Below are 247015 nucleotides of genomic sequence, written 5' to 3' on the forward strand. Positions count from 1 at the left end.
CAGTGAATTTTTGCATGAAGGTTGACTAAGAGGACAAGCACAGTCAACAGTGAACAAGATCTGTAAACAAAACACTCCCTAGTGGTATTCGTTGCAGAGTGCTGGGCACAGTTCCTCTGCCTGTACTAATCCATGCTTGCCATGCAGTGTAAAGAGTGAAGAAGCAGCACAGAACAAATTCGGAGTACACACGTTAACCTCCATCTGGGTCTCTCAGTGATGTGCACCTTGAGCTGTTCCCTCCTTCTTGTCCTTCTCTCTTCTGCTCCACAAGTGTAACTGTTCCTCAAGGCAGCAATGCTTGGCACGAAGTTCAAAATCCTTCCTGTTAAATGGGAAGAGTAAGATCGGTGTGGGCTGAACTGCCCAGGAGACAGATGGTACCTGGGGATCAAGGGCCACAGAACTGTGTCAATCTTCCACTCTCTCTCCACTCCCCACTAAAAATAGTCTCTTCTTCTGGTTTCGTCACTAATGAAGGATGGATTGTATTGTCCAGGGTAGATGCATGAATGTCGAGATCCAGGCAAACCAGTGTAAGGAGGATAAAGTCCGTTTCTTTCCAGTTCAGGATTTCTCAGTCCAGTTGGCTGTATTAGCAAAAAAAAATAAATAAAAAGGGTCTTATTCTCACACTCAAATCCTCCTTTAGGCACAGCCATACCACCTATCCCAGCAGTTCTTTCAGTAGCTAGAAGGAACAACGTGATCACTAATGATCTGTATAACCTGGAATGATTTTTACTGTGGGAGTTATGCATTGCCTGAAGGGATTATTCTGATATAGTCTAGTTTCGACATCTTGCCAATTAGCAGACTTGACATTTACCTGACTCCACCAAGTGCAGCCTAAGTGCACAGGTAATTTGTAATCCAAGAGAACTGTGCTGATGAGCTCAGGCATTGAAACAACTCTCACAAAAAGGATAGTGTCCCAGAGCCATCCTTGAAGGAAATGCTTCTAGAAAATCAAAGTTAGTCTCCTGCTCTGAGTATTACCTGGGAGCACTTCTCTCCCCATTAACCATAGGCACCTACTCTCCCAACACAGGCACTTGAATATACATATATCAAATACAAAGCGATCTGACTTTCCTTTCTCTTCGCTTCTCTTACTTCAGTAAATCTCCTGGGGACACTTGGTTGAGGAACTTTTATGTCTAAGACAAAGACTGTACAATCCTTTCACCCAGTAAATAACATCAAGCCACCTTGTTTGATCTGTTACAGAGTAGATCCATACAAGGCCCTCATCACCTACTCCTTGCTAAAAAGCTTGCCTTTCTAGTCGCCAGCATAATAAAAGTCTTAAAAAATGTTAAGGAAATGCATTTTCATTTCCTAATCTCTCATTCTTACTGGAAGCAAGAAGGAGGATTATTTCACATCATGCTGTGCAACCCAGTAAACTTGCTTACTGGAAAACTTAAACTACTAGCAAGAAAGAAGGTATTGCTCACTGCTCTCTGCTCTGGAAAGCAGGAGTCCAGAATGTGTGATTTGGGTGAAATTCTACAACCTTCACTCACATGAGTAACCCCCACACACCTTAAGTACACCCAGTATGCTGCTGTAGATTAGTGATGGATGATACACCAGCATCACAGCACCGGATACAGACATTAGCAGATGGTGCCAAACATGACAGCAGTTCTTGTGCTTGTGTCTTTCTCTGCCCTACACAGCTCATTACTCCTCCAATACTTTTTCCCTGCCAGTTGTTCCCCCAGAGCTGAAGGGATGCTCCTCATACAGCCTTCCTGCTGTACTGCAGAGGGGAGAAATGGAAGAAAAGAGAGGTCCTCAGTGACCAGCATCTTCCATCTTGGGGTCAAGTCCCTCAGGCAGAGGTCTCAACCTTCCAGCATCATCAGTTAGGGTGGAAGGGAGAAAAATACTCACAGGGCAGCCTGTCCAAAAAAAACCTACTAGCAGCCTGTCCAAATCTTTTAACTCTCTCTCTCTACTCTAGGATCAGGCTTTTTGGGCATCTACCAAACTGTTCCTAGACATTTCCCTAGCACTCTTCCTAATGACACCTCTTTTACATCACATGTAATAATTACTCCAGTAATAGCTGGAGTCCACAGAACTACCAATGCCTTGCTGTCTATGGAAGCCATTTGCTTTGCTCTTTTATTTTGCAGGAATGAGTTCTGTCCTTCCAAAAAGAAAGGAACGTATCTCTGCTGTATTGGACACAAAGGGTTAATAGTTAAGCTATGGATAGATACCGAATAATATACATCTGTCATCTGCAACAGGTTCTTGGTGCTGCCATTCTCCTGCATCTCAATGGTCTCTCTGCCCCACTCTTGTGCCCGGGGGTTCTTCGGATATTCAGCATACGGTGACATCTGGAAATCCCCACTCTTGAAAATGAGTTTACTTATGTCATTTTTATTCTTCCTGTTTAGAAAAGAATGAAGGAAAGTTAAAACATACAACTTATCCTGCTACATTGTATACATTTCTGATGTGATCTCAGGAGATATACTTCATGTTACGAACCTTGACTGGGAACAAACATCACCTCAGAAAGGCTATAGTCTGATCTTCTGCTCCAAGGCAAAATCAGATATGAGGTCAGATCATGGTGAGGTTTGAAATCTCCAAGGATGGAAATGGCATAACTTCTCTGAGCAACCCATTCCACTGCCTTACCGTCCTCTTGGTGAAAGAGTTTTTCCCTACACTCAGTTTGAACCTCTCCTGTTCCAACTTATGCCCGTTGCCTCTTAAAAAACATCTAAGTCAAATAAAAAGTCCCAGAAATCTAGGAAGAAAGAAAAAGGTATGGAGCCCTCATGCTATTACAGTTTCCAAGTGCTCAACTATAGCACTTCTAGGCACTATGTTAATTCCTAAGAAGGAAGACTGGCAAGGGGCCAGCCTGAATGACACCAAATGCCCATATATGACTACCACGTTGTATAACTGGACTTTGGCGATGCTTCCAGTTCAAAGCAGAGTACCCTCCAGGAAGTCACATAGCCGGCCAAAGGCCAGGACTCATGAGATCAGTCCATCCCTGCAGAGATCTGTGCTCTGAGGGCTGGAGGTGTACTGGCCATCACACCTCCTGACAGGGGCTTGCTGACATGCCCCTGGCTCAAAACTTTAATCAGAGAGCTTTGAAATCCTAGATTTGGGGGCTGGAATGGGGCAGAGAGGGGATTACTGCAAGCCCTTGATTTATAAATCAAGGAGCAGAACAACATCAGCAGCACATCTTGTCTCTAGTGTGTATCTACCTGCTGTTACGGAAACTACGTGTGTCCGTGCCTGTGTGTTCATCCATAAAGGAAAATGAGAAGAGCCTAAAATACATTCAAACACCTCTTGAGCAACAGCCAGCAACCCTCCTGTTGCCTAAACTTCTCCTTTCTACTTAGCTTGTATTTCTGGAGACTGCTCCCTGACTGCCTGACAGCTCTGAGTCAGAAGGACTCCTTTTCCTCTCCATCCTTAGAGGACATGATTGCTAGGTGCATCCTTAAGAGACACTGAGTTGAATTTTTTAGCCTGGTTGCTGGAAAAAAGAAGATATGCCCCAAATGAAAGCCCAATGTAGTACTTCAGTATGCCTCATTAACCTACTTTCTTAGCTATCCTGTGTTTTCACCTCTGTTTTGATCCTTCAGGGTTCACGTGTGGAGCACTAAGCGTAGTGCAACCCACTGAGAGGACGTCACGTCAGCCGGGGCTGGCAGCGGTACCTACCGGCAGCAGGTGACAATCAGTGCTATGCCCATGATAAGCAGAAGTCCCCCTCCGGCAGCTGCGATCACCACAGTGATGAGCTGATATGCTACAGACGGGAAAGAAGGAGACTCACTTAGAAACAGCAACATGGTTGTAAACACTAACGTAAACATATCCACAAAGGGATTAACTGTTAATTTCCCATCTTCTCTCCCTCTGTAAGCAGTATTGCCTTAAATTTTCACACGAAATGGATGGAGTTGGGGATCTCCTCCTGAAGGAAGAACAAGTTCTTCTTTCCCTAGGGGATGGAGTCCCTTCACTGAGAGGTCACAATAATTCAAACAATATTTTATGGATTCACTTTCGAGTATCTCGCTTCAGGAGTGCCCACTGTGTGTGCTGTCATGACAGAGTACCCAGAGGAAGGAGATCTCCTTTCCTTAGGAGATAATATTAAGAAGTCATCTTTGTTAAAGAAGGTCAACAAAGTAATTTTCAACAGAAAATGAAGAAACAAAAACCACTGACAAGACTATTGTGTACCTACTGTATTTTAGATATAGTCGTTTGCAATTACTTGTTTCCAATTTCTCATTTCTGACGCTGTGGAAATGAAAAGAAACAAAACTCGGTACTTACGGTTTCCGCAGTTGAATCCACCCAAGCCAAACGGGCAGCTGGTAAGAGAAAACAACAGGGAGTTTCAGCGGCTTCATTGTGCCGACGGGTCACCAAAGCAGTATTAAGGACGGTGGGGTAGGAGAAGGGCAGAACAGTCACCGTACCTCACACAGGTCTCGTTTTCCAGCTTATATCCATCTTCACAGGCTAAAAACAGAAGAGAGAAGGGCCATGAGCACCGCGTAGTGGTGCAGGACAGGCATTTCCCACCGCCGCTTCCCACCGCACCCTCACCCCAATCGACCTCGGGGCCTGACGAGCCGCCCTGTGCTGCTGGCACGGCAGGAACGCGATGGGCTCTGATGAGATGCAACATCTCCTCTGGTTCAGGCAAAACACTTTGCACTTAAATTCACCTCCCACTGGCTTTGTCGGGACAGTTTCAGGGCTTCCCGGCAGAGCGAGCTCGGAACCTGGCACAGGGTGGGCAGTTGGTAGTGTAATTCCCAGCCCTCTTCTTGCCCAAACGGAAACTCACTGTACACTTGTACCACTTCCCACAAAGCAGTGGTGTAAAAAATCTGCAAGTGTCTCCAGCTTTTGTTTCGCAGCCTCAGTTGAACAGTGCTACTTTAGCATGGATGCACATTACTAATTACTTTTAAGTGTTAGTATTGCAACAAAATGTTATGAAAACACAGTCAGGGTAACCCAAGTGGTATGTTATGTTTTGCCTCATCACCTTTTTTTCTTGTCTTTCAAATTTGGAGCTAAATCAGATTTGAAATATCATATTTTACTATAGAACAGAAATTAAATTAACTAGGTCTAAATAACCCAGAAAACTGCTACATACAAAATGCTGGTGAAAACCTGAAACCATCACTTCAAAATAAAATAATTTCTGTGCTTATGGACAGCTATCTCATCACCTGAATTATCTGAGAAAATTATATTACCGTTCTGATGAACTGCAAAGGTGATGATGCACTGGACATGCAATTATAAGCTTCAAATTACTGCTAAGATCACTGCTTTTCTCAGCGCTAGTCCTACCAGATCTCCTGCAGATCTGTTGCCTTTCACAGAGTCGGTGAAGGTGGTCGCTCCAAGACCAGAGTAGGAGTGACACGGATGGAGTCGCTTTGAGCAGAGGGACAAGCCAGGGCCAGCACATGCAGCAGCCCTTGGGGGTCTACAAGACATCAGCCAGGGCTCTGGGAAACCCCTGCAGCACATTCCACAGGGAATAAAACTAGACTGGTTTTGTGAAAACAAAAGTGCTCATGAATCTTTTTATCCCCCCTCAAACATCATATGCTTAAAAACGGTGAGGCAGCAGTTGTCAAGCTCTCTTCCCTCTGCATTGCTCTCTTAACCATAGGGAAAATCTGCAGACGAAAGCTCACGTGCTCCCTAACCTCAGCTAAACACAAGGAAATCTGTAGGGAGAGGAGGGGGCTTCCAGCAAAGGTCCCAGCTAAGCCGCAGCAAAGCCCTCGCCTCCTCCTCTGCTGCTCCCAGCACAGCCAGTGTCTCTATTTTCAGAAACATTTTGCACAGGAGAGGAGGAAGGAAGAAGAAAGACTAGCGTGTAACATTGTCCATCAGGACGGGCTGGCACTATCATAGAAAACCAAGAGAGAGCACTAGTATTCCAGCTCAATTCTGAAGTTTATCGCTCTTCCAGCACCAATAACAACTGATATTGATGCCAGCACTGAGCAATGGGACTGTGACCTCCCCCTCATAATACAGGTCACAGAACTTTCCTAAATCTAATTCCAGTTTCAAATCAAATAGTTGAACTGGAGTTACATTTCAGAGAACCACCCAAGATTGATCTTAATATTTTCAGTGACAGACAATCAACCACAACCCTGGGTCAGAGGCTCATAAAGTTAGTTTCCCCAGCCATTAAAAACATTCACCTTCTTTCTGGTCTGAATTATCTCAGTGTCAAATTCCAGCCTTTGGATGTTTACTTGCTAGATTGGAAAAGGTTATATATTCACATTTCTCCTCCTCACCATCAAATCACTCCTTCGCCTTTAACAAAGCCAAGTGCATTGAGATCTTTGAGTCTCCCTGGTTATTGCAGCTTTTCTCCGAACACTCACAGGTTCTCTTTGACACTTTTGATTTCCGGTTCCCAGAAATAGATGTTGCAAGCCCAAGGATAACAAAACTTCTCCTCTTCTGCCTGCCTGTACCCTTAAATGCACCCAGGGACCATATTAGCCTTACAAGCCAGAGCTGGGGACCTCTTCTTTACTAACCAGGCCCCCTTCGCAGCTCTGCCCAGGAGACACAACCTACAGCGTGCCTGGCACTCTGCTCTTGGATGCCTGGCCTTGCTTGTGGTCATATTGAAATACCATTTGCCTACACACCATTTACTAAGTGTCTCACGTCACTCAGCACGCCATTTTCCCTGAGGGGCATGAGGACACAGATGAGCAACGCAATGACATCATGAATGTTGCAGCTCTAGGCACAGACTTGCCTTTGCAACTGGCACCAACGATGATGAGGGGGCTAATGTCCATCATAGCTGGTCTTGCACCCCTTTCTCTGTCCTATATAGCCCCACTGCTCCTCCCCTACCTCTTTCACTTCATTTATTCCCCCACAGCTGTGGATGGGGAAGGTGAAGCTCTTTACGTAGTTCTCCTGCTGCAGTTCATCATGATGCTTTTTGCACTGGATTTACTTTTCTCTCTCTAAGATGGTTTCTTGGAAGTCAAGGAAGAGACCAGAGGTAACTGGACGAGAGTTAAGAGCCTCAGTCAACAGACAGCCAGGGCAAGGGTAGTAAATCCCAAAGGATCTTTGCCTGGCTCATTCATAACACTGAGGCATTAGCAAAATGAGACTGGACGGGTTGCTCCTTTCACTCGCTAACAAAAGTGGACTGAAAACATTAGAATCATAGAATCATAGAATGGTTAGGGTTGGAAGGGACCTCAAAGATCATCTAGTTCCAACACCCCTGCCATGGGCAGGGAAACCCTTCACTACACCAGCTTGCCCAAAGCCTCATCCAACCTGGCCTTGAACACTGCCAGGGATGGGGCAGCTACAGCTTCTCTGGGCAACCTGTTCCAGTGCCTCACCACTCTCAGAGGGAAAAATTTCTTCCTTAGATCTAATCTAAATCTACCCTCTTTCAGTTTAAAGCCATTGTCCCTTGTCTTATCACCATATATCCTTGTAAAAAGTTCCTCTCCAGCTTTCTTGTAGGCCCCCTTTAAGTATGGGAATGCTGCAGTAAGATCACCTCGGAGCCTTCTCTTCTCCAGGCTGAACAGCCCCAACTCTCTCAGCCTGTCTTCATAGCAGAGGTGCTCCAGCCCTTGGATCATCTTCGTGGCCCTCCTCTGGACCCGCTCCAGCAGCTCCACGTCCTTCTTGTGTTGGAGACTCCAGAGCTGAACACAGTATTCCACGTGGGGTTTCACAAGAGCAGAGTAGAGGCGCAGAATCCTCTCCCTCGATCTACTGGCCACGCTTCTTTGGATGCAGCCCAGGATACGGTTGGCTTTCTGGGCTGCCAGTGCACATTGCCGGCTCATGTTGAGCTTCTCATCCACCAGCACTCCCAAGTCCTTTTCCTCAGGGATGGTCTGCTCTGCTTATGGAGCATTATGGAGCACTCCCTTGTGAGTAGTGATAGGACAAGGGCCAATGGCCCCACAGAGCTCTCAGGCCAGGAGGCTACAGGGGCAGTAAAGAGGAAAAGCAAGATCCCGAACATGCATCTCTGTCTTAAATGCTCGGTGCTTACGTCTTTTCCTCTCTTCACCCTGCCTTTTCCTGCCACTTTGCTTTCTCCGCTAGCATCTGTCCTGCTCCTTTGAACACACTTCCAGGAGAGCTCATGCTGTCACACTCGCTTGACAAGCTTTCGAACATGAGCAGGGAGCAGCGGAAAGGCTTAAGCATCAGGGGCCAAGCAAAGCTACCGAGCTGTGCTTTTCTACTCGGGATTCCTTTGCCTTTGTCTTCCTGAAAAAGACTCAAGGTTCTCTTTGGAAACCTGGTTTGCGCCTCCTTACTTTGCTCCAGAAACACTCTGTACTATTAAAAATAACACGCCCTTGAAAAGCTAGCACATTGGGTTTGTCGTCCTGTTTCTAAAACAGTCCTGAAGATACCAGGAAGGCTGAAAACCAGCAACAACCCAGGGACAACCGAACGGCACACCGAGAGGTACCACAGCCAACATGTCAAAACTCCTGTGGCTTAGAGACCCATCCCTTCCTTGGTCCAGGGGATGCTTTTTCAAGCATGCCCCAGGGAACAGACACCGCAAGGCAGGACAGAACAATCCCGGGGGGCTGGGGTGGCCAATCTCCCGTGCCCCAGCAGCTCACCCAGCCACACCCGTCTTCCCACGGGGGAGACCGGACAGGGCAGCACAATAGTCGTTTCCCTCTTTGCAAATACTATAATTGGAGTTACTGCGCCACATTTTCATGACCCACAATGAGGGTCAGATGCTCAGGAGACCTCAGTTCCTGTTTAGTTACTAATAGGGCAGAGATTTTCAAAGAGGTTGGCATATTGTATGCTATATTTATCAGAAAATAGCCCTAGATACCAAATGAGGGCCATAGCTTGGCTTTTGAAAAAGTCTTTCAAAATCCCAACCACCTGCCTTACCCAGATGGGAACAAAGACGTGCCGAAAATCTGGTATCTTGCTGGAGCACGGCACCAGGCAGTCGGTCCTACCTTCATGCTGCTGCACTGCAGCCTAAATCCCGCAACAATACCGTCCCTCAAACACTCTCAAGCTAGTCAATAAGATGTTTCCTACTGGCAGCAGCGAGCTGAAGGTGGAACTGAGGCCTCACTGTGTGCAGGTAGGGGGTTTAATATTTTGCACAGCAAACAAGACCCGTAAGTAGGGAGTAAACCCATGTACAAGATGTTAGATCTCTTAGCCCTCTGTAATCATCGCATCTGAGCGCCTCACAGCCTTTCAGGTATTTGTCTTCACAACACTGCTTGGCAAGAGACATGGACAAGAAAAATGGGAATAACTCTCCCTGGGCTCCCACCATTGGTGGTGGAGCAAGAATTGGACAAAAGTCTCCCAGGTTTCAGCTCAGCTCCCCACCCACTACATAAGCTCTTCTCTGCCTCTCAAGGGTCGGTGAAGATGGTTAATATTTCCTAATAGAAATCCTTTCCTCAGCATACAAGATGAAGGAAGGGAAGAAAAACACAAAGGAGAAAGGTTTTGCCTGGAGCCACAGAGCAGAGGAGAGGTAGGACCATGACCTGGGACCCAGAGATGCCCATCTCTGAGATGTCCATCCCAGAGCCTGCAGCACATGAGTTATTTCTAGGCACATTTTTCTCACTCTCTGATCAGATTTGGAATCAATAAAGCATCTCCTCCTATTTCAGACACTGCCAGAAGCAATATATAACCACTACTGCAATTCTTATTGATAGGTCATCAGAAAACTGCATTTCTTAAGAAGCCCTACAACAACCGCTGGAACCAGAGAATGGACACCCTGATCCTACAGCAGTCATTTTGACACTGGCACGTAGACAAAGACCTTGTTTAAAATGTAGCAAAATACATTTCATGATCCAAGGAGTAGCTAAAAAAATAATACAACTTTTAAGCTTAAAATTTCTATTAGGAACCCAGCTGAAAAATAAATTCATAATCACCTTCAGATACTTATTTCAAAAATATTGATGATGTATTAATATACGCTTGTGAATTGAAAGCACTTCTCCTAAGTTCGCTCAGAGTTCAGACAAAATCAAAACAGGCAGAGCCGCACGTCATCTCTGCTCTGTGCCACTGAACTGGAGCCCAAAGCAGTCGGGCCCTTTTATCCCTCTTCTCAATCACTGTGACTCACAGCGTGCTCCAGAAAGAGATAATATTATTCCGAGAGAGAGACTGTATCTTCAGCGTCTGCTGAAAAGTCCCCTAACTAAATAAAAGAAACTTGAGCTGCTAATATTTATTCACAATATGGAGCTTCTCGCACGCACGGCGATACACACACACACTCATTTCCACTGGAACAAAAAGTTGAAGCAAAATTCAGCCAAAATACGCCCCGCAAAGAGCAATACCTCTGCAGGAGTGGTCCATCTTGTTGTATTTGAAGTACCCACTTTTGCACTGGCAGAGCGCGACACCATCAAAGTCGGTGCATTCCGAAGTTTCCTTGTCGCATTCGGGGTCTTTTTGCTTGCACAAGCTGCCAACTGTCGGGAAAAGGAGGCCAACATCAGCGCGGTTCAGTCTGAACCCACCGCTACGCACATTTGCTTTCCCCAGGCAGCACATTCAGCTCATGTGTTGCTTTAATCTCTTTCATTTTAAATAATATTTGTTCCATTAGGAGACAATCAACATTACACTTTGTCACCATTTCTTGTGTATCTACTGTCATCTGTACAGGCCAATAGAGGGGGTGAACAATAAACGTTTCACCTTGAAGGCAGAAGCAGAAATGAAAAAGAAAAATTTGGTTTGGCTCAAGTGGAAACACATTCGCCCCCTGAGACAGGTCAACAAATCAATTTTTAAGTTTCTATCAAGCAAAACATTTTTCTCAGCCCAAACCAATTTTCTTCCATTTCAATATTAAGCACTGGATTTTTTAATGTTTCAAAGAATTTGTCCTTTCACATACATTACTTCGAAGCAGTGTTTTACTTTCCAAAGCCAGATTTGTTGCAATGAGCAATCAGCAAAACTGTGGGTAAATGATGGAAATTGTGTCACCAAATTTACATTTTTTACTGGGAGGTCAGACTAAATGGAATGAACAAATGAAAAAATATCCATGAAAAATAGGATTTTATGGAAAACGTGTCACTCATTTGGTACTCACCTTTTATAAACCTCTCCCTGCTAGATCCATCAGCTTTTTTCTTTTTCTGATCTGACATCTTTTCTTTTAAGTACTTACACAAGAACATAATTTATTTCTTATTCTGCTTATTTCAAGTTAGAAGTAGACTTTACCAGGAGACGCACTGTATCAGAAGTAATGGCTAGGTACAATCTGAGCGGGTCTACCAAAATAATTTAATTCAATCCATGGTGGAGTGTGGCTTTAAAATACAGCACATTAAAATAAAACGCACGCTAAATTTCTCATCTTTTTGTTTACGTTGCCAAAACAATGGAGAGGTTTACCACTGTGCCCAGGTTAAGCGCTGTCATCCTTCATCCTCAAAGTCAAACCTCAAAGCCTCGAATCCCAACATCACAGAGCTCCATGTGCAGAAGTTTCCTTGCAGGAGCCCATCTTTCAGGGGTGCTCACCTCCTGCATCCTGCCACTACCTCTCACGGCTACATCTCCTCTATGGCTCCCTCGGAAAGCAAGGACCGGGAGGTGCAGGGCACAGGGCCACCGCCACCAATGGGGGCCACCGCCACCAATTGGGGCCACCGCCACCAATGGGGTCCACCTGGAGAAGGTCCTGCACAATGCTGATGCGCATCTCCAGGTCTCTCTGTGCCACACCCACGTTTCCCTTTGGCAAGTTGAGCACTGGGTACAGAAATCAAAAGCTCTTAATTGTGAACCACTTTTACACCCTGCAACACTGAACTTGGGTAGGCAGGAGAGCGCAGCACCCCGTGTAGCCTTCAGCAGTTCTAATCGACTTCACCACGGGGTTTTATCTCTCGGTTTTCACGCCGTTTCCCCAGCTCCCGGCCGCACGGGTGGAAGTAAGACTTACAGGGTTTTGATCTGGCTGAGGGCCCATTGCCACATCCCAGAGATGAAAGGCTGCCCTACAACACCTCTAATCCCGTGCTGCACAATGATTTCACAGAAAGGCAGATTTCTCACACACGCGACAAAGATAAGGCTCGATATCTGCAGCCCTTTTGTACTGCCAGGTTCTTAAGACGAATCCCACTCAAATAAGATGAAAAAGATTTAGAAGGCCAAACCACCACAGGAAAAAACCCTCTAAAGATTTTGGCCAAAATCTTTCTCCCTCTGTTATAAAAGAAGCCAAATAAAACATCCCCTTCCCATCCCATCACAGTGTCTCCAGATGCTCTTTACCTCTGTGGAGCGGTTTCAGGCTGGAGATGAACTGACAAGCTTCAGTGGGGGATGTGCAAGCTCGAATGTAGCTTTTCACGCTGCTGATAACATCGTAGAAAGTCACATTGGATGTTAAAGCGAACGTGGATTGCACTGAAACATGCACAAAATTTGCCTCCCTAACAGAAAACAAAACAAAACAGCCCTGAGTATCACGGGTCAGTCTGACGTCATCGTTAGCACCTTATACATAAGACTCTTATTAACACACATGATGCATAGGACTCTTATTAATGCAAGCGATGCTTACCACAGACACAATATTGCATACATACGGAAACAGCTGTGCATTGTCACAGACCTTAAAAACAGGACAAACTTACAGACAGAGAAGTAAATTTGGGGCTGGAAAGGGTGCTGGTAGCTCACTTTGAAACCAGCCATAAATCCCTCCTGGGCAGCCCACGAGCCTGTCCCCAAGCTGCTCAGGCCAGGAGGAGGGTACTGGGAGAGCCAGGCAAGGCATTCCCCATGCCCTATGCTACCGCCGGGCTGGATTGCATCAAGCCCAGCACCAACTCAAAATGGAGAATGTGGATCTCAAGTTGAACACCCCGAGCACTCGAGTTTCTTATCCTTCCCCTGGTAGCCTTAGCCTTACCTGGTTGCCTTAACCGTGGAGTGGTGGTACCCTGGCAAGCCCGACAGCGATCCATCAAGCTGCGAGGAAGGAGAAAGCAGCTGTTAGTTTCCCTGGGGGACGATGGAAAGAGGCAGGCCAGCAGGACTGTCCTGGTTTAACCTGGCCAGCAACTAAACACCAGGCAGCCACTTGCTCACCCTCTCCCATCTCTGGGGAACAGGGAAGAGAATTAACAGGTAAAAGGGAAGGAGACTTGCAGGTTGAGATAGGAACAATGTAATAATGATGATAATATAAAATTAACAGTAATAATGATAAAATAATAATATATGAATACACATATGTAATGATAATAATATACACAAACAAGCGATGCACAGTAGAATTGCACACCACCTGGTGACAAACGCCCATCCCATCCCAGCAAGTGATCCCGAAACAGATAAGTCCTGACACCGCAATCCCAGATGAACAAGATGCCCAAAAAGAGAGCAAGAAAGAGAGAGAACTCTGAGAGACTGAGAGAGTCCCCCAGAAGAGAAGGAGAATTCTCAACTTCCTGGTCAACCCACATCTATAAAACAGACATGACATTGCATGACACGGAATTTTCCATTGGCCAATTTGGCCCTCAATCCTAAATCTAAGTTCAAATCATAAGCTAGGAGTTGCGAGTCTTCTGTCCCAGCCATGCTCCTCCTCATCCTGTTGCTAGCAAGGGATGGCTGAAGTCACCACCATGCAGCCTTGGACAAGAATGAAGACCTGGGTGTTTTGACATAAGTACCTGCCTGGGGCCCCAGTATATAATGATTGCAAAGGACAAGCCAGAAGGCAGCAGGGAGAGAGCCCCACACAAGGTCAAGCTCAAAGCAGCGTCCTCAGAGACTGCACATTTTCCAAGGAGCCTCCCTTCCCCTGGATCTGCATGGTTGTTTGTGTTCACTTCCCAGCATAAGCTGTGCAGGCAGCATCAAGGAGACTCATCCTAGCTCCCACCTCCTTTGGTGGCACCTCCAAATCACCTACTCCAGAAAGAGTTGGGATTAACTGCAGTCATCCCAGGAACTGCTAACAGGATGAACTCATGCATGCAATGATCTGGCTAAAAAATGTACAGAGATGTACCTATCCCCATCCCAGGGGTCTTTTTGCAGCAGCTACTGGCACAGCATATGGGGAAGCCACCAGCTCACTCAGTGCTTGCTCTCAACTGACCAAGAGCCACATGGTTGCGACAGCATGGCTGGGAAACTCCACCAAGAGGAAGGTATGTTTGGGCAGGTGCTGCTGCTCTGCTTCAGCCCATGGGGTTTGGCAAAGATCAAGGTGGCACCAGATGCAGCCCAACCCACCCCAGCCCCTGTGAGATTTACTGATGAACAATGAAGCCCAGAGCTACTGTTTTAATGTTTGACCTTGGAGGAGCACTAATGCCCTTCTGAGATCTGGAAAAGGCAATGCAGCCAGGAGACACTGGGAAAGGATGGAGGCTAAAGAAGCGTGAATTCAGCCACACACTGCATGAAAAAGGCTTCAGGATTTTCTGGGCAGATAGATGCTGCCTTAACCCTCACAGGAGCTGGATCTCTCCTCTGCTGGCCAGCCAGCCTGCACAGGGCAGGGGAGAGAAGCATGTTGGGATTTAAAAGCGTGTATCTCACCAGTCCTCCTTACACCAGACCAGGATGGTTCAATGATTAAAAAGGCTAAATCCGCACTACAGAGCCTTGTGGCTCCCCATGCCAACCATAAGAGGAACGAAGCGGACCTATCCCATCAGCATGGCCGAAGTCCCAGTAATGACACTCACCATTGCCAGGATTTCACCCTCGACGTGGAGGAGCTCCGCGTACTTCCCATGGGTAGTATTAAGTTTCAGGGGGACCTGGCCAATAAATATTCTTACTAAAAAGGAGAATAAGACAAGTTAGAATGTATGTCTCCGTGCCACGTACAGCTGCGGTTTCATCTGCCGTACACAAGAGACTGTCTGTGTGGAAAAACTCCTTCAAGCAGTGGACAGAAAACTCACGTCTGAGAGTCACTGCCCCAATACAGCAAAGTCTCAGCCTTGGGATTTTTCCCAAGGGTTGCTGTGATGTTCCCACAGCCCCAGTCAAATTCCAGAGCTCAATGCTGCCCAACAGCCAGCATTTCACTGCAGTGGTCACACATTTCATAGAGAAACACAGACTAATTTAAAAGGACCCTGAACACAGAGAGAGCTGGGTAAATTTAGTAACATGCCAGTTTCAGGTACCAAAGCTATTTATAATAATTTGCGATAAATGCGTCAAATCTCTTACCCCTCCCTGCAATGGAAGGAAAACAAATCAGCAAGTCAAAATAAAGCACTGTGGAAAGGACATTTTCATTTTTCAAACTGTTAGACAAAACGAGCAATGACATTTGAAAAGAGGTCCAAAAGATGCATTTTTCTCTGCTTAGATTCATATTTGATTCATGGCAGCAGAATGCAATAATCCGAGTCATCCAGACTTGGAGAGATAATATCCCTAAATCTTGTATTAAGTGTCATGAGATACTCGGTGGAAATGAGAACTCAGAGCTCCAGTATTATGTTCCACCAGAAAAACAAATATGGTTGCAGATAACATTGTAAAGCCTCCAATCCTTTCCCATTTTTTCCCATCCACTGAGCCTATCTTCGCCACAAATTTTATAGCGGACAGCTCTAATGTAACAACTCCGGGTATAAATAAGATGAGAATCACCTTCACAGTATTTATATAATCTGCCTGTATCCCAGTTCAAGGCATAATCAAAACAACTCTCTAAATTAGAAGCTGACACATTCCAATTTGAAGAAATGTTTCAAAACACCCTTCAGGGACACCTCACTCCTGTTTCCTTAGCAAAATTTCCATGCCTCTAATCCTCGCTGATTAAGGCTCAGAAGAAACTCTAGCAAAACAAATCCCCCTTCACAATGGGACATTGTAAATCCTTGAGATGGAGAGTCCTCTAACAGAAAGGAAGGGGTCAGAACCTGAGTTCCAACTAATAAATGTGCTGCATGAAAAATCCTAAAGGTATGAAAAAAGACCTTGATCTTGCAAAGACTTTCACGGCTGCTTAATTTTCCGCACATGGCCGATCCCACCGAAGCCGGGTTACACAATAGCCCCGCTCTCCTCTCCCAGGCCGAGCACCGTCACCCAGGTTTGCAGGGCTGGGAGCTACGATCAGCTGCTGAACACTTTTTGCTTGTAAAACACATTAGGAACAGAAGGGGCACATCTGTCCTTACTAACAAGCCCCAGCCCACTGCTCCGTTGCTGTGTTTTTAAGAGATCCTCAGCTGTCACTGCTCCTGCTCCCTGGGGCACCCCAACATGACCAGCATTAGACGCTGCACTTGTATAAACACTAAGAGGCTCTTGTTAAAAGTGGTGGCTGGGAGGAACAGGAAGCTCCTGAACTAGTCTGAGTCTAGGTTAATTTATTTTAGAAGATTATTTCCATCTTTTTCTCCCCTGGTTTTTCACTTTTGTTTTCTTACCTAAATTGCACTTTCCTTTTTCCAGCTCATATCCAAGAGGACACTGACAGATGTAGGAGCCACGGGTGCTGTTGCAGGTGGCCAGCGCAGGACAAGGGTTGGAAAGACATTTATCCACATCTACAAAAGCAGAAAAAAACTCAACCTGTAGTTAAAGAATTACAAAAATCATCAACCGTTGGGCTAAAACAGATCAACTTGGCTCCTCTGCCGTAACATCCCGAGCATTATCAGATGCTTCATTCCATCATTTGTATTTACTATTTATCTGGTTCTTAATTATTGTGTTGGAGTTGAAAGAATAAACACAAACCACTTTCTCCTGAATATACATTCAAAAGCTCTTGGGATCCAGTGTTGATTCATGTTAAGAATTAACACCCAGCTTGTCTACAGCACTGCTCATCTGCAGATCTCAGAGTGCTTTCCAAAGACGAACAATCCTACAGTCACGGATGGAGAGACCAAAAAAGGGACCTTGTAATGCATTTCCCACTGGGTGAGCAAGGGCTTTGGGAGCAGACACCAACTGCAAAATATGGTGTTTTGGGGAATTAATGACAGTAGAATCAGATGCTTCATAAATTAGAAAACTCAAACTGCAAGTTCTGGAGAAGATATCCAATACCTCCCTTTGGAAAAAAAAAAACATGTCCTGGTCAAAAATGCTCCTCTTGCTGTGCATATAACCCACATGAGCACAAACACACGTCACACACGTGTGCAAGGGCAGAATGGGAGCAGGGCTGCGGACTTCTTAGTGACAAGGTGCTACAAGATGAGCAAGACATCTTACACGCCACCCGTACCTATTTTGCGGCTGCTGCCAAGCGCTGCAGCAGGGGCAGGACGGGTGGGCTTCGCGGCTAAAGCACAAAGCGCGAGAGCCAGAGTCGTGTGTGTATTTCCGACAGCGGCACCACGCAGTCCCAAGCCGATCTCTGCGTCAGGACACATCATTTGACGCGGTCTCCATGTCTCGACCAGCCTGGCACGGCTACCACAGCATTGTCGAGGAGGAGATTGGGTGTCTCTGATCTAAGCAGCCAGCAGCGGGTGGGTATTTTAAAACACTGGTTTTCACTTTGCTGTCCTTCAGCTTGCGCTTTGTACGGGGGGACCCGGGCAGCTGCTTCTCTCCCGGCAGTAAGTGCACACACACAAAGCACCGTGTCTCGGGCAGCAGAAGGATCTTTTTCATTCTGGTAAATGGCAAAACTCGGTATTTAAAGGAAAGAGTTACTTGGCAAAAGAGTGAATCAGTTGGTAAAAAGGAGATGTTACATTGGTTTTTGATTAAAAAAAAAAAAAATTCATTCCCTTACAGTGATTTTTTTTTGCATGAAGCCATAGCTATAGCTAAAACCAATCAACCCAAGAAATAACCCTGAAATACTTAATTATTGGATGGAATATATACTCTTGCCAGTATTTCACTGAGACTAATGCAATTCGCACGCACAATATCCTACAGTGGCATGAGGGCCAGGCTCCTGAACTTTAAACACAGAACTGATTTCCATTCATATAAAACTTCGCCCAATGTATTTACTTGGGAAGACAAGGAGCCTGGCAGTCGTTATAAACGATTGTAACAACGCACTCAGCAGGACTACGGGAGGTGGCCCTTGAGTAGGAGATTGTTTAGTGAGGTGGGGAGAAAACGACCATAGGTCATAACAGAGGAAGTTCCAACACAAATACCAAGTGCTGGTCAACCACCTTTTCTCATTAATAAGATAGATATTGATTGATATTGATAGATATCGTTGACCGATCAACACATATAAAATGCTTCCTATGCTTACCTGGAAGGCCAGTCAGCTTTATTTTCTTGAAAATCTCAAATTTCAGCTTAACATTTCTATCAGAAATGTTCACCAAAATGCTCATCCTCTTCCAGCAGCTGAGCTTGATTGCTAAACCCTTAGCTTAAACATGGAGACTGAGTTCTTATCCTCAAACCCTGCTGACAACAGATCTGTCATACCTGCATACATAACCCTCAGAAGACCCTTAAAGTGGGACCCAGGTGTTCCTGGCCCTCTTGTCCCTGGCCCCACCACTGATTAAGTGTCATTAGACACGTTACCTGTTGCTGGAGATGATGTCCTCAGCCTGGTTGTGCTGCTTGATGGTGGAACAGTGGTTAGTTTGGTAGCAGCCACAGTAGTTGCAATGCTCACAGCGGTCTTGCTGGTTGGAGGGGCTTCAGAAGGACTTGTAACAGGGATGTTTTCCTCAGTGACTTTACCAGGTCTTGCAGTGGTGGGATCCACAGCTTCTGTGCTTTCACCAGTAGTATACACATGCTTAGTGGCAGCAGGTGTCTGAGTACTGTGGGCTTTCGTGGTGCTAGCATCACCTGGGGTCGGCCGGTGACTGGCCAGTGTTGTCAACACAGGAGGTTTCACCGTGGTTAGTGCCACTGCAGGGACAATGACACTGTGGTTTGTTGAACTTGGTGAGGGACTAAGAGGTGCATCGGTCGGCCCAGCCCGTAGGGCATCACTGGTCATGGTGAGCAGCGACGTTGCCTTCTCAAAGGTGCCTCCCTGGATGGTGGTGGCTTTTGGTGAGGCAGTCTCCGTTACCATCACAGGAGTGGACATGGACACGGACACAATGCGTCCACCAAGCTGTTCCATGGGTGCTGTGGGGAGAGGAGGAGACCTGGTGGAAGTGAAGGCGCTGCTGTTTTGGGGCTGGTGTGTAACATTGTTCTTGTAGGTCCCTCTGGGTGAGCTCCTGGCTACGGCGGTTGTGGAGGGCACCTGCCTGACCACAGTTGCAGCTACGGAGGTGCTTGTTTGACCACTATCGTTGGACTGTGAGATGGATGATGGGGACGAAAACAGAGGCAATAAAGATGCTAAGGAATAAGATGGGGAAAGCAATGAGGAAGTGGGCAAGGAGGACGACAAAGCCTGCATAGGAGGTGAAGATGCCATCACAGAGGGTGACAGTGGCTCAGATGACTCTGATGATGTAAGCAAATAAGTTGGTGCTGGTGTTGATGGCAGTAAGTGATGGAGCGATGACACTGAGGAAGAGGTTGGAAATTCTGATGAAGATGATCTGCCCGTGGTCAACAACTCAGAGTCAGTGTTGAAGAGAGTTGTATTTTGTACGCTGCCTGCAGAAGTAGAAGTCAAGAGTTTGGAAGAGTGCACCAGCAACGGCTCTGTAGATGGTTCAACAAAACTGCCATCACTGGATATGTTGTTCCTCCTGTCCTGTGCCACAGAAGACTTCAATGAATCAGAAGGGTTGGAAATTTCAGAAAAAAAGGTGGAACTTTCTGAGGAGTCAGTAGAAGTGCTGCTATTCGAGATAGATAGCAGGGTCCTTTCTCCTCCTCTGGTATAGATGGTTGAAATGTATGTGCCGTCCGTATGAGAAACCGAGCTCCGTTTCTCAGCATCGATGCTACTGACTGGCTGATGGCTACTTGAAAAGCCTGGAGTAAAAGCACAAAATATATTAGAAAGACTCACTAATATGAAAGTATTTTGATGTTATATTAAAATAACTTGCTAAACACATAAAATGTTCTTGTTTGTGAACTGGCCTGTGCTCTTCTAACAATTTACAGCACCGTGCAAGCATGGCTATTGAATCAGGAGTCTTCTGCACTTCTTAATTCATTCTAAAATGGTGAACTCAGACAGATGCAAGTTCCCATGATACGCGTAGGTTTCTAAACCAGTATTCTTCCAGTATTGCTTTTCTAACAGGATTGAGCAGTTAGCTTTATGGCAAGCTAAGCAGGAAAATCCATCTGTTCTCTTTATCACTCATAATTTATAAAACTTATACCACCTCCCTCTTATCTTCCATTCCTAACTAAAGAATATCCATCTTCTTCAGTCAGTTGATTTTTAGACACAGCAAACTTCATCACTCTGCAGGATGAAATTACTACATTATGTTAATTTGCAGCTTATCACGAACTCATTGATTGAAAGCTTTGCAGTCAGGAAATCCTAAATGAGAAGCACATCAGCCTGCAAAAAATTTAGGTTGGTCAATCTGCAAAAAATACAGATTGTTTAGCATAAAAGGTGCAAGTCAATTTTATAATACAAATTTCAGGATGTACACTTAAGTTCAGCAATCCCTAAAAATTAAAAATAGGGTATTGAAAATCGGGTTTAATTCTATAATTGACTTAGGTTATCATGAAACACTTCTGAAAGCATCACCCAAAAGAAACCAGTTCGGCTGCAAAATATAACGTGGCCTTCAAAACTGGAGTGTTTCCCTGCTTGGGTTCATGGCTTCACTTCTGCAATGATTACCCAGCCAGGTGGGGTCTGGCTTTGAGTCCTTTGATGAAAACATCCCTCTGAGTGCACCTGCAGGTGGCATTGCATGTACTAATGAATAAGAACTTTGTATACAACATAGAAAAATGCAAGACAATGTGAACTTCCCCCCCTCCAAATGTACACCAGGAGACACTAACTTGTGAGATCGTTTTGGAAAGAAGTGGGTATCTTGGAAGAACGTGTGAAGAGCGTTTCTGTTGCAAAGCCTGCGAAGGCCCCACTGCTGGTGGAGGCATTGGCCGTCCCACGCTGCTCCACCGACGCCAGCTCAGCCGGCCCTGGAGAGCTGGCGGTTTTGGTATAGGACGTGGAGCTCTCCGTGCCACCGGCCACCGTGCTGTCCGTCACCGAGTGCAGCGACCTCTCTCCACCACCAGCAGGTGTAGGTGAACTGTACGCAGGATCAGTGGTGGGGCTGGACATCCTTTCCTCGGCACTCGAGCTGCTTAGGGAGTGATGGCTGCTGCCCATGGCTGAAATAGGATCGAAAAGCAGGAATCTGATTTTATCACCTCAGAGCAGAGAGCATTTACGAGTTCTACAATAATTCTGTTTGGAAATACGGATTAATAAAATTGCACAGATAAACACAGATTAAACACAGATGAAGTAGATCTCGCATATCTGTCACCTTAAATGTGGATTTAATGCACAAAGCCTACTCCAAAGAAACAGGACAGTCCAAATACAGAGGGACAATTGGTACCGTTAGAGTCACAACAGCGTATTTGTGTTATTTATAGTTATTACCCCAACCCAAGCAGGTAGTAGATGTCTCCTAGAGAAAAAAGCTACACATCTCATTCCTGAGACTTTTTCGTTAAGTGCCAACAGCTGTAGATATACAACACCAAGGAGCAGAATCACCATCATTTATAGATCCTGCCCAAGACACCGCAACAGCTCTGACACATGTTGGTGGTCATATCAATGCCATGGAAGAGGGGGAGGGAGAGGGAGTGGGTTTTTTCTTAATTTAAACATCATCCCAGAGTTCAGAAAAACTCACTAGAAGGTTCACTGGCAGCCAAGAAGTAAGTGGAGACCCTGGACGAAAGGGTGATCTTGGGCTCTGGGTACCCTGCACGGCTGGACGAGACATGTACTGCTCCAGGCCATGTTGTGGAGGACAGGAGGGGGCTGGTGTGGGGCTCCCCAGATGTGTCCTGCTGAGATGTGGGGCTTGCCGCCACTGTGCTCCACGTGCCGCGGTCAGGAGCAGCCTGAGATGTCCCCTCCTCATGGCTGGGGAGCGCGGTTGAGGCGTATGTGTTCTCAGAAGGAGCACCAGAACCTCTTTTTCCTCTTTCTGGAATTGCAAAACAGAGATATACATACATACATATATTAAAATACATGTATTTTATATATTAACAATACCTCTGAGGCCTCTACAGGGACTAAAATCTGAACATTTAAATTCCCACAGCAGAGGTGGCGTTTGGTGACCAATATCACTTATTTGCTAAGTGGGGTTTTCAGGTAATCTGTACTTTTCCCCTTTACACCAGAAAAATAAACCAGATTGAGGCGCACAGCATTTCTGAAGGAGAACAGCGGCCAGGAGGTAGGACCTGGTCTTGGATGTCCTGCAGAAAATTCCATTGGGAGGACCAGAGGGTTTCAGACCAGCTCTGGTGGGACCCTGGAAGCAGAGCCAAAGCTGAAACTTTAACTGGGATATAAGGAAGGGCAAAAGGTCTACTGATACCCTCGCCACATCTCATGCCAGGCTCCCCTGGTTTGAGGGCTGAGGTCAAGGCTCCATGGCAGCCTTCAGGTGTGGCCCAGAAGAGCTGCCTGGCCATCTAGTTCCTGACACGAGAAACGCTGCCCCAAGTAACTTGCCAGCCGTGCTGTGCTCAGATGCCCTTCACTATAAACCAGCTAAAAAGGCAAATCTAGTTTAAAGCCAGAAAAAGGAAGGTGGGAGTTCAGGAGGGGGGTGAGGAGGAGAGATGCCTTCCATGGCAAACTAGGAAACCACAAGACCCACCTGAAGCACTTGGTGAAGGCGAAGGCACTGAAACGCTGGGGGGAAATGCAGGCAGTGGTTTTGTTGCAAGCTCAGCGAGCACAGCACCGCTCTGTGAAACATTACTTTGCCTGCCCGGCTCTGCTGATGATGACGGCAGAAGGACCACATCCAAGGACCTTGTGTGGGGTGAAGTGGGAGCAGAGCTCTCTGTCGCACTGGATGCTGCACGGGTGTCTGACACAGGCATCACGGTCCTCTCCCCACTGCTGGTGGCCATCACCAAGCTGGGCATACTGGTGAGAGAAGCATCAGGCAGGTGTCCTTCTGTAGCTGAGGTCCCTTCTGCCAAACAAAGGACAAATGCACACTAAGCTATAAATTGGTAGGTGCGCACTCTTCCGTCACCAACCTTAGGCTCAGGGCACAGATAGAACATTGTCAGAAGATCTCAACTTAGGAGAAAACCATGAAGACACAACCCTGTCTTGTGCAAGGAAGCGCGGCTCACAGGAGGACACCCCGAAGAGGGCATCAGGAACAAGTCGTGGGAGCACTGCTGGGTTCGCTTCCCTTCGGCGCTGCTCCTGGTGCTGCACCCCAGCCACCGGCACCGCGGTGAGGGAGGTGAGGATGCAGCAGCACCTAAATCCCCGATACTCAAAATAAAGCTGGGCAGGGCTGTACTGGGTCAGTAGATGCAGCATTTGCACCCCAGGGCAGATGCCAGGAACGACTGGTGTCGCTTCATGCTTGTATACGCACAGCAAACAGGGTGCTCCTGAAATTGTGCTATCTCACAAAAAAACCCACACCAAACCTCGGGGCTGGACTACTCTTGCAGTAAGTAAGGCTGTTTTTTTCTGGTGACTAAATGCACAAAACAGCTAATGCATGAAATTTTCCTCCATAATGCCCCATGCCATTGTCCAGCACCTTCTAGCGCATCCTCACTCCATACAGAGAGGACATTTGTGGTTCACAGAAAGAAGTCCTACAGGGATGGTCAGAGCTCACCTGAGGAAGCACTTTCCAAAGCAGATGGTGAGCCTGTGAGCAACGAGTCTGTAGACAGCGATGTGGCACCTCTGCCACCACGAGTCTGGGTTCCCAAAGAGGACCAAGTATGGTCTGGAGAGCTGATGGTTTCCGTACCAGCAGTGGAAACCTCTGTCGTTTGGGCCAGCCTGGTGCTGGCTGGCAGAGACCTTAGTGTCCTCCCTCCACCCTTGGTGGCTGTAGTGGATATGGAGGTACTGGTGGTGGGCAAATTGGTTCTTCTCTCTGTTGACAGGATGCTGAATGACACACGGCTGCTTCCAGTAGCTGAGTTGTGATGAAAAAAACAATTAATATTTTTACACATGTGAAACTGTAAATAAACAGAGGAGCTCTCTTCCAGTAACACCCACAGGCAGCAAGTACAAGCACAAGTAGAAAATACAAGAAGATGTCAATCCAGAGAAAATAGGAAATTTCCAAAGACGTGAAACCCCCTTACAGAAATTTGTCTTCTAAAAAATGTGGTTTGAAGCTGAGAAAAGCGCTATTGTATGAAAACTGTTGAACTGGTACGTCATGCACTTGATTTCACCATTACGTGCCTGAGTGCACTCTATGCTGCTAGAATAAACAAATATCATAACAACCCAGAAAAGGCTGGAAATCAGTTCAGACCAGGCGCAATGCTGAGGAGTGTGAAGGTCTTAGAGGAGAAGTCTGAAGAAATGAGGTCAGGGGGATCAGACCCCTTCAGCACCACAGTGGGGTCGAGGACCAAACAGCCACATGAAGGACCTCAGAGACCACATTCAAAGCTGCCTTAAATTTGTTGAACTGGCTCGATTTCTGGGAAGCAGCATGGTCCAAGGCATAGGACAGAGAGCAGAAACTGGGACCACAGGGACATGATCTAATTCTCCTTTACTTAGTTCTCTTGCATATGAAATAGAGATAGCAACTGGAGATAGTAAAAAAAAAAATAATTTGATTTGAAAGTTAATTCTTTTTCTTGGCATAACAAAACTTTCCATCCATGCATCCTTTCTGTAGAAAACCCAAACTACATTTTTTGGTCAAGCAAGAGCTGCAATATTTCAGACACAAAAATCACACAGCATCCTTCCAAATGATATATTCTGCATAGCTGTCACGTCTTTCAACAGCAGAAAAAAGTTAGGCAAGTGTAAGATACAGTAACAGTCCTCCTCCTACTTACAAGAAAAATGGTATTTCACTTCTAACTTGAGCTCACCTGGGGAAGGGCCTTCCGAAGGAGAGTGCGAGTGTGTCAGCGAAGGGTCTGCCACCTGCTCCGTGAAATCTGTGGTTTCTCTGGACCCATGAACTCCGTAGGTCTCTCTCACAGAAGATGAGGACAAGGACTGGATTGTACCCAAGGTCCTGGAGGTGCCCCTACTGGACGTGGAGATTTCTGCTGCCCATCGGCTCCCGCGTGTGGCAGACCTCGGGGACCTCCCGCCACTGCTGGTGGCCGTGGCTGAAATGAAAGCACTGGTGGGAGAGGAGGCAAGTGGGTTCTTCTCTGTTGTTGAGCTGTTAACTGGTTGGTGGCTGCTTCTGACACCTAAGATACAGCAAAACCTGGTTTGACTTATGCATATATTCATTTGAGGGATCATTTGTACACTGTTTGTCGAGATATTGGATAGACCAAGGTCTCAACCGGGAAAAGGTGCTGCTCTGGAAAGAGGCGAATCTCCTACGTTCAGGCACATGTGGCTTACAAAAAGCCACAAAAATCACAACCTAAACCCACACTTTTTAACTGCAGGCTGTGTACAACACCCGATTTATGCATTTAAGGTGCCTTTGAGCCTGTTTAAATCAGGAGTATATACCTCTAACTTCAAAGCAAATCTCAAGGATGAGCCAAAAAAGGTCTAGTTGAGGTTTTCTAGTGACAGTCCAGAGAGTCAAGCTGCTGTCTCGGAGCTGAGCCCCCGCACCACCGGGTGTGCACACCAGCCTGCACAGCAGACGTGGCGCCGGACGCTGGGTGCAATTTCCCAGCAAAAGCATTTCCGACAGGGAAAAAGCGCACGCACCTATTTCTAATCGACGGCTGATTTTTCCCAGCATGGAGCTTCATCAGCAATGAGGACATTGATATTTTTCACTTTTTCACCCAAAAGCTGAGATCCACTCCCACCCTTCCGCCCAACCCCGCTGCCAGCCCGAGGCAGACAGGAAGAAAAATACCCACATATCCAATAGCGACTGATGGCCATATCTAAAGAAAAACAGCGTGGGGATGTGAAGTTCCATCCGAGGCCAAAGCAGCCAACTTTCAGACTAACAAATTTACCTCTGAAAGTACTTTCGGAGGCAGAGAGGGAGCTTGTGAGCAAAGGCTCCCTGGGAAGTGCTGGGAGGTCGGTGGCTTCCCGTGAGCCATTAGGATGGCGCGTCCCAGCCCTTGAGGAGGAGAAGGTCCCTCCTAAAGAGCTGGTGGGGTCGGTGCTGGTAGCAGAGTCTCTTGTCACCCTGGCTGTGTCGCCATTTGGGGAGGAGCCCAGTGCCCCCGCTGCCACGCTGGGCATGTCAGCACTGTGGGTGTCCAAGTGCAGCGTCGCCTCTTCTGCAGCTGGGATGCTCTCGGGTTCGTAATTGCGGCTAAAGGCTAAAAAAAGGGGAAGAGAAACATAAAACTGCATACGCGTAAATGAAAACAGCTGGGTTGGTTTCATCCCGCTATCAGTGGATGCAGACGATGTATGTGTGAATACTCAATACGGAAATATTTAATACTGGGAAATCATTAAGACGGGGGGGAAAAATGGGTTTTATATAGGAACTCCTGAAGTTATTGCTTGCAAAATTCAACTAAAAGTTTTCAAGGAAAATCTATCCTCCTCTTCCAACAAGAATAATATTTATCCATACTTTCATTTCTGTGAAATGTTTTTAAATGTACAGAATGTGCCAAATACAATATTATTCCTCTTTTCTTTAAAATAAAAAGGATGTATTCTGTTTATAAAGAGTCTTTAAATAATGTTCTGAGTTATATAGCTAGCTATCAAAACTCACTCGTGGAAGCGCTTTCCAAAGCAGACAGCGAGCCCGTCGGCAACGGGCTTGTGGCACCACTGCCACCACCACCCTGGGCTCCCAAAGACATCCCAGGAGACCAGGTCTGGTCCGAAGAGCTGGTGATTTCAATACCAGCGGTTGAAATCTCTGCTGTGTCAGCCAGTCTGGTGCTGGCTGGCAGAGACCTCAACGTCCTCCCTCCATCCTTGGTGACAGTTGTGGAAGCAGAGGGACTGGTAGGGGAGAAATCCGAAACTCTCCTCTCCGTGGTCGAGACGTTGGATGGCTGGTAGCTGCTTCCAATGGCTACGGCACAATAAAAAAGCCTGGATTTGTATGTATGAAATTATAAACAGATGGACCCATTTTCTTCCCAGATGCTCACAGCGCACATACGGATATTAAGCATAGGAAGTTTTCAATCTGGACAAAGTGCTTTTTTGGAAAGGCATGAATCCCCTCGCTGCAGGAAGACCTTGTACAAAACCTGGGGCTCGCCGCCAGCACAGCACAGCTTCGTGAGAGCCGGGGCGGCTCGGCCAGCGGGAAACCCCACAGGACAAGGACTGCGGGGACTTGCCTTTAAATCCCACCTCTGCTCTAAGACTGGTGGAAATCGGCCGAGGCTCTTTTAGCATTTTTTTGAAGCCTGAACATGGCATTGAACAGCAAAGGGAGGAAACCTGAGCACAGCCACATTCCCGTATGAGCCTACAGCTCACTACACATCCCCAGGCTTAACAACACTTAGGGAAAAATGCTTAAGGAAGTACAAAATAGGGTAAACCAACAAATCATAGAATAACCGAGCTCACCCGCAGTAGTGCTTTCTGAAGTTAGGTGAGAAGGGACGAGCGGGCGCTCCGTGGAGGGCCCGGGGAAACGTCCTCGCACCGGGGCCACCGAGGAGGATGCCGAGGCCAGGGGCTGAGCCACGGTCACTATCCTGTCGATACCGGACCTTGGGTCTTCTGCAGCCCCGCTGCTGCTCCCGGCAGCTGTGGCAGAGGGAAGGGACATGTCAATGTGAGAGCCCTGGAGATGCGTTTGCTCCTGGCAAGCCTTGGGCACAGGACAAGGACCCAGCAATGCCGAGGTTTTTGATATGTTCATGTGGAGTGGGGGAAAGCCTCTGTTTTTGAGAGCTCTAGAAATAGCTGCTTGCAAAGTAAATGAGAAGACATGGAGCCCAGAGATCTTGGGTTTGTTGTCCCATACGGGTTCATAGAATCACAGAATCATAGAATGGTTTGGGTTGGAAGGGACCTTAAAGATCATCTAGTTCCACCTTCCACCAGACCAGGTTGCTCAAAGCCTCATCCAATCTGGCCTTGAACACTGCCAGGCATGGGGCATCCACAACTTCTCTGGGCAACCTGTTACAGCATTTCGCCACCCTCATTGTAAAAAATTTCTTCCTTAGATCTAATCAAAAACTACTTCCTTTCAGTTTAAATCCATTTCCCTTGTGCTATCACTACACGCCCTTGTAAAAAGTCCCTCTCCAGCTTTCTTTCGCCCCCCTTTAAGTACTGGGAAGCTGCTAGAAGGTCTCCCTGGAGCCTTCTCTTCTCCAGGCTGAACAACCTTAACTCTCTCAGCCTGTCTTCATAGCAGAGGTGCTCCAGCCCTCGGATCATCTTTGTGGCCCTCTGGACTCCCTCCAACAGCTCCATGTCTTTGTTGTATTGGGGACCCCAGAGCTGAAGGCAGTACTGCAGGTGGGGTCTCACAAGGGCAGAGTAGAGGGGCAGAATTGTCTCCCTGGATCTGCTGGCCACGCTGCTTTGGATGCAGCCCAGGATATGGTTGGCTTTCTGGCCTGCAAGCACACGTTGCCAGCTCACATTGAGCTTTCCATCAACCAGCACCTCCAAGTCCTTCTCCTCAGGGCTGCTCTCAATTCATTCTCCTCCCAGTCTGTACTCGTGCTTGGTATTCCCCAAACTCACGTGCGGGACCTTGCACTTGGCCTTGTTGAACAGCATGAGGTTCGCACAGGCCCACCTCTCAAGACTGTCAAGGTCCCTCTCAGTGGCATCCCTTCCCTCCAGCATGTCAACCACACTACACAGCTTGGTGTTATCACAGCTTGGGTTGTTGGAGCCCAGGCATCTCACTCCATCTAGCCGCGAGCAAACCCACCCAGTGCGGCTGTGAGCATGGGTTACCGATCCCACTCCTCACTACCGCACCACTCGGGTGGGACACACAGCTCAGGTGGGGCTGGGACCTCACCTTCGCTCTGCAGCTGGCACTAAACCAGACAAGGCATTTTGCAGGTGTAGATCCCCACCCTGCAGGAAACATGGTGATAAGGTCCGAAGATTCTACCCTTTTTTTTTCAAATGGAAAATGTTGAGGGTTTTTGGACCAAATGATTTTTTCCATTGCTTTATCCTGCTTTCAACAGGGAATTTCAGCTAACTATCCATCCAAATAATAACAAACACAAAGCATGCGCAAAACACAGCATCTTCCCTGTTTTAAGAGACCAAAAGCTACATAAAGGCTTTTTAAAGCCCTAAAACAAACCCATGGGCCAGCAAAGCTCACCTCTGGCAGCATTGTCCGTGGCAGGCGACGCTGTGAGCAAAGAGCTCATGGAGTCCCCTGTGACATCCCTGGGGTGTAGTGCCATGGGGTTTGCACCGCTCAGGGTACTGGAAGCTGGAGGGGAGGACTGGGGCTGTCCCGGTGCCTCGGGGAGAGGGGTGCTGGGGAGGGGCTGCAGCATCCCCCTGCCGCTGCCTGAGGGTGAAGTGGCTGCGGTGCCCGCGGGAGCGCTGCCAGGTGGCTCCGTGCCCACCCAGCCACTCGCTGGTTGAGAGGAGCCATCGATGCCTGCAAGGCAATGGGGGAAAGCAAATGAGAGCACAGAGACGGGCTGAGCTGCCCACCCAACACCCTTTGCTGTCACCCTCCGCCTGTCCCAGCAGCCCGCAGTCCCCTTTCCCGTACTCTGCCTACAGCTGCCTCGTGTTTGGGAGCTGCACCAAGTAATTCCTAATTTTCAAGGCCAGGAAAAACCACATGGACCCTCCTCTTCACCTTCGTGCATGAAGCACAAGCCAGAAAACTGCCCTGAACACCTGGTGAGGAGGGAGGGCCAGATCCAGCATACAAAGCTCTAGCGATGCAGGGAAGCCAGGCTTCACCAATGCCCAGCTTTTCCAGGGAACAGCATCCGCCTTGTTCCCAGGCAGAACTGGGATGGCTCACCGGGATGACGAGTCTCCGTGGACGCAGGCAGCAGCACCGACCTCGTCGCGTGGTCAGATCCCACCACGTCCCAGTTCCTGTGGCGCCCGCCCGGCGTCCTCTCAGCTAAATCGGTGCTGACGGCTGCCAAAACCCACGGCGTCCTCTCAGCAGCTGCAGGGGTGCCATGAGAAGCCAGAGCCCTCTTGCCTCTGTCCCAGCTGCCCGCAGTGTGGTGACGGCTTCCAGCAGCTGCAAAGCAACGCAGAGAGTCGTGTCCCCCCAGACAAATAGACTTGGCTGTGGTGGCAGCAGCATCCCCCGCAGTGGTACCCAGCCCTGTGATACACAATAGCATCCACCGTGTTCCCTCTATTTATCATAAAGCACACTGCAAGAGAGACTGCTGGGAACAGAGAGTTTCTGTCACCAAAAATTATCGGTATTTCAAAATTTGTCTTCAGTTGTGCACGACAAAAGAAACAGAGATTATTTTTTTTTAATATTAAAAATGCACAAGGCCGTAAATAGCTTATGCCAGGAGAGCCAGCAGCTGGCAGCCTGGGCATGCCAGCTCCATGCTCACGTCCCTAAGCAGGAAAAAAAATGAGGAATTAAAAAATTAAAGACAACTTCTATGCTCATATCTCAGCAAGTCACTTATTTCATCCACTTATTTTCAAGAGAAAAACTGCAACAGGGACAGGGCAAGCAGTCTAGCCTTGTCCTGCTGAAGTGGGGAACAGGCTTTGGTTTCACGCATGCTTAAAAAAGTACATTAGTCCACTCATGACCATAGTCTCACCAAAAGTGGTGAAGATTACGACCAAGCCAAGAAGTAGGCGTTTACATGCATGACTTCCATGTGAGGACCTCAGCTACAAATCCTGACGCAGCTGGTCAGATATTTTTAACTCAGGCACTGATAACCTAAGTTGGGTTCATAATGGGGTTCAGCTCCTCCCGGGAGGAGGCGTGGGGATGCCGGGGGTCTCAGCTCTGGGGTGCTACTGGGTGGTGAATAATGGCAGTGGCAGCTCCTGAGAATCACCTTCATTGTAATGATAAAAAAACCCCAGCTTTCCTGGGATTGAGTTTCTTCCAAAAATCTGAGTTTCCAGCAGCGGGGCAGGAACCCTTCCTACCCCACCAGCTACGCTCAGCCTGTGGGCTGGGTATGGCAAATGGAGAGTCTCACGTAGCTAAAACTCACCAGGAGGATGGCTGGGTATGGGCAGGCAGGTCGCTGTCCCGGCACATGGGCTGTCCGAGGGCCCTGCTCCTGGCTGGGTGACATCCCCACCACTGGCAGGGACACCGATGTGCCCTGGGACCTCGCTCACCACTGGCACTGCACTGTTCGTGGCAGGCAGCAATGCCCACTCCCTGCTCCCTGCCAGCATCATCACCGGCTCCGTGCTGTCCACGGGAGCACCAGAAGTCCTTATCTCCATGTCCGAACTTCTCACCTGGTGGTTGCTTTCAGTGACTGAAAGGGAAAACAAGAAAAAAATTAAAATCCCAGCAGTGCTGGACGTGCAGGCTCGTCTCGTTGCAGTAACACTGAGGCCAAGCTCTGATCTCATCTACACTAGAGAAAAATTCGCATAAGGAAAACACAGACATGATTTATTTTTGGATTCCCACCAGTGTAAATTAGATCGGTCTGGGGGGCCAAATGCCAAAACCCACCTTTGTGCACAAGATGAATTCAGTTCAGCACCCCTGCGCTTTTTGTGTGTGTTAGGAGAAATAATTCTTTAAAGGAGCGAAAATACAGTCTTAAAAAAATAACCAATGGAGATATATGCAGTATGGAACCTATGGGACGAGTGTGCAGGTCTCCAGAGTTGATGGCCAGCTGGAGCCCAGCACAGCCCGTGTGCCCCATCCCGAGGGCGCGACGGGAGCAGGGAGGGCCCTGCAACTCTTGCCCTCTCTCTGCTCAGTTGGTGCTTGCTGGACGCCTGACCCCAAACCCCACCACCTCCAGAGAGCTGGCATGAAGCTGCCTGAGAACTGCAGGGCAAACAAGAGGGTTGGCAGAACCCAACCAGCCACCACGAGGCACCAGGACAGGAGACTGATGGCTGGTGTGGATGACACTGGCGAGCCAGGTGCTGAAGCACCCCAAGGTGATGGACATTTTGGAGTATCTGATGCTAACATCCACCAGAACATGATGTCATGGTTTAACTCAGCCAGCAACTAAACACCAGGCAGCCACTCACTCACCTTCTCCCATCCCTGGGAGATGGGGAAGAGAATTAAAGGGGAAAAGGGAAGGAGGCTCGTGGGTTGAGATAAGAACAATTTAATAATTGAAATAAAATAAAACTAAAAGCAATGATGATAAAAACCAATAATATATGATAATGTATTAAAATGATAATAACATATATAAACAAGTGATGCACAGTGTAACTGCTCACCACCGGTGACCAATGCCCATCCCAGCTAGCTATCTTGAAACAGAGAAGTCCTGAAACCACAATCCCAGAAGAGCGAGAGGTCTGAAGAGAGATCCGGGCAGGTGGGGAGAGAGAGAAAGTCAATTTCCTAGCCAACCCTCACCTATATACTGGGTATGCCGTTGCATGATATGGAATACTCCATTGGCCCATTTGACCCTCAATCCTAAGTCTAAGTTCAAATCATAATGGGGGTTGTGGATCCCTTGTCCTGGTCATGCTCCCCCTCAGCCTGTTGTGCTCCTGCACACTGGCAAGACATGGAAAGCTGAAAGGTCCTTGATGTCTCAGCATCAACTATAAATGCACATTCTTTTCACAACAAATCCCATACTAAATCCAAAGCACAGCGCTGTTCTAGCTACTAAAAAGAAAACTAACTCTGTTCCAGCTGAAACCAGGACACATGAGAAACAAGATGGAGAAGAAGTCTGTGCATCCGCAGGTCCATTTTCTGTGAACGAACGTGGCTGAGCCCCTGCCCAGTCCTGAAAGTGTTTGGGTCTGCTCTCTTCCTCCTGCTGGAAGGCTGCTCCAAACTCTCACCTCTTCCATCATTCAGAAAAATTTTCTCATTTCATTAGAAAATGAATAAACATATATATGGAATAAATGTTGGTTCCCAAGCCAGCACTACCCTTTACCTTAGCTAGCTCTTTCCCTCCCTCTGCTTGCTCCCCACTGTGCCAATGTGTAAGAGTAGCAATCTCATCCCCTCTTCCGATCTGCTGCATTTCATGGAACCAAAAAGGACTTCTCCCAGGGAGGTCAACAGGCATTACACACTTTACAGGATCTCCAAAAGCACACAGACGGCTGTGTGCATCTCTAGAACATATAATCATGTTCCCAAATCGAGCCCTAAGCAAGGACTGAAGATGTTACTCAGTAGCCAACATCTCGGGTCAATCATTAACGCTGACCATGGGCAGCAGCAGCAGGACCTGGTGCAGTAGCTGTAGCTTCAGCCTTGGATCTGCCATCCAGCCTGATACTGTCTGGAGCAGAGCATCTACTGACAGCTGCCATGAGCAGTTCCAGTGAGATGTTCCGGGGCAATCAAGGTTTCCAGCTGTGGTACCAGCCACGGCTGCGAAAGGATCTCCCTGCACATCGCTCATGTGAAAATTAGCAGTGCCTGTCCCTGCCCTACTTTACAGCCCTGAGGCTTGGCTGGCACTGCAGCCTCAGTTGCTCTTCCAAGTCCACAATACGTTAAAGCAACTCCAAATCACAGCTGTGTCATCTGAAACAGCCAGACTCCAGTTCTGCCCATGTTCCTTACAACCAAAACTCAATCTCTGGGCTGGAATAGCCCATAGCTTGCTCCAGTTGTTTAGCTGGCAGAGTGGGAGCCTGGCTAAAGAAACTGCAATTTAGGGTGGCAGGGTCTGAAGCTTCTCAAGAAACTGAGAAAAGTCATATAGGAAGAGGAACTCTCCCTACTTTGCAGCTCAAAGATCCACCAGGCTACGGGACATGCCCAGCCTGTGACACACACAGCATCTCAAAACAGGGCTGGAACGATACACAGGCAGCAGCTAAAGGCATGATCCAGCCTCTGCCCAGAAGCTCTGAAGTTGAAGGTTAAGCTTTGCACATCTGTCCTTGGCCTCTAAGCACTTTCTGTAAGAAAGCTGAGCCTCAGAGAAAAGCCCCATGGGACACCTACTCCTCCTTGCCTTGCCTGTCTCCTTCAGGGTTGCTGGACCTGCCACGCCAGAGGTGGCAATTTTGGGAGCCATCTCTTCTCTCCATCTACAATAGCTTCAGTGGGAACTCACCAAGAAAAAAAAAAAAGAGAGACGTAGGTAGTACAGTCTGCATTTCATCCCGGGGCTCTGAACACCACAAGACCCAAGGAGCCAAGAGCTGAGTCCCTCAGGTGCCGTTACCAACAGCCTTTGCCGTGGCCGTGATGCCCACCTTGCCTGGCATGCCGAGCAGCCGCTGCCGTTCGGAGTCAACTCTGGTCCCATGTAATGAGCTGCTCATTGTCACCCCTTGGATGGAGGGACATGAAGTCGCAGAGGATGCTCACGATGCTCATTTGCAAGCCAACACCCAGCCTGTAATTGTAGCCCATGGATCCATTTATAGCAGCCCTGATGCTGAAAAATTTGGGTGTGCTGGAGGGCGGCATTTCCCTCCGCTCCCCCCGCACTAAAAGCTTGCAGCTGTGCTCACCCTGCCCAGCAGCCGGCTTTGCTGTGCAGGAGAGGCAAAACAGCAGTTGCTTAAAGAAACCCTTAGGGGCTGAGAAGAGACAGAGGGAAATTCGCTTTCCCAGGTTGCCAAGTCATTTGTCAACAAGCCCTCCAGCCAGGCACGCTGAAATATATAGTGGGTGATATATATATATAGATGGCACAGGCCATCAATTGCCACTTCTTAAAAATAACCCTGGAAATGCCAGCAGGCAGCACCTTCAGCTATGACCCTCGAGTGAACGGCAACCAGTTTGAAAGTAAAATGCTGCTGGTTGCTTGTCTGGTTGTTGTTCACCCTAAGGATCCACCCCAGAGTTCTCTCCGTCATCTTTTGGCTCTGCAGAGCTGCTGGGGATAAATCGAAGCAAAACCCTTCCCCTTATCATGGGTGCCGGCAAAGCTGGCTTTGAGCACAGCCAGGGAGAGGATGGGCTGAATAAGAAGGTATTATTTACACGAGTGTCTTAGAGTTATCTGGCATCTTTAATTCTGCCCTGCAAGGAACACCAGGCCCCGGTGCAGGGAGGAAAACCTTGTGCCAGCATAGGCTCAGCCTCCCAGTTTTGTCTGTGCAGAGCATGAGCCGCGCTGGAAAATCCAACCCATGGAACGTAGTAAGGAAACGCAAAAAAATCAGGCTCCTCAACAAAACAGGTGTGAAATCTCAGCTCATCACAGAACCATCAAGCCTGCCAGAAGTGCGAGACAACCGCAATCTCTTCTTTGACTTGCCTGCAGATATCAGCCTTCAAAGATGACCCATCGCTGGAGCAGACGGGCCAGATGCAAACTTCTTCAAAAAAATACATGCGGGACCATCTGGCCTCCCCTGATGCATTAAAGGCTTAAAACAGAGCGGCCCTTTAGCTCAGGTACCAATTTGTCACTAACAATTTCATCACATCCTAAGCTGCCAACTGCTTTCCATGGCTTAACTCCGTGCGTCCGCAGCCACCAAGAGAATTATTTGACTTCCAGCACAAAACCCTCCTGCCACCTGCCGAAACGGTGTTTTCCTTCCCAGTTAAAACTTGCAGTGATGTTCACCAGACAGGTCGACCCTCGGAGTTACTTTTTCTTCACAAGCATAACAAGTCCGTGGCTTGCTGGGAGCGGAGTTAGAACGCGGCCAGGACAAACAGATCGAGTTCCAGCTGATTTCTCAAGGCTTTGGGTTTGCCCCTGGCAGCCTGGCTGGATGTCTACCTTGTGAGACTTCTGAAAAACCCCCTTCGGATCGGTGATTTTCCGTCTCCATCCCCAGGTGCAGCATGGGCATCACTCCGGCCAGGGGGTGGCTGCTGGCAGGGCAACGTCATGGTGATGCTCGAGCCTCAACCATGGGACAGCACAACACCAAAAACCACAATACTGTAAGTTTTCAGATGTGGTTGCAATCTCTCATGGACATTTTAGGGCAGGGAGTGAGGAGGGATGTATCCTGCTAACGCCATGGGAGCAGGATCCCCGCCGACAACATTCAGCAGGAGCATCGCAGCCAGCCAAGGCCCACTGTGAGCTATCCCAGCCCCGCTGCTTTCCTGCAGGAAGGGATTTTTCTTCTCAAAGGGCTGAAAAATACTCCCTGGAGTGGGGAGCGCAAATTGAATCTGTATTTGTACCCGAGGAAAGCAAGAGCGGTTGCTGGGCTGTCCAGAGCAGTCCCACCTTGGGAGGGTGGCGATTCCTGGGGGACTCTTCCCAGTACGGCCGCCCATGCAGTGGCTGTTTTGCCAGGGCTAGGGCCACCCTGGAGCATCCCATGCAGAGCTGAATGCGCAAGAAGCTAAAGCAGGCTCCTCCCGAGGACAGGCAGCTATAATTATAAAGCCCACATCTGTTAACGTTGCATAATCTTAACATCATCCGAGGCTCACAGAGGGGAAAAAAAAAAAAACCACCAAAAACTCATCTCAACTTAGAAAACTCCTCGCCGACTGTAGGAAAAGTTTAGGAAGAAAGGCAGGCTGAAGGGAGAAGAAGCAGGGAGCAAAGCTGGGGCTGCCGGCCCCGTAGCTGGTGGCACGGGTGGCTGCCGGTCGCCGCCGGGGCCGGGCTCTGCGCTGTGTTTTGAACGGCTGCTGCGGATGTCGGGATCATGGGTGGAGGCCAGTTAGGAGCCAAGTGAGTTTGTGTGAACAAAAGCTACAGCCCTAAATCTGGACCGTCCAGGGCTCGCTGGGATTTTCAATTTCCTTCCTTGTTCTTGTCCTGAAAGAAGCAGTTCGAGGTGGGGGGAGGACGGGGAGGGGAGGACGGGGGGGGGCGAAATGGAGCTTAAAAAAAAAAAATTTCATACTTGAGACAGGCCAGTTCAGCGTAAACATGCTGATAATATTGCTGGGGGAAGGTCCCTCGTGTGCGCTAAGCACGGGAAAAACGCGAGAGGTTTTTAACCACATGCAGTTGCTCCTTTTTGCTAATTCTTTTGACATTAACAAAAGGAATTATTCAGGCTGGATAAAGAAAGGTGGTGAGGGAGGGCGGGTGGGGAAGAGAAGAGGTGCAGGAGCCCTGCCGGTGCCTACCACCCTGCACAGGGCTCAGTTTGGATGGGGGCCCTATAGACGCATTCCCGGGCAGTGCCTTGCTCCGGTCCTCGTGCTCCTCATCCTCTCCCCAGCGGGTGCCCAGTGGAGCAGGACAGCAATTCACAGGACGTTAAATCATTTTAGCCATAATACAAAGGATTTATGCAGCCACCAAAGGTGGCTGGAGCTTTAACATGTCAGCTCGAGAAAGGTGATGGGGGCTTCATGCCAGCAGCAGACCCTGCAAGCTCTGAGCACCAAGGTCTGTGTGGCCAATGCCTACCCAGCCGCTACGGGTGATGGAAACCCACGGGGCTGGGGACATCAGCATCGTCCTCAGTCCCTCCTGTGCTGGGCCGTGGCACTTTGCTTGCAGTGCTGCTTTACAAGACAAAAACAGACTGCACTTCCACATCGCTTCCCCTCCGGGACCCGTCAAACCACGGAGGATGCTAAAGGCCATTTTTGCTTCCTACTCTTTTTCATTTGCGGCGCGTTCGTGATCCCAGAGCCTGATGTTCGGAGATGCCATAAGAAAAAAAAGGACCCAATTATTGCTCTTAAGAGCAGTACTCTAAAGCAGAGAAACAGGTTCTCCAAAATAAAGAGCACACAGAAACCTGTGGTCATTTCCAAAAGCATGGGATGCCTGCGTACGGCCCACCTGCAACCAGGGATGAAACCTGTGCCGTGCAGGGACAGGCTATTGTCCCACTTATCCAGTGGTTTCCAGCCTCTTAATTTTGGTGTCCTAAACATTTCCCTAGGGAGGTGCAGGCTCCCGGATCCCCAGCTCAAGCCTATGAAATCCTGAGCTTCTTACTCATCTTTCTTGGACAGTTTGGGTTCAATCCACAGACCCCTGGGACCGCACAGATCCATGCTGCCTGAAAACCACCAGCCCAGGGCTCAGAGCAGCACCTTAAACCTATGTCCCTAAGCTTTAGTTTTTAACTTTTGGCAACTGAACTAAAAAAAATAAAAAAAATTCTATTTTATTGTCAAGTCTTTGGAAAACACATTCAAATACAAGTCCACTTCCAACAGGGATAAGCTGGCCCATGACTACCTATACTCCTAAAAAAACCCCATAACCATGCCAAGGCTCCAGTGAAATCCCAATCCAGCCAGCCAGCCAGTGAAGAGGGGACCGAGCCTCCAGCCCCAGAGGCACCCCACAGGGCCCTGGCACCCATGTCCCTGCTGCCTTTCCCAAGCAGAAAGCCCGAATGAGCCATATTTGCTTGCTTGCCAGCTCATTTATTTTCTATTTCAGAAACGTCCCCTCTGGCATTGTCTCCCAGTCTTAAGGTGGGAAAAGCCCCCACAGCCCCAGGGATGCCAAGGCAGCTCTGCCCCAGCACCAGCTGCCGAGCCCCGGGACCGCTTACCAAAGGGATTTCTTTCTCCCGATTTTCAATTCATATTAATAAAAATAAGCCGAAAGAAATCTCCCGAGTGGCACAGCTCTCTGAGAACTTGCACGTCCTCTCCGTCCCCTCTCTCTCTGCCCTGTGATGCTGAAATGCCTCCAACCACCCTGCCCGCTCACGGATCCTGAGTGCTAAATCCCAGCACCACCTAATTCACCTCTAAAACCCTCCAGGCTTTTCTGTAACATCCTGCAGAAACGTTACAGAAAATATCACCCTTGCAGCGCTTCTCCTTCCTCTTTCCAGGGTTTTTGAAGTCCCCTGGAGGCTTTGCTTAGCAGGAAGGCAGCAGTACCCTCGCCAGCACTGGCCAGGGCAGAGCGAAAGCCGTGCAGGGATCCAGCCCGGTGTCATTTAACTTGTGCTCCCATCCGAGGGCAGTGCTGCTGGAGACTGTCAGACGGCTCAGGGAGGAAGTCTCCTGGCAGGGCTCCACCAAAGTAGAGTTGCTAGGTCACTGGAACAATAAAAAGGCAAGAAAAAACATCCTGGCTGCAAAAAAGAAAGGGGAAAAAAAAAAAAAAAAGGAGAAAAGCCATGGCAGTGTGTACAGTGCTGGTTAGGTGGAAAGAAACAGGGCTGGAGAGAGCAGGACGATGCCGCTGCTGGCTTTTGTAAGCATGCGACTCTCTTTCTAACACGGACCTTTCTCCAGAGTTCTCACACGAGTAATTCCAGAAACCTGGAATTTATCTGCAAGGTTCACAATTGGCAAAAATCTCACATGGGGAGATATTTCCAGGGAAGTTACAGAATCATAGAATGGTTTGGGTTGGAAGGGACCTTAAAGATCATCTAGTTCCAACCCCTCAAGTCAGCCCGCTGCTGCTATGGAGAGATCCATTACCCTCTGCACGCTAACCAGGGCGTCACAACCCATCGCGTGACTTTCTCGCATCATTGCACGCTCCCAGCAGCTGCCCGCGCTCATTTACACTGGTGATATGAGAGAACTGCCCCCAGGCAGGGCTGTATTTGGGCGCGAAGGGGTGAGGAGCCTCAGAAGACGCAGGCGCTGCGCGGCCCCGGGGCTCAGGTCCTGCCTAAGGAAAGGTGCTCGTAGCTGAGAAGCTGCAGGACGAAATTTTGCTTTCTGAAAAGTTTAATTTCAAGGCCAGAAGGGAGCATTAGCTCATTCTGTCTGACCTCATGTATAACCAAAGTCATTCTGTGGAGCTCATTTACTCCCAATATAAGCTCTGTGACTAGTATTTGACTTAAATGGATTTTGCAGGGAAAAAGAAAACAACCTATTGGTATTTGTGATTATTTAGGATTGTGCTTAAAACGACAAGAACTACAAGCTGATGCACAGGTTTTCCTGCACAAAACCTCAACGCACATCAAAAAGCGATGCCTGGCGGTGTGAAGCATACCAGTGGTAGGAGCCGTCCACTCCAGCAGCCGAGGACTCCGGCCCTTTGCAGACCCAGGGGAAAATAAGGCAGTATTTTCATGTCAGACTCTAGAAACAAAACCCCAAGTCTCTGCTCCAAACTGGTCTGAGCCCAGGAGCTGCTTGCCACAGCCAGGAGGGGACAATAAATACCAGGAAGATGGAGGAAAGAGTAAGAAAAAGGGTGCTGCCACGCTGAGAGGCCATGCCAGGAGCAGTCGAGAGCCTCCACGGGTCCCTGAGGGCTGAGTGATGCTGCCCACTGCCGTAGGGTGGGCTTTAGTCCGGGTATCTTGACCAGAGCCTCACTCCAGCAACACACTTAAGAAGAGCTCCCCAGGGAACTATTCTCCGTGCTTAAAGCACATGCCGAAGAGCTGTGCTGGCCAGTGGCCACATCACAGATGATGACCAACCTGGGAACTGAGCAACTTCTCAAGGATGTGGTGGGGACAAGAGGGATGAAGGACCCTTTCAGATGCAGGAGGATCACAAGGGCCACCAAGGGGTGGATGCAGTTTGGTGACACACAGATACAAGGCTCACTGGATTCTTCCCTCCATGTAGATTAGCAAAATACAGTCCTATCCCATGGGAAAACTGACAGCAACCCAAACTGTACACCCAGCTCTTGCCTTCCAGCTGAAGGTAGGATGCAGGCCACGGTGTCGTGGCAGTGGGAACCACAGATGCTCTCGTGGCTCCTACTCTTCCCACAAGGGACGGTGAGACTTGGGAGGGGATGGAGAAAAAAAAAGCAAACAGGCAAAAAAAAAATAAAGTAGCTTAAAGAGAAATTAATCCCCAGAAGAGATAAGGGCCCCCACCTCCCTTCCCCCATCTGCTGCGAAAGGATGATGATCTAAATCGCATTTCCTAGATGACATTGCACCGATCTGCAGCCGGAAGCGGCGGTGGCAGGGCTCAGGATGGCGTCGGACCTTCTTCTTCCAGAGGATGAGCCAGGTCCCTCCTGGCCGGCACCCATCAACCGGTCACCCCTACCGTGGAGAAGCAGCGTGCCCTGGGATGGCTGGAGCAAGCAGCCCTCCCGCTGCTGCCCACTGCTTTCCCACTGCCTCCGCAGTCACGTGTTTCCGTTCTGAGAACTGGAAGGGAAGGGATTTACCCATTTCCAGCACCTTTCTGCACGTGTTTCGGGGAGACTGAAAACAAGGTGCCTTCGTCAGGCTGCATGCAGGTCTCTGCTCTGCGGCCAGCAGTGGAAACGGGTGATGGAGAAGGGCAGGATTGGGTCTTGCCCTCCAAGCTGTCACTGAGGACTCACGGGACTCGTGGTCAGGTCACAGCCTACCTTGGTGCCTACAGGCACTGTGTGCTGAGCCAGACAGCACAGAGGATCAAAAGGTCAGAAATCTGCACCCAAACCCACACAGTGACCCACAGCACCCTGCAGTGCTGTGTTCAGCTCTGGGGTCCCAAACACAAGAAGGACATGGAGCTGTTGGAGGGGGTCCAGAGGGCCACAAAGATGATCCGAGGGCTGAAGCACCTCTCCTATGAAGACAGGCTGAGAGAGTTGGGGTTGTTCAGCCTGGAGAAAAGAAGGCTCCGGGCAGACCTTCTAGCAGCCTTCCAGTACTTAAAGGGGGTCTACAAGAAAGCTGGAGAGGGACTTTTTACAAGCGTGTGTAGTGATAGGACAAGGGGAAATGGCTTTAAACTGAAAGAGGGGAGATTTTGATTAGATCTACGGAAGAAATTCTTTCCTCTGAGGGTGGTGAAGCACTAGAACAGGTTGCCCAGAGGAGCGGTGGATGCCCCATCCCTGGAAGTGTTCAAGGCCAGGTTGGATGAGGCTTTGAGTAACCTGGTCTATTGGAAGGTGTCCTTGTCCATGGCAGTGGGGTTGGGACTAGATGATCTTTGAGGTCCCTTCCAACCCAAACCATTCTATGATTCTATGATATTACCCAGAACAAAGCCACCTCACATCAACGGCCTTGCCATCAAGTGACCATCAACTTTGGTCTTAACCCAGCAGATGACATGGCTTACCCAGCACTGTACAATCTCGAAGCATACCAGCAATTTGCAAGAAAGGATTATGAGGATTCCTGTCAGCATGGTATGGACCATTCTCAGAGGCCATGAAATTGCTGGTACTCCGTTCCCCAGGTCAGAAGCCTCCTGGTCCTCATTTGGCTTTCTTCATGCTTCATATTTGCTCCACGTCCCTCAGAAAAGACCGTCTTCATGATTATTCTGCACTCTCTGATCAAGTTTCCCTCCTAAGAAACATCCTTTCAAAGGGCTTTTATCTGCAGGGTTGGCTGCCAGTCTCACACTGCAGCCCCATTCTGTATTTGCTGAAAGAGCTGATAATGTCCTAAAAAGAATTAACATTTAGATGTTAGTCCTGTAACCGAATCCGAATCAAACAATGATGACTGTTCAAATGCCTAAAGCCACTCAGGGGTATTTTCCTTTGAGCTCTTCCAGGCTTGTACCAGGGGTAAGGAGCTTTCTAAAGATGTCTTTGTGAGCACCAGCTACTGAAACCCTTCTCCTTGTCCCTCCAGACACAGACACAATTATACCCAGCTCCAGCACAAAGATAAAGGCTGAATTACAAGAGCAGTATTATGCTCCACAATCAGGGTCCTTGATTCCAATTGACAAGGAAAGCAAATCATGTGCGGTTGGTTCGCTGACGTTTCTACTCCTGGAAATTCATTCCCATCACAGGAGAAGAGATTAGTTCAATACACGGGGTTACCTTTTGCATTACCTCCCCAGATTGCTAAATTACCTTCACTCATCAGTTCATGAGATCTTACAAGTTATGCAGGGTCAAACATGGACACCACTGGTATGGAACATCTTTCTTTGCCAGTTTTAACTACCAGCTGCTACAGTTTCCCTGATAAAGAAGTGTTTTCTTACCTGTACTGGCACAGATATAGCGGACAGCTATTCAGAGAAGCTGTGAAACCTTTCTCTGTGGTAAATTTTTAAAAATGTGTTAGATAAACACACCTTCTGGGGTGATCCTGCAAGGGGAGATGTCTTGAGATCCCTTGGGATGTATCTTGAGACCCCTTCCATACCTGCCTTTTGCTTTTATAGAGCAGTCAAAAAACAAAACCAAGCCAAAACCCCCTCGAATGTCCAAACTCCAACCTCCACCTCTCAACTTACGCATACTCCTCCCCTCAAGAGAGGTCCTGCCACCCTGGGTGGGTTGCAGTACCCCACTACTAGGCTACCACAGAAGGTATCTTTCCGATAATATATTGAAGCCAAATCTTTAACTTTGTGTGATTCATCCCTGCTTCAGTGAAGTTCAACAGAGCGTGATGTTTCACACCAGTCCTCAGGGCTTAAGAGATTTTCCACAAGAGGAAGGGTGTTAACGTCAGCATCCTAACACACAGTGACGTGGGTAATTGTGCTCTATAGATCCAAATTCCTCTTGTCACTGCAGATGCAGAAGTGCCATTGAGCATGCTCTTCAGGAGAAAAAGAGCCCTCCTTCGCTACTGTCAACCCAAAGGAGCCTGTCCATCAGCCCAAAACTCCAGCACAGTTTTTTCTACAGTCTGGAGATCACCGAGGGTGGTTCTGGTAGCAGAAACGACAACGATGTCTGCTCTGTTATAGAGGCGAGAGGTCAGACTGATTCCTGTAACGGCCTTTAAAACCTCTGCCATCACAGCAGGCTGAAAAACGCTGAGAAAAACACCTTGAATGTATGTGCAAGACGACAGCCTCTGGGAGATGCAGCCTGGTCTGCACCCCCGGGACAACCATCAACCAAGCCCAGTTAACCATCTATCAGACTATTTAAGACTCCTCCTCAGTCCTTTCCCAGCTGATTTCATCCCAATGCTAAATTAGCTCAGAGTTAAAAAGAAAAGGGCATTTTCTCCCAAACTTCAGCTGCAAGATCCTCATTGCCATCTAAACACCGTGCAAAAGGTCTCTCAAACATCTCCGCGTTTGCCTTGGTGAAAGAACCACAAAGGTCACGGCGATTTTTGCAAGTACTGATTTGGTAGCCCAAGACGGGTGCTCAAGCAAAGGGCCAGAGGAAGGACCTGCAGCATCTGGATACATTGCAAGTGACACGGTCACCTCCAAACAGCTTCAACTGTCCAGATTACAGCTGCGATGCTGCGAAGGCAGTTTTAAATGTCCTCCTAGCTTCACGTCCCTGCAAAGAATGAAAAGGCAGATGGAGCTTGCTTCTCCCAGTGGAGATTCAATTTGCCAAGGTCCAGGAGCTTGCACAAGGTATTTGGAGAGCTGGACAGAAAACCACCGGGTTTGCACCCGACTTTCCTGACGGATTGCCCAGCACCTCTCTTTTCCTAGCAGAGCAGGATGATTAAGATGGTTGAGCTTCATCTGCACTTCTCCTGCAGACATGCAGGCAGAGTCCTGCCAAGCAGGAGTGTCTGAAAGCCCCTCCGTCCAGACTCAAAAGCCTCTGGAGATCAGCTTTGAAGGACTGATATTTTTAAATACAGCCAACCTGGACTTCTTGCGTGTCTCCTGGATTTGCAGCTCATGTTTTCAGGGTTTTTTTTATCTACCACTTCAATAGCCAGAAGCTCTTTTTCTCCCCCTCTAAGCGATTCTCCTGTAACGACAACTCCAGGAGTTGGGGTTTTAAGGAGAACCAGCCAAATCTTGGGAGGCTCTCAACACAGATCCTGACTTTTGGCAGCAGTGCTCCCTCGCCCACAGCTGAGATGCTGACTGCAGCCCGGGAGATGCTTAAGTAACCAACTGCACAACTATTTCTCAAACAGTGGACAGTGAAAGGCACAGTGGATGCAGAAGCAGATAAAACCCTCCGCAACAGCCCTGCCTGCGCGGAGGATTGACAACAGGGAATACCTTCATCCAAAGCCACAGGAGAGACTGGGGCAGCAGCACAGGAGCAGCAACAGCTTGTAGGATATTTCCTATAAGTGCCTTGCTTAGAGGAAAGAGGTGTGGGTTTTTTTTTTTTTGCATTTCAGGCACTTTTGAAAAGATATTTTTTATCTATCTCGTACATTTTATACTGGTTTCTGAAGAGATGAAGCTCCTGAGACTACACAGGCTTCTCCTCCCATCTATCTCCCCCAGTACTTTGAAACAAATGAGCCTGGGAGGCAGAGACCTCCAGGACAGTGAATTCCTACAGATTTCATGAAGATGGGTGCTTTGCTCGAGAAGACTCCAGTGAGTGTCTGGCTTGGAGAACTGCTCCACCCAGCCCAAGGAGGGTCCCTGCAGTTCAGTTCATGTCCTGGCCGTGGGACTCATACACACTCGCCACCCATGGAGCCCAGAACAAACCATGGCAGCCGCTAACACCACCCACCCCGCGGTGAGCAGAAGAGAGCAAACCACAGGTTCTGCTCACAGAGCAACTTTATCACGTGTCTTTCCCTCGCGTGGGTTTGCCCAAACCCTGGCAGCTCTACAAATGAGCCTCTTTCTCCCCGCATTTTGCACAATCAGACTTTTGACCCCTGCACTCCAATCAGTGGAAACCTGGCAGCAGTTTCATCTTCCTCCAGCTGATCCCTCTGCTCACCCTGGCTCTGCCTGCCCCTTCTCCAGGCTCTTCAAGACCAGAGGTGACCATCAACCCCATCCAGCACCCAGCTGAGACAAAAAGCAAAGTAACAACAAAGAAAGGATGTGACCCACAATCCTAAAATCTGCGTTATAAACCTCACAGCATTCAGATTCTACAAGAGGTCCTCATTTTAAGCAGGAACTGGTTCTTACTCCCTTTTTCCCCTGTTCTCCCCTGGGCACGTCAGTAGACTGGGTTTGACAGCAGCATTACCATAATGCAGGCAACAGCTACACTAACAGCTCGGAGGAGCTGAAGTTTACAGAGCTTCCTTTACTCGAGGGAACTGCATTTTTCTAAGATTATATTATTTCTTGGGCTGGTCGCTCAGTAATGCAACATCATTTCCCTTTTGGGTGGGAAAGTTCTCTCCTTGTCCTCAGACACGGATGATTTCAGCCTGAAAGGATGAACGCGACCTCTCTGCATAATTAAAGAGCCATAAGGAGAACCATGCCCCTTGCTGAAGCAGCAGGATGTTATGGTATAACGCCTGGGCATTAAAAATATATAGCGATGGGTGTACACACATCAGCTCTACGCATGCAGAAAAGGGTGAGAGGGAAGGGTGGCCAGATGTGACAAAACCATTTTTTCCTGATAGGCATCCACAGACTTCATTCTTTCACTGAGCCTGTGCTCGTAGCCCACTTGCATCTGCTCTAGACGAATATCCCTGCAAAGGAACCTCTAATATTTATGGAAACAGCGAATTACAATGCAAATGTTGCAAAACTGCTCAGAGAAATAAAAATTTGAATTTGTAATCAGGTCTACTGCCACTGAAAATTGGATTCTGCCTTTTATGCTCAGTCAATCAGGAAAGAGAAAAAACATATCGTATGACCTACATCTTCAATCAAATGTAAATAACAGGGCCTGTGGTTGGGGTGTTAAGGCCTTGTGACAAGCTTGCTCATAAGTTACAGACTATGAATTTTGCATCGGACATTATCAGGGGAATATTACGAACGACCAACCTTTAATTCACTTGGAGCACCTTCTGACCCTTCGGCTGGTCCAGCTGCCCTAAAAGCTCCTTTGCACCATTGCAACAGCAGAAAGACACCACAACGGGTGCCAGGATCTGGCCATGCCTCTTTCCAGAGGAGCTTTGTGCATGTCCGACTAGAACAGCCCAAGCGTGAACAGTGCTGGTCATCTGCACAGAGACACACAGACTCACCCAGACCCTCTTCACTCCCCATATCCCAGGAACTCTCTTGAAACTACGTGGGGAAGCAAAGCCGGAGAGGAGGGTTTACACTGGCTATCTATGGTCCATCCAGCTTCGGATCGTTTCCCTGGTTTATTTAGGAGGCTGCAATAAGGCAGCAGGCTCAGCTATAGCTGAGTCTTACTGCTCCGTACCTATCCTTAGTTTGGGAATGGCACACAGCTGCCATCGATGGGGAACCGACAGCACCGGCCAACAAGTCATTCCAGCAGCGACTCCAGAAGAGCCACAGGCTTCGGTGGTGCCTTAGTCTCTACAGCACAGCACTGAAACACTATTGCTACACTGACAGGTTTTACTGGCTTGATTAACTTGTTAATTGAAACAGTTCCTTATTCTGTGCTTTTTTTTTTATCAGCTTGGATGAACGCTTCATAAATAAAACCTTCAGAGAATCATAGCATAGGTTGGGTTGGAAGGGATCTTTTAAAGGTCATCTAGTCCAACCCCTCTGGCATGACCAGACTGATGCTACCGAGGTCTCAGTCCGCTTCTGCACAGCGTGGTCCGAGCAGCGAGCAGGGCCAGCAGCAGCTTCCACAGCAGCCGTGCCCAGCCTCGGAGCCCAGGCCGGTACCACACAGCGTCCACGCCACTTGCAACAACACCAAGATCAGCTGCCTTTCCAGCCTGGTACTACACAGTGTCCTCTCTGGGCCTCACACCCCCTCTGCTAAATGACCACAATCCTCTGCCATCTCCTGGAGATGCGACGGTGATGGAGCCATTGGCCTCTGCACGGGCTCAGCTGCTGTGACACGCACCCCACAGGTGAACGGGATGGGGAGGATGAAGGCAGCGTGCAGAACAGCTTGGGAGCTCAATCATGGAGGATTTCTGACTGCCAGCCCGAAAATTGGGATCTGTAACAGCAGGTCAAGGTAGTGAGATGTCCCACAGAGCGACCACGATGAGTAGAAACCCCACGCTCCTCTAAACTCATCATTATCTTCAACTTTTGATACTGAAAATAATAATCCCTGAGGCATACTATTCCCAGAATAATAATAATAATATAATATATAATAATATTCCTGGAAGGCACCCCCCGCACCAGCAAGGCTGGCATCAGCCCCCGCAGACACGGCAGCAACCACCTGTCTCCCTCATCTTCCCAGCCACAAGAGACAATTAAAGCAAATTAAATCATCCCTCTGAAGTGGCGACGGCTGCCGGAGCAGAGCGCGCCGCAAACGCCCGCTGAGCGGGCACGGGCTGGCTCGGACGGTTCGCTACGGGGAAACGAAACTCTGTGGAGAGCCCAATAACGAGCTCTGTGGGCAGCAGCGGTCCCCCTCCCCGCTGCGCCCCGGTCACAGCTCAGCACTCGCCCTCCCTGCACACGGAGGTGTAAATCAATACGCACCACTAAGTGCTCCCTGTCAGTCGGGTGACACGATTATCTCGTGGATCATATTCATTTACTACCAAAATACCATGCAAACTGCTTTTACAGACTGACGTGAACCCAGTTGGTCAGTGCGTGACTCTCATTACCTTCAGGGGATGGGGAATGTGCAGGGAAGCAGATCTCTCATCTCCCTCCTTTCCTGAAACACTCCTTTTTTTCTCTCCTTTTCTCTTTTTTGTTTTTACTTATACACCCCAAAGGAGCAGAGCTGAATCTATACAACTCCAGGGACTCCACGCTCACAGCACACTTACAGCAGCGAAGATGCCCGAGACAGGAAAACCCTGCAGCCTACAGGTCTTTTGATAGCAACACGGAGGGGCAGGAGGTGACCTTTCCTTGTTCCCATGCCAATTCTTCCCGCACCACCCACCGTCACCTGAAATCCTATCAAAGCTAAACAGCAGCACCTTACATCTTTCTGCACGGAGAGCCAGGCTTTTGCCCCCGGCAGCCACAAAAAACCCACTGTGAAATTTGAGGCAGGTCTGGAGGCAACACCATACTTTTGCGCAAATGGACATCCTCCTCCTCGTCTTCTTCCCTTGCTCCTAAATTTGATTCTGCCTCACACGGAAAGTTTCAAACACAGAAAGTTAAAAAAACAAACAAACAAACAAATGAATAAACACAGATTGTTCTGCCCCTCTAAGAGGGTTGGGAAGTTTCTCCTAGCAGCCAGCCTCAATCTGTACTGCAAGCTAAGCTGATTCCTTCTCGGGTGATTTCACACCTTATTTCCAGGGCTCCCACCGGGGAAGCTGCAAAGAAAGGCGGCAGCTGGCACGGGAGAGAGGGAGAAAGGACGGAAGGCCGGACACAGATGGCAGAAAAGCGGATCAACTTCCCAGGGCAAGCGTGTTGCCGGCAGCCCCGCGCTGTGCCGGGTGGCGTGGCAGGACAGAAATAAAGGGAAAAGGGATATTGCAGCACCAGGGGGAGATCCCAACCATAGTGGCTTTGTCAGGGGCTCAGAGCCGCCTCTGCTGTCCCTGTGGCATCGCTGGAATTATTCCCATTCTACAGATGGGAAACTTGAAATAAGGAGACCTGCAGGAGGACAGAGCTTGTAACCGAACCCCCGCCTGACCCGGGCTGGCGGATGATGGTGCCCTTTGACTTGTTGGGCACCAAACAGCTGCCAGGAGGAATTTCACAAAGGGTTTTGATGATGCTTCAACTCCACTGTCACCAGCTTTCTTGTACCTATTTTTTTCCCTACGTTCCTCTCCCCGGATTCAGCCTGTACTTGAAACAACCTGCGAAAGCCATCTGTCCTTATTTCTTCAGCAGACAAGGGCCCAGTGGGTTTGGCAGGGAGGGGCGGCAGACGCGGTCCAAGGCGCGGGCAGGCCAGGGAGGGCGGTGAGGCTCCACAGGGCAGCCTGACTCCCACCCGTTCCCTCGCCCCACGCTTTGTGAGAGACTCAGCAGCCCCGTTTCTGCACCCACCACCTTACCATCTGCTCGCTAAGCCCTGCCCGACAACGGGCCTTTGCCGCCCAACCTCAGGCTCATTTCGCACGCAGATGTAATCTTCGTTTCCCCATAGTGCTGGGGCGACGAGTTCACAAGAAACACCCCCCTCCCCACATCAAATGAGTGCTTTTGAAGGTGGAAAACACCTCGGAGGGGCAGGAACGGCGGTGAGACAGTCGAGGGATTTCTCAAGCGCCTACAGCTCAACCTGGGAGCGATGCAGGAGATGCCATCAGCCCGCTCTCCTACCACCAAACAATCCCCTTGACTGACAAGCATGGAGCTGTAGCTAACAGCGAGTGAATCGCGGCTGTCAGGACCCAGCGTAATTCATGATGCCGTTTGGTGGGGAGCGAGCTACTGCCAGGCTATTTATCACTCCTTCACGATGCGTCCCATTCCTTCTGGATGGGGTTGACATGATTCACGAGCACCTGTAGCTGCCGAGCACGGGCTGCACAGAGCAAAGCCTCCACTGCGGAGCTGGGCGGCCAGAGGCTGGTAGCCAGACAAATGGCTTTTCTAGCATGGGGACAGATAGTTTGAGCTTTTCAGACTCTTAACAAAGGAAACGCATTCCTCTGCTGACTCTCAGGAGTCATCAAGGTCACAGGAAAAGATGCCAGATCGAAAGGCAAGATGAAATTAAAGAGTTTTTTCTGTCCACCAGGAATTTGTGCAGCTCCCATCAAATAATAAGTGAGTACTTTGCTGGCAAGTTGCAGATTTTATCTTCACGAGGTTGATGGCAGGTAAGGGAGCGTTCTTCACTCCCAGTGTGGAGCACAAAGTGACGCTTGAAGTGGCACAAAGAGCTGGCTGAACCGGGAACGGACCCAAACTTCCTCAATTTCAGTGCAGTATCCTAGTCACCAGGCTGCTCTCACACAAACACTGTTAGGAGCTTTCTGATCCACCGAAGGATGCATTCCAGACGATATCCCCAGCTATACATTTTGTTTAGCATGGATACCTCTTACAACGCATGCTCTTTGTGAAGGAAACTAAAATGTTATAAATGTAGTTTTGTCACATTTCCTGAAATTGTACAGCTCTGTGAAAGTAACCTTAACCCTGAGTACTAAAGCATGATATTGTCTCCATAGCAGAAACTAAAAGATAAAGTTTGATGGTCCAGCTCAGGCAGGCGATCAATCTTCAAACCTATTTGGACTCATCTGACAGATTGTATCTCCTTATACCACCCGCAGACACCGAGCACTTTCTAAACTCATGGAGAATTAGTCATCCTTAGAGCTATGTGTCGTCTTCAGCAAGTCAGTGAACCAGTTTACTGGGTGACACTTGAAACGAGCTCTGCTTGTTCTGGGAAAAATATGGTTTATTCTGTGCTGAAACCAAACTCAGCGTCATTTGTAAAGCACCAAACTAGTCATTGCTCCTGATAACGACCCCATACATGCGGCACGCAAGGAAAAATGTGACTTGCTACATGACTAATCCGACAGTCAGTAGGTGACACAGAGAGAGAAGGTATTTATAGAGAGCTGATGGCATCTGTCCCCACACCTGGACGTGGGTCAGCACTTCAGGTAAGGAGAGGGCACAACTGGAGATGAGCAGTAGGTAACTGAAACCCTGAAGACTACCTACGGGAGCCACTGATTTCCCACCCGGCCAGCATTTTGGTGTGCAGACACACATTGGCTCTGCCCCTTGGTACCCACCAGAGCCTTCCTTAAATTCCTCCGTCAAGTTTCAACTCGGACCACACAACTACGATGCAGTTATGGTTTCCCACCCGCGATTCCCAGCCCAAACCTTCACCCGTGGAAGCGCTTGGATCACGACGGGCTGGGCAAGGTTAAAAAGGGAGAGGGATTTGGCGGGGGGAGGGCGGTTGCATTTCGAAGCAGAAGCAGCTCTGGGTGATGCCGGGATGCTCAGCAACCCTCCCCGCCACCCCGTGATCGCTGCCACGACCGAATCCCGTCCCCACGGCAAAGCGGGGAAACTCACCCGGGTTGCCGGCGTGTCCCGCGGCGGGAGGCGAGGAAAGGCGGCCGAGACGGCTTCGGGACGGAGAAAGAGGAGGAAGAAAACGCCGTGGGGAAGCGAGGGGCAGCGACCCGGTCGCCGGGATCAGCCCCAGCAGCAGTAGCAGGGTGCAGGGTGCCGGCATGGCGCTGGGGGTGGCTGGGGAGGGGGTGGGGGGGGTGGCTGGGGAGGGGGGGTGGTTGTTCACATGCCCGGAGCGGGGCAATGAATAACCACGTAAATAGCGATTTTTTTTTTTTTAATTAATTCACCGTGCCCCCCCCCCCACCCCGGGGCGGTGCAAAGGGCGGCCGCCCCGGGCTTAAAAGTGCGGGGTGCCCATAGCGGAGTGGGGGGGGGTGGGGGGGGGCTGGCCAGCAGCGGCAGCAGCCTGCGGCCAAGTGCCGGAGCCCGAAAGTAAAAGGGCAGGCGGCGGAGGCTCCTCCTCGAGCCTGACATCACCCAGCCGCGGCTCGGCTCGGCACGGCCCGGCTCCCCATGGCCACCTCCCCCCCCACCCCCCTCCCCGCCCCGGCCCGGCCCGGCCCCGAGCGGCCGCCCCCTGCCGCCCCGCGCAGCCGTCGGGCCGCCCGCTCCCTCACCCGGCTACATGCAGCATTATTATTGTTGTTATTAGTGTTATTATTATTAATTTTTTTTAATGGTTTTCACTTTTACGTTATTTTCCCTCATGCATCTCCCAGCCTCGCCAGGCGAGCAGGAAACTCACTCACCCACCACCCCCAGCCGCAAGCCCCCGAGGAGCTGCTCTGATACCCGTTATCGCTACCGCGCTTAAAATGCAGAGACAGCGCGCAAGTCCCGCGCCCCGCGCAGCGGCCCCGCTCCCGGCATGGCCACCCCCCCCCGCCCCGCTCCCGGCAGTGCCGCCCCCCGGGCATCGCCCCGCGGCACCAGCTGCCGCACGAAGGCGCTTTGCTTTGGGGGGCAGCGCTGCCCTGTTTCAATTTCCAGGCCCCAGGCGCGGTGGGGGTCGGGGGGAGCGGGCCGAAAGCAATCCCCCCAAGCCGCAGTAAGGGCGTCCCGCACGCCGCCTCGCCCTGCCCTGCCCGGGTCCCGCACAGAGCGACGGGGAAGGCAGCTCCGGTAACGCTCCTGCACTCCGTTTCGAGGCACGGGGAAACCGAGCCAGCGATCGATCGATCGAGTCCGGTATCACGCCTCTGGCCACAGCCCCTACAGCTTCTGAAGGGGATGAACACCCGGCCGGTTGTGGGCTGCTCCGCAAGATTGGAAAGTTTCTTTCCAGATGAGCGTGGTGAGCATTATGACATCCCCAAACTTAATTCCCATCGAAATCAAGTCCTTGCCGAAAACGTCAAATTTTTTGTTGGTTATGAAGCTAACTTGCTCTCTTTTAAAAACGCCAGCAGCAGCATTTGAGGCTGCAGCTTCTTGCAGCGGTGAATTTCCCAGGCTGGGTCGTACGGGAGGCGAAGGATTTCCCTTTATTGTTCTGACATTCCCTTTCGTAACTTCATGCTCCTGGTTGTGTGAGAGGGCACGCCACGGAGCAGCAGGTTGAGCTTCGCTGAGGCCGCGGGCATCCCAACACACGGGTTTAGCGTCCCCGCTGCGCTCTCCCTCCCTGGGGAACACAAACCCACCCCGGGCAGCCTCTCCCCTCTGAGCCACTCCTGGACCCCTTGCTTTTCCCCCAAAGTATTTCAGAATCAGGCTTAATTTCCACAAGCCGAGCAGAATCCAGTGTTTCAAAGGAGGGTGACAAGTGACAATACACCATATCTTGGTACCTGCAGCCTCGGGCAAAACCCAGATCTGGCCCACAGCCCCCCACTGCCCATTTCTCCCTTCACCAAAAGCAGAAGCCAGTAACGGGTGGCTGATGAACACAAACTCTCCTGAAAGCCTCGTTCCACCCAAGAGGTGGCACTGACGAGCCCACACCAGCCTCTTCATGGCCTTGGCTTTAGCCAGGCACCGGACTCGGCCTCCCCTGTTCCTGGGCTTTTCTCTCAACATGCAGGTGCTTTCTGCACCTTCCCACGCACCTCAGCTAACCCCCATGGCCTTGGCGATGGAGCACACTTGGAAATCTCCACTCTGATGCTTGTATGATCATAGATGAAACCACTGGAAGAGGCGTCCCTCTGAGGCACTCCTCTATCAACCCATTCTCTAGTCTATTCCTTACAATTTTTGGCATCTTCTTGCATCAAATTGTCTTAAACTCAAGGAACAAGTCAAGCTAGTGTAGGTTTGGGAAGTGCTACATATTAGGAAACGAAGCACCAACAAATCACGACAACGCTTTAATTATACAAGTAAATATCCCAGTCCTGGCAAAGGGGGATATCTGAGTGACCTAGAAACCACAGGCAGTCACCACCAAGGTCCATGATCCACACGGGACATCTTAAGCTCCTTCAGCTTCTGTCAATGCACTTATATGTTCTTTACGGCATAGGTTGTGTAAAAAAAGCTTCCTCATCAATAAGATGGGGAGACCAATACACAACTAAGTCACATGCCCTCATGGGACTGAGTTAAAGCTCAGGTGAAGAGCTGTGATACTTTGGGAGATGGTGCAGGGAGGGTAGAGCAGCAGCTCAAATACTTGGAGATGTCTTTAGACATGAAATGCAGGACTTGACATTACCGATTCCTAAGATAATAAGCAATATGAGAAATAATTCTGATTCTTCAGAAAGTTCTGTTAGTCTCTGGAATTAAAGTCTTGCCAAAAAGCAAATCTGACGCTTTCCTACATGCTTTAACTGTGCGATACAGGTGAGGTAGCAAGGGCAGAGAAACCTCTCCAAGGCCAGCAATACACCATCGGGGCTGCATGGGGCAAATCAAAGCCAAACCCAGCCCCGACATGAAATGGATGCTCTTGTGTCTGCTGACACAACACTGAGCCTAGAGCTCTCGTCCGTTTCCCTTCACCTTTCCCAAGAGACTCCCCCAATGTCTAAGCCACATAGCAGCTCCCCACTCTCACTGCATCCTCCCAAGCTGTAAATCCAACCAGCAGGAAGCATGGTATCAAATGCTTTTCCAAAAGAACTCAATAAATTCTCCCTACTGTTTTACTCAACAGGCACCATCAAGAGCAATCGCAGAAGCAGGCAAATGCAAAATAAACGTTGCTGAAAGAACAACCAGTGTCCATATCGAACAGCTCCATCTCCCTGTATCCTGCAGTGCATCCCTAGCGTGACCCATGGAGCTGTGAGCAGCAAAGACCCAGATTAACCCCCTCGGGGGGTGCAGGGAGCAGCTAACACCCTCTCCCAAATTGCCATTAAAGCTGTCTGAGCCGTCGCAATGCTGCATTTCCGAACCAAACAGGGAATTTGTGCCCGTGAGGGGAGTGACCACGAGGATCATACGCATGGCCAGGAAATGCTGGCCGAAGGGCCTTGCGCTGCCCTTGAACCGGCTGCATCCCGGCAGAGCTTAATATAGGTGGGAAAACATACTGCTGGGCCGGCCGGCAAAAACCCTGCGGTGTGAACCCGTGAGTTTAAACCAGTATTTACCGTCACAAAATCACCTCTCTCCTCTCTCCATCTCAGTTCCAGTCATGAGCAGCACATTATTCACAAGCACCTGGAAAGGAAACACCAATATTCAGGCAGTTTCGGACTTCCCAAATGCAATCCCTTACCCCCCTCCCGTGTGCTTAATTTGCCAAGGTTTAGTGGCTGTAAATTTAAAACTACTGTGTTTTCCTGCCATGTTGTTTTATTCCTACCTTCACAGCTTCATAAGGAATATCCCTGCACCGAAGAAGTTAATTTTGACTGATATTTTTGAGCTCTGACTCCAACAGCCACACGAAAACATGGAGGGGAAAAAAATTCACTTTTTTTTAATAAAAAAAGTGGGATTTTTTTTATCCATTGGGGCTGCTAAGCATAGTGTGGGGCCACCACCCCTGCCACCCATGTGCCATGTCGGCCACCCTCCTGGGAGGCCAGGGAAGAAGCAGTGGTGGTGGGAGGAAGACGCGCTGCAGCAGGATGAAGGTGGCTGTGTGGAGCACGCGCGCTCAGTGAGGGCCACCGGCGCTTGGCTTTTCCCTGCCTGGTCCTGGAGTTGTTTATCCCTGTGGCACGACTTCACGCTCAGCTGCTGCATCCTGCTAATAATGGTTACGGGGCAGCTCCGGGCTGAGGGCTGCTGCCCTCCCCTTCTTGAGAGCACAAAACTAATAGGAGATTTAAATGCATGAAATCGTGCCTGAGGAGTCGGATGGGCCAGGCAAAGCCTGGTGTAAAATAATGCCAATGCATCCACCTGAAAGAGGCTGTGACCTCAAACGTCTCCCCAAGTTATGTATGAAATGCATTTAATGCTTCCATCTGAAAGCAATCAGCATGTTCAACACACAAAGGAGTTAAATAAACAACAACAAAAAAAACCATCTTATAGACACAGGAAGCCTTTAACATAACTGTATAGAAAGTGATTAATATTATATGCTGATTAATTGAATCCCACCCATCACCTTGTTTTGGGGGAGAAAAAACACAATGTGTTTTTATTTCACCTTGATTTACACTCTCCAGAGTGAGGGGCTGGAGACGTGACAAATTTGCCCAGTTCTGCATTGTTTTGGCCTGAAATCATCAAAAACCATGGGAGTCTCTACAAAAGAGGCACCTCTGTAGCACTTTGTCCGCTTTACATCGACCGGTCCCTTCTCCCCTGTTCCATAGGAGCCTTTCACAGCCCCGGCCAATGTCATGAAACTCCTGCAGCTCCCTTGAAACTCAGCCCAGATCTGTCCAAAACTTGGATCAGGCTCATAAACCTCAGACAAATTTTAAGCTGATGATGAATTAAGGTACAAAGTGAATATTTTCTACTCCTGGAATTTGTTATTAAAAGTCCTGTGTTTCCGAAGTGGACAGATAGTTCCTAACTGCGTAATTAATTATCTTCCCCATCTCCTCTCGATGCCATACGCCATCCATTAATGGATCCCAATCATCCAAAAGGCACTTTGTACCTGACCACTTTTCTCTAAATTTTGGGGGTGGTATTTTATTGATTTATTTTTACAAGAACTGCTTGCCTTGTACCTCCGTTGGAAGCAGCTTGTTCCAGAGACTTGACATTTGGAGGTCAGGATGGATACGAGTCTTGTGATCTTTTCTCATCCCTCACAGAAAAATGCACAACAAATTAAAATGACGTTGCGTTTTGAATCCTGTCACTGGAAATAAATCTCGTATTTTCTTGGGGGAAAAAAATAAATCAGCCATTTAAATCTAGCTGGGAAGAAACAATCCTAAATTTCTGATTTATTTCTTTTAGGACCCTTTTCAGCCAGTTCTGGTTTGGAGCGCAACAAGAAAAAACCCGGCCATTTCAGAGCTGAACAAAACACTGCACAGCAGCACCCTTAAAATCCAGAAAGAAGTCCCTGCCAAAGTTTATGAGCAACATTTGGATCCGATAAATTTACAGGTGCACTCCTTGACCGCTGCATTTCTGGGAGTGTGCTCATGCTTCCATTCACTCTCTCACGAGGGGGACATATCCCAGGTATTGGGGGGTATGTGCGGGAAAATCACATGAAAAAAGCCGCAAGGAGCAGAAGGTGGAAAGGGAGGGAGCCTATTTTGTGCCGTATGCGCTTTAAAGCTCTTTATTTCCAGCCTGAAGTTTGCTGCTAGAGCCTCTCGTCCATAGATTCCAAGGCTGTTACTGCTGATGTCTCACCTCGTCTCAGGTTGAAGTGATGCTACGCCAAATCTGGGTCTCAGCTACACACCGCTGCAGAATATAAGCAAGTCCTTTGTAAACCTCTTTTATACGGAGCAACAAATTTATAGATTGTCTACAAAATTTTCTCTCTTTTATCCCAGTAATTGCCTTTTCTGAAATTCACCAGGCCATGCCAATAATTCAAATAACCTCGGTTTCCCACTAAATGTTTAATCCTAGGCTGGTTCCTGTGATTCAGCAAATCCCTTCCAACCTTGCAGGTGTAAGCGCAACGCTGTCTAAGAAACTCTGCCTGTCCAAACCAGAGGTACATAGGCGAGAGCACACCAACTCACAGGGCACAGAGAGCCCCCCCCCCCCATGCCTAAATTTGGCCAAGCACAGAAGCATGATTTCATATTTTGCCATCATTCTTTGACACTTCAACACTGTGGTCATGACTGTCTGCTACGAATAAGGGACCATGGCAGGTGTGTGATTTTTTTGGCCACTGTACATAGCAAAGACCATCCAAGGAAACTCAAAGCTGATCAAGAGAAAGCCAAGAGGGCAGAAGAAAAAAAAAAACAACAAAAACAACAACAAGAAACAGGTTTGAACAAAGCTATGGATTTAAAGAGGTTAATCCCCATGTGGATTCCAGAGGAGGGCCATTAAGATGATCTGGGGGCTGGAGCGCCTCTCCTGTGAAGACGGGCTGAGAGAGTTGGGCTTGTTCAGACTGGAAAAGAGAAGGCTCTGGGGAGACCTTCTAGCAGCCTTCCAGTACCTAAAGGGGATCTACAAGAAAGCTGGAGAGGGACTTTTTACAAGGGCATGTAGTGATAGGACAACGGGCAATGGATTTAAACTGAAAGAGGGCAGATTTCAATTAGATCTAAGGAAGAAATTTTTTACATTGAGTGTGGTGAAGCACTGAAACAGGTTGCCCAGAGAAGTTGTGGATGCCCCATCCCTGGAAGTGTTCAAGGCCAGGCTGGATGAGGCTTTGAGCAACTTGATGTAGTGGAAGGTTTCCCTGCCCATGGCAGGGGGGTTGGAACTAAATGATCTTTAAGGTCCCTTCCAACCCAAACCATTCTATGATTCTAATGGAACACACAGACAGATCTGGGGGGATGATGACAATTTATACCAACTGAAGAGCTGTCTCTTAATGCCAATTTCACAATAAAACTTTACTTTTCTCCTGCCCATTCTTAGTCCTGACTATTTGTGCTGCAAATTTTTTGAGGCAGAAGATTCTGATTTCCGAACCTGTTTAGTGTTGTGGGATCACAAAAGCAGCATGAGCTTCCAGGCAATACTGCAAGGCAAGTAATAAAATCTTTATCCTTCGCTGCCTTTCTTGCTTGTATGGTCTGCAAAGGAAGCCATCAAAACTAGAGCCACCAATTTACAGCTGGAGTCTTCAAAAAGAAACAAACCCGAATGTTTACATCCACAGGTCTCTCAAAAACAAATGTTTTGACATCCTGACCCATTGCAAAACATTCTCATTTCTCAGCTAGTAATAAAGTAAAATTTCCAGCTGAAAATAAAATAATTATAGATACTAACAAAGTTAGGTGGCTTAGAAGATAGGAGGGCCCTTTCATAATGGCATTAACCAAGCTGCAACCTAGACAGGACACAAGATGCTCAGAGCTGGGTCCCAAACACACCTCCACGGAACCTGAATATTCACGAAAGCCACAGGATCTGGAGTCACAGCCTGGCTCCTGGGGGGGTGAAAGCAGCACATTCCCACTCGCTGTGGCAATCCCCACCTGTGTTTCTTCCCTTCAACCACTAAACGTGAAGCTGATAAATTCCTAACTCTATTTTCTCCCATTTTTGTGGGTTTTTTTAGAGTGCTACAGAAGCTACAAACATTTTTGAGATGACAGCTCAGTCTTTAGCAATGCCACTGCTCGCTCTTTCTCGATGGAAAAGCTTCCTTGACGTGCAGAGCCCTGCATACCTGTATGGCCTGAGGTCATCGAGTCTCCAATGCTACCAAGTCCATGGGGTCATCAGTGCCAAAACAAGGCTTCCCTCCACTCTTACTGTGCCAGAGCTAATGCTCCAGCTAAGATCAGCACGTCCCTTTTCAAGCAATAACCAGGAAAGTTGCTCTACTCATAACCTCTAACAGCAGCAAGGAAGCCAGCCCTATGCGACACGTTCCTCTCTTGCAGATACGAGGGGAGGAAAGGACCCTGTGTCCATACTTACCAGGTGGCAAAGGGAGCTGGTTTCTGCTGTGATGGTGGTGCCAGTGGAGGAGGTGGCAGATTCTCCAGCAGCAGCACGCGGAGCCCAAAAAGTAGAACCCCCCAGCACAATGTGCTCTACAGAGCATCTCCTTGGCTGCCAGGTCCAGATAGCAGCTATTGCCATCCGGTGCTGATGTCAGCCCTGTTGCTGCCTTTTTCCAGAAATACCAAGGCACAACCCATCCCTGCATCCCAGAGCCCTCCAGATGTCCTCTCACCGAGGCCCTGCACAGCGTGGTGCCTTCCTCCGGCAGCCGGCGGAGGCTTCACCAGTGGGCAAACACAGCCTAAACTGTTCCGGAGGACGTTTGGATGCAAAGGGCTGCTGGAGCTCAAGGGGCAGATGGTGGTGGCAGCGGAAGGGGACAGCTGCTGCAGACTTAGTTGGTTGAAAGCAAACCTGTAAGAGGGCACCTGCCCAGTACTGCTAGACCAGGGGAGCAGTTGCTTGTATTTCTGGCTCATCACATCCCGGTTTTGGGGACGAGCAGGGACCACAGTGTCAGAGAGGCAAGCTCTCCCCACCACCCAGGTTCAACCAGCACGGCTCCATTTTCCGGAGTGGGAGAGCTGTGTGGAGTTTAGTTGCCAGATCAGCCTAACCCACGACAGCTCCTCAGCAAGGTACATGGCCAAGGGACCTTTCCCATCCTTCTCTCGATCTCCTGATTGCTGCCTTATTTTAAGAACGGAACTAAACTGTTTCAGAGCTAACAAGGAAGTTAACCCAGGAATTTCTGCCCATTAGCCACTTCATGTTGTGCTCTGAGGTTTTCTTTTGCTGAAGCTACAGCGAAACGTGGGGCTGGGCAACCCCCATCTTGTGAGGGAAGACACCCAGCAATGTTTTGATGCATCAGGATTTTATGAAATACAAGATCTTGGAGTAATGGCATCATAGTTGTGTATCAAACTGTAACGGGATAACAGCACCAGGCGGCTTGCCAGCAGTGGGTCAGCACCAAGGAGTGTTTGAAGTTTGCACAACAGCGGTAGCTGCCAAGGTCAAGGATGCTTCAAGCACAGGGATGGATCTCTGGAGTCACTGGTCCCAGGGAACCCAGGGGAAACTTCAGCATGGAGCCACATCTGCACAACAGATCCAGACTCTTTGGAAATTAAAGGCAATGAAAGAACAGAACCCTGGAAAGAGCATTTCCAACACAAAATGGCAAACTTGAGGTGGCTCAGAGCTGGCCACACAAGCATAACTTCCCTCTTGCCTCGACTGAGATAATTAAGGTTAAAAACACTTAGTAAAAGACCTGCGACCTTGAAAAATGAATACACTTTCTGCAGTGTGCCAAGATTGCTCTCTCTTCGTCTCAGTAGAAAGCCTCCTTTGCTTCCCTCTGGAAGAAAACTGGAAGAGCCAAAGCTGCAGCTGGTCAGACCATGAGATGGCGCAGGGGTTTCCCCACAGCTGGTCACATTGGGGCATCAGGCACAGGTGAGCAGAACGGTCCTCAAAGGCATTGAGTGCACCCACAGCAATCAGGGACAGGAGGTCTTGGTGTCTCAAGCTTTTATTGCACAGAAGAAGAAATAAATAATCTACAGGCTGAAACGATCAGAGGTGAAAGGCAGTGATTTCCCCCTCCTTTCCACATCAGAACAGTCTGTGCTGGTGGGGCTTGCCTCAACCAGAGCCCTCCCTCGCACCTCCTGGGGTCTCTGCGGGCACAACAGTGCTCAGTGGAGGGTCTTTCCCTGGGGAGCAGAAGCGACGGTGATAGGGGTGTCCACGCAAGACCTCACCCCACCCCACAGCCGCTACCCACCAACGCAAAGGTCTGCCTGGGAAATCCTACAGCATTCCCTGGCTGAAGCTCCTGCATTCCAAATCATGGCAGCAGGAGAAACGGCTCTTTGTGGGAGCTCACTATGGGATGTGCTTTAAGCAAAATTAGCAAAGACGAGGTGAAATGTATTTTGTTAAGGCACTTCTGACTCATCTGTCCCTTCAGCCAGGAGATGCTCTGTTTGGACCCGGCCATGTTGCCAGGTCCCAGGTATCACATCAGAAAGGATGTGGGAAATCACAATGAACAGCTTCTAAGACATCATTTCACAGTTTCTCAGTAGAGGTCATTACACTGCACTAGTGCATTCAAATGTGCAGGTTTGATTCTAGTTGTGAATATATTTCATAATCTTCTTGCACTTGCCACTGATTCTGGCCTATTGTCTAATGCCTTAAAGTACTTTCTAGGACCTTGGTAACTGAAATGCTGAGGTAGAAAATTACTGTATTACAAGCAGGCAAATTCATGCCGAGAGGAGGAGTGAATTGACCTGGAAGGTTGCATCCGTCCGTGGCACAGCTGGGAGTGGGGCGCTGGCTCCTGTTGCTGAGGTCACGGCTCCCAGGCACGAAGCGTCCCTCATCACCCGGAGGACATCTGAAATGGGGTGTTGTAAGCTTTTATAGCGGCGACAGTCTTTGGAGCTCAATAGCGCTTATAATTGAATTCTTTAAAAGGATTATATTGTCCTCAGTAACTCATCACTTCCCTGGACTGGCCTTTTCATTTGCATTTTTTCCCCTCATTTTGGATAAGATTTGAAACCCAGCAATGTTGTAGTTTGCATAAACAAACAAGCCTCGAATATATAATAACTATTCACATCCTTTTTGTCTATGTTCAAGTATTTCACAAGGCACCGTGGCAGCCATTAGCATTTCTAAATGCTTCTTTTTGAAGTAATGGCTTGATTTTTTTTGTGTCCTTTACTAGAACTGATTCCCAAACTCCTCTGTGCTGATAAGTGAGGACTGGTGATAGCGGTCCCGCGAGGCGAAGTCAGCGTTCTCCTCGGTGAGCTGCGTGGTCTCCATGCCAACTGTTGCAAAGGACGGTGTCACCACGATCTGCTCCTGTGGAGATGGCCTTCTCCTGCAAACACAGAAGCAGAGGCACCTGTATCACCCCTTGTTTGCCTTCCATTAGCGGCTGAGCAAACAAAACCAGCCGAACTGCTGCTGTGAAGAGGCTAAATGCCTCTCAGTGCCCTTGGGAGGCACAGAACTCATCTGAAAATACTTTTCCTAGACGGCACAAAAAAAAATACGCTCCCTTCCCCCAGTAAACACTGGAAAATATACATTTTTCTCAACGAATGAGTTTCTTCTTTGGACGTTGGCTATGGCAAACACTTTCCACACTGTGCAGGAAAACAAGGAGCTTGATCCATTTCTAATGAAAAATATTCTTCTTATCATTTCCTAAGCTTTAATGTACATTTCAATTATTTTTGTAACTCTTTTAAATGAAAGAGGAGATTTACCTGCAATCCCTCTATCTCAGAGGCTGATTTTAAGAAAACCTTATTGCACATCTGCAAATCAAAATGGCAGGAGCTTACAGCACCAACTCAGACCTTGAGGTCTTAGAGGTGTCAAAGATCCTTGGTTGCCTCCAACTCTCTTGCACTCTAATAGGATTTCTGCTTTACCTCCGATTCATTAAAATATCTTGCCTGGATTTCAAGGAAACAAAGCTTGGGCAAAAACTGCAAATCACTTCAACACAATTTCTCGCAGCATAGCTAACGTGGGCTTCAAAATGACCCACTCGACCCCCAAGCAGAGCCGAAATTGTCTTTGTGTCAGCATGAGCAGGAGCCCTGGCATTAGGATAAGGTGACCAAGCCAATGGCTGACCCAGAGATTGTACTCTGAGGAGAGAGAAATAGTATGTGTCTTTGCCTTGGGCAGTGGCCAGCTCCCTGCTCAACCCTTCTCAGCAGGGAGGTCTTTGCTTATCGATTGCACTGATCAGAGCGGTAAGGACTGGGTCAGTCTGGTAACCTGCAGAAGACAACCCCCTTCGACAACAGCACCTCTACCCACAAGAAGTGGAGCTGCCTTTCCAGGAGGGATAGTTTCTCCTTTCTGCACATGGTAACATAGGGGGCCTACAGGAAAGCTGGAGAGGGACATTTTACAAGGCCATGTAGTGACAGGACAAGGGGTAATGGCTTTAAACTGAAAGAGGGGAGATTTCGATTAGACATAAGGAAGAAACAGACCTAACAGAGGTCCCATCACCTCTGGCTTCTCTCCCAAGTCATCTCTGGTACCAAAGGCATGTGTCCATGTTATAGGCACTGTGGGTAGATGCAGGAGCTGGCAAGACAGGCATGGGCATGTGCCCATGTGCTTTAACGCCTGGACTTTCATTTATTTTAAAGAACACACTAAATTTGCACATATAACACAAGCTCACATTGTGCAGTCCTTACTACAATGTTCACGCACCGCAACTAAAAAGCAACCCAACAGACTGAGAACCTCAAATCTCATCGTATTGCACAGAGGCAGAGATGGTCATGACCTGCTATGAGAAACCCAAACATGATGGAATTAATAATTAATAGAATCAAAACAGATTAACAAAACTAGTTAACAACTAACCAATCAAAACCCTTCAGGTCTTCTGGGAAGGAAAATCCCAAGACAATCCTACTGCAGTCCTATGCAAACTCAATACTGAAAGGTTCCTTCACTGAAAACCTTTTTTATTGTATTTACCCCGCAGCTACTACAGCTTCCCCCCAAATTTCCTCTCTCAAACTTGAGCACAGCTGCCACCTGTGCTTGTTCCACCACTACCGAAGTAATTTGCTTTCAATTGATGGTGAGTGGAAGAGACGGAGTCTTCCATTTCTCATTTCCTACCAGATTTTCCAGTTCAACCTGAGCCATAAAGGTTTGGGGTAGGATAAAGCTTCAGGCACTAAGGTATGGTTATCAGCTGATGTGTCCGCGCACAAGGCAGAGGAGACTTCTGCTCCCCCACTTACATGGCCAGCCATATGCCAGGCTAACGGGAGCAAGCTGCTATTTTTTACCATTAATTAAAAATAACTGAGTAGGCAAGAAGTGCCAGACAGACTACTTAAGGTAATAAGCAAGTCAATTCTTCCACCCCTCTCTGTGCACATTAGTGGGTCACGGGAACAATGAGCACTGCCTCGGTCACTGCCAAGTGACTCGTACCAACCTGCACAAGGTGATCACAACCGACTTAATCCAGCCGAAGAAACTGAAATTTGCTGCTGCTCCTGCAAAGAAAAGGCACGAGAAGTCAGTAGGCAGCTAATTCTCTCATAATTGCATTACGCCATTGAATTTTTGCATAAATCTCAAGCCTACATGCCTGTTATTAGCCTTCAGTACCCAAAGGTTCGCAATGGTGAGAACGCTCCCGCAGTCTTCCCACATGCTGCGGCTTTTAAACGATTGTCAAGAAATGAACCCAAATTTGCCATGGAGAACAGCTACCCGCTTCCCAAACCAACAGCTTGTTAAAGCCCAGTAAAGCTATGAGCAAAGCACAGACACTTGCAGCAAAGATCCTCCCTGGGCTGCAAACTTCATTCCCACTGCAGGGACGGGAAGACAGGAGGAACCATTCAGCCAACCTAAGCCGGGGTGGCTGTGGTCTCACAACTCATTCCCTCTTGTCTGACTCCATGGAGAGCTGGGCTTAGCTTATTACACCAACACTATTTTTTTCTGATATGTCTGTAGAGTTAGTTTCCTGCACTGGCTCACTGCATGGGCAGGGATGTGTCGGAGCCAGCAGCAAAAGCAGAACTTTGTGGTGAGGGACAGGGAGGAGGACAGAGATCTGGCAGCACTTGCTGGGTTTGGGGAGGAAGACAGAGGAGAAGGGACATATCAAAATCCCAGAGCATTTCTTCTCCCAAGGTCTTCATCTACTCCTTAATCTGCAGCATCTCTCGAGCCAGTGTCTCCCAACCTTTCTAGAGAGAAGGGCCATTCAGTCCTTTGCAGAACAAACTCACGGATCACTGGATGCCGTGTGGCTCACAATAACGTTCACTCACAGTCAAATAAAAATCACTCTGAACACTGAGTGTTCATTTCTAACTTTTTCTTTGCTGTGAGTTGTTTTAATGCATGCATGTTGATGCATGTGCAAAGGAAACCAAGAAAAAAAAAGTCTAATTACGCTGTCATTCCTCAGATCGCCTTCCAAACTGTGTGACTGAGGAATTCTTTTTAAGTCATTTTTGGTAAATATTTCAAAAGCAGGTAAAAGAGATCTAATATAGTGAATATACACAGGCAAAGAAAACTCCAAAGCGTGAAAAACTTATTTATGTTTTGTTTAAGATATGTTTAATATATACAAAACTTTGTTAAAACTTAGATATATTTCAAAATATAAAAATTAGCATGTACTATCCCCAATCTCAGCTCTTTTTCTACTATCCCATACAGACAAATAGAAAAGAAATCAGAGTAGAAAGAGAGGCATTGGTGAGCGATGTTTTGATCATTATCGAGTGACAATTATTTTTTGGTTTCTTGTTGTTTGGGTTTCTGAAATCTAGTACCTACTTACCTAGTGTCTGATAACCTTTCATCTCAATAAACCCGGGCACCTATTTCTGCATTGCTTAGAAGACACGAACTCAGGTTCTTTTGACTTTTCTCATCTTGGATTCTCATCTTGGACAAAAAAATCGCACGTACACACGTGCAGGTACTTACGCGTGTGTGCACCTACCTATGTATTTATGCAGAAATATGTGAGTACACGCACCATGCCTGCTCCTCCAGAGACACAGACCGATGCAAACCCCTCCTGCGGCCGTGCCAAGGAGCCGTGAGCTCTCGTGAGCTGCTTTCTCAACATGTTTCACTGTTTAATTTTGAACTTGTTTGAGCCGATCACATGTGCAGACCTTCCTAATGCCCTCCGCCTAAGAGTATTTTCCCAGATTACGTTCCCAACATATTCAACCTGTTTAGTTGTGGAATCAAAAGGCTCTCTTGTTCTGCAGTTATGAATGCTGAGATTTAATGAGATACTTGTCATAATTCCCATTTTCATTAAAGCTTTCTCAGGCGGGTTCAGATTGATTAAATAAGTTTATTAAAACGTATTTACGGCAGATTTTTCTCATTGCTGTGATACATTTACAATCTGCCATCCCTGTTAAGTCTTAGTATTAGTATCTGGTTTTGCCATTTAAAGTACAATATAATAAAGCAATAAGCAGAACATTCAAACTAGCAAACCAATGCTAGCTACGGTTAGAATTAAATACAAAATTAAAGAGTCAGAGAGAAAATGTATTAAAACTAGCAACGAAACAAAGCCTCATCATTCACTGTGTCACCTGCATATTAAACACAAGAGTCTCAATTCCTAATTAAGTTAAATTAAAGCTTAATGAATTTTTAAGCAGATCTAATAATGCAGAAAAAAACCCTACTCACCAAGGGGGAGTCCTGGGCTCACTTGGCCGATGTAGAAATACAGAACAACCGCTGCACCCAGGCTGACAAGGGTGTAGATCCACTGAATGACAAACATTATGATGAGGGACACGATCGCCTGTTGGAAAGACACAGTTTGGGTTACCCCAGAGTCCGTAAGACAATATGATGATGACAATATGACAGTCCTTTTTCTTCAAAGCCCAGCAGCTCCACTGACCTCCTGCCCTGACCCCATAGGAGCTGGCAGTGCCCGAAGAGGACGGCTCACCTTCAGACACAGCCTGACACCGGGTCAGCAGTTTGTTCCTCAACCTCGCCAGATGAGCACGCATTGCAACTCTAATGGAAACTCTTTAATAACTGAGGCAGCGCTGGGGCTTTCAAGTAGTTATGAGAGCACCAGCAAATGCTCTTTTTCTTGGCCAGAAATGCTGCACCTTGGTTTTAAATGCATGCAAACCCAATGCTTTGATGGCATCTCTGCACCTCCGTCTTTCTCAGGGTCTTGGGACCGTTGTGTGAGAGACATGCACGGTCTGGACCCAGGATGCAGACCACTCAGCATTATCCTGATGAGTGTTTCCTTTTAGGTGTCTCCCTCTTGATGATGTCCCAGGATGGGGACACAACAAGCGTTCTCCTTGAACAAGACCTGCTGCACAGCCTGGGTGGGTCCTGCCCATGGGAGGAATGATGCCAGCTGCAGCCACGTGGGTGGATGGATGCTCTTGGGCAACAGTGGCTAAGGCCAGTGGTGCAGCAGGACCCCTGGGGAACCACATCGTCTCCTGCCTGCAAAACACTCCACAGTTTGTGGCTTTTGGCCATACGTAGAGCATTTCCACTCAGTGCTATCTGAAAAGATTTGGGGAGGGCATGGCTGAAGTTTCTCAGTAACGAGGTTCCCGTGTTATAGAGAGCCTCATTTGGTCTCACTGTTATAAGGAGAGACAGCACAGATTTATAGTGTCATCTTCAGCAGCATGGAGGTAGCTTTCAGTGAGCTACGTTGAGTCCTAGAGGCAGCGTGGACCTTCAATCTCTGCTTGGGCTACTCCAAGAAGAGTATCTAGAGGCTCAGTAGCTCAGGAGATAGATTTGGCTCAACAGGCATATGAATGGGGACAGGGGTAGCATCTTCATGGATCGGGCTAGGAGCAGCAAGGGGCAGCATGCAAAGAAAGAATTAAATGAGTCCAGACTGACATGATTGGCGAAGCTCGAAGAAAGAGGGCAGAGGGGAAAGGAGTCAGGATGAATAAATGCATCCGATTTTTGCTTCTGTGATTTTATTTCGCACTGTTGATCCTTTCTCAGCTCTGCTGCAACCTCCTCCCAAGTCTGACTATTGACAGGAAACCACATCTGCTTTAATTAACATGTCAATCATCTCTGTAAGCAAATTCCCCCGTGAAGGCAGGGAGCTGACCGCTCCACAATGACACATGCTTGGGAGCCACTTTAATTACCAAGTCCAGAGACAGCATTAGGGCACAACCTCCTAACGATGTTACTGCTAGAGAGGAGCCTCCAAGTCCATCCCACCCCTGGCACCATAATCCAGCGGCACCCCTTGCCAGGAGCTGGCTGCTGGCAGCAGCAGCAGAGAATTTGAAAAGCAGGTGTCAAACTCCATCTGAGGATTAGACTAAAAGGGTTCGGTGTCTTGTTCCAGTGGGTTTGTTACATTTTACACACAGCTATGAAATCCCTATCCCTGCAGCAAAGCCATATGGGTCATTCATTATGCATATCTGACCCTTTCCCTGTCATCTGCCCATTAACCAATCTTCCCAAGATGAATTTAAATGTCCTAAACTCTTCAGCAGCTGGAGACAGAAGCTATGGAAAACTTATTTATTCTTTAAAGTAACATGCTGGAGGAATGCTCCACTTTCCTCCCTCAAAAGGTAGAATTTCACAGCAGGGCTGCTGGTATCAGGAGGTCAGCACTCATGAAAACCCACCCTGAACTTGCAGAAACTGGCTCATAAATAAAAGTAACACAGCTTTGGAGCTGATGTCTCACTCCATCCCAGGACAAGAAAAAGCAGGCTGGCACACAGCGAAAAGGACACTGATTTTTTTCCAGCCAGCCATGTGTCTCTAAAGTCCTAGGATGCCAGACTTTGAATTTGTATCTTTTAGTTTGAGTTGGGTTTGTTGGGGTTTTTTGCTGCTGTTGTTGTTTTAATTAATATGCCATCTGGCTTTCTCTCAATTCAAACTGCTGGATGCATGGTACCTCGAGTACTTAATTCAGGTGACCTGGAATACTAGAAACAAAAGCCATTTTAAAGTATTTGAATCTATTTACACTGCAGTAAGTGAAGAATTTCCTTCTGTTTTCTGCAATCACAAACCAGTGCTCAAAATAAAAGAAAATCACTTACACCAGCAAAGGAAACCCAGTGGTTGCAGAATTTGGAGTAGAAGGACTCTGGTACTTGCTGAATTCCCAGCTCCAAATTTTGTTGCTTTATATGTGATTCTACAGAAAAAAAAAAATTAAAAAAGAAAGAAGAGACATTAGACAACGTGGTTAGATATAATGTGTTGAGGTTTTTTTCTACTATTTTACATTATCAGATTCCAGAAAACCAAAGCAGAAATTCTAGCTGACAGCTGAGTATGGCAGAGTTAAACCAAAACCTCTAAAATGAAAACAGAAAAGAAGTGTAAGAAAAAAAGTTGCCAACTCTGGTACTCAGTCCATTTGAAGGCCAGATGTGCCTATCTCTGCCTCAGTTTCCCTATCTGTGAAAAAAAGAGAAATAATATTTTCTCCCTCAGAGGGGTTTATGAAGCTTAATTGACTAATGCTGATAAAATACTACAGCACTGAGACAACAAACTCCAAGCAAACACACGGTATCAAACACCCCCATCACCAACAAAACAAATTTAGGGTCTTAGCTGTGGATGTTGAATTACAGGCTCCACCTGTGGCACGGGAACGACTGCATTTTGATACGCCGAGTTTTAGACTTGCATGGCTCCATCCTTCCAGGATGACGTAAACCCTAAGATACACTCAAACCCTTTTTAATGCACCCCATTAAGCGTGCACATGTAGAATAATGAGCATATAGTAAACAACTCTATACTAAATATAGTCCTGCCTGCTTTCCTGTAATTAATCTTCCATAGGAAATTGCATTGGAACTTCTCCTGCTGATGAACTCTACCCTCACCTGGAATAAATTATATTATTGCTATGAATCACCAAACGACAGCGCCATATAAAGCTAGTTTCATGCCTGCCTTCAGGAAAGCACCAATGTTACAAACCAACTCCCATGAGCATGGAGATGTCCATCTCCTACAGCCCTTACCTTCTCCCCTCTGGCCAGGGAGCGCTGGCACTGCGCTGCAAAGCTGCTCCCCCTGCACCAGCAGCTCAGGTGTCTGCTTGGCATCCACTGCAGGTGATGAGCATGGACCTGTATCATGCTGATGGATCTGCTCAGACAAGTTCTGCCAGCTCTCGTTGCAGGGCTCCATGGTCTCATCCCAGCTGTACTGTGCTGGGGGAACATCATGATGCAGATCCAGGAGAAAGCTGTCTTGTAACGTCTGCTTGGCTGGCCTCTTTGTCTTCTTCTGTTTGACTTTTTGGGTTAAATTCTCAGCTCCTCCTTTTTTGCAAGTACCTGGCTCACTACGAAATGGTTTAAAAATCTGGTCCATGTCTTTTGTGAATTCCAGCAAGGTGCCGTTTGACCTGCTTTGAATTATTCCATCTGCTGCACGACTGGAGGGCTTGTTGAAAATTAAAGGCTGGGAAGAGCGAGCAGGCCTAGCGTTTTCCATCTGGGTTTCATCAGGTTTCTGCTGAACATTGTAGCTCAAGGAGACTGAGAAATAGGAATAGTCCACAGCAATATATGTCAACATGAAGTTGATGGTGACTATGGGAGCGAGAACGTTCACTTGCCCAATGAAGACAAAAGCCATAGTGATGACACTTGTTAAGCAAATCGCAGCCACTGGAGTCTTGTTGGGTCCTTTCTAGTTCATAAATAAAACAAACTTACATTTGAATTAATAACTATGGGCCTCACCGGGAGAACTCCCCTCTTGCTCAGCTGCCTGGAAGCCAAAAGCTGCTGAGCTCCCACCTCACCTCTGCACCTTACTCAAGCTTTGTCTTTGGAAAACTCATCTGGTGTCACTCCATATCCCTGCGGTAAAACAATGTCATTAAAGCAGCAGTAAACCTTCAGAGAGATTTGTGGGGCTTATGGGCAGTCTGGCAATAAAACACGTTAATTAGAGTTAACTGTTCATCTCTAATTTCTCTACAGGACTCTTCACCACTGCCTACCCAAAAGGCTCCCGCACGCTGCCGTTGGAGAGGCTTCCACCGCCAGACACAGTCGAGGAAGCTCTGCCCGCGCGTAGCAGAGTCACCTTCACAGTGACAGCTTCTAGCCCTGCCCTGACACAAAGCTGAGCTAAATCCATGCTCTGCTGAGCCTCTGCACTCAGGGTTTCCCTCCTTTCATCCACTCAAGCTGTGTCTGCCCAGCAGCAGGAGGAAAGCAGCAGAGAGGCTGGGCAGCCAAGGATGCTGGAGGGAGGATGCGCATTGGGGAAGGCAGACAGCCAGGAGAAACACCTCCTGCTCTTCTCCTTTGGGGTGGGGTCAGGCAGGGAAAGGAGGAGAAAAAGAGAGACAAAGCAAAGGGCATCGGAGATGGAAAGACTTGAGCCATCAACTCATGAGCTTTAATCCCAGGTCTAACGTGCCCTTCCTTGGACCAGGCACCCTCTCGCCATTTGAGTACTGAAGAAGCCTGCACAGGCTGCATAAGGACCTCACTGGAAAATATCTTACAAGATATCTTACAAAATATCTTAGGTTTTCCCTTACTGCATGTGCTGCTTTAATAAACACACAGCTCAAATGGAAACTATTTCTATTTCCTCCACTCTTATTTATTAACAGAGAAGGGGATCAGTTCTGGCCTTACGCCTTTTCACAATGACATGAGAAACATGTCTTGGGGATAACGGAACACAGTTCTCAGAAAGCATCTTCAGTATCAGAAAGACGTACTGAGATGGGGAACAGATGGGACAATCTCAGGATGCCTCTGGCTTGGGTTTAGCTCTACAGAAAACACTCGTGTCCTTCCCGTCAGCTGGGGTTACAGTGACTACAACACTTCTTTCAACCGCGGAAAAGAACTGATGTGGAACAGATTGTTAAGGGCAAACTAAATTTATTAACTCTCCATAAACCAAATCTGGACAAGTTTCAAGGTGGTAGAGAGAAGGAGGGGAGAAAAGTGATCTGCCTTTGACTCCTCACCTCTTTTTGAGCCCTGCTCATTGTCGCACTCTGCCTGGACAGAGTTCAGAGCAGAAAATGTGACAGAAAGACAGAAAACTATGAGAAAAGAGAGAGGAATCAACTTTGCAGTCAACTTCGCTAAATCGCTGAGAATTTCACAAGGGTTGCCAAGTGGAGAACAGCTTGTTCTGGAATCGCCTGACAACTGCCTTCAGGAGCTGGAAGTTTTTGCTGTCGTTATTGTTCTTGCTTTCCCTATAGTTATTACTATTTGTTATTATTATTATTGCTATTATTATTACTTTGATTTTAGAAAATTACTTTGAGAAACACAAAGCAAATCGAGGAAATTATTATACTTATAAAACATTTAAATATTTTAAAGCATTCATAAATACCAATCTTGTAAAATATTTTTTCTGTATTTATAAGCTGCTCTGAAGGAGCAAAACATCACAAGGTTTTTCCAGTCGCTTGGTACAGATAGTCAAGTGCTGCAGGTTATTGAGAGTGAGGGAATTATTTTCTCCCTGTTTAGAGGGAGGGAAAACCATAAAAAATAGTTTGCTCTGAACATATAGCCCAAGACTACAGAGTCCTTAGTGACTGGTACTTTGACTGATCTCAGTAGAACGACTCATGGGAATGAGGATTATACGTGAGGACAAGGAAAAAGCCTCTTGTCATATTCAAAGCATGGCTTTGTTTCAAAGCATATCTAAAGCTTAGCAGCCCCCTAACTTAACCTTTCAAATCTATTCTTTGTTTTTATTTTATAGTATCCGAAAGGCACTTTATATTACAAACAAGTGTCCCCTTCTCCAGTGCATGCAGACTGAATCCACTGCACCACGACTAGTCACGTACTCAGCTACGAGGTTACCAGAGAGGATAGGAAGAGCTCAAAGAAAAAGTGCAGGAAAGGAGGAAAAAAAAAAAGAAAAAGAAAAAAAAGATAAAGAGGTAGTTACCATCCATTTCACCAAGGTGCCTGGACAAAAGTTTCAGGTCTCTACCCTGAACGAGAGGGCAGAGAAGACTTAGGTACCTCCCTTGGTCAGGGTTAGGATCAGCACCAGCTTAGATTATGTGTTTGCAAAAGAAATTGCAAGTTAAGTTGTATCATAAGCAGCTGCTTTACTGGGGGCATCTCCAAAGAGGTGGGTCCGCAGGCGGGAGGGGACCCGTGGGCTGGGGCTGGGGCACAAAGGTGGGCGAGCAAGATGCTGGGGCGAAGCCAGGCTGCTCCTGTGCGGTGCTGAGCCCCGTGGGAGGGCTCAGGGCAGAGGCAGGGAAAGGACCAGGGCAGCTGGGCTCTTGTTTTTTTTTTAATAAAACCACCCATTTCCTGGCCTTTCTGCCTACTCTAGGGTACCAGATCCTGAGCCTTCCCCTCGGTGCACTGCATACGTTCCCCACCTCACCCTATAGACACACAGAAACCCTGGCTTCTCAGATCACCAGATTTCCTTCAGCTGAAGGTTTCAGAGCAATTTCAGAGAGAGGATGACTAACCCCACGTCCGAGGAAGGCGAGCATGGGGATCACGTTCTCCTGGGCAATGCACTGCAGGATTCTGGGTGCTCCGTACAGCCCTCCCATGCAGGAGGCCAGGGACGAGATGTAGAGCCCTAGTAAAAACAAAAAACCCACCAAGGATACCTGGAGGAAGAGGAGAGAACGCAAAGTTCATTATATATTGTTCTATAAAGACTCCTGAGCAGTTTTAAATATGTATTTTAAGAGACGACATATATTTTGTAACATGGCAAAATGAGAGCGAGCCCTGCGAAAGTGGCAATTTAGCTGGTCTGTGGTATAAAGTGCAAGCAATTGATACGGGAAAATTATGCCATAAAAGTAATTTAATACTGAACATCCTGTACCGACAGAGCCCTTTGACAAGCTCATATCCAAGAAATTCTTTGTCACTCGGAGCAATTGCAGCAAAGCAGCAGCTATTAGATTCCCCTTAAGTAACTGGAAGTGAGTTTATTTCAGGAGGGATCACTTATATACAGAGTACATCATACAGGAAAAGCTGCCCAGGCCTCCAACCATCCAAAACAGGAAGACAAACCCCTGCATCCCAGAGGGGAAAACCGATCCTGACAGAAAATCCACAGTAAAGCCAAATCAAAATTGCCACTTGAACAAAACGGCATCTCAAAAAATACGCTCCGAAGGATATAATACAATGACCTTATTTTCCTGTCTTCAATGAGAAAAGAATTTCCTTTGGCCAACATGAAACTTGAAAAAAAAAAAAAACTTTAAAGCCGCAGCGCTAACAAGGCTGGGTTTATTACGGGTTTCTAGTGAACATCCTTTCAAATGGAGCATCTCCTGCAGGTGTGGAGGGAAAGGAGGGCAGCTCCCGCTCTATCACACAGAAGGGAAGACTGGGGTCCCCCTGCTCAGGTCCCCACTGTCAAGAGCTGCAAGCACAGGCAGCACCTCTGAAAAAAAAACAAAAACAAACACCCAAATACACAAAATCCCACAATATGAATGCTGTGCAAGAAAGCTTTGAGATGGGAGCGCTCCTGATACCATGGTGTAAGGACGTGGGCAGACACAGCCAAGGAGACTAAGACCCGAGACATCCCCAAGTCCTGCAAGACCACACGAGTCTGGTGGCCAGCAGCCAGCTGCGGAGATACACAAGGCATGGGGGTAACACCAGCTCAAAGGCTAGGCAGAGATTGAATCCCCAAATTTTGGTCCAGATCTGTCCTGCCCATTCTCCACCAAAGTGAGCTGCTGGAGGTGCAGAGAAACATCCGTGGCAGAGGATGTCACTGAATGCAGGTCCCCCATGTCCCATGTGTCCTTCGGTCTCACCCCTCCTCTCATGGAGAAATGGAAAAGTTGGTCTAAATGAACATGGGTCCTCCTAGCTTCTGCCTCTGTTCAAGCCAGGTGGCACATGCTTTATTAGAATGAATTACGAAAATTTACATGGCTAAGGATGACTCAAGCTACATCTGCCTTTTCCTCATCTATGAAATCCTCATGCAGCAAAGAGGAGATTGGGTAAAAAGCCATAAAACGCTCGCTGTTTGGGGAAAGAATGTAAAACTAACCTCGCGGTCCAGAACCGCACAAACTTCCTACCACAACGTTTCTTTTCCCTGTGAAAATCCACTTGGCCTTGTGAAGTTTATTGTGTGGGACAGAAGAAAGATGAGCAGATCTCAGCTTCCATTAGACCAATGGGCAGATGCTGGATGGGGAATCTTCCCTTCCCTCTCCTCTAATCCTGCCCTGCTCTGAGAAACACTTGGAAGAAACAATCACTTGTGCCAGACATCGTATATTATTTTAGCTGCCAAAAACGCTTGCATTTAAATGTACTACTTGACATTCAAATCAGGGTTGGAGGGGAAGAGTCCCTTTCACCGCGGCTGACGAAAGGGTTTGCTGGAGGTTCTGAGCACGGAGAGTGCAAATACTTTGTAAGAAATTGGCACTTTGAGCTCGTCAGAAGTGAAATTCCTGAATCTCATTTTTATGTTTAAGAAGCCAAACAAGTATCGTAAGGGAGAAAAGCAGCCAAGGACTCGCTCACCTGTGAGTGACAGAAAGGGCCAGTTTGCATGTTGGATGTGGAATGATCTCTCCTCCTCTCCCTCTCAAACAAAGTCATTAAAATTTAAAGCAGCTTGTAATACCTCAAAGATGCAACAAGAAAATTGGGATTGCACCGTTGTTTTGTTCCATACTAAGGAAAAGAAAACTGAATTTGCTTTTTTGAGTTTGATGGTTGGTTGGTTGGTTGTGTTATTTTTTTTAGTTAAATATCTTCCCATTCTTTACTGGGAAATTTTTCATTTTTCCCCCTCAGAGGGTTTTGAAGTTAAAACACAGCTTTTACAATCTCTTTCTCTTCACTTGACTCATTTAAAATTGATTCTTTTAGTTACTGTATTTTTCACCCACTAAGTCTGTCATACTGACATACAAAGATGTGGCCTCAGAGAAGGTAGGCTCATTCTTTTTTCCCCTGAATCAGAGATGATTTTTTACCTTAGCAGGAACTGGCAGGCACCCCGCCAATAATCTGGAGTTTATTTTGGGGGCTGGAGGAAGTTTAGAGCTACAATTACTTGAAAGAAAACAAAGCCAGAGTTTCAAACTGATATTTTAGATTAAAAGCGTGTTACGAATCAAAGAAATGGCAAACATCTCAATTTTAAATCAACCACAAGAAACAGTGCCACATATGGTGAACTCGTGATTTTGGATAATACCGAGTAACAGAAAATTAGCCCTTCCGTATCCCATTTAAAGTAAGACAACGGCACTTTTGCTCGCTTTTTAAAGGCCTGCAGTGATAAGGTTCATTGCCTGTAACACTACAAACTTCCCTACGTATATACACCCACGTGGAATGTCTCGAGTTTAACAATCCTATTGCTCGCCCGGCAATTACAGCCCGCTAGATATGGAAATGTAAGCTTCGCTTGACTTAGTAAAGATAAGCAGTGGGGTTCTTTAGAGATTTCAATTTGGTCTAAGCTTTCACCAATGAGAAAGGATACATTGAACAAAATACAGCATTTATCATTAGACCACATTAGCATATTTTAGCTCTTAAAGCTATTCCCGGGTGATTATGCCAAGATTCAGCATTACTGGATACGCTGGTGAATGCAAAGCTATTCAAATCGGTTGTACACTCGTGATTTGCAATAGGGAAATCCCCCTGAATTTCCACAAGGGATGGGTACCCAAATTCCTTAGGCTTTTGGAAAAGTCAAGCATTGAGTAAGGCAGATGGCAACCCGAAAGCACCATTACCTAAACTCACGCTGGGTTATTCAAACAAGTTACCTTCTCTGCTATCATGAAGTCATAGCGGAGTGACTGACGGGTACAAATGGCTCCCAGCAAAAAAACAAAGACCATGTACAGAAACCACCTGCAAACAATAACAATAAACTATTTTTTTCCAGCAAGACAAGACCATTGAGAATTCTGCCCATTGGCAGAGCCAGGAGACAGTCAAGTATCCACAAGTTTGGTCTTCAATCACTCTGCACGGGCTGTTCCTGCGTGATTTAGCCTCAGGGTTGAATTTAACACCGGTCCATGTTACTGACCGCCTGCAATGTACCAGGGACAGCTGCTGCATGACCATATGGCACCCCTGAGGGGAAGCTACCTGCACTCTTAATGTATGCATGGAGGAATAACTCAGTCCTGGGGACAGACTTTTCAGCAGTGTCTGTTGCAACAGGACAAGGGGTAATGGTTTTAAACTAAAAGATGGTAGATTTTGACTAGATATAAGGAAGAAATTTTTTATGACGAGGGTGGTGAAACAGTGGAACAGGCTGCCCAGAGAGGTGATAGATGCCCCAGTGCAGGTTGGATGGGGCTCTGAGCAACCTGATGTAGTTGAAGATGTCCCTGCTCATTGCAGGGGGGGTTGGACAAGGTGACCTTTAAAGGTCCCTCCCAACCCAAACCACTCTACAATTCTATGATTCTGCAGGTACACAGGTCCCCTCATCGGGAAGTAATGTTAAACACTGCAGCCAGTCTGCTCTACAACCTTCGTCATGATCTTCCTCTGGTGCCTCTGGCCTTTCCAGTACTCAGATGGAGAGATGAGCTAGTCTGTCTGCAAAGCCCAGACAGCAGAGATGTGAGTGACCACAGTGATTCTTCTGCGGCCCGTGGAGTCCCCTCACTTGAAACAAGCACCAATTTCAGCAAGAATCCCTCTAAATTCTGAAGATCCTTCCTTTCTGTCTGAACCTTGGTACACAATTAAAAGTAATAATTTCAAAAGCAATTTAGGTGGCAATGAAAGCAGGCAGGAAAAACTATTGAGTGTTTTTTAATACGTAACAGTGTTTTAGTCCTGGAAAGCAGCATTTCTTGGGGTGGAGTGTTGCTCAGGGGTGCAGGACTTCTGCGTACCCCTGGCCTTGCAGGTGGGTAGGTAATCTCACCTGTCTTGGTCCCATTTTCCCAATAATAAAAATTATATTGAATTTTTCATATGTTTTTTATATTTTCTATTTATATAGAAAAAGAAAAAACTTTGAAATCAACAGCATTAAGGGACAAAATCATGCACTCCAAGCCTTCCAGAACTTTATCCTGCTCTGGGACAGCCAGGCTGCAGCAGCACAACCGCTCCAGCACCAACACACATCCCACCCAGCAGAGGAAGGATTGATTATATCCGCGTTAACAAACCTCTTCTCTAACCCACCCAGAGTAGGTGGTGGTAATGAATGATAATTTGAATGAGAGCCAGACTTTAATTTTCCAGATGGCTGAGTAATAAAAGGTCGACGGGAATATGAAATGCATTGGTCACATCCAGGGCAGTCTCCAAAGAGCAAATTTTCCCCAATCCATGACTTACGAGGTGCCAATAGCGGCCAGAGACCCCAGGGGGATGTTGGTAGCAGGCTTCTGGAGATCTCCGCTCATATTGAACCCAGCCATCACACCTGTATTTTGTAGACATAAATGCAATTTAGAGTTAATGTAAGTTATAGCGCATATAATACATATTATAATATGTAATTTAATTTAGTCAGTCAGTTAATTGATGGCTTCAGAACAGTAACTCTATCATCTCATTGCACTGCTACATGCACAAATACTGGCTCCCATTGATTGCTTGGTAAGAAGCTGTTCATGTCTTTAACAGAAGCAAACCACGACAAACATGTCTACAAAGAACCCTTTGTCCACTTTGAACAATGCTGGGGGGCAATGAAAAAAAAAAGAAAAAAAGAAAAAAAGCAGAAATCTGAACAAACCCCATCTTATCGTAACGCAAACCTCACAGAAGACAATGCTGTCCCACTGTTGAAAAGAAAAATGCTACTGTTCATCACAGCAGCACATTCAGCAGGTGGTACTACCCCCCCGGACCAGATCCATTACAGGTCCCTGCATTCATGGGGGACAACCGCTGTTACAAAACCGCCTGTCCTGTCCGTGTTTAATGACGATTGTTTGCGCATTTAGCAGCAGGAATAACAGTGCTCAGCACGAAGGCAGCACCTTCCAGCCAAGGGATCTGCTTTGGAAGTTGGCATTATCTCTACTTTGCAGATGGGAAAACAGAAGCGCTGAGAGGGCAAGCGATTGTCCCAGCATCACGTAGAAAACATGTGGTAGGACTAAGAATAAGTACTGAACTCTTATTTTATGCCAGAGCACAGGGTATTGTACAATCAGGACAGTCTTTAGCCTAAAAAATTACCATCTAAAGACGCAAGAAAGGGAAACAGGATGGAGCAAAGGATTACAGTCTCCACGTTGAGGCTAGGAACCCAAGGTACAAATTGTTTAAGAGGCTTTGCCCATAGCTGAAGCAGGAGTCATAGCGGACTTGGCAAGAAAACAAAACTTCTCGTCACATTATCTCAAAATTTTTCCTAGAAGACTTCAGATATCTGCTATAAATAAATAAAAAAATAATAAAAATCTGTGAGTTAGAATCTTGATGAGAAATTGGACAATTTGAACGCAAGACAGAAGAGCCCCTTTTAAGACACTACCTTCTGCCCATCACTATCCCACCCCCTGGATGTCAGACTAACGTCTTCATAAGGAGGTGTGGGCCAGGTGCCAGCCAGCACCGCTCACAGGATGGTCCCTGGGAGCCGGGCTGACATCACCACAGAACAACAATGGGAAGGAGGACGTCAACAGCACAGCGCTCACAGCATCTGCCAGCCCTGGCAGCAGGGGACCGACCACGCGTCCATCTGCCGCTTGGCTGCCAAGTCCAGCAGTCATTCCTCATTCTCAGAGGACACAAGAATGACGAAGTCAGTCTCTGAGGCTGCGAATCTGAGTGACTACAGCTCTAAATCAGCGACAACCCATTGCGTTTTAAAGCTCAACATTGATTGCTGCCTGGGAGGGTTTTCTCCCAGGACAATGGGTAGACAGGAGCTGAGGGACAAATCTCACAGTAAAGGGGACAAGGCAGCTCAGCCAGAGGGATGCCTCCTCTACAGACCTCGCATGGCCACCGATGGTCTGCCAACAGGGAGCGACGGTTGGGTTGCTAACTGGGGAACAGGGGCTGATCTCCCTGCTCCATCCCAGGCTTTGCTGTGCATCTTCACAGCTCCGTGTCCCCATCTGCTAGATGGGAATTGTAACATTTCCTCTCCTCGCTGTGCTGCCGTGAGGATAGTGCGTTAACGAGCACAAGACACTCACACGTTGCCAAACACATCGGCTAAGCATCCAGAGTCTTATTTATTTATTATTAGTATTTCTGCCTTGATCATTTTTTTTTTTCCCTCCTTGATCATCCCACCCAGCAGTCATCTCTTTCTGTCATCCTCTCCACAACAGAGCCAGAGCCCCATCAGTCCCTATGGGCTCCTGGCATTCCTCATCTCCTGGAAAAGCTATCTTCCAGTTCCAGAACAGATTTGAATCCTTGACACCATAGCGAAAAACATTACGAATCAAAACAAGCTCTTAATTTTCTCCTGGAAGACTATTCCGTGGATACACTTCTGAACAGTGCTGCTAAAAGCCCATCAACCAGTGTACTTTTCCCTGGATAAAGCTTCCAAGCGTTGTTCAAGCACTGCTCCTTTTAAACATCCACATAATAGGTTTAGCTGGAGGTGAAAAAAGTTAGGAAGACATAAGTCCATGGAAATGGTCACAAACATCATGCTAAATGAAGCCTCTATGAAGTGCTCTTCAGTGACATACTACTTTGCAATTCAGGGGCAAAGCAGAAAGCTGAGAATACTCTGAATTTTTCTTCCAAAGGGAGCAAATTATTGTCAGAAGGACAGCTGTTAATCTCATGTGCCTCTTGGCGGAGTTTCCCAAGCATTTGGCACCACCTCTAAATCTTCCAGCTTGGACTTGACTCACCTCTTCCTCATTCAAACTCCCACCTCAGCAAAGCACTGGGGAAACACCAAAATGGCGTTTTCTGGACTGAATATGAAAAAAGTTGAAGACATGAATCATCTGCACAGCAATGACTGCACAGCCCAGGCCACCTCACTGACACAGACCCACGCATATTTGGGAGCAGTCAGGAGATGACCTGCCAGAGACCACACAAAGAGGATCTTGAGATCGATGACTGACCTCCTGCCCTGCAGCAACCAGGGGTCAGACCCAGGCCAGTGCACACCATTAGTTTTTGTCAGGACTCTCAGGAAGTCACCAGAGTCTCATGGATTCCACTGCCGAAGGCCAAGGCCACCACGGAGGGAATGAACATGAATATTCTCAGACACTCAGGCCAAAGCCATCGCCTCTGTGCTGTAACTACGCCTCAGACCTGACTAGTACAGAAGGATGGACAATCTGGGAGTACAGACATATGGACAATGCTAAAGCCACCTACCCATCACCACCCAAAAAGTAATTTTCCAGACAGGACGACAGCTGCCAAAGAGCAGTACTGAGAAGGTCTTTTGCAAGCAGCAGACTAACCATCCCACTTTTTGATGAGAGGACAACTGAATTAATTTTGAAAAAAAAACCCTAAACAATCTCCACTATCCATAGCCTCAGTCACCTCCTGCCAGAGAACTGGTCTGACTTGCAAGTAGCCAAAAACAGCCTTTCCAGAGACTCCAGCTACTCAACAGAAGAAAAACCCGTACACTTCCATATAAAACTCAACGATAGAGAAGTTTGGATGTTCCTTCCTCCAGACACAGACCTGTCCTTAGGGAAACGGCCAATCCCTTCTGAACTCAAGCAATCATATCTGCAGATTGTACATGGAGAAAATTATCCACACCTCTGTTTCAACGAGATAGCAGGCTGGATTTTCCACACTGGCTATTATCTCAGAGAGCAGCAGATAATGACAAAGCTTCTGGACAAGGAAGCATGAAAACACGGTTAACTCAGCCAGGAAATTATGGCTGAGACAGTCTGTACATTGCTGCTATTCCCAGCGTAATCCTGTCCTGGGCATCATCCAGACAGTGTAAACGTGCATGAGGGGACCACCTACATTATACGTTAGGCACAACCATCAGCTCCACCAGCTCTGGCTTCTAACTCCACCAGCTATGGTTTATAACTATAGATATGACTGCTTGCAAATGTCCATTGCATTTTCCAGTGAATCTACTATAAAATATAAAAGAAGTTTTTTTTCCCTTCATCCAAGAGATGAAGAATGGAAAATCTTAGATAAGAATTGTAGCTAATTTTTTAAAAGGGCCAAATTCTCCACTGATGTAAGCTGGCACCTCTCCATAGACTTCAATGGAGTTGTGCCAGTCTACATCATCTGATAACTTCGCCCAAAACTTCTAAATCTATTTGCTGTCATTTTGCAACTGCCAAATACAGTTTATTTCAGAACTGGTTTTGGTATGATGATATTTTCCACTAACACTGCTTCAAGCGCCGTCTTGCCTTCTTGTATCGCACGACAACACGCTCCTTTCATTAGACAGAAAACCTCGGGGATTTAGTAGAAAAACATTCTCTGCGCAACAGAACCGATGTTTAACCTCGTTTTAAAGCTGCACTGAAGGTTGCATGGCTGCTGCTGCTGTCGCTGAGCAGTTTGAGGCGCTGAAGGTGGGCAGGCAGCTCCCAAGACTCCTTCCCTGTGCAAAGCCCTGGTCAGACGGGTACCCGAGTGTTTGCGTAACACAGCACAGCAGGAAAACATGTGCATTGAGAAGGTATATACAAACATAGAATCATAGAACTGTTCGAGTTGGAAGGGACCTCAAAGATCATCTAGTTCCAACTCCCCTGCCATGGACAGGGAAACCCTCCACTACACCAGCTTGCCCAAAGCCTCATCCAACCTGGCCTTGAACACTTCCAGGGATGGGGCATCCACAACTTCTCTGGGCAACCTGTTCCAGTGCCTCACCACCCTCTGAGTGAAAAATTTCTTCCTTATATCTAATCTAAATCTGCCCTCTTTCAGTTTAAATCCATTGCCCCTTGTCCTATCACTACACGCCCTTGTAAAAAGTCCCTCCCCAGCTTTCCTGTAGGCCCCCTTTAAGTGCTGGAAGGTGCTATAAGATCACCCCGGAGTCTTCTCCAGGCTGAACAGCCCCAACTCTCTCAGCCTGTCTTCATAGGAGAGATGCTCCAGCCCTCGGATCATCTTTGTGGCCCTCCTCTGGACCCGCTCCAGCAGCTCCATGTCCTTCTTGTGCTGGGGCCTCGAGAGCTGAACACAGTATTCCAGGTGCAGTCTCACGAGAGCATGCAGAAAAACATCTGGTTAATGCGCAAAGTCTCTATAGGAGTGCGTTCACACCTTCCATAGCGACTACGTTAGTCTTTTTGATCAAAGTCAGCAAATCTGAGTCTTCCATGCCCATGCACTCCCGTTTAGGCCAGCTCTGGATGTATGTTTTGGATCACTCAGCTGCTTCGCAATTATTAAATTACAAACTTGGGGGAATAAAGCCAGCTGCACTGCACGTCCAGCTGAAATGGTTTAAAAAGCTGTTACCCAGGAAGCAAATGGACTTGCCTCTGCTTTCCACCACTCAGCTGTAAAACCCAGATAACTTCACTCGCATTGCTGGAGTTGCACCAATAAAATACAGAGGAACAGAGAAAACAACTGGACTTGGAGCAAAACAATGCAAGGAGGATGCTTGTAGGAGGCAGCATGTTGCTACCAGTCTACAAAAGCCTGGGATGACAATCCTTGGCCACAGTGCCCTGGCCAAGGGCCGCTTCTCCTGCCCACTCAGTCCTGACAAGGGTCTCCTCGCAGGTCCTGCTCCCCTTTCCCAAAGCAGCTGTCCCTTTGCTTTTACAGCTTTTACAGCTACCAGCCTGTATTTCTGAAGTTTCCATTTCACTGATATTTCTGGTGGAAACAGGCAACTTAAAAACCACTTTTCCGTACATCCTAGCGACCAAACTTAAACCAGTTGAATTCAGATAACCATTTCAGAGGGCGAATAAAGACCTTATCCTGAAGAGATCAAAATAGTTTCACTTCAAAGAGGAACATTTCGTCTCAGAAAGGCCCAAACATCTCGTTTCACAATTTCCTAAATATTTTTTTAAAAAAACTTTGTTATCAAAACAGCATCATAGATTCTAAACTAGCATATGATAAAAATTAAAAAGAGTAAACATGAGATTTAATAATAAAACATAAACAGAACATTGCTTTGGGTCAAAGAAAACGTTTCAAAGTGGCTTGAAGTAACCCCTCAAAACTAAACAACATACTGTTTCCCTGAAACTCCCCCTGAATTTCTGTTACATCTAACTTAACACAAAGGATTTTGCTTCCAATGCTTTGGCGAGGTCACTGCAGGGTCCCAGCAGAGGCGGGTACCACTTGGGGATGGTGCAGGGCAGGAGCAGGAGCACAGACTAGAGGTGACAGCCTTGGAATGACATCGGCATGTTCCTGCCACTCCTTTTCACACGGAGGTGCTGGGGCCTGATGTTGAAGTTTGCTCGTAATCTGCATCAGGCTGCCCTGCATCAGCAGCGCTGGCAACCCCACCACACCGCTCCAGCCCACTGCTAACGCCGCTGCCAAACCCATCCCTGAGACATCATCTCCAATCTCGTGGACCACCTGTCCTGCTGGTGGGCTCGGGCTGTGTCCAGGCAGCACAGTGGGAAGCAGCTCTGCTCCAGCACGTGGGACCCCAAAAAACCTGGGGTCCCCTCTGCAGCCCTGGCATTGCACCCCCATGGTGGGGAGGGGGGGAGGTGAGCTAAGCGAGCCTGGGTCACGTGGGACGGGGGAGGACCGCAGTCCTCACTCATTGCCCCAGCCCTAGGAGATGGGAGCTTTATTCCCAGCACTTCTGAAGTTGTCCTGGGGTCCCCATTTGTGACCTGGAGCAGAAAAGTCTCGACTTCCACCTTCTTGAAAAGATCTTAATCAGATCACAAGTTCTCCCACACAGAGCGCCAGACACAACCCTACATTTTATGAGGCTCCTCCTGAGCTCCACCGTGCTACAAACAGCAATAACAGGAGCAATAGTGGTGTTATATGGTACTGCTGGCCCTGTGACTCCAAAGGAATACTTTAAATGCTGTAAATAACCAAGCGATTAAAAAGAACACATGAAAAAGCTGTGCAGCAACTAAGGTAATTATACATCAGCCCAAACCTTATTTTCGGAGAATGTTTAACATTACTACTGGTATTACTACTGCTAACTAACAAAGCAACAGGCTGCCAGGGCTTTAAATAAATTATATCTATTAGCTTTGGCCTTCTTCCTAGCAGCTGAGCATTAGCAGTGATGAAGAACCATTTAATATGGCTAATTGTGGTAATTTTCTGCACAGCTTTGTCATAACTATTCCTTCTTCTATAATCAGAGAGCTGGGAAAATGTTGCTTTCCTGCATCAGAGGCAGGGCTCGTGGGGAAGGTCTCTTTCTTTGGCTGGGGGACTCACTTGGGCCAGGCAGAATGACAAAAAAGAGGGCAGAAGACAACTTTTGGTGCTTCTTCATGGTGCCAATAGTTTAGAAAGATGAGTTTTCCAGGAGGAACTCTACACAGAGGCAATACCCAGCCTGATAAGCTGAGAGAGTGGATTTCAAAGGAAAATTTGAAGTCCTGCACTAGGTGCATCTCACAAAGTGACGACTTCTGCTACCAGACCATTCCTGCAGTCTGTCTCACAAAACCCTTTAGTTTATCTCCCCGTACCGCAGCAATTCTGTGAACAACTTCCAGCGAGTTGCTTAGAGCTAATCCTCTGAAAATTCATTCTGTAATCCAAGGATTCATCGCTATGGAAACTGCTTATAATCGGTACTTTTTATAGCTTAAAAACACCCTGCATCAACAAAAGGTATTGTAACTCCAGTTGACAGTCATCTCATTCCCTCTGGAGATTGCCAGCTTCGGAAAGGGGACATGGATCTTCCTGGTAATTTAAGGGAATGAATAATATGAAAGCATCCAGTTAAGCTCATAAGCATGAGCTCTGCTGACACACAAAGATGCATCTGTGATGCTGTGCAGAGAGTGGTGGGTCAGCACCATGAGCAATGGCATCATACCGGCTTGGCCACCTGCCCACGGTAAGGCTGGTGGGAAAGCTCTCCTGTGCACCTCCCACCCTCCCAGCATTTCTCTAAAAAGATAAATCATGATCAGCCCTTTTAAAAAAGCGTGATACCTTGTGGCCTGACAGCACTGGCCAAGATTGGTGCCTGAGCTTTGTCCTTGGCAGGGAGGGATTTACACCACCATATCAACCCATAGAGTTGACCAGCAGTTTCTGACCACAGAGAGACAGAAGAACACATCGGTGGGCAGGAATGTGCAAAATTTGAGATGCTGGAGGAAAGCCTGAACATTTTGAATCGACAGCATGAGTCTGTTACAGCCAAATATGGTCCCGCTTGCCCCGTCGAGCCACCCAGAGGAACTCTCCTTGCTTCTGCTCATCTCCAAGATGTGACCGTGCTGGAAGGAGAGGAGGATAAAACCTACAGTACCTGTGGCAGCCGGAAAAAATACTCCAAAAACGGTGAAGAAGGACTCCCCCTGGCTGTAGTCTGGCAGCGTGTTGTTGAACATAAGCTCTTCGGAGTAGCCGACGAAGCCGTGCTCTGCAAAGACATGGAGAACCTCAGAAACCACACCGACTGCTGGAGACTCTCTAGCCTGCTCTCAGTGACCAGCCATCCTCTAAACATGTGCAACGGCAGCTGCTGTTTCCCGGGACAGTTTGAAAGGATGACTGTGAACTTATGTGGTGGGGGGAGAAGGCAGGGAAGAGGTCAGTGTGGTTACAAGGGTGCCGATGCCAGGGAAAGGCATAGCTGACGGTGGGCGCAGTGGTGGAGGCCAGCACGTTGAGTGGCACCACCGGGCTGAGAGGCTCTCACCAAGCCAGAACACGGATCATATAGAGTCCCATCTGTGAGAAAGCAGGACATCTTCCTGTAAAACGTGTCCATGGAAGAAAACTGGCTGCAGGGATCAGCTAATATTTATACTTTATATTATACTATTATATATATTATATAAATATATAATATTTATCCACGCCACTTTAATCCTCTTTCCTAATAGAGCAAAATTATGCGTCCCTGAGCAAGCCCTCACACCGTACTCCAGTTCTGTGTTTCTGCCAGTCGAGCCCCTGCACAGACAAGACCCAAGATGTGCCCATGCTGTCAAGCTGCTACCAGCACACCCCGTTTATATGCTGGTTGCCAGTGAGCCTAAAGCCAACAAAGCCAGTTGGTTGCAGGGTTGGCTCTGCCCTAGAAGATGGGTTTTCCCAGTGGAGAAGGAATAAGATGCTCTAAAACCACCCATTGCCACATTGTGCACTTACCCTCCTGATGCCGTTGCTCTCTTGTTGCTGTGTTATCACCTCCAAACCAGGCCTAAACACAGGGCTGGGCACCATGACCAGCCACCCCCCTCCCAAACCTTCTGCGGATGTTTATCGTGGCACAACAAGGAGGAAACGCCGAGCCCTTGGGATGTGCCCCACTCCCCGCACCCGTTTCTGCCAAGTCTTTCCAAGGTCATACACAAACAAGTTCTACTTTCCAAACAAAAAAGTTTTAGAGAAGATGGGAGAGAGGGGGAAGCAATGGGTAGGGTATCAACGTCATGCAACTGGTTGACTGGATATGTAATGGAAGATCCTGCTTCCTCACTTCACATTGGAAGGACAGGCCAAATTCTTCCACAAACTCGGATTTGTTAGAAATAGTTGGGCCTGACAGCTGACGTGCCAGTAGGGCATTAATTAGGAAAGGTTTTAGATAATTATAGATAGAAAAGATAACTCCTGAAAGCGGGTTAAGGAATTAATGACGCATCTATGAAATTAATAATTTCACTTTCAACAGGCAACACTGCTTTTTAATGGAGCATCTTAATCTGTGGAAACTTCTCCTCCCTATCAGTGATCGAAATGCTCATGCCAGCTGAGGTGGGAGCTGAGGAAAGGAGGAAAGTCGGTTCCTTTTTTTTCTCCCGCCACTACAATCTCTTTCCACAAGACATGTGACTGCAATAACTTAAATTTTCTCATTTGCAGGCAGGATGTTGTTTATGGCTGTACAGGGTGATGGCCAGAAATGAAAAAATGCCTCTATCAAAGCTGTCCCGTGCCTCAAAGACAACAGTAATGAGGTTTGGACAATAGATTAAACCGGAAAATTAAATCAGAGCTCTGAACACAAGACATATCCATTTAAAGTCTCAGAATATAACTAACCACAGAGCTTTGAAGTCGCCACAGAAAAAATCCTATAGATAATCAAAAGTTTCCTACCACATCTGCATTCATTGTGTTGCCCAAACATGGATGGAAACACACTGATAGAAGAGGTCTCCTGCTGCTAGGCTTTTTAAAAGCACCAGCTATCTTCACTAGGAACAAGTCCCAGACGGGATTTAAAGGGAATAAGCTCAGCACAACACACTGACCTCTGGACCTCACAGATGTGTGCAGAAAGTGCAGCTTCTGGAGAAATAAAGTGGGGATCTATGTAGGCTATACGATCCCTCAAGACCAGACCTGAGCTCCTGCAACTGGAATTCATGCCCACGATGGCACAGCACGTGAGCTGGCTGCAAAGCTCCCACCAAGCTGCTCGAGGAAAATTTGGGTGCCTGGCCAAGGGATTTTTCCCAAAGTCTGTGCTCCTTATAAAAATGTTAACATCTCATTAGTAAAACAAAAGGAGTGGGCAAAATACTCATCTCTTGCCCCAAGGAGATCTGCAGACTTTCTCCAACCTGTGCTTCACAGCAGCAGCAGCAAATGTATCTGCGTCACTTGACAGAAGTTTGCCCCACCGATTCTTAAGTATCTCCTGTGAAGCGGACTCAGCCTCTCTTGAGGGTTTACTCCCATCTTTTCGTGTCTTTATCATTTAGGTTTCCCCTACTGTCTAATCAAAACCACCCTGTTTGAAGCTCATGATGCTATTTCTTGCCTGATTCATAAGTTCTTTGCATTTATTTAAAAGCATACTTTCACCTCCTGGAAGCTTTCCCCATCCTGCACAGCACGGCCGATGGTTTCTGCTAGGGTGTAAAACTTCACATTTTTCTTCATCAAACCACAAATCGTCCTTTTCACACCGTTTCCCCAGCTTGTGTAAGGTCATCTGGAAGTCTGACCCTCTCAGCCAGGCTACTGAGAGTCCTTCCCAGCTGGGGGTCATCTCCAAATTGAATCTGCATATTCTCTTTTCCATCATCCATGCAGTTAGGGAAAATACCAAGTAACACCGAACCAAAACCAGACTCTTGCAGAAACTCATCAGACACAGCCTCCTGCTTTGTGAGTGAACCATCTCCAACCAGAGTCTCCCAACTGGGTTTTGGGGTTATAGGATTCGATGATGGGCTGATCCAGGCACTTTGGGTGCCTTATGTCTCCTTTCTCATACAAAAGGCCAAGTACACAATCAGACTACGTTTTCTGTGATATCGTTTTGACCATACCACAGCCAAAGAGAGACCATGAGACCCATGATTCCAACATTTGACTTGCCCCTGTGTACATCTGAGCCCCATCAACCTTAAGAAGCCAAACGATCCCTCGTGCTCCATCCATTCATCTCCTGTTCCCTTTCCTACTTTATTCTCCTAAGCATAAATCCTGGATGGAAGAGACAAAGCCTGAAACCATGGCAGATGTTACTGGAACCACAGAAAACGACAGCCGTGGATCTGTTGAAGGAATCACCGGATGCACCTACACCTCTACCCCACTTCTGCTTCCTCTCCTGACAGCTCTGGCAGGCAAGAGGAAGTCCAGCCATTCCATGTTTGCCTTTTACAGAGAACCAGGAGCTTTCTTGTCTAATTAAAGTTCATCCAAACATTACGTGTTATTGCAACCTCATTTCGCAGTCAATCACCCTCCCGTGAAGCAAATCTCATGTCCCTTTTGATCAGTTTTACACCAAGATTTGCAGTCGCCATCAATTTAAGCAAGCGATAGTCACACGACCGCGGAGCTGACAACAACTCGCTGTGCGCACCTCCTGGCTGCCCCCGTGCCTGCGACTGGAGCGAGTCATCTGTGACCTTTCGACTGTCATATTAATGGGACTAATTGTAGCTGACGGGGCAATTGGGCTGAAAATCATCCAAAACAAAACGGGAATCAGCAACTGAGACCAATCGGTCAAACCAACAGAGCACTCGGTCGGTTGTTCATGGAGTCAATTACCCACATCCCATTGAAAGTGCACTTCAAAAGGACAAGCTTCGGAAGGAGGAGGGAAGGAAACGCGATAGGGTCTATATTTGGCACTCTGATCTCCAAACAAGGTGAGATTTTTTTTTATTTTTTTTTTTTGTCAGAGGATCTTTTCCTCCAGCTAACTGCTGGGTACATGAGATCCAAGCCAGATTCCTCCCTCCTCACTCATTACAAAATGTTTGTCTGGCAAATTTTGCTCTCAATTAATTTATGCAACCCCACAGCCTCTAAATCCTGCCTTTAACGATCCTGCTCTCGGCTGGCTTGCAGAGGGCTGGAGCTGAAACGCTATAAACAATCTTCCCAGTGTCATGTTAGAAGGAAAAGAACCCGGTTCCTTCTCTGTGTCGTGTCAGCCTTATGGGAAATGCACAATAAAGAGCGGTAACAATTTATTTTCATCATTAGATACTCAATAAGAAGCAGGCAGATAATGGATTTCTCAAGTGGCTGAGCTGAAGTAAATAAACAACAGGGGGGGAAAATTGACTTAGAGCAACATCTGAATCATTCCTGTGATGTTTGACAAATTAAGTCCTTCCAGTTGCCCTTATTAAAATGATGTTAACAAACAATAAAAAATAACTAGCAAGCTTCAAATGGAAGAGCTTCCAGGATAAGCATCCTCCATTCACAAGTGCAGGGAGAGCACAGAGGGCTGCACATCAGCCTGATGCAGGTGGAGGAAGAGGAGGAAGGTGACCAGGATTCTCATGTTCCCCTGGCCACCACAGATGCCTGGGAGGGGGCACCAGCCTTCACCTGGCTGCCGTCACTGCATTCCCCTTCTGTCTCCGCTAGTTTCCACATTTGAGCTTTTCTTGCCACTTTCTCCCACCTCTCGCCCTGTGGAAGAGGATGAAAGCAGCCGAGGTGGGTTTTGGCACTCGGGACCCACCTTAGGAGGGTGGTCCCTCCACAAAGCCCAAGGTTTCAGAGCAGGAATTGAGGAGGTTGGAGAAAGGACATGAGGCAAAGCGGTGGTTACACGGGGTCAGGCCATTATGCAACGGCACAGAAGACAACAGCGCTGCCAAGTTCCAGGCAACCTGGAGCTCATTACAGATTAGTCAAGTCTTGGCCAAATTCAATAAGCCTGTTCACAAGCTTAAGGTTAAGTAAACTCTGGCACCAAGGCAGGGGCGAAATAATGCAAAAATGGAAAACCACCTTAAGATACAGCTCCCAGCAGACGGTCACGTATTGTGCTCTGCTTGTGATTAGAGATTTTAATTATGAAGGTGGATGCTGAAGGCTTGAAGTGGTAAGATTTTTTTTCTTTTCCTAAATAAGTAAGCCCACATATTCCCACCTGGAAGGTACTTGCTAAGATTTGCTTTCAGAGGAATAGCTGGAAATGTCTGTCTTGCAGCACGTTTCCCAGGTCTGATCCCAGCACTTTCAGGATCCTGTGTGATATAAGAGGTGAAGAGCCAAGGAGTAATTATATATCCTCAGCATAATTATCTCCTCTTTCTCTGTCTTTCCCTCTTCTTCTTCCATCTCTAAACCCTTCTGGCATAAGATCCGAAATCCAGTCGTTCCGCTTGGACACCAGTCCAAGTGCACACCCAGAGTAAGGTGCCAGTGCAGGTGCTGGAGGTACCCAGGCACACCAGCATGGAGGAAACAGGAATGGTCCCCACAGCCTGGTCCCACAGCTACCGTCCTCACCTGAACACACACCTTCACGAAAGATGAAGTTTCACTCCTCATCAGCCATACACTGGCATTTTCTTCCTCCCAACTTTTAACCAAAGGCAAGGTACAAGCCCAGGACTTCTGAGCTGCTAACTCCCTGATGGGTGAGTCAAGCCCTGTCCGGTTGGCCACTCTCAGAAGTTGTGGTCTATCAGATGACTGTTGGGTGGCCTAAACCAAATTAATTCCCACATAGGTCAAAGTGCTCTACAGCAGGGAAGGACTGAAATTCTCCCTCCAAAAGCCCTTGCAATACTAATTCTGCCCCTGCCTGGAGAAGTTGTTCATCCGTGGATGGTGGTGGTACTCATTAAGATGCACTTAACTACTGACAGCCTTTCACACAAGAACAGCATATTCACTCACCAAGGGAATGTCAGGCATGCCTGGCTTTAACAAAGCAACATTTTGATGCCAAACCACAACCACCAATAGGTGTTTCAGCATCTCAGTGTGCAATTGTAGATACACAGGGTTAACCATCCACATAGAAACTGTGGATGGGAAGAGATTTATGCAAAGCCACGAATGTCATCCAAACCTCACTGTCTTTTTATCTTTGTGTTCTCCCACACTATGCAAACACTGAAATTTAATTTGAGGCAAGAAGCAGCACTGGATCTTCTGACATGACACAGCCGTGCTCCGAACGGCTCTGGGCTTCCCAGCAAAGGGAGTACTTGCATGTGCCAGAGAATGATGTGGGTCCAGCTGAGTGCAACCAGTCCAGCAATGTCACGCCGCACACCTGAGGAAGTTCACTGAAAACGGTGCACCTCTCCAGCGGATTGGCATCATCACAGGGGCACAAAGAGGGCAGTGGGGTCACAAATAACACTTCTATCACCTTCCGCAACAGAATAAAAAAATAAATCAAAGTGGGGCAGTCACAAACCCCACCCCTGTGCATCCCTCCATGCACATACTTGGCTCCCTGTGTTTGGGCTTGTTCAACACCGACATTAACAATCACGTTTCCAATGGTCTTCCAAGACTGGGCCACTTCTGCAGCCGTGCCTTTGCAACCACTCAGCTCCAGCTCCTTGGGTCCTCCCAGTGTTTTTGTCCTAGGAAAGTCCCACCCTACCAGAGTGAGTTGTGGATGCCCCATCCCTGGAGATGTTCAAGGCCAGGTTGGATGAGGCTCTGAGCAACCTGATGTAGTGGAAGGTGTCCCTGCACATGGCAGGGGGGCTGGAAATAGATGATTTTTCAGGTGCCTTCCAATTTAAACCATTCTATGATTCTACCACCTCTTCTCCCAGGCATTGACCTGCTGCTGCCAGCCCGGTACAGGGCAGGCGGAGGCAGAGACGTACAAGAAAAATGTGGAAAGGCTGGGAAAGGAAAAATTGAGAAGGAAGCAGCATTGGAGGTGGATAGAGAACAATATGGTCATTTTTCCATGCCACCAGTTCGCTGTTCAACCTGCTGTGGTCTGACAGTCTATGAGATGCACAAACGGATTTTTACCAGAATATCCCAGTCCTCTAAGAGATGGGGAACTGGTGAGTCATGAAAGCAAAGCACATTGAGAGGCAGAGCTGCACTGGTAGGTACAGAGAATAAACATAACCTTCGCTGAACTCGTACAGGGATACAAAAACGTTTTAACATCTTCTAGGACATCTCTTGCTTCACCTTTGGATATTCAAGTTCTGGCTGGAAGACTGGGAAGAAACAGAAGAAAAAGAGAAGAGCTGCAGGGGAGCAGAGCTCGAGGAGGATGAGATGGACTGAAGAGATCGATGCCCCTGTCTCCTGACAGCTACTGCTGGACTCTTCTACCCAGAGGACCACATTCCCCAAACCCGAGTTGTCCTTTTCTGGAGCCCCAGTGCAACGCATGTGTCACGTGAGCCAGCATCTCCCATGGGCCATGTCTGCCCTTCCCACAGCACACCAGCCCTCTGTACCTCGCACCCCAGACTTCGGGGATTCAGGAGACACCCTCAGCCCAGCCGCAGGCTGCCATGGACTAGCTGGTCAGTGCACATTTCCTACAAGCCAGGAGCACATCTGCTCCATGCAGGACTTGTGGACAGCAGCACAGCTCCGTAGCTGGAGACGCTGCATGTGGAGCCCAGCCCAGACAGAGAAGAGCAAACACAAGGTTCTGATACCTCTCCCTGCAGATTCAACCTCCATATGTCACAAATGACATCATGCCTTGGGTTTGCCTCAGTCCTCAGGGCCTCGTCCTACCTGCTGACAGCTCCCACAGCCTCAGTATTTCTGCTTTGGGAGTCTTAAACTAGGCAGGGGAAAAAATAGAGAGGAATTTTTGTTTGGAATACAGGCAGGTCAATGATTATGCAGTGATAAAAATGCAGCTATTACGCAATTAACGCAATGGCACATGGCCATGCTGATGGATCAGTGCAGAAAGACTGCAGAGCATCTGCTCGAGCTGCCAGGGCACTGAAACAGGGGATGCGGGAGCTCCCCAGCTCCTGCTCTACCCCATCCCAACCCATGCAGCTGCTGGCAGCCCTAAGCCCTTCTACTGGGAAGAAAAGAAGATAAGAACAGGAAGGAACTAAATTCCCTCCATGATTTCATCCCTAAATCCCAGTTAAACACATTTACTATCAAAAGAGCTCAGGGTGACTGCAGATCCTGAGCTGACGGTGCCAGCTGAAAATTAAGCACTGGGTGCCGTAACCGGCATCTTCTCACACCTTGGTGGCCACAGCAAGTGGTGTCCTCAAAAATGCCACACCAAAACTGAGCAGCAAGAGGCAGCCCGAGGTGGGGAGAGGAGTCTATCGCTGTTTTTCCACTCATGGTGAAAAAATAAGCTCCTATTTTATCATGAGCACTAGGGAGATGGCTTCATAAATTAGGACAAATGGCACGCTTACGTCTCAAATTCGTCAGAGCTGCAAGCAGCAAAAACCAGACAGGTTTCAGTGAAAAAAAAGAATTTGGCAAGAGGGTGGTGGGGGAAGAAGGATCAGAGCAATTTTAAAGAAAGAAGGAAAGGAGTTCCCTTGCCCAAGACTTTCTCTGCACCCATAATAAGCCCGGCAAACCCAAAATGAGAGATTATGTAAAGTCTGTAATTGAAGGAGCGAAAGCCACAGCTAAAACAATCTAAAAAGGCCAAGCCCTGAGAAAGGCAACTCGAATCCCTTATCTTTTGATGGAAAAGAATGTGCTCCCTGAGATTAATGACGTGTTTACCCGAAAGGAAATCGCCACCCTTCTGAAGCAGCGAGTGTTTGTTCCTCCCAAGCCCCTGTTTTCTGCTCCAGAGCTGATCTCCCAAACCTCCTGTTTAAAGTCAACACACAATACAGCTTCCTGCTGCAATGTGCTCCGAGGGATCTCACCATTAACCCCCACTCCGAAAACCCCCCTCCACTACACCTGTCTGTCCTGACCACCACCGGTGTGGATGAAAACAGAGTATTTAAAACACATTTTGAGCACTGGCACAGAGACAGGCATGAGCGATGAATCACCCTCGTGCATAAATATTTCTCAGTTGAGGAGACGAATTGGCAAGTGTGGAGAGTGACAGCACCGTCAAGGGGAAGCACCCACTTGTCTTGCTCTTCTCAGCAGTCTCTGGGTGCAGCAGGTGGCCTCTTCTCAAGTTGCTTGGGGTTTGGGCAGCATGTCCTGCAGCCCACCCTGCTGCAGGACACTCTTGGGGAAGAGGTTTAATGCTGTCTGGTGCAATGGTCTGCTGTGTCACAGGAGGCATGGAGGAGCACAGGATCTGTGCGCTGAAAACCCTTGAGTGAGCAAGGACGCCTAGGGAAGAAGCCCCACAGGGTGATGTGTTTGAGGAAACCTGCAGAAAACCCACTCGGGGACCATCGGCCCTTTGCATACGTGACAAACACAAGTATTCACATCCTCACCCTCTGCCCAGCTCATCAGGCTTGGAGACCCCGAGAAGGGGACTCAGGCCCTGGGGGTGGCTGACCCCCAGTGAACGCACTCACACTCCATCCCAAATCTCCTCAAGGAGCAACCTGGCCATGACAGTCATCGAGTCATGAGCATCTTCCTTTCCCTAAAGCCAACAGACCTGCAGTAAGGAGTGACGGCCAACAGCTGAAAATAGCAAAAAAGGCAGAATAAACAAAAGCAGCTGCTTAAATCAGTCTCCAATGTTCGTATTTAGCTAATGGGGCAATTTTGATCTGCAGGATGCTGCCACCTCTCTCAAGCCACACAGGAGCCAACGCTGTCCCCGAGCTCTCCCCAGCCACGTCATGGCTCCTGTGGGACCAGGCTGTGTGGGAGGAAACAAGAATTTCTGCCCAACTCCCTGTGCATCTGCTTTATCTTCATGTAGGCTTCTCAGGAAGATGGAGAAGCGGAAAACCACTGGTGTACGCAAAACACACACAGAGCCCGAAAGTGCCTGCATGGGCAGCTGCTCATCATGAAAGCCCATCACCTTGGCACCACTTAAATAAAGGAAAACTAAGAAATGTGGAAGTAGCTAGTAAAGCCCTCTGGCACTTATTCTGTCTGTACAGGTTAGTGGGTTTTCATTATTTTTTGAAAAAAAGCCAAAACCCGGGTATTTTCTGCAGGTGGAAAATCTGAAATTTTGGTTAGCAGAAAATGGACAAGATTTTAAAATGGTATTTCGACTTTATGAAGTCCATTTATGTTTTATATTATTTAATGCTAAGCACCAGAGTTGCTGTAATACATAAAATCCTTCCATTACTATTTTATTTTTTGATGTGGTATCCACTACCTGGCTTGTTCAGCGGTATTCAAACCAGCCTGCGGAAATGGGTTTATTCATTACAAAGAGGACGAGAAGTAAAACGCCCCTTGCTTCACCCTTTTTTCTAGGAAAATAGTTTGCATCAATGGGATATTATTATTAATTATAGAGTGGTATTTCTTGGAAGTCATGCCCAGAGTCCCTGGTTGTGGGAGGCTCTGCAGAAGTTCTCTGACAAAAAAAAACTCGGCCTTGAGAAATCAGAATCTAGGCTGAGTCAAGGCACAATAACTGGAAGAAAACGAACAGCATTTGAGCAGCAGCGGCAATGACACACATCCTTTGGGCTCGTTGGAGTGACCTCCTTTCTAACTTGGAGCTATTCCCTGTATTGCCTGGGACAAAGCCCAATCCCTGTCGATCAAATCCCCATTTTTCAAAAGAAAGCAGTTAACCAAAATGTAACATAATCCACCAGATCCTGTCATGGTCTAGAGTCTTCTGCCGTACTCATGACTAGATCATCCTGTACTTCCAAGTTATGGATATATTACCCAGATGACAATGGTATTTCAAAAGAAAACTACTCTGTTGATTTTCTGATTCTATGTCCAAAATGAGAGTTTGATTTTATTTTGGGAAGGTTTTCATTATCCTCTATACAACACACACAGCTACTGTTTCAACTTTAGTTTCAGACTGCAAATCAAACCGGAAATCAAATAACTGATTTTTTTGAAAGGTTGAGCAAGATGTTGTCACCTAAAAGGATTTTTTTGTTTGTTTCTTTGAAACCATTAATTGAATTCAGTTTAAATCAGAGAATACGTTTTCCCTACCAAAATCACATTTTTCAATGAATCCATTTCCCCTTTGAGTAGAACAGAAAATCAGCAAGAACAACCAGGCCACCATCCAGGCCAGTGAAGGTACAACCAGGCTAAAATCTCTTACCTACAGCTACAAAAAGGCCAAAAATCATTAACATAAGCCATCAGAGAAGACGATGAGCAGTAGATAAGGACCCATGTCCCACGCAAAGTTTTCTCTTTAGCCTAGGGGAAGAATGCAAACTAGAAGTGAAGCAGCTGGAGAAAGAATGTAATATCAAGAAATTAGCTTCCCAAATTAAATCCCTAAATAAGGAAAGTTGATTCAGGGCACAGCTGAAGTGTGACTGGAATTAAACATCAGGGGAATGAAAAAAGAGCAGGTAAAATATCTCCATCGTTTGAAAACAATTATGTAGCAGCACCAAAAAAAAAAAAAAAAGAAAAAAAAAAGTCAATGCAATTAAATAAAGCTGTCCAGATTAAACAAAGCAACAGGGAGAGATGGAGAGATTACGGGATGATATATATCTTCCTCGAGCCAGTCGGTTTTATTAGGTCTCTAGCATTCAACAAGCTGCTGCTAAATGGAGAGGCTGCACGGGAGGTTTTTATGCAGGGAGCGGGTGGGGAAAGCCCACGTGAAGGCAGCAGGGGACAAAGCCAACCGGGGTATTTCAGGGTTTGTTTACAAGCTCTAGGGAGACGAGCTGAGCATCACCTCGCAGGGAAACAGCGAAGAAATTACAGGTTAAACCGAGCGCGTACAAAATCCCCTGTGTAAACGAGGAGCAGTATTACTGACGGGGCAAGTTCAAACCTGTGACAGCCTCAGCAAACCCTCTCCTGCTCCAGGGGTGGACCTGGGCCAGCCCTGCCCTGACGGCGCCCTGCAGTGGCACGTTTTAGGGCACTGAATGAGGCCGGGACCCTCCTCCTCCTCGGCAGCCCGTGGCAGAAGGCTGCTTGCTCCCAAGCACCACGTGGCCACTTGGATGGCACAGCCTGGAGAAGGGAAGATCAAAGGGGAGAACAAGAGGCCTTCCAAGCAAAGTGGTTTAACGCAGAACAGAGGGACATCATCTGGTCCCCAAGTCCTCAAGAGACCCAAAGCAGTGGGTTTTGGCTGCAGGAAGGAGAAGTTAGCTCAGGGTAGCTGCGACTGGAGCGAGGTCCCCAGGGATGCAGTGGAGGATCCATTGCTGGAAACACTTTAAGAGCAGGTTAGATGCACATGGCATCCCCAGAGGCTGCAGGAGGGCAGGGACCCACAGGCCCTGAGCTCTCCTCCCTACCTGCCTCCTGGAAGATGCTTCAGGGCTGTGGGCTCAGAAATCCCGCCTGGCCTCGGTGGAGCAGGGGCACAGGGACACCAGCTCCGGCCTCCGGCGAGCAGCAGCTGTACCAACACCCCGAGCATCCGCCGGCAGGCGAGATCGCTGCTCCTCAACAAAGTCCTACTGCCGGCTGTCCTCCAGCCAGGAAACACCATGAAAACCTACCTATGAAAGGGGCGGCAGAGTGGAACCATGCAGCAAAAGTTACGTCTCAACTGATTTTTTTTTTTTTTTTTTTTTCTTTTAAATAAACTGCTTTAAATACCTACTTCAGAGAGCCTGGACAGAGTGGTGGAGCTTTCCTCTCGCTATCTAAACAAGGCCCCTAACAATGTTATCACTTTTCAAAACACATCTGTCCCGCAGCTCCTAGCCCAGACAATTGGCAGGTAACCAGTTAATAAATGTCTTCGCCAGACCATTGAATAGGCTGGCCCGGGCTCAAGAGTGATGTCAGGGCCATTCAATGCGCTATAATTGGAAAAACCTGGGGAAAGCAATCTCATGTTTTTTAATAAATAAAGAGCGTATTAGCAGCCTCCTGCTTTTATTCACCACGGTGTCTACCTTGTTCGGTAGCAAAGTGGGATTTTTTTTTTTTTCTCCTGCCGCTCGCTCGGTGATCTCTACTTGGAATTTGATGCCAGTTTCCAGATGTGTCTCAGGCCAGGAAGTCAGCAATCAGCCTGGATAAAGCCTCTGGGATTAGCTGCAGATCATCTTCTGACACACACATCCTTCCTGCACCCTCTCTTATGAAATTGGGGCACACCCCTCATGCCCAAAAATAAAATAAAACAACCCAGAGCTGAGCAAAAGTCCCTCAATTAGGACACTTTGATCACTTTCATACTAAATATGTGGGAATATATTTAATTTATTCAATCCATCAAAGCCCCTGAGGCACTCTTGAAGGGATCTTTACAACACCGGAGTGTTTACATCCATAAATCACTGAAACAAACGCAGGTTCCCCTTCTGCTGGAGCAGCCCCAGGCGAGGCTCCTCACCAGCGGTACCCACCGGGGAGTATCCACTCCCCAGTTCGGCCTCAGGATGCCTGACGGGGATGAATCCTCCAAAGGACTCATCGTGGGAGGAAGAAGTGAGAATAATAAATAGGTTTTCTGGGCTGTATGAGAGCAGCTCCAGGAAGCTAAAACCCAAGCGGGTGACACGAAGGATGCAGTTTGCATGGAAAATAATCCCAAGCAGAAGCACCCCGACAGCAACGCGCCTTCCAAGCCCTCCTGTGTCCCTGGGAAATGAACTACGCATGTTCCTGTAGCACCGACTGCTGCAGGATGCGGGGTCCCAGCCGTGAGGGTCCCCAGGGGTCAGACCCCCATGCTCCAATTATTGAACTCCCAACAAAATCATTATTGTATTTTTTTTTTCCCCCAGGCATTTCAGAGGCTGTTGCTGGGCCCTTTTGGCTGGTGTTGCGATTCCTTTCATCTCCCCAGCAAAGCGCAGCCAAATTAACACCAGCCCTCCCCAATAACCGCCCCCCTCCTCGACGCGCTCCCGCAGCCGCTCTGCTTCAACGGGGCACCTGAGAGCCGCTGCCAAAACAGGAAAGCAGGCGCCTAATTGAAAGGGAGTATTTGGGAGTCACCCTACACAAAAATTAGAGATATGCTAGGAAAATAAAAGTGGGGGCATTAACAGTGAGCTTATCTTCTTTTTCCATGACTCTAACGTTCAAGACGCAAAGAGGCCAAAAAGTTTCACGTACTGTTCTGAGGAGCTGGTCACGGAGAGGAGCATCCTCTGCTTTACATCCATCGCTGCCCCCAGAACAACTCAGGCCGATTTTGAGGTGTGGCCCTCCAGAATTCAAACGCAAGTCAAGAAAACCTGGCGCTGCCACCGCGCAGTTGTGCAGCAAGCGCCGGGGCTTGGTTATGAGCTGAGGAGTTGAGCATTGCCCGATTTCAATTCACCTGTGTTAGGTTTGGTAAAAACAGTAAGCTGTGCCTGGGGAGAAAAGGAATACGGATGTTTTCCATCCTGACAAAGGAGCACGGAGGTTTCTGTTTCTGGAGGTGGGACTGAATTGTAAGGAGAGTGGCCGGAGGCAGCTCAACAAGGCTGGTTTTCAGACAGTGCAGGGAGCTCCTCTCCTCGCCACCCACCCCTGGCCAAGATCCCAGCCTGGGACCGTGACCCTTTCCCAGGGGAAGCACCAGCTGGAGTCAAGAGGAGGAATTAGGATTAACTCCAAAAAAACAGCCAGTCTCACCCCACCCTGCGGGAAGGAGCCAAAGCCCTCGGGGCCAGGCAGAGGGATGCTGCAGCCTGGCAGGGAGCAGGCAGGGAGACCTGGACAAGTGACCCAGAGCACTCCCTGTCTGCTGGAGCCACTCAGCTCCTCCAGCCCCAGCTCTGGGCTGCAGGAACGTGGCCGGCTCTGGGAGCAGGAGTGAGCCACGGCAATAGGGAGGGGAAAAAAATAAATAAATAAAATGAGAAAAAGCAGCAGGAAGCCGTGCTGAGAAGCCCCCTTTTGTGTAAACACACTCCGTCCTCAGACTAAAAATAAAGGCAAACCACAGGAAGGGAGTGAGTGCTTGGACAATGTCCGATGTGGTGTGTGCCTGGGTGTGAGCTGAGGGAACGAGAGAAGAGCAGGACTCCACCCAGCCCAGCCACACACAGGCCTTTGAGATGGACAGGCATTCCTGGAGATTATTCACATCCAAATAACTGCTGCTTGGCAGATGCGTGGTCCTTTGGTATGTGCATAGCACTCGGAAAAGTGAAGTGAGGGAGAAGGCGGCCGTGGCAGGAGCGGAAAAGGCAGGATGGCTGCGCGATGCCCATTTTACAGGTTCGGAGACCGACACCTGAGGCTCTGAACTGAAACCCCATAAGCCTGTCAGAAAACAAGGAAGCAACCCAGAGGAGATGGCAGCTGAAATCCTTCCAGCTCACAGGTCCATCCTCAAAACTCCCCTCTCCCCGCACGCTGCCCTTCGCGTCCCCGCCAAAAACCAAGCCCAGAACAACCCCACGCATGCGAAGGCTGCAGAGAGCTCACTAGTTGACTGCCCACCCCAAAGGGGTCTCAAATGCTTCCCCAGGTGCTGGGCTCGGGTGCACCGCACCCCACCACTGCCATCAGCCAACTCCCGAGGACGGAGCTTCACCGACACCCGCGCGTCCCACGCGCAGCCTCCTCGCAGGAGGGATGCTTTGCTGTCTGGTGCGATCACACCCAAGAGACACGCATCCATCATCCATGCTGAGCAGAAAGCGTGCAAGACAGAGTGGAGAGGCTCCTTGAAGCCCGGTGCTCACCATTGGTGCTGACACACCACTCAGAGGCCTTGTGGGGAAATGCAGGACTTGGGAGGAATCAACCGTTCAGCCTGGCTCCAAACAGTTCTCTCTCACAGTAGCGGTGTGTCAAAGCAGAGAAACCCACAGCTCTCCTCAACCATCCTTATGGCCACAGGTCCCACCATACGGGCAGTGCTGCTCCAGGGTACTGGTGTCTGGGGCTCGGATCAGGACACCATCAGCCCGATGTTCTTCCATGCACTGGAAACCTTCCTCTCCTTAGCCAGCCATGGCTCAACTACAGCACCTGGGATGCTCAGCTGCCTCATCCCTATCCTTCCTCTATTTTCTGTCAGAAGAAAATGACATAGTGCTCGGCAGTGGAGGAAATCAAAGATGACTATGTTGACCTCAACTTGGGCATGTTTCCTGCTGATGTTTGTATTCCTCTAATTCTCTCCTCCTGGTTCCATGTTCACTTTCCTACCATCAGCTGTCAGCCCAAGCATTCATTTTCTCTCTACTGTTAGACAGGTCTCTCGGTCCACATTAAAGTTCTCCTCTGAGCACAAACGAAACGCAAACCCCTCCTCGCCCCCATTTCCTTTAGAAAACAACTTCCTATGGAATGCAGCTGTTTGGAGCAGGTCAGTTGCTTTCTCTGCAAAACATGCCACACTGAGCACAGCTATCCTCGCTCCGCTCTCATTCACAAGTGTCTGCTGAGACTTTTACCAGCTTCCATTTGGGGCATTTCTTACATGCTAAATATAAAAGGCAAATGCCTTTCCACAAGGTTGTCTCCATGAGGTCTCTGCTCCCACCCCACTGACCTTGCACACTGTACCAGCAGCACAAAATAACCCAGCAGTGTGAAAACTCAGCCGTGTATGAACACCTACACAACTGACCTCCTGCTTCCTAATTTGGCAGCTGAATCCTAACTATGTCAAAACTGAGGATCTTTCCTTTAAACCAACTTTAGCAGGATGCTTCCAACCTCCTAAGGTGCTGCTGGCCACAGAGGAAGCCAAGAAAAAGGTGACACCTTCTGTTTACTCAGCTAATTACACTTCGTTATTGCTGGGGTGGGTGCTGTGGCACTCACGGACCCCTTCCACCACAGCTCCCCACATCTCGAGATGTGTTTCCCTGCAAACACTTCTCGGGGATGAGGATGGAGGTAGGGGACGGGGGCTCGAGATGCAAGCAGGGCTGCATGCGGGAGCCCTGAACCTCCTCCTTGCCCAAGCTGGAGTGGCCGCTGCAGGCTCACGTCAGGCTGGGGAAGGTTAATGGGGGAGAATTGCGCCCACAGCTCTTTAAAACTCCAGCAGTCACCTGCCCCAGCCCACTCAGCTCCCTCCTCAGCTCCCCAACACGGCTCTGGGCAGCAAATCCAGCAGTGTGCAGCCCGGGGCCAGTGCTGGTGGCACAGCTCATCACAGCCAGGTCTAAGTGACCTCAGGAGTCTCAGGGGAGAAGATCTCCTTAACATAAAGTCACAATCCCTAGTTTTCATGGGAACAATGCATAACACAGAGTTAGAAAGCAGAAGACTACAAAGAGTGCTGGCAAACATAGCCGCTCTCTTGTTAGAAAACCCCCGAGTGCAATTCAAGTGTAACAAGCACACACTGAGAGCTCAATTCCTGAGGTTAAACACCTTAATTACTAACGGCATCTTCAGTCACTCTCTGGAAATACTTACTCCTTGTGAAATTAAGGGTTGCCTCTAAAAGATCGGTAACGAAGGACAGAGAACACATCTGGAAGCGCTGAACTCTACCTCTGCCCAGATGTCCAACTTCACAAAGACACTCAAGGAGAAAACCCCGGGGGGGATTAGCACCTCCTGACCCCAACGTGATGAACCCATGATTTTACCTGGATCAAGGTGTGTAAAGGACCCGATGACAAAGTCCAGCGTCGAGACAGCCAGTAGGAAGAGCAGCAGGAGCTGGAGCCTGATGATCCACTTCACCCCGGCCAGGTTGATGCCCAGCAGGCCCAGCAGCACAGCCAGGGAGATGCCACGCACTGCCCAGATGTTGCTGAGGCTCAGGACGTCTGCAATGGACTCCGCAAAGCCAGTGATGTACATGGCACCTGCAACGCACTGAAGGACAGAGCTCCGTGAGCGCCCTGCAAGAGAACAAGGGATCCCATCCACCTGCCAAGCTGGGAGGTCTCCGTTCAGACAGATGTTTGCTGTCACAACACAATCTTTAATGCCTACAGGGACTGAATCGTATTGCTGTAAGACAGCACACTGCCAGGGCAGCGTACCTACAGCCTGGCAAACGGAGAGGGCTTTAAACTTTCCACTGACTTTAAAATTTACCCTCCATTAATGCTCCAGGAGAAACCACACTGGCTCCTCCCATGGAGAAAAGGATGAGTCAACATTCAAACTCCTTCCCTTCTCCTGTTTCTCTGAAGGGAAGGGTCTCAGTTCAACACCTGCCTGAAGAACGGCAGTTTGCTTCCCCCTTCATTGCCTCCCAGGGGTTTATTTTTAACTCGGTGTTTAGCTTGGATGTGAGTTCTGATGTTTCCCCGGCTCCCCATCTCGTTGCTGGAATGGAGCCTGCACTTTTGAGGAGAGCGCATTGCACAAGCCATGTCCCCTGAGCTCCCAGCAAAGCTGCTTGTTTGCCTTGCTGCAGGGCAGGACAGGCGCTTTGCCCTGGGGGGCTGAGAGCCTGCAGGATGAGACATCTGCAGCACAGGTTCAGGCCCCAAACCCCGCTGTGGGGTAGAGATCCTGAATACCAGGACACTTCCCTCCAGACGTTCCCACTAGCTGACATTTCAGCAACAACCCTTTGCAGCACATGGCATCCATGGACGAGGGATGTGCAGCACAGCTCCCCCACGACTGGAAAGGAGAAAACTCCCACCCAAGCCAGCAAGAGACAGAGCAGACCTCTCCTTTGCTGCAGATCCCCCTTGGACTGACCTAGCACCACTCCACTGAGGGTGTCCAGGACGACCTGATCCACATCCAGGAGTCTGGAGCAAGCAAGGTGCGTGGGATTCACCCATTCAGACTCGGACACCTACAACTTGGAGGTCCTGGAGAAGGATTCACTTCCATCATAGGTACACACCTAGCACAGATCGGGTGAACTACACCCTGGAAGTCTCCTCCTCACTGGTATCCCCACCATGAATGTCTCCACCAGAGAATTCTCAGACTCTGCAGGGTAGTCCCCAAATAAGTGGATGTATTCTTCTTTACTTGTGTTTAGCATGGCCTACACCACCACTAAGTGGACCACATATGTCCTATACGGTGGTCTCTCCGGAAAACAGGTCCCTCATGACCAAGCAGGGGACAACACCCCACACCGGCACAGCTCTGCTTGGGGCACCTATAAAAAGCGCACTTGAGACCTGAAGACAAAAAAAAACCCCAAACAGATTCTAACTCCAATAAACACATTAAAACCAGGTGCAGTTCTTGCCACTCACATGAGGAAAAGCCCAGTAGACAGAAAGCAGCATCACCCAACCTCAACTCCCTGTACCTGACCAACATCAGTGTAAGTTCTCTTTCCTTTCAGGCCAAGGACAGCAACGTGCAAGGACACTTTGAAGGGAGTAGAGCAGAGCCTCTGCCACTCTCAGCACCACGAGCCTCCCTGAAGCCTCTCCTCTGATGAATCACGAGCAACACCAGCAGATCGCAGCAGCTGGTGCCCACATACACCCCGCTGCCCCACACACAGCACCGGCCAGGGCCCCAGCGGCGCCGTGACACGGGCTAGTTTCTCATGAACTACCTGTCTTGAAATCAGATCTGAGTTCTAGGCTGAAAGTTGCAGAAAACAGCCTGTTACGAGCCTTTGTAAACCACACACTTCGCTAGGCGAGATAAATGCTGCCACTATCTTTGCTTTGGGGATTTTAAGGATGGACCCTAGAAGGTCTCTGCTTGCACCAACAGGTCTTACTGCAAACCACTCCAGGAAAGGAGACCGCAGAGAAAAGCACCAAACCCTGGCTTCATGGTTGGAGCTGTAGTGACCAAACACACGTCGGTCTCTGTAGGACCGAGCAGACACGTGCTGCATCGTTTAGAGCAATCTGATTACATCTCTCCTCTGGAGCATCCCAGGAGGACAGCAAAGCCCAGCCAGGTCTCCGCTCACCTTGGCTGACGTAGCAGGAGCCCATCTCTGCAGCAGCCCCAGGGCGCTGAGCCACCTCTCATCTCCCAGGGCACCAGCAGCACATGGCCACTCATTCCCCACTTGCCCCAGTCAGACCAGGGAATGGGAATAGCCCCATTTCTGGCCGGACTCGCCTCATGACGGAGGTTACAGAACAACGTGAGCATCTTGCAGCTGGTGCAGAGCACGCTGGGCAGAAAGCACGGCCACAGAGAAGGGAAAGGCATCAGTTTTTGGGAGCAGGCGCAGTGTTCCTGAGCGAGCCGCCGGCTCCCACCCCGCAGCCCGCCATGCACACGGGATGCCCAGGCAAGGCCGGGGCTGCCGCAGCTCAGCTTTTATGACCCTCAGGACAGGCTGCAGCCTGATTGCTTTCCCAGACGGGGTCCGCTTGGAGAGCAGGAGTGGAAAATATGACAGGAAGGATTCTCATGTGTGGCCCATTTCCATATCTTGGCTCATAACTGTGTTCAGTTCGCATTTTATGGACACTTGCTTTTAATCTGGAGTGAAAGGAGAAGAGGGGATTAGTTTTGATTTGGGGGTTTTTAAGGGTTTTTGGAGATTGCTCCAAGCCAGTCAGTTAAAAACAAATCTCAATAAAAACACTTCTCTGCTCACCACATTTTACACTGTTCATAACATCTTTATGGGGGAGGTGGTTAAGTTTCTGCATGTTTAAGAGACGACTTTCCATTCCTTATGTTTACTACTTGTGTATTTCAGTGCTTCACCATCACGATGGCTCCTTGGGGCTCTTCAGAAAACTCAGAACTGTGACTTTAGGATCTCTAGAAGTCAATTAGCTGTGACCCTTACTGCTGCCCAGCACTCCTCCCATACCAGCTCCACTTCTGCTGGCTCCCACAGAGAAGTATCCAAGGCTTGCTTGGTCCCTAAGGGCATGGGGAGCACGCCAAGGTCAACCTGCCATGCCACAGCTGCTCGCAGTCCTTTAGGTGGCCACCCTGGCCTCTCCCACTTCGGTTTCACTCAAGTTTCTTGACAGCAAGGGCATGTCCTGGTAATGGGGGTAACTTGGGATGGGAGGGCATGTCCTGCACGGTTCTCTTGTTCAGACACCCAGTTCCTCCACCGTTGTGACCCACGCCAGGTGGTCTACTGCCATTCACAGGCTTGCTCTTGGGGAGCAGAGCGGGGCTGAATGCTCCCCGTGGTGCTCTCCCATGCTGTCCAGCATACTGGAGCATTACTCAGATTTTACCTGGAGCATTAACTCCTGCAGCAGGAAAGCAGAAAATTAACATCTGCATTGCAAAGTTTCTAAACTTTCTTTAAATAACTTTTTTTTAATTACCTGGCCAAAAATATAAAGGAGGCCAATGGTCCCCCCTACTTGACCTCCGAGGACAGTAGAAATCATGGAGTAGACTCCTCCACTTCCGATGCTGCACTTCTCACACACTCCAATTCCAGATAAGACTGTCACCAGGGCAACCAGGATGACAAAGGACACCAGAAACATGCCCATTACAATGCCAGTGTTTCCCTGGAATTAAAAAAAAAATAAAAAATCAAATAAAGATCAACTCACACCAACTCTGTTGAGACAGAAAAAGGACCTATCTGCTTCTTGTCACTAGTGATCAATGAATCTGGAGTCATTATGGATTAAAAGAAAAACACACACACACACCCCGTACTTATCTAATTGACATAATTATAATTGATTGCCAAATTTACAGTTCCTATTAGCATCTGTTTGAAGAAGACCTGCCTTGTCCTGGGGCTGGACAGATCTTTGCATGAGCAGGTTCTGCTCAGTCACCAGACTCCTGCAGGAATCGCTGATTTTGTCCTCTGTTTTAAAAGGAATGAGGTCAAACAATGATTCAACACCATGGGCAGGGAATCCCCATCTATTTGCATGTTTTAGAATGACATACTTCAAAAAACAAAACAAAACAAAACAAAAACCCTACTTTCATAACAAAAAGTCATTTCAACATGGAACATCTGAGATTTGCAACAGCTGATTTGTTAAGAGCATCAAGCTCGCACTTTAATTTTTCAGAACATTTACCTTTAAAAGCTTTGATCCTCCCAAATAATGAGATATCAGAGAAGAAAACCCCAAAGGCATCACGGGGTGGAAGATAACTAACACCCTCATGCCGCAGCGTGCTCCGGCCCATATCCACAGGCCCAGGGGCAGGTGGCTCCCACTCTCCCTGTACCCGGGGAGGTTCAGTTTAGGTCGTATTATCAGAAAGAGAAGGCGCTCAGTACCTCCACAAGCATTCAAGCACCTCTTCCAAGCTCTGGACCTTCCAACTCTTTCACACACAACTGTAATTTATTTTCCAGGGTCAAAAGTTTTCCCTCAGGCTCCAGCCCACCTTCCCCTGCTGACCAATCGCTCAGCCCAGTGCACACCATCAGAAGTCTTCTCCGGTGCCCAGTGCCTCGTTAACGCCTGCCTTCCCTTCCCCTGCCTTCACCCATATACAGGCCATGTCCACATCGCCCCTTTCCAACCTTGCTCCTTCTCCTCCTGCTCCCACACTGCTCATTTCTGAGATCACCAGCCTTGACGGCGTTTATCACCAGCACTGAAAGCTTTGGGGTTGGTTGAAATCCCGTATTATTTTTTTTTCCCCCTTTTCTCTTTTTTTTTTTTTTTGTAAAACAACAGAAACAGATCCAGGATGTTGCTATCATCACAAAATCCTATTTTGGTTCAGCATCCCGCTGCCTTTGACAGGGGCTTTATCTGGTCAGTGGGGAATGGAGCCAAGCTCTGCTATAAACACAGTGGCTGGCTGGGTCAGCACCGTAGCCCACTACAGCCCAATACTCCTTTTTTAAAAGGACAACTGTTCTTTATCTTCAACGGCTTACCATCAGGCTAAAAGGGTTAATGAATACGACACACTTCAGTTAAAAAAAAAAAAAAAAGAAAAAAGCTTGCACACCTAACATATAGGTAGCCTCGGGTTTTCCCAGGATCTGCTGGTTGCACCAGGCTATGGCAGCAGCTAGTGAAAGGGTGATCCAATGGTTCCCACAGAAGAAAGGGTTAACGCAAAGACCAGGGAGAAAAGTTGGACTCACAGCAACAATAGCAAGCAGAGAAAGTGGGAAGAAAAAGCCCCCATTAAACACAGACGCTTATTTTTGCACCTGTGCTGGAAGGGGTTATGCAGCGTTACAACAGTCGTGAACATTTCGGCAAGATCAGGGTCCCGTGGAATTCAGCTTTACCGGCCCCGGCTCTGGAAATCTATAGCAAAAGCCTGACTCTGCGAACGGCTCGACGTATGACTGTTCTCTGCCAGGGGAGCTCTCTGCCAACCCTGACTCCTCCTCCCTTCCCTTTCATGCTAGCTTCCAGCTGCTTAGGTTTTTCTTTTATTTACTGGCTTTATTTTTATTTGTGTTCGCTCCAGCAGTAACTCACTTTCAAAGGACATGTGGAGGAAATAAGCTCAGGAGGAAAAGGGAGCTGAGGAAGTCATCCCGACTTATCCACCACCACGAGTGCAGCTCCCCTCAAAGCCTTCAGTGGAGCCATTTTCAATACAATGTTAGAGTGTCTTCCTGCTCCTTTTGGAAGATGTCCACCGTGTCTGTGACATGGACTCGTGCCTGTGACACGGACTCTGCCTGAAGCTCAAATTCCACCCGTCCCTAGGGGAGCTTTCCTTCTTCTAAGGGGAAATTTTAAGGTACAGGACAACATTTTGCATCAGGAGGGAAGCAGAGACACTCTTCCAGGCTTTGAACCTCAGCGAGGTACTATTCAGGATCTACAAGCGGAATCCCCTTTTGGCAGTGATGACAGTTTCACCTGACTGACCATCACCATTCAAGACATCAGGGACTCCAACACTGACAGTTTGGAAGAGACCTGCTTCATATCCTTGTCAGTGACATGGACAGTGGGATTGAGTGCACCCTCAGCAAGTTTGCTGACGACACCAAGCTGTGTGGTGTGGTCAACAGGCTGGAGGGAAGCGATGCCATCCAGAGGGACCTTGACAGACTGGAGAGGTGGGCCTGTGAGAACCTCACGAAGTTCAACAAGGCCCAGTGCAAGGCCCTGCACGTGGGTCGGGGGAATCCCAAGCACAAGTACAGGCTGGGCGGAGAATGGATTGAGAGCAGCCCTGAGGAAAAGGACTTGGGAGTGCTGGTGGATGAGAAGCTCAACATGAGCCGGCAATGTGCACTGGCAGCCCAGAAAGCCAACCGTATCCTGGGCTGTATCAAAAGAAGCATGGCCAGCAGGTCGAGGGAGGGGATTCTGCCCCTACTCTGCTCTCGTGAGACCCCACTTGCAGTACTGCATTCAGCTCTGGTGTCCCCAACATAAGAAGGACATAAAGCTGTTGGAGTGGGTCCAGAGGAGGGCCACAAAGATAATCCAGGGGCTGGAGCATCTCTCTATGAAGACAGGCTGAGAGAGTTGGAGTTGTTCAGCCTGGAGAAGAGAAGGCTCCGAGGTGATCTTATTGCAGCCTTCCAGTACCTAAAGGGAGCCTACAGGAAAGCTGGAGAGGGACTTTTTACAAGGGCATGTAGTGATAGGACAAGGGGTAATGGATTTAAACTGAAAGAGGGAAGATTTTGGTTAGATCTAAGGAAGAAATTCTTTCCTCTGAGGGTGGTGAAGCACTGGAACAGGTTGCCCAGAGAAGTTGTGGATGCCCCATCCCTGGAAGTGTTCAAGGCCAGGTTGGTTGGATGAAGCTTTTAGCAACCTGATGTAGTGGAAGGTGTCCCTGACCATGGCAGAGGGGTTGGAACTGAATGACCTTTAAGGTCCCTTCCAACCCGAACCATCCTATGACTCTGTGATTCAGTGGTGTTGGGAAGATGGCTGAGTAGCTGTAACTACAGCATTACGCTTTACCTGAAAAGCCGTTATTTCATCTCAACAGTACAACGCAAGGGTGTCCCTGTTCATTGTCAATGTTGATTGTTGTGTTTTCCTTTTTCTTTCCTAAAGCTAAAATAGGAAACTGCTTACAAAGACCACTGCAGTTTTCCCTTTTAGTAGAACTTTTTGAAATGCTACAAAATACCAGAGGATGTAAGCAAAGCCTACAACAAACAGCACAGAAGCCAAAACTCCTGGTTGGTGAAGGAGACACAAGGTAAGGAGGTGAGCAGGAAAACACCTATTCACACGTTCAACCAAGTCAGCACTCACTTACCACGAGCCATCCTGTCCTCAAGAAAAGAACCACTCCAAAAATGTTGATCATGCAGGAGGTGAAAACGCCATCCCACGTTCCAAAAAGCACCGGCTCCCACACAAACAGCTGGATCTTCCACCAGGGCTTTGTCTGCGTTTGAGATACCTAGAGGAAAGCAAAGCCTTTGGTTTTACCTCTCATGCTTTACAGGTAGCCTGCAGAAGTGGTGCAACAGCCAGCCACCTACAGTGGGATGGCCACCAACAGCTGCTAAGACGTCACTTTGCTGCAAGCTGTCTCTAGGACAAAGGGGCAATGGAGCTGTTGGGACACTGGGCCCTCGAAGAGAGAGTTCCCTGTAATATCCCATTTATATTCTCATAGGATAAGCAGCAATAGAATCCTACTCAGCCGCAGCAAATTAGCCCCACTGATGATGCTACATGAACCAAAACCAACATTTAAGGGGTCCTTCACAGAGCCTGCAGCTATACGTTGTGCTTCTCCTTCTGTCTCTGCCAAGCACCCCACCAAGACAAGCAGGGTCCTCAGTGCACTGGAGAAGTCTTGTAGATGAGACAACAAACTCATAGATGAGATGACAAACTGGGCTGGACAGACTGAGACTGCCAGGGTAGGCTAAGATGGCTTACTCATCACATACAGCCATCTCCAACAGACCTGGGGATCAGGGCACTACGTTTCTAGAGGAGACACAGGATTCTGGTACTCAGGACACCAGTGAATTTCAGAGCTGCTGGAATCAAGAGCTGAAACTCCAAGGAAACTACAGCTTCCCCTTTGCAACTCTGGAAACCAAGTCACAGAATCACCATAGAATGGGTTGGTTTGGAAGGGACCTTAAAGATCATTTAGTTCCAACCCCCCTGCCATGGGCAGGGACACCTTCCACTACATCAGGTTGTCCAAAGCCTCATCCAACCAACCTGGCCTTGAACACTTCCAGGGATGGGGCATCCACAACTTCTCTGGGCAACCTGTTCCAGTGCTTCACCACCCTCAGAGGAAAGAATTTCTTCCTTAGATCTAACCAAAATCTTCCCTCTTTCAGTTTAAATCCATTACCCCTTGTCCTATCACTACATGCCCTTGTAAAAAGTCCCTCTCCAGCTTTCTTGTAGGTCCCCTTTAGGTACTGGAAGGCTGCTAGAAGGTCTCCCCAGAGCCTTCTCTTCTCCAGGCTGAACGACGCCAACTCTCTCAGCCTGTCTTCACAGGAGCAGTGCTCCAGCCCCTGGATTATCTTTGTGGCCCTCCTCTGGACCCACTCCAACAGCTTTATGTCCTCCTTATGTTGAGGGCCCCAGAGCTGAAGGCAGTACTGCAAGTGGGGTCTCACAAGGGCAGACTAGTGAGGGAGAATCACCTCCCTAAAGTCTCGTCTTTCCCTTTCTAAATAAAGCCCCTCAGGTTTACGTAGCAGAAGGAAGGGGAGTTTTGTTACTTCAGTATTGTTTACCTGCCACAGAGGTGACCAGGAGGAGGTGCAGAGACCACAGAGATAGAAACTAGGGCTATGAAGGGGAAGAGCTCTCTGACATACCTGCTGTGCTTCCTCGTGGAACAGCTCTTGGACATATCCCTCACTTCTGGCACTCTTTAGGCTTAACATCGTACCCTTTGCGTTGCCTCCACCTGCCCAACGCACTGCTCTAACGCTACAACAGGTGAGGCTGATCCGAGCACAAGGTCAGCTGTTCTCCTCGGTCAAATTCCTGCGGTGCTTGATCCTCCGTTGTAGAAGATTCATGGTTTTATTGCACTTTACTGTGAAAGCAGGAAAGACAGAAGACACGACTTGTTGCTTTCTTAGTCTGCAGAAGCACAAGGTTACCCAGACAGAGACAAGAGCACATCGTAGCAGATGCCGAACCTCAGAGTGACACCACAGCAAGAAGAAGCAATGCTCCCCCAGCACCGTCCCCAGGCCTGCCCGCAGCGCAGACTCTATCATCAGCCCTACACTTAACGGCCCTTGGTGCCCTTCTCTGAAACACCCCTGGCGTCCCCAGCATCCTGCAGCACTAGCTCCACAGCTTCCCCCTGTGCTGTCTGCCAAAAGTATTTCCTTTCATTGGTTTTAAACTTAGTGCCTGGTAATTTCATTGCACATCCCCGTGCTCTGGTGACAGGGGACACATGGACTATTTACTTCCCAGCACCACTAAGCACTTCACAGCCTTGATCGCATCCCCTTCAGCAGTATCTTTTGCAGACTAGAGTCCTGACGATGTAACTTCTCCTCTGAAAAGCGATCTCATTACCCTGCTCTGTCCTTCTTCCAGTACCAGGCAGAGATGGAACTGGAGCAGCTGAAGGTGTCCACCACCACAGACCCACAAACTGCATTCCTGATGCTCTCAGCCACATCTCCTGCACCGATGTGCAGGAGCCTTTCTTCATGGTCATACCTACCCGTGGAGGTACAGTCATCTTGTCTGCAGTGGCTCAACTTCAGATTTGTACCTGCCACAGGCAGACTCTGGCAGTGGTCTTAACTGGAGTCAGGCTTCAACACCACATATGTACCAAGAGAATAGCGTCAGGCTTCATTTCAAGCATAACTTAACACATCTTTACGGAAGGGGAAAGCTAGCACAAGCATTCCTCTGCCTCAGAATTGCTGGCTCCTCTCCTCCTTGGGCTGGTTTTCACAGGAAGATCTCCCTCTAACTGTGGAGAGCTGCTTTTACACACCTCCTCCAGCTGGCCGCGAGTCTTAACTTCCCTTAAATGATCTTGTGATGACCATCAACCAGTTACTCACAGTCTCCCACACCATGTGCCAACAGAGCCTTTCTGGCCATTCCTCAGCACAGCTACACCATGCCTGGTAAGACAAAGGGCTGTAGCTAGAGGGGAGTAAGACACGCTCCACAAATGTAGAGAGGGCAGTTTTATGCAATAAAAAAAGGAAGAAAATACACGACGTGAAACAAGATTACAATTGAATAGCCATATTTTCCTAAGATTCCCCAAGGCAGCCCTTCCTCACCAGAGATTTCACTCAGTAAAGGATTCATCATGGTTATCCAAACTCCCATCTTTCACAGCAGCTCCAGCTGGACACAGGAAGAGGCTAGGGCCTGGCAGCCCTCGGCTCTCCTAAACCACCCCACCGAGGCAGCCCAGGAGCCTGGCAGCAGCTCAGGGTGGCTGAAGCCGCTGGTTCAGTGTGCCTGCTGTGAGATCACGGGTGGGTTTGATGCACCTGTATTATCAACCTGAAGCTTGTAAAATACAGAGCGAAAGGCTCCATGCACGGATTTCACACCTTGCAGGAAATGTTGCCCTCCTAGATACCTAAACCCCCTTACCTCACAATTTCCTTACTTTTTCTCAGCGTTAAATCCCCTCTCCCGCCCTGTGCTCCGTACCCTTTCCACTCAGCCCCGCTCCTCCCGCTGTAAGAGCTCTCTCCTCCACAGTCGCAGGAAATAACCCCTCCACTATCGCTCCTCTGCGGGGTTTCCAACCGCCTAATACCTTATTACTCGATTCTGCAATTGTTTACATCCCTCCTCAACGTATGGATCCACTGAGCCCTACCAGGTAACCGAAGCAAACACGGGCGCACAGAAGCGCGAGCTGAATGAACACGCCAGGGTGGCATTGTCCTGCCCCGTCCCGATCCACACCCCAGGCACGTATTTTTGCAATTTAGGGTGTGAAAGTGGGAAGCCCTTGGGGCAGGAGCCTTCCTCCCGTCCCGTGCAGCGCGTTACCAGCGCAGCACAGTCTCTAAGTTACTGCAAAACACAGAAGTGTTTCATGGCAGTATTATCTATGTAAGTCACCAACCCAGCGGAAGCTTTTTCTGCTACACACACCAGCCTGCCAAAAAAACCCAAACAGGCACGATTTCCCTCTAATATAAGCAAGCTTCTAACTTGAAAGTTAATTGATATTATTTTCCCTAAAGTTTCTGCCAAAGCCACTAACCAGTCTATAAACTAAAGAACGGTCGTTTTAACCTTTCCATACCATTTAGCACTCGAGAGAGCAGAAGAGCATTAGCAAACTTCCTCACAGAAACATTACACAGGATCGTCTCCTTTTCCTGAGACACTTCTATATTTAATTGGAAAACCAGATTCCTACAGATGAAATTTCCGTGCTCTCTGCATCCTTTCAAAGCAGTAACATTTTATTAATCGTCACATTAAAGCCGCTTCTGAGCTCAGCGTCGCTGCTCAGTGCTACTCAGCAGCTGGCTGATTTTAAAGAGGAGAGGTTAACGCCTTCCCAAGCACAACTGCGTGTGGTCCCACGACCTCCGAAGCCTCCACTCCTGCCAGAGGAGGAACTTCCAAGCCTCCCTCCCTCAAGGGACTCAGCAGCCAACAGCACTTTAAATAAATCCCCTCAACTCCTCTCCAGGTTGAGTTCTTAAAAACACCTAATCTAGGGGACCCTGAGGAAGGAAGGAAGGAATTACAGGGAAATAAAGCAGCCACCAGTGCAACAAAGGTAATGCCACGCACAGGAGCGCTTGGTTATTCCCAGTTACTCATTTACCGCAGCAGCCGGGACAACTACCCACCTCTTTTCGGTTTTACGTATCTCCGCGCTGTAACTAACGCTGCGGAACGCGGGAGGTGGGGAACAGCCAGGCTCCCCCCAGCAGCTTCGATCTCCCGCTGCGATCTGACGCCGTGACTTTGGCGGAGGCCGCGGCTGCGCCAACACCTTCGTGCCGGCGCCGCTCGCTCGGGGCTGCCGGCCCGGCCCAGCGCCGGACCGGGGCTGCCCCCCCCCCTTCCCGGAAAGCGCTGCGAGTACCTGCTCGCTCTTCCCTTTTTTTTTTAGCCTTTTTTTTTTTTTGGCTTACCCTTTGTCTTTTTTTTCCCTTTCCCTTTTCTTTCCTTTTTTTTTTATTTTCGTCTTTTTTTTTTTTTCTGCTTTTTTCTTTTTTGTCACTTTATAAGCTTTTTTTCTTTTTTTTATTTGCCTTTCTTTTTTCTTTTGCCTCTTTTTTTATTTTTTTTTGGCTTCTTCTCCCTCACCTCATTTTTATTTCTTCGCTTTTCTTTCCCTCGTTTTCTTACCCCCTCCCCGCCGCGAGCCACCTACTGCAACGCCCCAGCCGGAGGGAGCATCCGGCAAAGCAAAGCAAAGCAAAGCAAAACACGGTGCCACCTGCGCGGTCCCCGGGCTGTCCCCGCCGCTGGGGTTTACCCCCCCGGCTCGGTCCCGTTGGGGTTGGGGGTCGTGGGTACCCCCGCCGCCCCGGCCCCACTCACCTGCGGCTCCCGGGCCCTCCCTCCTTCCCCGCCGGCCGCCGCCCCCGGCCCGCTCCCCCGCGGCGCCGCCTCCCGCGCGGGGCCGGCCCCGGGCGGCTGCCACGTCTGCCCGGGCAGCGCTGCCGCCGCCCCCCACCGCCCCGTCGGGCCGCGCCGCGGCGGGGCACGGAGCTGGAGCTCGGTCGGGAAGAGCCCTGTGTCCCCCCCGCGCACTTTTATCTCTTATTTTGGCCAGTTTGCGCCGGCGCTCGGGGAACGCGCCGGTTATTTCGTCCGGGCGGGAGCGAGCCGCTGAGTGCCGAAGCCACGGGCAGCTGCACGCGTATCGCTGACTGCGCGACATCGAACTAATTACGGTTTCGGGGCGGACTTCCACTAAATCTGGAATTCTCAGGAGCCTGACCAAAAAAAAAATCAATAATAAAGTTCATAGCTGCTCGGTTTCAGCAGGAGGGAAAGCAGCCAGCCACAGGGAAACGGGACTCCGATTCTGCATAGGAGCGGTTGCAACCTGGTTTCAATATGAACTCACTTCAGCGTAACTTCCCTGCGCAGGGCAGCCAAGAAACCCTGGGACCCTGCGTAGCCAAAGCTCCAGCTGAAATAAAGGCCGAAGTTTGGATAGTGTCGATGTAAATAGGATCAAATCTAAAGCTAGGCACTCTTCCTTAGAGCTTGAATAGCATTCACTGACGTCATTTACTTCCAAAATGAAGAAAACCAAAAGTTAAGGCCATTTTCAATAAAGTATTCATACAAGACATCCATGTAATCTGGCGAACCTGCTTTGATTTTCCAGAGTGTCCAGCAGAGCCAAGCACAAACAAGCCTTTACTCCTTGATAAACAGCAAGGATGAGCGAGTGGCAGAAAAGAAAAACAAGAGTTCAGAGAAGGCAGGCTGCTCTTCTCAAAGGAGGATGAAGCCTAACTGAGGAAGTCGGCAGATTTCTCTCTGAGATATCCCATTCCTGGTATGTTTTATAAGCTCTCCTCCGGCTCCCTTCTCTTTACACTCTTGACAACTACCAGGAAACAGGTTCAACCAGATTCTCTCATCTTAAGGGCCAGTGCAAAATCTGAAATAAGCATCTTTGATTTGTTGCAGAACTGGTGAAGAGTCAGTAATTCACTAAGGACCGAGTCCTGTGGCTTGCCTGTACCTCTGCCCCCCCCACACACACACGTAGGCCAAGCAAAAGCTGAAGAAGTTTCTTTGGGCAGTTCCCACTGCCGCCCCCCACTGCTGAACACCCCTTCAGGAAATCCTGCCTCCCCACTGGAAATAACAACTGCAGAAATCCAGCGGAAGGGATTTTCAAACACCACACTGACATGATAAAATCACCAAGCGCTACTGTTAAAAAGCACTTTCAGGAGCGCTCAGGGTTGGTCTCCGTCTGCTCCTATTTAAGTCATGGCAATAGTCAACATTTTCCTTCTTGGCAAGAGAATCCAACGGGCAGCACTCCTGCAGCAGGGCTGCGTGCGTCCCCGATGAGCATGCTGCTTTTCCATCCTCAGCACATGGCCAAACCGCAGACTGACATACACTGTCACTTCTCCAAGGGCAATCAACCAGCTGCACTCATGTGCAAAGAGGTTTGCCTTCTTCAAAGAACCAGCTTTGTCAATAAAGAGGTAACCCGAAAGCAAGAGAAGCGGCTCTAATTTAGATTACTCATAACAAACATGTGATGATGTGGAATGGTATAAACTCCCCCAGCGCACGCTTGGAATGGCTGCGTGACTCACAGCTGGCTCAGCCACCACCGTGTTCATGCAAGCCTTCCTCTGCACCGCTCCAAGGTCTACACCACATTCCAGGAAAACCATCACAAACCATTTGAGAAAGTTATTTTAAAAGGCCTAATTAAAAATTCTCTGTTTACACTGAGTACCTTAGCTCTACTGGGAGGAAAAGGGAAGGAAAATGCAACTGAAAGCTAAAATTGTTTTATCAAAGTCCAATTCCTGGGTGCCTACAGGGATAGCAATGAATGCCGTGAGTTCCAGAGCCCAGCAGGAATCCTTCCCCTCATTATGTAGGTCCTCAGGACTGTCAGATAAAGCATCAGAAGCCTGGCAGACCTGAACATCAGGCATCCTGAACTGTGATTTGAGAAGATTTTTGATAGTCCATATGGTGTCACTTGCTAGAAACTGCTCCAGGGGATGGAGTCTGGAGATGGATTTAAGAGAGTGAGGGAGGTGACAAAGGGATTAAACAGATAAAGAGAAAAATACAGGGTGTCAAAAGATACAAATGTGGCCCCCAGAAACAGAGAAAGTAGCAGCCCAAAGGTCGGTCAGCAAGAGATGGGAATTTGAAACATCCACAGATCTGAGCAATCCCCCAAAACGTGGAAAGGATTGAGCCTCAGTAGAAAAGATGTTAATTGCCACATACCTCATTGTGGTGGTCTTCAGTTGCCAGACACGCCTGTCTTTCCTAACAGTAACACGCAAGCCGATTTCCACGTACGCACACAGCACGAACTGTGAATAAACTACACAATTTAGCTACTCACATCCCTTAAGGACCTACACATAAACCCTATATGAACAGTAAAACGCACTGTAACACGTCAAGAGTACGTTCCTAGACGAAACGAAGAGCCAGCCTTTTTCAAGTTCACTCACAGTTGTAAACTGTAAAATACTTTGCTTTTAAAATGCATTTTACCCAATTTTGTTCAGTGTGTAATATTGGCAGTTATCGATATAGTACCTGAGCATCGCTACAAACAAAGTTCTTGTTTCAATTCCTTAAAATGGAGTTTCAGGCAACAAAAAGCCTGTAAGTTGTGAGAGCCAACACTGCCAAAGCACATTTCCATACCCGACAGGGGCACTCGCGCTGTCCTCGGGGCTCGTTTGCAAGTAACTGCAGCACCCACCACTCCCTATGTGTTCGACTCGGGGACTGATTACCCTGTTTACTTTGATATTTTCCTTTAAGCTAACAAATACCATCTTAAAGAAAATCCTCCTTTCGGACTCTGTTTTGGAGGAAAAGATCACTTTGGCAGACTGGTATCATATCGCACTTGCTTATCCATCTTTCTGAGCTGTAACTTCCTTAGGCTGTTCCCATCTGTCTAAAATCAGCTTTATAACCAAGATGATTTCAGGAACTGGCAAGACAAATGGAAGAAAATAACAGGACTTGAGAGAAAACAAACAAGTCACCCTTAGAGCTTCTGATTACATCCTCTGCTTTGCCCTTACACATTACTGCATGGTCGAGATTACTCTGCAATTACCCCGAAACATATTCCCAGCACTCGTAGTCATTGCTTTATCGTCTCTCGTGACTCAGGGTATTTTGTGACAAGACAGACTGATTAAGGAAGTGCTGCTCCTGAAGAGCCTTCAGAGTGTGAAAACAGTCATTACTCATGTTAAAACACAGAAATATATTTTTATAAATTACACTGCTAAAATAATGGAATCCTGAAATATTGGATGGATCCTAATGGGTCCTAAAATAATGGTTTCACTTAGGCTAGACCAGTGCTTTTGATCTGACAGCAGTTACAAAAGCTCTGTTAACTTCTGCCTCTCTGAAATGGCCAAAAAAGAAAATGTATATACAAATAAAAGTGGAAATTACTATCTGTTCAGTGGCACAGCACTTCCATACCTGGTCCAGCTTACCTGTCTGAGGCTGTGCAGCTGAGAGGGTATTACCTCCTCTGAATGAAGGCACCTATGTACAAGCAACTGCCAAGGCACTGACCCATGCCAAAAGATACGGGCACAGTTTGGTTTGGGAGCAGGCACCCACCTTTCCAGCTGAGAGGTCTGAAAGGTGCAGCCACTGGCCCAACAAAAGCCAAGCTGCTTTGCTACCTGAAGGCAGCAGCACACAATTATCACGCAGAAACGTGCCTTGGCTCTCCTGTGTAAGGCAGGTAGAGCTGTTCAGGGAGATGGACTCCAAGTGGAAAAAACAATGGTTACTCACTCATACACCCAGCAAACATCCAGAAGTACAAATACTGGAGGGACGAACTGGATGCCATGACTTCTCGCATGACGTGCATGGCTGCTGACACAGGCAAAACCAACGTAGTTTGCCAGACTGCAGAAGATACGCACACACCCCTCCATTTTAAGATGAAACCTCACCAAATCATCATATATAATTTCTGCCTGTAACTTGTACATATGTGCATTTGACTGCTTTTGAAATTCCAAGTCTGAAATTCCAGCAGGGATGTTATGAACCTGAAGATGAGCCCTGATGTGAAAGGGGAAAGACGCTGTGGAGGAGACAACTTACCTGAGCGACCAGGGCAGGGCTGCTGGCTTCTGAAAGGACGACACACACGGGCTCCGTTTTAACCGCCTGTTCCAGTGGGAAGCTCTCTTCTTTAAACTCCATTATCTTGACAACTAAAGCAGACAAAAGAGCAAATAATATTCTATAGGAAACTATCTTCTGTTGTTACGGCAAGCACGATGCAGAAGATAACCAACAAAGTGGACACTCTTCCAGACTACCTCCCTAAACCAGTCCACCTCCAAATCTCTCTACTTTCATAAACTGATGCCTATCCTGGAGCTACAAAACAGTATATCCTGTGCAGTGCAAGAAAAATATTCATTTTAGAGGGTTTTTTCACCGTTCTAAATAAGCAATCGTTTTAACAGAAAACTGTCTCTTTCTCCTTCACAAAAAGTAAAGCTAATTTAATGGATTATTTTTGTTCCTCAACACAAAATATAGGTTCTGACAATTCCTTTTAACATCAAAATATTGAAAAATGTCTTATTTTCACTATCACTTTACTATTTGACAATTTTAATGATGGAATTCAATTTAATAATGAAATTTCTCATTTCCACCGCATAATTTAAACAAATAAAAATCAGTATAACTAACGTAAGCAAACATAACAAAACTAGAGACAAGCAGGGTGGCCGACTACACAGACCCTACTTACCCAGCCACACTGCGGAGCGCACCCACAATTTAAAATTATTAAACAAGAAACCATTAGAAGTAGTTACTGTACTGGCTGGATGTTAACATACGACGTTAAGTTCTTGCCAGGCTATTGTAAAAACACCACCAAAATATACACACTAGAGGAACACTGAAACAAAGTCATATCGTCGTAGTGCTGTACCCACTCCACACTTCAGCAGCACGTGAAGGCACTACAAGACAGCAACACCTACGGCCCCACTCAGCTCAGAGGGGCAGGAGCAGGGCGCCCTTCCCAAGGCCAACTTCAGGCAGTCCCTGCAGAAACGCCTGTGCCAGTTAATCCGTTCCTGCCCTGCGGCTGTGTGCGCCCATCTCTGCTAGGGCTGCGGTCCCCTGGGTAAGACACTAGAGCAAATCTCACCCGTGCCCCTTCTCTGCTGCCATGTAAATTCAGTCAACTGGGTTAAACGTCCTCAGAAGGGGTTTAGGCAAAGGCCAGGTGAAAAGCTCCTCTCATGCAGCCACCCCTGCCCCGAGGGGGTTCCCTGAGGTGGCCAGTGGAGAACGCCCAGGTAGTCACTCTGCAGGCTCCAGGAGCAGGGCTGTAAAGGTAGCCGGGAGCCACTGGCATCCTAGACCCACACAGCTCTTTCCGCAGCACTCGCCTGATCACAGCTCAGGTTTTAGCAGAGGGTTTTTTCTTTCTTTAAAAGGTATTTGTTCTTACACAAAGTGAAATCAAGAGCCATGCATTTCACAAAAATCAAGTCTTTATCAGAAGTGATCCTACCAAAAGATTCAGGGAAAACGCCTTTAACACATGAATAAATAAAGGCAAGAAAACTAAATTATCAGCAATTAATGCTACAAGGCACATTTCTGGTTTTGTAACTGCATAAATGCTACAGTTGTCAATGTTTTTTACATAATTGCTTCAAGGATAGAAAAATCTGTTAAAAATATTAAATACTCTGTATACTACACACACTACAAAACGATGTAGTGCATACACGCACCTTGTTATCCAATGGACTAAAAACTTGAGTAATAAAGTTCACTTTTCTTGCAACTGAGATTAAAACAAAGTCCAGATTCTCATTTGCATGAAGAGTTGCTGACACTGAATAAACTCCCTCTAGTGTAAACAAGAACTACAAAAGGAAAGCTGGTTTAATACCAGGTGCTTCTACTAAAGTGATTCCAGTGCAATCTTCTAAGAAGTCCAAGATTAAAATTAAGGTCAGACACTCTGTTTTCTACAATCAAAGGAGGCAAGAAGAAGATCCAAAGGGGAAGAAAACCCAAATAAGTTTTATATGTCTCAAATAAAATATTTAAATATTTCATTTAATTGTTGAAAGCATCCACTTCAGTTCTTGCACAACAATACGTATCTTTACATGCCTTCAACTGTCTCATTAAGATTTTGTTTGAAATTATCTAATATGAAAAATACTGCTAAGTCTATTCATAAAACAGTATTCTATATTTTTATTTTTCAAACAGCAAGTGACCACATTTAAAATGCATCATTTGCAAATATAAATTATCAAACTATTAGTTTTCAATTAAAAATAAAGCAAAAACATAACTTCCCTTAGTATCACAATACACAGAACGGTATTACAAACCCAAAAAGACTAAGTTAACCATTAAGAAAACAATGTCAAAAGTGATGAAACTCATTAAGTCACTTAAGGAATAAATCAATCCTAAAAATACAATACCATTCACCATGATTATGTTTAAAAAAAAAAAAAAAGCAATCTTTCATTGTACTATACAGATAAAACAATCCAATCCTTCATGCCACATTTTGTAAACCATGATATAAATTACACTCACAGTCAAATGAACAGGAAGAGTAACTCCCAAAATATTTTAAGTTGCTTTTAGGGCAGAAATAAAGGCAGAAATAGAATCATTTAAAATATATCAGGTTCAACAACAAAAAAAATTCATTTGGTCAAGCCTGCTATCCAAATAGTTTTGTTTCCTGCAAAACTATTTTTGTCTTTTTTTGAATTATGAAATTTAAATGTTTCTTTTACATATTAAATGTAAGTCATGTGTTGAACTACATTAAATCCTTTTATACTTGTATCATTTTTGCCATGAGACCCAAACATCTTTCATATACCTAAACACACACACACACACACTCTGTCTCTCTTTCTCTCTCTCTCGATATCAGGAAATTCCTCATTTCACGGAATAAAGACAGACACACATACTGATTTCTGCCAGAAACATAAGGAATATACAAATTCACACTTTTCAGGTTCCTACAAAACCATCTCACCCCTATATACATACTTTTACTGATGGAATTAGGGTTACGGCCTTTTGTCTGATAATAAAGGGATGGAATAGATGTTGTAGGATAAAGAAATACTGTGTAACTATTGAAATAAACCTATTATCCTAAATTTATCTATATGTTTTTTTTTATTATTAATTGAAATACAAAGAAGGCATATGGACTTCAGGAAAATAGCACTATATCAGAAAATGCACTGTAACAGTGTCCCACTATATATATCATCAGGTTTTTCATAACACAATTTCTTCTGTACACTAGATTTTTGTACTTACTTCTCTGCCTTCAAATTCATCATATTTCCAGATCCAATTCAGCACTACATAGTATGCCTTCAAAATAAAAGGAGGTCACTTGCTTTATTGAATACCAAGTTCCCTTCCAGACAGCATTGAAAGAAAGACAAGACTACACAGACAAGGTCCAGTATAATTCATTTCTGACAATGAAAATTTCAACCCCTCATACTGTTGCAAAATTCCTCCTACTGAAATGCTTTACTACAATAATAATAATAATAATAATAAAAAGCATACATTACATATAAAAGATACCAGTGTACTAAAAGTGACAAGTGGACTAGCAAATCCTTCAAAGCACATATTATATAAATGACTAGCATTTAAAAACATCTTTTTTTCTATAAAATGTAGGTCATATACATTTATAAATTGGGGGTGGGGGGTTCTAAAGCAGTGATGACTGTTCAAATAGTTATGCTGCTCTGTACAGTCTAATACCTATTCAATTCAAACTATAAGTTTGACATTTAGTTTATTTATCGGAATAAACGCATCTCATAGCTCATACTTTGAAAAATACACAACTCAAATGAAGACATGACTTCTAAGTTCACTGTTCATCTGCATATAAAATAAGAAGAGAACTACTCCTTTCTACTGGAGGCCCAAGTCTCATCATTTCGATATCGGGACTTAAAGACTCCAAATTTAAGTAGAGGAATTGTCAGGAATCAGCACAGAAGCAGAATACTATCTCTCCTCCTTTAGAGACACAGCTATTCAACTTTTGCAGTCTTCCTCATCTTGCAGAAGTGCGGCCAAGCCATTCATTTCTTACTCAAAGTGTGCACGGATGAAGCCACAGATCTAAAGACTGTCCCCTCTGCGACTGAAATTGTGCTGTGTAAACAATGTTATATACTCCAGCCGGAGGACATTTGAATTTATTTATAAAAAAATGATTAAGAATATTCATTAACTCAAACAAGGCTATTTACTCCCAAAGGTATTTTTGGAACTTATCCTTATGCTACTTGTAAAGTTAGCACTCTCATGTATTATTGCTTACAAACAGTACATCATCATACGCCTTCTAACAGAGCGGTACTGTGATCAGTTCATATGTATTTACAGGCTTTTTCGTTTTAAACAAGCTATAAAAACATTACATACTTTACAGACAATACAAATACTCAAGTCAAACAAATGGAATGCATAACAATAAGAAACGTCATAAAGGAAGACTGACATAAGTCCTTGATTGTCAAGACACATTTATATTTATATATAAACTCTAGCTGTGCAGAATCAAAGATTCAATCATAGGTACATCCTTATTTGATAAATCATATTTACAGCATGATATTGCATAAAAAAATAAAATAATGTTGTTTACACAATATTACCTTTCCATCCATTGGATTAAGGAAAGCAAGAAACAACTCTTAGAAATGTTTGCTTGCCTCAGTTTGTGTTTCCTACCAAAAGATGTAACTTTAAAAAGGAAACATAAGGTTTTCTATTTAGAGTAGAGCAAAAGCGACTATAAATTTATTTCCCTGACACAAAGCAATTTGAAATTGAACAAAAGTTTAAATTTTAACTTCAAGACATGTCTTTTCATTAGCAGTAATACTTCCTTAGCACTTGTCCTTTGCAAAGTGAGTTTTAGCTAAATGCATTACATGCCTAACATAAACATGCATTACCGTAAGTTGAATGAACTTTCAAAGTTACAAGGCTTCAGTTCAGTAAAACATTTAACACGAGGAACTGTAACATTATTCATTTGCTTCAGTACCAACCATGTAATTTGAAAGTTCACATGCGTACATACTGGTACCGACTGCATAAGCATATTTCTGCCTGTTAAAATTTCCAAACGGATTCCCAGGAGTATGAGGATTTTCCCTGTGATTTGTAATGGTATTAAAACAAACAAAGAAGAATAAAAATCAAAGCTCTCAAAGCCAAGAAAATTTAGTTAGCAAATATACATACATAAAGTAATCCAAAGTTGCAAAACTCAGAGTGGATTCATCCAAATATTCTGGTTCTTTTCAAATAGTTACTACATATGATACGAATACTATAAAAATATTCTGAACAAGCATGGAATATAATGTGTCTGTCCAGGTGGAAAGTTTTCATAGGAGAACATGAATACTTCAGAATAAACTCCAAAAGTTACAGTAGAACCCCAATAATTCGCAGCAATGCCTTAGAAACCCTTTACAAATGACAATTTTGAAAATAGTGAAGAAGCAGGCAATAAAAGCAAGGATGTCACGTCACAAAAGGTACTTTGTTCATTTATTTTGACAACTGTAATTTAGGTTTCAATACTTCTTCTACCTCCCAGTATACTAATAGAGATTCTGTAGTATACTTGGGTGAAGTAGTACAGTATTACTAATATGAGACCTCGCTACAGTACTTTTTAGACCATTGCAGAGAGGTGGGAAGAGACCATCGGGGATGTATAAACCTATCGGATGCTCTGATCAGCGGTCAGCGAATTAGCAAGATTTTACTGTACTTCTCAATGAACAATGAAAAGCTCCCATTATCCAAAAAAATGACAAGTACAATATAAAAACAATACAAGTGTTATTTCACATGAACACTTTCTTGTCCTATTTTCTTCTTGAAACACAATTTTCCTAAAGACAACACTAGGAGACACAAGATCATAAACATAGTTCTTTTATCATCCAATTTGTTTACCTTGTTATTCGGAAACCAACATACAGTAATACACATGGTTAATCCTTCTCCCCAAACCTCGTAATTTATGATTAACTCATTCTCAAATCAAATGAAGAAAAGGTAAATGCCTATTAGTATACCATTACAAGCTGATTCCTTCATTGTCTGTTATATTAATGGTAAAACATATCAAAGGATTCATGCTAAAAGGGACACTGTCAAGTAATTTAGGACCAAAATATGGCCTATTAATATGTGCATGTATATACATATATACACATGCTGTGTATATATATATAGTTCGGTAATAAATGTCATCAATTTCCTCTTTTTTAAATCAGCATTGCTTTATCCCAGAAGATATCCCCCAAAAAATTCCACCTTACACACACACACATTCAGTGCTTCCATGACCTTTAAGTAAGAAGGTCTGTTGTTAGCTCTGTGGAATATGAACGCTCACCCCAGCCTTATGCTGACCGACTGAACAATCTCAGTACAAGAACAGAACAGAAAACCAAAGTCCTTTTTTTCCAGACATACACGGAAAACTAACAAAAATCAACACAGACCAGATCAAAATGAAGAGTGTGCAGTTGTAGCAGATTAAAAGCAGCAAAAGACGAGCAGTGGAAAATGCTGTTAAATAACGTAATTATTAAACAAGCAAGAGCTTTTTACATAGTTAAACCTCCCAGAACTACATACACGCTTATTCTGGAATAAAAGGGCAGGTACTCAGGAAATCATAGCAGTATATTTGGTTAACAACTCTGGTACAGAAAGCTTCAAGCATCAGTGGACCAACTACTTAAACCACCGCTTTAATTGTACGTGTGGAAGAACCCTACGAGACAGTCCCTGTGGGCTAGACGGGGACTTCACCACCTGTCCTAAGGCACAGAGCATAGCTGTGATGGCTCAGCAGCAGGCAAGGAATGAGCTCCAACATAAAGAATAACAGTTCCTCGTCTGATTCCCACTTTGCTCTGGGGAAGAGCAAGTTCCTTCACTCTGTACAACAGCTGGCTCACTCAGGCACCCAAGCAGCGATTCCTAAGTATGAAGATGGAATGGAGCGAGAGCTACTCCCTTCTACTCCTCAATCACTTTCTCACAGCAGCATATCAATGCAATAACTTTTTAAAATAAAGTTGAGTCAGTCTCCTTCAGGAGAAACAGGCTTTATTCCTCTTACCTCGATATGGGGCCAGAGAAGTGCAGTAATAATCTAGCCCTTTGATTTTGTTTTGGCTTTTGTTGCTTGTTGTATTTAACAAATAGTACTACTAATGGCCATCTACTTGCAACAATGGGCCATTAGAACAGAGATGCCAACACAGTAATATTCAGGCAGCACAAGCTAGGATGCCATGGAAATGAGACACTGAAAACGAAACAATCGTTGCCAAGAGGTGGCTTCCTGGGTTACAAGGGCCGCAACTATTATGTCTGTGCAAACTAAAATGGAAAGTCAAAAAAACAAACTGACCAAAAAGGAAGAAAAACAGAGACATGAATTGTTTTAAAAACATTCTTTCAAAGAAATTCATTTACATGTATCATTAATAATCCATAAGGAATTTACTGTTCTTCCTTGGTGCTCATTCCTAATTCAGGGCCAAATATTCAGACAAAACTACTGGTAAGCCATAGCACGCTGAAACATCTTCCTATATTGTACACAGGGTCAATGAATCACAACAGAACCTGTTTCCTTACACAAAAGTACTAAGTAAGAAGTTTACAGAAATCGTATTTCCTGTCAATATAAGCAGCAAGGTATGGATAACAAACGCACCTTCTCCCTCAACTGTACCAAGTGAAGTTAGTGCTGTAATTCTGATACCGTAAGGGAAAAGAGACAGAGTGGGATTCGTTTTCTCATAATGACAATTAAGAAAAATATTGCTACGGCTTTGGGAAGAGGTGGGAACTGTTCTATGTCTTGCTCAAGTCCTTTCTTAAAAGACAGGATATATTCTAGCTCCTTGAGACATAGTCTTTTCTACTAACTGATGGCTTCATCTGAGAGATATCAGCTAGCAATAGTGCTGTAAAAGGATGTATGCAATCCTATTTAAAAAACCCCACCGTATATATATTTACCTATATATATATATACACGTGTGTGTGTGTGTGTTTTTCCCTGGTTAATCAGCCTACATTAGGCTTAAACTGCCTTAAACTACCAGACAGTGTCCCTTTAGGGAAGGTGCAATAGAATGAACATACAGTTCAAAAATCTGTAACTTGTTAACTTAAACTACACAATAGTTATGCTACTCAAATCTTACCACCTTGAAAATGCACACAGAACTATCTATCGTACCATACTGTATACTTCAAGACAAAGTACTATTCAAAAAAACATATTCATGGTACAGGGATAAACTTTGTAGTTTATTTATACTGTGAAATGCAACAAAAACTTCTGATCACTCGTCTATGCTGGAAAAAGAGATCCTGTTCACTAGCATTATTCAGCCGTTTTGGTTGGTAAAATTGTAATGACTTTTGCTAAGTTAGAACACTAAAAAAGATAGGGAATTTGCATGCCCACTTCTTCAGCTTTCGGGGATACCTTGATAAATTTAATGATCTGAATTGTCAAAATTCTAGATAGAGAATTAAAAGAGTTTTTGCAGAAGCTAAGAATACCCAATCTCAATGGATATTGAAGAGAATAATTGGAGCTGTACGAGATGAAAATGATGCAACCGTATCAAACCTAAAAATCTAAACCGGTTTTATTTTTTTGCAAAATCAAAAACTATCAAGTTGACTAAGTGCTCTATGTTAATCATTATGAGTATGTAGGGTAAGGTACAATTAAGCTTTTAAATCCTGGAATACAGAGTTTGTGTAAGCATTATGCAACCGGGAATGTCATCTACAGAGTATTTTAACTAGAACTTCAAAATCTTGGTATCAGTGTATGAAAAAGTCATTAAAAAGTTACATCTAGATTCGGCTGTACAAAGAAATACACATTACTTCAGGAACGAAGTAAAGACTTTAGCAGTTAGGCATTTTGCTTAAAAAAGTGTTTAAAGTATTTTAAATTAATTAGACTTTTAAATAGTAGAGTTAGTCTATCAGAATTCATTTTTTCCTCCAAATGCAACTCGAGGTAATGCAAAGCAGAAATATAGGGCACATGGTCTAAAATTACTTTTGCGAGAGATGGAAGAAAGATTATTTTTCTATAAAATGCCATCTTTTAAAGTCACATTTGCTTGACTTTGAAACTTATTGTTTATTCTGTGTCTTTAGTACATGTTGATTCCCTGCTGAAGAGCAATGACTATGCTGACAAGCTTAGAACTGACAGTATGAATAGGATCAGACAATAAACTGTCCTCCCAAAGCATACAAGGAAACCAGTAAGAAAACAATCATGGGGGAAAGTCTTACCTGGGGATTTTGTTTATTTTAAATTTCATAAAGGTAAAATATTTTCTGGATTCAAACAAGCGAATAATAAACTGCCTTTGATAGGGGCACCAACATCAGCCAGTTCAATGACTGGTGACTAACCGGAGGAAAAAAAAAAAGAATGAAGCAGTTATTGGTCTTGCTAGTATCGGCTTACTTTTGTTTTAACATAGGGCTCTTAAAAGCTGTACAGAACTCCATCTTATACAGAGCAACCCCCTTTTGACAAATGTGTTCTAAAGTGCCAGTATTATTTACAAAGATTTCTTAGCCAAAAGTCTGGCCCGTTGTGGCATCAGGTGAAGAAGTCATCCCAGCTCTGCTATCATTTACATTCACCAAGGGAAATTCTGGGAAATCAGCACTTGTCCCTGGTCCCCGAAGGTTCACCTGTCCATTGGCAGTGCTAAACTGAGATGATATTCCAGCTCTTGCCCCATGGTACTGAGCTCTAAAGGGCTGCTCAAAGGAGCTAATTTGATATGCTTGATGAACAGGCTGGGCCTCTGCTTTCTTCTGAGAAGTTACTTGATCCAAGAAGTCCTGTGTAGAAGAGGAAGAAGAATGATTTGCCTCATCACCTGAAAAGGGAAAAGGGTGCTGCGAATCACCAACCATTAGTCCAAAATGAGACTTGTCTGGAGTTGTTCTTAATGGAGAGTTCATTCCCGATCGAAAGCTATTGACGGGTATAGACGTGTAGACCTTCTCCATGGAAGGAAATGCTGGCTGGGCTGTTAGAGTCTGGTTATCAGTCACAAAATTAAGGCTCGGGTTGTTCAAATAGGCATCATTTTGGCTAGTTCTGTCCAAAGCTTGTTGCAAAAACTTTGAATATTCCTGTAACATACTAGCTTTATCTGACGAGGAAGCTTGAGAGCTTGTTCCAACTGTCTCAGATTGGGTGACCTCAGATACTTCAGAAGAATTGATTGATATACTGGAGGTCACCTCAGTGTCAGCCACACTGAAAGATATCTCATGTTGTCCATTAGCCTTGTGCGAGTAATGATCTAACAGAGTTTGCAGTACCTCATCTGGAATGACATTTTTGTCATGGTTACCTTTAATTTCAACATTCAGCGCCTGTGTGTCCAATATCGACGCTGTGGCAGTTTCATCAATGACGCTGGCCACAGCTGCCTGCGTCACTGAGGGTTGAGATGCTATGGTGCTTACATTCAAGGCATATTCTCTACTGTTATTACTAGCTGCTTGTAGATACCTCTTTTTCTTTAAAAACTGCATTGCATCATCATAATTGGTGCTGCTGTGTACAGGTTTACTGGGCCCTTCCTGTAACGTGTCAACTTGATCAATGTCAGCATTACCTTCAGAGTCCAGTAAACTTTGCTTATCCACAAGATCAAAGGCATACTTTGAAACCTTGCTGTCTTCATACGTGGATAAAGGTGAAATGGTTTGACTTTGCTCCAGTGGCTGTTTCAGACTCCTCTTGCTGTTAACTTTTTTGAGAACGAGCTTAGGTGGGTGTATTTCTCCAGAATTTGCTTCCTCTAAGTGCGACCCACTGACCGAAGAATGTGGCATCTCAACGGCATATTCTGCTACCATGTATTCATCTTTTACTTTAGTACTAGAAGAGTACAAAGGCAAATAGTCATTTTTGTCCTTCTTCTGTTCTGACTTATCTATACTTTCCTTATCCCCAGATTTCATTTTCTCTGTTTTCTGCCTTTTCTTCTTTGGCAAGGAGCTGTCTTTCATGGGCGTAGAGAAACCAGAATCTTCCTCCGATGGCAAAAAGCCAACTTTGGTGGCACTTCTGTTCGGTTTCTTGTCACGGTTCTCATGGCACATACGTTTATGTTTCAGCACACGATCAGTCCTGGAGAAAAACTGCAAAAGATTTTTGTTATTATTATTATTATTATAGAAAAATAAATATATTAGCAGAAAGAAAAGAAACCTTTCATTCTAACAAATTTATTTGATGATTCTTCCACTTTACTAACTTCTAACGAAGGTTTCAAACAACAGTCTGTAATCAATAAAATCAAGTGCAGACAGTTGTGACTCTGTTCCAGCTGTGGACCAAGACCACCCACCTCAACAGAAAATAACATTCTTTATACATTTATTTGTATGCACATCACTACAACACCTGAAGAAAGTCCTATCTGTACTACTTGGGAATCGACTGGTGTTTTGTTTATTAATTGCAAAAGATTTCATTAGGTCATCTTACCTGCAAACAATATTCACATTGGTAAGGCTTCTCGCCACTGTGAGTTCTTTTGTGCCTTTCCATGTGATACTTCTGAATAAACCTCATACCACATTCATCACAACGAAATGGCTTTTCACCTGATAAAAAACATGTAGCAATGTTAATCTAAAAAAATAAATCAGTGTTCTGCCACACAATTACCAGGTCAAATACTACATTCTCTATTAGAAGTAATAAAGAGGATTTAGTCTGTTGCTATTGAAAAACAACTTAGGGCTTGCTCACATCACTATTTTCCCAGTACTCAGTCGCTGATGCCTCAAAATTATTTTAAGCTTTTACACTAAAAAATAAAAAGCCCTTTTAAAACTAAATTCTTACCCCCTCTTTCTAATGTAGGTGTAGATATCTGTCTTAAACATAACAAATGACAAATTACAAAGACAGTCTTCCTGAACTGCTGCTACATAATATTTTTTTTAGGGCAGACAATTGCATAAAAATACCTCAATTCTGTCACCAACTCATTTAACTCAAATCCATCCCTTCTAGAAGAGAATTATGCATTTCCAAGCTTTCAATTCAAAATCTTTGTAGGGTGCTCTGTATTTTCCACATTTTTTTCCCCTTATCTGTATGTAGAACTGAAATAACTGCTCTGGAAAAAATCCTACTATTTATCTATTTTCAAAAAAATTACTTAATTTAAAAATGTTTTATTTTAAAAACTAAGCTGAAAACAAGAAATCTCTTTAGCTGAACTGGTATACTTACAGGTTCTCCTGTTTGGCTGCTTTGTTTGTACGGTTTGGTTTTCTACTTTCATGAAACGTTTGTTCAGATAATATTCACTGCCCTGAACTCATCTTCAGTTCTCCCCTTATTTTTCCTCACAAAGAAGCCCTGCAATGATCCTTTCAGAACATGGAGTAAATCTATTTTTATTTCTTTTAACTTTTGCCTTACATCTTCCCTCTGATATTTTTCTTTTCTAGGTTTCTTTGACAAAACCTAAAAATTCCAAGAGCATTGAAAAGTTAGTTTTGCTTTTACAAAAGTTCACTATTATTTAATAGAACTCACCCTGAACAACAGTAATCTTTCCTCTCAGTATTTACTACCAAGCCTTCTGAACTGACACAGATATCAGGGATTGTCTTGGCAGCATCTGTCAACATCCTCTTTGTTCTGGATGCTGTACTGCTCTGATTTTTGGGATATAAATCATCTATCTTTTGTTTCCAGAAATATGCAGACTATTTTTCTGAGGTAGTTTTATTCTTAAAACTTATTTTATTCAATTATTACTAATAATTATTATTTAAATGTTAATAAATTTAATGTATTATTTTAAATGTTGTTAGAGTGTATATTTTCAATTAGAATAAAGATATTTAGCCACATCTACAAATGGAAATATGACACCTTAAAATAAGATGCCAGTATTTACAGAAAGTAGAATAGAAAATATCTATGTCACCCACACATTTGCTCCTAGTCAGATCATTAACGCCCAGAGTTTCAACCTTCTTAATTCCAAGCAATCTCTCCTTTGGTAAGTCTATGCTCTGTTTCCAATTATTAATTCTTACCTCTCTGTGTGGCTTCTCAGCCAATCCCTTTCTTCAATGAAATTGTTCCAATTTATTCTCTCCTAAATGAAATTACTTCCTCTCCTAAGATCTCTCAGCTTCCATCAGTTCTCTTTCTACAGGCTCACAACCTCAGCATCTTAACTCTTCTTTCACATTTAGTCAGTGACTAACTTTTACTATTTCTTGCTTCTTAATAATCACCGTAATTTTTTGCTTTTTTTCCAGTACTCTACAAATTATAACACTTATCACATAATCCTCTCTCATACTATCTATAAGCAAATCCTCCTCTCTGGCCTATTTCTTAACTTCCAACCCCAGTTTCACTCTTCATGTTCTCTTTATTCATCAGGCACTCTTACTGCTATGGTGTTTTACTTGCACCAAGCCTGTTGAGACTTTCTGAACCAAATTCCCATCCCTGTCTCCACTTTAAAAGAAGACAAGGCAAAGGGCTTATGTCTCATTGTTCTAGTTCAACACACGGGAACTCTTCCATTCCCAAAGACAACTATTTAATCCGTGTTAATTGCTGTTTTCTTTCCCTTTGCTCCACTATTCTGTTATGTGTTTCCTTTAAATCGCCCCTTTGGATAACTCTCCCTATGCTGTCTGGAAGTTTGCTTTCACGCTCTCTCAAAATTTCTTACAGAAAGGAGCACCTGTTTGGGATGAAACCTATCCCAAGCCTTACAGAAGCCAAACCAAGTCAGGGAAGCAAGACAGCTCAGTCCTGTTGTAGCTCTGAAGAGCCCTCTAAGGAGCAATCTTGCTATCCCAGGAAGGCGCGAACGCAGAACACTTCACTGATACACCCACCTTCGGCCCTACGCCCATTCCTGTAAGCGAAAAGTCACAGCGTTCCTTAACATTCGTCTACTCAAGCTGGCTATCTGCTGGCAGCAGACTCTCCCAGCTACCTATTCGCTTTCCAAGGCTTACATAGGGCCAAACAGGGTTTCTGAGGTTTTTTGTTGTAAAGTATTACCACCACCAGGTACTTTGAAGACTTTGAGGGTACATACAAAGGCATTGCTGGCCATGCCTCAACAGGAAGAAAAGTTTGGGGACACTGCCTGGAGTTGCTCAGTACAACACAGAAAATAACATTTTTCAGTAGAATTCCAGATCACTCTGGAAGTAAGATTAAGAAACACTTTGTGAAACTGATACCATACTTAATTCTAGCTTTAATCTTCATGAGGACAATAATATTAGAAAAAGATTAAAAAATAATATGAAGATATGCCTCCTATAATAATTTCTTCTTAGCAGAGGCCTGAAACTTCAGATGCCTTCTGAAATTTTGTTGTACTTTTCAAACAGGATCTATCACAAGTGGAGGAGATCACTAATAATAAGCTTTTGCTAGTGCAGGGAGAATCCAGGATGTATTTTTCTGAAAATGTCTTGGTGAGTGGGAAAGAATCAGATGTAGAAAAAAAAAAAGGTCAAAATTTAAAAATACGATAATTATATGCATTATTTATGAAAACAGCCTATGTTTTGTGTCTACGTTGGAAATCTATTAAACTGAGCAACAGAACTATTCATAAAGTGTAGTACAAATAGTACCTGTATGAAGGCTGTAACAATTATAAACCCCCAGGGATTTTATAATCTAACCAGACAAAATACAAATTATAAAATACCAAAGGAGGCAATAAAAAAGCAGCATGACTGAATAATGAGGTGCTTGAATTGTCAGCCCCAATGTTGCTTTTTTTTTTTAAATGTAATCTCATCTTTTGTGTTTAAAATGGAAAGTAAGGTGGGTTGCAGAATTAGGACACATGAATGTATGAATGGGTAAGGTGTACAGAAACATCTCTAAGCAAAAAGTAAGCAGCCATATTTGAAAAAAAACCACATTCAGCATCTTTGCGAGCCTAGTAAACTCAAAATATGGAAATATTTGTGTACCAATGACTTGACTCTCTTACAACTGAAATGGTGATTTTCTGTGTCATCTGTGACATGTTCAGCGGCAGGGTTCTAGCACTGCTGCCTTCCTCTACGTACAATTATTTCTACTAAGTGAATTTTGTATTAATGCAATGTCTGCTTTTAGATGCAACTATTTAATTATTTACACAGAATAAGGCTGTTCATTGATTGCTTCCTAACTCCCTCATAACATTTCATTTGAAGGAGTGGTTCAGGGAACCAAATTCAAATCACTAGCTGGAGCACCTGTAAATTCAAGGCTTGTAACAGGCATAAAACGGGGCTTCTAAGTGTTACCACTGTCTTCGATTGGCTTAAAATAAACTGGAAAATTTGACAAACATCTTTAGCAGAGCAAGAAACATCCTGTTTTTCATCAGTGTACAAAAGCTGGTGCTAAAAGTGGTCATTCAGAGAGATAAATATGCAAAGAAAAAAAGAAAAAATACTGTACTGAACTTATACCAAATATTTCTTAAAAGAGTATGAATATTACAAAGGACCTTTCCTTTACTTCCACCGAAGTCAAAAACAGACCCACTGCTCACCTTCTGGTGAGAGAAAAATCAGCTTTTCTGGATGTGTTCGATTATGCAGTCCTGAACAACAGTGTGACATTACACCAACAGTGTGACATTACACCAACAGTGTGACATTACACCAACAGCTAAGGCCCAGTAGTGAATGTTGTCATATACCAGTGAAGGCACAGACAGGTATGTAGAATGCCAACCAGCTATAACCGGGCCATGTCAAAAATTCAGCGGTAGTCAAATACTTGCTAACTAAACGGACTTCGAAAAAGCTTTGTCCACTCCTGGAAGCTGAGTCTTACATGTTTTCTCATAACCATCTACTAGTTGTCGCCTAGGAAAACAACCATAATCCAACAATTTGAACAGAATCACCATCTTCAATTTTCTGAGAAACAACCAAACTATACCTCAGGATGCTGAGGAAAGGAGGCAAACATAGTTATCTAAGAGTCAGTTAACAATATGGTTAATTTGTTAAATGGCAGCTTATTTTCTGCTAAACAACAACTAGTATGTGTAAGAGCTGGCAAAAAAACCTGCAACCCCACCACCACCACACCCTCCCTCCAAAGCTTACAATCAACACAGAATTCTCATTAGAGCTAGAAGTTGAATTTGAAAGATAATTAAATCCATTTGTAAAATACTTGCAGACAAGTGTTAATTAACTGTATTGCCTAGACTCTCATTTTCAAAGCCATGTACAGGAAATAATCTTCATTTAAAAAAAAAAACAAAACAACCAAACAAACTTCTGAAAAAATGTGAAGACTGCATTTAAATTTTTGCCTTTTTTTTGGTGGGGGGCAGTGAGCAGATAGACGGAAGAGAGTGAATGAGCATTCTTTTCAAGAATAGTATCTACACAAAGTGAAGGCAGCATGGTTCACCAATTCAGAGTCACAGGAAAGCCTAGGAGCAGAACAAAGACACTGGACAGAAGAATGGAGGACTCTTCTGTGGCTGACTGGCTGAAGGAAACCTACTTAGTCTGGACTTGTGGCAACCTACGATACAAAAATCCCATAAACAACAGGGCATTTGTGCATGTAACTCCCTGTACACTGCTCTGAAAATTCATTCTGCAGAGTTTTTTCTCCCTCTCAACTCTTACACATGCACACACTGCACTGCGTGTTAGTAGCTTTCATATCCATTTAAATGCTACAGCCAAGAAACACTGTGCACATTCACCAGCTCTGCTTTTCTGAAAAAGAGGCTGAGAAATTGGCATCTAGTCCAAAGGGACCATATTACAAAATATTTAAAGAGGGATTGAAAGGCCATGCACCAAAATGCCAAAAACCCAATGAAGCCAAACCTGTTAAAGAACGTGGTTTTGTGCAGTGCAAGAAGATAAAAAAAATAAACATGTACAAACTTTAACTCTCTTTGGCTTAAAACTTCAGGCCTTATTCGACCTATATTGAATATTTTCAAACTAAGGCTCTTATTTTTAGAACAGTTCTGAATTAAACATTTGGGAAAAAAAAAAAAAAAAGTAAAAGTAAAGCTGATACTAAAACCTTTGGGGTTAGGCATTTTGGCCATCTTAGTCCTGGCACTTTTCCATCAAATTCCAAAATAAATAAATACATAAATCTACTAAAATGTAACTTGGAAGTTCCCCTTGTCTGAATTAACTTGATACAACAAAAGACAGGACTGCTTAACAAACTTGGACTTTTATGAATGCACAAACTTCAGGATTTGCTACTCTGGGGTTATTTATAGAATACTACTTCCAGATTTGCTTTACTAGAGTTTAATCTCACTTTACAGCCAAAGAAAAATGGAGCAAGTTGAAAGCACAAAACTAATTTAATTTTTAAAGTTTTATTACATCTGTTAAGTTAAAACAAACTGCAGCAGGGTTCTAGGCTGCATACTTATTACCAGAAACCTTGCCTGAGTGGGGAAACAGTTTTTAAGCACGCCAGTAAAGATACTCAAGGCACTATACTCACCAGTATGAATCTTCTCATGCCTCTGTAGCAGGTACTTCTGTATGAAACGCATGTCGCACTGACTGCACTGAAATGGTTTTTCACCTTGAACAATATAATTCCACATCCATAAGTTAATAACTACACACTGTTGTTTTCTGATAACTACTTTTGAGGTATAAAAAACCGTCTATTAAAAAAACCAGCATCTGAGCGAATTCCAAAAACACTCTAACACCAAAAAACATTAGCCTTACTACGTATAAGAACTGCAGAATTCTTTCCATGATCCTAAGAGTCATATTAAGACTAGCATGGAAGAATGATCTGAAACGGCTGTAATTTCCTCATGAACAAGATCAATCGTGATGCTGGCATAAGACTGCATTCAGGACACTGGCAAGCTATTATAATAGTAAGTACCTTTTTCACTTCTCCGAACCAGAGAGATACCTCATCAGGCAAATAAGCAGCCGGAGCACATTTTACAAAGGGGTCAATTTTGGCACTTAGGCTACAAGTCAACCCATTACTTTCTGATAAAGAAAGAAAAGAAACCTTGTAAACAGTTAGGTCTTCAGTTTATTAAACATATGTTGATTTTTTTTTCTTTTTCTGGTATTCTTTTGACACTTTGGTGCATGGAATCTCTAAGCTTAGATGCCAAGTTAGCTACACTCTTAAAACTGAAATTCGCATAGAGCTGAAAACATTTTAACATAAGTAAACAACTCTTTATATAGCAGAAAAGACAAATTTGAAGTCAAGCAGTACCTGTATGAATGAAGACATGTCTCTGTAAATGGTAGTTGGTTCTAAAGGCAGCATTGCAATGCTCACAAACATGAGATTTGTGGGTTTTCAGACCAAGTGATCCATCCTCATTTATTGTAAGGATCTATTTTAAAAAGAGTAAAATTTGTTCTCACACTACCCTCTAAAGACGTCTTATTAACTACAAAAAAAATTATTAATTTTTTCGATGCAGAAAATTTAAATATTTCAGGTAAAACAATGCTAATTTCTAGAAAGCTATGTGTTAGGCTTTTAGTATACATTTCCAATTGCAGTCCAATCCAACTTGTGTCTTGTGTATTAAGACGTATTTCAACAGGACGGAGACAACAGCAGCTCATGGAAAATCAGCTTAGAGCTCCCCTATTCACAGCTGAGTCACTTTAGATGCTACTGTTTACTCTGTCCGTCTGTTGAAAAGGATGCAAAGTAACCAAACCACCTCTGGGCACTGAACCATGGATAATCATATCTTAAAGCAAAAGCGAAAAGTGATATTATTTTTTCAAATCACAACTGTAAATGTTTGCTAGAAGATATTAAAACTTATCCAGGATAGTCATATAAATTATCTACATCTACATAATTCCAATAGTCTCAAAGGCAAAATTATATTTTAAAAACCAAAACCCCAAAGCCAAACAATCAAGAAAATAGTATCATTCTTCTCCCCTTTCAAGTTTTTCACTCAATAAAATATTGCTGACTCGATATACATATCAGAGCATCCCCTTGATGAATTCAACTTGCCACACTCAATTGTTTCTGTGTCAAACAAAACGGCTATTTTCATATAAAGTTAAAAAAAATTAAATGGAAAAAATGCACCGTATCTACCTTATTCTATAAAGCTCATCATAGATTTTCTCTAATTTGTCAAAAAGAAAAAAAACAAACCCCAAACTCTCTACTATCTCTGGCAAGAGAATAAGAAAATCAATAAACAAATTACATTTCCAAAAGTCTTAACTGGAAACAGAAATATAAAGGAGAGCTTAAGTAATCTTAAATAAACAGTTTAGTCCTTTGCTATTAACAAAAAATAAAGGTCTGCTGGGGAAACACATCTGCAATTTGATTAGCTATGATGTTTTAGGTTTTATGATAATGACAGTGATGAGAGAATCAATAACTAACTTGCAATAATAGCAAATACTATAGGATCTACTTAAACAATTTTTAGTTCTGCTGCATCAAAACTCAGCAAGAGTGAAAGTCTCAAGCTAACAAATTCTTGTGCATTCACTCTGAAGGACAAGCACATTCATACGTTTTTAAGACTGGTATGTTACAGCTCCAGTAAGTCACAGATACAGACAAGTATAAAAAACTCTGTTCTGTAACAACATACAGCTAATAAAACACTGACTGGTTATTCGAAATAAATTTAAATACATCTTATGAAATATTTTTTCATATAGTATACTGAAACTTTAAAATAATTGTGCAGAAAACACACTTAATTTCACAGTTATCCTAAACATGGGCTCTTCTACTGCATCTATTCATTGCACCACCTCTTAAATAAAGAAAGGTAACTTCGTCAGTGCAGTCTTCCTAATAAAAGCAAAAAAAAAGCTTGTGCGTGTGTGTGTGCGTACGTGTGCGTGTATGTGTGTGCACGTGTTTGTGTGCATGGATGAGGGAAAAGTAGATGGGATTCATAAAAGCTACTGACTTTTTATTTAGATGATGACTATATCAATATAAAATAAAATTTAAAATGTTTCAGTATGTTACTTGACTTCCATTTGTAAAAGTCCCAGCTGCTCTTTGGATGGAAAATCAACCCTGTTACTCTGGGAATTCTAACTTAAACTGCAGTAGGCTCTCACCTATGTCAGTCCTTCGGCTTCTTTCTGCCTTTCTGCTCTGACAAGTTTGAAAAAAAAGGAAGAGAGACTGAAAAAGAACCTGTTTAATGATTCTCCTGATCATTTTTCAATCTTTTGGCATCTCAAAAGACTAACGCTGACAGACTGGGAGATAAAAAGGAAGCATGCAAGTACGTGTCTGTAGAAAGAGGAACACACGCCTCTCCTACCTTGCCATGTTTCCATGGAAGTGATCTGTGGAGGTACTCAACCTAGGTCTCCTTTTTCTATCGAAGGGAAAAGGATCTTGATGCACAGGATCTGGAACTTGCTTCCACACCCAATCCGAAACACTTCCTCAACTTTCCAAGAACACTACAGATGCAACCTAATTTGACAGTGCTTTGAGGAGGACTGAGGGGTCCCAATACCAGGCCAACAAAAAGGAGGTTTTGGAGCTTTTCTTGGGGTTAGGGTGAGTTTTCCTTCAATGTATACACAGTCTGCGTTGATTTCAGAGTAAGCTTATTTTAATGCTGCTGTGTGATCATATATAACAGATTTTTGCCTATCAGAGCAGCCTGTATATGTTCTATTTTAAGTCTGAAGATTAATACTGATTTGGGGAATTACTAGAAGATATAACACTGCTACCTCATGACGTGAAATGATTCTGGTTTTATCTGAAGTGCGTCTCAATAGAAGAAAATTGTTTTCAGACATACAGGGATACATACTCTTCATGAATGGATCTACAAAACAAATTTTGAAGTAACAAACCAGCAGCTATGGTAAGAATCTTTTGATATAAAGAAATACATATATGAAGATGATTATGACCACAGGAATATTCCCTACTGGTAAATTATTTTATATATATTAGTAAACTTTTTAGACTTTTCAAAACTACCATTTTAGATTTCTTTTTAAAAATTTTCACTACTATGCATGAAGCATATATAATTATCAGGCTCACATAAAAGCACAACTATTATTAGATAGATACAGAGTAATGATTTATAAATTGTCTACAAAGCTACTGACTCACAATTTAAAAAAAAATATTTGGAGAGAGAACTGCCTAGAGAGACAGACGTTAAAATATGTCAAGGGTTCATATTGCTACGAAGAGTTCAAAGAAAAACACTGTTATATCAGGTTTTGTTTTGGGTCTCTGGTGAACTTCAGAACTGCATCTTTACTGAGCAAACAAACAATTTCCAGCCTAACTACGTCAAATGCTAATGAAATTAGTCATAGTCAACCAAATCTTCAGGTTCTTTTAATCTTGGTTTTGCCAAATCAATGTCTTACTTTTGCTGGTGAACGCTGTTTTCTTTTCTTCTTTTTCTGCAAATCTACTGGCTCTCGTATTTGTTTTTTGTCTCGTTTCTGTTGTTCAGATGCATCAGTAAAGGTAATTTCTTGCTTTACACTGATCTGTTAAGATACCAAGTGCCAGTTTCAGGTAAGGTTCTCACTACAGAAAAGCAATTTTTCAATTTTAGAAGATGACAAACTGCTGAAACAGAAAACCTTTTTCTAAGGGAATTATCTTGTGGCTTCATTCTTTCAGAAATTTAAGTGAAAGGAATAATAAGTATCTGAAGTAAAAAGGGCATAGTTAATTTCTACAGTGACATTTTGATGTATCCTTTCATTCATCTCCCAAAGTCTTTTTTCCTTCCGACCTGTGGTGATTTTGAGATCAGTTCTTATATTAAAATCACTTCCATCTGTAAAACCATTCAGTTTTTCATACCTATTTTACTTTAGTCCGTGTGTTGTCATTGCAAGATTTAACGGAATAGTTTATTATATATTTAAGACAGAAGTATTTTTAAGAAAACAAGAATAGTGCTAATGAAGTTTTGTTCAAAAAAAATAATCTAATGTAAACTTTGATAAAAAACATGATACTCTTACATTTTTCTAATGCTTGAATCACCTGATCTACAGCTAACAGAGTAGTGTTTAACAATGCTACCTTTCTAAAGATTATTCTTTGTACATAAAGCTATCTACTTTTAAAGTCCTGGTAATTATCCTTTCTGTTTGAAGGGTAACAGTGATGGTGTGCTGCATTACAGACAGATGCTCTGTTTTCAAAAAGGAAGTCATCTATATTCTCTCTGGGAAAGCTGAGGTACACCTTCTATGAGATATCAAAGAGGGGCATATTTATGGTCATGTATGAAGTGTCACAGTCCAACCTGCAGTGTGAATGCAATTGCTAAGCGTCCACATATTTTGAAATCACACAAGATGCTTCCTATAGCAGAAGAAACTAAATAGTACTATGAACAGCATAAACAGTATGCACCTTTTAATAACGCTATTTATTCTGGTTTGTAGTTACCCTTGAACATTAAATATATTTAAAAGAGCATATTTTAACGCATTAATTCTATAGTAACAGCCTGCTTATAAAATATTTTTAAAACAGATACTTAAAGATTATACTTAATTGGCAAAATTTATCCACAGCCAGAGGCAAATGACATTTTCGTAAATAGCATCCAGTCATAAATATTTTGATAATCGAAATCCAAACAAGCAATTAATATATTCTTGCCAGAGTAGGATTAGACTATCAGATCAAGTTTCCTAGTAATTTCTCCAATATTTCACAAAGAAATCGCTTACAGGGACATTAACAGCATACTGCAGCCCTTGAGGAAGTCTATCTTGCGTATCCATGTCATCATCATTTTTTACCGTCTCCTCATGGACCATGAGTTCATCATGTGAAATCATCTCTTGCTGTCGAAGTTCGCTTTCCTGTAACACTTCGTCTGTCGCAAGAATTTCTTGGTGCGCCATAGTCCGATCTTGAAGCACTGCCTCTTGCCGTTCTCCCGATACTCCAGACTGGTCAGATACTGCACCCATCCCTACCATAGCCCTGGATGACTGCATTTGGTCTATGCCACCACATTTAAGAAATAATCCTCCCAGCTTGTCTTCAATGTTCATTCTTAAGTGCAATAACCTACAAAGAAAGTTTTAATAGTAAACATCTACAGTTGGTGCTCTTGCTTAAAATTTTTCACTTAAAAACATTTTATAACTGTCAGTACTCAACATACACACACATGCACTGCTAAAATTGATTTCCAAATAAACGCAAAAAGTTGGTATCGTGGTTCAACGTGAAAATATTCTCCTTTCACACACATGCATGCGTACACAATTGAAGACTTTCCAATCAAAAGTTTAAAATCAAAGTGCCTTCTGATTACTGGCAAAATTCTGGTAATTAAATGATAGCTAATTCCTCCTTCTCATTCTTTAGAAAACTTTTTTTTCTGTGTGCCTTTTTTACTCTGTTCCCTTTTTCCATTTTGACTGTCTTTTACAAATGCCTCTTTCATATTGGTCCTGTTCTCCCTCCTTCCTCATCCTTTAAGTGCCCTTTCAGTGCTGCTACCCCAGGGCATACTGCAGCTGCTGGAACATCTTAATATCCACAAGTGAGAAAAAACTGGGCTGCATCAGAAGACGCGTGGCCAGCAGGACAATGGAGGTGATTCTGCCTCTCTACTCTGCTCTCGTGAGACCCCACCTGCAGTGCAGCGTTCAGCTCTGGCGTCCCCAACACAAGAAGGACATGGACCTGTTGGAGCAGGTCCAGAGGGCCACGAAGATGATCTGAGGGCTGGAGCACCTCTCCCTGTGAAGACAGGCTGAGAGAGTTGGGGCTGTTCAGCCTGGAGAAGAGAAGGCTCTGGGAAGACCTTATTGTGGCCTTTCAATACTTAAAGGTGGCTTATAAGAAAGATGGGGATAAACTTTTTATCAGGGCCTGTTGCAACAGGACAAGAGATAATGGATTTAAACTAAAAGAGGGTAGATTTAGAATAGATATAAGGAAGAAAGTTTTTACAATAAGGGTTGTGAAACACTGGAGTAGGTTGCCCACAGAGGTAGGTGATGTCCCATCCTTGGAAACACTCAAGGTCAGGTTGGTTGGGGCTCTAGGCAATCTGATCTAGTTAAAGATGTCCCTGCTCATTGCAGGGGGGTTGGACACGGGGATCTTTAAAGGTCCCTTCCAACCCAAACTATTCTGTGATTCTATGAAAATGAAACTTTCTGGCTGAACGTATATATCAAATAAAGAATATAGAGGTCAAATCTGTTCATAAAAAAGGCATTTGCTTTCACACCCACTAAGCAGGAGCATTAGTCAGGAAATACGAATTCCAGTCATGAACAGCAATGGCAGTACACTGACTTATGGTACACAGATAGATATAAAACCGTAATATTCCAACAAGTGCCATGACATTAATTGTTTTTTAACACAGGGCAGCAGGGTTTGTGAAGCTGGAAGTGGCAGCATCTTCTTATTCTACCTATTATTACATATGCAAGGCAGTCCTAAGACGACTCTTCTACTCGGCGCACTGGATGTTCAGTCACAGCAATCAGTCTCCCTCACCCTATTCCCCAGGCGCACAACTCCTACCTGTTCTACACTGCTCTGGTCTACTCCTTCAGACAGACAGACATCCATCCATCCTTCCTCCTTCCCTCTATCTTCCCACAGCTGGAGGACAAAGGCTATGCAAAGGCTCCTGCAGATGCGGGGATGGGAGCAGAGGCACCGTGGAGTCGGACACCACACAGCAGGCCTTGCCAAAGCACGGGACGGAACCTTGGGGAGCATTATGACAGCATCAGCACCTCTGATTTTGATGCATTCGTAATTACGATATGAATGTGATGCTCGTATACTGCTACTCATCGGCTTCAAATTCCGTCCCCGTAAGAGCGCAGCATGGTGACAGGCTCCATCTCCAGTCAAGTTTTAAGTCAGAGGCCGTGCTTCTTTCCCTGCAGCTCTCGATGACAACTCATAACCAAAGAAATCAAGTCTCTCTGCCTAGAACTGGCAGGGCCACCCCCTGCAGAACTGCACCACTGTAATCCCCTGCCAGTTTAACAGCCTGCCAACATGCAGAAAGACTGAATGTACATAAAACGTTTACATTTCAATTTTCAGTTTGATCCATTTGATCACTTTCCAAATCATTGTCTATATCAGGAAATCTCTTGAAAATTCTTGATGTATCTTAAACATTTGTGAAGATTTCTTCATAACAAACTACACTGAGTTTACAAAATAAATAGTGGTCTTTCTTCAGGTGAGATCCTAGAGTACTTGATAGGAATGCCAGCCACCAGCAGGAACAGCTGGAAAAGATCTCAAAGTTCTCCTACATCACACTTGGTTTCAAATACTACTATTAGCTCTTGACCTTCTGAAAGTAAAATTAATCCAATTTCTTAAAAAAACAAACAAAGAAACGAACCAACCCACCACACACCCCCCAAAAAACTTTAAAAAGCCCGTTAACACCTTCTGGCAGCAACTCATGTTGTGTATCTTGAAAATGAAAGAACATTTGTCCCTATTCTGTATTGTAACAGGTTCTAAATTTCCAAATGTATCATAGAAAAGCTGACAGACAGGACAGTCTGACTTCTCTGAGTTTCAAATCTTTACGAGGCATGCCAAAGAAAGAAGCTTTTCAGTCAACTGGATTTTTTTTTTAGTAAGCCTTCCTCTGCTGGAAGTCAGGAGGACAGCGTCACCAAGCTAAACCTGTTTATATATGACAATATCATCAACATTTTTAATTTTCTTCCTTCCTACGTAAAAAGCACATTGTAGGGACCAAAAAAAGCCTGTGACAGGAGGAGAACATGGGGAAAAATTCTGTTCAGAACATTTATGCTTGCAATTTGTCCTTTTTTGTTCTTCTGCAATTCTAACGTAAAGAACTTTGAAATCTTACTCTTGAATTTTGCTGCATCTGTTTTCAAATACAGACAATTCCTTAACGCCTTAAGTGAACCAGGTAGTGCTAGGTGACAAATTTACTCCCAAGTTCATCCACTTCACAGTAAGAGAACGAGATTTCACATGTCTTCAAGGGAAAATGCATGGCCAGTATGCTACACAGCCACCTGCAGACATTATATAATCCATGAAGTATCTTTTGGAGGTAACTGGGAAACCATACTGATAGTTTCTCAGCAATAACATAAACAAACAAACAAAAAAAATCCTGGCACAGCACTAAGGCCGAATTTTTTTCCACCAATGCAGATCTCCCAGAGAGATCTTGCAACAACATCCTAAAAGAAGAAAATGAAGATGGATTTATCATCTTATCAGTGTGGAATATCCTGTGCCAAGTAAGAAATGTGAGAAGGAACTGAAGTTCTTAAGAATTTGTCTCCCACGGAGCCATTATTTGCTAAGAGATGGTGCAAAAGATCTAAGGTTGAGACCGGTTTCTTGGGTAGGGCTTTTTAACTACGTAGCTTTAAATAGCCTCCAAGGAAAACAAGCAGATACATTTTATTCATTTCAGTCTTTATCCCAAGTTAATCCACGCTCAGGGTACATCTCACACAGATTGTCATTCACTATGCTTTTGTTTCACACTACAGAAATATGACAACGTAAGCTCAGTGCAGATTCTTTAGAAGAATGACGTAGACAGGTACTAGAAGAACTCAAGGTGCTGAAACACATTCAAAGGAGAACAGACAGTATCAAGTGTGAGAACACGGTGGCCCTAATCTGTCTGCTCAAGCCACTGAGGAAAACAGCACAGAAGGTTGTTCCACATGGAGGATACTGCCATATCACTCTGAAATCAGGTATGAATTGCCGAAATCCTGGATTTAAAGCTACTTCCTGGCAGGAAGGTAGGCAGGCAAATGGAGAGAGAGAGAGACTGAGTGTTTAACAGTGCAGACGAGCCTGCTACTCTCACCAACAAAAGCAGGAAGACTTGTGACACGCAGAATCCTACGACAGCTGGCAAGATACAGCAGCTGCCCAGAAGACAGGCTAGAAGTTTACTGGTGTTTATTGGTCTTGTTCTCTCCATTGCCAAGGACATGGAAACTTTTTCTTTCTCACCCTGACTAGTAAGCTTAGCAGAGTCATGCAACCAAAAGCACTCAAGTTGTTTTTCAGTCATGATCTTGAGTCATATCAGAAGCTGGTACAGTGAGTGCACTGCTTACTAAATCAGGCTTTCAAACATCTGGCTTTTCACAGAAAAATGACGAGAACTCATACTGTTAGGCTGCATATTCTCAGCGATAGAACACAATGTAAGTTATATGACACACAGGTACTGTTTTAAGATGAAGAACCACAGACAAAAATAAGCTATTAATCCAAACAAGAAGTATCGCAATTGCAATCAATTCAGTAAAACACATGTAATTTGTCAGCTGACACCTTTTGGTTCACAGAAATGAATCTTATCTTTTAAATTGAAGATGAAGAGAAGTGCTCTTGGAAGAATGACAGTGTGATAAAGAAAACGTAAGTTAAAAGCATTCAAAACCAAGCTCACTTTACCAAGCCTGCAAAGATTAAATAAGTATTTTAAGTGCAAGACACATCTGTGAAATAAAGATCAACTTAAAATTGAGATTATGGGTCAGGATTAAAGGCAGGGCAGGGACAGGGGACATAGTAGTGGGGGTCTGCAACAGGCAACCTGACCAGGAGGACCGAGTGGATGAGGCCCCCTACAGACAGATAGGAGCAGCCTCACATTCACGAGCCCTGGTCCTCACGGGGGACTTCAACCACCCCGATATCTGTTGGAGGGACAACACAGCAGGGCATAGGCAATCCAGGAGGTTCCTGGAATGCATGGATGATAACTTCCTTCTCCAAGTGGTAGAGGAACCAACGAGGAGAGGTGCTTTGCTGGACCTTGTTCTCACCAACAGAGAAGGGTTGGTGGGGAACGTGATGCTCAAGGACAGCCTTGGCTGCAGTGATCATGAAATGGTGGAATTCAAGATTCTTAGGGAAGCAAAGCGGGTGCTCAGCAAGCTCACTACCTTGAATTTCAGGAGAGCAGACTTCAGCATCTTCAGGAATCTCCTTGGTAGAGTACAATGGGATGAGGCCCTGGAGGGAAGAGGAGCCCAAGAAAGCTGGTTAATATTCAAGGATCACCTCCTCCAAGTCAGGTAGGAACACCAGGAGGCCTACTTGGATGAACAAGGAGTTCCCGGACCAACGTGGACACAAAAAGAAGGCCTACAGAGGGTGGGAGCAAGGAAAGGTAGCCTGGGAAGAACACAGAGCAATTGTCCGAGCAAGCAGAGATCAGGTTAGGAAAGCTAAAGCCCTGATAGAGTTAAATCTGGCCAGGGACATCAAGGGCAACAAGAAAAACTTCTATAGATATGTCAGTGATAAAAAGAGATCTAGGGAAAACGTAGGTCCTCTCCAGAAGGAAATGGGGGACCTGGCTACCCAGGATATGGAGGAGGCTGAGGTTCTCAATGACTTCTTTGCCTCAGTCTTCACTGGCAAGAGCTCCAGCTGCACAGCCCAAGCCACAGAAGGCAAAGGCAGGAACTGGGAGAATGAAGAACCACCCACTGTAGGAGAAAATCAGGTTTGAGACCATCTAAAGAGCCTGAAGGTGCACAAGTACATGGGACCCGATGAGTTGCATCCACGGATCCTGAGAGAACTGGCAAATGAAGTTGCTAAGCCACTATCCATCATATTTCAGAAGTCGTGGCAATATGGTGAAGTTCCCAATGACTGGAAAAGGGGAAAGATAGCCCCCATCTTTAAAAAGAGGAAAAAAGAAGACCCAGGGAACTGTAGGCCAGTCAGTCTCACCTCCGTGCCCAGCAAGATCATGGAGCAGATCCTCCTGGCGACTATGCTAAGGCACATGGAAAATAAGGAGGTGATTAGTGACAGCCAACATGGCTTCATTAAGGGCAAATCCTGCCTGACTAATCTGGTGCCCTTCTACGATGAGGTTACAGCATTGACGGATAAGGGAAGAGCAACTGACATTGTCTACCTTGACTTGTCCAAAGCATTTGATACTGTCCCACACGACATCCTTGTCTCTAAACTGGAAAGACACAGATTTCACAGATGGACCACTCGGTGGATAAGCAATTGGCTGGATGGTCGCACTCAAAGAGTTGCGGTGAACAGTTCAATGTCCAAGTGGAGACCAGTGACGAGTGGTGTTCCTCAGGGGTCAGTACTGGGACCAGTGCTATTTAACATCTTCGTTGGTGACTTGAACAGTGGGATCGAGTGCACCCTCAGCAAGTTTGCAGATGACACCAAGTTGTGTGGTGTTCTGGACACGCTGGAGGGAAGGAATGCCATCCAGAGGGACCTTGACAGGCGGGAGACGTGGGCCTGTGAGAACCTCGTGAAGTTCAACAAGGCCAAGTGCGAGGTCATGCACGTGGGTCGGGGGAATCCCAAGCACAAGTACAGGCTGGGCGGAGGATGGATTGAGAGCAGCCCTGAGGAAAAGGGCTTGGGAGTGCTGGTGGATGAGAAGCTCAACAAGAGCCGGCAATGTGCGCTGGTAGCCCAGAAAGCCAACCGTATCCTGGGCACATCAAAAGAAGCATGGCCAGCAGGTCGAGGGAGGTGATTCTGCCCCTCTACTCTGCTATTTTGAGACTCCACCTGGAATACTGCGTTCAGCTCTGGAGTCCCCAACACAAGAAGGACCTGTAGCTGCTGGAGCAAGTCCAGAGGAGGGCCACGAAGATGATCCGAGGGCTGGAGCATCTCTCCTACGAAGACAGGCTGAGAGAGTTGGGGCTGTTCAGCCTGGAGAAGAGAAGGCTCCGAGGTGATCCTATTGCAGCCTTCCAGCACTTAAAGGGGGCCTACAGGAAAGCTGGAGAGGAACTTTTTACAAGGGTGTGTAGTGATAGGACAAGACGCAATGGCTTTAAACTGAAAGAGTGGAGATTTCAATTAGATATAAGGAAGAAATTCTTCACTCTGAGGGTGGTGAGGCACTGGAACAGGTTGCCCAGAGAAGCTGTGGATGCCCCATCCCTGGCGGTGTTCAAGGCCAGGCTGGATGAGGCTTTGAGCAGCCTGGTGTAGTGGAGGGTTTCCCTGCCCACGGCAGGGGTGTTGGAACTAGATGATCTTTGAGGTCTCTTCCAACTCTAACCATTCTATGATTCTATGATTATCTTGAGGGAAGCTACAATAATACAAACCACATACTAACACACACAAGCACATTTCTTGGCATAAGAAATTGCATCCTTATTGCAGAGACGTTTTCCGTGGAACTTCAGAACTTCTATTAAGCTTCATCAAATAATCATATGGTTTTTCTTTCAATACATAGTTTCTCTATACACTGACAGAAAAAGAGCTGTCAACAAAATCTTTTGCTTGGTATAGGTTCTCCAAGCCTTTACTCTAGGCAAAGCATTTCACAAGAGACATCTACAGGCAGACGTTCTTGGGTATGCACATATTTTGCGAGAGGAGAGAGGGGAAAGGGAGAGATCACACAGAAAAGGTCTCACAGGACCATCCCAGCACCTTCTCTTTTCACAGAGTGCTCCACAGCTGCTTGCAGACCCATCCACAGTCAGTGAACCATGTTGCTTCTTTTCAAAAACTGCTGCTACGCCAAACCCTAGGGCAGTACTTCAGAACCATTCATTTCAGTAACCCTGACATCAGTTTTTCCAACGATTACTGGTGCAGTAAGTTGGAGAGCTAAGCGGTGAAGACAATATTCCTAATTAAAGAAACAGCCAGTTAAACAAAAACATACTAAATGAAAGGCATGATGGCCTTTCCAATATGGGATCAAAAATTAAACTACAATCAAAAGAAAACATTAATGGATTTTTAAAAGTCTGCTGGGATGGTGGCTGCTATGAAGTAAAGCTGAACAGAGAACCTGAAGGAAAGTGGCAAAACTTTTGTAGCCACCGGAGTACAACACATGGTCCAGCTCTTTTTCTCCACTTTGACTGTCAGTGGGTAAGGGTTATTCTGTCCTTGCCCTTCTTTTCTTAAGCAAGTAGTAAAGCATTACTCAATTTAATGAGCAAGTACTCAGAGATACTAATTGGGTTCACTTTAAAAATAAAATTAATACGTGCAGTACTGGGTTGAGTTTCTGTAGTTAAGATTTAAAAGATTACGAGAGATGGAAAGAGAAAATATGCTTAAGGACTAATAACAAACAGAATATAAAAATCATCTGCATTTTAATATATATTTGTAGAACAGAACTAATTTAATGATTTTGGTCTGGTTTTTACAGTAAGATGGACTTTTTCTATTTGCAAATAATCTCCTGCAAAAGTCTGTTGTTTTAAGACTTCTATCTTTTTTTAAGCATTAAAAAGCACGATTTGCTATTTTGTATATCCATATCCCACTCCACTTCTTTCCGAGCATCACTTCTCCCTGTTTTACCAAGCCAAAATAGAATGAAGGAAGATTGAGGGAGACAGGAAAATAAAGTTTGTTAAAATTTAATTCTTTTTCTGGGTTAAACCTTCTGAAAGATTCTGACAAAGACTTGAGATAAAAAAACTACTTCCATATATAGCCATAAACTTTCTTTGACCATATTTTCTAAGATTCAACAATCCAAATGCAAGAGCCAGGATGCACCAGAGCAATTCTAACGTGCCTTGAGCAACTCAGTACCGTTCTGATAAAAACATCTACCTCCGAGATTCCCCTCACAAAAGCTGTCCCTGAGCTCAATTCAAGGTATTAAACGGTTTCAGGGTAACCTTACACTGGAAGTAGCCCAATGACATTTTTTTAGTTCCACATTTTGCAAAGCGTCTTTTTGCTTAAGGTAAGACAAGGCAAATTTCCTAATGAACAAATACCTGAAGCTACAGAAGATGCACCTGAGCACATCCCTACCACATCCTTCTTCCACAACAGCCTTTGGAAGAATGAGTGCATGCTGGGCCCAAACAACAAACTGTATAAAGGCTAACTAGTGCAAAACGTCCATACAAGAAACTTTGAAAAAGGCCATCTATGGAAACTTCTAAGCACATTGTGCTTCTTAGGGCACATCTCTAGGGTCGTACTACAATGGTTTGTGCTAAACTGTAAACGTAAATGAATATAGTGGACATAAATCTACAAAACTCCCTAAGTGAACATTCCTATTCTAGTACAGAATTGATGTTTTTTTTCCTTCCCTATTTAGTGTAATTCACTTTGGAAAGGTTTATTCTAAATAAAATAAAAAAAGCCAATCATTATATAATCGAACAGTTTTACTGGCACTGCTAATAAAACCTTTCTAAGCAGCCACGCTTCTATAAAATTAACTACAACTGATAGTTACCGCGCCAAGAGAGGTTCACATTCTTTTATGAGAAAGTGAAGATTAAAATAAATCCTTTATGAAATTCAGAAAGGGAAACAAACAACCAGAAGGCCATTCCAATGGGACATTTGGTGTGTTTTCTTATTTAGAAAAGTCAACCCAACTCTCAATGACACAGCTGCAAGAAATGATCTGATACATGGGCTACCTGCCCAAAGGGGTAGTGCCCTACACCTCTCTCCCAGTTAGACCTTCTTGTTGCCTTCACTGGGTTGAACACAGCACTGAGCAACTAGGGAGCTGGACAAAAACATACCCATCAGAAAAGCCATTAGCTTTCCTTTGGATCAGTGGGATCACGAAGGCAGGGTGTACGGGAGATGGACAAGAGAAGCAGCAGCGAGGAGGGAAAAGCACCGCTTCTTTCAGCGGTGGTCAGTGGTTAGATTAGATTAAAGTATATTGTGCAACTGCTCCCCAAATGCATTGTACATACACAAATGAGCAAGTACAGCTGCCTTGCAGACATACCTAACCGCTATGTCAAATTTGGACCGGGGGAAAATGCGTATCTATGTTCTCAAAGTTTTCTTTCTAAGAGGAAGTATAAAAAAACCACAAATAATTCTGCAATTCCTAATGCTAATGAAGACAGAGATAGCGATATGGCCTAATAGCATATTTAAAACTACTTATGTTTTTTAAAACTACTTATGTTTTTTAAAACTACTTATGTTTTTTAAAACTACTTATGTTTAAGCATTACCATGAATAAAACTACCATCAATGCAATCCTCTCCAAAAGAAAGAAAAAATTAGAACTTGACAGGTCCTAATGTCCACTTAAAAACCCTATCAGACGATGAAACATGTTGAGTATTTTCACATTGGAAAATATATTTATTTGCACTACTAAAATATGGATATAGTCCAATAAAAAAGGAAACGCAGCTAGCTTTCACAATACCAAAAGTTCAATTTTTAACATACTGCAGAAGCCTGCAAAGTGAAAAACAATACCCTACTTAATGGTTCTAAATAAAAGACATTAAATAAAATCATCTCTTCTCCCTACTCAGAAAAATAAGACATAGCTAAGATTTTGAAATTAACACACAAGTGTTTGTAAGAATGAATTAAAATGTGTTGACTTGCAAAAAGAAAGTAATCAAACATAAATCATTGTGAAAGGGTTCACAGATCATAAATAAAATTAACACATTCTAAAATGTAACATATGATACAAACACTCTTAAGACTTGTTGCAGAGTTATTTCTAAGTGCTCCATGTTGCTGAACACATGTCAGTACAGGGCCTGATCCCCCAAAGATTTACACTCACACTGAGCTGTGAATAGTCCTATTACAATCAACAGGATTACCCACAGAAAATCTACTGATTGGGCATAAAATTATCCATGCATGAAAATCTTTGCCACCTTGCTTATTCTAAAATCGGTATCAGATCATCACCAGCATAACCACAATCTAATATCAGACATGCATATCAGAAAGCTTTCAATACTACATTAAGAAAGGCACAGTTACATGTCAAAATCCACAGGGATGTCACCAGTGCAGCAACATACTAAAATATTTAAAAATTCATAGGCAATGTTACTTATTATCTGGGAAAAAAAAGCCCATTGATTTGTGGCACTAGATTATAAACTGCTAGAAAATAGTTATTTTGAGAATTTATATGGGAATTTCTACCACTGTCCAGCTAACTCCAAAAGAATAATGCGGAACTTATTCCCTTACACTACAAAACTCACGCTCTCAAAAGTGCTCACTCTGGAGATGCAGAAGAAATTTATATGCCGGAAAGAAAGCATTACACATAACTAATAGCCAGCATCTTCTAAGCACTTTTAGTAGTTTATAACATCAGGCCAATTGGTTAAAATTTTGTGAAATTTCATGTATCGCATGCATGCCTCAAGCTGAATCTTTGTGAAAACATTTCAGGTAAAGTATCAAATGTTTTTTCATTTGATTTTGGTACCAGTGCAGTTACGGTACAAAGCTGAGCCAGTCTAACAGCTGTCATGGAGAGGGGCAATCTTGCTCCCTCCTCCTAACCGTGAGAGTCCACCCTATCTTTTGCGACTACTCTGATGCTCATATAAATACATACTGGCTTATACACTCCACCAACCTGGTAAAAAATTTTTTTCAGTTATTAATTTTCCACCAGGTTAACTCACTGACTGGATTTACCATCAAGATAATATGTCAGAAGTAGCTCAAAACAGGGTGCAGGAGCAGGCCCTTCCCTGTTCAGCATTCACAGCCCAACTGTCTCAGTCCATCTCCTTTAATTTCACCTTGAAAATAAACAGAAAAGAAAAATATGTTGCTTTTTAAAAACTGTGATTTTTTTGTTTATTCATTTGTTTGACAAGCCCTTAAATTGTTTAGGTCTCACCACTCCTCTACTATCTGCAAGTATCTGCGAAGCATCTCTTGCCACCGCCAGCACTATGTAAGCGTTGTTTTACAGGAGATGACAACCTGCCGTTGCTATCAGTTACCCTACAGGCCCAAATGGCAAAGGTCTGTATAAATGCATGCGTAACAGAATTTCTGGTATTTCATTCCAGATTGCTTTTTAAAAATCCTTAAAATATTACACACAAAAAGCCCTGGGAGAATACAAGAAGTCGCATGCAAACACAGAGAAGTCAGTGACAACCACGATTCAGGTACCTCTCTAGTCTATTGGCACTGGGAAATTATTTTTTTTTTTTAGTTAAAAGATGATATATATGACACTGTATCTTCTTCTACACAGCATCATTTCCTGTAGCACACTGGACGGATCTGCTCCATAGAAACAGGTGAAGCCAGTGAGATAGATCATCATACCCTTGCTCCATTTGTTTCAAGGGCTGAAATACGTATAAATGAGACATGGATAGCAGGAAAGAAAGTCACAACCATTTAAACAGCTGAATGCTATCTTGCAAAATAGGATCCTATCCTTGATCCTGCCAGAGATCTTACACAATTCTACACAAGCCATTTCTACTAACCCCCCCCCCCTTTTTTTTTTTAAATAGGTGATCAATAATTATACTTTCCTCATTTTCTGGATGCTTATCCTGACACATTTGGGTCAGATTTACCCCTAAATGCTGAGTACTAAAGGTTGCAATTAAATCAATGACAGCAAAACTTTGAAAATACAAAGATGGATGCAATGTTGTACTTCTATTTTTTAAAAAAAAAAAAAGCTCTTAAAGAGCTTTATGGACGTCCACACCAAACATGAATTTTCATCTTACTCCCAGGCATCAATTCTCCAGTCATAAAATAAGAAATGTCCTTTTCCTTTCCCTGAGGCACAGTGAAATACTTGTAAGAATAAGCAACGTTCAATATAGGTCACAAGGGTAAATCACGCAGTTTATAGTGCTCTTGTTCCTGTGGCCAGCACAGCTCCTGAGAGGCACACGTAAGATGGAAAGGTACGCCCCTTAGGTAGCTACTTGGAGAAGGTGGGTGAGAGGAGTCTGGCCTCTCCTGGGACCTAATCACTGATCAGAAAGTAGAACCAGTTCCAACTAACGCCGAGTAGCCACTTTGGTGGAGAATCACTAGAGTAATTTCAGCACACAGATGTTGGGCTGTCATCTAGAAAAGGCAAGCATGCAGTAAAACCGAAGACAGAAACACCACGATGTTGTAACAGAACTGTAAGAGATTTGGCTTTTCTCAGCTTTGCCACTGCTGTTATCTTGGCAAATAGTTCCCCATCCCATATTTCCGCTTCCTTGTCTCAAAAACAGGGGCAATGACCCACCTAGGACTGAGGTGTGAAGAGCATGGTAGGAACCACCTATGAGGGCCTCACAAACCTAGACAACCATTACAGAAATTTCACAAAGAAACATATTCATTCAGCCTTCAGAGCAGGACGAGCAGAGCACAGTAGGAGAACACACGTATACAACAAGAAGAAAGCAAATTGCAGAGCAGCTGCCTATTCAGTGAGCAGCATGTATCCTGTACGTTCAAAAGGCAGGGGCTTCTAGGGGAAGAAGCATTGTGTTCATGTATCACAAAAGACTACAATATAGGTCGATTATTGTACAATATATTAGTAATATAGTGATGTGCACTTAGGATGGTAAAATTAAGGTGGCATAGGGAAAGCTCAATGCTGCAATTTTAATGTTTGCGTGCTTGACTCACATCTAAAACTGTTCTTTCAAGAGCAGCTTTCTGCTTGTAATATCTTTAATTCAGCTTCATTGTTTTCTAAAAGGCCATCTGCATGCATTAAAGAAAAATAATAATCACAGAAAAATGCAAGTCAATTACTTAACACATCCACGTAGACTAAATAACATTGGACAATAAGCTAACAAGTATAATCAAGAAGGTTTTGATATGAAAAATTTTAAGTTAGCAATGAAAACGGTCTCAGAGATTCTGGAAGACATCCCTCATTTACATACGCGACAGCGTAAGGAAAACTTTCAGGAAAATACCAACGATAATCTAAATCATAGGGGGATGGATAACGGATCTTACCGAGCACAGGCAATATTTCTGGATCTCACTTCAGTATTTGAAAGCATTATTTCAACACGGGCTCTCAGGCTGTGAGGGCAATGCAAGCGTTTTGGAATTCAGGAACCATTCTCCTAAGTAGCAGTTTAAATTTTAGAACACAAGCATGCACTAAGTACACATTTTTTTCCCCTAATTTCATTATGATAAACTTATTCAAGATTACTTACTTAAGATCACATTCTGTTTGACATCTTAAACTAGATTTGAAGGGGGAAAGAGCTAAAACCAGGCTCGCTAGAGGTAAGTCTGGGGCAGCATGCCAATGTTTGAGGGACAGTGTGCCAGGGAGGTCCTTCAGTCTGCCGTCACAGCAGAGGTAGAGGATGGAGATCCATGAGGCAGCAAAGATGCAAGGGTTATTGATGTGTTAGAAAACCACAGAAGTGCCTGAGAATGGTCACGTAGGAATTGGAGCTTCTCCCCAAAAAAGGTGGCAGATTAATAGCCCAACTGAAGTGCATCTACCCCAATGCACACAGCACGGGCAAACAAACAGGAGGAGCTGGAAGCTGTTGCACAGCAGGAAAACTTATGATATAGTTGCCATCACGCAAACACAGTGGGATAAACACAGTGGCCAGCAGGTCGAGAGAGGTGATTCTCCCCCTCTACTCTGCCCTCGTGAGACCTCACCTAGAGTACTGCGTCCAGTTCTGGAGCCCTCAACATAAGAAGGACATGGACCAGTTGGAGAGGGTCCAGAGGAGGGCCACGAAGATGATAAGAGGGCTGGAGCACCTTTCCTATGAGGACAGGCTGAAAGAGTTGGGGCTGTTCAGCCTGGAGAAGAGGAGGCTCCGGGGTGACCTTATAGCGGTCTTCCAGTACCTCAAGGGGCCTACAAGAAAGATGGGGAGAGGCTGTTCAGGAGGGCCTCTTGTGATAGGACAAGGGGTAATGGTTTTAAAATAGAGGGAGGTAGATTCAGATTGGATATTAGGAAAAATTTTTTACCATGAGAGTTGTAGAACACTGGAACAGGTTGCCCAGAGAGGTGGTGGATGCTCCATCCCTGAAGACATTCAAGGCCAGGTTGGACAAGGCCCTGAGCAACCTGATCTAGTTGGAGATATCCCTGTTCCTTGCAGGGGGGTTGGACTAGATGACCTTTGAAGGTCCCTTCCAGCCCTAATCATTCTATGATTCTATGATTCTATAACTCGCACAACTGGAGGGCTGCAATGGATGGCTATAAACTCTTCAGAAGGGATAGGCAAGGAAGGAGAGACGGTGAGGCAGCTCTATATGTTAGGGAGTGTTTTGATTGTCCGGAGTTTAATGATGGCGGCAATAGGGTTGAGTGTTTACGGATAAGAGGGAAGGCCAACAAGATAGGTGTCATGGTGGGGGGCTGTTATAGACCACCCAACCAGGATGAAGAGGCAGACAAAATATTCTATAAGCAGCTGGCAGAAGTCTCACGATTGCTAGTCCTTGTTCTCATTGGGGACTTCAACTTACCAGATGTCTGCTGGAAATACAATACAGCAGAGAGGAGGTCTAGGAGGTTCCTGGAGCGTTTGGAAGATAACTACCTGACACAGCTGGTGACAGAGCCAACTAGGGAAGGCGCCCCACTGGACCTGTTGTTTGTGAACATAGAAGGACTTGAGGGTGATGTGATGGTTGGAGGTTGTCTTGGGCATAGTGATGATAAGACAAACGATAAAGAGTTTTCAATTCTTGGAAAAGTAAGGAGGGGGGTCAGCAGAACTGCTACCTTGGACTTCTGGAGGGCAGACTTTGGCCTCTTTAGGAGCCTGGTTGACAGAGTTCCTTGGGAAGCAGTCCTGAAGGTTAAAGGAGTCCACGAAGGCTGGATATTCTTCAAGAAGGAAATCCTAAAGACACAGGAGCAGGCCGTACCCAACTACCAAAAGACGAGTCGGCGGGGAAGGAGACTGGTCAGGCTGAACAGAGAGCTTTGGCTGGAACTCAGGAAAAAAAGGAGCATTTATGACCTTTGGAAGAAGGGGCAAGCAACTCAGGAGGACAGCAAAGATGATGTGAGGTTATGCAGGGAGAAAAATAGAAGGGCCAAAGCCCAACTAGAACTTAATCTGGCTACTGCCATAAAAGACAATAAAAAAAGTTTCTATAAATACACTAGCAACACAAGGAGGGCTAAGGAGAATCTCCGTCCTTTATTGGATACGAGGGGAAACAGTGACAAAGGATGAGGAAAAGGCTGAGGTACTTAATGTCTTCTCTGCCTTAGTCTTTACTAGTAAGACCAGTTGTTCTCTGGGTACACAGCCTCCCGAGCTGGAAGACAGGGACAGGGAGCAGAATGAAGCCTCCCATAACTGGAACGGGTTGCCCAGAGGAGTTGTGGATGCCCCATCCCTGGAAGTGTTCAAGGTCAGACTGAATGAGGCGTTGAGGCAACCTGGTGTAGTGGAGGGTGTCTCTGTCCATGGCAGGGGGGTTGGAACTACATGATCTTTAAGGTCCCTTCCAACCCAAACCGTTCTATGATTCTATGATAATCCAAGGGGAAATGGTTAGAGACCTGCTACACCACCTAGACACACACAAGTATGTGGATCAGATCCAACCCAGGGTACTGAGGGAGCTGGTGGAAGTGCTCAACAAGCCACTTTCCATCATTTATCAGCAGTCTTGGCAAACTGGGGAGGTCCCAGTTGACTGGAGGTTAGCAAACGTGACGCCCATCTCCAAGAAGGGCCAGAAGGAGAATCTGGGGAAGTATAGGCCTGTCAGTCCGACGTCAGTGCCAGAGAAGGTTATGGAGCACATCATCTTGAATGCCATCATGTGGCATGTACAAGACAACCAGGTGATCAGGCCCAGGTAGCATGGGTTTATGAAGGGTAGGTCCTGCTTGACTAACTCGATCTCCCTTCTATGACAAGGTGACCCGCTTAGTGGATGAGGGAAAGGCTGTGGATGTGGTCCACCTAGATTTTAGTAAAGCTTTTGATACCGCTTCCCACAGTATTCTCCTGGAGAAACTGGCTGGTCGTGGCTTGGACGGGCATACACTTCGCTGGGTAAAAAACTGCTGGATGTCCGCGCCCAAAGAGTTGTGGTGAATGGAGTTAAATCCAGTTGGCGGACGGTCAGAAGTGGTGTGCCCCAGAGCTCAGCACTAGGGCCAGTTCTGTTTAATATCTTTACAATGATCTGGACAAGGGGATTGAGTAAGCTTGCAGACAACATCAAGTGGGCGGGCAGTTGATCTGCTTGAGGGTAGGAAGGCTCTACAGAGGCATCTGGACAGGCTGGATCAATGGCCAAGGCCAACTGTATGAGATTCAACAAGACTCAGTGTCAGCTCCTGCACTTGAGTCGCAACTCCATGCAACACTACAGGCTTGGGGAAGAGTGGCTGGAAGGCACCCTGGTGGAAAGGGAACCTGGGAGTGGTTAGTCAACAGCTGGCTGAGTATGAGCCAGCAGTGGGCCCAGGTGGTCAAGAAGGTCAATAGCATCTTGGCTTGTATCAGAAATAGTGTATCCAGCAGGACTAGGGAAGTGATTGTCCCCCTGTACTCAGCACTGGTGAGGCCGCACCTCAACGCTGTGCTCAGTTTTGGGCGCCCTCACTACAAGACAGACATTGAGGTGCTGGAGCATGTCCAAAGAAGGGCACAAAGCTGGTGAAGGGTCTGGAGCACAAATCTTATGAGGAGCGGTTGAGGGAACTGGGGTCATTTAGCCTGCAGAAAAAGGAGGCTGAGGGGAGACTAATCGCTCTCTACAACTACCTGAAAGGAGGTTGTAGCGAGGTGGGTGTCCGTCTCAAGTTACAAGCAATAGGACAAGAGGAAATGGCCTCAAGTTGCGCCAGGGGAGTTTAGATTGGATATGAGGAAAAATTTCTTCCCCAAAGGGTTGTCAAGCATTGGAACAGGCTGCCCAGGGAAGAGGCTGAGTCATCATCCCTGGAGGTATTTAAAAGACATGTAGATGTGGTGCTTAGGGAAATGGTTTAGTGGTGGACTTTGCAGTGCTAGGTTAACGGTTGGACCTGATGACCTTAAGGTCTTTTCTAACCTAGATATTCTATGGTTCTATGATCTAGAAACAAGTTCTGAGAAATATCCTTGGCTCTCTGTAGACTAACTTTTCACATGATGGTAAGAGCAAGGAATGGTTTCTCATTTAAACCTGCTGAGGAGGGCAGCGTCACATCCCAGCATAACTTGATTTTTAGTGTATATTTATTGCATTCAGCTGTGTTTCAAACATACCCTTCACCTACACATGAAACAGTAACCTCAAAAAATCCAATTAGTCCAAATCATGATAGAATGAGTATCTCTTTAGTAAAGGTTCACTACAGACAGACCGAAGCAAATCCTACACTTTCTATATTGGTTTTTCAGACACCACACTGTTACGTTCAGATTGGCCATCTTTCTGAGCACCAGTAGTCTGGGCCAGAAGATCTGAAAAAGCCCTTCCTAAAGCTCAAAGACACAGATCTCTGTTGACCGCTCCACTTCTCAAATGCCATAGGTCTACTCTACCTACAATACAAAAAAGGGCTTTCAACAACCTATTCCACAAGACTAATATACTTAGCCACTAAAAAATATGAAACTAAACATGAACATAGAAAATAAACTACTTCAAAGCACATAAATAAGCTTATGCTAACATAAACACAAGACACAACACATAACACCAGTCGATGGAAAAAATAAGCCCATATAATAATCCTTTGAGGAAAGAGAAAGATTCACAGGTGATGTGCACAAGACATTTTCCAAAGGTGTCTGGACCCTTCAGAGATGGCAGCTGTATAAGAATATAAATCAGTGAAGTGACAGTGATTTAGGTATCATTAGAAGCAGCACCTTGGACAGTATGTTCCAGTGGTAGCCCTTTCTTTCCTTTCATGCCTGATAAAACACAAGGAGCAGAGGATCTCACGATTTTCCATTAGGGAGACCACTGACCAACACTGAACAAAAAAAAAACTTCTATCACTGTTCTTCAAAGTATTCAACCAGTTACGAACTGGGCACCAAGGAGCAATTTTCATCAGTGGAACCAGGGATGGTTGTGGTCTAACCAGCACTCTGTTACAACAGAACAGAACAGTATCAATTAACTTCATCAAGAATAAGCAGAAGAGTCAGCACATAAATGGACACATGTTATTATTTAAAGGTAGTATGAAATCAGCCAGAGGGAGAAGGAGTAGAAACTCTAAATCATGGAAGTGAGCAACTAGGTCATTTGATAAAGAGGTTTTGAGAAAAAACCCCTCTTGGAACACAAGCATGTTACAGACCATGTAAATTTGCCCAGACAACAAAGAAGCTTTTTAAGAGTACACTTCTGTACAGTTAGGATTTTTTTCCACATTGTTGCAACAAATCCACCACCTCCCTACTGATAACCAACATTTGTGGTCAGATTAAATCAACTAAAATTAGTCCTGTCCTGCTTACATAAAATTCCAGAATTGTAAATCAGCCTCTTTTAATCTGGCTGATCCTCACTCCAAAGGGGAAAAAAAAAAAAAAAAAAAAAAGTCAAATCAAGTGACTACTAAACCCAGTGAGCTTCTGCAGCATATTCTCTTCAAAAGACTATCCACAACCTCAACAAGAACTTCCAGGTAACTCTTCACCTTGATACTCCGAGGATGGTATGAACAAGGAATCCCACTGACTTCTATCACATACCCCAAGGTGATTACTCTTCATTACAGTCTTACATTTCTCAAACAATTTTAAAGCACTTAAGCCCATTTTCAAATCAAGGCAAGCCAAAACATGACATGTCTAGAAGCCATTTTTTAAGAGCAATAACAACATAGATATCCTGGCCCATTAACTAACATTGAAAATAATCCAAAAAAAACTCAGACTTATCAGGATCATGTCCTCTTGAATAAAAGGATTGTGGAAATTGGATTCTACCTCAATGACTTTGGTACCCTGCAGCTAATTCTCGCTAATTAAGTGCTAGAATACACTAAAACAGAAATTCAGATTAATCAAAAGATATGATTCATGTTTATAATAACTCCTAAAATTATTAGGTACAAAAATCTTGAAGGTTCTCGATGCCATTAACTCACAGGCCAACAATTAAGAGCTACCATCCCAAACAGGTCTGAAATTTCTGAGAATCCATAGCCAAATAACTTCATGTTGAAGCCAAGACTTCATGAAATACACTCAGTGCAATCCATACTACTAAACAAGCAGGAAACCAACGTGTAAAGTAAGAAAATATTCTTACAGGACTCTGGCAAACGCAGGCTGTCCTGTGTTATGGACTGCTTTCCAGATACTATTTTCTCATCCAACCATGTTAAGTCTCAAGTCCTCAAGCCCTCAATCCGCTGATGCAGCTGCATTCACCCAGGCTCCCCTCAATGCACAGATGTGTCCCGTAGGTAACACGGCAACAACTTCAGGCGCTCAAAATGCAAGCACCAGAGCCCCAATGGCTTTGCGGAGCTTGTGCCCAATCGAAGATGGGAAATGAAGAGTTGCCCGACTTCACAGCAAATTTTAGGAATGTAATGCATAACTACAACAGATTCCATGTTTTCCAGCTATGCAGCCATCCTCCATCACCACCACAACTCTGGAAAGCCCCCTGCCTGTCCTGTGACCTGTAAGGAATGCAAGCTGGAGATGACACAAAGGCTCAGTAGACAGTAAACTGAAAGGTCACACAAAGAATTGATAGATCAGGTTTTCTGTCAGTTTGTACTTTTACATTGCTATTCCTTGAAAAGTGACTGAACTCACACTTAAACCTGCCTTATATTGAGCCAATATGCTGTATATAACACAGAGTTAGTTTCCTAACAGGCACCAGAAAAGCCTGGGCATGTCTGGTTTGCACAATCTACTTTTAATAGCCAGATTAAGGCAACAAGCCCACTGGTTTTGTCTACAAATTGTCCCCTATTCTACATATTCAAGCAATATACTATGACAACTGGATGATCATGCTCTGCACACTCTTTTTCCACAAACTCTATTTATTCCCCTTCCCAAACCCTTAATTTCATGTTGGGTATAAATAATTTGTGATGATAAAAAAATGCATTTTAAATACATAAAAATTCTTTCTACAAGTCATTTAAAAAGAAAACTTCATAATTTCTATAAGGAAAAAGCAACACCAAAGCCAAGTAGCTTTCCCTTACTTCCCTACACCCCCCAACAATACAAGCTTTCCCAGGTCCCACCAACAATCACATAACTTTCACATCTTTTTGCTGACTCAGACAAAAATTCATCAGAGTATAACCATCAGGTTCACCAGCAACAGAGGAAGCTCTTGAGAACAGCAGCCTAATAAAGCCTTCCTCCTTAAGGGATGACAGCAGTCTTTCTCCCATACAAATTATTCATTTTTGTTTGGTATTATTAAAGTAATATTCATGCGGGGCACCTTCACACTAGATCTTACCCAAAAAAATGGTTATAAGGTCAAAACATAAGTTGAAACCCAATATTTCATGAACATTTCTAGAAAATCTGCAAGTGATTGTGGTCTAAAGTAACTGTATCACGTCTTGGTACCCTGAGGATTGACTATCTCCCTCTACACTTGATCTACTGGTACAAATATTTTCTTCAAGGTAAGAAGTGTAAGATTACTCAGGCAAAATGAGAGTTGGTTGAGTTTACCAATCTTACATGAAGAACTCCTTTGTTAAACTTCAAGGACACAAAATGTGAAGATTTCTTAAATTTGTTTATGTAGTTACTGTTGTAACTAGCAAGGCTTAATGCTATAAATGACCCAACTTAAAGGCCTGACAACTGTCATCTGTCTCACTCATTTTGTCTAACAGAGACTCACATACAACAGTGACCCACGTTAGGAATCACTGTGTGTGTGGTCAAAACCAGGGGAGAATCACACCTCAGGAGGTCAGCAACAGAGATGAGAATTTGCTTTAGAGTGCTCTTATTTGAAAAGCTCTGAAATCATTCACTGCATTTGGAAATACTGACTGTTACAATGCTCACAGACTAAAAAGTCATCTGTGGATCCCATGGCTTGGATGAGGATCCATGGATCCTCATTTCTTGGCTTTAATATTCATTTTGCTCCCTCTCCCCTCCCTTTACAAAACTGAAGCATGTTCACAATGCCATACTACAGATTCACTTGTTAAAAGCAAGGCTAAATAGTTTTCACTACCAAAGGAAGCCTGCAGAAAGCTGGTGAATTTAGAAGTCGCTTACTTGCTTTGACCCTTCCCAGTAAACCACAAAACAGAGCTACATCCCAGGCAGCTAACTCACATAACATGCTGCTTACTGTTCGGCAAAACAAACTTCACCTTATGCTGAACATTTCTCATACTCGATGACTACAGCTTTAGGACAGTCGTCGTCATAAATACCTGCTACAAGTGTTTTACATAAACGTACGTACATACACACACACACACACAAACTTTTTAGGAGCATATCACCACCTTCCTATTTCAAATCTAATTTCAACAAAAGAAAAAAAGAAATCTGACCAACTTTCAGGGCAATCATGTAGAAGTTAAAATTGAGAGAGTGTAAAAAGACATTTATTTCCCCTCTCTTTTTAACTATGTTAAATCTGCCCAGCATCAATATTTCTCAGTTCATCTCCTGCACTAAGGTAACACGACCTGGTCGTGATGTTACTGGCATTGTAAACTCTTTTAATGATGTCTTTTGTATTCATTTTGGGGTACATAAGTATAAAAGTTAATACAGATTTTACAGGCAATTATTACAAAAACATTAAGATACTTGTTGAAAATTTTATGAATGGACATCTTTTTACCTTATGAATGTAGTCGCCATTTGAAACAATTTTAGAGCAGAAGACATATCAGCTTCATATCAGAGTTCACGTACACAGATATCACAACAGCTTTACGCATTAGTAATATCACTTGTTATATCAAGAAATTATTTTGTTTTACAGACATTTTACAGGCACCTTGATTTTTGGTTTGTTTTTCTTTTTTTCCAGTGCAAGAGATCTAGACAGTTTATATTTGATAGGCTGTTCATAAATTATACCCTACTGCTGTTTGCAGGTTGGAACTTCTTCCCACACAGATCTCATTTTATCATCAGACTGTTTAATTCTGCGCTTATAAAAATGTCATCCTAGTCATAAGGGAAGACTTAGACAGTAGTGTCTTAAAGTTTTCTGCACTAACTGCGACAAGATGCAGATACTGTAATACTAATACACCCGTAGAGTAAACCAATTGTAGGATCAGGCCAATATATACACACTCTGTTAAAGAGCTATGTCTTGCTGTTTTTCAAAGTGCAATGAACGTGAATAAATTAGTAATGCAGTAACTGTATTACAGTATTCACAGTAATCGTGTGATACTGTAGCCTTGAATACATTAACACACTGATAACATTGTAAGAGTACACTAAAATTATTTCTGAGTAAAAGCAGTATCAGTGTCTACATTATCTCCCAAAATAAAATTCTGACAGTAGGGAAGAAGTTAACAGGAGATTGTAATCCTTCTGCACGTTGTGCTTTCCACAGTCTTTCTAAAAGACAGAATTTCTGACTTAAGACTGAATTTCCCCTTAGGACACACTTATGATCAAGTTCTGTGAGAACAAGTTCTGTGAGAACATGTTATGGATTTTTCCAGATATTTTATCCAACATGCTGAATATCTGAATGATACATGAAAATATCTCTATATGCAGTCAAGGGAAGACAATTTAATCACTTATAATACTGAAATACTCACATATGTTATTGTATTTTAACTTGTAATTTAAATAGGTTAAACCTATGACACTTGTGTAGTTTATGGCATTATTTCTGATGTATAAAATATTCTGTTCTATGTAGATAAAGAAAAAATTGTGTATTTAAAATGTATATAGAGTACTAATGAGCTAAGCAGATGGGAGTTATGTTTTCAACTTCACTGAAAAGTACAGAAATAGTAACTAACAACATTTGTGTAAATGAAAAAAATCTCATGAAAACCTGAATGGATTTTCTTTTTTTAGACAGAAGTTTGTGCTTGGCATATGGCTATATATTATAGCCAATGGCTGCGTTCTGCTGACATGTCCTGTCAATAGCTACGTCTCAGCTCTTAAAAACCATTAAGTTAAATGTATAAACTCAATACTAGTTCAAGGGTTTCTGCATAGAGTTCAGTACACAGGGCGGGAGGCGGAGGGGAAAGAAAAAATATACTTTGTGAGTCTCAGTACTCCAGGAAATACTATTTTCCCAAAAGTATTTCTGTCAAAAAACAAATTAAAGTGCAAGTTAATCACAGCACTGATCCTTCACATAAACTCTGCGACCTGATAGAAGCAGACACCCATGTCTACTTACATCTGTGGAGACTTTGTGGGACTCACTTGTCTTTAAACATTCAGTTATGCAGATCAGATTGCAAGCTGAAGACTTGAATCTATTTCATCACAATTGATCATAGAATGGTCTGGGTGGGAAAGGACCTGAAAGACCATCTGGTTCCAACCCTCCCGCCATGGGCAGGGACACCCTCCACTACACCAGGTTGCTCAAAACCTCATCCAACCTGGCCTTGAACACTTCCAAGGATGGGACATCTACAACTTCTCTGGGCAATCTGTTCCAGTGCCTTGCCACTCTCAGAATGAAGAATTTATTTCTTAGATTTAATTGAAATCTACCCTCTTTCAGTTTAAAGCCATTACCCACTGATGCTGGTTTGAAAGGTAGCTATCATTAAAATGCCAGGCAAAGGCACAAAAAGTATTTATTTTAAATAAAACGTATCTATTTCTCGGTTATACCCACTTAAGAGTCTTCAAAGTAAAAATATTTCCAATGGCTTTTACTTTTCATCCCTTGTTCCATTCATTTAATATGAAAGATGTTAAGTTTGGACAAGTTGGACACCTCAGTTTCCTGTTTAGGGTATCCAGAACAATAGTAATGTGTTTATTTATCAAAGTTGTTACACCAACATTACTATTTCTCATTTAACTGCTGTTACTTTGCATAGAAAAATGTATTTTATATTAGAGTCAAAATTAAACCAAACTTAATCTCAAATTATGCTGAATAATTAAAGGGGTTTTCACAGATTAAGACCCACTCCATCAAACTTGCTCCATACAGACAGCTCTCCATTTGCAACATTTACAACAGGACAACAGCCCACATAGCAGTCCTCACAAGAGGAAGACTCTACAAAGACCCTAGTCACAAAAAACATCACAAATCTCTAGCAGCAGAGACAGAAGACAATCCCACTCTACTTGTCCCCAAGATACTAGAACACAACAAACCTTTCCTCTCTCCCCATTAGTAAAGTTTAAAATGTTTTACCTAAATCCATACACTAATAACCAATACCCTGAACTTCACTATTTGCAAATTTACATTATAGAACCTGTGGTGGTAAGAACCCACCTAGAAGTCAGCTAAACTCTTTTAGATGTACTGTCACCGTATTTCACTAATATATTCTTAGTATTCTCATAGTTCAACTCTAACATTACTGGTACACAGAAGTTCTCAGCTGGAAGAAAGAACTTCCAACTTCAATGGTTTTACAATGCCAACTCCCTCTAGAATACTTGCACACTCCACAGAGCTTTAAATCCTAATACCAATAATTTGTATGCACTAAACTGAGAGGGAAAATCATCTTTTGAGAAGCTACATAATAATGTTACAGAATTATGTGTTTATTCAGGTGAACAATTTATCCTGCAATATAACTTTTCACATTCTGAGTAATTTTTCTTCCAATTTTTTTAACCATTGTGGTTCTTCAAGTAGCTACTTACCTACTTAGGATTTGATTTCATAATCCATTATATTAGGCATTTTCCATAAACAGAATGTTTGCAATACAGTAGAAATTAAACACATATGGACAGGAAGAACAATAAAAGAAACATAGACTACATATACATCTGTTCTCTCAGGCCTTAGCCTGAAGAGTGAAGACAGAAAAAGTACATGTGCGTGCATGGCAGCTAAATACAAGAGGTCAGTCTCATCTTTTTTAGCTTTACTCAGTTATATGAGTCACTGACTAACTGCATGGATATTTGGGGAAGAGGGGCATGCAGACATGCAGAAACAACTACAAGGAAATACTTTTGGGAACTGAATATACACATACATTCAGCTGACTTCATCAAGAAAGGCCATGACAGTCAATTTCAGGAAATCATGCAATTGAAAAACTAATTTCATAGAGTTTTCCTTAACCATCCCAACATGAGCAGGGTTTGCCTGCCTCTGTCACGAATCTGACTGTACCCTGTACCAGGAGCCTGCAGATCCCATGAGATCCACAGGAAGCAGGCCTCGTGAGCTCTGGAGCTTCCCAGCGCAGCCAAAGCTTCTGCAGATGACAGCTGTCACCGGACGCATGCACGAACCCCAAACGCTATAAGTGGCGCACTGGAAAACTAACACTGCCCGAACACACACAAACTTTTTACATAGCAGGACAGACTTCAAGGCCCATCAGTTTATCTAGTCTGATTTTGAGCACAGCATAAGAAAGCCTTCAAAAATTGATACAAGTTAGCACTGTTTTTCCACCTCTTTCCTTCTCAAGGCATGCATCACCAATCGCATGGAGAACGATTGCAAAAGTTCTATCAGGTACATACTCCTAGAACATTTGTAAAGTATTACTGAAATCTATTAATAAAGTACAGTAAACAAACACAGGAACTGAGATCCTATTCAAGAGAAGAACCAGCCTCTGTCATATGTCTTGTACCAACGATGAAGATGCTGCTCATCAGAAATAAGGTCTCTCTCCCATATAAAACTTCTTGGACGAGAACGTCACATGTATGGAGGGCGACAGGTCATGCTCCAGGCAGACTTTCAAAGCAAGACTGAAGCTGTGATCACTGGATTCCACGTATCTACTTTTTTAAATCATTGTGCAAAAGCTCTTACAGCTGCTCTGAACAGTTTACAAAAACGAAGCGATCATAGAGTTGATTTACGTTTGCAACATAAATGTCTTCCCTTTTTATGAGCCAGCTTAACACAGACATTGCTGCACTCATCCCAGCTGAGGTTTGGCAGGAATTAGGGCAGGAAAGATGATGAAGAGTGAAAGTGTTTAAAGCCCAACTAATTTCTCCTCAACTCCTACCGGTCCCTGCTGCCCTCTCAACCACTTCCAGCCTGGCACTTGTTAGCAGCTCCTGACGCTGGAGAGAGGTCCCTTGCAAAAGGTGCCTCTGAGCAGCTGAGACAAGACTCGGAGAAGGTTATTCAAAAAATAAAATAAAATAAAATAAATCTTTACAAGTCGACACACTTACCTATCTTACACCAGGAACAATGGAGACACGGGCAGCGGGAAGATACGGCTGCCCAGGACGGGGCCGGGGGGACACGCTGCCTGCCCGCCTGTCCGTCCGTCCGCAGCTTCCCCGGCTCTTTGTCTGTCCGTCTGTCAGACGGCCCAGCTGGCAGCGCCGGCCCCATCCCCACCTCCCCGGCGAGGCCTGCTTGGCCCCGCGGCGGCCCCACGGCTCCCGGCCCGCCGCGCGGGGGGCCGGCTCCGCCGGGGAAGCCCCGCCGCCGGCCGGGGGAGCGGAAGGGAGCTCCCGGCGCCCCCCCGCGCGGCGGGCAGCGGGGGAGGAGGGCGCCCGCCGCCTCTCTTCTCGTCTACCGCTCGCCGGCCTCTCCGCCGGCGGGGCCAAGCGCGGCCCATGCGGGCGGGACGCGCCGGGCCGGGCCGCGCCGCGCCGAGGCCCCCTCCTTCCTTTCCTTCCCTTCCCTCTCCTCCTCCTCCCTCCCTCCGTGCACCTCCCGCCGCGGCGGCGGGCGGGCGGGCCCGGCCGGACCCGGCCAGCTCCCGCTCCCGCCCGCCGGCACTTACCGGCCGCAGAGCTGCGAAGAGAAGGCGGGCCGGGCCGGGGCGCGGCGGCGGCTCAGAGTGCCCGTGCCGCGGCCCGGGCATGGGGGGGGGGCGGGGGGGGGTGGCGGGGGGGGGGGGCGTGGGGGCATGGCGGGGCGGCGGGGGCGCGGGGGAGGAGGCGGCGGCGGGGGAGGGGAGGCCGAGGGGAAGTTGGCGGCGGCGGCGGCTTCTTCCTGCTCCGACGGGGCGAGCGGCGCCTTCCCTCAGCCTCCTCCTGGCGGTGACAGCGACAGCCCGGCCAGAGCGCCGCCGCGCCGCGGTGCAGCATGGGAAACACGCCCGGAGGACCGGCGGGCGCCCGGGCGGCGGGCGGCCGCGGCGCGGCGAAGGGAGGAGGAGGCGAACGCGAAGGGGAGAGCCGAGCTGCGCCGCGCCGCGCCAGGCCGGGCCGGGCCTCCCGCCGGGGCGGGGGCCGGCGGCGCGGGTTATGCGCGGGTCAGGGGACGGCGCGGCCGTGGGAAGCCCCGCCGGGCGCGCCCGGCCGAGCGTAGCCCCGCGCCGGCCCGGGGGGAAGCGGGGCGGGAAGGGCCCTCCGGCCGAGCGGCGTGGCCGGGCCTGGGGCGCTGCCGGCGGGGCTGGAGGGAGAGTGCTGGGGCCGACCCCCCGGCGTCGTTCCCGCGGCTTCGTTCCCAGCGCGGGCTCTCGGGGCAGGGGGGCCGGCACGGCTGCGGTCGGTGCCAGGAAGGAGGCTGAAGTAAAGCCCGAGCCCCCGCAGAGCCCGGTTGCCCTCCCCGATGCTCATCACTTCTCTCGGGTGGGCAGAGGGGTGCGGGCCCGGTGCAGGAGGCCGCGGGAGACCCCCGAGTGCTGGTGAGCGTACGGGGCGGGCGGGGGTGTCTGTGGGACTCTCGAAGCCCCCAAATCCATCAGGAAGTCCCGAGATGAGTTTTCTGCACCGTAATCTCCACGATCGGGATGTCCTCCATGACCTCACACAATAAACAGTTTGGAGAATTGCTAGAGGCCAAATCTTCTTAAAGCCCGGGCGTTCCTTGGAATAGCTCTCCACCCAATCTGTCTGTGCCATTACAACTTTGGCTGTGTCTTGGTCTCTCTTGCATTGCTCGACTTCGTCTCTTTTAGAGGTTACCGGCTTTTCCACGGTTCTCTAAAAGTCTCTCACCCAGCAGCACACTTAACACACGCTTAACTCAATTGCTTGATCACTTGCTTATAATTAAGCATGTGCTTAAGTGCTCTGCTGGATTGAATCCAAAATCTGCATAAGCTCTATTGGGTAAAATTTACCAGCTTCCTCAGGCTTAGCTTTGTGAGTCATTCCATCAGCAGCAGCCCAAAGCTTTTTGGTACAAGCTTAGTTGTTCCCAGGTTGTCCTACAGGATTGCCCTGTCTCCACGACAAGGCTTATACCCTTTGTTCAGGTCCTGTTAGAAGTGAGATGCTCTGCTGGGTGAGTCAGCTTTGTGTAGGGTTTCTAGTTCCTTTAACAAGGTGCATTAATGAGGTTCTGCATCCTTATGCAGGTCAGAGGTTGTGCCATCCAGTTACAATGTAATAAATTGCATGAAGAAGAAAATACCAGTGACATCAAGACCCAGTTTCAAGGTCCACTCTGACTTTATGCAATGCGTATATTTCAAATAATTGCACTGAGTGCTCAATTTGTACTAACAGAGAAGGAGTTAATAAAATGTGCCTACATTTCATGCAGTCATCTACACTTTTACATAATAAATAGAAGCGTCATTAACCTGCTTGCTGAATAAAATGGGAAACTTTTGTTTTCCAAAAATAGAGTTTTAGAAACCGAGGGAAGATGTACATTTGTGCAGCTTTGATTTATTTTTTTTTCCTTCAAAGACAATTAATTTGATGACTGTATTCATTTTTACCTGTCAAAAAAATCTTTTGAATTTCATTAAGTCTGAGTCAGGAAGCTCAGCGTTAAAACCTTATTTTAAAATACACTGAGGAATTAAAGCTTTCTGCAGGGTGAGCACAAGTCTTTCTCCAAGGACACATCAATTGGAACCTGCTTTTCAAAAAATTTTGTTTGGGAATTAACAGCGTAATATGAAGAAGAAAGACTGTCTTGTGTTTAAAGCAAAGAAGTAAGACTCAGCATATTTGGATTCTGTTCATTGCTCTCCTGCAGTTCTTCTATGACCTTAATGAAGACGTGCTCCAGTTTTCAAATGTCAGTTTGGGTTAGGGTGGAGTTTTCTGTTGTTGTTTTAAGAGGAACTGAGCACCTACCAATTGTCAAGTTCAGGGCGACTCTTACAGTGCTTTGTTCATCTGAAAGTCCCCTCCACCAAGGCAGGAGTAGTGAAGGAACATGTCAGGCCTCGGGCCTTTACCTCTTTGCCACCCGTATTTTCAAGTGATGGTAATTCCTCACCAAGTCACAGAGCTGCGGTACTGTCGTTGTTCATATCGTGTTTTGACACACATTTAGTACTGCGGGTTTATTTATAATATTAGTGTTTTCATGTAACAAAGTATAAAAGGAATATAGGAGCACTTGCATTTTGACCTTTTTTTTTTTTTCCTTATACTGCTCTGTAAATAGCAAACAAACTGCTTTTCCCTAGGGAAAAATTTAATAGCCTTTAGTATAGTCCTCTCCCCCTTCTGAATTATAGAAGTTGCCCACCCATGAGAAACCCTCTAAAAGGCGATGCGTGCACAGTGTGGAGCCGAGTATGTTTCAGTTTCCTTTTTTTAGGAGACCTGAATAATGGAAAGAGTAATGGAAAGTCAAAGGCTCTTCTTCCCCCAGCACTTTTCTGTATAAAACCAGAAACCAAAAAAAAAAAAGAACTAGTAGGCTGTATATTAAAACGAGTGGCTTTTGGGAATCATTGGAAAATGCATGTCTGTGTCTGCGTCTGTGTCTGTGTCTGTGTGTTTGTGTGTGTGTTAAAAGGTCCTAAACAGGAAGTGGCTTCAGAAATAACTGTAACACAAGCAGAACCGACTCATTTGACCTCCTGTATGAAAACTGAAGGATGTCATTCAGAATTTCTGCATCAGGCCAGTAACCTCTAGTGCAGCAGCAGCTTGATCTGGAAAGATCCAGTCTTGGAACGTGAGAGAGAATTCCACCGGTTAGGTAGGCTTTTGAGTTGGCCACTTAGCCTAACTCTTTAAAGTTATGCCTTTGAATTTACTGGAATTCATCTATCCTGAGCTTAATAGTCTTATTCCTTCAAACACATACAACTGGCTTTTCTAGAATTAAAAAAATAATAATAATCTGTTGAACTATTCATGATTGTGTGTAGTTACTGGATCAGGCGAAAGGAAATGTGAAAAGCAATCTGCATGTACAATTATCAGTATTTTTACCGAGTATTTTATAACCATGCTAAATCTCAAAAGAAATAGACTTTAAGACTATCAGTGAAGAATTCATGTCAGTAATTTATAGATAGAGGACACCGCCTGAAAATTCTTTGTGTTCTCCAAAGAAGGTATTTGCAAACAGAAAGTTCAAAACCAAGGGGCGTTAAGGTGTGGAAAAACAAAATTCGTCCTCCCAAACAATGCTAAACCAGCCTTTTCTGCGCTTGTGGAATCATCAAACAATTGAATTTAATAACTTTGGTGCAGGAGGAGATTAACTTGACTTCCAGAGGTAACAGATGTGTTCTGCCGCACCCACTTGAGTTATTCTTTTAATTTCTAGAGAGTTTAAGCTCTAGCATCTGAGTGTCTCACCAGTCTACATGCTGGGCATCACTCGCAATTCTGCCTGGAAACCCTTTGACAAAAACAAGTACCAAATCACAACTGCAAAAAGGAACAGTAATCATCATTAGGACTAAACATAAGATGGAGAGCAAGAAGTAAATATAAACTGGTTTATCATAAATGGCTTGTCGCCACAGAAGTGGAGATAAACACTACTTAGTCCTCATCGCAGATTTATGTCTCGTTCCCTGTTCAGCAACAGACCCAAACACATTTGCATCTTCCAAAATGCAAATGTCCTGTTGGATTAAATGGAGTTATCAGATACCGAATCAGAAAGAAAGCTAAATGCCACCTTCAATTTCTCTCCTCCTCTCCTGCCTTGGACCACTGAGGTCACTGTAGCCCTGGATAACACTAGTGTGTGCCAGTGATAGAATGAATGATGCTTCAGAAATGCCTAGATGAACACCTGACATTTCAGCAGTGGATGCAATCAGGCAATGATTGCTATTGAAAGCTGGAAAATCTCCTTTCATCCGTTTTTTTTTCACCAGGGCCTTAACTTAAAGCACAAATATTCAATGCAGAAAATTAAATGAGTCCATTGTCTGAGCGTCCACTCACATTGTCTGTAAATTGCTCGTCTTCATTTCAGCATCCTTGATTGAATTTGTGTTTTAATTATTTTTTTTTTATAGTAGGCTTTCAATTCATGATCAATCGTAACGCTGTCAGTCACATAGTTGTACGGCATGTTTGTCCTGACATTAACTAATGCAGAGATATGGTATGTCTGAAAATACCTCTGCATCTGATGCTTGCAAACAAAAAATTAATTATGGAAAACATTGTCCTGCTTTCAGCTGGGACAGAGTTAGTTTTCTTTTAGTAGCTAGAACAGCGCTGTGTTTTGGATTTAGTCTGGGATTTATTATGAGAAGAACGTTGATACCGCACTGATGTTTATAGTTGGTGCTGAGACAGCAAGGACCTTTCAGCTTCCCGTGTTTTGCTGGTGTGCAGGAGCACGGCTGGCTCGGGGGAGCATGGCTGGGACAAGGACCCACAAGTCACAGTTTAGGATTGAGGCCTAAATTGGCCAATGAACTATTCCATGTCGTGTGACGTCATGCTCAGTATATAGATGAGGGATGGCTGGAAAGTTTGGAAGCTGGGATTCTCAGATTCTCGGGTTCTATCTCTTCCTAGCTCTCTTTTCAGACCTCTCTTTTTGGGCCTGTTGCTCTTCTGGGATTGTGGTTTCAGGACTTCTCTGGTTTGGGATCACTTGCCAGATGGGACAGGCGTTGGTCAGCGATTGGTGAGCAATTACACTGTGCATCACTTGTTTGTACATATTATTATAATTTTATATATTATAATATAGTATCATTTTTATTACTATCATTCTTTTTAATTTTATATTATTATCATTATTAAATTGTTCTTATCTCAACCCACAAGTCTCCTTCCCTTTTCCCCTTTGATTCTCTTCCCCATTCCCTGGGATGGGGGTGAGCAGGCAGCTGCCTGGTGTTTAGTTGTTGAGTTAAACCACGACAATTGCTCAGAAGGAGAGGGTGCGTAAAAGTCACCTGGCTCTTTTCCTCATTTCCGAAATCTTTTCTGTTCCTAAATCTATTTAGAGAAGAACACTGTTCCACTTCCACCTGAGCCCTGAAGAAGTCTTCGTATCAGATTAGTTTCTAATGCCACAAACATGCCTGACTTGACTCATTCTTTTCACAATAATACAGTAGCTTGCAGTGCTTTAAAAGTTGAGCTGAAGACATTACAAAAATCCCAGACAAAATGAAAAATAGTGGTGTGATGAGATATACCTGTCTGAAAAAAAAGAAAGATAGTAAGTCAGCGTCAGTCAAGATGGTTTTGTGTAGACACAAGACATTCAGATATCTGTAGTATGTTTGACTCAGTTTCACACGGCAGTGCTATAAAATCAGCATTATAATCTCCAGATTAAAACAGAACAGGATGCTTAATGTCCCATGCTGAGATGCCTAATAGGCAGAAAAAGCAACAAAAATTATGATAACGCAGTACTCTGCCTAACATAAATTGTCAAATGACACAATGAGGCAGAATTTAGAGAAGCAGTTTTTCTGCCTTAAAACTCAAGTTTTAAGCAGAGCAGAAAGCCATTCACTCTTAACTTAGATTGGCTGTCTACCTAAGACATTTAAGTTGAATTAACTGCAGATGGGAAAGTAAGAGGGCCCTAAACCCCAGCGTGAACATTTTAGAATTAAGCCTTTCAGAATTAAATGTAAAGGAAACTAGGGATATTTATCTGTAAAAGAGAGAGCATCCACACAGGGATTTGGTGGGCTTTAACTAATACAATTTAATGTCACACCTTTACTTAATTCATCTTAAGCTTTCCCAAGTGTCCCACTGCAGCCGAGTTCTTTAGTTTGAAGTATTACAGTGGATCTAATTTGGAAGAGAGCATTAGCTGAACCATCAGCTAAAGGCTTGTCCGTATGGGGAGGTTATTCTGTGCAGAGTAACCAGCTACTTCATATCTGCTTCATGTCAATACTCTTAGTTTACATTAAAGTGGTATAGACTGCATCACACCGCCTAGCATGCACTGAGAATTTGTGAAGAGCAACTACTACATTTCAAATTCAGATTCGCACCTCTTCTTGAGTTTAAAATTCACCCAATTAAAAGCGAGACTCAAAGAGCAGGTAGGATACCAGAGTGTGATGCAGTGATAATGATGGGAGACTGATACTCATTAACCAAAAGTTTAAAGTCAAAACAGGAAAACTAAAAAAAAAAAAAAAAAAATTAAGCATTTTGGAGATGACATGGTTACTGCTGAAAACAAGCCCAAGAGGATTTACATTCCCAGGGTGACAAGGATCAAGCCATTATTTATTCCCATGCATTATTTGAGCCAATAGGAAAGCCAACAGAGTATAGACATCTGAATCTATGAAAGCCAATAAAAAGGAAAATCTCAAATTTCAGTTGGCAGTGAAGAATCAGAAAATGAGAAGGGCACAAATGGATCTTAAAGGCCAAACGGGGAGATATTCTTGAAGTGAAGAAGTAAAAAAGACCTAGAAGGCTGGAATTGGAACTTTGTAAGTTAATTGCTCAAACACAGCAAAAAAGGAAGGGTTTAGGGGTTTGCAGTCACAATGAAAAACATCATGGAGTTGCCCATCCTTCACTGGTCTCCTCTGGTAGTACTCTCAAAAACTGCATCAGGATAATAGAAAAGTTGGAATAAGACAGGCTATTAACAATTCTTCAAATCACATAGAGGGCATCTATGGTTGTCAGAAGCTGAAACAACTGAGCTGCTAGCAAAACTGTGAAGCCACACATCTTTTCTTTCAAATTGGTCAGAATGGCCTTTCAGTACACTTGGAAGATCATGTTATGGCAAGTAAGGTTTTGTAAACAAAAATCAGATCTCACTAGTCTCTTAGAACTATTGATTGTATCAGTAAGGTAAGGAATAAGGGAAAACATAAGTTTAGTTTGTCTTCCAAAAGATATTTGACAATTTTTGACATCAGAATTTGTCCAGGAGACAGAAAGCAGAGGAAGGTTAGGTGGTCACTTTTCATCAGGCCATCAGGTTAACAGCAAAGGCCTCAGTCTTCCACCTAAATCCATTTCATGTTGTTCGTCAGGACAGAATAGGAAAAGATGAGTGCTAAATATATGATATGATAGATACAAATAGAAAACATAGGTATGAATTTATTAAGTTAACCAGGCCCCAGAGAGGACCAAAGGAAATTTCAGAGACCTTCAAAAAAGCTGGATGGGCAGACAATGTAACAGCCAAGGAAGTTATGCATTTAGGAGAAAAGGCAAACTGCTAAGGTAACAAATGATAAAGGCTAAGGTACAGCTTCGGGTGGGGGGTTCTTCTTGGCAGGGAAAGACAAGAAAGTAAAGCTGTTGATAAGTAATTTTCTCAGGACTCGCTTTTCTCATAAAATGAGAAGTGGACTAGATGGAATTTCTCTAAGGCCAATGCAAAGCTAATTAGTAAGCCTTTCTTGAAAGTGGTTGCAACTGATTTTCTTTCAAAGTATAAGGATGCATTGAATGGAATTGCTAAGGACTTATACCAGACTTCAGCTGGAGGATGAAGATTGCTAAATTTTCAGATTGCATCAAGCTGGAGATGGCTGCAAGAATGGCTGGAGTCCGGGTTCAGGTTCAACCTCCCCTGGATAATCTAGGAGTAAGATGGAGCTCAGCTCAGTAAGGACAGTGGAAAGGACCTGCACTGAATCTACTGCTGAGGTACTGAACAGCAATGTCTCAGAAGATGGTTTAGTAGGGCAGGACAGTTGTTCACAAGCTAGACATGAACTGATATCATGCAGTCATAAAAAAAATAAATGTATATCATGCTGCTGTGTATGAACTGATTTACACCTTGTAAGACACAAAGGAATCATTTCTGTTCAGTTTACACAGCATTGTTAAGATTTCAGCTAAAAGTATCGTGTCTGGCTTGGGAAAGACATGGCCCAGTCAGAGAGGACAGTGAGAATCAGAGACCTAGAAAACAGAACCAAAAAGGCTTAAATGAACTGCACTTGTTCCCGAGGTGGACGCTCAAGGAGAACATGATGACAGTCTTCAAATATGTAAGAGGCCACTGCACGGACAAGTGGAAAAAGCTCTTTTCCCTGCCCGTGGGAGGCATATAAGCTATAAATTGCAGCAAGGAAGCTTTAGGTTAAGTATTTTTCTGCCTCTCTAATAGCAAAGGTCACCAAACACTGGGATGGCCTGTAGGGCTGTGGAGTCACCAGAAGTCTTTAGAACAGAGGGAACAAATAAATACACAAGGAACACTTTAGAAAGTAACCTAGATCATTGCCTTTGCCCCGAAGTGCCACCCAGCCTTGTTTTCTGTTGCACAACAGAAAGCTCAACAACCCCATCCTTTCAGTGTTCAGACAAAATAAGCAAGCAGATAAAATAGGATGAAGAACAATAAAAAGATAGAATATCTTGACATAGATCTGTGGTCCAGCCATCTCAAAGAGACTGGGAACTTCAGAGGATTCAAAGAGCAACAAGTAAGATCAAGGGCATGGCAATTCACAAAAGACTGGAAAGATTGGGATTATTGTCTTCAGAGAAAAACAAGAGGCAGAATAAAAGTGCATGAAGTAATGTCTGGTAGAGACTGATCAGGAACTTCTGTTCTTCCTGTCTCATACAGGACAATAAAGAGATAAAGAATAAAAGGACTTTCTCTGAACTATCAGACTAAAAGTGGGATATTCAAAATTGAAACAAAACAAAACAACCTAAAAAAGACACAAAAGAAGTACACAACAAGAGATTAAATGGGGAACTTCTCTCTGTGGTATATCCAAGCATTGATGCTAAAACTGAAATGATTCAGAAGGAAAATGGCTACCCAACATGGGTATATGAGACACTTTAAAGTCCATGGAAAGAAGTCTGCTTCATCTTGCCTCACATCAGCCCTGTGCACCACTTTCCGCTGTCCCTCATGGGCCCTCCGTCCCTCCGGAGCTGTTCTTTGGCGAAACACAAGAAGTCACTGCAGGAAGGATGCACAGACTTCTGCCACCAGCCATGGTGCTCCCGCCAGCCCAAGCACTGAGACAAGGGCCACCAAACCCATCCCGGCCAGCAGCCCCCTAAAGCGCAGGGAAGTCGCACCGCGAACCCCGCTAAGTTGCTCGCAGCCGCACAACAGGCGTGCAATGGGGAAAGCAGCCAGAACACCTAAGTTTCAGAAATTGCTCTTTTAAAAGACAGGCAAAGGGTCAAAAAGAAGGACTGCTTGTTTTCAAGAGGACGCTGCTAATCCCAGTAGGCTAAGGACTGGGTGGTCATACCTGTGCATCGCTGAGAGAACGGAGGACAGGTGTGATTCAAGCACTTTCTGTCTGAGATGCAGAATGTGTCCTGAGCCAAAAAGACTGCTTTGCCCCAGAAGCAGTAACTTGAACAGAGTTTGCAAAGTTGTGGCCTTGTTATCATCCTAGGAAAACTGAGCGTGTGTATCAAGGAGGTGTATCTAGCTGTGTCTGTGTGTCTAGTTTATCTAATAATGAACAAACAGTGACAAATGATCTCCAACCCGGTGATAGCATTGACAGTACCTGTAAACAGAAGGGCAAAGGTCTTCACTGCAAAGCTTACCCAAAGTTAACTTAAAAAACCTATTTATTACTGAATAACTCCAACCATTAAATTTTCAATTATTCGTACATTTCGGCCTATGAAGAACTGAACTTGAAGGGGAATCAGTTGAAGGACACATCGCAGAGACATACCAGAAATTTGTGAAACACAAAGCAAACATCAAGAGACCAATTTCTGAGAAGGAATGTGGTGCTGCATGTGGGCAATAAGAAAAACGTGACCTTTGAACACTGATACATCACAGTGTTTGGCTCAGGGAGAGAGGTTCCTTCTCAGCTTCTCTCCAGGGGTCCACTTTCGTAAAGAAAGGATGCTGCACGTGAAGTGGTCTCTCTGCAGATGATCTCATTAGCGGCAGCAGTTGTTTTTTAACATCAGAACTAGTGATGTAGCAACACCAGACTATTTTCAGCTAACGGCACCAGTGCAGTTTACAAACCATACACAACTTCTGACTAGCTTGATGGAAGAGCACCATCTCTCCTGGTCTCCTAGAGCTTACAGGCTCTAGAGCATCACGCCTGGCGTGGCATTTGTAAAGTTCTGGCTTAAGCCTCTGGAAGGCTTTGGGAAGGAATAAGGAGGATCAGCCATGTCCGACCATGCAGGTGAGACCCTGGAGAAGGACAGCACACCCTCATGTCTCACGCCCAGGCAGATTCAGAAAGCCTCGGAGGTGGGTTAGGAGGTGCCTGTATAATGCCAGCTCAGAAAGCCTCCAGAATACCAATTACCACCTGCTTGGGAAAGCCAGGGAGCCTGGCTGAGCCTTAGGGACAATGTAAAATGAAAGTGGTCAGAAGAACATCAAAACAGTTTGACTGTGGGCTGGGGATATCCCGGACAATAAAAGCTGTTTGGTAAGTGCTGCTTTCCATCTGCAAAGCAGATGAGGGTTCAATGCTGAGGATAATTGAAAAGTCAAATAAATTATTTTAAATGGCTTGTAATAAATAAAACCACGTTTCTTTGCAAAGTGAACTGGCCTTGTTTGCTGGCTGGATGCATGCACACCAAGTCAGACAAGCAGATGAAGAAAAATCAGTCCCTGGGTGGAAGGAGGGACTCTTGCCCAGCCTGAGAGGAGCTGCAGTAAACAGTGGAAGAAAGCATCCCATCAGTGCTTCAAAGGGCAGGTGGAAAAGGAGCCAGTGAGGGGATGAAAGCATAACCGGAGAGGACAAATATTGCCAGTAAACCGCAATGTGATGCACTGGATTTTTTTCTAACCTGGCTCAAAGCTGTGGGGAAAAGCCTCATCCCGAGACAAGAGGCAGCTTTCCTTCCCTGCAGCCCCTCCGATGGGCTGACAAGAGTTGCAGAGCTGCTGGCAGTTGTGCAGTTGGTCCTAACTGCCGGAGAAAGTTAAATCTCAATTTTCAGAAGCCAGAGGCATGGAGAAAATAGTTCCTGATAAAATATCTAGCCAATAACCTTGCCAAAACGTCAAAAATATGTAAATAAATAGAGGCAGGAGATTCTAGGTCACTCATTGAATACAAAAGGGCAAACCCAACAAGGGGACCCAAATCTATACATCTCTGGGGGAAAAAACATAGCTTTATTTAAAAAAATCAACATTTTATCAAAGACTCCTTATCAACACCAGTAGATGCAAGCTGACAGGCTGAAATCAATGCCAGCTCTTGGAATATGAAAGCACGATAAAAAGCTACGTCTTCCTTTGAAAAATGCATATTTAGATGTAGATCAAGGATACTTTCATTTTGTCAGCTTGGCCATTTTTGATCCACTCACTTAGCATATTTAATTAAAGATATGGTAGTCAATCTCACTCCTAATTGCATGCAAAGTGGCAATATTTTGCAGATCAGTTTCTGCTTGAGAAATGTGTCTGTCTGTAGTACAGCCCACTTACGTACTAAAATGGCTGCTTTTTTCCCACAGTTTGCAGATAAGTTTACAAAGCTAGAGCTGTCAAAAAATAAAACATCCTGTGCTATAGCTGTGCATACTAATGAATAGTCTTAATGCTGGTGAATTTTTCATGTAGAAATCAGTAAGTCAGTGTCCTTAAGATGAAAGAAAAACAGGTCTTATTTAGTGCTGAGAAATATATCGTTGTGGGGGGGAATGGTGAAAAAACACAAAGCAAGTTCAAAACACCATTTTTCTTTTAAATAGAGTGTGTTAAAGTAAATTATGTTGGTAATACAAGAGCTACCTGAATCACAAATGAAAGAACTAGAAGAGTAGGGTGTAGCATAGGGTGAGACGAGGTTAAAATATTGAATGCAAAAATAGTAAACGGGCTGAGTTAAAACAGAAAGAGGATGTTGCTGTGTCTTCACCACAGAAACGCTGATCATAGGCATATAATATGGTTAATATTGCAGCTTCAAAGTTTAGTCTTATGAAAGATGGTTTTCATAATTCTTTGGAGCTATAAGAAGATGTCATTTGAAGCTAAAATAGGAAAAGGCAAAGGTATAATAATTTCACTTGACCTTGCAGGAGCAGTATCCTGAAGCTGATGACAAATACCCACCACACACAGTTACACCAGACCCAAATTTCTACAGGTAGTGGCTCGGGGTGGTACAGCCCTTTAAATAACACAGAAAAAAAAAAACCCACAGATGCCATTTCCTATTGGAAAGGGTTAATCGTCTCAAATTATCATATCTTTTAATACATCATATCATTCCTGACTGATCAGTATTGCGGTACCACCTGAGGGGTCCTGCTGGGACTAAAGACCTGCTTGTGCTGGACACAGCTGTCGAAGGAATGTGATGTCTGTCCATCCTCACGTCTGCTATACACATGAAGAGACAACCACCAGCAAGAACACAGCGTTCTCAGTTGCTTGGTGCTGAATTTGCACATCCTCTTATCATTCCCTGTAAGACGTCTATTTATTATTTTTTTTTATAGCTATGACTAAATTAACGAATGAAGGAACATTAACCTCCAATCACCTACAGTAGCTGGGGAAGCTGAGGAGGAGAGAGGAGGAGCAGGTTTCTGTGATCCGTCTTAGAGGAATCGTTGCGTTTTTCCTCTCAGTAGATCTGAAGTTGAAAGAAGTTTGTGTCAGAGTGCGAAGAAGAAATCTCAGCCGCCCTCTAGAAAACGAGATACTGGTCATTCAACATTGCATTTCGTTTAATTGTTGTCACGTTGTGAGTAAGAGCAGTCATGCTGGCACAAATCACAGTGTAACTGTTCACAAAACACTCCAAACACACGAGACCCCCAGTTTGATCCCAGAGCCACTGACACAGCAGCCAAACCTTCACAAGCCCTGTCTGAGGAGTGGTACCCCTGGAGCCGCTCCGAAACACCGAGGATGCTGTTGTTCCCCATACGCTGCTGGCTGCGCTGTGCCCAGGTCCCACAGCCCCCCCGTACCGCGTTGTCCCCCCACCCCAGGTCACCATCTCCCCAGCAGTCCCAGCAGATGAGATCTGGTCCCCTACGATGCTGCGTTCCCTGCAGCCTGCCCGCAGACAAGACACCCCTGGTGCAGGTGGCCGGGGGTCCTGCCCGTCCCCAGCCTCCCCCCAACACCTTAAAGCCCCTAAATCACTCTTTAAACTGCTTTCTCCTGCAGGGACATTTCAGGTCACATCACAGCCTGCCAGAAGCTACCAGTGACCAAGATTTTTTCCCTAGGGAGCTTCTCCAACCTGGGAAAGGTGGGATAAGACACTGCCCGCTGTCACACCACTAAGCATGCTAACTTCTAGCTGGGTTTTGTTCTAGACCCCTTATAAGCCTCCTGGCTTTGCAGTTCCCAAGGAATACAGGCAGCCAGGGTACACAGAGCACTGGGGACACAGAGCCACGCTGGCTGCAGCACCCCCTTTGTGGTACGAAATAAAGGATTTCTGAAGGTGAGTGTGAAGAGGAGGCTGCAGCCAGGACCTGTACCCAGAGGAGCAAAGCACATGTGATTTTGCAGGGAACAAGAAGAGGCAATAAGAAAAGCAGAGGAACCAAGGGCGAGCAAAGCAGGGGTCAGCTAGCAGGTGCCTTTTTTGGAGATATCCTGCCTCCATCAAAAAGCTGCCCTCCAGCCCCAGCCAGGGACGGTAACAGTCTCCACTCCCCAGCAGCTCAGAAGAGCCATGGCAAGCAGCCGGAGAGCAACGAATGGGGGAGAAGAAGCTCCCGGGGCTGTGGGCTGTTCTGGACCACGCTCTCAGGAAAGAAGGCTCCCACGGCAGCTGGCATGTCTTCTAATCAGTCGCACACTGGGAATTACTGCATCCGTTACTGGAGAGCACTGGTTAAGTGCTGAAGGGTGCTGGGAGGAAGAGGTCACAAATAGCTGCCATCTGCAGCACGGCAGTCGCAGAGCAGGGCAAGCCACATGGAGAACAAAACACAGGTGGTCTCAGCCCAAAGAGCCTCACCTGCCATCTCATTAGTCACAAGCTAGCCACATGCTTCGCTGCACAACCAAAAGTAGCATCCCACGTCAGGTTCTTCCGTCCAGGTTCACAGCATCGGGCACCAGGCACTAAACTGGTGCGAAACACAGGTTTAGGGAATCATGGCGCAAAGAGGGAACTTTACCTTCAGCTGATTTGTTCAAGCGGGGCGGCTGCAGCAGCCCCATGTCAGCCTGTTTGTCTTTCCATCTCCCCTTCCTTCTACCGTAACTTGTGCAGCCACCCAGCAGGGACAGGCAGGTTTGCACCTCCCTGACCCCAAGGGATGGTCCAGTGCATCCCTGCTGAAAGATGCCCCAAGGAGCAGCCACCCCAACCTTTGGGTACAGCCCTTACTCTGTGGAGAAAGACTGTCCCCAAGGGGTGGAAAATTTGCATTAAGTCAACTTTGTTGGCGCACAATGGGACACAAGCCTGAGCTTCTCTTAAAATAGTGTTCAAGGATGCCAACAAATCCCACTGTATCTCATATTGTCACCAACTTGCAACCATAAATGACTCGGACACGATCAAAAGACAGTGAAGGCTGCCAGTGTCCTGTCCAGGGGATGGGCAGAGCAGACGCAGCCCTGGGTGCATGTGGGACCGGCATGGATGTGGAGCTCCATGGGCAGCACAACCACGATCGGTACCGCTTGTGCCGTCTGCCTCACCTCTGAGCGCAGAGGCCCCCAGAAATCGGGGACAGCCTTTGCCACAGTCCCTCCAGTGTTTTGTTAAGTGAACTGCCAGCAACTGAATCCTTTCTCCTTTTCCTGCTCTGTGCTATAGACACCCAAAGTGGAGGATGGAGGTGGCTAATGAGCACATCCTTGTCTTTCTGCAACGCTTTGATTCTTCTGCCCCTAACCTGCGTCATCACAGCCCAACTCAGTGATACATCACAAATTATTTGCATTGAGCAGCCCCATGAGTATGTGGCTGTCGCTAGACAAGCTCCATCTGAATCTCAGGATTTACAGCCACATCCACACCACCAGTATCATGGCCACGGTGGCAGGGACCCACCCTCAGCTTGGCTCCTTTAGCTGCTCTGAGAAGTGGCAGAAATAACATGGATGAGGCAAAGGGCTTGTCACAAGGAACAAGGAGAAATTATCAAATAATTGGACGTCAAAAAAAAAGAAACAAGGGCTTGACTGCAGCTGATGTTAATCAAGGAGAGGAAGGGAAGAAGCGTCTCCCACTAGGCTGGAAGAAGCCAGGACAGAAGAGGGCTGCAGGAGAGAGGAGCACCTTGTCTGCATGCTCTCCACCCTGGGGTTTTGTTTGGTTTTTATCTAAACAGAAGGTACAAGTCCAGGCTCTGCTCCTGAAGTTCCTGTCAGAGATGGTCCCCAGCCAAGCAGGAGATCCAAAAAGCCTCTCAGAGCATCTGGAACAAAGCTTTGCATCTGGAGCCATGTACGACAGAAAAGCTCAAATACGTCTGCTCCGAAAGTTGAGGGAGTTTGGATGGGGGTGGAAGTGTGATGGCCAAGATCTGTCTCTCCTCTGACAAGTTAGCCATAAGCAAAGAAGTTATTCCTCTCATTTTAACTCTCGGGCCCAGAAATAGAAATGGTTTTTCTCACAGACACTGTCCAGTAGGAAAAACTTGAGCTGAAAGAGTTTGTATTCACAGTTATAGCAAAGACAATATATCACCTTGCAAGGCAAAGCCAACAGAGAGCGTGTATGAGATGGCTTTTCTTGGCTTTAGGTGGCTTTATTCTTTTAGGTGACTTTGAGGGGTTTTCTGGTTTTTTACATTTCTTTCACAAACCAGTCTGTATAACAAGCATCACTTCCCTGCAAGTGCTGGCAGAGGTGGCTCCTCCCCTGTCCTCCCCGCCGCGCCAGAACAGCTGCCATTTGCAAACTCCTGTCCCGCAACTGCGACTGCCGTGCAGCAGGTGAAGGGTTCTTGATTTATTTCAGTTCCCAAATTTCATGACGAGAGGTTTGATTTTCAGAGAAACAAGTGAAGAAAGCCAAAGAAGAAACCCAGAAGCAACCACTCACCTTGTGAGAAGCACGCCTTAAATCTTTCTCCTTTTTTTTGGCTTTGTTTAGTCTAGTTTTGGTTTTCCCCGCTGAAGCTTGCTGGATCAAAAGGCACTTGTTTGAACAAGGCGCGTGGCGTGGGTTTGCTTCACACGCTCCCCCGCCGTGCCACGCGCCTCGTCGACAAAGCCGTGCCGGCAGCTCACCCATCGTCGGACCAGCACACGTATGACGGAGACATCAATAAGAATTTGTGCTAAAACGCTGAGATTCGAGAGAATTCACAAATACTCTTGCAAATGCCTGGGAGACAAACAAACGGCACCGTGGCTGCGAACCACGCGTTCTCAAGGACGGCTGGAAAGCAGCAACCCACAAACGGCGTCGCGGCCGTGGACGGGGCAGGTGAGCGGGCACTGGCAGACACACGAGCAGAGAGATCCCATGGCAAAACCTCGCGTGGGCAGTCGCCTTATCCTGGCGCCTCCACACGCACCCACTGACCCTCCCACTGCGCTCCACTTGCTCAAGATCTTTCAACCCAAGGAGCAACGCTGAGTCGGAGCCAGGCAAGAACCGCGGCCAGTGCTGCCGGGAGCCCACGAGCCAGCCTCGGGCCAGGCTGCCAGGCAGCACTGCGATTTGGCTCCAGCGGAAGCAAACGAGCACAGGTACGGACAAGATTTATTTTTCCTGTTGGAACATGTTCATCTGCAGATCGGCGGCTGCTCCACGCACAACGGGCATAGGCACCACCGGCTAACACTGCTCTGCCAGCCTGCAGCCGTCCCGCTGTGCAAAACACCAACGCGGCAACAGCACCCAGTGCTGCAGCCAGCGTCTGCTTCCTCTGGGATTAGTGTCCTGAGCTTCAAGCACATAAACCCAGGTGCCAGAGGCATGCTGACCTGCAAATTTTTTAATATTTTTAATTTTTGAGAGAAAGAGAGAGAAGAAACATCTATACGGCAGGAGTTCCCTTTCCTAGAGAACTGCAAAACTGGTGTTTCTGGGGGTAAAAAAAAAAAAAAAAAAAAAAAAAAAAAAAAATCCAACAAGGCTCTGTAAAATTCCCAGTTTCTAATTTTTACAGACAAAGAGAGGCTAAAATCTTCAAAAGCAAACTCACAGCAATCTACTACAGCTTCTGTTCCTTATTTAGGGTAGACTACATCTGAAATCTAATTCTCTCTCTGCAACTCCCTGTGCAGTCAAGGCAGACAGAGGGATCTTCAGGGAGCAATTCCTTCAACCTGCCTTAAACACCCACCTTAGGATGTGACCAACTCCCTCTCACACCTCACCCAGGGATGCTACACAGAAAACTCCAGATCCCGTCTTCTGCAACATGTGTGTCAATCTGCACCATCACGCTTGGCGAAGCAGCTTATCCTTCCAAGTATTAGCTTCTTCAAGCACTTGGAGGTGAAGGAACATCTTTGGCATATGTTGACCCAACGGACTAGCAGCAATGAATGGTAAGATCAGTCAGAGAGGAGGCAATTTCATGGTTTGCACTTTATTTTTTTCTTTCCCCAGATTATGGCAATCTAATAACTGGATTTAGAGTTCACATACAGCCATGCCACAGTTGGCTTTTCCATTCATTGGATCTAGAAACATCCCTTGTTCAGGGACAGCTGCTGAGACACAAAGAGAATATGACATGGCCAGTCAGGGAAGCCCACCTCTTGCCTGCTGCAGCGAGCCACATCTCTGACCTGCAGCAGAAGAGGTTCCCTTTGTGAGAAGTGAACACTGATCGTCGTGCTATCGGAAAATTGGCCGTCTGGCCAGCAAATGTTGACACAGCAGTTGGAGAACTCTTAGATAACCGAGCTGGAGGACTTGCTTACTCTGTAAGGAATAGGGGGAAAAAGAAAAGCATCTGCCAGGGACATGGTTTATACCAAAGCTAAGCAGGACTCTCTGCAGTTTTTAAACATGAGACAAAAGGACAAAGCACCATTGACTGGAAACAGAGAGGAAAGGGCAGAAAGACAAATAGTGAGAGGAGAAGCATGACTGAACGTGGCTGCTCAGCCCGACCTGAAAGGCAATCCATGCTGCCTACAGACCTCTTCAACCACTGCATCTTTCTGGATAACAAAAGAATATTGTTCAAGGGACACGGTTTCTGCCTCTCTAAAGCCAACATGTAAAATGTAATTAAGCTTAAATTTCCAGCGACAGCTGTTAATGGAGCTACCTGTAAAGAAGCAGTGCCATCAATGCCAACGTACATCCCAGGAGACTGAGTGCGTTGTGAAGACTTTGGAGGACTCCTCACAACATGAAGCAGCAAATATCTCAGCAATGTTTCTTGAGACTTCCCATCCTTAATCATTTGACAGGATGAACAGAAACAAATCAGAGATGTAGTTGCATTGCAAAGTGAAAGATGAAGGTTTTGTGGCACGTTCTTCTAGTGAGAGAGGAGGCTGTGTATCACTGATGGCCACTGTATGAGTAGAAGCCATCCTAATTTTCTGAGCAGTAGGCTCAGGCAGATTAAACAACTCGAAAGGCATTGAACTAGCACGAAAGGAGGATGAAAGGGAGCAGCCATTGAGCCAGGGTTTAGAACAAAAGCGAGGAAGGAAAGGGGCGGTCACCTACACAGCAGTGCCACAGAGCAGGTAACATCAAAAATCAACTGTTACAACATGTTTGCAGGCACAAACTTGGCACAGAGGTGTTACGACACTGGGTGTGAAGATTCACATGCCAAAGCATTAACAGTGATGGAAGGCAGAAATGTAGGTGGCAAGAGGAAGGGAAGGGCACCCACTGGCAAAGACGATAGGAACCACTTTTGAACAACACCTGTGTCTATCCAGGCAGCTCAATCTGCCCAGGACACCAAAACATGCCTTCTCACTTCACATGGGCCACTCTAACCGTGGTGCCAAACTCCCAGAGCCAGGGCACCTGCATCCCGTGTGTTGCTCCTCAGATGGAACAAGGAACCCCAACACAGCTCCGGAGCAGGGCCATCTCCTAACTACGGCACGTTCACGTGAAAGTCAGTCATGGAAGCCAAGTTTATAAACAAACTCTTCCACCAGCTGAGCCTGTGTTTGCCAAACCCGGCCTTACTCAAACCTCCAGCTGGGCTTGCAGAGCTCTGTGGTTTCTTTCCCCATGTTTATCTCTAACCCTGCTCCTATCAACAGCTAATTTCCCCTCTATATCCTTATCTGCCTACCCAAAGTAGGATCTTGCAACGCAGAGGTTATCAGCTCCTGAAGCCACCTCCCCATAGCCGGGCTCCTACAGCAGCTCACCACCTTCTGCTCACATGAGACCACACAAATCCTGCCAACACTCCTAAACCACAAACCTGCTGCCCCGTGACCCTCTGGGAGCATCTCCATTAGACCGGCTCCCTGATTCCTGCGTGTTTGCCAGGGATATCCAGTACCGCAGCGCAAAAGCCATCCCACGCTGGTAATGGGACATAGGGAGGAAGGAGAAGCTTCACCTGAAACAAGTCAAAAATTCTCCAGGACCTATCTGCCAAAGACCCACACCAAGGCATCTGTCCTGTCGCCCACGTGTTTGCTTGGCAATACAGCCCCACTTCTGGTGTGTACCATCTTTTTTATTTAACTCCAGCACAGGAAGATCTTAGTGGGCATCACCATGGGAGAGAAAAAGGAAGTGTTTCAGATTTCAAAGTAACATGAAACCCAGCAACCACTAAATTGCCTTGTAATCGCAATCATTATATCTGTTGGAAGGAAACAGAGAAAGACTCTGGTAAGCACTATGTATTTAGCATTATAGAGCTAAAATAGCAGTGGCTACATCAGCAGGGAGAGCAGTTTGAACAGAAAGTGAATGATCACCAGCAATTATTTCTGAATATTTTAAGTAAGTGCCCTGGAATTGGAAAAAGGCGACACATGTTCAAATCCCTGTCCTGGCTTAGGGGAGAAATAGAAACAGGTAAAGTATTATGAAGAGGGGAGGAATGGTAAAGCCAGCCATAAAGAGAAGTTAGAGATTAGGAAAGATCTATAAGAAGCAAGGTGTGCTCAGGAAAGGTTAACACTGAGCAGGATTTTAGATTTGAAGGGAGGATTCTTCATCTCCTCCAATAGTTCAGCTTCCCCGACCAATGGTGTCTCTCCTGGTTCACCAATAAACCCCCTCTGCCAGTGAATATTCCTGACACTCTACATGGTTCAAAGGTTAATTCAGCACTTCAGTTCTGAAATGTAGGAGAATTTGGTCAAACTTCAGCAACAGCATAGAGTTATAATGTAATAACACATAAACTACGTAAGGATAGTACTTTTGCTTCATTTAGGAGGGTGCTAAACCAGATCATACTCCGAGTACTCTCCTCATCACCATAGCTGTGTGTTAGCTCCATCACAAGGAGATAACTTCTCCCAAGTCACACCCAGGACACAGTGCCAGACATCAGCTTCTTCAGTTAATGCCCATATATGAAGATCCATATAACTTCTTCTCAAGCTTATAACAGTCTCAACATAAGAGATCTCTGAACCACGGTCATTGACTTCCAACAAGTGCTGAATTTCAGGAGAAATTTCACAAGAGTGGAAGAAGGCTAATATTTTGCCTGTGTGTAAAAATATATAGTTAGAGAGATTGGATTATTATAGGTCTGTCAGTCTGAAAGTAATCGCTGGGAAAAGAATAGTTATAGAATTAAGAGATTAATGCCAATGAACATGTTCATGGAAAACAGATCTTGTCGAATTGATTCTCATTTTAATAGGTTATGGTTTCCTTGATAGAGCAACAGTGTGAATGCCACAATCCACCGTACCGCAGCTTCCCTCGCTCAGGTTGGGCCAGTCCTGCCCTGAATAAGAAAGCAGGGAGCCAGCCTAGCATTCCTTAAAATAAATTAAAATCTGCCAAAGGCTCAGGATGAAACTGGAAAGAGGAACTCTTGTAGTGGGGTCCCACCAGCATCTTGCATTGGCTCTGTACTGGTTAGCGTCTTTACTAACAGCCTGGGCAGTAAGAGCATTACTGAGACCATGGGTGATGGAGATGAAAAGATTGAGGAGCTGCTAGAAGAAGAGGTGCTGTGCTGCTGAGAAGCAGTGACGAGACTCACCTGATGGAAGCAAACAAGCAGCAGCTTGGTGCCAGACCCAGCACAGTGAAGCTGCAGGAATAGCCACTCTGAAAGAGAGCAGGAGCACCAGATGTGGCTTGAAGAAGCAGTGATGGCTTCAGGGGCTGACACGATCCATAGGGGAGAGCAGGGAACATCAAACAGGAATGGAACGCTGCTGGGGCTATTGCAATGCCCACTCCAGTTGGGCAAACACAGGATGAGACGATGCATGGCTCTGCTGTGTGGCCCAGCATAAGGAGCCCACAGCTCTTCCCTGCTGCCCCCTGAGCATCCAGGGTCTGCAGAGCCATCAGGGTGAGCAGCAGGAGCCTATCAACACTTTGCTTGGAAGGTAAAGCAGGACAAACGAGACTGGAAATAAAGTCTACGCTTTTAGCCCCAGGAATAACCATCATGAGATTTGGCCTCTCTGTCACCAGAGAGGTTCCAAGCTGAGATCAGAGAGCACATGCTTCAGAAAAAGCCATTTCAAAGCAGCGCTGGGCAAGGGCAACTTTACCATTTCTCATACAGAAGCGCAGCTTACACAGACGGTCACAGGTCCTTCCTTCTGTCCATGCAGCTAGCACCACTTCTAAGCAGTTATTAAAAAACAAAATAGTGCTAGCTCAGAAACCTGTGTTTTAAGTCCCACCTCATGGCAGCGTTTGCCTGGTGTGAAAAGCATCTGAGGAACTGGCTCACAAGCTGCAAATCACAGTTTCATACATGGTATTATTAATAGCAACCTACAGCAAGACATGAAGTCATCATTAAATCCTGTGTGGAAACTTGTTCCAGTATAACCATCCCTGTGAATTTAGGCATCTGTTATGATGGCTTTTGCAATGGCCCTCGCACCTCCCCTCGGCCGGAGGGGAGTAGGTGGCATTTGCCTTTCTCCTGCCATAGGGTTTTATTCCAGCCCCTGCGATCCCGAGCTGGAGACCCACAAGAGGGCAGCCGGGGTTGCGTTTTCCCTTCGACTGCATCATTTTCCACCTTAACATCCTAGGGAGGCTTAACGCAAAGTCGCATTTCATCTTCTGTGGCCACTCACAGATACTTTCTGAAGAGAATGTAACTGGTGTTAGCATATGCCACGATATACACAGATAACGGAAAAGGTTTTACTGCAGATGAAGAAGCTTTAATCACAGTCCCTGGGATGTTTGTGGTATGTAGGGCAGCCCGGTTTAGAGCTGCAACAGCCAGTGGATGCCCAGATCCCATGCCTGATCGTGCTTGTAGGATCAGGGTGTCCACAATGTTTATGCTGGGTTTTGGAAGACTGAAGCTTCTTCTCCTATTTATTTTTTTATTATTCAGAAAATTCAAAGCAATCATATTAAAAATAGATACAAAATATTAGACAAAATTAAATCGCTCCATCTGAGCTGAAGAGAAATGTTACACCATTATCAGTGTTGAACTCAGCTTTAAGACCACAGTCACTATCACAAGTTTCACTCTGACCTAGATACTACCCCTATACTATCATTAGTATTATAGAGCTGTGTCTTTGACAGCTCTTGAAATTTCCTTACCTCCTGTTTCCACCTCCCTCACTTTTTTTACCCCTCCAAAACAACAGCCACACAGTGCTGCTTTTCCTTTCTGCCCAGCACAGCCCACAGGGACAGGAGCTTTCCATCTGTTCTCCTCTCCAGCTCCTCCACCCATCCTATCTCCACTCTCCCTCCTGCCTGTTCGCCTTCTCTGGTCTCCTCCTTACCTCCACTCCCTCTCATGCATCTCTCCTCAAAACCCCATCTTCCCTCGCGTGCACACAGCTTAACCTCCCTCACCTCTCCCAGCACGATGCCATCTCCCTGACCTGAAAATACTCTTCACTTCACTATCTGGAATAGTTTTCCTCCAAATCCACTCAAGATCTTTTCCAATTTGGCTTTGGTTTGAGTTTTAGATACCTTCTACAACCAGTCAAGCAAAAGATTTTTTTTTTTTTTGAAAGAAAATACAGCATTGGGAAGAGCAGCCTATATAAGCCATTCGAAAGCAACTAGAAGGCAGCCGAAAAAGATTTCTGCTCTGTATTTGACCCTACAGAAGCCACGATTGCAAAATCCTTTTGAAAACACCATATCCATACCAAGAACCATCAAAAAGCAGCAGCCAAAGAGTCACAACCCTCAGCTTACACAGGAACTCGAGGCTCTCTGGACTGCCCAAGGCAGCAGCGCCGCAGAGGGGATACATGTAAAACCTCCATGTTTCAGCTGGGGGGACACTGAAGCCTCTGCCATTTAAAAAAAAAAAAAAAAAAAAAAGAGATTTCTCTGGCTACCACTGCCACAGCAAGCATCCTACACTCCCCAGTGGCCAAGTTACTCTCCAGCGGTGCCAAGGTCTGCAGGAGTTGGATCACAAGCACACATCCTTTGCGAGATACCCCTGCCCTGAGAACGCCCAGCTGTGCCAGGCAAGCAGGAGGGAACCTGCCAGGCAGGAGGGCTCACAGCTCAGGGCTTGGAGCAGATGTTAATTCCATGACAGCAGCAAAGCAACTGCTTACAGAGGTGACTGCTTTTGCTGGTGATGCAAAGGAACGTGCTGTGCTTGGATTTGGCACTGCAGCCCATGTGCCCATTTTACTGGCTCTCACTCCACTTGCTTCCTTCGTTTGTGTTATTTCTACAGCAGCCTCGTATGAGGATTTTCATTACACAGATCGCACCTCCCTACAGGGCTCCAGGAGCAAATACAAGACACGGGAACCAGGGATGCACGTAACAGGCGGACGTAAGGGAACAAGAATTAGAGCCCTGCCTTGCTGTCGCATGGCAAATGTAGGGCTGTGGGGAATTAAGACAATTTCCTTCCATGCAATCCTTAGAGGACATTAGAAAGTGTTTCTCATTTCTTCAACCAAAATGCACAAATGAATTTCAGTGGTAGGGAAAGTCATACAGGAAAATAAGGTCTCTCCTAGGATGCAGGGCGCACAGCCCAGTCAGGACTCGGGACCTCAGCCTTGCTCCATGGGCTCTGCCGTGTGTTTGGCTACAGCTGCCACTTTCCTCTGGCTCACCTGCACAAGAAGAGCTCCTCAGCCTGGACCCGAGCTCCAAGATCAGCTCTGCGCTTGCCAAGGTAGTCCCTGCACACAGCTGCTAAGTTAACTCTGCTTTGGCCAACACACCAGATACTGAAATAATACAATATTAAAAAAAAAATAAAGAGAGTTTGTAAAAATACTTTGGCTTTCCCCTTTCAGCTGGCTCCCTCACCCTAGCTACATTTCAGAAGCAGACAACAGTAGCAAGTAAAGTGTACTGACAAGTCAAGGTCCCGCTAGTAACGGGGAAGGTCAGGGATAGCATGAAACAGTGATAATCCACCCAGCAATGCTGTCTGGGACAGAAGTGACAGCTCCGTCAGCAACCCAGATGATCCATGTAGGTACACTCTTATATAGAAGCATTTTGTCAAGATTAAGTTAAAACAGTCTACCTGCTTGGCTATTATTCTCAAGGCCTTCCACTAATCACCCAGTGAACATCAAAATTGAAGGAAGCTCGTTGAGGCAAAGTGAATTGAGTTACAGAAGTTAAATCTGCAGTGTAACTGGGAAACTGCACACTGCACAAGCGTGCATTTGTCACCTGGGCTCTATTAACCACACGGAAACAACCATTAACTAGATGATTTCCCCTTAAAAGTTAAAAAGCTAAAAGAAGGGGAAAAACCTTCACTGTTTGCTAAGATCCACAAGTACACAGACCACGTGCAATGTTTTTCTGCAAACAGCAGAAGTTATTGCAAATTGTCCTTAACCCACCTTTCACCCAACTTCTGTTAAACAACAAAAACCCTTTTCAAATGCATTTTCTTTTACCTAGATGAAGAAATGCGTGAAATTCAGGTGTCTGATTTTGTTTGGGCAAAAACAAAGCAGGGACCAAAGCCGGCTTGTAACAAGCACCTAAGTTTGGCCTTAATACTAACTTCTTCACCTAAAAGGCAAATAAGCTAGTTATAGGCAATTTACTTCTTAAATTTCAAACCCAAGTTTGGAGGCCATTTGAGAGCTAAGATGGACAAAAAACCGATTTCATGAAATCGAACAGCAGTTCTCAGAATTGGGAAGACGGCGTTTTTACAAAAACTAACATAACAAAAATATCAAGAGCAATTTTATTTAGCTTATTTGGCACAAAACTTACAAGAACTGTTTTGTTCCCTTCTTAAATTTAGTACAACTAGCAAGGAAAAAAAGGCATACTAATACATTTAATGAGCTGTACAGCAAGTGAAATGTGGAAAGAGGCACCAGAAAAATCTACCAAAAAATCAAAGTGCATGAAAAATACCTACTGTGAGCGCCTCACGGTATTGTAATAAGGCACCACTCCTTTAGAAGGTTTACTGAATACATCAAGTGTGCAACTTCTTGGTTCGGAATGTAAAAGTCCTTCAGCCTGTATCGGAACTGGATCCTGCAACCTCTGAACAGAACAACACTTCTCCTTGTACATGTCATATGGAGACCTCTTTCTGCCCAACATCATCTCTCAGCCAGGAGTGTCACTGTCATACACTTTGAAAAAGCCAACATCAGTTACCAGAGAGACCAGTATTTTACTTCACAGTTTTAAGCTTTAGTGTACACCAGGCCTAGTAATTCTTTATAATGGTTTTATAGAAAAGAAATGCTGCAGAGACAAAAGTGACATGGGACATATCAGTAACTACATTATCAATAATTTTTCTAGGAAAAGAACTTTTAAGGACTTCCTGGAGTATCTCTTTAAAAAAAATAAAAAAAAAAATCAAAATCTGAGTAGTGTTATAATTCAGAATAATTAAATACACTTTTCAAGAGAATATTACAAAGCTTCCTTTAGGACTAGCGATCGAGTCTGACAAATTCCACAAGACTTCAGGAACTTTAAGTATGTAGAAAAAGCCCAATATTAGACAGTGGTAACCGTTTTTCGTAATTGCAAACATGTAACGCAAGTACCTGGAACTGCGAATCATGTTGTACTGGGGAGGGTGTGTGTGTATATATATACGCACATATATATACACACACACCAAAACATTACAAGAGCCAACAGACACCTTGGTTCGTTGTGGATTCTGCACATCACTGCTCTTAAGTACTACGGAAGTTGCACCAGGTTTTTTATTTCAGCATCTTCATTAAGAACTATTCTTTTAAGAACCAAACTGCTTCAGTTACAAGAAGAGGTACCACAGGCCAGATTCACATCTAGTGTAAACGGGTTCCAAACAACCAAACGGAAGTTGCATCCACTTCTTACCAGCTTTGACTTTGGTTTTGCTGCTCAGCTGGATCACCAGTCTCCTTTACTTGCAGGAAGAAGTTTCATTAGAAATCAATGCCCATATCAAAACTTAAGTGGGAAACAGTAAATGCAGAATATTGTATCAAACCATTGTACACCACCTCTACTGTAGAGAGTTTCAAACATCTCAGGAGCTCGAGACTGCTTAACCTGAACTCTGGAAAAGCACATTTCTCTATGGATGTGCAAAGGCATTTAAATATGAACCCTAGGCATCACAATATTTCTTTTTTTGTCCTCTTATGGTGTAGACCTCAAGAACACAACTGTGTCCCCCATTATAAAACCAAAGCACCCTTGAGCATTACAAACTCTAAAGAGCAAGGGCTGAAAAGAAGGGCATCTGGAAGTGATCTACACATTACAGAGCACGGTGTTTCACAAGTCTCAGAACAGTTCAGTTCATACTTTCTGGGATAACTTTCCCTATACCTTTGCCCCAATACAGAGTTGTAGTTTTCAGTAACTCTTTTACCCCTGAATTATTTGCTACCACATATAAAACACGCCACAGAAGTGGCAGTCAGGGCTAAACATTTAGTAACATGTCCTTCTTGTCCTTTATTAACAATTACAATCAGCAGAAAGAAAAACTATTCACTCATTTATTTCATGGTTTATACGTAAGTCATGTAGCAACTTAACATCGGTGTTATACATTTGTGCTTCCATTCTCTGGCACTTGGACGAGGAATTCATTTCCAGACAATCACATCTGCTGAAGCATTCCTTTGCATTTGTCCAAACTTGAATTCCCTTTTAAAAAAAGTTAAAATTAATAGGTGGAAATATACTTTGTTTGCAAACCTCATCAACAGCCTTCCTGCCACAGAAGACTCTACAAAAAAAGTCCCACAGAACTTCACACAAGAATAAGGCAGAGACCACACTTGATTTGGCCCACACTGCCTATTATACATCAACATTAACACGTGACCGAGCGAGAGCAAGACAGAAAATGTGGGAGGTTTTACGCTAGTGACTCCCAACCTTCTGTGACCGCAACGCTCCTAGTTACTGGAAGTTTGCATCTGATCCCCTGCTGTTACGATATATACACTAGCCTGGCCTTCCACAAACGTACCTTTTTGCACATGCTAATCTGCATAACAGCGTAGCTTATAAGCGCCTCCTTCAAATCGTGATTCTTTGTTCTTTAAACCGTTCAATGTCAGCCCAGGCACTTTTCACAAAGTCTCTGGAATTAGAAGTAATATTGCTGTTAGTAAGTGTTTTACACCTTCCATCCTCTGCTGATCTTCCTTCCTCTGAACCCTCAGCAGAGAAGCTATGTGTGATAAAGCGCTCCATCTTTCAGTCAGTAAACCAAGTTCTGTAGTTATTATGCATCCCACAGTGTTCTCATTTTATAATTGGCACTACTACCTAATTCTCCATCATCATCTTAAGGTTTTTAATCTAGAGAATCAGTTTCACAGAATGCAGTGGGTTGTTTGTTGTGGGGGTTTTTTTGGGTTTTTTTTTTTTTTTTCCCCCAGTAAGCACCACTGCCATAGAACCAGCATAATTCAGAACATACTTTTCTTCTCAGATTCTGTTGAGGTAACTAAGTATCTTCATGCAACATTCAGCACACAACATCACACATTTCTTTGTCAATTGTCAAGTCAATCTTGGTCCTTCCAATGTGAAAACTCACTTGTCAGGATTTGAGACACTTAAGTACAACAAACATTTACAATGCCAATTTGACTTGGACAATCCCACTTCAGAAATTAATTCTGCTGGTTTGGTGATGTGTCTTCAGGTCTCCTTAACTAAAATGGAGGTAGACTTCTGTAATTCATAGCTTTCATTTGTGCTGGACTATACACACAAGGCAAGTACTCACTTGAAAATTGCTTCCAGAGCTACAAAAGCAGATCTCCAGTACTTCTGTCAAAATGATTAAGAAATTGCATTTACTGAGCGTCTTGTTGTTTTGAACTATTCATGAACTAGTCTTATCTTTCCAGCTCTAATCCTAACATATTAGGAGATACCACGTTTACCCCTTGCGTTATACAATGAACGTGTTCTGACACAATCACTTTGCTTTAAGAATGTTAGTTCCTTTTTTTCATGTTTGCATTCCTGAAGAAAATGTCATTAGAGCACCGAGAAGCAGTTACTCAAACACAACTCACCAGAACCTCTAATCTCTTCCAAACAGGAGTCAGTTGTCCCCCATATGAAAAGCTGCAGAATATGAGCTCAGGACTCATACACATAAACCAAACTAAATACTGTATTTGAAGCAAATCAGCTTTTGAGTCTTAGGCTATTCAGCTGCAGATCTACAAGCCCACCTGCTAAACATATTACTAGCTGAACATAAAAGTATGCAAGTCAGCCATCAGAGCGGGCTCAGTAACTGGGAAAGTCATCAGGTTTTACATAAGCCATACACTCACACCAGAAGCTAACTGCATGTACTGTACTTTATTTCACAACTTGCAGCTGACAGGAGCTTTTATAGACAGCTCATAAACACCAAGAATATATTAAAAACACTTATAAAATGCAAACACCTTCAAGAGCATCCAGTCAAGGACTTTTGCTAAGACAAGTCCTGTGTTTTCTTTGAAAGAGTCAAGCATATTTACCTGCCCTCCAGATTTTTAGACTTAAGTTGTTCTTCTCCTTCCTGTATCTGTTCTTCTAGAACTTTTATCTTGGCTTCCCTCTGCTCGGGGGTTTCCTGCCCAAAGAGCTTGCTGGTCATGCCTTTCAGGGAGAACGTTCTCACAGTCTACAAAACACAGAGACACTCTAGGTTTGAGATTCTTGAACAATTAAGTGATTACCACCAACATTTGGGCTTATTCTTATTATTCAGCTGGTTTTTGGCTTTAACTTTCATTTCATGGATGTCCCACTGATAAGTAGCTATAAAAGATATAGCAGCCCACATCAGACTGAACAAAGTGGGGCAGAAGTAATTTCATGTTCAAACTCTTAAGGCTGATCTGTGGATCAGACCCTGAGTGAGTCATTCCACTGACATGGGTAACCTTTCAGAGCAATTTTCTTAGTGAAGGCGGCTTGTGTTCTGTACAAGAAAGAAAAGCCATAAAGTAGTTGCGTATAGAGCATCAATAGACCCAACAGCAATATTAAGAATTCTAAACATTTTTTTGAAGTTACCACTTTAAGGTAATGTTCCAAGAAACATTATCTTCCATATAAAACAGACTAGCCACATATCAGTAATACTCATCTTTCAAAAGGCAGAGAAAGCCTTTCAGAATTTTGATTTTTAGGATAGTTGTTTGGGTTATTCTGCTCAAGTCATATTTCCTGCAACCCTTTACTTGCTCAGTATTTAATAAAAGAAGTTTGGTACAAACAGCTTATGTCACCAAGAACTGAGTTACTTCAAGCCTCAGATGCCTACAGCTCATATGATACCACTTCTCATAAGTGGCAGCCAGCATGTTAGTGCCATTTAAATGTCATCCTAAGTAACTTGGCTCAAATAAAAAAAAATAAATAAAAAAGAGGTATTTTGGAGAAGAAAGTGGAAGGACTCACTCCTGTTGCCAGCTCCTCACACTGCTGTTTCTTAGATGTTAGGTCCTGTGCAGCCATTTCCAAGTCATATTGCATTAGTTCGTGTTTCCTGCAAACTGCCCTGAAAAGTAAGCAATGAAAAATCTGTCATGAAATATTTTGTTTTGCTACATTTCCCTCCATTTAAAACTTTACAAATGGCATCATGCCTTTTTTTGGCAGGCAGCACATTCGGTTATTTATCTAGCTCCAATTCAACAGCCTTATCACAGAATGTGTAACTCTACAAACGCTGTAGTTAAGCAAGCCTGGATCAAAGCATGAAGAGAGTTCTTCGTACAGCAGCATTCTGCTCTTCTGCTCCTCTTTTAGACTCATTTCAAGACACTCTCAGCAATACGAGCCCAACGACCTACTTAAGGACACCACCATAAAGTGTTTTATTTAAAATAGGTTACAGAAAAATCACGACTATGACAAAAGGTATCTGGAGATGGTACCTGTCACAGCAGCAATGTATCAGTCAATCAAAATTCTTCACATTTATTTTTTAAACAATGAAACAAGAAACTGCGCTCCTAGATTCATATAGCGCCTTTCATCTGGAAAAGAGGAGAGTTTCCTCTGACCACCTGCAGTAAGTCCCAGTCCTGTGTGGGCTGACGATGCTACATCCGTAATCCACTGCCGGATGCAGAGCCTCGTCTCCCAGGAGAGGCTACTAGTGCTCTGGGTTTCCACACAGCACGCTCACCAACCTGATTCTCTACAGCACTACTGAATCTCTCCAAGAGGTCTGGAGCCAGCCTGTGGACAGCACAATAGCTTTAGGTGCAATCTCACAGCATAAAGTAATTTGCTTTTGTATCCATGCTTGCAAGGGAGGACTGCCCTATAAAGACTAATGTAAAAAAAAAATATTTAAAAAAGTCACTGTTTAGATGCACAATACTGTACAGCAGATGAAAGTTATACAAGGCACTTTGAAACTTGCTGGAATTTGTAAGGGCTGTAAGAGCTCTATCTCATTTGAAAGCTGAAGCTTTCAGCACACCAGGTCATATAATATACCAGAAGCCAAGGACACAGCGTAACCAGAGGGATAACAGCATTACCTTCCACAGTATACAGAGTTTAATGTTTTTGTCATTTCACTATTGATCAGCTCAGTTCTAATTTTTATTGTCACTCACATGGCAATCAAATATGAGTAAGCAAAATAAGAGGCAAGAACATGGAGATTCCACGACATTGAAATTTCCACTTCTGGGAGAACAGAAGATACCAACCTAAATTCAACATCAAGGCAAAGTCCAGGGAAAGGACTACAGCTTCTATTTGAGCTATACACTTCTGTACATACCGTAGTGCTTCCGCATAGAAGAGATATTCTTTCAGCTGATCTGCATAATGTTCCTCCTCTTCCAGTATGTCATCAATAGAAGCTGCATATCTGGTGGAAAACAGCCATCATTAAATATAAAGTTTCTTAATTTAACCTTTAAGGACTACACATACAGTAGCAAGGGAGGACACTTGTTTGACAGAAACACGAGTCAAAGTAAAACAGTGAAAGGCACTTCCAAAAGGGGTTTTTCCTTTGTTTTTAATTAAACACTGAAACAGCTAATATAAACACTTCTGTAGGCCTGTTTCTTTGGTTGTTACTACAATGAATCGTTTGACAAATACAACATCTATCATCAGTTTCCCGCTGAAGATGAGGCAGGTTTTATTACAGGAAAGGAAAATAATTTATTCCTTTTCTTCACTGAATAGGCAATAGGCAGCACCAAGACAAAAAAAAAGATATGGTGCAGAAGAAATTCTGCAAGGCTTAAAGCATTAAGGCATGGGAACATGAACATTGTATGTTCTGAAAAGCAAAGAGGCAGTATTTAAAAGGCTGCTTTCATTTCTCATTGTTCAGCCTGACTACAACAGAACTCACAGTGCTCTGAAAACTGCGACATTAAGTCCTTGAGCTCCTTGAAAGCGTGTTGCTTTGTCTGCTGTGTAGGTCAGGCACATCAATTCGAAGCAATAAGAAGTTTAAATCTGCCTTTTAGGGAGAAATCTGAAGTACAAGGGCTTGGACCAACTCCACAGCTCTTGCATTCAGTAAGGGTTTTGTCGTTTCGGCTAGTATCTCCTAAAAATGGAAAAAAGCACTTTCTTTTTCTAGTTTATATTGCTTATTGGATAACATTTAATAGGTTCTCACTAACCAAGATGACTGTGCTTGGACACGCTTGCAGGGACAGGCCTGCAGCTAAGAAGTAACTGCACATCTCACTTGGCACAGTGACAGAAATAGGATGCCACTTTAGCCAGCAGTACAGGGCGTGTTCCACCGGAGATAAACAGAATGAATGAGATCCCATCACAAATGCCTTTATCTATTTGCCAACTCAGTCTGGATTCTCAAGTATGTGGCAATCCCTTGCACAGCTGCAGGCTCTCTGAAGCGAGCGTATATCCATGCTTGTCTAGTGACCAGCACAATGGGACCCAAACATTAATTACAGCACCTCATGGCTTTAAAATTTTTGCAAGGTCTCAGAAAGAAAGGGAAACCTTTCTTCCTGTGCCTCTTCAGTAACTGGCTCTATGGAAGAAGAGGTAGAGTCTCAAGCTCAAAGGGAACTGGTAATGTGACTTGGGAGAGAACAAGAAATCCCTCTGAAATAAACAACAGTATCACTTAGACCACTGGGAATCTAAGGGAGACACTCCTGAAAGGCAGCATCCTCCTCAGGCCTGCTTAGTAGGGCATGCAAACCAAGGCTCTTCAAAGAGGGAGCGGCTACTTGCAGAATAACTGGAAGAATGTGGAGCCTGAGGAAGAGTTGTAGACATGCCCATCTGTTCAAGTATGAATTTTATAAGTTTGCAAGCAAGACGAGTTGTTTCGATGCTCTGCGAAATCAAAGATATGGCACACCCAGCAAAAGCCCTACCAAGGCTACTGGCGACAAATATGCATAACATATAAAGTGACCAGGAACAGCAGATCAGTTTAAGTAGAAGGGATAAAAGAACAGGCAGAACAAGAATTCACATTATAAATCACAGTAAGGAAGGAGTCCAAACCGTTGAAAAATATACTCGTTTTGAAAAATCCTGCAGCCACACAGGTCGTAAGTGGCTTACCCTCTCTATTTTTAAGTTCTGAAGTGCATTAATTTTAGTATAGTAGATTTCTCAGGGCAGCAGATGGACCACATTTCAGTTTCAAGTAAGTTCTAAGTTTAGAGCAGTGCTAGAGCTCATCTGTGGCACAACAACTCTTAAAAAACCCAAACAAAACACACCACCAAACAAAAACCCACCTTACCTAGACAGGCTTTTCATAATGACACTTAAGTTTGATTTGAAAAAAACCATCACAAACCACAAGTTATTATTTCTGACTGCCTAAGCTGAAGTTTAAATACTGGCTTGTCCTAATCAGGTAGGCAAACCAGGGAAAATCTTAAGGAGAAACACTGCAGTAAAGGCACCCAATATGTTCCCACTCTTCATGGGAATCATCAGCTAAACCCCTGTTTCAGTTTAGACTGCTTCCACCTGTAATGACAGTCTAGTTGATAAGAGATAAAGGATCACTCATTAATAGCAAAAAGGACAGAAGTCAAAGCTCTGGCATTTTTTTCTTTCATCTTTAAGCAACAGAGTTACAGCCATTCACTCGAGCTTTCTCGGCACACACTGTGTTTTCTATCACTTTAGCAAGCCTGATCCTGTATGCAACACATACCCAGAGGTGCTTTGGGATGTCTTCTCCAAACATTAAGCAGTTTAGATCATACTAAACAGTAACAACTCAAAAGTTTAAATAAACATCTAGTAAAGAATACAGCATATGGGGTAGATAGAGAATAATTAAATTAGCCTTGAAGTTTAACATCTATATTAGGCAATCTTCTTGAAGTAGCTTTCTGTTGCAATGAACTCCTGTCTAATGTTATGGGAATGGTAACTGGACTGTTAAGTTATACTTTCAAGAGGTCAGAGATATGATCCTTACTGGTAGTAGACCTCATGGGTCACTGAATGAGTTCCTGAATCTCACAGCTGCTGCTTCTTGCTTGATTGTCACTAAAAGATTATTGTTGTACAGGAGTGCCAGAGTGGAGGAGATGACAGACAATGAAATCTACCTCAGACTTCAAGCAGTGATTAAAGTTACCCAGAAACTCACTGCCGTTACTCTGGATCTTTAACCCTAACTGTGTTACAAACAGAAACACTAAACATCTCAGCCTCCTGACTGAGAGCGAAAGCGACTTCTTTTAGTTGGTTACGCATTTCTAGGTGTTTGACATCTTATTGTGGTGTATCTGAACCACTGAAAACCTCCTTGAACCTCCTTAACTCCTCTATCATACCATGTCTTCATAAATATCTTCAATTTCTGCATACGGTAGTAGGTAATTAACATTGTATTCCGTTACTTCAATTATTTTCTTCTGAAAGCAGAATGTATTCTCCATTTCTTAATTCTCATCAGAGCCCTCTGCCTAAAAAAATATTATAGCTTTTTTTGGGTGCAAACCACCACATTATCCAAAACACAGAAGTGTGAATAAATTATTCAGATGGGTTAAAACTCTTAAAGATCTGATAAAAACAGAATTATTCTGAGGAAGCTGAGGGCGGAGTTTGGCATAGCTCTTCAAACCCTTCCACTTGACAAGGCATAACACCAGTTGTCACCAGGTAGTAGTACATAGGTAAATTTGCACTGTAAACTAAAACTGGTAACTTCCACACAAATTACATTTGATCAGTAAAAATACTGTATGAAGTGTAGGACAGCTTCCATCTCTTGCTGGAGTTGTTACTTATCCATACCGTGCGATTATAGAAGAGGAATCAGAGCGATGAGAAATTAATACTGTTTCACTTGCTATCTATGACTACCTGAAAAGCAGAAAGCATGAGCCTAGAATACCACTTCTGTGAGCACTCCGAAGCGCTCGACTCTTATTTTGAAGACTGTGTTTCGTATACTCTGCCAACTGACTCTAGAGATACAAAGAGGGAGGATTCTCTACTTTATTACATTCAGTCAGTATTTGTTTCAAGAATCCTTTAGAGTTTTGGTGCTGATTAATTAAATTTCTTAACTTTCTGTAATTAAGTCCAAATCTGTGTACCATCTACTGCATGGTACAAAACGCTGCTATCAAAACCAAATGGATCTCATCAGGTCTGCAGTACATTAAAGTTGTATTCCACTGGTTTCTGGCATAGTAGCTTAAAAGAAAAACTGGAAGAACTCCAAGCACTTCTACAATTTCAAAATAATAATAAAAAAAGAAACCCCTCTGGTTCTCCTGAGACCTTTTGAGCTACTTAATACAGTACATAGATGCTAAAATTGTGCCTGCATCCAAGTCACAGAAACGCTGTATACCTAAAAACAACGCACTCCCAACTTTATCTGTGCTCTACTTGTATGTACTTTGGGGTTGAGGGAAAAGAGAGGAAAGAGGGAGAGTTCTACATCTGGCTTACATCAAACTATCAGATATTCAGTCAGTACTTACACATCCATGTGGTGGCCAGCACTCTGCAACCCATCCCCCATCTCCTTTTCTATTGCACTCCACTCACTGTAGGAAAAACAAACGAGAAACAACATCACACATGAAGGGTAAGGGAAGTTAATAACCTGCATCCTGTATATAGTTTCTTTCCAGGTGACACCTGAATAGAAACTGCCTCAAAGTTAGACTTGGCCAAACTGTTTTCTTCCTCTAAGCAGCAATGCTGACAATGTGGCAAGGCTATTCATGGCACTCTGTTAAACAATTGTCCCTGCCACCTAAACTCATCCTCACAAATATACTTAGTTTGGGATTGGTTTTGAGCAGAAAGAGTCTTGTTTCAATGGCTAAAACTCAATTAAGAAAAAAAAAAAAGAAAAAACATACCAGCACCTAAAAGCAACAGAGGGCAAGGTGGGGGCTGAAGACGGAACTTTCTAAAACAGAATTCGGTCTAACATGCTCATCAAGGAGTAATTAAGCTTTCCAGACTTGCAAATCATGAGATAGAAGCCTCTCATTCCAAAAATCAGGTGGTGAGATTCGAAATTTGCAAGCATTTTACTGCTCCTGAAACCATTTGCTGTATGTTGTTCTGTTTTCATAGTAGACTACTGGTTAGTTCTATTCATTAAAAAATATCAACTTACAACCCTCTCACTACTGCAACCACTTATTCACATTAGGAAGATCATTTAGATAAAGAAAGAAACAGAGCTACAATAAAGGTAGCAAGAGACTTGTTCTGGACATCCAAGTATGTACACTGCAATTTTAATTGTGTTCTCAGCTTTGTGAAACCTTTTGAGACTTCTTAGTTACAGGAATTGTATTCACAGCTCTCTTTACAAGAAAAAAGAAGGGGGTCCCCTTATATTTCACATAATTTATGTCTATTGCATCTATTCTGTCTTTCACTTTTTCATAAACATTCCACTCTGCTGATGTTGACATTTGTTTGTCTTTGTGTTATTACAGAACTACACCTAATTTCACTTTAAAACCCCCAATGAGAAAGACATCTGCAATCCATTAACCCAGAGAATTAAATTTAGCACTTGAACAGTGTGTAGAAGCAGGAGGTTTCCCTTAACCAGAAGTTTAGATTCTTTAATTCTCCAGTGAGATGGAAAACTTGAGCATGCAATTCACTCATATAAATCAAAAAACGATTGGCAAATTCACTTTAAAAAAGGTACTAAAATTGGATATAGTTGTTGATTTTTAACCCTTGTAAGGACCTAGAGCTGTTCAGAGACAACAGCATGAAAATAGGTAGTAAGTTACTTTCTGAAGAAACAGAATGCCAACACAGCAACAAAAGCCCCAAAGTTCTGGAACACAAAACAAAAAGCTAAAGTCTTCCACTTGAGACTAAGCTCAGCAGATCCAGAGATCACTATATCCAAGACAGAAACCTCATTAGAACTGCAATATGAAGTTTTTCAAGGCAGGCATTGAAGTGTTTCAGATATACTTTTCAAAAGCATAACAACATAAACAACAAATTAACCACTCACTCAATATATATACAGGTGTTTCTTTCTATGTACATATTTAAAAAACAGATGAACTCTTACCTGAATACTCTTCCATAGTTGCCATGGACTTTATAGACACCATACAGCCGGTCTGCTACCCTCTAAAACATTATTTAGAGTCAATTTTGGTCATCAACATTAAGTGCAATTGCTTTGTTGAAACCCATATACAAACGTCAAGACAAAGCCTTAATGTTTTTATACAGGTAAACAAGATTAGGTCTAAATCTAATCTAAGCCACTACTGAAGGAAAATCAACAGCATTAAATCTCTGAAGACTGAAGTCACAGTCAAGGCTATACTGAAAAGTAACATTTCAAGTATTTCTTTGGAATTGCCGATGGAGACCACACGTAATCAAGGTACCTTCAGTTTTTGATAACCAGATGTAAGACAGCCTCCTTTACCCGAATAATGCCAAATTTATATACCCATTTGCTTATTTAACATAAGGATGGCAAGACAAAAGTCCATCCTGTCACCAAGACTGTAGGGAAGGCTTCAGTAAAATTCTTACAAGTGACTTGATTTTTCCATCCAGCTCAGTGAAACAATGGAAAGGAAATGAGCTATCCATTGCAGAACTTAGTGCTCAAGCTAGATATGTCATTTCAGCTGTTTGGAGAGCCAGTACCTGCTGCAGCCAGCACTACAATGCTGGCAACAACCTCAGAAGACCACATGTTCACTCTGAAGTGTGACTTGTAATCTAGATAATGCCCTTGTAATTGTGATGTACCAACGAATGAGATCGAAGTTCAGTCAGTTACCATCACTGCTCTGTCAAAGCAGTAAAAAGGAAACGTAAGCAAATTGCCCAACAGCTCTCCTGTGCATACAGCTCAGAAAAAAAAAGGCACTGTGAGTAGAACATCAGTGATTAATCCTCTCAAGAACCTCAGCTCAACAGGGCAATCAATTACTGTCCTCTGCCACAGTTTCCATCAAAAATGGCTGCTGAACATACTAAAAAGTAGTATCATGCTCCTCATTATTGTAATTTCCTATTTCCTTTTTGCAACTTTTAAAAAAATAAAATCTTCCATTCTCAACCCATAGAGTATCTTGATGCATGACATAATTGTTCTCATCATTAGAAAAACATTATTCATTACAGATCAAAGAACAAGCCAGAAAAAGAAAAGGTGTGCTGGGAAGCATACACAATTCATACTACAAGCTCTGGAAAACAAAGTATTACATGTCTGACCAGAAAACGGTGTTTTGGGGCCGTTCCCAGGCCAGACATCCAACAAAAGCAACTTGTCTGCTGAGTAGAGAGAAGCAGACATCTCGATCCTCTTTAGAACACCTCCCTCTGATATGTGACCATCAGGGGAGAGGGCAGATTAGCAACATGCCTGTGTTTGCTCCTCCAATGACTGTCAAACTCAACCATCACATTTGGAACTCTTTCCTCCCTAAATCTGTACTAAGCCAGCACACCTCCCTTGCCATCTCCAGCCCCACACTCCAGAGCCAGGCTGTCTCAGGCAAAACTGCCCTTATTCTAGAGCATATACACCAGTTCTCTTGACTAAACAAGAAATACTGCCTTAGAAATAAATTATACTATTTGTCACAACACACATGGGAAATACTTACAGCTCTGACTCGCAGAAGGTGTGATATGACAGACTGCAGTTCATCGCTATAGTGTTTTAGCTCAGTAAATCTCCTGGGAGCAGGAAACAGATAGTACATCATTAGCCACCATGAAAGCCAGCTTTCACAGCATGCAAGATAGAGCCGCAACGCTCCAGCCACCGAGACGGAGCCTGGATTGTGTTGAGGTGGAACTGGCTGAAGACTCCTAAAGAAGTGACTGCAGAGTTTAATTGTCCTAAAGCGAACAACCCAACACTTGCATAACTGCTGTGTTTTTTTCCTTAATGTAAACCATGAAGGTTCAGAACAATTTAAGAGAATTTTTTATGAAATATAAGTAGTTAACAGAAATTACTACATCATTGTGCTGGGTTTTTTTAAAAAACGGGATTTATAAAAGCAAGCATGAGTGAACAGGAAAGCTTCAAAGAAGTACAAAGCCAAAATCTGCTGAAGCATACATATTTCTTTATAAAAATGTGTTCACATTTCTGACCTGACAGAGATAACTTTACTTTCAAGCTGCCATCTAGCCAGTTTTGAGAATAACCTTTCAGAAGTTCAAGGAAGCATCCACAATTACCACAACCCCTCTAAAGCTAAGCCATTCAGTAACTGCAACTCGTCATGTATGAAACCCTGTTGAGACCTGTACCTACACAGGAGCCACGCGTGGCTACAAGCAATCAAGTCACCAACGCTTAGCAAGGTGCCAGTCAGGTAACCCATTGCTAGTGACCATGTGCATGCTGCTGGCCTGCCACTGCTGAAGGAAAGAGCCATTTCATCAGCCACTCCAGTTAAGCCTTGGTGGGAGTTTAAGTTGATACATTTAGCTCATGCTAATCACGAAGCAGAGGCCGCTGCCATGGCTTTGCTAATGACAGGTAACCAATTAAGCCAGAGCAACAGCCACTTCTGTATACATAAACCCTCCCTACTACACACAAGTCTAACTCATCACCTACTTTGGTACACAGGAATGTATTTCATCCAGATTGGAAGCCAGAAACAGCTTTACCTAAATTACTAAACAATGATCTGAAAAGAAATAAACACAAACAGAAAAACACAACTAGAACTAAGGAATGGGAAACTAAGATTAGCTTCCCAGATTGATGTTCAAGCATAAGAAAAACACCCTTCACCCCTCCTCCCACTGCGTGTACACAGTCAGGCTTTGTATTTCAGAAGAGTTTGTACTCAAGAGGTCTAACTGAAATGAGTCAGGTCACTTGTTTTGGGTGACCAAGTATGAAATTCCAGAGTTTTTCATTTAACACCTCTTCTTCCCCTGCCAGGAAGTCTTCCCCTAAAATATTCTCCTCCTTACATTCAGGAAGTAGGAACTTCATTAGCATTTCTAATATTTTTGATCTCCAAGGAGCATCTTTTATAAGATTATGACACACATAGGGTTAAAGTACATAAAAAGATTTAAAAGCCAGCAGAGAAACTGTATGGGAAAAATAAATACAGTCATTGATCTGCACAGTGGGGTTTAGAGAGCAATCTTTTCAGTTTACACTTTATAAAACATGCACCAGAGCTGTGTGTCAGACAGCTGCAGACACGTACAGTGAAGATATTTGAAATAATTGAACTAAAAACAAAAGATTAAAAAGGCATGCCTTCAGCTCAGGAAGACTCCCCTTTCCACTCCAGAAATTTATAATGAAGAGTTTTATTTATCCTGTTTTGTGGCAAGAAAGCTTTTAGGAATGCCGTACTCCCTGAAGGCAAGAGTCAGGAATCTAAGAGAACTTTCAGTATCCTGGACTCCAGCAGCAATACTCCAACAGCAATTCTCACATACCAATTCCTCCTCCATTAAAAAATAAAATTATTATTAATTTTTAAAAATCACTACTCCAGAACCAAGCTGTCATCTTTTTATTGTCTTAGAAAAGTATAAACCAAAGTGACACTTTTTTTGCCCAATCTAGTGAAGGTTGAAAGTTTCACAAATACCAGTTTTCAGGAAAAAAAAACGTTTTTGAGACTGGTGGTGTTCCAGATCAAAGGTTTTTTTCCTCAAGTATTTGCTTGAGTCCTACTCATTGCTCATGTAAAAAAATTACATAATTATAAAGTCATTTCCAAACCGAGTTTGGTAAGGCACACAAAGGGACGTTTAGCCTTCAGTGCACTGTAACAGTAGAAGTGTGAAACAAGACATAGCTTTGGCCCTCAGTAACTAAAGTAATTCTAGCATTTTTCCCTTGGTTTTACTGGTTCTGCAACATTAACAGCATCCTAGATATTTTAAAAGTTTGAGTTATTAAGTAGAACTCCAGGTATAAATGAAGAACAGACCAGGTCACATTGCTGTAGGTGCACCACGAGGCTTCTTCTCAAAAATATCTTTTATGGTAATGGCAAAGAAGAAAATTTCATTTACAGTAGTAGATGGCATTTCAATACAAGTTATTTACTTTGTGCATTTTACTTGTCAGTATTCCTCCCTGTATCAGGGAGGGCAGCATCATTTTCCTGTTTTGTGAAGGATGAAATTACAAGAACAGAACCATTCACTAAAGAACAAGCCACTTGTGTCACTAACCAGAAAAAAAAAAAAAGGGAGTTACCTTAAAAAAAAAAATCTGCCTCAGGAAAGGATTTAGTGTTTTGTAAAGAAAGCTTTCACCAAGAGGAAAGCTATTGTTTTGAAAGACAAGAGGATGGGTGCCATGAGGCCAAATTAGACAAGTCTGCAATAGATACAGATTTACCTCTGAGTACCAGAATACCATATTTTAATCACCATGTAATTGCACTATTAAAGATATTAATCACTTCCCATAGGAGGAGGTGTAGTTTCCAGTCTACATCTGAACTCAGGGCCGCACCACTTCAGCTGTTTAAAGCTCCTCACATTGCTGTAAGACGAAGGGTGCAGCTCCACTGCCCCAAGAGGCATTCTGGAGTGGGAGTTGCAGCTGTTCTTCACCTGGACCCTTCCAGGTCCAGAAACCTGAAAGCCTGTGCTCCACACAGCAGCCAGATCTTTTGTTCTGGCAAGCTGAGCTTGCTAAACCCACTTTACCACCTGCTCATACAAGCGCCAAAGGTAACACAGAGGGGTAAGACGTCAGATTCCAGGCAGCTCAAGCTAAGTGTGCTAGGCAGAGCAAGGCACTTTTCCTCCTGTTATGGCCATACATGCTATACTAAAAGGCTCTCCCTGGCTTAAAAAAAAAAAAAACCACAAAACACATTATACTCATCAGTTATTTATTAAACAACTCGTATCCAAAAGTTCAATTTGGAAGCTGTGTAGCTGGCAGAATACAATAGAAAGCATGTGCCATATCTCAAGTGCTCTGAAGTCTCTATTGAGAGATAGTGAGAAACTGGTTTTGTTACAAGCCCTTCCTCACATTTTCCTTGTATTAACTCTTTCCCTGCTTTTTACCAAGTCACTTCTCACTACAGCTTTGCTTTCTGAAACATTGTTACCTCAAAAGATGACAGTATATTCCTCATCTCAGCCTTAACCAGTCTTGCCCACCTATGCCTATAGACAGACTACTGGCAAAGTTTCCCTGCTGTGAAAGCAGGAAAAGCTAACTCCTACTCGCCACAGATGAAGATGATGGAGGATGAAGCATTCAAACAAGGAGTCAATTTTACCTGTAGCTACTGAGAGAATTGCTTTCTATCTCATTCGTGAACATTCTCTTTTATATTAAACTCTAGCTAAAAGCTTCTTGCTGCCACAGAAGGCTGCAAAAGCAAACAGAATAGAAAAGGAGGGACTGCACCAATTCACAGGTGAGTTTATGAAGAGGTTCAGAAAGGCATGTACCCTCTGATGTCCTTAATACAACACCTACAGATGCTACGGAAGTACAAAGGCAACAGACAACAGAAAGCGCTCAGGCACACGAGCTCTCCCTAAATGGCATTTCCTATTGCCACTATTGGACAGCAGATGAATCCAGACGTACACTTCATACAGGTCTCCACCACTTAAAAAGGGCAAACAGCAACATCTCTTGACCTTATTGCTGCACACTAATGTTTTTAGCTATGGCAGAAGTCAAAACTCATTTTACCCTCCTCACATCACCCAAGGTGTGATGAACCTCCTGCTACACACCCTTACACTTCTGACCAGTTTTTTGATCCAGCAGATTACTCTGGTGTCTGTCCCAGAGCTTCCTAAACGGCAACAGAGCTGAAGTGACCTCCGAACTTCCACGAGCGTCTGTGAAAATTGGCAGCTTGAAGAGAACTATGCACTGCAACACCAGGGTGCATGCATGCCGAATTGTACACTAGCAGATTTTTGGAAAGACTTAATATCAATCTGTATTCTGTTCACGCTTGGAAAGATTTCTTTGCAAACAAATATTAAGAGGCTTTTTTTCTGGGTTTGGTTTTTTTTTTTGTCCCTTCCTTTTAATCCAGCTACAATGAAAGACTCATTTTGCATAAAGTGATGGCATTTTTCTGAATGTTTCCTGCTCCTAGAAACAGGATTTATCAAACCTTTTAATACTACCTCCTTACTGGGCTTCTGTTAAGATATGAAGTGCAGAAATACAATTTTTCTTTTCTGAATTTATTCTACAGAGATAGAATATTCTGCCATCTGAAGTTACAGTTGTAACTGAAAAAGAGAAAAGGAGGGAGGAAGGATGTGGAATCTTACTTGTCTGGGTTTTTCACTCTGAATGTTGCATTAAGAGCTTTTAATCTGGAATCTGCCTGAAAAAAGGGGAAAAAAAGCTTTGTTAATTTAATGCAATTAAATTCCAGTGACAAAAAATTCTCAGCCTTCTGGCAGCACGATTAGAAAAAAGTCCTGCCTTCCTGGCATATTTAAATCCTCTACCATTGAACAAGTTGACACTAGCTGCCCTGCATGTCAGAATTTTTTATTAAAAATGAATCAAAAAACTAAGCTATTTTTGTGAACTAGGATGTAAACAGCATCCACTGAAATTAAGCTGGTATAATCCAAATCCTACAAAAATAGTCCCTTCTTAAAACGTTACACAAATCATGGAGCTAAGATACACAACCCTACATTCTTTTTAGATGAAGCAATTAGGTAACATAAGACCATATGGACAAACTATTTTATATTTTTCAAACCAAATAAAACCAGTGGTAGAGTGACCTCTATATGCTCTTTATTACTAGGAACAGTTCCCCAGTGAAATCAAAATCTTATATATGGTGTTCTCTTATTTTATGACTGGCTTCACAGAAAATATGTAATTTGTATATCGAATAGAGCCCTTTTTAATGCAATGTTCTTTTCTATAATGGAGCATATATAAATCTCTACAGAAGAAAGTTCCATACCAATTAAAAAGGTAACTGGCTACTTTACTTTGAGATGTTGGTTTACCAATTACTGCAACAGCAGTATGAAATCTCTCTAAGGAGGGTTTTTGGGGTTTTTTTCAGTTTAATTGAACATTAAACTATGCAATAGGTATTTATGCTTAATAAGACGCTGATACAGATGAGCTATCCCAGCCTCATCCAACGGTCCTACATCACCACAACTTTTCATTTCTATATGGCATATTACATAGAGCTCACTCAGGCTCATCTACACTGCATGAAAACTCCAACTCAAGTAAAAAGGTTGGAGTTTACTTTTGGTCAAAACATCCCTCTTTTCCTTGAAAGAGCAACAAATAACACATCTTGTGAGGTGTATAGATTTCCTATAGTGTACTCTCTTATCTAATGGATTGTGCCACAACTGCCAGCAGTAAGTTATCTCAGCAGTACTTGTTAGTGCTGGTATACGACACAGGAATATTTTGTGCACTGTTACAGCCAACTCGGAGCTTGAAGAGCTATTTTGAATTTGACAGTAGAAGGAACACGGTGTTCTCCCAAACTGAGAACAGAGTCCTTCCTTTAGGGCCCTTTCAGTCACTTCTACAAACAAGACAGATGCAGTTTGAGACTGTTCCACCTCCCTGCTGCACCAGAGCTGAGCAGAAGATGCCTGTATTCAAATACATCACTGCAAGTTCCTTTCACCTGGAACCACCTCCATACCTGGAAGACATTTAGGACAGCATTCAAGCTGAGGGAAAATCAGTTTTTCTTCAAACTAGGATGAGAGGTACTGACGAAAATCTTGCTAAGTTTAGCTGTCCTTCTTCCAACCACTAATACAAAACATGGTCCACAAACTGAAAGTTAAGTGAATGAAACCTGCAAGACCATGACTAACACTGGAAGAAAACAGGTTCATCATCACCACTACATGCAGCACTCTTCTAAGAGCATCTTGCAAAGGGAAGACAAAGGCAGCGTGGGGAAGCATGTCCAAGATAGCACAAGGAACACAAAACACTGCAGTAAGTCCAACTCCCAGCCCAGGCTTCATGTTTCTTCAGCATGCTCCACAGGCTTGTATGGCCTTAGACCTCCACTGCTCTACCTCCAAGAGTCATTACACATGCTGGTTAGATTTCAGGCCGTTCAGGCACACCTACGTGTACTACTCCTCACACATTCTCTAACAGCATAAACACCACCTAGGTGCACTGACATTAAATCAGAGTCCTTCCCTCTAAGTAGCTATTTCACAAAACACTATTTCTGTTCAAACAGCAGGCACCAAAGCCACTCAAGTTTTTTGGGGCAGCATGCACGTTCAACTGGCTTACACTTGAAAAGGATCACTTCCTACATTACAGTTCCAGGGCAAGTTTCTGCCTTTTGTTACAGACACATGTAGTGCTCTGAAGGAACTTCAGTCAGCACACAGGCACTGTCAGGCAGGAACCATGATCCTGCCAACGCTCAACCGTCTAAGTAGGGTTATTTCCTTCTTGCCGTTAACAGCACAGTAACTCCCACACATCACTTCTGAGCATTTCCACCGCAGAGTTCCACTGTTAGAAAAACGTCTGTCCCGTCTTAAACTTGATTTACGACTAATATGCACAAGCATTTTAGAGATGAATTCCCCACCAAACAAGGTATAGTCGAGGAGTTTTCAGACAGTTAATTCCTACTACGATCCTATAATCATTTAAGTAAACTAAAGAGAGTGGGGTATTTTCTTCTTCCTAAAGGAAGGGTTAAAATCCCAAGCGACAAATCCCTTAAAGAATAAAATTAAGTGCTGAGGGTGGGAGGGAAGAAAGGCATGATTTAATGATACAGCTGGCAGAGTAAACAAAGTCTCTGACATCAACATTCAACTATAATATGCTATACTGCATTAATGCCTAATTTAAAGTTTAGTTAGCCTGGTTCAAATCCTCTGAGACAAAAGACACATCGTGCTTTAACGCACCAGCAGCACAGACAGCAGCAGCACATAAACCAGTGGTCTGATTCTAGTCTAAGATACATAGTGAATAGCAGTTTGTCCTCCAGTGTACTGCTAAATAACCTCCAACCTTGAGGGGTCTATACTTCAGATGTTAAATAAAGGAAAGATGCTTTTCCCTAGGATTTGCAAAAAGTTATTTTTCTTTCCTAAGGAAACGGGAACTTTAAAAGGAAAACTATACAATCAAATCCAGAAGGAAAACAGGACTTGCTCATCTCTCATTCAATCTACAAGATGGTTTCAGGTGGGCAAGTATTCTCTCAGCATTCTGCTATGAGTTTTCTTTCATACACAACCACTATGTGCGCTCCTGAACACATACCGTCAGTGCAAATTTTCTGAACTCCTGTGAGTGTAAGCTGAAAAAGATGTGTTTACTAGGAGAACACAGATTGAAAGCCATTTTTTGCATTATGAATACTAGCAAAATGCAAGCTCTACTGTGATAGAACAGATTTTTTGTCAACTTAAGTTATCAACATTAAGTGTCAGTATCAAAACCCCTTGGACATTGAGGATAAGAGCACCAGCAGTTTTCTTCAGCTCTCACTATTCAGAATAATCCTTCATAATCCACCTAGTTTTCAGCTGTTATTTCATAAGAATTGATCACGTTACAATGAAACAAAAGCTCAGTATTTGTCTCCATACAGTAACTTTTCCAGGCACAGCCCAGCAATCTATTAGATCCTCCTTCTGCACAGACATGCGACCTTTGATTATTTATTCCTGCAAGACTTCCATCTGCTTACCCAGACACCAACTCAGTGATGTCAATGGGGATAGTACTACTTCAAGACACATTCTGTTAAACAATTAAGGGGAGCCAGATCCATCTGTCTTAGTCCCTTTCAGCAACTCATCCTTGTAGAGAAGTCCTACAATTCAGATCCTTTTGCTTGCCCTTTTATTTTTTGACACCTCGCACCTCTTACCAGGTTAAATCTGACACCCATCTTTAAAACAATACTAAAGTGACAACATACAAAAGCACTGCTACGAACTCAAGTTCATTAGTTTTAGAACTCATAAGGATCACAATTTTATATTAATAGCAGAATTACAAGGCTGAGCATAGGCATATACTAACAAGCCTGCAACAGAACTTAACAGCTAAGTCTTACCTATTACATGCTAAGAACACCACTGTATTTTGTAATTACAAGTATACATAAAGCAATGCCTCTAGCTCATTCTAACAGCAAACAGCCTTTCACAAACAGCCTAAAAGATGTTTGTCGGAGTATTTCTGTGTCACAACAGTCGTTAGACAAACAATTACAGTAATTACCTTTAACTGAAATCCAGTTTCATTCACCATTTCCTTCCATCCACCTTCCTAAAAATACAGGAAAAGAAGGTTCTGTTAGAGTGACTTAAGAGTGCCACAGCTTTCGCCAAGTCCCTAGATCTGAACCACGTCAGAGCTGAAAGGAGAAGAGTTTCTCCATCAAATCTGGGTTCTGCCTCAGCTACCCTCCCTATTTCACTTCGAGAACCTGGGTTAGGAATAACATGTTGTTATGTTGTGCTTACACACCGACCTCCCCAAAACACTCTCCTCTTCTCTATGTGTCAGTGTGCTCAATTACCTCATTGTATCAACTGGAGGCAGGAGCCACACAGCTCTGCTTAAGGAAGCAGCTCAGCTCTGTAGTGAGAAGGGTAGTTATCCTTTTTGCCTATTAGATTACCAGCAGCTCCAAGGACCTGTGCAGCCTGAAGCAGCATGCACACAGGACACACGGGTGGCAACTGATGTGATCAGTTTACAGAGCACCCACAGTCACCTCACTCACATGTAGTGGCTGGTTGTCCACTGCTTTCAGTTCCCATACACTGGTTCATCTACATACTGTGCTATGCTGCGGTAAACATATCAGTTCAGTCCACTATTTGGAAATCTCTTGTCAAAGCACAGAACAAAGAAACACTCCATGTCTCCTGACTGAAAACTGCAGAATGCAACACTTTAGCTGGCAATCGGATTACAACTTTTGTGATAACATATGAATAGATCATGATTCAAGCCACAATACTAAAGAAACCGTGGTTATCCAAAAAGTGAATTGGAAGTCAGTACTGTCTCTAGAGCTAGCAGTATAGTATGTCAGCAATTTCAGTCCTAGGGAAGCTTTCCCAACCAGCACACATTAAGTTCCCAATATGTTGTTCCAAAGAGGTGGAAATTCTCTCAGGAGCCTTAAAACTAGATTGGAAGAGAGTCGTAAGGTATATTAGAAGGCCAACTGTACAACTGCAGTGGGCTGTTAAGAAGCTTTTACATGGACAAGCCTTTTCCACCTCAAGTTTATTCACTTTGTCTATCCTTCTGCTAGACACAGAGCAAGCTATGGGCCAATGGAAGGGAAGAAAAGCAAAGGACATTATCTTAAAAAAAATAACCACTAAAGAATGTATTTAGAAAACACATCACTTTACCTGTGTTAAAAATGAATAAAAGATTTTGTCTTGGCAAAGAACAGGATGTGAAGCCACACGTAACAAGAAGTTTTCCAAACCAATTCTTCTTCTTTCCACAAAATCTGGATCCATATTATCTGCCGATAGCTTATGCCAAACAAAGTCAGCCTATACAAACAGAAGGGTGTTAACAGTAAATAAATAACAAATAGTACAAAGCAAGCTGCAGCCTCAGCTTCCTTACCCTTTTTTCTGGCAAAGGTGGAACAACAATATGTGGATAGGTAACTGACAAGTAATTCCTCAACAACTCAAATTCACTGTAACGTCGCCACAGGGAGTCCACCGGGGCACACTGTCCCTCACTCTGGGACTCAACAGCTCTGAAAGACAAAATAGTAAATTTGAGCATTAGTAAGCTGTCGCCTTCTCCCTCGTACCACAGCACAATTATAGCAAAGGCCCTAAAAACAGCTACCCAGCAATGATTACTGCATAACTTGCTCATAATCTAAACTAAGTTCAATTAACTTCACATCTACATACTTAAATTAAAAATACTGATAATTTCTGTCTGATAGGACTCAGATTTTCTGCACATGCCAGGAATACTGGAAGAGTCAATGCATTTTCATCACACCACAAACAAACAGGTAGGTTACAGTGAAGTAACTAGTCACACAAGTGACTTGGTTCACATCACTACAGAATCAGACATATTTCTCTTGGAATAGTGTTAGGCTCCAAGCCAGCACGATTTCATGAGCAGCTGAAAGATATAGACTATCACAAGAGGGAATTTACTATTCAATGGGAAAGTCTTCACTTCAGAGGATAAAAATTATCTTGCCCGCAACAGCTAGAATAGTTAAAAATATAACTTTAAAAATATTAAGAATTTTTAAAGGATATTTTTAGGAAAACATAGCAAATTTCAAAGCACTTCCATTTTTTTTTGTTCAAAGCAATATTTTTTTATATTTAAGGACATGTAGTGTAACAAACAAGCTAAAGATAGGGTAAGCAGGTACAAAATTGATGCATCTGATAATTTTGTTGAAAACTTAAAGCCAACATCACCTAGCAAGGGCTTAAAGGATTTTATGTTACTATAAAAGGACAAATCATGGAATATTATAGGATTGAAAAGTAACATAAAAACTAGGAAAAAAATCATCCTTCACACAAGGCATTTAAAGCAACAGAAATACTTTGAAATATCATAAAATATGCATCGGGCCAGTAACACTTCTTGGCAGTTATCATACACCAGAATAAACACAGGGAGAGAGAGAGGCTTCACTCAAGGCACTGAACAGAAACCAGCGATGCCTATATCTACCTTGGTTCTTACATTAAGTGACTAATTACTGTACAAAGCACTGGCATAAACCTACATGAAACAATACTAACTATATTATGAGATTATCAAAGAATAGCCGAGGTTGGAAGGGACTCTGCAGGTCTGTAGTCTAACCGCCTGGCTCAAAGCAGGTTGCTCAGAGCCACGTCCAGCTGGGTTTTGAACATCTCCAAGGATAGAGACTCTACCACCACAATGGCCAACCCATTCCCATGTTTGACACCCTCAACAGTAAAGAGGTTTTCTTACATTGAAATGGAATTTCCTATATTTGAATTTGTGGGTGCTGCCTCTTGTCCTCTCCCCATGCATCACAAAGTGTCTGATCCCATCTTCTTTACCTCCCCCACTAGGTATCACGTACGTACGTGTATGCATATGTGTACCCCTACACATCGCTAGGATGCCCTGAGCTGTCTCCTCCAGAGGCTGAATAACCCCATCTCCCTCAGCCTCTCCCTGAACATCAGACACTCCAAGCCTTGAATCATCTTCATGGCCCTGCACTGGACTACCTTCAGTATGTCCACATCCTTCTTGCACTTCTCCAGCCCAGAACAGGGCACAGCAAGTTACGAACTACAAGAACTTACTCATATGGTACTTAATAGAATAGGGTACTATGCTATTTCTTCCAGCACAATTCAGGTTATACAGTTCTTTAATCCATAAGAACTTTCTGGAGTAAAAAGTTTTAAAAACATCTAAATAGCACATAATTACTCATTTTTTTTAAGCTATTCTTAAGCTACAAGGTTGGATTTCTAATGGCCTTACTGAAAAACAAAACAATCCCACCCTGGAGCAGCCTCAAATATTTGATACACTTAAACAAAATACAAGCAGCCTTTGTCATCCATTTGTGACCTCTCATTAGAAGAGGAATAGCCTCACTATATCTTCTCATTAAAAAAAAAAGGAAAAAAAGCATGATTACATCTTGAAGTTGAAGTATTGTAATACAGAATTATGCAAAGGGAATTTTTTTAAATGAGTAAGGCAGAACATTTTCTGTGTATTTATCCTTGCTTTGTGGAAAGGACATGTATTCTAGGTGACTGAATTTGTAGAAAAAAGAACATTCACAGGAGGAAGCAAAAAAGATGTATTCATAAGCATTCAACACAAACTGCTGCAGATTAAAACTGTTTGAGACTGACTTAAGAAAAAAAGGCAAGCACACTGCTGACAGTCACTAAACTGCCCTGCAAACATCCCACAGGATTCTCCCCTATTAGAGCATTTCAACTGAATGAAGTTGCAAATGCAACCACAGAGTTTTGAAGAGGGTAAGCTTGGTTTAGCACTGGGCTGACAGGCTGTGCAGCATTCCTCCCTACATGAACATGGCATAACTTAAACATTTCAAGAACACTTCAGCTAAAAGCAGGTATCTAGCAATTGTAATATTGCTGAGTTGGAGGTAAATTTAAACAGATAAAGAATTAAGCTACTATGGCCCAGAAGATTAGTTGTTTAGTTGAAAGCTGAAGGCACAAACTTGACTCTTCTAGAGGAGAAACTCCCAGCAGAGTTTGGTAAATGCTCTGGCCATTCACTCATATAAAAGTACTTCAGAATTAGGGATCTTTCTAATCTCCAGTTTCAGCAGCTATCAACCAGTTGCACTGACTTACAACACAGATTTCAAAAGCACTACACTTCTGCATGGGTTATCATCAACCCTTAAGCAAGGCAGCCACCATCAATACACCATAGGATTATGCAGACCCTGCTTGAGAACTGCACAAGCAAACATGAACAGGGAGATGACAAAAGCAGAGGCCACCTGAGAACCCAGCCACATCCCAGGAGGATCTATCTGTGCTGCAGAAACAGACACTGTTGCGCCTGCAGCAAAGCACCACAGACTGACCTAGAGCTAGGCAGGCACTTTGTGGAGTGAAGCAGACTGCAGCCACCCTTACTCTAAAGGCAGGAAAATTACAAATTCAGATCTCAGATCTGGAACGAGGAGTTCTCTGTAATACAATGGATGTTCTCTCAGACAAGAAAGAGAAGAAGGAAGAAAACCTGCAGGATGCATTTGGTCCACTGCTATTAAGTGTCTCTGTCTCTCCTATGCATAACTATTTCCAGGCCACAGCAAATGCGAGCCTGGAATTGGTACAGGAGTTGTGTTTAACTAGCTCTTCTTTCCAGTTTTGATTTTTCTGTAATAGGAGAGTTTCATCATCCATCATCTTTTTAAAATTTAACTGAAGTTTAAGACTGACTGCATCGCCTCACAACTAGGGGCAGGCTAGGTGGGCACACACTACTGACAGTTTATGGCAGCCTAACACATTTCAGACATACAGTAGAGTTACAGAGGCTTAAGAAGTTACCACCAAAGGCAAACTGCAAGAAGAACAGTTCACTTTATTTTTTAAGTATCATTATTTTTCTTGTCAATATGAGCCCCTGAGAAAAAGTACTGCTAGCCACAATTGTTTTTCATCTCCACTAAACTTATTCTATGGGCTTACACTGCCATAGGCAACTTCAAATATAAAGTTTTCCTCTTCCTGAATACAAAGTATTTAGAAAAGTTCATTTTGCAGTTTCATTTCAACACAGCGTATACTTAAGTGTTGTCCTCTGCCTCTAACCAAATCAATTCCCAGTGCAGTACAAGTCTGATCTTATGTTTATCACTTTCTGAATAACCTATAACATCCACAAGGTCAGCACAGAGAAGAACGAAAAGGAGTTCATCTTTCAAGGAAGTTTTTGGTCCAGACATTCCTAATCCATTTTCAAGGGCGCTTCTGTAAAAACACAACTTCACAAAATGTTAGAAAAGAACTATCCTGAATTTTGGTAGTATGCATTTGTAAACGGCCTCAAGATAGCACTCTCATATCAAATACAATTACAATTAGTAGTATAAAGTTAGGTAGCTTGTCTTCCATAGTTGATCTGCCTTAACTCACCCTGCTCTGGCTTGCCGTTCCTCCACACACCCATTTTTGCTAAGTCAGTTTTATCATGTAAAAGTTGATCTGTATTTATCTCAGAACTCCCAATTCCTGCAGCCAAGAGAGCCACGTTATCATTTACTAAGTTTCAATAGTTTTAACATCACAAGTGTGAGAAAAGAACTGAAGAATAGTGCTCTGCTATAAACTAACAGGACAAAAAGAAATAAAATCAAAAAGAATGTCTTTATAAATTTAAGAGTGACTTCAAAGATTCAAGTCTGTTTGGGGAACTCCAAATACCCTACTTCCGTAGTACAGATTACAGGTTAGAAAAGAATGCACTTAAATTTCACGCTCCTATCCTACAAATATTGAAGGAAAGCAAACACACCAATAAGATCGTCACATATTTTAATAGTGTAGCAGTTCATTTATCGTTTGTAAGGGTTCAGGTCAACACATCATCAGTAAGCTGTCATTGTAAGAGATCGTAGCCTTCTGACAAGAGAATGTTCCACCGTAAATTATGCTCTTAATGCTTCATGACTGTTTTGCAGAGTTAATTATAAACTAGAAGCAGCAAAGACAATGTGGAGCATTAACTGTGCAAAAAAAATTCTCAATGTCTGCTATATCAGCCTTGTATTTGTCAGAATTAACAAGAACACATCAGTTATTTAAAAACCCTGAAAGCCACAATAATCAGAGTACTAACATCTCAGTCCACACACACAGAAATATCAAGCAGAAAACTAAACAGGAACCAAGATTTTAGAACATCATCTAGGAGTGCAGCACTTCAGCAGGGAAGGACCACAGTTTTATAGCAAAGCCTAGTCCTATGTCTGAAAAAAACACTACCACCCCACAATGGAGAGTCGGGCACGTACACATGTCCACAGGGGGCCTCAAGAACTCAAGGAGGAAGGAAGGAAGCCAACTGCCAGACCAGATCGTGCCACTCACCACATCTTCCCTGCCCACATTGAAGAAACTAAGGAAGTTTAATAGATCTAAAGCCTACTGTCAATTTATTCTGACAAACCAGATGTGCGGACAACAGGCTAGACTTCCCCAAGTCTAAGTTAATCAAGTTTTACAATCCTTATGAGGGACACACAAGGCTCACCTTATACCCTGAAGAAGAAGATTAAATTACTACTAGAAAAACCTTGAAGGTCAAACCTGCCTGCGTAATTTGTTCTTTTTTTAACTAGACAGCATCCAATAGAGCCTCCTCAACGTAGTCCGTGTTAAGCAGCCTCACGTTATTTCACTTCCCAGATCGTACCTACCTCCTTTATTCTAACATGCACTTATTCTCACTGCCTTAGAGGTACAAATTCTGCCTCTGTTGGTTGCAGTTGTTGCTCTTATCTTTATATAACACAGTTCTTGTTTTGGACAAAAAGCAGTTAAGAGACAATAGGGAAAGGGAGCCAATGTGGCAGCAAAACAGGTAGATAGACACTTGTCCAGAGAAATGTCCGGATGTTCCTCTTTGCCCAACATCCCGTTGCAAAAAGCTGCACCCCAACAGGGGCACCTCAGCAAGAGTTTGCTACCACGCTGTCCCTTCTCTGCAGGACAGAAATCCCTGCTGCCTCTGCCACCAGCAGCACCCGCTCTAATCGTTTTTTCAACAGGCTGTGAAACTTCACTTCAGTGACTTTTAGTGACCTTAGGGAAGACAGTATTTCAGGGCAGCTGTGTAGCGCTCAGCAAAGAAGCTATGCTTTTTAGATGAACCCACTGAAATAAATTTAAGGCACGTTTTGAAATTATTAATACTAGTTTAAGATTCTCCGTCACACCCAGGCTTTGATAAAGTAAAAGCAGCCAGACTCTGCTCTCTAGAGCGCACAGCGCCGCAGAGTTGGGTAAAGGAGAGGAGCAGCAAAGTTCTTTGCAAAGCTGTGATGGGAAAGTATCACACAGCCCTCGGTTATGAGCCTGTGTCCACACCACTGGCTTTTTTAAACAAGGTAATAAGAGTTTGAAACTGCATGGATGGATTTGGGACAGGCAAGCAAGATGAGAGAAATCTTTTTTTTTAAATCACATCAAAAACGTCTCCACCTGGTTACATATGAGACCATAAAATATCACCAATTGCAAGAGCATTTCTCCCCAGGAACCCCGGTCCAGAAAGGAAGCAGAAATCCACAAAGGTACTCATTACACTTAATACCTTCATTACCATCTAATTTTTTAGACCACATTATGAACTCCACCATTAAATGCAAGTACTGCAGACCAGTTTCAATTAAGATTATAATCACTTGTTGACATTCAGTCAAACTTCTCAATTTGTTTTGGTTTTATAAACACAATATAATACTTGTACAGTCTTCAGGCAGGAAAACCATATGTTTCCCCTCTAAGTACAGTTTTAACAATGCACGTTATTCATTGAATGAACTAACCTGCCTGAAAAAAATTAAAAGGCAAAATTGAAACCTTCAGCTTTTACGTTCATAACTGATGTTATCATAAAAAATCAGAAGATTACATTACTCCAAAAGTCACGTTCATTTGCCTTAATTCAAAGTGCCAATGTGAAAACTTCAGTCCATCTAATTAACCTCTTCCCATTTCCCATTTAAAACTAATTATCTTCAATGAGCCATTAAACAATTCTGAATGTAATAAAAAGAGGAATGGCTGCAAAATATTAAATCAGAAGAGAAGGAAATGCATCAGTTTATTTCCTTGTAAAAGCAATCACCTCTTCAGCTGCAGAAGCAGTAACTTTGCTTTCAGCCTTTGACCTTCCCGCGTACGAGAAGTGACACTTCCACTCCCCTACAGCGGACAAGGTTCACCCTCTACGCAGAGGAAAACCATTCTAGAGGATGAGGCAACCTTCTCCATTTCGCTATTCAGAAATGGTCTCTGTACTCGGGCCTCTCAACAGACAGAAGAGCAATCATTACAGACCAGCTATGTATTTTGTAAGCCACCAAAAGTTTCCTGGCAAGCTGTGTGATAAAGAGGTAACTCTCTTGGCAGAAGATTTTCATAGCCAGAGTATTTATTTTTATTTTTTGGAATACTATCACCTAAACAGTTTGCTGCATTTAACTAAAATATACACCTACTAGGCAGGTTAACGATTCATAGCATGAATTAAGTAAAAATCAGCACCAAAGTAAATTTTCAACTCCTTCATTTTCTTTCACCTCCTGACTCTGCCCTGTTTAGAGCTCATGCTGAATTCAGAATTTCTTCCTTTTTTCCTAACACCTCCTTTGGAGGGACCAGACAAGTCTTCCTGACTCTCAACAAGCAAATCTGCATTTTTTTTTTTGTTTTATCAGAAGACAACATACCTCTGCGGGCACGCATTCTGTGCCTCTATCCAGGAAACACATGCCTGGGCTCTTCATCTAGCCCAACGTGGAAGAGGAGACTTTGAGAAGGGAACTAAAACAAAACGTAACAAAGGAAAAAACTCCTGAAGTCCCATGGTGCAGCATTGCTACCACTGAACTGTGACCTGGCTGGCCACCGATTCCCAAGTTCATTTCTCTCACCGAAACTTTCTTTAGCGAGTCCTTGCACTTTGGATGGGCAATCTAAGGTCTTAAGGGAGAAGCAGGTATGACTCATATCACAATTTAACTAATGAAAAACTTTCCAAATATTGAAAGCAGAAATAAGATTAGCAACTTCCCCAGCCATACTGGAGGAGTAACAAGGAAGTATACTGAGTCACCCTGTCAAACTACTTCAAAAGAAAGTAAAGACTGGTAGGGCTGGAAACCAGGGATCCTGCTATTAAGCAGTCAGCTACCAGGCTGCACAAAGTTGTGTTACTTTTTCTTAAAGCCACAACTAAAAAAAAAAAAAACCAAAACCACACTCTAGTCATCATGTACAACCAGGAGGACCAGGCTAGAGATCTGAAAGTCAGCAGGGATGGAAGCAAAGTTAACTAAACGGAAATGTCCTACTATTGCAGGAGGAATTGATTACTTTAAAGGAGAACCAGAAAAAAAGGCATCCCTATATGTACTTTAATTGTAAGTCCATCAACACAGATCATTTACAGGTGCTCTGCATGCTGATTAGCTTCCAGCTCTGTCATGAAATCAAAGGGTACTAGACCAGGAGTCCAATTCTGGGTTTTATACTATCTCAGTTCTTGTGGTTTCAAGCAGACTCCAGTATAAGACACAGCTGCTTAAATTTCAAACAAGCAAGCAAGTCTGAATTTAAGTGACATCCTGGACATTTGCAACTTCCCTTATGGAAAGCAAGTGATACACTAAGGACCTGCATATAAAGAAGGAATATTTAGCTAAACATCTTAATGATAAGCATTTGTACTTGCTTTAACGCCATTTCCCACAAAGAGGTGGAAGCGTTCCCCTGTTCTCACAGGGCAAACATAAAAACTGATTTATTATTAAATAACTGGATAGTTTAACGGAAGCTGTGAAACAAACTGACTTACAAACTAATTGGGTGGAAATAGCTCACCACAAAAATCTAACTAGCTAATGCAGAAAGGTGTAAACCAAGAATAAAGGGGACGCTTTCAGGAAGCACAACCCTTGGAAATTGCTGAGGCTTTGCAGTCTACAGCAGTAGAGTTTGTTTTGTCTCAAAGAAACAGATCTACATCAAGGTATAATATCACTTTAAAAAGAAAAAATGCCAACAAAAGTCACATGAAGATGTGAGTATAGTAATAAATCTTTTCATTTTGAAAAGAAAAAGGAAGCAACACCACCACTTGCATTTGGGAAGCAATTTCATCAGCACTAGTGAAACTAAGGTGTTAAAAGTTTAGGTACTCGGCTCCTGTTCTGTAACAAATATACAGGGGTTGTAATTGCATCCGTCTTGGGTCTCTTATTCACCCAAATGCAATTCCTCAATTCAAACTGAAATTAAATCCTAGATAGCAGAGATGGCGGAACCCCAGTTCATAAAAGTAACGCAACTATTAAGTGGTCTTCCTTTTATACTGCTATAAACTGAGTTTTATTCTTCAGCTACAAAATATCCTATTACCCACAGACAAATTGCTGTGAAGCCCACCTACAGCTACAGGCTCAGCAGGAAGCACGTTTAATAGCCACCAATTATATTTATGCAAGAAATTTTGCCTTCTCAGCAAAAAGAATAGAGAACCTATTTTATTAGAGATGTGACAAACCCACATTTTCAATAGTTCTGTGACAAACACGTAATTGGTCTTGGTATTTGCTGACCACAGAATAAAATAAATCTTAATGAAAGAAAGCAACCTGGGCAGCAAAATACAGTTTTGCTGCTACGAAAGAACCTCTGGGAAAGACCAGCAGGAGTGAGTCTAAAGTAATGAAAGGATGACTAGGAAAGGAGATGCCGTCAGCATGCTCTGGAGCTGCATAAAGATGCCCCCAGAGTACACTTCACATCACAGTTAGACAACAACGATTCTGGTTTTCTTCTCTTCTTCAAAAATATTGTTAAGAAAAAAATCAGATAATTTATGTGAGAAGATGTGGTCTGTAATGTTAATACACTGTAAAAGTATTTTTTCAAAACGTCTGAGCAACTGCCAAAGACCTACAATATTTGAAAAATATACAGTATGCCTATTTTGGATTTTATTGTAAAAGTGTAGCAAAAATATAGTAAGCGTATCCTAATAAGTCTGCAGTCAGACTGGTGTGTTCCTTCATCAGTTAAACAAGCTAAGAAGCCTTTTAACTAGTAACTAGCAGACTTATGTGATAGTATTACAATTTGAACTCTTCAGAGCCTTTGCAAAATGCAACTGCTTTGTTTCAGCAGATTTTATCTGTACAGCAGATCATTCCCAAGGCAAGGCCCAAAGGTTAAAACTGTTAATATAAAGAAGAGAGAGAGAGAGAGACACACAAAACTCCTAATAAAGTCTAATTTTGAAATTCTTGCTTCAGCTGAGTAACATGATCCTGCATAATAGAAGTCATCTGTGACTGTTTGGGAAGTAACAATAAGTTAGAAGAGATTTTAAAGCTTTGTCCACCACTCGATACTTAGAATTGCAAGTTGTCTTTGTGATACCAAGCATGTTTACCACACTTGTGCTATTAATCTTGTTAACACAAGAAGACTGAAAGCAGCAAGTTCTCCAGTGAAAGTTCAAGCTAGTATGAAGGAAGGAAATAGCTAATTAACCCTAACACTTAGAGCATCTACAAGGAGTATGTGGTGATCAGATCAAGCAAAACACTTTAAATATTAGTACAGCAGTAAATTTTGACCACATGACATTAGTCATGAGACTTCTTTGTTTTCCTGGGATCTCAAGCAAGCCTAACCACTACTTTAGACCACAATGCACCACCTCTCTCACATACAAGCTGCGCACACAACCTCATATACATATGTATATAAATTTATCCAACCCATGTCTAAGAAATAACCAAGCAGTTGTTGACATCGTCTTAAAGCAACACCTTCCAAGCACACGTTTTTGCAGCTAGCTCCAAATGAACAATTACAGTACCCAGCTACGCAACACCAGCATTAATACTGAATTGGAGATCAGATGCCAAGTTTTCATGTGAAAATATCCTCCAGAGTAGGTTGATAATCACATCACAAATCATAAAAAAAAACCCTAAATACTCTCATCAACTATACCTTAATATTTCTGAGGGGAAGGACAGAGAACCTGTTTCAAATGGCACATCCACATATCCTGAGAGTGAGCTCTCATCACCCACCTTGTCTCAATGAGGTAAGCAGTGTATGTTTCTTGCATGTTCACGGCATTTCTCCCAGTCCGTTTTTCGGCTTCCGAAACAGTGATCTCCATTTTTTTTGCCAAACAGTCTTCCATCTTTTTAGAAGAGGAAAATAAAGACTCATGTAACATTAGCCACACAAGGCAGAGGTTACTAACCCTGCCTCCTCTTCTCTCACACCACATTTGTTCAAATAAGACAGGTCTCTATAGGAAGAGGGCTTTGCCAGGGCTTTGTTTTAAATCTATGTTCTGTATCACATTTGCAAATGAAAACAGAAAACTTGCTTCTGGGGAGAAAAAAAAATAGTCAACAAATACGACAACTTTGGATACCAAAAGCCAGCAAGATACAGAAAGGAGAAATATTTTTCCTTACAGGTAACAAAGTAACCCCTTTTAAAAACAAACTAACCCCTGTGCTTTCTACCCAAGCACTTCCCAACTGCTGGTAAATTCCTCCTCAGGGGACACCTGGGACACACATAACCACCTCTTCCCTTTCCCGGGAAACAGAATACACCCAGACAGAGATGTTTTTATTTTAATCTCTCAAGAAGAGGATCGTTATCTTTTACACATTGGCAGGCAGAAGTCAGCCAGGACCACACGCCCACCCTGGAAAGGCAGAACTGAATCGAGCAGGGAGAGGGATTTATTTGTGAAATTAAGAGGGAGGGGGAGCCAAATTGAGAAAATAATTAATAATAATAAATAAAAATTATAATCTGGCACTAGGGACGAGGGCGGACAGTGCGCAAAACCCTCTAACACTGGCCAGAACAGGGCTGGAAGGAGAGGCTCACAGCTCAGTCTGGCTCCGCAGCTCTGCCCCGGGCCAGGGCTCGGCCCCACGCAGGCACGGGGAGGGCTCAGCCCACCTGTAGCCCCTGCCCGCCGCGGCGGCCAGCGCTCGGCTACCGCCCGGCCCCGACCTCCCCGCTCCGGCCGAGCCCCGCTCCCCTTCCTTCCTTCCCGCCCGCCCCGCGCCTGGAGCGCGGCGGCCGGGCAGCCCGCTCAGGAAAGCCCCGTGCTCGGCCCCAGCGGAGTAGGCCGTGCCGGGCCCGCGGAGGGGACGCCGCCCCGCCGCCACCCCTCGCACCCTCACCGTGGCTACGGGCTGCTCCGGAGGCGGGAGGCCGCTGCAAGGCGCGGCGCCGTCCTCCTCCGGGCGGCTATCGCTCGGCTCGGCCTCGGTGCTCTCCATGGGGATAAGGGGCTCGGCCGCCTCCCTCCGCGCAGGCGCTGAGGCCGGCGACGGCGGGTAAACTCATCGCAGGTCCTAGAGCGAGCGGCCGGGGCCGGGCCGGGCCGGGCCGGGGCGGGGGTGTGCCCGTGCCCGCCCGGGGGCCGGCGCTGCCCGCGGCCGCCGCCGGGGCGCTGGGCGAGGCGGACCCCGCCGGCCCTCGGCCTTCCCGGCCCTTCGTGCCGCCCGCCTCGGCCGGTGCCCGGGCATGGACGCGCTGCCCGCCTTTCCGCCAAAAATTGCCCCGGCGGTGGGCACCTCCTGGGGAACGCGGGGGTGAAGACACCCCTCGCTGTTCCTCTGCTCCGCTCGCCCCGAGCCGGGCAGCCTGAGCCGCCTGTCCGGGAGAGGGACAGACCTTCTGCCGTCCCCTGGGCGCTCATCCTCACTCGCGCAGTCGTAAATGTTTATTTCTGAGATTTATTTTTGTTGTCGCTTCTCGCTCACTTCTCAGGTCACTGAAGACGCACCCGTGCTGCATCTTATCTTTCATCTGTAGCAGGACTTGTCATTTTGCTTTATAGAGTCTCTTTCAGCAGCCATTAACTTTCCCACAGGATGTTTGTTAACATTAGGCAGCTCGGGTTATTTTTTTTTAAGCCCACCAGCCCATTATTTCCCCACTCTCGCTCCTTTACAAGCAGCGAAAGACTTGATTGTGCCATGTTCACTTTTATTTACTCTCCCGTCTGCCCTGGCTTCTCCATCGACTCCCTCCCGGCAGCGGTACGACATCCAGAAGGGCATTCTCCTGCCCACCATCTCTGCTGGCTAACACCGGAGTGTGTCCCGTCCCACCACACTTCCCCAGGAGGTACCCAAGTAGTTAAAAATCCCCCAAGTTCGGCTCTGGGGAAGCCTCTGTCGTTTATTTCATGAAAGCCCCAGCTATCTCATCTCTTCTCATTGAGCAGGAACAAACCTTACTGTGCATTTCTGTGATTCCTAGTCTGCCTTCTTGAAGGGACGTTCAGCAAGTCTGCCCGCAGCTCCTGCTGAACATCAGTTAATACATCACACTAGGTATATAAATATATATACATGTACACCTTCGTTATTGCAGCCTTTGGGTTTATTCCCTTACAACTTCATGGTGCCCACACAGGCCTTGTAGGACCAGCAAACTGGACAGAGAGGCTTTTCTGATTTGTTCCTCGTACTCCAAACATCATTTTGGACACTCAAGAGCAGCCCCATCATTCTCTGGTTTACATATAACATCGCTCCCTTGAGATTTCCCATTTTTGCAGCAGATTCATGTGCTTTGATTCAGGCACTACAATTTTTGTTATTCTCATGTAGCTTTTTTCTTTTCCTGCCCTTTTCAAACCCAGGTTAGAGGCCACCTCAGGGGATTAAAAAGATGATATTACAGGTTTCTTTGCTTTGCTTTTTTTTTGCTTTGATTAAGAAACGGTTTTTTTTAGTGTTGACCAGAGCTGAATTTGCATACATTTTTCATCCAAATATTAATCTTTTTCTTTCAACAACAATTAAAATAAATCTCAAGATCTCCTTTGAAGACCCGATGAATTAATATTTGGCGTCTGGTTTCTATTCTGTTGTCTTCAATGTTTATTCAACTTTTTCCTCAGATTGTTTGAACTGATACCTCAATCCCTCCTTTCCCACCCCTCCACCACTGTAGCTGGATGGAATTTCCCAAGCTTTTCCACAAAGGCTTTCCTAGAACAAAAGTTTTTTACAAGTATGTGAACTGTGATTTGTCCTCTGAATAGGACTGATTTAAGATTTGTTTTCTAAACCCAAAGTCCAGTTTAGATGTAAAAGCATGATTGCACATTGTAAGACAAAGTCTGTTTTCCATTAGGGTATGGTTTTCTTATGTTTACTCAAGATATACATTAAGATACATACCTTGTATCAATTACACTTGCATTTGCAAGATATGTATACTGAAATTTTTCTGATCCATATCAGCGATATAATGGAAATATTTACGTGAAGCTCATGCAGGATATCATACTTTATATTAAATATTTTTATTATGGAAACAACATTATCAATAAAGTACAGCAATATTTTGCAGGTCTGACATTCAGTCATTTCAGAAACTATTTTCAGCTTTGAGTTTTCTTAATACTACTAAGAGACGTGGAGAAGAGTTAAAACACTACATATGGAGGAGGAGGACAGAGATAGAAGTGCACAAATCAAGATGACCAACAGCCTGGGTAGCCCTTACATTCACTATAGCCTGGAGACCTTTAGAGAAGAGTGCGAGATGTCCTAACAAACTGGTGTGCAACAAAGAGGTCTTCAATAAGCACCAAAATCTCCAACAAAGTGCTCTTCCTGAGCCACATTTCCCCACCTCAGCCTACAAAGTGGGCCAACAGTATTTTCTCCCAGAAAAATGGTCCCAGCACAGTGCTGCCTTCAGGAGTACTTCTAGGACTTGAGCTACTTGGTGAAAATAAGGTTTAGTGTTTCCGCCCTAGCTACGCACAGCCACTAGTGCAGTCAGGCTCTCTTTGAACCCCCTCTTCTCAGGACATTACTCTGGTTTCCTGCAGGTTACTCTAGCCAGAACAGACTCCCACTCTTCAGCATCTTCACTAGACAGCATGTCCCTTGTTCTTCAACTATAAGAAGGCAAGCTCAACTCAACTTCCTACCTACAAAGTCCCTTCAGCCTCTGAAGCTGTCATTGGAAAGGACGATTTTCTCAGAACCAACCTTTTCCCATCAAAGCGCTATTGACTTCCTTACCAGAGAGTTACACATCTTATAGGAGAGAAAGCAATACCCCAAGCTCGCCAAACACAGATGATTTCTTTTGCGAGTTTAGTATGCCTTCTCTAAGCCATGACACCATATGGGTAGAAGCAGACTGCTCCATTGCCCTCCTCTCAGCCATTCCTGACTCCCGGCACAGTCTCTGACAAACAGGGACCCCATCTTTTTCTAGCCTGTAAGACCAGTCTTTTTAATCCTACTCTTACTCTGAATAAACTGTTTTTTTACTGAAGAAAGCTAAGCAAGGTATTTACCTGATAACTAGCTCTCTGATGCTTTTTGTAGGGTTTTGTGTGTTACCTTTCCTGCTTGGTTCTTTTGACAGCCTGTGTTGTTCTAGCAAATAGCACACCTTAAACAAAAACTATATGCCATATTAGTGGGAAATATTTCAGATAATTTCCCCTCTGTCACAACACTAATTTTCAGTAACTTCATTTAGAGTTCCTCAACCCTTCAACATCCTAGTAGTTAGAATTAAATGAAAATGCAACCACCACCACCAACCATTGCTTTGCTACTGAGAACTTAAATGAAAGCACCAAAATCAGTGGCTGTGCTTTGCATCTATCCTGAAAATCTTTTGATAACCTCAAGAAGAGAGTTAACCAGCCAATATTCCCACTGACGAGAGGCACGTATCTATGGTGTGCCTGTGGTGTGTTTGGTTCTGCCAGCGGTCACAAGCAGTGAGGTACAGTATGAGTAGATTCATGGAGCAACACAGCTGGAGCTGAGGATCCATCATCCACACCACAGCTATCTTCTGGAGTGCCTCTAGCCCACTCCCGGGGACTGGCCACCCTTCGCACCTTCAGTTTAGCTGTTACTGAAAAAACAATCCAATGTGTGCATGCACTAAGACTGCCTTGTAGCTCAAGCCAAAGAGAGATGGCTGGGAGTTTCCCTTCAAAAGCACATTCCTGATCCCGTGGTTCAGGCTCCTGGATCCTATCAGAATTTCACTACTCGTAACAATAATACAAAGATCATGAATCAGGCTGTCAAACTGCTCCTGCCTTCCTCTACAGACTAATTCCTTCAGACCCAAAGGTGCTTCCTAACTGAAGGCGTTCATCAGCCAAAGCAATGCCAGCTTGTGCAGACCCTCACTGAAGACCCTGGTGACTGTCCACAGGTAATGTCATTGGTGTGATGGATGGAGCAGAAAACAGCGCTTGCTGAGGTCCCCTAAGAAAGCACAGCAGAGGAACGAATGTCAAGGAACCGTTGGCAGAATGCATGAGTAGCTACTTCAGCATGGAAGAGTGCAGGGGGAAAGTAGGTTCAAAAAGGATAAATGGGAAATCCTCCCCTCACTTAAGTCTAGGCTCCTCATAAACATATTTGTATCATCTAAATGGCTGTGTGAAATGGCCATTAAACAGTAGAAAATCAACATTTTGTTAATCATTCAGGAAAGGAAAAACTCATGGAAAAGATAAATGGAGAGTGGAAAAGAGATCTGGGCGTCTTTCAGAGAGGAAAAGAAAGCACTTGGTCCCATTCTGATTGAAATCAGTAGCAGTGGTTTCCATCTATTTCAGCAATGGCAGACATGGATCTATGCATACAAATTAGAAAGCCAAAACTAATCCATATTTTTGAAAGAATCTGTACAAGGACATCAATAGTATGAATGAAAGTTTACTGAAAGGGGCTCCAAAAGCAGCAAAAAGAGAGCAGTGAGAAAAACTCAAAACTTCATAGGGAGAAAGCAAGAAGACTCAGGACAGCACTGAGCAGGAAAAAAACCTCAACACAACAACATTGTAAACGGTAGAAATGGACAAATTGGGCCTTTACTTAATCTTGATGCAGCTTTGGTCAAGGAGCCTGTCACACACAGTCTGAGAGAAATTAGAAATTAGGCCAGTGTTTCTGGGCTATGGAAAGACTCCGATAAAAAGTCAGGTTTCAATTAGAAAATGCATTTATCCTACATGGCTACCAAAACGAGCATTAGCCAAGAGGCAGGAGCATGGGGAAGCTGGCAGGGCTACGGAGAAGTGGTTGTGGCCATGTGGACAAGGCCACCTGTGTCCAAAGGAGGTATAGCTGTGTCCCTCAGGACATCTGGCTGGGTTTGATTGCACTCCTTGTGCTATCTGATCATCAAAGGTTGCCACATCATCGCTAGGACAAGTCGCAATGAGAGAATGGAAAGTGCCAAAGGTCAAGTCGTGGTACTTTCCCTTAGGTGATGGCGGGGAGCACAAACCATAGTACTGCCTACATGAGCTCAAATAAACATCAGAGTGCTCTGAAATTGCGACAGCGGGAAGGTGATGAGAACTTTTCCCAGAGAGCGGTGGGCACCCTCAGTGCCCTCCAAGCAATGGCGTTTGAGTTTATTTGAACCTCCCAGGACTGGAGCCAGAATCCTTGTGACTGCAGGATGGATCGGATCTGGAGGGTGCACATTCTTCTCAGGCAACTGTTGCTGATGGCACGGTGAAACCAAGGCAGTGCTTATGGGATGCAGAAGTGATGACACTGAAATTCCTGGGGTTTAATTAACTGCCAGGACAACTTGGGAGTAGTTTAATATAACCGCACAATATATGCACATAAATTAAGAGTATGGATTTGTGCTCACTAATAGTAGCTAAGTCTTGATCCTATCAGGTAGCCCTTTTCCTTAGACCTGCCTTTTAAAACTTCAAAGTATAAAACAAATCCTCTTCACAACAGAAACACTCACGGCCCTTATCTGAAGCCCAACATTGCTACTGACAGCAAGAGATTAAATAGCAAAGCAAATGCAGCAGATAGTAGTCCAGTCATGTGACTTGTAAGCAGTCAAGAGGGCCAAGGGAACATCTGATTGCAGAAGTAAGCCCAACACCTTTTGTTGCAGTCAGTCATTTTAAACCCAATGGCCTTGCTGTGATCTCTGGGGTCTAGTGGGCACAGAGGAGCTCCAGGGAAGCTCAGGCACATTGGCCCTTGCGTTAGCACTGTCTGGGGCACGGCTACACAGTTCCCTTCTTGCTCTTCTCTCCCTTCACGTCCCCTGTCACATGAAGGTGATCTTTGGCCCTGGGAAGAATAAGAGGTTTGACTCACCTGGGTCTAGCACATGTCCATCATGATGTTACACTGCAGAAGGGTTTTTAGTGCCTATGTTGGGAGCTTCAAATCTATTGATGGATTGCAGAGTCTTGCCTCCCACAGTGGAAACCCAAGCTGTTTGAAATCTTCCTTTAAATATATGCTATATTGTTTCAGGTGGCCAAAGTTTTATTTTACTTCTCTAGCAAATATCTTCCAGCTCCTAAACGAGGACTTTGGGAAAACTGCTCCCAGAATGCAACTTGAAAATCACCCTGCAGAGACCTTACGTTCCTCAGCCTAAATCCAGCCTTCAGTGTGTCTTGAGTTATGAGGTTGTCCAGACCCCTAATAGAGGAGCAGGGGAATTTACACCAAAAGGCATAAACAAGCCAATAATAAAAATAATCGTTTATCTCTTCTTCCTCCCCAATGTCTTACTCCAAAGGTCACTGTGTTCTCTCGTGGAAGCAAAGCTCTGTAATGTGAGTTTAGACACTTTAGGCTAAATCCCAGAGTTCTTACTCTCTTTTCCCTGAGTAACTTTGGTGGATTTGGTTACTCTTTTCCCTGAGTAACTTTGGTGATGAGAGCAAACCCTCGTCCACATCACCACGACACCACGTTTTACCAAGCAGCAAGTCTAACACTGACTAGAAATAAGTACAGCTGTTTAGGAAGAGCGGGACAAGCATTGCTCCCCAAAACCTTCCCCTTGCAGAGCTTCCTGTGGAAACCCAACTGCCTTGTAAAAATGCCATCGCATGGGACAGCTACTGCCTTTCCTCCTATTTCAGTGAGCTCTGGCCCCAGATCTCTCCCTAAGATTATACTGCAGACAGAATGAAGCGTTTTACAGGGTTCGGTTTGGCCCAGAAGTTGTTTGGGATTGCCTGGGATTTTGGAAAACGCAGCTCCCGCAGCTCGGGGTCCCCGGCTGCAGGGATCTTGTGCAGGCTTCCTGCTGCCTTCCCAGCTTCTGCCGCTAAAAACATAATATCCCTTGCTTCCCTTGCACTTCCAAATCATACAGCGTGTTTTGTCAATGTCCACCATTGTTTAAAGACCCTCCAGGCTCCTGCTGAGGACATGATTTCTCTCCGAGTTTCATAGGCAGCGGGGGATCCTTCCTGGTTTTAAAGAGGGCTCCCATGGATCGTGAATAATCTGCGACGTTCCTGACACAAGCCTTATCCAGCTGCCTTGTAACACACAGAAGGGCTCACATCTGCAAACCCAACCGGCAGTCTGAGCGATCCGCGGGCGTTTTGAAACGCTCCGGATAGGAACGAGGCGCGTTGGCGAGTCACCCGAATAAACCACTGTGCACACAGCAGTTTCGATGCACCCATTGGAAAAGGACAGCTTTCTGAAAGCTTGCTAAAATTTGCTTGTCCTAAAAGGTCGTAACTCAGGCCAGCCCATCTCTTCTCAATTAATACTGCATAGCACATAGAAAGATGCCCAGTTTGACACAAAGACAACCGAGCGAGGGAGAGCAATGGTCCACCTTGCCTAGGACTCCAGATGATGTCAGCCAGGCTTGTGAGCCAGGGGCAGCCCTCCTGATCAGGCAAATATTTCTAGAATCGTTCTTCCAGATAGACATTCCCTCTGTACCTCAGGTGGTCTCTTCCCTTAGGACATCCACCTCACTTTCTTCTCTGTTATCCCAGGTTCATACGGCCATTTCTTCATGGAGGACAGGCTACGCTGGCTTGCATCTGGGCACCCTGAAGCAAGTGGGAGCAGACCAAGCAATTCTCCGCAGAGGCTTGCTGGTGTAGCCATGGTGTAGGAGAGATGCTTTATATTTATCGGCTGTGTCTGTACCTCATCCAGCACTTCTCCTTTTTCCTTTTTAAATACAGGAGAAGGGAAAAGAGATATCGTTATTTAACTTTCTAAGAGAATAATTTATATAAATAGTTTACAAAACAAGGGGACGCAGTTTATTGGAAAGATTCTTACAAAGCAAGGATCTTCAAGTCCAATGGAGAAAAAAGCTCACCAGTAATGATCTCGCATACACACAAGCATATACAGATATACTATGTATCCACCACACACTGATTAATGAAGTGAAAGATTAATTGTAAAACGGGTTAATAACAAGCTAGAGACTCACTGAATTAGAATGCTGTGTGTGCATTAGAAAGTGATTGATGATATCACTTTATAGTCATTGATATCAATGACTATAAAGAATTAGCCTCACCTTAGGGAGGGCATTGTGACTGCAAAAAACTTAATTAAAACATCTCTTTCTCTGCCACAATCCATTACATTGATCATTATTTGAACACATTATGAAGGTTTGGAGTAGATCATAGGGCAAAAGTTTGAGGATTTTACTCCTCCTTTTGCCACTGATTGATTGTGTTAACAACCAAGGCAAGTCAGATTTCTGCTACGTTTCACAGTTTCCCTTTTGTAAGTGGGGATAATATTTCTTACAAGTTTTTGTAAAGCAGTTTGAGATCTTGGGGAGAAAGCAGCTATTTAAATGCTCTATGTTATTATTTTAGGCCCTGATTCAGGAAAACATATAAGTATATGTTTAAAACCTGCTGCTTTAATGGGTCGAAAGCTCCTACTTTAGGCTGAGCTCATATTGATGTGGTCTTTCTGAAAAAGCTGCCCTAAACCTTCCAATTATCCCTATTAAAAATACGGCTCATTGAAGCTTACTTAAAAGATAGAGTTAATTTCTAAAAGGGGGGAAAAAGTACCAAATTAATGGCAGCTCAAGCGTTACCTTCCCTGTTTTATTCAGATGAAAGAGGCAGGCAGGAGTACCCATGCCTTTTTGATTAAATGCATGCAGTAGACATTAGGTCCCCTTCAAAGATCCTCGGGTCGTACGGAGCCAGGAGCAGCTCTGCGTTGTCATCGGGGAAAAAAAAATCAAGCTCTTTTTCTCGGAGCCAGGCTTCTTCCCCTGGCTCCCCCCTCCCATATTTGTATATATTTCAAGAGGAGAGTCAGGCTTAGTTTGTTCATAAACTGCAGTTCCTGGGCGGACCCCACACACAGCTGGGCTTTAGCGGCTGGATCCGCCTTCCCGGCAAACCTAGCCGGGAGCCTCGCAAACTCGGGGCTCCGGGCTTGACAGCAGAAATGCAGGAGACTGGCTACACCGAGGGAAGATGAATTGGTCAACGCTGTGAAGCCGGGCTTCTGGTCGCTGGCGGGATCCAGAAAATGGGTTACTGGAGGAGACCGGGTCTGCTTCCCTTACTGCTGCTCTCCCTCTGTGAGTAGAAAAATGTTTCTGGTTAGACAACGTTGAGCAACATACTCCGAGAGGCCGTTTATTTTTCCTTCCTCCAGCAAAATAGCTAATCTTTGATTTCTCCCCTGGCAGCGATTAGCCAGAGGATTGGAAATAGCTGAGAATTTAGTAGAATACACTGCTACGACAGCATCAGCCGTGTATTTCTCTTACGGCGAAGGGCGAGCGTTTGCCTTGGTGGAAAGTGCTGCGCGCTCGCTTGGAGCAGCTCGCAGATGTCAGTGTTTACAGTGCAAAAATATATATAGGTCAGCATTACTTGTTGGAAGTTTTTTATTTTATTGAGGCAGATTAAAAGCAACCGAAGCGCACCACTGAACGATCTGGCTTCGACAGTGTCCAGATGTGGTGAAGTTTGCAGCTTAGAACTTTTATCAGCCCCGGTTTATGCGCAGAATTAATCGAGCTATTAAAGAAGGAAAGAAGTGGGGAGAGGGGGAGGAGAAGCGTCTTTGCAACAACATCTGGTTACTCGGCAAACCTTTCCAGCACTTACGTAAAGATTTCTTTGTAATAAGTGCCCTGTTTAGGTTTTGATAGCACTTCTTCAATACTGTAGATAAAATCTCCAGCCGCACTTGAAAATACGCCTATCCACAGTTTAACTTCTCTTGTTTATATCTCGATGATTGTTTCATAACAGGGAATAGATTTGTATATAAGTGAGTGTTATATACACATCTCCTAAGTATGTGTGTGTGTCTTTCTGTATATACAGTGCCTATGTATGTGTATACACACATATATCCCTATATAGTATGTATTTATATATTTGCACGGACAATGGCACTTTTTACAGTGAACTCTTTTTCCGAACACAGAGCCGTTCCCCTCGCTATAGAAATTTCAATGCAACTAAAATTGCATTTTGCTCAAAGCGATGAAGTAGAAGGATTAATTATAATTCCAGTATTTTTGCACCCAAATGAAATAACTGGGGGCAGGGATCTGTGTCTGCATTCACTTTGCATGGTTCCCCCTATCTACAGGAATAGGGAATGAAAGAATATGATCGGTTGGTAATTTGTGTGTAGGCAAATACAACCCTTGGTGCGACTGTTGAAGCAGAGAGACCCAGATGGGGGAGATTTAGGACATAAGGTCTAGTTGATTTTTCAGAAAGTTGCAGAGATAGATAGTATTCATTATTGTAGATAACACCCTAAAATGTGGTTTGAAATGTAGGACGTTATACCGATAACATCCTGCTAAATTAATTGCATTTAGAGCTGAACTGAAGGAATTACTACAAGGTATTATTTAAAGCACAGTCTTGGGTTGGTTTTGGTAAGAAAGAAGACCACTAATTATCCTTCAGAAATACCTAATTTTGGAGTTATTTAACTTATGGTTTCCTTTTTCTGAAAGGCAAGGTTTTAATCTGAAAGAAGCCAAACCAAAACATATCATGATTACTAAGTTCGTCTGAAAGGTTATGTGAATGATATATTGACAAAATTTGCCTCGGTATGGGGGAAAAAAAAATAAGCCAAGGCTTGCTTTTTCTGATTCAGGTCAACAGTCATCTATGTTTTCTTGGGCTACATCCACTTCCCCTGCGTATCGTGTTAAGATTGACCCTACAGTCATTCTGAGACAGTTAAAGTACCCTGGGAGCCCAATTTGCATTGAGATTAAGAGAGAAGGGAATAGCAAATGCCCCAAAATGACAGAAAATATACATTCAGTTATTCTTCAAGCAACAAATCTCACCACTTATCAAGCCCCTCTTTAAAGAGTGACAGCGCTGGCTTGGTGATAACAGCAAAGTCACTTCTCTTAGCACAAAGATTGAAGACTTGCCATAGAGAACATGGCCCGATTGCATCTCAGGTATCCCAGAATAACTTCCTCAAGGCCAGCTGAGCACCTTTAGGGACTTTGCTGCTCACCCTAAGAGTTTACACCGTGGCAGCAGAGATCCCAAATTGTGCTCCACGCTGCCTGTCTCTATCCCTTTGATCACCAACATGGTTGAATGGTCATCAGACAGTACATCTGACCACTTTTGTCCATATGTGATGGTAAAAAGGACCGTAGTGTGACAGACCACTGAAATTTCAGCAACTGGATTTCCCTAATTCTCCCTGGCCAGCCCTACTTCAGAATATCTACCTTAAACTTCTCCCCAGTGGCAGTGGCTGCTGGAGGGCAGCATTTTGACTTGGCTTTCTCAGCAGAAGGTGCGGACGGGAACTGTAGTGTCACCACTGCTAATGAAAACCCTCACACAGGGCAGCGGGGAATCCTTACAGGACAGAGATCTGGTGTGGCTGTGGATTTACCTAGCCCAGGACAAAAAAAAAATACAAAGATTATTCAAGATTGGAAAACCTGTCTTACAGTGTGTCGGGGGTTGAAGGCTTTCAGTGTCTTTAGTTTGGCCAGACGAGAGCTGGGAGGTGAGCTAGTCATCATCTATAACCAGGTCCCGGAGAGATGCTTTCTGGCAGAGGGATTCCTTTTCTATGGAACACAGGGAAAACAAGATTTACACTCCTGAAGCTGAAATCAGGCTCTTTTGTTTTAGAGCACAACATAGTAAAGTTGTTCCAGCAGCTAATTACTCAGACTCAGGACGTGGTGGATTTTTGTTGCTCAAAAGCCTTCAATGATTGCAAGATTATCTGCTCAGTAGACTATAACCTAGAAGTTACGGACATGATACAGGAATTACTGTATTGTGCTCATGGAAACATCCTGGCCTTAAAGTTAATAATTAGGAATTATCCTGCCCTGTTTTGCGTCAGAATCGGGAAAGTCTCCCTTGTGCTCTCTATGTCAAGAACAGGGCTTGGGTCAGGCCACACAAACATGGGGCTGAACAAAATCTCGTCCCATGGAGAGGAGAGGAAAGCATCACAGCTCTCGGAGCTGTTGAGACAACCTCAGGAACATGAGCTAAGTGTCACCGGTGTGATGACGGCTCTTGGGGCACGAAGAGCCCCAGCAGCCTGGCAAAGTGCCTTTGGGCATCCAATCCAAAGAGGATATGAAACTCAAAATCCACCAGGGCACATAGCACTTACCCAGGGAGACCCATACCCCATGAGATCTACTGAATCTCCAAAGAAAAAGAGGATTTGTGAAACGAGGCGAGGTTGCAGGTCTGCTGCCCCGAGTCCTGAGCTCCCAGCTCCTGGGGTTTGGGTCTGCTTCCCTATAACTCGGTCTCCCATTAAAACGCTGGCCCACTAAGATGTCCTGACATTTTTTGCTGCGAATCTCCCAGGCTCCCTTTGCCATAGTCTCTCAAGGCACTTTGATGGCTCCGCAGAGAGCGTGTTCAAGGGAGTATCTCTTGGTAAATGGTGGCTCTCTGAAGCCACATGCTCTTTCCTGCTTGCACAAACCAGCCCCTCTTCCCCAGTGAGCCTCTTTGGTTAAACATATAAAGCATATATAATTCATAAATCATGACAGGGAGCTCCAGGGCTGTCAGAAAAAAATCTCTGGCTTTTGATCTGCTCAAGAAATCTCTGACCTATCCCAGGCTCCTCAAGCAGCTCGTTCAAGAAGTTGGCCTCTTATTTCTAAGGTCACCAAAAATAATACCAGGGGTTGTACTGCCACCGAAACACCAGCCCGCTCCTCGGGCAGGGGAGCTATCAGCATTGCACTCTGACACCAACACACACACTGTTCAGGAACACGGGGTGAAACTTCAGCTGGTGAGAGGATGAGGGAAGGAAGAGGACGAAGGAAGAGTGAAACCCTCAGTTTCACAGGCAAATACATCCATTTGTAGAAAGGGGCTTTGCAGGTCCAATGCTGAGCTGGACCAGCCCTCTTCTCCTGGAGGGGGGTGCCCCGGGACACGTGGCTGCAGGGTTGGCTATGACAATCCTTCTCAAGTAGCACCATATTTTGCTTTGGTGTTGTTTTAAGACAGCCAAAACACCACGGAAGAAATTTTCACCCTCAAAACAAACCAAGAGGTTGCAAAGGCCCCACGTTGCCCGGGTGTAGGTTGCTGGGTTGGGAGCAGGCACAGCACCCCACTACCTGAAGGAGAAACTTGTGCGTCCTACCATAAGGCTAAATAAGATCAAATTCTCCGGTTAGGAAATAAAAGGGGAAAACACAAGAAAAACCCTGACAATGCAAAACCAGAGTTCTCTGCAGTGTTGCAAGTGGCATGAGACTCAGCAAGGCAAGCAATGGATTATTTTGAATTCGCCTTTACCCTTCTCCACACCTGATACAAGAGTTCCAGCCCTTGGTGTAGGTTAGATAATTGAAGGCTGAGCAAGCTGGCAGTGTACTCCATGTCAGATTTCTGAAAGCGGATATTTCCTCTCCCCTTGCATCTCCAGCTTTGCTGAGACTTGAGACAGGCTGGTCATCATTAAAGCTGCTTAAATCTGTATTTTAGTGGGGGGCTTTGTGGAGGAAAGTCCTTTTTTGAAATATAATTCCATGGAACTTGAAATTAAAACACATCATTTTCTAAAAAAGAAAAAAAAAAAAAAAACAACTGAATTTTACTGTTGTTTTTCTGGTGTTATCACTATTTAATGCTGATCACAAAGACATTTTTGTGTACTAGTAGTAAAAAAGTTCAGCCAGCTGCAATCATGATACTTGTTAGTCCCATTAGAGATGAAGTCCTGAGCAGATGTATCCCACATACTCCCTGAATATGCAGAAACCAAACATCAGTGGCATCAAAAACAGGTGACTGGGGGCTTTTATTCTGAGAAAGTATTCAACTCTACTGCCCGCCCTCCACAGTTTTATATTGTTCCGTGTTTTGCTCCGTCGAGTTTATTTCCTC

At 44.7% G+C, this 247015-nt stretch overlaps 4 protein-coding genes across 6 annotated transcripts; all 4 read right to left on the bottom strand.

Annotated features, from left to right (window-relative positions):
- Positions 1-424: 424 nt before the first annotated feature.
- On the bottom strand, positions 425-52026 carry HEG1 (heart development protein with EGF like domains 1). The gene is made up of 23 exons (XM_086615773.1): positions 51864-52026; positions 31330-31605; positions 30138-30368; positions 29472-29759; positions 27731-27913; positions 26913-27221; positions 26188-26502; positions 25114-25446; positions 23877-24185; positions 22881-23204; positions 21894-22193; positions 21022-21357; positions 18646-20013; positions 16554-16673; positions 14841-14935; positions 13046-13104; positions 12403-12563; positions 10440-10574; positions 4494-4536; positions 4348-4385; positions 3724-3811; positions 2235-2409; positions 425-590 (listed from the first exon to the last, which is right to left on the bottom strand). The coding sequence occupies exons 1-23, from the start codon at positions 52024-52026 to the stop codon at positions 441-443; spliced, it is 5799 nt and encodes a 1932-aa protein (XP_086471899.1). The 3' UTR covers positions 425-440.
- Positions 52027-61392: 9366 nt separating this feature from the next.
- Positions 61393-113470, bottom strand: SLC12A8 (solute carrier family 12 member 8). The gene is made up of 13 exons (XM_086615556.1): positions 113388-113470; positions 111842-111988; positions 107980-108171; positions 104371-104602; positions 86883-86996; positions 78809-78896; positions 77260-77347; positions 73939-74085; positions 70460-71135; positions 69518-69615; positions 67122-67239; positions 64870-64930; positions 61393-62760 (listed from the first exon to the last, which is right to left on the bottom strand). Exons 1-13 carry the CDS (start codon positions 113454-113456, stop codon positions 62598-62600), a joined length of 2193 nt encoding a protein of 730 aa, XP_086471682.1. The 5' UTR covers positions 113457-113470; the 3' UTR covers positions 61393-62597.
- Positions 113471-130709: 17239 nt separating this feature from the next.
- ZNF148 (zinc finger protein 148) lies at positions 130710-172188 on the bottom strand. Of its 3 annotated transcripts, none has more exons than XM_086615664.1 (7): positions 172165-172188; positions 144205-144550; positions 142873-142998; positions 139724-139847; positions 138971-139054; positions 132944-133062; positions 130710-132594 (listed from the first exon to the last, which is right to left on the bottom strand). In XM_086615664.1, the coding sequence occupies exons 2-7, from the start codon at positions 144532-144534 to the stop codon at positions 131002-131004; spliced, it is 2376 nt and encodes a 791-aa protein (XP_086471790.1). In that variant the 5' UTR covers positions 144535-144550; positions 172165-172188; the 3' UTR covers positions 130710-131001. The 3 variants fall into 3 exon arrangements, with proteins under 3 accessions (XP_086471790.1, XP_086471788.1, XP_086471789.1); XM_086615662.1 differs by lacking the exon at positions 172165-172188 and adding an exon at positions 146030-146057; XM_086615663.1 differs by lacking the exons at positions 142873-142998; positions 172165-172188 and adding an exon at positions 146030-146057.
- Positions 172189-198633: 26445 nt separating this feature from the next.
- On the bottom strand, positions 198634-233015 carry SNX4 (sorting nexin 4). Its single transcript, XM_086615708.1, is given in 15 exon segments — positions 198634-199659; positions 199988-200055; positions 200058-200101; positions 201510-201655; positions 202438-202537; positions 203780-203869; positions 207972-208037; positions 209552-209613; positions 211119-211191; positions 215779-215834; positions 219734-219781; positions 220885-221034; positions 221111-221249; positions 231864-231979; positions 232992-233015. Coding segments are annotated over 14 exon segments (1317 nt in total). The 5' UTR covers positions 232992-233015; the 3' UTR covers positions 198634-199500.
- Between the last annotated feature and the right edge of the window lie 14000 nt (positions 233016-247015).

Source organism: Tauraco erythrolophus, chromosome 8 (genome assembly GCF_009769465.1).
Source record: "Tauraco erythrolophus isolate bTauEry1 chromosome 8, bTauEry1.pri, whole genome shotgun sequence".
Lineage (NCBI taxonomy): Eukaryota > Metazoa > Chordata > Aves > Musophagiformes > Musophagidae > Tauraco > Tauraco erythrolophus.

What these genes read in the sequence shown, in the direction of transcription:
- ZNF148 (XM_086615664.1), bottom strand. Translation starts at nt 144,534, where the DNA reads ATGAACATTGAAGACAAGCTGGGAGGATTATTTCTTAAATGTGGTGGC. An exon ending in GCATGAGAAGATTCATACTG is followed by an intron (nt 133,063 to 138,970) that starts GTGAGTATAGTG and finishes GTTTTTTATCAG; the next exon opens with GTGAAAAGCCATTTCGTTGT. An exon ending in AATGTGAATATTGTTTGCAG is followed by an intron (nt 132,595 to 132,943) that starts GTAAGATGACCT and finishes AATCTTTTGCAG; the next exon opens with TTTTTCTCCAGGACTGATCG.
- SLC12A8 (XM_086615556.1), bottom strand. Translation starts at nt 113,456, where the DNA reads ATGTTAAGCCTAAAGAGTGCCAGAAGTGAGGGATATGTCCAAGAGCTG. An exon ending in TCCACGAGGAAGCACAGCAG is followed by an intron (nt 111,989 to 113,387) that starts GTATGTCAGAGA and finishes GCTTTCCTCTAG; the next exon opens with GTATCTCAAACGCAGACAAA. An exon ending in TCGCCTTCCTCGGACGTGGG is followed by an intron (nt 71,136 to 73,938) that starts GTTAGTCATCCT and finishes TTTATGAACTAG; the next exon opens with AAAGGACCCAACAAGACTCC.
- HEG1 (XM_086615773.1), bottom strand. Translation starts at nt 52,026, where the DNA reads ATGCCGGCACCCTGCACCCTGCTACTGCTGCTGGGGCTGATCCCGGCG. An exon ending in TTTGGAAAGCGCTTCCACGA is followed by an intron (nt 26,503 to 26,912) that starts GTGAGTTTTGAT and finishes CCCTTTTTTTAG; the next exon opens with CCTTTAGCCGCAATTACGAA. An exon ending in TGGATTCAACTGCGGAAACC is followed by an intron (nt 3,812 to 4,347) that starts GTAAGTACCGAG and finishes TCCCGTCTGTAG; the next exon opens with CATATCAGCTCATCACTGTG.